General features: G+C 50.4%; 4 protein-coding genes across 9 annotated transcripts; all 4 read left to right on the forward strand.

The window, feature by feature from the left end:
• Positions 1 to 21098: 21098 nt before the first annotated feature.
• Positions 21099 to 23409, forward strand: C1QA (complement C1q A chain). Of its 2 annotated transcripts, none has more exons than XM_075027705.1 (3): positions 21099 to 21221; positions 22001 to 22195; positions 22337 to 23409. In XM_075027705.1, the coding sequence occupies exons 2-3, from the start codon at positions 22033 to 22035 to the stop codon at positions 22903 to 22905; spliced, it is 732 nt and encodes a 243-aa protein (XP_074883806.1). In that variant the 5' UTR covers positions 21099 to 21221; positions 22001 to 22032; the 3' UTR covers positions 22906 to 23409. The 2 variants fall into 2 exon arrangements, with proteins under 2 accessions (XP_074883806.1, XP_074883805.1); XM_075027704.1 differs by having other exon boundaries at positions 21111 to 21221; positions 22024 to 22195.
• Positions 23410 to 24574: 1165 nt separating this feature from the next.
• Positions 24575 to 26773, forward strand: C1QC (complement C1q C chain). 2 transcript variants are annotated; one of them, XM_075029248.1, is made up of 3 exons: positions 24575 to 24671; positions 25353 to 25542; positions 25778 to 26773. In XM_075029248.1, the coding sequence occupies exons 2-3, from the start codon at positions 25362 to 25364 to the stop codon at positions 26332 to 26334; spliced, it is 738 nt and encodes a 245-aa protein (XP_074885349.1). In that variant the 5' UTR covers positions 24575 to 24671; positions 25353 to 25361; the 3' UTR covers positions 26335 to 26773. The 2 variants fall into 2 exon arrangements, with proteins under 2 accessions (XP_074885349.1, XP_074885348.1); XM_075029247.1 differs by lacking the exon at positions 24575 to 24671 and having other exon boundaries at positions 25344 to 25542.
• Positions 25418 to 30485, forward strand: C1QB (complement C1q B chain). Of its 2 annotated transcripts, none has more exons than XM_075029249.1 (4): positions 25418 to 25542; positions 27897 to 27962; positions 29188 to 29350; positions 29705 to 30485. In XM_075029249.1, the coding sequence occupies exons 3-4, from the start codon at positions 29191 to 29193 to the stop codon at positions 30277 to 30279; spliced, it is 735 nt and encodes a 244-aa protein (XP_074885350.1). In that variant the 5' UTR covers positions 25418 to 25542; positions 27897 to 27962; positions 29188 to 29190; the 3' UTR covers positions 30280 to 30485. The 2 variants fall into 2 exon arrangements, with proteins under 2 accessions (XP_074885350.1, XP_074885351.1); XM_075029250.1 differs by having other exon boundaries at positions 29191 to 29350.
• A 27036-nt stretch (positions 30486 to 57521) lies between these two features.
• EPHB2 (EPH receptor B2) lies at positions 57522 to 195488 on the forward strand. Of its 3 annotated transcripts, none has more exons than XM_075027724.1 (16): positions 57522 to 57709; positions 95054 to 95118; positions 99221 to 99905; positions 137239 to 137394; positions 137968 to 138303; positions 160217 to 160341; positions 167550 to 167712; positions 168383 to 168491; positions 168682 to 168797; positions 171250 to 171372; positions 171779 to 172026; positions 172730 to 172945; positions 175858 to 176007; positions 180027 to 180220; positions 180922 to 181077; positions 184067 to 195488. In XM_075027724.1, the coding sequence occupies exons 1-16, from the start codon at positions 57625 to 57627 to the stop codon at positions 184173 to 184175; spliced, it is 3036 nt and encodes a 1011-aa protein (XP_074883825.1). In that variant the 5' UTR covers positions 57522 to 57624; the 3' UTR covers positions 184176 to 195488. The 3 variants fall into 3 exon arrangements, with proteins under 3 accessions (XP_074883825.1, XP_074883826.1, XP_074883827.1); XM_075027725.1 differs by having other exon boundaries at positions 57523 to 57709; positions 168682 to 168749; XM_075027726.1 differs by having other exon boundaries at positions 57523 to 57709; positions 168685 to 168749.
• Positions 195489 to 265535: the final 70047 nt, after the last annotated feature.

Below are 265535 nucleotides of genomic sequence, written 5' to 3' on the forward strand. Positions count from 1 at the left end.
TGAGGGGAAGAAATACTCCAGCTTTCAAGAATTGCATGGCAGTGGGTTAGCAGGACTCATCAACTGGATTCTGGGTCATGAAGACCCACTATCTGTTTGTGACTGGCCACATGCTGATGAATTGTGTCCATGGCTTGGCTCTTCTGTAAGTTTGTTGTGTTCACCTCTTCATGGGGAAGGTATCATTTCCTCTGAACATTCTGTACTGCATTCAGCTCCGGGACCCCCAACACAAGAAGGACATGGACCTGTTGGAGTGGGTCCAAAGGAGGGCCACAAAGATGATCAGGGGGCTGGAACACCTCTCCTATGAGGACAGGCTGAGGGAGATGGGGTTGTTCAGCCTGGAGAAGAGAAGGCTCCGGGGAGACCTTATTGCAGCCTTTCAGTACCTAAAGGGGGGGCCTACAAGAAAGCTGGAGAGGGACTTTTTAGAAAGGCATGTAGAGACAGGACGAGGGGTAACAGTTTTAAACTGAAAGAGGGTAGATTTAGATTAGATGTAAGGAAAAAATTCTTCTGAGGGTGGTGAAGCACTGGAACGGGTTGTCCAGAGACGTGGATGTCCCATCATTGGAAGTGTTCAAGGCCAGGTTGGATGGGGCTTTGAGCAATCCAGTCTAGTGGAAGGTGTCCCTGCCCATGGCAGAGGAATTGGAACTAGATGATCTTTAAGGTCCCTTCCAACCCAAACTGTTCTATGATTCTATGATAAATTAATACAAATCCTTAGCAAGTGTCCACTCTCAATAGCAGGCTGTCTCCAGGGCTGCCTCCTGCGAGAGCATCCGGGAGAAGCACTTTCTGCATGCAGCAAGATGAGGAGGAGTGGGAGAAATACTCCAGACTTTGAAGAGGATCCAGAGATCAGCTCCCTCCAGGGACTGGCCGCAAGGTGGTTTAGTCCATGTGTCATGGAGCACACAAAAACCTGATGGAGGCTCTCGGAGGCTCTCAGAGTCTACAGGCAGAGAGACTTTCTGGCTCTTCTCAGCCTTGTTCACAGTCACAGCCCAGAGGCAGTGATGGGCCTTGACAGAAGATGTGTCAGCACTGTGGCCTTCCAGGTGTTTGCTAGTGCTTGTGTCCCAGCATGAACTGCAGAGCCTGAGGGATGGACATGCAGCCACCAGCCTGGGAGAAGTGGTCCATTGTGGAATCCATCCTGGACCATCCTGGAGAGGCAAAGCACCTGGGAGGGATGCAGTGGCACAGTAAGGGCTGTCCCTTTGCCTTCTCCGCTCCGAGACACACTGCTCAGCCCACTGCAAAATCCCCACTGGATGCCAGCAGCCATGGAGGGGCCAGCACCTGTGTGAAGACCAGCCAGTCTTGTTTGATTACCAGCAGATGGAGGATGCACACAAGAGAGAGATAATTAATTAATTGTGACTTTCCCAGCCTCCAGACTTTGGTTTCTATTGATCTCAGTTTTATCTGGAGTAATAGAGACAATTAGGAGGGAACACAGCAGCAGAAGTTAATTACAAATGGAATGGAAACTGTGTCTTTCAATTTATTAAACTTTTATCACAAAGCAGTACTGCTGCAGAAGCACTGGGAGAGACGGTGTGCCTCGCTGCATCCTCCGTGCCGTGCAGGGCACTCCCCACTCTTGACAATCAATAATAAATGATAAAATCATCCTCCTGAGCGGGGCCAAGGCTCCTGTGCCAAGCCCCAGGGAACCGAGCCCTCGGAGGAGAGCATCTGGGCTGCTTGGACAGGCAGCGCTCGCTCCCAACGGGAGCCTGGAAGCTGCTGCTCAGCCCTGCCTGCACCCCACGGGGCTGGCAGCTCTTGCAGGCAGAAGCTGCTCTGCGGGTGCTGGGGACAACTCATTGCTATTCCTGTCCTGAGCCTTGGGTGGAAGACAGCCCTGCCTGCCCACGGCGCAGGCACAGCACAGCATGCTAAAATGGATGCTGTGGGCAGAGGAAACAGCGCAGGCTAGTTGGGGAGGAACCAGCCCATCTCAGAGAGCTTCACCGATCGTGGCTGGGTTTCAGCTAGCTCTCAGAGGTGGATTTCAAGCAGCCTCAGGGACACATTCCCACTGCTAGCCTTGCCAAGGTATGCATTGCCTCTGATCAGGGCAGGGCTGCAGGAGGCAGCCAGGAGGGCTGTTACTTCTGCCCCTTAGCACCATGGCTCCAGTGACCTCCTTCCCTTGACAGCAGGCTTGGATGTCAGGCAAGGACCAGGGATGGTCCTCCCTCCGTTCTCTCCACCTGCCCAGCTTCATCCCACCCTCCCCTCCACACCCGTCCCGAGTCCAGCTTGGGAAATGCCAGTCCTCATCCCCTAGGCTGAAGTCACCCAGCGGACAGCACAACCTTGGTGAGCCTTCTGAGAGAGCACTATCGTTCAAAGCTGGTTCTGCTCCTGTGTCAGCAGCCAGCGTGCTGGCAGTGAGCAGGTGAGGGATGCTGTGGCAATCCTCTGGTGCTCAGTGCCCCTGTGGCACACAGCAGTGAGCATCCCCCAGAGCCAGTCTGGGGACTGGAGAGCAGCGTGTGGCTCAGAGGCTGAGCTCTCTCTGCTTTTTTTCCATAAAACACAGGAGAAGATGTTTTATTCAATATCTCCTAATTCTCTGAGGGTGGTAAACCAAATGATGTGACATAAAGGGTCTGGCTTGGACCTGTTTTCAGCCATACCAGCCTACAAAATGCTGTGCCTCTCTCCTCATCATTATGCCTGTCTCTGGCCTGCTGAAAGTGCTCCCACCTGCCTGCTACCCCCTCTCTGTCCTGCCCTTGAGGTCACCCCACAGACTTCCAGTGAACACCCACATCTTTGTCTCCAGGGCATTTAAGGCAGTGAGTGTATAAATGAGGCTCCACTGATCATGCAGGAGCAGTAATTAGGTTGCTGGTTTGCTCATACCTCTCCTTCCAACCATTCCCAAGCCTGTTTGCCTTTGCACTCCCCCACAGAGCTGGAGTTGTCCAGGAGTTGTCCTTAAGACCTGTCCTGGTTTCAGCTGGGATAGAATTAATTGTCTTCCTAGGAGCTGGTAGAGTGCTATGTTTTTGAGTTCAGTATGAGAAGAATGTTGATAACACACTGATGTTTTCAGTTGTTGCTAAGTAGTGGTTAGTCTAAAGTCAAGGATTTTTCAGCTTCTTATGCCCAGCCAGCAAGAAGGCTGGAGGGGCACAAGAAGTTGGGAGGGGACACAGCCACGGCAGCTGACCCAAAGTGGCCAACAGGGTATTCCATACCATGTGATGTCATGTCCAGTATATAGACTGGGGGGAGTGGGGCTGGGGGGGATTGCCACTCAGGAACTAACTGGGCATCACTCAGCGGGTGGTGAGCAATTGCATTGTGCATTGTGCATCACTTGTATATTCCAATGCTTTTATTATTACTATTGTCATTTTATTAGTATTATCTTTATCATTATTAGTTTCTTCTTTTCTGTTCTATTAAACCCTTCTTAACTCAACAAGTTTTACTTTTTTTCCCAATTCTCTCTCTCTGGAGTGAGTGAGCATCTGTGTGGTGCTTAGTTGCTGGCTGGGGTTAAACCACAACAGACCTCAACTATATCCTGCTAACAGCTAACTCCAAGAGTCACTGGAGCTGTACAGTTGGTGTTATTGCCTCCCAATGTCAAAATCAGATCACATTGCTGAGGGCCTTGTCCAGTTAAGTTTTGAAAACCTCCAAGGACAGAGATCCCAGAAGCTCCCTGAGCACCCGTCCTGGCACTACACCACTCTTATAGGGAAGAAATTTTTGATTATGTCCCATCGAGCTGGATGCTGTCCTTGTGTCCTCCTGCTCTTTCACTCTACACCTCTGGCCCTGTCTCCTTTAAAACCTCCACTTAAGGCAGTGAAAGGTGAAGTTAGATCTCACCCATCTGTTCCTTCTGGAGGCTGAACAGATGTAGTTCCTTTGGTCTCTTTTTGTAAGTCCTATGCTCCAGCTCCTGACCATCTTGGTGGCCTCCATTGGACTTGGCATCTCTCACACAGTAGGGTGGCCAAAACCAGGCACAGGGTTCCGTTGTGGCTCCTTGAGTGCTGAGTACAGGGAATGATGAGTTGCCTTGACATATGTCAGGTGTGCTTTTTCTAATGTAGCCCATCTGAGGACAGCCTTCATCACTGAAGGGTGCACTGCTGGCTCAGTCTGACCTGACCTGACCTACACAGTCTTCATCAAACGGGAGATTTCTGTGTCACCATAAAACTTTCTCTGGTCCTTTATGAACATGTTGATTGTTCACATCCCAGAATGGACCCATTTGTTAACATCTCTTTGTGATGAAAAATGACTGTTTATTTGCATTTATTCAAGACAGTTCAGTTTCTTTAAGATTCTTTTTTGAAGCATCATGTCAAAAGATTTTGACACGGCATCACTGACTGCTTCACTGAGGTCACAGGTTTAGGATTCGTGGCCCCATTCTTAATATGAGGCGACATTGCACCGGACTGCAAAGGGAAAGGTACTCTGGAATATCTCGCTGATGGCTGAGTGTGCATGCTATTAGAAATTAAGCAGTCATGGGCCTGACCAGTACTTGAATAGGATACAGGTTTTAAATCCCTGGTATGGTAGGCACAAGCCAATTAGTCATGCTTAAATACTTGGGAGATTGCTGGAGCCCCGAGCCTCAGCGAGCTCTAAGACTCATTTCTGCCCTGCTAGTGAACTGATTTGCAGGAAAAGAGGGGAGGAGATATTTTCTCAAGGTGAAATAGATGTTCTTGGAGGATATGCAGTTTTAATACAGTGAGATACCTGGCAGATTAACCCCCAGAGCCTTGATTAGCCCTACACTGGGATTCCCAGGTGAAGCAAACATGAAAAACACAAAGAAAACAATCTACAGTCATAGAAATTTGCAGAATGCAACTTTCTGTGGCAGCTCTTAACCAGTTCTGGTGATGTTGCAATGCAGTCTATAGCAATGAGAAACACAACTTTGGAGTCAAGGTGGAGGCAGGGCAGAGGGTAAGCCTTGAGCACCCTGGTTAAGCTAGTGCCAGGCTTTGCACCAAATTACCAACATCCCCACCCCGGCCTGGTGCAGGGGCCTGGCTGCGTGCCACAGGCCGGCAGGTCCAGCCTGGATGCCATGTCCCTTGCAGCCTTGCCTGCTACAATTGCAAACACTTTTGCCAGCCTTTCCTGGGGAATCTGCTCAACAGCTGTGTCCCTCCTGACCCAACAAGGGCTGGAGCATCTCTCATTTATATGTCACTCGGCACATCCTCCTGCTCGCCCGCAAGTCCTAAATTCGATCTGATTTCAGTCTGATTACTTTCCCCTCCACTTGAGAGAATTAATTAATCTCCGGCTCCACTCCGTTTTTTTTCCCCAATCGATAAAAGGAGGAAGGAAAGGGTGGTGTACCTGTCATTAATCATCATTAAATTAGTGACTCCGGAATCAGCTCGCCATGAAAGCCAGCACTTGTGCAGCAGCGGAGCTCTGCCATATCACTGTACAGCAAGACCTGGACCTCTGCAGAGTTTGTGCAGCAAGAAACTGAGGTCTGAGAGAGGAGTGACCTACACATGGATGCCACATGAGGGAAGGGATGCAGAACCTCCTTGGTGTCAGAGGAAGGACTCCACCACAGCAAAGCACCTCTATACGAATAGGTACTTGCAGCTCCAGGAGCCTCAAGCCAAAGCACAAGCCAAGCCAGAGCTTCACGGTCATTGATCAGCATCACCCACATCACCCTTGAGGTGGCCATCCTGATGCTCAACGCTGGCTCCATGCTCAAATGACCACATAGATGGTTTCCCTTCCATCCTGCACAGCACGTGGCCTCCACACGCACAGGGAAGGTAAAGGATTAGGAAGGAGCTTCCCTGCGTGCCCTGCATCCCTGCATCTACCCAGCCATGGGGATCAAGTGATGCTGCCCTCATTCCCTGCCCTCGTCCCTGCCTTTTTGGCCTCCCCTCACCTATCCTGTCCACCCTGTGCTTTGACCTGGAGCAGGAGGCTGAGCCGTTACGGTGGCAGCACGTGGAGCAGGAGTGGTGGGATCAGGAGAGCATGTCCGCCTGTGGCAGTGGGTGATTAGCACACTGTGGTTTGTATGAGCAAATGTATCTAAAGATAAGTATATGCAATTTGCATTGTATGATTTGTTCCTCTGTGCACATTTTAGTTCCCGGTCCTTGTGCCTCTTTCTGTCCGACTTGCTACAAGCTTTGATCGATGAGCATCTGCTTTGTCTTACACAGAAATGCTCTGGTTGTGCTGTGGGGTGAAGTGATGGTGGTGACGGGACTGTGCTAGGGCAGTGGGTCTCAGATCACACCTCTGTGGACCTGTTGTCTAAGTAACACTTCGAACGATGCAAGGCACCTGCCTGGGTCTGGAGGGTTTGTCTTTGCCTTCTCTTGACAAAGTCAGTCGTGCCTGGCCTTCACCAGCATGTCTGCATACAGCACCCTGACACAGGTGACTCCAGACCGTGAATGCCCTCTCCTTGATGCTGCGAGAGCCAGTGGCCACATCACATCATTGCAAGGGCTTGGACATGTGGACAAGGAGGTAATCTCCCTCCGCAGCACACCTTGCTCACACAAGCACTGCATTTGCTCCGTTAGCCACAGCCAGCAGCGCCTTTGCCTGCTGCAACCCCCAATCCTCTTTCAAGGGCACTGCTTTCCAGAATGCAGCCCCTGTCTGATAAGTGTGACCTACCCTCCTCAGCCTTTGATGTGTGACCTTGCCTCTGGCCTTGTTAAAATGCATGTTTCTGAAATGAGCCCAGTTTAGCCAGGATGCAGCATTACACTGTCATTACTGATCGCACCTCTTACTTTCTCTCTGTCTCCCTGTAAATAATGTATCTTAATAACTAAGCATGCAGAGCAGGCTTCCTTTAACAGACATTGCCCCGAGTAGCCATGCTGAGGAAGCGCATTCACTCCTGCTATGCCTCAAAGCACTTCATTAGTACATCAGAAAAGGCCAGAAAAACAATGCAAATATTCTGATCAGCCAGTGCTTTTGGAAGGATTTACCATCCCTGCCTGGCCGTACCAAGTCCAGAGCATCTCCTTGCACCCAGCTCTGCTGCAGCGTCATGCCTGAGCCTTTCTTGGGGGCTCTCTGCCCAGCTCCCCTGCCTTTGAAACCCCGCTAATGTGGCTCATGCACGCTCCCACCCGTGTCCTTGGGGCTGCAGGTTTAACCCCTCATGGACTGCAGGATGCTTCCCACCCCCTCCTTCTTCTGCTCCCCTTTTCCTAAGCTGCATCACTCTTCTCCTGGCTGGGACATCCTGTCCCTCTCCTGTGACAGCTCTGGTCAGATCACCAATCCTGGTCCTGTTGGGCACCACCCATTTGGAAAATCTCCTACGAGAAACTGCTGCCTTTCCATCTGCAATGGTGATGTTGCTGCTGACAATGGGAGACCAGGTCAGGCCATCCCCAGTGCTGTTGGGGTGATACTCCAGGCAAAAAGAGCAAAGCATACACAGGAGATGTCCTCCATGGCTGGCCTGGAGAAGGTGGGCATGAACACCAGGCTGCTACTATCCATAATTCTGTCCCACAGCAGGCAAGAAATGCTCCCAGCACCAGGAAGCCTGGCTCCTGGGACTGCCATTAAATTTTCTCTCCAAGACTTGTCAGCAGCCATCAAGACTTGCTTTGCTCGGCCTGTCCTGTTAGCAGAGCAGCCAGAAATCAGGCAGGAGGACAAGCTGTGGGTCAGCTGCAGAAATACCTGTGCCAAACACACCCACTGTCACAGGCACATTTTCCCCTGGTGTAACACTTTAAAAAAATAAATCAACAACTCTGTTTTGAGTGATAAGCCTCAGTGGAATGGATCCAGAGAAAAGCGTGTGGTGGATGTGTGCATGGGAGTGTGTGACTGTCCTTGCTATACCTGTATTTGTATAGCATATTTGTGCATCCATGTGTGTCTGCATGCCACAGCTCCTGCCGCGATTCATGTTTCCATCACACGTGTGTCCATCCACATATGCAACCCTTCCTGCTGTGCCCTACACCTAGGGTGTATGAGTAGTGCCCCGTGCACATGAGTGGGTGACAGCACTTGTCTTTACAGAGTATACAAACCGTTCACACATGAAGGTGCTGTGTTTGATTCCCTCTGTGTTTGCCTGTGCCTGCATGCATTCTGTACGTGTGTGTGTGTGTGTGTGTGCAATGCACACGCATGTGCTCTGCAGGCAGCTCTTCCCACTGCAATCCATGCCCATTCTCCTGGCTATCAGGACCAGTCCTCCCACCAGACCCAGAGTAGGGACTTGAGCTTAAAAGTCTATTAAAAGCTTGAAAAACAACATCCTGCTTCCCCTGCTTTTCAAATTGCCGGTGTCTTTCAATCCCTTAGTCACAGCACAAGGGGTTTAGGGTCAGCACAGGACCAGGACCCATCCGTCTTTCCCCGCAAACTACTGGGCTAAGCATTCTGCCCTGCAAACTGGGTAGCAGGGATCACCCTACCTGGGGAGTACAAATCTCCCTGCAGCCTCCACAGGATGAGGGGCTGGGCTGAAGGGCACTGGTGTGTTAAATAACCCCTTCCTTCCCAAAAAGAAAACCATGCCTCTGGTGCAATCCCTGAAATGAGAGCTGAGGGAGGCTCAAAGGCTGGAAGAGTTGATCTGAGATGTCCAGAGAAGATCCATGTCCATGGGCCATGCCTGTCTACAGGGTCGCAATGACTCCACCTCTGTGCCCACTAACTGGAAATTCTGTGGGATGTGAAGGCTGATGATGATAAGCAAAGTCACCATCACTGCCAGGGACCCAGTCAAACCAGTACTATTCCACTCTTGCTTTGCTGAGCAAGCCTGGAGCTGCACTTGCAAAGCCAGTGTGCTCCTTTGCACAAGACTCTTCCCCTGGAAAGCCCCTTCTTGCACTGAGTGGTTAACACCAGCCGAATTTGCCACGATTCAAAGTGTTATTACAATGAATGTGAGCGTGAATTAATAATGGCACTTTGAAGCCGCTCTCTGTGCTTGCCTGCATCCCTCCTGCTGCATGACCGGCTCTGTGCTGCATACATGCTGCTTCATTTTGCAATAATAACAGCCTTCTGCTAAGAGAGATAAACAGCATGGGGAAGTTTTGCTGGCAAAACACAACTCCAAATGAACTGCTAAAAATGGTTCAGAAAAGGCTATTTCCAGCTACTCCACCCAGCTGGAGCCAGCTCTCCTCCCTGTCTGTTGTCATCGCAGAGGATGCATCTGCATCTGTCACGGGAGGGTTACTGCACAGAGAAAGGAGGCAGGGAAAAGCGCAGGCAGCAGCTCACTGAGAAGGTTTGGGAGAGCCAGAAAAGGGGCTGCAGCCATGTGCCTCAGTGTTCATGCACGAGGTGCGGACAAGGGACACAGCCACGTCAACCATGTCTCCAAACGGCATCGCCGGCACGGCCCATCCAGGCTGGGAGGTGTGCGCAGGCACCGTCCCCATCCTCCAGCGACCTCCTGCACTCTCCTGCTCTCTTCCCTGGCCGCTCAGCACAGGCCCCAGGCTGGCCCATTGATGCTGTCAAGCCCTGGAAAGCAAGTCCCAGCAGTGCCTTTCCCCGGCTGCTGCTGCTGCTCGCTCATGCAGGGGTCTCATCAAAATGCAGAGCATCCTTTACTTCTGGCTGGTTTACAGTAAGCAGTTGTCAGACGCTTCTATAATCCCAGGTATAATAAACCTTCCCTGGCTCCCTGATTCCTGTATCTGTCATGTGAGCCAGCTGTGCATGAGGAAAGCACTTTGCATGCAGATTATTTATCTGTCCTCAGTCTGATCCAAATAACACCCCCCTAAGCACAATCAGACAGCAACAGCTCCTCCTTCCAGAGTCTGGTTTTCCGACACTGGGGTGAGAGTTTGCACTCACAGGGGTCATCCCATGAAGAACCATTTAGGGTCAGCTGCAAATCTGCTTGTGCATGTACAGCACCACAACCTCTCTGCAGGGCTCTGGAAGTTGTCTGAAGAGCAGGACTGAGCCATCACAGGGCGCTGGTGCAAATTTATCACTAGCACTCATGAAGAGGGAGATATCTGGTTAAGATGGATGCCCTGGAGTAATTTTCTCCAGCTCCCAGTCTTGCCAGCTTTCCCTCGGGGTGGATGTCCTGCTGTTGGTTCCCATTTGTTCCTCCTCTGCAAAGACCCTGTGGAGTTGGATTAGAAAGGAGCAGGATCAGCTCTGCTAGGGCAGAAAGGCACAGGAGAAACGCTGCCTCAGAGATGCCAGAAACACAGGAGCCCTGAGCAGTACAGCCCCGGGGGCTTAGAGGCGACAATTGGCAAACCAGTTTGATTAGAAATTAAGCAGCATCCAAAGCAAAAGTGTGATATTTAATAAAGGGTGAGGAGATGCAGCGCAGCCCAAGGGACAGGCTGTCAGCTTTGCAGCCCGGAGACCTGTGGCATAGCATGAGGGAAGGCTCCCCATCCCTAGGCACAGCTCGGGCACACAGGGCATACAGAAGGTCATAGCTGCCGCTCAGCACACCTCTGGACCTCAGAGGCTCAGGGGAAAGGCTGCTATGCCAAGTGACATTTATTGTCTATGGCCCTAAGTCTCTCAGAAATTTAGAAAGGCTCTTCAGTGTCACCCTGGGGGTGCTGGTGGACCCCTTGCTCTGCCCCAAACCTATTCCAGACCTCCAAATCAGGCCTGGCTTAAAAAATACTATTTATTTTGGATTCCCATTCTCAGCTTTTGATGTCTAAACTGACATCAAAACTGCCTTTTGATAATGTTTCGGGGCTCTTCCTTCACCAGATGGGCAAAAATGTACTTGTTTTAGGTGGAAACTGAGTTTTATGCTTAATCTCATGACTTGAGGAAATGGGGCTTTAAAAAATACATCTTTATCAGAGGACCTGAAAGAAAGGGAGTATCCCTTCCTGATTCTCCTCTGAGAGAAAGGCATGGCCAGAGAGGGAACAATGATTTTTGCTTCTGAGGAGCAGGTCTCAATGAAAAGTCAAGTACATATCACCGCAGGGCTGCAGACAACAGCAGCCTCTCACCTCCAGATCCAAACCACAAAGTAACTGGGACACTGAAAAAGAGGCTTTGCATGTCATGCACTGAGCTTGCGAGATCCCAGAGGAGCAGGAGGATGTTCATCTCCTGGAAGAACAACATCATAGGCAGAGTTTCTTAGTCTTCTGTCCAAAAAGGGGATTTTTCTCTCTCTGTCTATATATCCAGCGGACGCAGCACTCAGGGTCTGCAGTGGGATCCTCGTAACCACAGCAGATACGAGTGCAGGTGGTTCCTATGCTGATTCCCAATCTTTTTGTCATTAAATTTGCGGTTTCAGTATTTATTGCTAGTGGGAAACATATTATGCTGGATCTAACAGCCGAGAGAGGTGAGACTGTCGCAGCTCCCTGTCCCCAGGTCCAACCTTCAGTGAGGCTGAAGATGTGTGTTCCCAGCAGGCACACACATGTAAAGCACACATGTACTTCCTATATACCTATACACCCATATACCTAGCCAGTCACACAGGTCACAGACAGACACTCAGAGCACCCACATGAACATCAACAGCACCAATGGCCTCATTCTTCTCCCCTCTCTGGCTGACATATTCTCCACTAGTGAGAAAATATATATATATATGTATATATTTTCTCCATTTATATATACATACACACATATGTGCAATGTGGATCCCACCAGCAGCTCTCCTCAGACACCCAGTTTGCCCATAAATCAAAAAATGCTCTTCCCCTGCATCCCATGATGGGTCTCATACCACCAAGCAGCAACCCCCTTGGTCCAAAAGATGACCTGGGAGGCTGCTCGCAGTGACTCCTGGTGATGGGTTTCACATCTGGACACTGGGGCTGATGTCCCTGTGCTCTTCTGGGCTAGTGGAGATTGGCCTTTGATGGGCTGATGGCTCTCCTGGTGAGTCTGGGGGTAGCCCCAGGGTATTGTTTGGGCTCCCTCTCCTGCCATTGTCTCTTCGTGCTCCTTTTTGTGTGTGCAGATGAGCTTTTAACACCTACTCTTATCTTTAAGTGTGATAGACCTTAACCCGTTCAGGAGCCAGGAGTGGGCGAGGGACCACCTTAGGCAGAGCCCTTCCAGCACACAGAGTGCAGGCAAGGTGCATGTCCAGAGTGCAGGCAGATGCTGTGTGCTGGGTTTGGCTGGAATGGAGTTAATTTTCTTCATAGTAGCTAGTCCGAGGCTATGTTTTGGATTTTGGCAGTGCAGGAGTGTCCTTCCTTCCCCCTTAATTCATATTTCCATGAGCAATTTCACAGCTGCATATGTACATCTAATGGAAGATCTTTCCTCAGCATCTCAGCACTGGGAAATGCTCTTGGTACCAGTAGGATGGCAAGCAGCATGCCTTGTGCCCCATGGGCTGTCCGAGCCTTGCTGGTGTGTGGACAGTGCTTTGCAGGGGCCTGAAGTGCAATTTCTTGCCCAATTTGCCCAGGTCTTCCCTTCAGTGGTTTGCAAAGCCTATTTTCCACCAGCCCTAGCTATTGGCATGCACTGCTGCTGCGGCTGCACACACAGAGACACACAGAGTTTAAATTCAGGGAAGACGTCCTGTCTAGCACAAGGTATGAATTGTCACTCATTCACTTTCTGATCAAGCACCTAGCTAAAACCTTCCAGAAAGGTGACCAGCCTGGATCTGAAGGCAGCAGGCAAAGGGAAAGCAAGGAGGGTCAGTGCCCATATCCCCACTGTACAGTCAAGGATGCCAAGGGACCATAGCACAGTGATATAGCCAGCCAGCTGCCATCAATCACAGGGCCTTAGCAGAGGCTTCTGAGTATTTAAATCATTAATTAAGATTAATGAAATTCCGCTTTTGCAGTTTATCTAAGTGCATGTTCCGAAACTGAAACCCAGTCATTAATTAGTGAGTGAGACAATTTGAAGGGCTCAGTAAAATCCCCTCTTAAGCCCCAGCGAGGCACATCAGCATGGCTCCAAGTGGAAGGATATGGCCCTACCCAGGGGATGGATACTACACCAGAGCAGGATAGGTGACACTTGAGAAGAGACACAGACACACGGTCCCACCAGTATGGGCTTTTAGGGGATTAGGGAGGTCCATCCAGCTCAGGACTGAGAATGGGAGACACAACTTGCTAATCTTCTTGTACCATTGCGGCAAATGAGAGGTTCCATTTGGCTTTCCCAAATAAATTAATTTGAAAAGCTTGGGGATTACTGGAAGGATTAGAGCTCCCTAGAAATCCCACTGTCTGATCTGCCCATCCTGAGGCTCTTGAAACCTCCTCGTGAAGACTAATGTAAATAAATATGTTCCATTACAGGATGAATCTGAACTGGTGTCCTGGTTTCAGCTGGGATAGAGTTAATTGTCTTCCTAGGAGCTGGTATAATGCTATGTTTTGAGTACAGTATGAGAAGAATGTTGATAACACACTGATGTTTTCAGTTGTTGCTAAGTAGTGGTTAGTCTAAAGTCAAGGATTTTTCAGCTTCTTATGCCCAGCCAGCAAGAAGGCTGGAGGGGCACAAGAATTTGGGAGGGGACACAGCCAGGGCAGCTGACCCAAAGTGGCCAACGGGGTATTCCATACCATGTGATGTCATGTCCAGTATATAGACTGGGGGGAGTGGGGCTGTGGGGAATTGCTGCTCGGGAACTAACTGGGCATCGGTGGGCAGGTGGTAAGCAATTGCATTGTGCATCACTTGTATATTCCAATTCTATTATTATTATTATTATTATTATTATTATTATTATTATTATTATTATTATTATTTTCTCCTTTTCTGTTCTATTAAACTGTTCTTATCTCAACCCATGAGGTTTACTTCTTTTTTTTTTCTGGTTCTCTCCCCCATCCCACTGGGGAGGGGCGGTGAAGTGAGTGGCTATGTGGTGCTTAGCTGCTGGCTGGGGTTAAACCACAACAACTGGAAATAAAAATGCACAGTCTGTGTAATGTGAAATACTGCATGAAGCCCAGCTGCAGGGTCCTGCATGTGTCAGCTTGTGCTCGTCCTCATGCTAGGACATCCGTGTTCACCAGACCCAGATCCAGAGGACCAGGACCCACTGGCCAGAGACAGCCACCTTCCACCATCCTGTGTTCCTCTGGTGCCACGTGTAGTTCCCCAGGGACCTCCTGGGTGAACATCTCTAGTGGTAGGCACAGGGCACCTGTGAGTTTGGAGATGAGCTTCGGGGCATGGCTTATGGCAACTCACTAGGGTGTTTGAGAAAATAGTGTTACAGAATGACCTTCTCCACAGTGCAATAAAACAGATACACTGGCAGTAAATTGCATCAATTACAGGGAACTCAGTAATTAATTAGAAGCCGGGAGTCTTCCCATCCCTCAGTGCAGCTCTGAAATTAAGAGTCTGAGTGAAGAATAACTTCCAGGCCGGGGAGTCGGTGCTGGGGCTGCCGTGCAATTGCCCCCCACACAGAGACTCAACGAGGACAGCAATTGCCTCCTAGATGTTGATCGATTTGCTTTTGAGTTGGCAGCAAGGACACGGGTTTGACCTCTGCCTGCAGAGAGGAGGGAGAGGACTTCAGGCAGCGCCTGCGGGAGGGGATCCTGAGCAGTTGATGCCACTGCAAGTGGAAAAGTGTCTGCCCAGGTCGGAAAGAGGCTGCCTCCTTGTTGGAAAGTGATGGAGGTGACTGGGAAGAGGAGGGTGAACTTATAGGGAGCACAGCAGAAAGAGAGAGGTTGAGGTCTGTTCACGGAGGGTTATAAGCTAATGAAAGTGCCTGAGAGGATGCTGTATGCATGTGGACCACAGGAGTGCTGAGGATACCGGTGCTGCTGCCCTCTGCCTGCCTGGGGAACCAGAGCCCAGCGAGCTACCGAAATCAAAGCCTTTACTTCTGCTGCTGAGGAACTCAAGCACGGGCCAGAGGGACAAGGACGCGTTGTGACCTCCAGCCTACTGCAGGCTGAACACATCCCTGCCTTGAAAACATCAGGCCTGGCTCTGCATGGCGTTGCTGCAGCTTGGCTGGGCTATTCCTTGGCAAATCCGCTAAGCCGGAGGTTGGCTAATGGTGCCTGCGAGGCACCCGCTGGGGTCCTGCCAGCCAGAAGCAAAGGCAATCAAAGCCTCCAAAGCAGCAATCAGACACCCTCCAAATTGAGCGGACGTGAGAAGTGAGTTTGCAACTTCAGATCGATCTGGCGGCCAAGGTCAGTTAGAGGGAAGCTGAGTTCCTGGAGAAGCCACTGTGGAAAGTGAGTTGTAATAGAAAGAAGTTGTAATAGTCTCCAGCCGGCACGGACCTCCAGCTGCCGCTGACCCAGTTAACACTAATGCTCGCCTGCAGGAAACTTCCACTCCATTTTCGAGCCATTATGTCGGGGAAACCAGACCATGGCATGGAGATTAGCCTGGGAAGGGCATGTGATGCTCTGGCAGCCGTTAGGATCTGGCCATGCACAGGGTGCAGGAGGGGTCCATGCTGGTGATCTCAGCCCAGTGGAAAGCACAACATTGCTACAAATGAGTGCACAGTCATCCCCCCTTCACTGGATTGAGCACATCCTTGTCTGGTGGAGGGATTCATGATGGTCTCGCCATGGCCTCATGGCCACAGAGAGTGCAAAACCTCGCATACCCAGAACTGAGGCATCAAAACACAAAGCAGAGAGGAGAACCTTGTGTCTCCCCCCCACCCCCCAATATAGCCATCACTTTGGATTTGGAAGGGAATCTCATGCTGTCCAGGGTGTCTCTCAGACTCTTGTCTCCTGAGCCCATAGCATAAAGCCAAGAGGTGCAGGAAGGACCAGGATTTGTCCTTTTTTCTGTTGCCTTGTAGTTTTCAAGCCATTTTTTAAAACCTTAGGATGTTTAGAAGATACTGCGGACTCTCCCCTCTTGGCCTACAAGAACCACCACCTTCTGCACATGGGATGAACAGGCTGGGGACTCCCTGCTGGAGTAGGGAAAGGTTTGGGATGGGGAGTGGTGGGCACCAGCCTGAATGTGAGCAAACCACAGATAAGATAAACTACTACATTAGGGGGACTGTGGCCAAGGTCAAGGGAAATTATTCATCCTTATGATCAGCAGTGGGGAGGCCACCCTGCTGGGCTGTGCTTAGCCAGGTGAAGAGGGTGATGTGGGATCTAATCACAGCTACAGCTACTTGGGAGCAATTCCAAGGAAGATAGAGCCAAACACATCTCACTAGTGCCCAATGAGGTAACAAGGGACAGTGGTCACACATTGGACCTTCAAATATTTGGGACGGACATTAGGAAACTCTTCTTCACCTGAGCCTGGTGCAGCCCTGAGACAGGTCCCCAGAGCAATGGGAGATCTTGGTCCTTGGAGGGTTTCAAGACTTAGGCAGGCAAAGCCACTGCCGCCCTGATCTAGTGTTGGGAATAGTTCTGCCATGAGCAAGCAGCTGGACAGGAGATTGCAGAGGTCCTTTCACCAGCCCTGCTGGGATTTACAGCCCTGTGCCTGCTAAACATCACTTTTCTCCTGGCTGGACTTCAGTCCAGGGATGCCCTGCCATGGAGTGGTACAGGCACTTTTCCCCTAGCTTTGCAGAGGTCCTGGTTGGCTCCCTGCTCCTCAGCCCAGCCGCAGTGCCTGTTGCTGACTTATGGCACTTTGACCTCTTTTACTTATCTTGAGTGATCTCTCTTATTGATCTTGAGATGGACAGAATTGCATCCTGGATGCATCCATTGACTTTTGATGGAGCCCTGAGCGGTGGGAAGAAGCCAAACACGTGCCGTGATGCCAATCAAACCAGTATCCCATACAATGGGCCAGATGTTCCTTGCAGCCCATAGTCCTGGGTCTGCATACTTTTCACCATGCCAGGCTAACCAGCCCTCTTCAGGGATCTGTGTGAGTAGCCGTTGGCCACGGGCAGACCCTACTATTCCACAAAAAGCTTTTGCTTCCTCTGTTTGCCCTTCTCCCCTGGGGGAACCAGCCTCCAAGCAACGTCAGCCCTGCCAGGCACACCTCGGCACTGCAAAGCATGGACTCCTGTTGCATGCCTCCGGGCTCCTGGTGTGTTGTCAGCATAGCTCTGGGCACCCTGCTCTGATCCCATCTTATTTATGGCACATCCTTCCTGTCTTCTCGCTGCTATTATTGCCTGAAATGTTGTAATTTAGATTCTGGCTGTGTTTGATTGCAAACTCTCCCAATCTACAAATTTCAGTGACAAGCACTAGAGCAGCTAATTTACATGCCAAAGAGATCAATCCGGAACTGCTCGTTACACAAGTGAATAAATAAATAACGGATACATTAAAGAATGGGAAACAATCAGCCAAATTAACCAATAGGTGTCGAATAATGACAAGGCCTGACATCCTTAACAGAGAACAGGAGGAGGAGGGATGGGACAAGCTTTCCCAGCATTGCCCAGGGCTGCTCAGCACTCATCTATCTCTTCTCTTCTCATCCCATGAGCCAACAGGGATGTGCATCAATGCCAGGAGAGAGTGAGCAAGGGCTGGAGTGTGAAAGCCTTGCTTTTAAATCCCATACCTGTCTTTGCACCTCGCACATGCTCCATGTAGGCATCTGTCATAAGAATAACACATCCCCTGGGAAAGCAATTAAAACACTTTAGACATCGTGTGGCAAGTGGCCTTGCAGCCTGATTTTCAGCTAATATCTCAGGAAATCCTTCCAGGGCACCTGAACCATCCCAGCTTCTTGTTTCATTGACTGAAGCATGGGAGACTTCAGAATTCATGCAAACACCATTGCATTGCCCAGGAAGTTTATCTGGTGGTCAGCAGCATGGGTTGAGCATTTTGGGGCGGGCCAGCTCAACAGCTACAAAACCAGTTTGCATGGTTCTTCAGGCATCATTAAGTCTCCAGTGACTGCAGAAGCAGGGATGCTCCGAGCTGTCCCGCCTTCCTAGTGGGTTGTGGGTGGCAGACTGGGATGCCAGTGACTGGCAGCAGAGGTGTGTGTAGTACCTGCCAGCACTGCTGATCTCCCACCCCCCGCCTTTGTCTCTGTGTCCTGTAGAGTGACAGCTAGGTGCTAGCTACTTGATTTATCCTCCTCTGGCAGCTCCTGCCTGTCATCGCTCAGCACCCCAGGGGTTCCCCAGCAGGGAAGGCAGCGGATGAGCATCTCTCCCTGTTGTCTGCTGTCAGGCAGCTCGTGTGTGCCTGCAGGCACTGGGGACGCAGGGAGGAGGCTTTGCAGGGCTCACTTTTCTGTCACAAAGGGATGCAAGGCTGGGATGGCGCTGACCTACCTTGCCTGGCACCACCAGGTTGGAGGGCAGCAAGGAGGTTGAAGGAGCTGCCCCATGCCCCGCCCTGGAAGTAGGAGGGTTGCTCAGGGTAAAATCCATCCAGAGCAAGGCTGGTCCTGGGTCTGCAGCAGAGCCAGGAGGCCATGACAGGTGCCCTAAATGATGTGGATGCTCACCAGAGTGGTTGGGTTCCCCCAGACACAGGGCTGTCCTCTTTGGGGCTGGTTTTGGTGCCTCCTGGGGCTCTGCAGAGCACCTACATCCCCTGACTACTCCAGCGTACACGCACCTTCCCCTCTGCCTTGGACTTGGCCCCATTTCATGTCGTCTGGGGGTCCCCTCCGTCATCCTTGCCCCTTCCGCGTGCTGGAGCCCGCTGATGGTGGTGCTGGTGGGACGCCGCTGGACTTGCATCGGCAGGGATAACCTGCCAGGGCTTCACGATCCTGTGCACCTTCCACCACGGCTTGGTCCTCGCTGAGGAAACGCCACTTCTCCCCTACTCTCAGGGGGTGCAAAACTGCTCCCGGCTTCGGGGAAGGGCGTTCGTGGCCTCACCGGGGCCGTTTGCAGGAGGGACCCGGGTTATTCTGGCTCCTGCCGTGCGATTGCTAGGGGCCGAGGCGGAGATGCCCGTGTGCTCGCTCTGCGGCTGGACATCCAGCCGGCTGGCCTTTGGGGACACGGGGATCCCCGGGGGCTCCCCCAAAACCACCTGCTTTTGGAGGAGGGAGACGAGCCCTGATGGGCAGGTGACACGGAGCATGGCTGAGGCAGCACTGCCATCTCGTGGCGTGTCACCTCCCTGTGCGGGCCACGCCGGGCACGGCCCCTCACCGTGTCCTTCGGCCACCACCCGCTCCCACAGACGCCCTGGTGGGAAGGGGAAGGAGGAGGAGTGTGCGAGGTCGGAGGTGTTTTGGGGCTGGCAGATGCCGTCTGCAGATCCCTCCTGCGTGGCACTGCGCAAAACTCAGCCGCAACTCCCCGCAGCCATCCGTCCTCCGGAGCCACGGATGTCCCGGCTGCAGATCGGGAGGAGGAGGAGGAGATGCTCGGAGTATGGGAGAGGAAGGCTTGGCCTGAACGCAGCAACACTGGAAGTCAAGCGAGTGGGGCTAAGCACTGCTGAGGAGTCTCAAGGACCTGGAGGAGGTGCCGCCTGGACCAACACCAGCTTCCAGGAGATGCTGGAAACCTGCAACCAGTGCCCTGTAATTCAGCAGTCAAATGAGGCTAAGGGGACAGCCAGGGACAAAGGACACAGGAGCTCTAAGACACAGCCATCAATCAATCCTGGATGAAATGATGGAGTGGTCTTATTTTGGCTGTATATTAAGAAAGGGCAATAGGGCAGAAATACAATTACTGTCCAGAAACACCATTTTGTGGAGGGTAGGTCTTTTCAAACTCACCTGTCATCTTTTCTTGACATGATTACAGGTCTGGTTGATAGAGGAACGCTGCTGATAAAATAAAATTGCATTTCTTCTGGGGATCTGATTTATTACGGGGTAACATTTTGATTAAAAATGTGTATTATATTGCATTAAGAGGGCATATATTCAATGAATTAAAGACCAGCTCAGTGACAGATCTCCAAAGGTAATTATTAATGGAGATACACTGATGAGCAAAGTTTTGTCTGACAAGAGTCTCTGGGCTGATTTTTAGTTTCACACTAGTCATTCCCTTTTTCAGGTGTTTTGGAAACCATGCAACACCTTCCTTGGGACTGCTAGAGGCAGCGGGCAGGGGGAATGGAGGGTTTGCTAGCCCCCCTTGGCTTTGGGACCTCCCTGATCCCAGGCCTGCACACTGTTCTCTTTCCTTGAACAACCTCCCCTGAGCTCCAGCTGCTGCTATGTTTGCTTTGGGGACCCCAATGCCTCTTTCTCACGAAGGTCAGGACTCCTGAAAGGAGGCTCCAGGTGGATATGGATCAGAAAGTCCCTCCTATCTACCCACTACATTCCCCATGGGGTGGCCTGGCTGGTCCCCAGGATGTTCACCTGCTGGGGTCATTATGGCACATCTCATCCCTCTGTTCCCTGCCACGGTGGGGCTTGGGTACTGGTGGCATTTTGGGGCTCTTTTGTGGCAGAGCTGAATGCACAACCCTGGGCGCCTTTCCTGGGCTCAGTGGTGTGACGCTTTGGCTTTTTCATTTTGCAGGTTTTGGTGAGGTGACACGCAGCTCCTGGGGTTGCTAAGATGTGGCTGGCGCAAGGCATAGCTACTCAAAGGGGACCGGGAGCAACCTAGGTGCCAGAAACCCCCATCTTCTGCTCTACTACAGAGACAAGGTCCCCAAACCACTGAAGTGAGGGCAGTGGGAAGGCGATACCTCATCAAGGATGCTCGAGGCCCTGCTGAGCCACACAGGCACTGACGATGCCTTTGCTGGAGGCCTGCTCTGTCAGGGTTCTGTACCATGGTGGGCATCTGGAGGGGTCAGTCCCCAGCAGCAGCGATGACAAGGCTGGGTACCAGTGACAGCCGCGCTCTGCCCATCGCCCAGACCAGGGGCTGTCAAGAGTGATCCCTGGGCCCCACCAAGCATCTCTTGGTTAGCCGTGCCACCTACTGCTCACATGAGCTGTCCCCTCCTGCAGTGACAGAGCTGTGGCATGCCTTGGGCACCCTCCACCTTTGTGTTGCTTTGTGCCCAGTCACCACCGGTCCCTGCTTCGGGGACTGTGCTGGAAACCCTGCAGTCCTGCATTTTTGCTGACCAAGCTGTTCCCTGACTGTAACCAGCACAGTCAGCATCCAGCGTGGAAAGGGGAACAAGTTTCTCTCATGTGCAAAGAAAGTGAAACTTGGCACTTCTTTTCCCTGACCAGGCAAACCACCGTGCATGCATGTACATCTCCCCCACCCTGCTCCTCTTCCTCCCTGCTCCCAAGGAAGATCTTCCAGCAAACAGAGCTGCTGCTCAGACTGGTCTGTCTTCACCCCCAGCAAAGAGGTAAGTCACGCAAATAGCTGGGGCATATGCCTCCTCTGCCACCACTCTCTGGTCCTTGATCCCTGTCCCCCTCCACAAGTGTTTAAAAATAGGAAAAGGAGGAGAAGATGATTGGGGGGGGGAAGCTGCAGGAATCAGTCCTTGCTCCATGTGGCTGTGGACATCACTAGCCTCTGCAAGCTTGTCCTGTGCCGAGTACCTCAGGTTTTGGGGTAGGTGTGTGTGCTCAGGACATCTCTCCTCTCCCCCAGCTCTGTGTGTTGGAGATCTGGATCCCCTTTGCCTGTTTACCCTTTTCCTGTTTAATCCTTTCTTATTTATCCTTCTCCTGTTTGTCCCTCCTCTGTTGAGTCTTTTTGCATCCCTTCCTCACTTGTGCTCTCTATCCCATGGGACCACTGCCCCGTACATCAGGGCTTGCTCCCCCAGCACTGGAAGAAGCATCCTCTACGTGCATCTGATGTGCGACCACCCATCCCCAGGACATGCACCAAAGCATTTATGCCACGCTCCATGTCCTGGGCTTTCCAATCCCACAGCCCTGCCATGAGCACGTGTCAGAGATTTTCAGTAATATCAAAGATTTCAGATCATGCAAGGAAACAGCCTCAAAATCCTTCCGTGAATTTATTTCCACCATTGCATGCGGTGTCCGGCTATCTGTATTGGAAAACACATGGGTGGCATGGTAGATCTGTGCATGCATCTGATGAGACCACTTGCATGTCTGTGTCCAAGGTGCATCTGTGTGTTTGCTGTGTGCTTGCCTCCATCCCCAGTTCCCCCACCCCTGTGCTTGTAGGGAGGCAGGATGCAACCCAGGCTTTGGCTGGCAACCAGCACCCTGGCAGCAGTGCTGGGCCTGGCCCTGCTGGAGGATGACGTGTGTCGGGCACCAGATGGAAAGAACGGCTTCCCGGGAGTCCCTGGCCTCGACGGGAGGCCAGGGCAGAAGGGTGACGTGGGAGACCCAGGTAAGGGGGAGCTGGGGATGTGCAGCGTGGGTGGCCTGGGAGCCTCAACCCTCTTGGTAGGAGCATCACGGGCTGTGGGAGCAGCTCAGGAGGTGCCAGCCAGATGTACACAAACTGCTACTCCTCACCATCTCTCCCCAGGGAAACCATCACGGAAGACGGGCATCAAGGGACTCAAGGGGGATGCAGGCGAGCAGGGGCCTCCTGGCATCCCAGGAGACCAGGGCTACCTTGGGCAGCGTGGCTCCCCCGGGATGCCAGGAAGGCCGGGGCTAAAGGGGCCCAAGGGGAAAGCTGGCAATATCCTGGATCATCCGCGTCCTGCCTTCTCCGCTTCGCGGAGGTCCCCACCCTCCAATGGCAAGACAGTCGTGTTCGACAACATCATCACCAACCAGGAGAGCTCCTACAATCCCCAGACCGGGGAGTTCGCCTGCCGCGTCCCTGGGCTGTACTACTTCGCCTTCCAGGTGATCTCCAGTGGGGACCTCTGCCTGAGCATCACCAAGAACAGGGAGCGCGTGGTCAGCTTCTGTGATTACAACAGCCGTGACATCCTGCAGGTCAACTCGGGCAGCAGTGTGCTCAGCCTGGCCGCGGGTGACCTGGTCTCCGTGAGCACTGACTCTGCCAGGGGCAACACGATTTACAGCGGCTCTGAGGCTGACAGTGTCTTCAGCGGCTTCATGATCTTCCCTCAGATGGGCTGATGGACTGCCAGTCAGGACCTGCTTAGCACCAGAGCATTGCAGTGTGTGTGTGTGTCTGCATGTGTTTTCCCCCTGTGAGTGCATGGGGTGGTTTAGTACCACAGCAAACGGGGATGGCCCCAAACTGAGCCACCAGACAGGTCTTGTTCTTCCACCGATGTCACAAAGTGCCCAGGCTGTGGGTCACCACTGCAGTAGTGAGACCCCTACTAGCACTTATCTCCATGCTAGGCCTGCCCATTCCATCCTGGAGGCAAAGGACTGCTGGCCCCAGCAGCCCTTTCTGCTCCTGGGCACTCCGACCCCACACCAGAGGGGACCAGTTGTCACTGGGGCCATTCACCAGCTGTGGGTCTTTGTTCCTGAGTGGGAAATCACCGCATGCCACTGCTTCTGCTACACTAACCATTGCAAACGCCTTTCTGGCACCGGGCCACTACTGTCTCACATCCTCCCTATCCGTATAAACAAACCTTTCTTCCAAGACAGCCGCTTGGGTTTTCATTCCTATTCATGCATCTTCCCCAAACCATCAATGTCCTGCGCCCCTTCCCAAGCTGTCCAGGGAGAGAAGTGATCCCAATTTGCCCCTGGCCAAGCAGACCCCAACTGCAAAGGCAGATGAACAGGACTGAACTGAGTATACAAGCAGAGCTGGCACTTACAGGAATGGGAACTCTCTGGGACTAGCCTATGTGTGTCCTTTTTCTGATGAGTCCAAGCTAGCTGTCCTGTACAAGGGTAAATACAGGCAGCAGACCATGCACCTCATCCGCATGGTCCTCTTCTGGTACCCAACTCTCCCAGGAAGGGGAAAGGCAGCTATGGTCCTCTAGCCTTTCAGCAAGGAAGGACAGGGACATCAGGGTGACTGATAGGGTTGTGGGGTGATGGTGGTGGGGTTTTGGGGTGATGTTCACCCTCTTCAGCTTGGGGTGAGACTAGTGGGAAGTAGGGCAGTCTGGGCAGGTATCAGGCAGCCAGAAAGCATCAGGGAAGCCACGCAGGTGCTATACCCTGGGACTGCTGCTTGGAGGAGCTGTTCCACACATGCTGGGCAGTCAAGTGTCTCCATTCCTGGAGCAGTGAAGAGGAGGCCAGGTCACCTGCAAGGAGCAACACCCTGACCAGGGATGCTGGGGCCCCAACGAACCCAGCACAGCTGGTGGAGCACAGGGCAAGGCGCAGAGAGGACAGGCAGCCTGCAGGTTGGAAACCCTCAAGGAGAAAAAGCATTCAGTCCCATTGCCTAGGGGTGCAGCACCTCCCATCAGAGCCAGGCAATGACCTTGCACCGGCCCTTCATTGCACAGGAGTCTCTGGCTGCATGGAGCTGGCATGCGGCTCTGATCCCCATCCGGTCACTGCCTTTCTGCTCAGAAACAAGTTAAGGGTGGGTGAAAGGCAGGTGATTTGCAGAGGGCTAGTCCCTGTCGTGGTTGGAGGGTTTGTGGCACATGTCTTGGCAGAGGCTTATCCCACCTCTGTCCTTCCAGTCCCTGCTGCTGCAGTGTCACAAGTACAGGTCTCACTGGACAGCCAGGAAAGTGCTTGCTCAGAGAAAACGATCAGGCAAGAGGATGTGAAACTCAGCTAGGGGTCAGCTGGGGGTTCTGGGTCCCCAAGGGCCCTTTCCTAACTCTGTGACTTCCTCCAGGAGGGTTTCACAGAGACTCATCCGCACTGTGCTGTGCCGGCAGGCAGTGCCCACAGCATCCAGAGGGCTCAGCAACGCAGGTTCCCGTGCTCTGCTCCCCTCACCAGAGGTAAGAGGAGCTTCAGGGTCCGTCTCTTTGGGGTGGGCTGCATGGGGAGTGGGGATCCAGCAGTGTGGCACAGTGCTGGGCTATGTGGGAGGAGGAGAATGAGACAGAGGCACTGCCAGGTTGCACACATGTCATGGGGGGATGATGCATGCTTGTCCTTGCTGGGAGAAGACCCAGTTCCCGGGGCCAGGCACTGTCCTGGGAGATCCCCAGCTGATGGGGGCTTGATCCTGATGGCCAGAACCAGGAAAGTCAGGCTGCTGCTGGAGGAGGGGTGAGATCCACTGTGTCCAGGGAGCTCCAACCTCAGTGCGGCGTGATGCAACGGTCTGCAGCAGTGTACGCATCTGCAGGGGGGTTGGCACATAGGACCAGCAGAGCTTTGGGCTGACCACAGGTACTGTAAGACCTCATGGCTCCATCCAGACTGAAAGTCCAACCCTCCTTGTGCCATCAGGGGCTGCCCTGGGGTTGGTGATGAGCCCAGGGTCCATCTCCACATATCCACCTCCCCACTGCCTGGCGATTGGTATGGGGGGGACACAGAGGACCCAGATGTCGCATCCAGGTGCTCCTGGTGCAGTCAGCCTTTTAGCACAGTACCTCCTTTGCCCCATGGCCTGGAAGCCACATTGCTGTGGCCCCTCAGCTGAGCACTTTCTTTCCCTTTCCATGCTCCAGAGCACCAAAATGGGGCAGAGCTTCTGGGAGCAGCTCCATCTGGCTCTCGCCCTTCTACTCCTGAATGTGGGGTCTGCTGTGAATGGAGATGTCACTCACGGATGCTATGGGGTTCCAGGCCTGCCAGGTATGCCGGGCGTGCCAGGCAAGGATGGCCGGGATGGGCTGAAGGGAGCCAAAGGAGAGCCAGGTGAGTAAGCAAGGAGGAGAACCACACAGGCTATTGAAGGGGGGCCATTGAGTCCTCCATGGCTGGTCTGCCTTGGTATGCAGGCCATGGAGAGCATCGCCTGAGGACAGGGCAGGAGGAAAGGAGGCTGGAAAGAGGCAACAACTCTCTCCTCCCTGATGGAAGGGGCTGGAGGAGCCTCTCCCCACATCCTGCCATTGACACTGACTTCTCTTCACTCCCCACCACCCCACAGGCATCCCGGGTGGTCCTGCAACACGAGGGCCCAAGGGCATGAAAGGGGAACCAGGCAGCCCTGGCTTGCCAGGCAAGATTGGTCCCAGGGGTGCCCCTGGTCCCAGTGGAGACCCTGGGATGATGGGTGTGACCGGAGAGCCGGGTATGCCAGGCAGCTACAAGCAGAAGCACCAGTCAGCGTTTTCAGTGACGAGGCAGACTGGCGAGCACCCCTTGAAGAACGTCCCCGTGGTGTTTAACCACGTCATCACCAACACCAACCATGACTACAACACCACCACGGGCAAGTTCACCTGCAACATCCCTGGCCTCTACTACTTTGTGTTCCACACCTCGCAGACAGCCAACCTCTGTGTCATCCTGTACAAGAACGAGAGAAAGATGGCCAGCTTCTGTGACCACAAGACCAACACCATGCAGGTCAGCTCTGGTGGGATCATCCTCCATGTGGATGCTGGGAACGAGGTCTGGCTGGCGGTGAATGACTACAATGGCATGGTGGGCATTGGCAGCTCTGACAGTGTCTTCTCAGGGTTCCTGCTATTCCCCGACTAGGGGACCACCAGACCCCACCCCAGCACACCAACCTCTTCACCCTGCCCTGCAAACCCTGCTGCTCACTGCCAGGCTGTTGTGACGCTCCAGGTTTCTCTGCTGGGTGGGAAGCCCCAGCGAAGGAGTCAGCCCCAGCCACCAGACACAACCCCCTGGACTGGGGACTGAGTGTAGGCAGCCACTGTGCAGGGGGAACAGGCACGTCTGGATGCATCTGCACCCAGAGTGATGGTGCCAAGCCCCTGGGGTCCCGCTGGCACTGCCACGTGCATCCACCATGATAACCCCACACTACCTTCTGCTGCCAGAGACAGAGGTCTCTGCATCTCTCCCCTTCCCACCTGGGTTGCACCAGGGACAGCCAGGTATCCTGGAGCAGGCTTGCAGCAGCACCTTTGCCATGACCCGGCTATGGAAAGTGTCAATAAAAACCTTCTCCAGTGCACCTGGCCTAGTGTGTTTTTTCCTCCGTGACTTGCCTTTCTGCAGGTGGAGCCCACGTGTGGTCTGATGGATGTGGTGTGCACATGTGCGTATGCGTGTGTGCATGACATCTGGACGTCTGCGTGGCATCAGAATGTTCCTCCTGAACCCTCACTGGCTTGACCGTGCTCAGCGTCAGTGAGCGTGACACACCATTCACAACCCTGGCTTTGCTCGGTGGGGTAGGAACCCCAGCTGCACTGACTGCAGGAAGGGGACGGTTCCTGGGCCCATACACACAGCTCCAACAAAGTGGAGGGACTAAGACTCCTCCAAGCAGGGGCCCTGATACTCCCCTTTGCCTCCAAGAGGCTGAAATTCAGTTGCAGAGGGCCACAGACCACACAGCAAACCTCATAGCCGTGCCTCTGGTGGCTGGGACATCCACAGGGTCCCAGGCTCACCAGGCACAGGGCAGGGGAAGCACCGGCTTCCCTGAGCCAGACCAAAGGAGCTGGTGGCTGTGGAGGCTACAGAGCCCACCAAAACCCAATGGAGATTCCTCCCGGTGGCACGCATTGTACAGTGGAAAAGGAGGTCATCTCCCCTAAACGTCCTGGGCTTCACCTCCACAAGGCATCAGCAGAAGCAGGACTGGAAATGCTTTTACTGCAGGGGGAAATCACTTCCCATCCACAACATTTAGGAGACCTTGGGGGACAGATACAAGGTGATGGATGCTGAGACCCTGTAGCATCCTCTGAGCCTTGCCAGTACCTCCCAGCAGAGCTGGGTATGTACGGAGAAGCCTGAGGGATGTGTGTGCACATTTCCGCAGTCCTGAGGGGTTACCCCAAACTTGTCTGGAGCTCATGGAGCGGTCCCTGCAGTAAGCACATCTGAGCAGGACCCAGGGCCCCTGCAGGGCAGAGTGGACATCACCCTGGGGCCAGAGCTCTATGCCCAAGGGACCCCAGGGTGCTATTTGGGGAAAACATGTTCTGCTGATCTGACCGAAAGCATTCGTAGTGGATATGAAAGTGCCAATGAAGAAAGGGTAGGAGCTAAAGATAAAAAAGGGATGTGGCCCACATCCTTTCACAATAACCCTTGCAGCAAACTTCTGTTTCTCCTTCCAGTCATTTCCAATTGGGACGCCGGTGTGTCCTGCTCCATCTCCCCATCTGTGCAACAAGAAGCTCAAGGTAAGAGCAAGATGTCAGCAAGGGAGGTAGAAGCACATGGGGAACCCCGCTGCACCAGGGTGACAGTCACCCCCTCCATCACTGGCACTTCACTGTGGCTTGGGGCAGAAGAGAAAAGGAGCTGCTGGGCTGGGGGTGGTGGAGATCCCTGATGGGGCCCCGATCCCTCCTGCTCCACCGGGGGAAGGAGGAGATGGAAAGGGGAGATGGCAAAGGTCCAGAGGGGTGATCAGGGACTGAGCATCAGTCTGAAAGGTGCCCTCAGGGTGCTTTCCTGCCCTGAGATGCTCGTCTGCCTGGACCTGGGGCTGGGAGCCTGTGGATCAGTCCTTGTACATTCTGCATCTGAATCAGAGTCTCTGTGGCTGGAGGATCCAACTCACTGACCTCTTTTCCTGCTGATACCAGAGTTTCAGTGCTGGGAAAGTCCACCTGAGGCCAGAGAGTGTGGCTGGGGTGATGTGATGCCCAGATACAGCCCCCAAATGCCTAGTGCTTACCACACGTTCACCTGTACCAGGAGCTGGGGGAAGGAGCTGAGCTGTGGGATGCAGGGAGGGTGGAAGGAAGATGGGACCCTGGGACTGGAAGCCCAGATGACTGTCCCAGTAAGACTGGTCAGACACAGAAATGCTCCTGGGATGAAGCAGGTGTGTGGCAGGACGCAATGGGAACCTGCAGGGCTTAGGAGGGCAGGTTTGGGGATTTCATTGCCATCTGCAAGGAATAAAGCTGTTCTTCAGATATGGTGGTGGAAAGCAAGAACTATCCCCTTGCAGATAACTGTTCCGGCCTGGGGAAGGATTTTACCCTGCAGGTGTGGTCCTAAGATGGGATGAAGAATTTATCCTCTGAGAGAGCAGGAGGGTCTCAGAGCAGTAGGGACCTGCAGCACATGCCCATGGCAGCAGCATGGCCAGGCTGGACATCAGACTTCTGGGACAAGCTAACCTGTCCTCAGATATTCATGTGGCTGAAGCTCTGGGCACTTGTAAGCTGGTAATTCAAGAGTGAGAAGAGATTGACAAGCCCTCCTATGCCCCAAGGGCCTGGTCCCTCCAAGGCCATCAGGAGAGCGGATTTGGCTCTGCAGCAGGATGTTTTTCCTCCCTGATGGTATTACCCAGATGCACTTTTAGTCATCGTCCTCCAGAGCTGCACAGAGTGCCTTCCCCATCCCTCCCACTGCCCAAGGTAAGCCTCTCGACATCCTTCTGTGCTCCAGCAGATGCAGACTGCGTGGGCGATGCTGATCTGCCTGGCTGGAGGGCAGCTTGCAACTGCCACACTCTGCAAGACCTATGGCACCATTCCAGGTATCCCAGGGGCACCAGGGCAGCCTGGCAGCAACGGCAGAGATGGGGAGAATGGCCTAAAGGGCGAGCGAGGTAAGGAGGAGGCTGCAGGTGGGGAAAATGTCATCTTGTGAATATCGAGGGCAGGAAAAGACACTGCCAGGCACATGGTCCAGGGAAAGCAATCCATTTTCCAACAGCCCCTTTGGGATGTTATCAGGTGGGGGTGTTGCTTGGGGACAGAAGGCGCTGGACAGTCCAGAGCACCCCAAGGAACCTGGGGAGGGAGGGTGCACGAGAGCAACGGGTGTCACACCTGCCAGGTGGGCAGGGGTCTCCGTTGAGCCGCACCCCAGCACAGATACCGGTGATTTCCTCCCCAGTGCCCCCTCTGCAGACCTGTGGGACTCGGCTGCAACCACAGTGACTCTTCCTCCTCCTTTCTAGGTCCCCCTGGCCAGGTGGAGGACGAAGAAGACATGGGGGAGAAGGGAGACCCAGGACTGCCGGGGCACCCTGGGAAGGTTGGCCCCAGGGGCCCCCCAGGTCCAAGGGGAATACCAGGTGCCATGGGAATCCCTGGCCCTCAGGGGGACTCTGGTGACTACAAGGCCACTCTCAAGTCTGCCTTCTCTGCTGCCAGGACCATCAGCTCCTACCCACGCCGGGATCAGCCCATCCGCTTCGACCGCATCATCACCAATGAGAAGGGCCACTACGAGAACCGGTACGGCCGCTTCAACTGCGAGATCCCGGGCATCTACTACTTCACCTACCACGTCACCTCCAGGGCCAACCTGTGCCTCAACCTGAAAAAGGGTCGGGGTGGCAGCAGGGGTGAGAAAGTGGTGACTTTCTGTGACTATGTGCACAGCAGCTACCAGGTCACCACGGGTGGCGTGGTCCTCAAGATGGCAGCGAGCGAGTCTGTCTGGCTGGAGCCAACGGACAAGAACTCCCTGGTGGGGATTGAAGGATCCGACAGCATCTTCTCCGGCTTCCTCATCTTCCCCGAGGCTTAGTCCGCTGAAGGTGTCTCTCTGCAGCCCTTCTCCTGCTGCCGGCTGGCCCCTGCAAGGCTGAGGACTCCCATGGAAATTACTCTTTGCTCCAGATTTGGCACCCTAAGCATGTTACTGCCAGTCTTGCACATTAAATGACAGCTCCTTGTGCTGCTGATTCCTTCCTGCCTAGGGTTTGTCTCCTTTCCCCCAAATAAAGCTCAGGTACTCCGAGCGCTGCCTCCTGCACCCCTGGTGCAGCCTAGGCTCATTAGCATCTCATTACTGCTGAGCAGAGCCAGACAATTAATGCAGTTCTTGCTGCAGACCACGCTGAGTATTGCCTTCCAGAGTCACGAAGAGAAAGTCCTAGCCCAGTGTTAGGAAAACAGGGAGAGGAAGCCTGGTCTCTAGCAGGGGGCAGGGACACATGACACAGTGGGAAAATTGGGGCCACTGGGTACTGGGGGTAGATGGGGAGATGCTGGAGGTGGTGCTGTGCTGGAGAGTCCTTAGGCTGGTAGGATCCAGGGACACCAACCTCCTTTAGACTTTTTTGAGGGGTAGGGGTGACAATAATAGCCACAGGATTTTGTCAAAACTTGTGACAAGGTGACCCAGGTGTATGTGGGGAAGCCAGAGCTTGGTGCTGTGATGGGAGAGGTGTGGGGCACACGGCTCTCCCCTGGTGCAGCTGGACAGGGAGCAGAGGAGCCCCATAACCCCAGTGAGGACCGACGCATGCAAGTCCTATAGCACAGCCTAGCCCTCCCAGAGATGTCTTTATTGATAGTAGAGCTGATGGACTCAAGGACCCCCAGAGGAATAAGGACCGCAAGGTCTTTACGACCCCAAGGATGTCGTTGTCCCCGGGGCAGGTGACAATCCAGCGTTCTACCTGGGTGGGCAGGTTGCCTGCAGCCCCCAGCCCAGCTGTGGCAGCTGTGGGGTGGGAAGCCCATGGGGGTATACACGGGGGGTGCCCAGGACATAGAAAAGGAGAATTTCGGGGGGGGTGTCTGGGATTTGAAAGGGACTGGATGAAGGGGATGATGATGAAGGGTCTTGGCAGGGGGTGTGGATATGGACTGGCTTTTATGGAGCATCGCCACTGAGCTCTGGGGGTCTGCTTGTGGGCCCCACAGCTCTGGGCTGCCCAGCTCTCCAGCTCACCAGGACAGTGACTGGCACTGGTGCGCCCAGCTTGAAGGCTCCAGCTTCTGGACAGGATAATTTGCCGGCAGGTGGCACTGGAGACTGGCTCAGCCCTCACCGTGCCACTGGGAGCATCCCTGTCCCGCAGGCTGGGAGGAGGGCAAAGCCTGCAGGGACCGGGCAGAAGTAGGATGCCTTGCCCCTAAGGTCTGGGAGGAGGCACCGGGCAGGATCAGTGCCGCCTCCTGTGGCCCTGGGTTAATGCCTCGTCCTCGCCACTTCGTCCTTCCCCCAGCAAAATCTGCTGCCTCTGTCCCCAGGGGTGCAACCACCCTGTGTCCCCAGACATCTACCTCCTGTCAGAAAGTCAGGGCAGAGATGTTCGGTGTTGCATCCCAAAGCCCTCCTTGTGCAGCAGCATTGGGCTGCTTTTAAAATGCAGCTGCAATGCTCATGCCATTTTGCAGCTGGAGATGCAGCATCCCGAATAAAATCAGGTCAGCAGAGCAGGTGGAGGAAAAGAGTAGGTATTTGACCCCCAAAACAGAGGCTGCGCAGCATACACCAACTAAGCCTCCTGAGCCCTCAGCAGTTCTGCAGGAGACACCAACCCAAGGAGCAGTCGATACGCTGGAGGACAGGGCTGCCATTCAAAGAGCCTTGACAGGCTGGAAAAATGAGCTGGCAGGAACCTACTGACATTTAACGGAGACAAATGCAAAGCCCTTCCACTGGCATGGGATAACCCCACGCAATAGGACAGGTGGGGGGCAGGAGGAAGCTTTGCAGGAAGGGATCTGGGATGCTGCTGGACAGCAAGTTGAAGCTTTCTGCCTTTCTGAGTAATTGATATAATAATTTTGGACTTTTGAAGAGGTCTTTGTCAGGAGCCCTCTGGAGTGGAGCTGGATTTATTTTTAAAACTAATGTCTGACCTAACACCAGCACAAGTCAAAGGGTTTCTAGGGTCTTGGCTGTACCTGGAGAGAGTCAGAGGGCTGTGCAGGTACCAGCTGTCTCTAAAGTGCAGCCAGAAAACAGAGGTGCACAGGGCATTGCTTCCTCCGGTGGGTCTCAGCCAGCACCTTGCCCTCAGGCATTAGCTCCCTGGGACGGCAGCTCTCCACTCCCCTGAAGCTGCCGCTGCATGGGCCATAGAGCAGCACGCCCCTCAGGTGTCCAAAATGGATGAGAAAAGGGGTTCTGAGGGCCATGAGCTGCTGGGGCGGGTGGTGGGCCGTGCAATAACACCATGCACTTCTCCCAGGTCTGCTCAGTGCGGGTGATGGGTTTCTGACCCTGCAGGAAGCCCGAAAGCCCCAGACCTCCAAAGAGAGAGGCACCACCCCAGGGCAGCTGGAGAGGACCCCCTCCTCTCAAGTTATTACAGTGCTCACTGAGGCCAGAGCCAAACTGTGCAGATGCTCCCTCCCACGGGACCATCCAAGCAGGAGCCCGGATTGATGCCCTGTGGCAGCAATCCCTCTGCAAGATCCTCAGTGGCGCGCAAGGCGACGGCAAGAAAAATTAAACGCGATCTGGGTAGCTAGGTGCTCTGCTGCCAGCCACAGGTTGCCTGCTTGATGTTACCCAGGAAAGGCAGGACTGCTACAGCCCTGCTCTCAAACCACCCCTGCCCTGCACAGTGGTACATAATTCATTATTCCATGCAAAATAAAGCAACCTTGGAACAACACAACAAGTAACAGGAGAGTTGGAGAGAAACCTGTTGCAGGGTCAGGAACAGCCTGGTGGTGAGGACTCCGGACACCCACGTTCATTGTCTCCCAGGGAAATGACGAATTTGTCTCACAGGGAAAGGACCTTAATTCTTTACGTCTTTGCCCAACAGTGCCTGTCACCCACCAAACGTTAACCCGGCCAGGTCTGCAACCATTGAATAAGTTTGCAGGTTCTGTTCTCACCTTGGACCTGACAGAGTTGTCCCCGTGCTCTGTGCACGGTTGCTGTGCCCTGCGTGTGCTCTTTTTGTGCTCACTCACACCAGTCTGTGCCTGCTTACAGCGTGCACACTCACCCTGCTCTGTACACGTTCACTGTATACTCTGCACTGCGTACTCTGATCTGTGGACATTCACGCTGCATCCTTGCTGCTCTGTGCATGCTCACGCCGCTCTGCGCGTGTTTCCGCTGCACACCCTGCTCTGTGCGCACTTACGCTGTGCACACATGCCCGCTCACCCTGCTCAGTGCACATACTTGCTGCTCTGTGCGTGCTCACACAGGCACCCTCACTCCTCTCTGTGCACGTACTCGCTGCTCTGTGCGTGCTTGCACCGGGCACACACGCACACTCACCCCACTCCCCGCACATACTTGCCCTGTGCACACTCACTCCGCTCTGTGCGTGCTCCCTGCAGATCTGCCCTGACACGCATGTTCTGCTCCTCTTCTCTCCCTTTTTTCTTGTTATTTTAATAGCACCACAAGCGAAAGTGGAGCAGCAGTACCTCCTCATGGTCAAGCCAGAGCTAAGCCGTGGATCTTCACCAGGTGGTGCTGTGTCCCTAGCCTCTGGAGTCAGGCCTCCACCAAGGTCTGTGATGTGCCCAGAAAGAGGCCACCAGATGCTCAGAAGATGCACTGGTAGAAGTTGAGGTGGGTGGTGTTTCGAGGTGACTTCAGAGCAGGAGTTTTAGGGTGGTAAGTATTTTGCCAAGGTGCAGGTAAGCAGCCATGGGGTGCTTTGGTCTCTCAGTGGTGGAGGTCGCACAGACTTGGTGAGCTGAGCAGGACAGAGAGGTAACCAGGAGCACAGTCGTGTCACCCAGTCACCCTGCCCATCATGTACCCGATGAAGGTGTCCAGTGACACCAAAAAGCACCAAGTGGGAAGGTCACTTTCTGGGGACTTCCTGCAACCAGGCACTGGTTTGGTCCAGAGCTCAACTGGAGCAAATCCGCTGATGTGCAAAGACACTGGTGGAGAACTGTCAGGATTTTAAAATAAAATCTTCCTATTTCAAGCCACATAGCAACAGGGATCAGCAAGAATAGTACACGGAGGTTCCCCTGAATCATCTAGCTGGGATTTGGGGGGGTTTTCTCTGTGCTGAAGCTCCAGCCCAGGTGTAAGCAGGACTCTGGCAGGATCTGATGTGGTGGAGCATGCTAGGTGCCTGTCAATAATCATGGAAAAAGTAGCTGAACTGGAGAGATCAAAGCACAGTCATGCCGTTTGTCAGTAAGATTGAGCCAGGGATGCCAGTCCTGAAGTCTGGTCTAACACCACTAGCAAACACCATAGCACTTGCAAAGGTGTTGATTTGTTTGCGCTGAGCCCAGTCAGCTCCCAGTACCTGCTGCCCAAGGAAAAGCCCTTCCTAAACCATCCTTGGTTGGCCTCAGTCTTTGCTGGCACCATCATACAGCCACAGCCGTGCTGTCCGGCAGGGTCTTCTCGAAGCTACGTAGTGCAGCCTCCCATGCAAGCCCTGCCTAAAATCCGTTCTCCCACATAGCTCGTGACGTTACTCCTAGACGCAGGGTTGCTTTTCCCTTGCCAGCAGCTCCCTCCTGAATGGCCTATGAGTGTTTCCTTCCCTTGAGCCTCCCAGCACCAAGGCACAGTCGCTGCTGCCAAACTGGCGGCTGCTTTCCCCTTTCTCCTCTGCCCTTGGGCAGGGCTCTGTAGTGAGACTTTGCATTTTTTTCAATGTTCTTTCTTCCCTCCCTTTCCCCAAACTTTAATATCAAGCAGGAGGCATATGGAGAACCCCGCACAGGTTCAGTGCTGTGCCACGATGCCGGTATGCTCTGCACAGAGGCGTTTCTGGGCCAGCACACCGGACTGTGCTTGCTGTGAGGGTTGCAGATGCTGATGGGACACAGCAGGACCAACTTGGGTTCAGTGGAGACTGAGGCCACACACAGTTGCTTCGCTGTCGGCAGGGCAGGAGCTCCCCGCATGGATCCCCTGGGTGCACTGGCTCCACTGGAGGATGGGGCTGCTTTCAACCTCAGTGGGACTCAGGTGGAGTTTGATAGAGCAGGAACCAGGCTGAGACAGGGAAGGGAGTTCAGACAACACCTCCTATCCCAAATCTAACCTCAGGGCTTCTGATAAGTTTGTTTTCCCCATCCTCACTCAGGCTTGGATTTGTATTTGAATGGGAAGGAGCAATTGCTTCTTTTGCCTGGAGCAACACAGGCTGGCTTGTCTCCCACTTTGAGCCGCACAGGGAATTCCTGCTTTTCCTGGCCCCTTTGCAAGGACTGGGAGCTGCGGAGGTTCTGCTCTGGGCTGGCCACCAAGGGGTTAAGTCCCAGCCCTTTTTTTTCTGCTCTGCCTCCTTATGAGGAACAGCCTTTGCGGGGCTGCAGAAAGGCTCTTTCTTTCCTCAGCAGATCTCTGGGAATGAAAAGTCTGTGTTCCAGATATTAAATTACTCATAAAATAGTTGGCCTGTCCCCGAGGCGGCTCTGCAACCCCCCCAGCCCCCGCCGCCTGCTCTGACGGGCTGCTGATGTGCATCTGCATGTCACCTCCTGCTACAAGGTCAATCTCTCCAATTTAAAGCAGCAACGTTGGAAAGCAAACCAGATTTCAGCCGGAATTAGCTTCAAATGGAGCATTCAGGGCACTCGTGCTGGGAAGGGAGCGCAGGAGGGGAAGGACCAGCAGGGCCGGGTTGTGGGGTGGTGCGATCCTGCTGCCGCAGCACCCCGTGGCACAGCACCCCACGCAACCCCGGGGCTGGACCGAGGAGGCAGGGATGCTGCCGGGGGAGAGGATGCTCGGGCATCCCTAACCCTGTGGCGTGGGGTGGGATGGAAAAAGCTCAATCCCTTCCCCCCTTTTGCAGCTTCTGCAGCCGTGGCCCGTAGCCCTTGGTGGCGAAGAGCCCTTGGTGGCCAAGAGCCACTTGGCCCCCGTGGGAGGCCGCTTAGACCGGTGTGGCCATCGGTGACCTACAATCCGGCACGGGTGCGAGGCGGGGCGGCGGGGCTGAGGTTTCCATGGGGATGCTCAGGGATGGGAAGCCTGGCCGGTGTTCAGCTCCAGGCACAGCTCGCCTCAACGTTGGACTCGGCTTTTTCCGCTCCGCTTCCCGCTGCCTCCCGCCCTGCTGCTGCCCGGCGCCTGCCGGCAGCCGAGCTCCATCTCCCCTGGCCTCTGCCCTTGAGTGGAGCGGCAGCAGAAGGGGATGCAGGAGAGCCCGGTGGGACCACAGCTTGGTCCTACCTGTCCCACTGCATGTCCTTAACCCCTTGGGGGATTGCATCTCAATGAGCTCAGGTTTGTTCCCCCCACGCCATGCACGTAGGTTCCCCCGTGCTCCTGGAGCCGTGAGACCGGGTGCCGTGCTGGGGATCCTCTCTGCTGTGATGCAGGACCTGGCCGTTGGCGAAACCCCCAAACCACTGCTGAAGATGTGATAAAGTGGGTCTGGGAGAGCCCCACGTAGCCCTGCTTTCCTCTCCAGAGGTTTTCTGTGTTTTGCAAGAAAAAGGAAAGGCAGACCTTTTTTTTCTTCAACTACTGGCTTCTGGGAGTGACTGGGGGCAAATCAGTGCCCCCCCCAAATGCCTCAGTTTCCCCACAGGGAGGAACAGACCCTGCTATGTTACACACCCTCCTACCAGCCTTGCTGGAGGGGTGTGTGGGTTTCAGCCCTCGTTTTGCCAGGAAGATGAGCCATGATCTCAGCCCATGGGAGACAAGCCCCAAGCCCCATCCTTGTCACATATGTAGCCATGTGCCTCACATGACACGAGTCAGAGGCTCACGTGAATTAATACGCAGGGCACGTAGCAGGCATACGCACCAAATGAAAACCACACAAACACCATGCAAAGCACAACGCACTTTCAGCATGCAGCGCGAGAGCAATACACGAGAAGGCTGGACTGTCGGTACCGGGATGGAAGAGTCCAGGATTGCTCTCGAAAGCCTACTGCTGCCCTAAATCTTGCATTTATATGCAGAGCGGGGGGGGGAAAAAGCAAGCAAGACAGCTAGAAGCTCACAGCGCAGCAACATGCAGCTATGTGCAGCCTTGCAAGGGCTGCTACACCGCAGAAGGGTCCCCGGGGAAATGGCGTGCAACACGCACGGACACATACCTGAAATACCCATCTGGTTTTTGAACGGGGATTATCTGCGAGTCTGCAGTCCTGGCTGACTCGGAAAGAGAAGGGGCTGGAGCCTTAGAGTGAGGGCTCGGAAAGCAGCTCCCCAAGGGCTGAATGCCGCTGCCCAGCGCTCCCTTCTGTTCCCATTATGTGCCAGGAGAGCTTTTGTCTGGGGATGCTGGCATGTGCAGTCACCAAGGAGACGGAAGAGCAGCGGGTCAGCAGCAGCACTTCCAGACGAGTTGGGAGGGAGCCGGACAGCCCTGCACATCCCCGAGCGAGGGGCTCCGGTCAGCAGCGCTGGGGTGGAGATGCGCACCCACCCTGGACCACTCGGCCTGGTGTCCTTTGCTGCGCCAGCTGACCCTGCGTCCTGGATCCGGCCCTGCAGCCTGGGGATGCCCGTGAGGGCTGGGCGGAGAGGCAGGTTCTGGAAACGTGAGGGGTTTGCGCAGAGTTTTGGCTCCTGGAGACCCCCCAGCTAACGGTACGAAGCACCCGCGGTGGGAAGCCTCCAGCACCCACCGAGACCTGGACTCTGCTCCTGTGATAAAACCTGAGCTTTGCCTCGGGCTAGGGTGGTCCTGCCGATTCTACTGGCTGCCCGCAGTGGAGAACGGTCCCTTGGGATGCAGGGGGAGAGCATGGGGCACTCTGGGAGCAGGGCTGGGTGCCTCCTCCCCACCCTGGATGCTGGCCCTGCACGTAGAAGAGCTCCCTGGAGAAAGGCAAGGATCAGCTGGCCCTTCCCAGCCCTGGATTGTCTCCTGGGGCAGGCTGGGTGGCCGGGAGTAGGTGGTCTTCTCTCTTTCTAACATCTGTGTGGATCCACCACGACTGCTCCAACTCTGTCCCCAGGCTCAGGATGAGTCCTGGTAGTTCTGCTTCAGTCCTTCAGTCTCCACCTCCACCATACTGGTCTCTCAGGCTTGCTGAAAAGCAAGGAGCTAAAGTTATAGGCCAAACAGTGTTTCACTAACAGCATTTCATAGTGATTTTGTTTTGATTCAGAGGAGGACCTGCCTTCTCACTAAGCAGAGCAAGAGGGGAAAGAAAAGCCTTTTTGAGGGAGAAACAAATGCCAGGGGAGTTTGTGAAATGCTGTAGCACCCTTTTGCCTTCACAGGGCAACACGCAGCCACCAATGATTGTCCCAAAAGGCAATGGAGACAGAAGCTCCTGTCATTTGCCAGGCTGGGACCTCAAGGGACGATGCAGAGCATGAGTGAGAAGGGAAAGGTCGGCTGGGGGTTACCCAGGAGGCTTGTCCTCCTCCTTCAGGCAGGCTTCTTCATCGTTCTACAGCTCCCATCAGGGTTTTGAGTGGTTCTGTCTCCATTTTCAGCCTTTTCCCTTGCTTTCTTTCCCCCTCTAGTAAAATGCATCACAGGAACATTGGATGTGTCTGAATATTGTGCATTCATGACCCCAAGGACCTCTACCAGAGCATCCCAGCACCCTGAGCCCAGGCGGACAGAAGTATCACCCATTTATTATTAATGCATTTTGGTGTTTGTGATTCTGGATTCAATCTACTTGATTTTTAAAGGCAGCTCGTGTTCCGGGTTTTGCTCATTTTTTTCCCTCCCAGGATTAAAATGTGGATGCTGTCAAATAACCTTTATTTCCCCAAGTTGCATTTCTTCTTAAGTGTCCAAAGTTTTTCCATGACCCTGGTTTTGCTGCAACATTGCTCATGTCTAGGAGTGCTCAGAGGGCCTGAGGTAAATGTCACAGGAGACAGGCAGTGCCCCCCAGGTTTCCTTGTGCAATTTTCACCTGTGGAAGTTCAACCTCCAGCCCAACAAGCTGGGTTCAGCTGCATGTCTGGCTGCTCATGGTATGGCACAACTACTTGGCACAGCCTCTCGGCACAGTCTGTGAGATTCAATGGAGGTTACAGCTGCTCTGCCTCTGTGCAGGACCACCAAAGCACCCTCCTTCATCCTTACTTCTGGTCTCTTCGTCCCACTGTCAGTGTGGTCCTGAAGTCCTCGCACCCTGATCCATCTGCAGGTGCATCCTTCCTGCATGCCCTGTTTGCCAAGTCAAGGTGATCTGCTGCAGGAGATAGGCTGTGCAAAAGAGGATTTAGGCTCAGTGGTGCCTTTTGGCCTGGGACAACTTCCTCCAGCTATCGACAGCTCATGGGCCAGCAACGTGGATGCTCTGGTGTGTAGCAAGTAGTCAGAAATTGCACTGAAACCATGTAGTGGAGACATTAATGATTAACCTCTTCAGTGTGTGCTGTCTGGAGTGGATTTTCCAGTGTCTGGTAAGGTATTGAAGCTCTTGCCGACACCTTTAGCCAGTTTGGTTAAACAGTGAGCAGCCCAGGCTGTTACTCAGTCTCAGCCTGCCCGTCACCCCCCCACCAGGACCGTGCGAGCTCGGAAGCCACCTTAGCTGGGGCGAGATGTCCTGCAAGCATCCTCAGAGCCACATTTTGTGCTGCATGGTCACTTCGCCTCTGGCTGCTGCAAACGTTTCGCCGCTCCGCGAGACACAGTGCGTGCACTACACTTGCACTGGAAATTTTCCCGGGCCTGACATATATGTCATATAACTGCCTTTGAGCAGCTGGCAAGCAAACAAGGGGACATGTTGGAGCACAGACCAGAGTGGGAAGGGTGATAGGTATGCTTGTGCGTACTTCCATTTCCAGCCTAGGCACATGCTTCGGGGTCCTGTTGTATGTCCTGAAAATACAAGACAAGGCACAGGGGTAAGCGCACGTTTCAGTGTGGACTGTTTGACATCTCTGGGCTGCTGAGGCTATTGTGCAGCTTGTTTTTGCTTCCCTCTTAACTGGGGACTGTCTGCTGCAATACAAAGGGCAAAATGCCGCAGCAGGAGACGGCCGTGCTCGAGCCAGGAAAACCCAGCCGACATTTTCCTCCTTCCCTGGCTTTACCACTAGATGTCATAGGAAAAGCAACATTGCCGGCCCTGTTCGGCTCTCCTGGATGGGATTTTGGGGGGCCAGCATGTCCTCCTCCCACCGCTGGACACGCAGCATCTTCCAAGCCTCCGCCTCGGTGGCTTTGTCTGTCTGCAGAGCCCCTGGAAAAACCATCGCCGGGGATTCAGGGTTCAATGGACATTGAAATGCAACTGAAACCTTTTTTCCCAGCGCCTTGCTAAGCCGCCCGCTTGGACCCTCCCAGGAGGGAGCCGCACGTCACCCTTTCTCAAAGGGGCGACGCTGTCACGCCGGGACCCGCGGCACCTACAGCAATATGGTCCCCTCAAACAAGTCGGACAAACAAGGTCTTTATAGGCACTTTCTTTTCTTCTGGAGTGGAAGAGAGAGAAGCCGGGGGAGAACTCGGGGGCGTCCCACCGCAGCAGAGCAGCACACAAAGGCTCGTAATGAAAGGGGCGCCAGCAAATCCTCTTAGGGGCTTCGCTGTGTGCACATTCATATCCCGGCCCCATCTGCCGGGGGGGATCCCCAGGAGCGAGGGGGGGGAGAGGGGCTCTCCCTGCCCTGCGCCGCCAAAGCAAGCAAAGCGCATTCAGGGAGTGAGAAAGGGATGAAAAGGAAGAAAGGCCATGCCACGCCGGTGCAGAGCCCGGCGGTAAATGCAGCTCTGCCGACGCTGCGGGGAGGGGGTCTTGCTTATGGGGGGGGAGGGGAAGGCGGCTTTGATGGGGGCTGTGTCAGTGCTGGTCCCCCCTTGGCCCCCAGGGATGAGACGGGAGCGAGGAGGGGGATTCTTCCCAGGGGAGTGAGGTGAGCAGGGCGAGAGCCTGGTGCTTTTGGGCGTAAGAGTGATGCTGGCTCCCTGGGCACAGAGGAAGACCCTCCGTGGGTTTAATGGTGCCTGGACTGGTGGGGAGCTGGTGGGAACTGATGGGACTGCAGGAAGGTGGAGGTGACCTGGCCCCCTGGGGAGCCAATGTGCTCATGATGGTGCTCAGTCCCATGCAAGCTGAGCCGCGCTGGGGCATTGCTCCCGGGGCGTTAGGGAGCCTTGCGGGGCTCTGGATGGGCTCTTGGGCATTCGGCATCACACAGCCCTCAGAAGCCAGAGTAATGGGACATTTCACGCCGATGAGGTCAGAAGGATGGGATCCTATCCGCCATCTTACTCTCAGAGTACAAGCAGCTGCCTGACGCTTTTTCGAAGCCAGCAGTTGTCAGGAGCAGAGGAACTGTGCGTGGGCCCACAGCAGATGGTGGGCAGCAGCTTCCAGAGCCTGGAGCCAGGCACCCAGGCAGGGGAAGGAAATCCCCATGTCTGTCAAGCCAGCACTTCAGTTCACTGGGGCTTTCAGCTCCTATGGAGACGGAGCAAAGCTAGCAGGACTTGAGTTTCTCACCAAGACAGGGGAAAGCCAGGGATACTTTTAGTCCTATCTGGAGAAACCATCTGTCCCTCCCTAGAAGCAGATGATGAAGGTGACTCAGTAAATAACACATGTTGATACCCACTTCTAGGTGCCGTCTCCCACAGGTTTGCACTCGCTGGACCTCTTCTTTTTCCTGTCTGTCTGTCCTGCAGCCTCAACTCTCTTTGCATTGTGCATTGATGAGTACAAGAATGTGTCTAAACTGAGTCAGTCTACGCCAGGGATTTGCTCTCTGCTTCCCCAGTCTCAGGGCAGCCACTCTGCAGCGCTCGGACTTGGGTGAGCGAATCATGAAGGTTAGGCCAACGCAAGTGCTTTTGGAAAGCACACCAGGGAACGAAGCCCCAGCAACCTAAGCCCAGCCTGTCTTCTGCCTCTCATGGGGAGGACTGATGTATTTGTCTAGTGATGCCAGTGACTTGCACATGCTGCAGCAGTATGCAGAGAATGGGGAAGACATGATGTTCTCTCTCGTATGGGCTGAGGATTTAATTACTGCAGCTAAGGCAGCTTGTGTCTCTTTCTAGCCTGGCACCAGTCCAGTCCAGGGAGTGGTCCTTCCTCTCTGGTGGCCTGGAGCCAGTGCTCCAGGAGCCCTTCCAATTCTGCTGTGATGTGGTTGGGTCATGCACTGGGAGAACATCTCTTTCCTGCAGCTGGGTGGGGATGTCAGGGAAGGAGAAGCAAAGAGGATCAGGGTGCCCCAGGCTGCATTAGGTCTCTTTGGGAGGCACTGGAACAGAAACACATGAGCAGGAGTGGTAAGGTTGGGATGTGGCTACTTTGGCAGTCCCATCAGAGTCCCTGAGGCTTTCAAGCATGTGGCTGAGGAAAACGTGCAGGGATTGAAGCGGTGGCAGCTACTTCCAACCTGGGGAGGTCCAAAGCCCTGTGATCAGAGGTGGATAGCAACAGGTATGTCCATTATCTGGAGGATGCTGTTCTCTACTGCAGGCAGAAATGACTCATGAGCAGGTCGGGTAACTCCTGGTGCCAACCTGGTGATGAAGGTCAGACAGTCTCTGCGTGGCTCTCCAGGGTGAGACAGTGTGAGACACAAACAGCGACAGACTGAAAGAGATAAGGAAGGTGAAGGATAAACAGCCTCTCTGGAGGGCACCACAGGCCACCCACACCAGTCTGCTGAGTGACGCTGACGAGAAAGGCTGCGCAACACATAACCTGAGCTTGTAGTGTCATTTCTCAGACCCTGGGGACTGCCTGTGTATACATCCAGCCAGCCGGCTAGTTCACCAGCACAGCCTGGTCCATTCCAATTGTGGAAGGAAAGGTCTGTGAGAAGGGCTCAAGGGTAGACTCAATTTAGCTGCTGAACATGACCATCAGATAACTTTGAGCTGTGGCTGGCCTGGATGCATTTCGAAGAGCCAGCTGGAGCAGTTTTTCCACAGGCGGGAGAACAAGTTGTGTTTGTCCTGCCTGGCTATTCCAAAAATTGTGTGAGGCACGTGGGAAGAAGGTGGGGTGCAAGAACATTGTTGGTGACTCTTTCTGCTGGGGATACAAGTCAGTGCAGTGGGACCACTGAAGTGAAGTCAGAGAGCAAAACCCTCAGCTTATGTGCCGTCCCTCCTTCCCACGCACTGAACATGACCTATGGAATGTGTCCACATATCTCTTTGCAGTCTATCAACCCTGAGAGCTCCGCTATGCCACAACCCATGACAGGAGGAGGTGTCAGCCCTGCTTTCCACTTCAGGGCTGGGGATGCTGTCTGAATGCACGACAACACTGCTCATCCAAAGGAAGAGGCTAAAGCCTCCTGGCTTGCTCCCCCATCATTGCTCTCAGAGAAAGGAGCTGACCTAGCCCTAGGCAGTTCCTCTTGCCCCACCTAAACCTGCACTTTGCAAGGCTAAATAAGCCAGCAAAGCATTCCCACCTATGGTCCCAGACCTCCTTTATCCCTACAGGTGGCCCAAAAGCCCCTAAAGCTGGGAAACACACAAGCTGTTTCGCTTCAACCCAACTCACTTGACTTCCCATGCATTTCATTCCTCCTGCAGTGGAAGAGTGCTTCCCCGGCCATACAGCAAAGCATCTCCTCTCCAATAGCTGGCTTCCTGACATTTCTCCTCCTGCCATGCACACACCCCATTCTGCTCTCTCCCATGGAGAGATGTGCGGACAGGGGTGTGCTATGACCGATGCATTCAACCATAACAACGTCACTAAGAGCTGCAGAGAAAGGAAGTGTTTTCTCTTTTCCAGCTCTCAGCGGAGAGGAGAGTAAATGTCCATTGAACCAGGAATCCCGGGGGATGAGCAGGGAGGGAAAGACTCCACCATTTCTGCTGCCCTTTGAGTCTTTTGCATGCTCATTGCTCTGCTGAAGCTCAGGCAGCTCATATGAGTGGAGAACCGTGCTGATAGACTGAGGAAGACTGAGCTCTGGATGTCTCACAGCTGCCGTTCAAGTGCCAGCAAGTGGCTTTAGAGCCCTCCGTGTGCACGCACCACGGCACCCAGCCCTGATGCTAACGAACTGTTGGGCTGCGCTAATGCCCTTGGAGGTCAGACAGAGAGTTCATGAGAGTTCAAGACAGGTCAGCATTGACCACCCCACAGCTCTCCACTCCTTCTCCCGCCCCACTGCTGCAATCCAGCCCCTGGGCTTCCCTCTGTACTTACAACCACTTTTTCTGATCTCCTGGCCAGTGCAGGAGAGACTTTCTCCATCCCACCTGCTGAGCCTGCACTTGCTTTAAATTCGAGAACATTTAGGCATTAACATCTCCACACCACCTTGACCTGCTGGTCTGCATGGTGCTTAGCAGCTCTTGGGAAGGAGCCCTACCTTGAGGACCAGAGTTGCTGGAAGTGAACATGAGTGAAAATTTACATTTCCTCAAGACTTACTCTCAAAATGAGGAAGCCAGCTCCATGGGCAGGGGCTGCACCATCCTGGGGGCTCACAAATGCCAACACTTGTGACCACCGCCCAGGGCCAGGTTCATTCGAAGGTGCTGACCATCTCCTGGACCAGATCAACAAGCATTGATCAGGGACGGAATGATGAAACGTATGGATGTGGCCCTACCTCACTGTGTCTGTCTGACCATTTCTGCCTCCAGCGATTTACCACCCTTGTCCCCTTCACCACTGCCTCCTCAGCGGGGAGGACTTGCGATGCCGCATGAAATGCAACCAACATGCTCATGAATGGCACTGTCAGGGACTTATTTTCCAATGCATGTAGATGTCTGTCTGCATCATGGTCTCAGCTTCCAGGAAAGCCTCCTGAGAGCAGAGCTGCAGGACTGTGAGTACTTCACTGGTGCTCATCCCCTGGAGAACGTGTTGGTCAGATGCAGGAGTGCCTAATGCACACTGGGGCGGTGCTCTGTGCACCAGGAGACCCTCTCTGAGAGGGGCAGCGTTAGGTGCTTCAGAGCGAGATACAGTTTTTGACATAATCCAGTGCCAAGGGAAGTGTCCTGCCTATCAGCCTCGGTAGGAGCTCTTAACACATGGGAAAAAAGGTTCTACACTCAGAGTTAGGGGTGGGTTTTTTTGCCTATGGTGGAAGGCAGCATATGTGGGGTTTTTTTGACTTCTGTTATTCTGAAGAGAGCACTTTTTGTGTCTTCAGCCTCCACCGAACACAGACACACTTCTGTAGATCCTGCAGCGCTCATATCCTGTGGCAGCAAGCTCCCCGGGCAATCACAAGAGTGTGAAAGTATACGCCTGATGAAAAGGATCAGAGATTGCATCAGGAGGCCTGCAAATGTCCCCTCCTGGAGGCCAGCAAAGCCTCTGCGAGAGCAAAAAAATGCTGCTGATTTTTTGCTATATTTGATTCCAGCAGGACGTGGGAGGCTGAGCAAGGGATGGCGTGCCAGGTGCTGTGCTTGCTGACACACACACGGCAGGCACCGCTTCCCCTGGGCAGGATCCGAGCAGGGTGCTTAAATCTGCGCCAGTCGCTGAAGGCGAAGAGCCTGATGTTTTTCGACAGCCCCCCTTGCTCCCCTTGCTGTTGCTGGCTGTCTCCGGCTCGCCCTTCACTCGGCAGCTCTCGCAGCCTCGTTTCTCGCAGTTGCACGTATTTCTCGTCCTGGCTCTCCTCCCCTTCCTCCTCTAGGCCTGGATCTGCTGGGAGGAGCAGCTCCTTCCCGGAGCCCCTGAAAGGCCGGTGGGCCGGGCTCCTGCGAGCAAGCACCGAGGTCTCTCGGCTGCCGAGTGATGCTCTCTTTCCACTCACGCATGTGTGCAGAGCCGGGGTGACGAGCGACAGGACCCAACAACCTGCCAACTGCAAGACCGGAGCCCCGAGCAGGGGCTTGAGAATTGCAATTGCAATCCCACTGGTTTCCACGCTGTGTTCGAGCTGGACTCGCGGCAGCTCCTAGAGATTTCTGGCACTGGCCAGCTCCCTCTTGGCAGCGCTCCTCCCCGCTCCGGGGCTGCACTGTTTGCTTATCTAGTGCCGTGATTTAACACAGACGCAGGAACTCACACACTCTCTCCCAGTCTCCTTCAAATTACTTTATTGCTTCCTGTCAACTAGCCGAGCATATCCTGTTAATATACAATCCCCAATGAGCAGTTTTCACAGCATAATCCCCCTTCGTCAGATAACACAGCTCAACTCCCGAAGGATGCCCGGGTCTGTTAGTTAGGCACCTAAGGATGCAGGATCCCAGCACCAGGCAGGTATTTTCCAGCAAAGTCAGGCTGCTGTCGTCGTTATTTTTAAAGACAAACCCCAGTGCTGCACAGACATGCTGGCTTCCTGCCAGTTTTGTGTTATTTCCAGGGCTCCATCCACCGGTGACCTCTCTCAACCGATGCCAAGTGCTCTCCTGTGCTGCAATGGCAATGAGGGTCCTGCTGCTAGAGCTTTTTTCCTAGCTCTTGTGTCCCTGCTGCCTTGGGGGGGGGGGCTGCCCTGCTTGGGGGAAATGCCTTTATCCACCTGCAGCAGTGGGAGAGCAATAGCTTCAGGCACTGCAAGAATAGCTGTTCCTATTGCAAAGCTGGCATCTGTGTCCTAGAGAAGGTCAGCTCATCAGGTACACATAAATCCTAGAGGTGGGGGGGACACCCACACGGGGGCTCTGGTCCAGCCTCCCACTTGCAGCAGGACTGTCATCCACACTGGATCAGGGCAGATGTGGCTGTGTCTGGCCAAGTCCGGGAAACCCTCCAGGGGATTTCCTGCTACCCCAGGTTTCCTCACATTCTTGCAGCCCTTGAGTGAGTCTTGGAGATGATAGTGTTCTGCGATCTGCCCCAAGGGTACTGTGGACCTCTCAGCATCACACGGTGATGTCCAGCCAGCAAGATATCTGCCAAAGGTTGTTGTTTTGAGGCGGCCTGCTGTGTTTCTTCTACATGATCCTCCACCCACCATGCTTGGGTCCCATGCTAAGACATCCCTGTGTCCTGACGTTGCATTTGTAGGACACTCACACTGCTCTGCCCCGTCTGGTCTTCTCCAGCCACCTCATGGGCTTTCTCCCTAACCTTGATGCCCAGCTGATGTGCCAGCTGAGCCTGTGTCCATGGTGTAAGCCTAAGGAGGTCCCTTTCAGAAAACACCTTTGTGATTTTTTTGTTTCTCGGATGTGGAAGTGTCCTGAAGACCAGGTCACCGCAATGCCCAGCGTGTTGCATTTGCATTCCCCTTGCCTGTGCATCCCCTCCGTCCTTGTGCCAGGTGGTGCCAGGACCTGCTGTTCCTGGGCAGAGGCAAACCGGCAGCACTGCTGCAACGCGGAGAGGACAGATGGAGATGGCTGGGCCCTCCGCTGTTGAGGGACAGAGTGCAGTGCTACTGAGCCTGGGTGCAGCTGGGCTTTTGGGTTGCTCCAAAGGCAAACAAAGTTGGCAGATGATAAATTTGGCTTCAAGGCTAGTCCTGAAGCTGTTCCTCTGCAGCATTGCTGACACTGCTAAAGACTCCTGGTTGACAACAAAGCAAGGTACGTAGCTCTTCTCCCTGGGGAGCAGATACCTGTGCTAAACCTCGCTGGCGTAATCCACTACATCTTCTGTGGCCATTTCTTCAGGAAGCTGTGGTATTTCAGGGCTCTGGAGGCTGTTCCCAGTAGGTCCCTTGTTGTGCTCTGCAAGCAAAAAGCCACTGTTTGTGTCTGCTCCAAGCATGTCCCTTGTCATCAGACTCCTCCATTGGCCCGAGAAGAAGGAACATATGTAGCCACATAATGCAGCTGTAGCATGACATACAGCCATATTTTTGTGGCTGCATTTTCCAATTTTTTCTTGATCCTGCCCCTAGGACAGTTTCTTTGTCTGAAGTTGTTCCTGGAAGTTGAGGACAATCTTGGTGCTGGTTGTTGGTTGTTGGTTTTACTAGCAGCTGGATCTGCCCTCAAGTACTTGTGATTCCCTCTACACTTAACACCTCATTAGCTGGAACATCTACTTACAAAGCACAGTTTTGCTGGTCTGAAAAGAAGGAGAATCCTGTTTGACTGGAGCAACACAGATCACTTATCTCAGAGACATCTGAACAGTGGTCCTGGAAATTGACTCCAAATTAAAAACCAGTTGAGAAGAATTATCTGTCCTCCTAGGTAAATCAGGGGCTGATTGATTTCCTCTCTAGTACACCTGCTGAGCAATGTATTCAGCACAAAGCCAGCCTGACACATCCCTGCCTCCATATCCCAAGGTTGGAGGCCTCTGTGATTTCTGTGCCTCCAGGCAATGGAGCACCCATGGTCCCCTTAGAGCTGCTTGCTGGTCCCCTCCTTCTGCTCCCTTTCTCCAGTGCCCTGCACTAAATCCCCTGTTAAAGTCCCCAGCCCAGCACTGATGCAGCAGCTCTGGCTCTTGGCAATGCCAGCTCTCCAGACAGAACAAAAACCATCTCAAGAAAGGAAAGAGCAAAGAGTTGTTTTAATTAAAACCAAATTAAAGACCTCTCTGATAGCAGCCTGGAGATGAGTAAAGGGGATATGGTAGCCTTTGTCTCAGGAGCTGAGCTTGGCATGAAAGGGGCTGGCAGCTGGTCAGCAAGGATGTGCTGGCGGTCCCCATCCATGCGCTGGTGCCATGTTGATGCCAGGGAGCATCTGCAGTGGGTCAGTCCAGAGGTTGGTGTAACCTGTGGGGCAAACCTCCAGCATCCACAACAGCTCCCGTGGGCCCAGGAGGGGTTTTAATGGCAGAAGGGAGACAGGCTGGAGGGCTGCCTGAGCCCAGAAAGATGTATATTGAAAACTTCCCAACTATTTTCTTTTCCATGGGTTTCCCTGTGTGTTATATACTCCTGGATCTCTCTTCAAAGAACTTGTCCAGTCTCCACTTGAATCGCTCTGAGTTTTGTGTATCCCCAGCTCTGCCGAGGAGCTCCACAGTTCATCTCCCATCCATGTGAAGAATCACCTCCTTTACTCCTGAACCCCAATCTTTTCGAATCTGGCCCTGAACCTCACACAAGTTTCACTTGACAGCCTTGGTTCATTTATGGGAAAAGAGAGAGAGCAGCCAGCTTGTCACTGTGCAGGTGAGGTTATGGTTGTTTTCCCCATGTGCATTGCTTATCTTCTGTCACCCCCCTGCTTGTCCCTATTCCTGCTGTGTCTGTCTGTTGAAGAGGACAGGTCCCAGCTCAGATCCTGCAGGACTGACTGGTGACCTCCCTCTGCTTATAGTGTGGGCTGCTTGCTCCTTTCTACTACCATCTCTAACCAATTAAAAAGACAAGGAAATTCCCTTGTACCCCGCCGGCCTCTTGCTTTCCTTAAAAAACTTTTGGCAAGGGACTTAATGGAAAGCCTTTGGAAACCACAGCAGATGACATGAACAGATTGCACAGATCTGCGTGCGTTTGGCCATTCTGAAGGGCTCCAAGGGGTTGTGGAGCAGGAGTCCCCTTTGCAGAAGCCTCATGGACTGTCCCCTAGCAGATAGCACATACCCAGTGTCTTTAACTCTGTCCAGGACAGGGGTGTCTTGTCGTCTTTAACTCCACTCCCTCTGCCTTGTACAAGCAGCCTCAGCAGTTCTCTATAACTTACTGGGATTTTTCATACAGGCTGGTGTCACGTTGGCCACCACAGCCCCCCTCAAGACACCTGGTCCCCTTGTGGTGCCAGGAAAGTGTGGTGAGGGCCTTCACCCTCCCGCTGTGGCAGGGCAGGAACACGGACATGTCCCATGAGCGCAGGAGGAGGCAGCAGCCCCAGCTGCTCACGAGAGTCCCCCGAAGGAGCGCTTGAGAAGGAGAAGTTTCTCCGAGACCAGCCAGGATGCTGATGCCAATGGGCTGAGGGCATCCCAGTAGCTGCAAGAACCAAGTCTTGCATGGAAAAATGCGAAGAGCCTCCTCCACCGGCAACATTGAAGGGCTCAATGAAAGGACAAACCCACGACCTTTCTGACCATTGTGGCGCCCTGCGCTCGGTACGCGTGGCAGGGACCTGCACAACTTCTCTGCCAGCTCTGCTTCGTCCCGGTGGTTCCATGACAGCGTGTCGAGGGGAGGGGAGTCACCTGAGCACTTTTTTGCTGGCAGGTCCCTCGTGTCGCCGGGGCAGCAACCCAAAGAGCAGATGGACAGGCTGTTCCAGGGGCAGCCGCGCTCCATCCGTCTTGGATAATTGGGCAGCAATTCCTCCCACTCCCTGCCAGACCCATCTCCTGCCAGCGGACAAACACAGGGCAGGTCTCTGCTCCGGCGCCACAGCCAACACATCTCAAGCCCTGCAGGGATGCCTCCACTCCCTCTGCCCAGCCCCAAACTGACCCCCCCATTCCTGCTCACATTTTCAGTGCAAGCCCCTGCCTCTCCTTCCTCGAAGACGTGAGCTCTCTGCCCACCGCCTCCACGGTGCTTGTGCGTTGTTAATGCTGCCCTGTCCCATCCCGCCACTCTCCTGCCTCTGCAGTCTGTGTGCTTCTCCCTGCACACAACCCATGTTCATCCCCCAGCTGACCCCGGGCAGGAGAAGATATCTTGGTGCTAGAGCTTATTATTCTGATGAGTCTTCAACAAAAAAATTAAATATTAGCATGAAGAGCTTGTGCACGCATTTGCCAGCATCCAGCGGCTCTCTCACTTTGCAGGACTCGTTCCAGCTAAGTCACATTTTAGCCAAAACCTTAATGGAGTGGATATTCCCACACCCAAAGAGAAAATGTGAAATGCCTATCATACAGCATGCGGCGCAGTTCCCACTGCCTCCTGACCTTTTATCTCCAGACCTTGGAGGGCTTTTGTCCGCTTTTTCCACACCACCGCATCTCCCTTAGCTCACTTCTCTTTGGAAAGACCCAGACAACCTGTCTTTTTTCCATCCTTCTGCTGTGGAGGGAGATGTGGTTGCCTCCTTCAGGTCTGCCTTTTTGTTGTAATCACCTCTTAGGAGAAAAGAGCAATTTCACAACATGCCATTGCCTTTGATCCTATATTTGCCTTCTCGTAAACCTATGCTGTCTCAGGGCACCGGAGGATTTTGCTTCTGAGTGCCTTGAACATAACACATAATGTTGCATTTTTTCATAGTGTTCACCAGCATTTGCAAAACTCCTATTTTTAACACCAGCGTTGACAAAAAACAGGTAGTTTTCTCCCCAGTTTCCTATTAAATGCCATTTCAGCATTCTCAATTTCAAGGATGCCACCCTGTAATTTTACAGTATTAAACAGAGACCTGAGTTTGACTTTTCAGCTTTTCTAGTTTCCTTTGAACAACTTTAAAGCTATTTTCCAGAAGACTTCTGGACTGTGGATGCCCTGCCACAAAATAGCTTGGGTTACATCCTTTTCTTTTACAAATCGTTAAAAATGACAGCAATTAAATTGTACATCCTTTTATGTCATTACCTCTGTCAGTATGTAATGCCTGGCAGTTTTTCATCAGAGGTTGCCTACTGGGTAGATTTATTCTCTAACATTGCTATTTCTGGCTAACCGTAAAATAATCAAGGACTGAAATGAAAATATTTTCCAGAATACAAAATCCACCTTCTGCTAGTTATGCCTTGTGGTTGTAAAGTCTTCTGGATTAGATTTACATACATAACATGATATTCTGGTGACCATTCTACCTATTCTTTGCTATATATCTAAATCCCCTTTTTTTTTTAAGATATATTTTTTAAAACACAGAGTAATAACTTATATTCTTGATTGTTGCTTTTCTCTACATTCTGGGAAATTGGGAGTTCCTTGTTATTTATATACTTTTATTAAACTTGCCTTCTCTTTACTTAATTTTTGTTCTTTCTATCTCTGTAAGGTCCTGCTTATTTATGATATCAACTTTTTCAAGAACACCTGACATGTTTGCATTCCCGAAGGAGATACTTTTATAAACTTTACCTTTCCGAAAGTTTCTTTTAACTCTACAGCCAGTTAACAGGCAGCCATGATCGGATAATTTCTGCAGTGTCTAATCTAAGGTTTACCTACCTCATCTAAGGTTTACCTGTCTGTGTTTGGCTCTGTCATAAGCTGGGTTCAAATTAGCTGTTGAACAAAATACCCCAAATTTCCTGCCCAATTCTACAGTTCTAAATCTATTTTAAATGCTTCAAAAGTGCCTCTTCTCTTTAATTTGTTCCCATGGATACCATTCAAAAGTTTCCTTCATTTTCGGAGTGCGATACTCTTCAAGTCTTTAATGCAATCTACCAGTTGACTTTTGCTTCCTAATTTAGCTGGAGGCTCTAAAACCTGACTTCAGACAGTGTAACGGCAGCAGAAATACGGCTGCTTTCCACTCCTCGCTCCTCTCTGGAGCCACCCTTTTCTCCCCAAAGAGGTTAAATCCTTGCCTGAAGCTTTTTCTAGGGCTCTGCTGTGTTCCTGGGGGTCCCAGCACAGGATGATGCTTGGTTGACCTGTGCCATCCTCTTACCTTCCTCCTCTCCTCTCTGTCTCATCCCCTCCTGCTTCTGGTATCAGGTAGTGGCAGAGTTCGTAACATGCGTCAATCTTTCACTTCGCAGTAGATGAGCTCAGAAATGCCGGAGGAAAGAGCTGAAGGGGAGGGAGCTGCTGGTTCCTCCGTTAGCTCCCCCCGGGGCAGAACCCTGCAACAAGCTAAACAGGTTGAGTGAGGACGGCTCTCCAGTGTCACATTTCAGCACAATCCAGGGCCAGGTGCCCTCACAAAGTGTAAAGGGATGTAAAAGCCTTATTTTGATTTAACCCTGCACGGAGAAACCTCACCACAATGTCCCCAGTGGGCTGGGGATGGCAGTGGGTGCAGCCAGTGCCTCCTTGGATGGTGGCTGGAGACCAGCACTGCTCGTAAAGATGCTGGTCCGCTCTGGGAAGGGGGGTGGGATGGGGGGAGACGTCGGAGGTCCCCCCCAAATGTCTCTTTAGAGATCAGGGACCAGGAATCTTGAGCCATGAGGGATCAGGGACTGGGGATCTTGAGCCATGAGGCACTGGGCAGCACCCAAGGCTCGGCCCCTACTGCTCCCCCGCCTCCTCCTGAAGGACCAGCCCTGCTTCTCCACCAGACCGCGGAGCATTTGGGGTGACCGGGAAAGGCAAGGAAGGATGGAGGGAGGCTGTTCTCGGCGACAGGCTGCAATCACATAGATCCACAGGGTCTCTTGCTGTTCACACACCCTTCACAGAGGTTAGAAAAACCCGCTATTGGGAACAGTTCCTCCATCCCTGCTGAGCTCAGGAACATTAAGTAGGTGATAATAAGCGGTCCCTGAGCAGGAGGGCCTGCTCTCCTTTGGAAAGTGCTACTCAAGACAATTTATCATTCAGACAAAGAGGGGGAAAAGGGTTAAACATTGCCCGGCCTCCCCAGCCAGCGGTGGCTTTGGTTATCTGCAGCATGGCTGCAGGGCTACATGGTGCCTGTACATGTTCAGGGATCAAGAGTTAAGTGTTTAAATGATAAGTGATATCTTAAAAACATAAGTTTAGCAATGAATCTTTGCCGACAATACTGTACTATTAGTTAATAGGCAGAATTAACTCACTGGCCTGGGGCCAAGCCCGTCACAGCCAGAGCCAGAACAGCTGAAGCTGCTTTTCACTTGGGTTTTGCTTTTACGGGATTTGCTGCTGCAGGGAGACTCCAATTTCTGTAAAAATATGCTCACGTTTTCCTCCTCCCAACCTGCCCCTGGAAGCTCGAGGCTCCTCGGAGCCTGAGGGTTTCAGCCAGGAGCTGAAAAGCTTTCCTTTCACATGCAGAGATGTGAGCGAGGGTGCCAATTTCCCGCAGGGTGTCTCTCCGTGGCCCCCCGACCAGCTGCCTGCCTGCTCTCGGCAGGTCTTTACAGGCAGATTTACTGCTCTAGGTGACACCGAGGGACTCACTCCTTGTCCTGCCTGTCCAAAATTAACTGCCCTCTCCTTCAACTGGGAGATTGAGCTTGATCAAGTAGCTCCAGGGGATGGAGCTTCCCTGGACCCCAAGAAGAAGCCTCTCCTGGATCCTTCTGTTAGCTGGGGTTCCTTGGGTGATGCTCCCTCTCACTCCTGGTGCCGGGATGGCTGCACTGAGCCTTGAGTCTGTGCACGACAGATCTGTATCCGCAATTGCATGGAAGCTGCTTCATACATGTTGCTTCCCTTTGTGTCTCCCTTGACTCCTGGATGTCACCTGCTGCACCTCTTTAACCTGGCGGAGGGTGAGAGGAAGCCACCTCCTCCAGGTGTGATGAGCCAAGGGCTTCATGTGCAAATGAAACCTGTTCTTCCTGCACCAGGAACTGAAGATGCTGCATTAAATGCGTCACCATCAAACTCATTTTAATGTCCCCTAGATGTCATCTCTCTTGGCTCTGTCTGCCTGGGAACCATCTTTTGATGTAAACTACCTCATAGATGCAACTGAAGTGATGGCTGTCCCATTCTTGTAACCCCAGTGCTGCTATATTCCCAGACGAGGCTTTATCTAATGCTCTTTGCAGCAGGGTTTGAGCGTCCTACGACAGTGCTGCCCAAGGGTTAGATGTGGGCAGCAACTACCAGTAAAACCAATATACCTTGGCTCCCAAGGTGGGACCAGCTGCCCGATGGTGGTCAGGTCCATGTGACACAGTGCTGCGGCCACTTGTCACCAGATGGCAGCAAGGAGAGCATCAGCTCACATTGTCCTGCCTGGCTGAGGACAGCGGTGAGGATGTACAGCGCTCCCTGGTCCATGACCATTCTGGTGCAGAATGAGGGGAAGGTACAGAAGAGGACACTGGAGGAGGTTCAGCATCACGCATCATGGCATGGTGCTTTGTGGCACTTGCTAGTCTGCTCCAAGCTGGTGGCTTGGTGACTGGAGAAGCTCGTGGACTTCAGGACAGAAGGTGGAGGCTGGTGGCACTCCCTACACTGACGATAGCAAGTTTGTGGGGCCTTGGCAGGCCTTCCCAGGGACGCCGAAGGGATGCGACAGTCATAGAAAGCCCTTCCCAGGAGCAGAGTGAAGGCAGGAGGTGGGACCGGTGCTCACCATTCGTGACTGACTCTGAAGAGCATCTTCAGGGAACAAACTGGACTCCAAGGAGCACATAAGAACTTCAAAGTCACCGAGGCAGTCAGACAATAAGTCTGTGTAATCCAAGGTCCCATCTCCAGCAGCACCAGCCTAAGGGGATGCTCTAAGGAGCTGAAGAAGAGGGAAGGTCTCCAGTGACTGTTCCCTCAGGACAAAATTCCCACTGTGTCTGGCACACAGCCCTGGAGAGCTGCAAGAAAATCCTGAGGGTCTGGGTGGACTCTGGCAAACAGACAGGGCTGCTGCTTGCTCTTGGACTCCAGGCTGTCACTGTAGAGAACTGGGCAGATCCTCTGGGACATACCTACCTAGGGCACTGCAGGACACTAAACCAGCCCTGGGATCTGGGGGGATTTAAATGATGGTTTGAGGAGTTTGGAAATGGTGAGTGCTTTCTAACATCTGGTGGGAAATGCTGGGTGCTCCGGAGCAGCGGAGAGCGAGGGGACCATTATAGACCCTGGGAAATGGGGGAGCCCCGGGAGAGCGCTGGGATGGTGGGTAAGTGCAGGGATGCTTGGGGTCCTTGCCCTGCAGAGGAAGATGTCTGGAGGCAGGAGCAGCAAGACCACTGGCTGTCCCTAGCCCTTCTGCCTCCTTCTGTAATGAATTGGGCACTCGCCATGCAAAAGTGAACCTTAACGAGGCACTAAAGATGAAAGCTTCTCCACAGACTATGGACCTGGGCCGGAAGGTTCTCTGGAGGCTGCTGCATTGAATGTGGGGCCAGCCTGTATGACCAGTAACATCTGCAGTGAAACGAGCTCCCGAAGGGATCAGAGCCTGTAGTTGGCCACGTGGAGTTGGGGAAGCCCATTTGGCTCGCGCATACGGCCAACACCATGAGGGAGCCTTGACCTCCTCCAAACACACCTGTGGTCGGCAAGAATGAGTCACCTGCCACGGGTCAAGGCAGGAAACCCAAGACGTTCAAGCTGCTAGTGCAGCAAAGGGAAGGAAGAGCGCAGTCAGCCAGGCCTGGTTTTTCAGTGCCTTAGATGCTTCGATGAGTGGAAGGGTAGGGATCCATCCTGGCCGTCCAGTGGCTCTTCAGCTCTTGGCCTATGAACCTTGCATAGCTCACGTAGAGCTCCGCAGGCAGGGTGTGACCTTCCTGGAGAAGATCCTCCAGGATGCATGTGTGCTTTCTGCAGGATGCATCAGACCCTCCTTCCCGGCCAGAAGAAATAGGGGCACAGCTCTGCTAGCCCGCTGGATGGGGTGAGGAGGAGATGTCCGTGTGGTGGCAGAGGGGACCTCCTGGGGCAAACAGTCCTGGTAACGGTCACCCATGTCCTGAAGAGGGTTTGGCTCATGAGGTGCCCGAAGGGCAGATTTGGCTCCCAGGCACAGGGGGAAGTCAGGGCTGTCGGGTGATGGGGTGGAGAGGTGGAGCTGGGTCTCAGCTTGCACCCCCTGGGAAAGTCCTGCTTGACCCCATCCGGTGTGAGCTCACCACAGCCCCACGCGGGAAATGAGGCAACTCCTGGGTTGACTCCAGGGGGTCTGGGGGGGGCGGTCAGGGCTGCCCGGAGCCTGCCAGCAACAAGCCACGGATTTTTCCCAACTCCCTGTTTTGTTGGTTTGCTTTTTTTTTTTTTTGTCCTGCTGGACACGTCCCTGGGCCCTGCCCGCAGCCCGCGCCCTCCTCCACCGCCTTCGCCCCCCCCTCCCCGCCGCCCTCCCCGGGACACCCCCCGCCCGCCCCAGCGGTGGGGCGAGGGCCAGGCGGGCGCACCCCCGGCCGGAGGGATGCTGGGGCCGGCGCGGGGCGGCGGGCGGTGGGAAAGGCGGAGGCGGGGGCATCCCTCCGGGAACCCCCCCCTCCGCCCCCGCCCCTCTCCCCGGTTTTCGCGGCGCGCAGTCAACCCCGGCGAGGAAGATTTGGGCTGAAATCACGGCTTTCTCTGGATGATCGACAGCTCCGGGAGAAACCATCGGCGGGCGGGGGGAGCCGCCGCCCGCCGCCCGCCCGCCGCCCCCCGCCGCGCCGCCGGCCCCCCGCCGCCCCCCGCCCCGCCGCCGCCCGCCCGCCGCCGCCGCCCGCCGCCCGCCGCCCCCGCCGGCAGCGCGGCGCCCCGGGGCGGGGCGGGCGGCGCGGGGCGCTCCCCCGCGCGGCGGCGGCGGTGGCTCGGCCCGGCCGCGGCGGCGGGGCCGGCGGTGCGCTCCGTGCCCGCGGCCGTGCCCGCGCCGGCGGCGGCCCCAGCGAGGGGGCTCGGCTCTGCGCTCCGCCGCCGCCGCCGCCGCTCCCCCGCCGCCTCCATGGAGCGCCGGCCGCGCCGCCTCTGATGTCCGGCCCGGCGCGCACCATGGGGCCGCTGTGGCTCTGCTGCCTGCCCCTCGCCCTGCTGCCCCTGCTCGCCGCCGTGGAAGGTAAGGGGGGGCCCGCGGGGGGGCGGGGGCCCTTCTGGGGCAGGGCGAGCCCCTCTCCGGGCTTTATTTTCGGGGGGCTTTTCTCCCTTTTTCCGTCTGGGGGGGGGTGGCACTCGGTCCCCTCCCCTCCCCCCCCCTCCCCGCCGCACCCCCTCCGCAGCGCCGGAGGGGAGGCGAAGTTTTGGGGAAGTGCTGCCCCGGCTGGAGGTGTTGCCGCCGGAGCCCGGTGCGGAGCTGGGGGCCTCTCGCGTGTCGTCGTCCGTGTGTCCGTCCCCCCCCCCACCCCCGCCCCCTGCCCCGTCCCCAGACCCTCCCGATCCCCGCGTTGCCCTTCTCTCCGCCATCCCTTCGCCAAGGTGGGCATCCCTCGCCGGCACCCTGCTCCCCCCCCCCCCGCCGCAGGTCCCCCGGTGCCGGTTGGGTACCGCGGAGCCTCTCTCCTAGGGATGCCCGGGCATTGCCACGCCGTGCCCGCTGCCGGCTGCTGGGAGAGGCTTCGGGGCGCACCTCAACAAGGCCTTGCCGGCATCCTGGAGCTCATGGCCGGCTCCCCGTTGGTGGCGTGGCTTTCCCGGCGTCCCCGGGAGGAGCTGGGCTCCCCGCCGAGTTCCCCCCCGGTTCTCAGACAAAGCAGAGCCCGGCGGCAGGTGGGAAAGCTCCTGCGGGGCTGGTTGTGCGGGGAAGGTGCTGGGCGGGAGCCCGGTGGGGGAGTCTTAGGCAAGGGGGAGACCCTTCGTCCTGCTCCCAAACCCATCTCGGCCATGCCTGCCTCCCTCCAGCCCACCCGCTGCACGGGCGCCCCGGGAAGCGCCGGAGAACTGGGCCGGGCAGGGGTGAGAGCAAGGTGGCGGACCGAAAAAGCGGCTCATCCTGGGAGCAGCGCGGTCCGCGGGCTGCCCATCCCGGGAGGGCCGTGTCCGAGGTGGTGAGGGGCCGGGTGGCTCTGCTGTCCCCCCCGGCTTCGCTGGGCCGGCTGGGCGGCCGCTGCCGGCCTTGGGCGTGGAGGCGCCGGGCGGTGGGAGCTGCATGGACGGTGTTTGTCTGGAACATAGATGAGGCACCATTTATTAAGTTGGAGTTTTGGGAGATGACTCATGTGTTGGCCAGCTATACATCGTGATATTTACAATATGGGAGCTTGGCATAAATAGGACTATTTACGTTGCAGTGGAGAGCGCTAGCCAGCTCTGCTATTCAAATGAGCCCAGTATGTTTTTAATTATGGGGGGGGGAGGGTTGGGGTGATGAGCGTGTTTGTGGGAGCATACGTGTCCACGTGGGACGTCTGGCCTGATCAGCTGGCGGCGTTGACACTTACAATGGGGTTTGTGCTTGGCCAGCGGGGCCCGAGCGGGCTCGGCCGTGCAGAGCCGACGCTGCTGACTATGGCAAGGGAGGGAGCCAGGCGCCTCGTGCAGGGGCAAGGTGACATCTCCACCCTGCCCTGCCCTTCCCGCACCTTGAGGGGAGCTGCCGGGTGGTGCTGAGGGATCAGTGACTGGCTCCCGGGGCTCTTGCACGCTTGAAGACGTGGGTGACCTTCCCACTGTCACGGCGGCAGCAGCGGGGACTGGATGCCTGAGCGCCTGGGCTCATCCCAAGGGATGGGGAAGATAGGTCTGGGGATGCAGGGGTGGCCAGCGCTGGCGGAGGGTCTCGCCCACCCGAGGTGATCACCGTAAGGTGTGCTCCTCCGTGGATGGGGATGCTCCCAGGAAGATGGTCAACAGGGGCCCTGCACGATGCTTCCAGCGACCGTCGCCGTCTGGAGCTGAACGTGTTGGTTTGGGTTCGGTGGGGTTCCCCCCGCGCCCCTGCTGTTGCCTCCTGTGTGTTTCGGGGTTGCGATGGTGGCTCGCGGTGCCGGTGCAGGCAACCAGCTGCCGTGTCCCGGCCTTTCCCTCCTTGCAAAGGCTTCTGGAGAGCTGGCAAGGCAAAAGCGTGCGGGATGCAGCTCCCCGGTCGCGCCTCTGCTCCTTCCTCCCCTTTGGGAGCTGCCTCTTCCCGGGGCTCCCTGGGATGCTTGGACGCAGCTTCCATCTGCGCCTCCGGGTGCTCTGGACCCCGTCGGTGCGGGCAGACTGACCCAAGAGCAGCTGCTGGCTGAGGAGGTGGTGGCTGGAGCCCACCACATCCCCCTGGCCACCGGGCACCTCCGTGGTGGTGATGCCCTCCGCGCTGCCATCAGCAGCTCCGGCAAATTCCCAGGGCCAAAATGGGGGCAAAAAAGGCTCGTTCAGGGGAATAACGTGTTATGGTTATTTGCCCAGGGATCCTGCCTCTTGAGTCCTGTTTTCAGCTCTGCTACAGAGCTTTTCTGTAATGCTGGTAATTTCACTTGTCTCCTCTGTGCCTCAGTTTTCCTAATTACAAGGCGTAAAATAATACAAGCGTCTTTCCCAAGGGAGCCGCGAGGTTTTGTTAATGAACATGACAAAGTGCTTTGGGATCCGTGGTTGAAAGCGCAGCCTTAGTCAGTGTGCCTGTGTGTGTGGTGTTTATTTATCTACATGCTTTATATTTCTCTGTACGCTATATATTCACTTGCATTTAACAAACCTTAATTAGAAACAAAGCCGATAGGGAAGGAAATATAAACAGGAGTGTGCATGAAAATTGGAAGTTGATTACTCACTGGCCAGCAGAATGCATGTCTTGGGCTCGGGAGGAAAGGCTGTTTGGTTAAAACTGGCTCTGTTAAAAGGAAATGTGAAAAGAACATAAAACATAAATCAATATGGAAAACAGGGAGGTGGATGACAACGTACATAAAGCAGAGGTTAAGAATTGCATACAGTTGTTAAGGCGGTTGCAAGGTAACGTATCTGCAGCTGAGAAAGTTCAGGCTTATAAAAGGAAAGTTTTTTTTGTGTGTTTTTTTTTAAAAAAACAAAACCAGAAAGTCAAGAACAAAGGAGTCCTGGAAGGGTCTGGATCCCGCACCGGTTGGTAACAGTGCCGCTATCACTAACGGCTCCTCTTTGTATTCCTGCTGGCATATGCTGCACGTGTATCTGGAGTACTGATACTTCCGAGGTATTTTTGGGGAGAGCTGGGAAGGGCACTTAGGTATTTTAAAATCAACAGCCCGGCTAACTCGTGTGCGAGGAGGCGGGGGTGGGGGGGGAACCTGAAGGCGCTCTTCACCCCGTTGGAATTAACTTTTCATAAACCTTGAGGTGCTGGCAAGTTTCCCGAGGGCTGGAGGAGAGCCAGCCGTGTGCCAAAAAATGCGAAAGAAGAAACGAGATGGCCCTAATATCTGTGAGGGTGCAGGCAGCCCGGGAGCCGGCAGCGTGGAGGCAGCGACGGGCTCTGATGGGCGAGGGAGAATCGCCTGGCACGAGTCTTGCTGGGACGCGGCATCGCGGGCGAGGGGACTCGATGTTGAGCGTCCTTCTGTGCCAGGCGGTCGCGATCCTGAGTCCAGCCTTGGGCTTGGAGACGGGTGCTGGGACGGGAGGGCTCTGTTCTCTCCCGGGGTGGGCATCCCCGGGGCACGCCGTGGCTGAGGTGCTGGACACGAACACCCGTGCCCATCCTCTGAGTCAGCTGGAGACAGGACCTTTGCTGTCCTACATAGTTAATAATGTATTATAACGTACACAATATACGTTACGCATTTATTATATTGCATACATGTACGTAAGATACAGTATATTGTATTTTACGTATGCTATAACATATTTTATTGTTAAAATATAGTCACCTCTCTTGACACATGATCGTGACACTGCTGAGCACCTCCGCAGCCTCCCCCAGGCCCAGGGCAGTGCGGGGGGATGCCGGGGAACACAGGGCTTGGTCTGTGCCTCATTGTGTCCGGCTTTGTGGTCTCAGTGGAGGAAGAATTTAGCCATCCCACTGAGGTTACGAGTCGTGCCAGAGCAGTTGCTTTGACCTCGGTGCTCCAGGGAGGTGGTGTGTGCCTGGGGTGTGCCAGGACCGTCGGAGCTGCGGGACCATCCCGGTGAGCCCGGCACACGCCACTGGTGACAGAGCAGCAGGTGCAGGGAAAAACAGAGGATCTGTCAAGAAGCCGATCCACCCCATGTGTTTGAACTCCAGATCTGCAAATGCTGTCCTGAGTCCAGGCTGGAAACGATTTTTTGACAAATGGGACTGAGGTGCGGAGCAGAGACCGTGGTTTCGGGTCGGTCGTGTGCTGCCTGTCTCCCTGTTGCTGCCTCCCCTCTCCAGCCCTGTTTCCTGCATTAATTTTTGATGAGGTGCGTTCCTTGCACCCGCCTGCCCTTTGCATTACCGGGGCAGAGGCAGGGAAAACTCCTTTTGGAGACCAAATAAATTGGTGCCTGATTTAAACGTCCGTGTAGCTGCCATTGCCACTCTGCTCCTCTGCTTTACCCGGGCGGGAGCAGCAGTTGCTCCCGATCCCTGCTGTATTTCCAGATACTCTGGGTGATAAAAGCTGAGGGAGCAGATGCTGGAGGGAGATGCCAAGAGGATGGAGCTGTAGGGGACAAGGGCTTGGAGCCGCGTGGCCACCGATGTCCCCCAGCTCCTTGTGACACCCTACAGAGGGATCTGTGGGCGCCAAGGGGACATAACGTGGCTGTGGGGGTGCTGCCAAGGGGTTTCGGAGCTGTCGCCCAAGGATGGGTGCAGCAGTCCCCTTTGCAGATGGGCTAAGGATCTGCCTGCACTGGTCAGTGGCCGTCTGTGTATACATACCTGAGCTGGCTGTGAAGAGGGGTGGGCACCAGCGGGGCTGCGAAACCCGCCTGAGGAGCTGGGTAGATGCTGGATGCTGAGATACCTCCTGAGGCCCGAGTGCTTTTGTGCGAGTAATGCTTGAGCTGTGATCAACGAGAGTCCGAGCCCACCGCCGCTGCCCCTACACGCGCCTGCTGCCAACAGACCGACCCTGCTGAGATGGGCGCGTGCGCGTGGGTCTGTCCGGGAGCTTCCCATCCTGCAGAAAGTCCTTTTTTACCAAGAAAGACCCCCCCCATCGGCTCCCATCCTGCAGAAAGTCCTTTTTTACCAAGAAAGACCCCTCCCCGTCGGCTCCCATCCTGGTTTGCAATCCCTCCCAAACCTGGCTTCTGGTTTGCAGAGACGCCGGAGCGAAGCGTGGCTGCCCGTCGGATCGCGTTGGGATGGGGGTAGCGGGGAGATCCTCGGAGGCAAAAGTTCAGCCGTTAGATAAGAGGGTAACGTCAGGGCCTCCTGCGATAAGGTGCTGACGTGCGGTGCGGGCGGGAGGGAGAGGCAGCGCCTGGCGGGGGGAATCAGGAGGGGGCTCTGCCCTGGCTGGTACCCAGCGATGCGGGGAGCACGGGGGGGTATCACTGGGGACGCTGGAAGCGGGCAGGGACCCCTCAGAGGCTGGGAGGTGGCAGCTAAGAGGGTGTGAGGAAGGAGAGGTGGCCCGGAGGGGGTGTGCAGCGATATATCGATACCGACTTTATATCAATATCGGGTGTTTCGGGAACGTGCTGGATGGATGGTGATTTGCGCCAGGGCGCAGGCACAGGGGTGGCTGTGTGGGGTGTGCCGGCCCTCCCGCTGTGCAAAGCAGGGTGAAGGCGAAGCAGTAAGTGAGGATGATGCCATGCCGTCCGCCCCTCTCTGAATTTCTGTGCTTGGGGATGAAGGGAGCAGCGTTAGGTCTCTGCTACCCCTCTTGACGCGACTTGCAGCACCGGTTGCCAAACGTTCAGGGAGATGAAACGGGCCACGAGGGCAGAAAGCACAGCTGTAATTGCGGATGGTCCCTGCCTCCGTAAATGTCACATAGGGGCGTTATTCAGAAATTATAGTTTTAGTGACTGTGAGTAATCGCAGCTCTTTGGAGAGCCCACGAGAGGAGGATCTCTTGATTTAGACCCGAGCATCACGTGCAATGTGGTGCGAGGCATGGGGCTGGCTCTGTGGAAGCAGGTTCAGTCTCCCGGGTGGCACAAGAAGGGGCTGGTGAGCTCCAAAAGTTGGTGAAGCTTTATCAGTCAGTCTAATAAACTATGTTCTTTCCACCTTACCTCTCTTAGAGGCAGACCATCGCATCCGTAAAATGACCAGCCCTTAAAAATACTACACGGTAACATTTTGTAAGTAAGGCAAAATGAGGGATCTAGCCAAAGGGAGCAGGTAAAATAGTGAAATACTTGCACGTGATGTAGGAAATGATATTAAAGCTCAGAATAAACACACATGTCCGTTTAATGTATGGGTTTTAAAAAAAAAATAAAAAAATCTTGATTAAATGGCAAATTGAAGGAGGTCACCAGAGGTAAAGAGATGTTCTTCAGAAAGTATCTAAAAGGGGAAAATAGAAAAAAATCAGAAACTGAGGTGTGGTGAATGTAAAACCGTCTATGGCAGGCTGAGAGGAGTTTGAAAAATAACTTGTGAGAAGAAATGAATTATCCCTCCAAGTTGCCCCTCAACAAATGAGAATTGGGAGGTTAAACCCAACCAGGATGGAACACTTGGGGAGATGGGGAACGACTTCAGTGTCCCCCCAAATGGCTGTGGCCAAGGGGACTCCTGCCAAGGAGCTTTCCTTCCCAGGGCAGGGCTGCGAGACTGCCCTGAAGTCGTGGCAGAAGAACTTATATTTTAAAACAAATTGGTAAAATGAATATTTGGGCCAGAGCAAATGGGACGAGCATCCTTTAAGAAGAGCTCCCTGGGTGATCCAGGAGACTCCAGAACAGTAATTTTAGAGGAAGGGCTCTCTTATGGATTAAAATCTGCTTAAAGAGGGGGAAACAAAGAGTCAGTTTTCCTACTGGATGGGGGTCAGCGTGAGGCTCGCGCTGTGCGACGTATTTATAAACGCACTAGAAAGGGGTGGGAACTCGAAGGCAAGAAAGTTTGCAGATTATACAAAATTATTCAGGATGATAAAAACAACAGTTGTCTTTAAAATATAGTAAAAGGATCTCATGACACTGGATAACCAGGCTATAAAGTGGCAGATTAAATGTAGTCAGTGATGAATGAAAAGGGATTCACATGGAAAAAATTACCCTAAACCCATGCATACACAGTGGCAGTCTTTAAATTACTTATTAGCATTTTAAGAAAGAGATCTTAAAGTCATTGTGGATGGCTCTTTGAAAGCATCAACTCAGAACTGGGAAAGGCTGGGAAAGGAGGGCGAAGATGCTTGTACAGGAGAGGTACAGGGGCGGGGGGGCTTCACGAGAGATGCAGCTTGCGGTGGGGGGGGCACAGCGGTGCATCGGACCGTGGGAGGTGTGAAGAAGAGGGTGATGAAGGGGTGACGATTCATGATTTTATATTTTTTCACTCGCTTTTGAGTTCTCAGGCAGCAGGTGTAAAACCAAGGGCGATGGAGGGTTGGAAGCAGGGGTGCGTTGGGCACGGCGAAGCCCACCCCTGCCCGTCCTTGGTACCAGGGGCATCGGGAAGCCCTTGATGCTGGGCTGCAGAAAGTGGGGTACTTTCTGTACCTCCCCCCCGGGTGTCCCCCTGGTACACTGCTGGAGGTGGGAGGGAAACCAGGAATCCCTTTGGCTCAGCCTCCTGCGGTGGATGTGGTATTTGAGGTCTGTCCCAAAGGCTAAGGCGTCTTCTCCAGGCTCTGATGCCGGATGCCCACGCGCAGTGGGGGCCCCGACGCCTGCCAGCTCCCAGCTTGGCTTTCAAGACCATCTGCGGCTTCCAAGGCAAAGTGCCGGGGGTGTCCGCATCGCTCCGGGTGCTCGTCACCTCGGCCGTGATGGTGGACCCTACGGGTGCGGAAACACCTTCCAGCCTTATGCAGGCTCTGGATTTTGGGAGGGTGGCCGGACAAGGGTAAGGTCCCCTGGAAAATGCCTGTTGGCGCATGCCTTTGCCCTCCTTGGCGTTTCGGAGGGTGAGAGAATCTAGTTGGAGCTGGGGGAGGAGGAAAGGAGCTACCCGCAGCCCGGGGTTCATCCGGAGGAGGCAAAGGCTGGGTTTAGGGGAGGCGCTCGGCCCCTCGCCCGCCGGCCGAGCGGGTCGGGGGGTGGCGAGGGCGGCCGAGCGTGTGAACGTCCCCACGGCGGAGGGGACGCCTTGAGCCGCGTGGGCTCGTGCTCAAAAGGCCAGACAAAGGGAACAATGGGCTCCGCGGCTGGGCTCCTGGGCAGCCTGCGGCTGGCTGCTGAGCCCCCGGCGTGGGAGGGGAGGGGGAAGCGGCTGGGCTGGCCGCAAAGGGCTCGGTTCCCCTCTGCTCCCACCCAGGCTTTGGGGGCCGCTGGGACACCCGGTCGTCAGCGGCCTGAAGGACGAACCGCGTCCCAGGCGATGGTTATCGCGCGGCGAGCGGCTCGCTGCCTGCGCCCGGCTGGGACGGGCTTATCCGGGGTCCGTCTGTGGGGCAGCAGGCTGAAACAAGTCCCGCTCCGTGGGAAGTGTTGCTCCAGGTCCCAAAAGACGTCCCCGAAGTGTTTGGGGCCCTGCCAGAGCCTGGTGAGCTCTGGTTGCGCGTCCCCACCGTGGCTTGCGGGGACCCTTGTTGGGGGAGGCTGTTGCAGCACTTCTCCGCTGCTGGGAGGCAGAGGCAGGGGAGAGCCAGGGAGGATGAGGAGGGTCAAACAGGGGCTGGACCCTCCGGACCCTCTGTCCAGACCCTCTGTGAGCCTGGACAACTTCAGCAGAGGGATGCAGGACCCCTGGTGCCCAGGGGTCATGAGAGGCTGTGTACGAGAAGTATCCCGTGTGCCGTGGTGTGGCAATACAGGTTCTTCCTATCCCAGAGTTTCTCAGGGCAAGGGAGGACTGATTGGAGCACTCCGTCTTGGAGCAGGGGACAGGGAGTCCTTGGATGCTCTTCAGTCTCCAGAGGAGATCCTGCTTTTCTGAGCCTCCCAGGAGGCCACTCGTTCCTGCGGGGTGCCCACTGAACACGAGTGCTTTGGCTTGGCTTGCTCGCCGAGACTAGAGGGTTGGGCATAATGTGTCTGAGGGCAAACTGGGCAGGAACAGGCTGCTCGGATGCCTCCAGGTGTGTTGTTGCTTTCACCCAAGAGACTGGTGCGTGTGTCCTACCAGGACCTGTATCTGCCTGCATCCGCTGTTCAGTGCCCCCAGGCACGGGCCGGTGGCCGTGGCTGGTGAGGTAGCTGGCAGCGTCCTCCCCTGCTGCTGCTTCCCATCACTCTGCAGCTCATTCTCCCGGGGTACGGACAAGGTGCTGCCTCCGCGAGTCTGGCTTCGAGCCTTTCTCGCACGAGGTGCACCTCGTTCTTGCAAGCTCAGCTTTTTGTACGGCCGGCGTTTGAGCTGTTAGGTAGGGGTGATGGCACTCACCGGTGTGACCCAGGAAGAGGGCTTGGTCCTCGGACACACCTGGGGACACTGCCTTTATCCCAATCTACCACCTATTCTGAGGATGTGCCTGAAGAAGCTGTTTGTGGTCACGAATAAGAGCCAGGAGTGCTCTGGACTGACAAATACACGCGCAGCGGGTTTGAGGCAAGGTACGGTAGAAAGTCTGCTGAAGATCAGGGTCGGGCCGGCGAAACGAGTTGGGTGCAGCAGCGGGGAGGTTGAAGAAGCCCTGGGCCGTCACGGAGAGGTTTGCGCGGTGGCGAGCGGCTGTGAGCTGGCTGGGCAGCTGCCCCAGCCGGTGCACGCCACGTGCTTGGGTGCGAGATGGGCTGGAGCACATGAGGGGTCACATCTCGCCGTGCAGAGGTTACAGTCGCGTTTCATGATTTGCTTTGCTCGTAATCCTGTTTCCAGGCTCCACAACTGCAACTCGGAAACCTTTACGGTGAGCCTCACTTAATAAATCTTTGCCTTGTTTTACTTTTAAGCCTGTCTGGTATCAGGGGACAAAGCGAGCAGGAAAAATGCGTGAACTGGGGGCAGCGCAGATAAAATAAAACAAGGTGTACGAGCTGGCTGGAGTGCTTTGCTTGCAGGGAGGGGGGCCGGCCAGGCTGCAGAGAGTTAATTGTGGCATGCCAGCTTTGGGGAAAGCGTTTCCTGCAGATCTCTCCTGCAGGATCCCCGTCACCTCCAAGGTTGCTTGCGGAATGCCCTTGCAGGTGGCTGAGGGCTGGTTTTGTGTGCTCGTCCCCAGCCTTTGTATGCATGCCCCGGCGCGCAAGCTGCCCGTGTGCACGCTGGGAGAGCACCTGCGTGTTAAATGCGAGCAGGCACGTGCCTTCCTTGCTGCTCTGGCGTAGAAACGGACACAGCTCCGGGAGGGAAAACAAGCCGGTGGTGTGGTTTTTGTTGTCTTTCCCTCAGGAGCGGAGAGCAGCCGGTGCCTGGATGTGGGGAATGGCTGGTGGAAGGGTATTAATTGCCCGGTGCTGGAGCATGCCGAGGGGTGGGATGGAGATGTCTGCCCCTCGGAGCTTGCTCCTGCCTGGCACGGGGTGTGATGATGTGGCAGCGAGGCCGGGGGTCGAGGCAGGCAGAGCAGAGTAGCCCCCCCAGGGACAGTTTCCAGCCAGGTTGGGCAAATGCATTCCTCGGACAGAGCCTGGAGCCGCCCTGTCCATGCCAAAACTGGGACAAAGCCCCGCTCCTTTTACCTGCCTTGCAGAGGGATGGATAGTCCCTGTGTAACAAGGACCCTCCTGGGCTTCTCCCATCCTTGGCGCATGTTAGCACCGTTCTGGAGGCTCGGAAAGGATGAACACAGAAGTGTGCATGATGCTGTGTGGAAATCCCTTGACGGCAGACACGTAGCAGTGCAGTGGGGTGCTGGAGCGGGCTGGAGGAGGCGGCTGTGCCAGCTGCTCTGGAGGGGAAGGGGTGCCCAGCACCTCCGGGACTTGTCCCCGTTTGTCTGCTCTACCTTTGGGGAACCTCAAAGAGAGTCCTCAGACAGATGCAGAGCAGTCGGGAGCAGGGCAGGCACAGGAAAGGTGCTAATTAGGATGTTGGCAGCATTAGTAGGGGTTGGTGTCTGGCTAGTGGGAAGTGTTGAACAGGCAGTGCAAGGTCTGCTCTGTGTCGCGCTCGGTGTAAATCTCCAGGCAGCAGGCAGCTAGCAAGTCTGCGGGTGGGATGAGGCCAGCTCAGGTGTGTGATGGAGTGTCCTGGGGTAGGTGGGTGCTGCTTTGAGTCCACCCGTGGCAGCTGGGTGATGATCGTGATATGGCTTTGTCACGGGGCGGGGGGGTAGATCTGCTCTGAGCATCACCTGGTGATGGGGAGATGCCTGCTTCGGGTGGCTGCACTGCTGCTGCACAGAGCCAGTGCCTGATACACCTGATTTTCTCCCCCTCCTTTTGGCTCTCTACCTTTCTTTTTCCAAAGCTGTAGGCAAGATGGAGAGCGGAGAAGTTGCTAACGATGCTTTTTTTTTTTTTGGTCTGATGTCAAACTCTTGTGCCTTCAGATTGAATAGCTGCCACGAGATTTTGCTGTGACTGACACCTGTTCTGGCTAGAGAGCGACAGCTTTTGATAAACACAGATCCCCTGGAAACGCTGAATTTACTGGCAGCTGCTCCCATTTGTCGTCTGGTCTCTGTTCCTGGATTTGGCTAAACCTTGCACCACTCCAGGAGGTTGCCGGTGCTCCTCCTTGGGTCGAGCAGTGCCTGGGGAGGTCTCCTGGGCTCCACTGCTTTATGGCAAGTCACAGGACAGGCAGAAGGAGGAGGCACATGCAAGTAAGGCTTTGCCAGGGAGCGCATCCAGGCTGGTCCCTCTGGGCCAAGCCCTGGGGCTGAGCAAGTGTCTGTCCCCATCCTGGTGGGACACGGCTCACGGGTGTGCATGTGTGGGGCACGTGGGCATGTGCCAAAAGCTGGATGAGCCGGGTCGTCCCTGGCGTTCGCTTTCATCCCTCGGCATTGCAGAAGCCCATCCTTGCTGATCTGCAGGGCTGAGGGTGAAGTACAACCTTTCCGGGCTGGGTCCCGCAGCACTGCTTTGCTGGTCCCAGTTTGCGTATGTTTCTCTGTAGGAAAAGGTGGGGCTGCAGGGGGGGAGCTTTGAATTTTGGACTGGACAGTGAGGGATGCCTAGGGGATACTGCCAGGGGCTGCGGTAGGTTTGGGAGTGGCACGTTTGGGGACCAACAGGAGGGACTGGTGGAGCCCTCACGTCCCCGTGGTGTGCTGGATGGGGTGGCAGGGGCTGCCCATATGGCTTTGTGCTGGGGGAAGCGAAGCAGGTCACCCTCAAGGAGAAGTCTTGCCCTGTAATTTGGGTGGCCTAAATATGACCTGAGCTCCCGCTTGTGGGTGCTGAGCCCTTGGAAAGCTGACTCGGCATTTTACCGTGCGTTTGGGAGGTCCTCGGTGTGTGGGCTACAGAGGGAAAAGGGAAAAAAAAAAAAAAAGGGATTTGCGAGGTCAGCCCTGGGTGTGTCGTCCACCAGCCTCAAATTGCTCAGTGGCCAGAGGGGTGGAGAAGGGCTTGGCCCCTGCTGTGGGTCTCCCGGGGGTGCCAGCAGCTCATCGAGCCTTGGTGGGATGCCCACCCTGTAGTGCTTCCATCAGGGTGCCCATCACCCTGTGCATGGTGCATCGGGGTCTGTGCTACACGTGCTGGAAGAAGAAACCCCATGGGTGGACGGGCTCAGGTGGTAGCACCTGAAAGGACTGCGGGGTCTCCTTTCCTTCGGCGGCAGGAATGTGTTGTACGCTTGCGCAGGACTAAAATAAAACTGCTGGGAAAGTCCCATCCCAGTTAAAAAGCCCAGCTGTGCACTGAGGGACACTGCCTCTCCTGGCTGCTGTGGCTGGGGATGCTCAAGGCAGGGTTTCTGAGGTGGTGGTGTCTTTTATCTGATGCAGAAGAAGGGTTTGAAGTCAGTGGTAGGTTCTTGTGCTCGTTGTGCTCCAGAGCTTTAACTCTGAGAGGCCACCTCGCCTGGCCATGGGCTAACGTAAGTGTTGGGAGCCCACCTGGAATGGGTGTGTGGTGGCCACGAAGGAGACGATGCATCATGCCAGGGAGTATCATGAGGGTGACCAGACAAACTGATGGATGAGTCAACAAAGCCAAAAAAAAAAAAAAAAAAGCCTTGGTTCTGTTCCAATTCTATAACAATAAATGAAACAAACATCATGTTCAAATTGCCTGAAGAAATCCCACCCAGCAGCGGGGCTGAGGGAGACCCTGCCAGTTCGACATTGAGCGGTCCCGCTCCAAGGATGCACATCCCATGTACAGTCCCCATCGATGCGTTGCACCAGAGGCGGTTCCTGCCCCACACCCCCCACTCTTTTCCACTTTCCAGCTAAGCTGAGGGTCTGGAGGAGAGGCTTGGCTTTACTGCACAAGCCTGTCCTCCAATGTGAGTTTGCTGTGACCCTGTGCCAAGCCTGGGCTTGGAGAAAACAGCTTTTCCAATAGCTCCCCCTCCAAATCTTTATTTCCTTCTCACACAGTCAAATAAGAGCACCCTGGGGGTGGTTTGTCCCAGGTGGGCATGGTTTCCTGGGTCAACCTCTGCTTGAGCCAAGTGGAGGTGTTTGGATGTCCTCCCCCCGGAGGCTGGTTCCTGGGAGGGCTTTGCCCATGCTGGGGACCACGGTCTCTGCTCCAGGTATGGAGTGGCAGCCTGGTAGAGACTGGGGACACACAACTTGGATCATCTCAGTTTAGTGAGGTTGGCTCAAAATCGAGTGTTTTAACAGCTCAGAAAATGTTGCTGTGGGATTTATCCAGTGTCTTAGGAGGGTGGTGGATGGTCCTATGCTGGTCCTGGTACTGCTTCTAGGAGAGAAGGACGTTGAAGCCCACTGAAAGCTGAAAGCGCATCTTTGCAAGAGTGGTTGCATCTCCTGCACCCAGCTTCTGGGACCCAAAAACAGTCCTGGAGGGGTGGTTATCCTTTGCCCTGCTCTGGACTGCAGCAGGGGTAAATATTCGCTAGAGATCAGTGCAGCGACTGCCAAGTTGCTTTTATTTTGGTCTCTGGAGATAGCGAGGCCCATTGGAGGTGTGAGTGGGGATGGCCCACGGCAGGGCTCGCCGGCCTTTAATGCTTGGAATAGTTTTGCCGCTTGCATTAGCAGGGCTCTGGCGGAGATGAGACTTGCTGGTCTCCATGGTTTTATGTGCCATGGGACTGTGCCAACAGTTTAATCACAGCTGAACCCTCATAGAACAGCATAAAAAATGTTGTAGTTGGGATTAGGTTACCCATCCTTCCTATAAAAGACTCTATAAACAGTCCATCAAGCCCAAGCATTCCTCTGTTGGCTGTGAGGTCCTTTGCTCTTAATGGGTCTGGCATTTGCTTTGACTAACTCTTTTTTTGGGGGGGGAGGGCACTGCTTTAAAGAAGCCCCCAAAGGATGGCTTTTCTGCTTGCATTAATGGGGGAACCCAACTGGGCTGGCTTGGCAGAGGCGGTGTTGGATGTCAGAGGATTTGGCTGGGGAGGCAGGGGGTAAGAGGCAGCCGTGACAAGCCCAGAAGGCACTGACAACAGCAGCTGCTCCCTCCTCATTGCTGAGGGCTTTTTCTGTATGGATTTGCCGTTTGCTGGGGTGCTAGAGAGTTTTCCCTGACCTTGGGGCAGGCAAGGACCTGGGGACTCTTCCTCTTGCATCTCCCAGCACATCTCCGACCTGTCTTGTCTCTGCTGCAGCTTGAGCAAGTTCCCAAAAGCTGTTGAAAATCCTAAAGCTCGGGCTGGGCACCAACTGGTCTCTTTTCGATCTATGGGTATGCTCCCACCTTCACCCTCACCTTCATGTGTGATGCCTGCCATAGAAGAGCTCCTGGTTTAATACCATCTGTGGGACTTTCTTGGGGTGCTTTGAGTTCTGTTGTTCACCCTTTGGGGAGCCACGGGGCAGGGAACGGATGGATGCGGGTGGTGCTGAGGATGTTGCTTGTCCTGGCTGCTGCATCCTTGAGGCAAGTCTGTGCACATCTCAGTTGTGTCTTGGTGCAGTTCATCTATGGGACCTCATAGATGCTCCTGCCTGGGACAGTCATCTCTCCTGGAATCGTAAACCCATGGTTATGCTCCTGCTCTCCTAGCAATGCAGGGGAAGGAAGAGCAAAGTCATCATTTGTTTGCGCACCCAGACTTAGCCCAAATCCTCCTGGCTCCAAGGAGGTCCCGGCTGTGATGGCAGTCCTCTCAGGGACACCTGCCTGCTTGGAAGAGGACTGAAGCCGTCCCGTTGTTTCACGCACAGCGAACGTCTGTTTGGTGGGAAAAGCATCCGTGCTGCGGTGCCAGAGCCAGGCGCAGGGGGCGATCCCTGATCGGTGCCACCATGGCACTGGGACCATCTGGAGTTTTTGCTGGCTGATGCTCGCATCTGCTGAGCCACACCAGCTCAAGGGGCGTTTGCTGGAGGAGACCATGCTTTCCAGTGCTTTTCCTAGCAGAGTTTAATTTATTTTAAGGGTTGTGGCCCCCTCCCCCCCCCCAGCTTTCTTTTGAAGATGATTTGGTCAATTTAATCACCAGCACAAAAGTGGGGTTTCTAATGTAAGCTGTTAGCAAGACCCCCTCCCTTAGTATCCTGCAGAGGGCAATTCAGTCCACCTGCCTGGGATGGCTGTTTTAGATCATCTGGCTTGTCCTCGGAGGCCCTTTTCTCTTTGTCACTACTATCTGTAGAAAATTAACAACTGCATTAAAGTGGAAGCATTATTTTTTCATATGGCAAACGCCAAGGGAGGTGAATCCTATATCCTTTACCTGAGGATGCTCTGCGAGCCTGGAAGAGCATTAGATACCTCAGCATCGGTTTACTTCATCCCTCCCCATTGTGCTGACTGTAAGACAAAAATGAACCTGGGGCTGGTTCCTGCAGAGCCCACTGAGGTCCAATGCTGGGAACTATTACTTGGAATCTGCCAGCTAATCAGCTTTTAATCCCTTGAGCATGCTTTTGGCGATACGGAGTTGTACGCCCAGGCAACGGCTGGGCTGTCACTGGCACGGCTGGCTCTGCTCCCCCGTGCTGCTGTCACGCCTCCTGGTTTCGGTAGTCAGAAAGCCTCCTGCCTCGTACACAGTTACTCTCACCAATCAAACTTGTAATCTCAGTGAAGAATGAAATCAGATTTGTTTGACAAGACCTGTTTCCTGTAGAAGTATGTTGACTGGTGCTAATTATACTCCTGTTCTTTAATTCTTTATGATTTGAATTACATCAGCATTTTCATTATTTTCCCAGAAGTGTTTTCAGACTGAGCAAGACCTTGAATGCCCACAATTTCATCGTGTTATAATCCTAGTGCATCTACTAAACGTGATCCTTCTTCTGCACTGAGATGCTTCTGCATTAGTGTCTTCAAGCACTTACCAGCTTTCTTCTTCTCCCAGGCATCCCCTCGTGGGCTCTTGCTCGCTAGTTCTTGAACTCTGTTGAGTCTGTCACTGTGAAATATGTTTGATTTTCTTAGTTCTCCCCCTCCCCATCCCAGTCCCTGAAGTGTTACGAGCTCTGATACTTCTCAGTCAGAAGTTGTCCCCTGCCTCGTGCTCTCCACTGGATGGTGCGGCTCACGGATCTGCACCATCTTTTCCTCAGGGTGCTGTTGCAAGTGATAAAGATCTTTTTAAAGTCTCCTCCTGCCTTCCGAAGTGCTCTGGCCTCATCTCTCTCCCCCTTGGCAAAGGAGATGGGGATACTCTCTGGAAACACGGTACTGGAAAGAGTTATGTAGGTTTGCTCCACTGCCCAGTTACTCATGCAAACATTGACCAGTACTGGAACCAGGCTGTGGAGCTTTCTTGTGGTTTTCTTCCAATTTGATGTTAATGGCTAGTCCCAGAATTTGATTTTTCAACCTGTTGTGGAGGTGTCGTACAGGAATTTCATGTGGCCATGGTTCCTTGGGCTTGTTTATCAAAACATCATAATGAAAAGCCCAGAAATGAAGATAAATGATGGCTGTGGCTTCTCCCACCTCCACGAGGCCGTTGGCCATGTAGAAAAGAGCCAAGTTGTTTGGTCACCGCATGGTCTTGAAGCATCTGTTCCAGCTGTGGCCAAAGCCTTAGTTATTTGCTAGATGCTTGCAAATGGTGTGTGTGATTTTTAAGAGAATTACAGCCAGGCGGTCCCTGGGTCGTTAGTTATGTATGAGCTAAGGAATCCTGCATTACTAACGGGAGGAAGCAGCCCTGTCCTCCTGAGGGCTATGGAATTAACATCCTACTTTCCTAATAAAGACACAGACTGGCTGACCATGGCCATCCTTCACAAACTGTTAAAAAGAACTGCAGCAAGGGAAGCTCTGATTGCATGTAGGGCAAAAAAAACAACCCCCAAAACAAAAACCAGCCCCCAGAAATTGCCGTGAAAATGGTGCAGAGGCAAAGCAGGGCCCAGAAAGGTGATGGGATCTCCAGATCTCCGTTCCTGGGCATTATCAATGCTTTTTTCCATGTTTCTGTGAATTTTAACATTTTTACTTAGCATTTTGTCTATGTGCTTAAAAGAAGAACACCACCATAACTTTTTCTTGCCTTCAGCCATGCCAGACATGGCTTTTCCATAGGTTTCCTGTATTTGCTTCACTTCATGCCAGTCACAATAAAATACGAGTTGCTCATTTACTCTCCTTCCATTTCTCATGTATTGCCCTTGTATGTGTGGTCGTCACCAGCGCTTTGTTACTCTGAGGTTGGTTTTGGATAAAGCTGTTATCTTCCTAGCCTGTCAAATTGTAGCCTTTAAATTAAAAAAAAAAAAAAAAAAGTTGTTTAAACTTTTCTTTGAGTCATAGAATCATAGAATGGTTTGGGTTGGAAGGGACCGCCCAAAATCATCTTGTCCAAAACCCCTCTGATTTTCATTTGTACTTTTCACTCCTGTTTCCTGGTTGACTCTGCTTGTGAATTTTCTGAGATTTGGGAAATTAATGGATTTGGAGCAATGGGCAAAGCCATTTCAGGTTTGGCCTGTCCTCCCTTTGGCCAACACAGGCTGTGATCATCAGTGCTGGGGCAATTGCATGCTTCCAGTCCAGTGATTCAGTCCTCTTTCTGTGTCATTATGAGGTCTGAAATTGTAGACCTCGGGGTCTTCAATGCACTTTATACATTAAAATTATATAATGAGCCTGTCCTCGCCGATCACAGGTTATGATATAGCATAACAATGACAGATATTGACAGGTACAAGGCACCAGTGTTTCCAGGCAGTGTGAGAAGCAGAAATCTGGTGGTGAGAGCTGGGTCATTTGTGTCCATCACGTGTTGGCTTTCCATCACATGTGTCATTGCACCATTTCATACTCTGAGCATGTTTCTGATTTATATCGATGAGCCTGCTGTTAGACCAGGGAGACCCTACCTTACTCATGCCTTGCCATCTTTGTGCATCTGTGGGATTTTTGCTCCAAAACACAATAAAGAGAAAGCAATGCTATTTTTCCCCCCCACCAAATAAGTTATAATACTAGAGAGATGGGCACCTTGGAGTAGGCAGAAGGGGTTGTGTTGTCAGTGGGATGGGGTGGCTCCTAGTTCCCTTGGATGGTTAAAATGGAGATGGGTCTGGATGATGTATGAGAGTATTTCCCAGCCTGTGTTTCCAGCCAACCTTCCTGGGGACAAAATTCAGAGCTGTGTCTTGTAGCTCCACTTGCCAGAAGAAGGGAGCAGTGGGGTGGCAAACGGAGGTCTGGGTGAGATAGTGGCTTGCATCATTGTACAGGAGATGTTGTACTGGGCAATTGATTTGGGGTCCTGCTATGTCTGCTCACCTTCTAGGAGAACAAGATTTTTCAGCTCCATCAGTAAAACAAGGCATCTCCGTCTTTGATCAGAGTAGACATCTGGCTCTGGTGTCCCTGTCCCTAACGTCCCCCTGCCACAGTTGTAGCAGTGATCAGGGTTTTGCCCAGTCAAGTCCTGAAAACCCCCAGTGCTGGAGATCCCCCACCTCTCTGGTGGCCTGCCTCAGGGCTGTACAGCCCTCCTGAGGAAGCAGTGTCCTAAATAATCTTTTAATCTCCTACTTGAACCTCCCAATACACAATTTATATTTTGAAAAGGTCTCTCCTGGGTGAAGATGCCCATCCTGGAGTCACTTGCTGTTCTTGTTTTGTGGGATGAGATGCTTTCTGCTTAGCTGGGCATGGGTGAAAGCTGTGTTTTCTCTTCATTCCTTTCAGTCTTTAGGAAATCGCATCTTTCTGGGAGTGGCCAGGTTCAGGTTTTAAACTATGTCTTTGTTTTTTATTCTCTACTTACCCTGCCCCAAATGTTGGTATTACATGAATAGCATTGCCCCAGTGGTGATGATCCCATTTGGCCATGGATACCCCCTGCTCCCGAGATCCTGTCCTGGAAGTCTGGGGAACAAAACACCTAGGAGGAGGTAGGACAGTAGCTAATCCATGAGTTGGTTTATCTCTAAGGTATGGTTCACAACATTCCTGCTGTGCATGAACTAGAAAAGTCTGCAGACATCCATAATACCTCGCAGGAGTGATTCTAAACTAAACACTGGAGTGCTTCAGTTTCGCTTTCCTTGGAGTAATAATTTGCAATCATATCCCAGCTTCAGAAAGCACCTGAGTCAGATGGGGTGAATTATTTGCAGACAGCAGAGCTGTCTTCTCCCGCACACCAACAGCATCTCGCAAGTGGAGGATGTGACACGAGAGGCTGTGGCTATGAGAGATGTCCAGACATGGGAGCGGGTCCATCCCGGAGCTGGAAACGCTCCCTCCATCCCTGCTGCCCCCTGGCACACCTGTTCCTTCCCATCGGCCGCGGTGGGGTTTTTAATAGCCATTTCCCTGTAAAATCAGAAAGATTGCTGGCTGTGAAATACAAATGATACGTACTAAATGCTGTGTAATGGATTCCACTTGCAATGTTTCGTGACTGTGTGTTTCTAATAAAAGCCTCCGGGAGCGAGGCGGAGGCTCAGGCTCACCCGATGGCGGGTGGTTGGGATGCTGGGGAGGGCTGGGTCCTGCAGCCAGCACGCGTCCCCGCAAGGCTCACAGGCAGCCAGGGCGGCTCTTGTAAGATGAAACAGCCAGCTCTGAAACCTGACGGAGGATGCACACCAAGGAAAAAACCAAGCTCACAGCGATGCTCTTTGAGGGGGCTTGTCCGTTCTTTGCTCTGCCGGTGGAGATGTGGGGTTCGGGGGAAGAGGGCAGCAGCAGGACTTGCTTTTTATTATCACGGGACACAAAGCTCCCCTGAGGACATACCTTCTTGCTCAGGCTGGCTGTGAAGATGGGAGATGTGTGCTACGCAGTGCTTTAGCGTGATGAAAGCATGCGGGCAGCACTTGGTGCTTTCAAACTGGGGGACGGATGAGTCACCTAAGGGTTGCTGCAGGGGTAAGCAGGGGTTTCAAGCCATTTACGTGCAATTCAGCAGTGTTAGGCGTATGGGGGGGTTCCCATGGTGCTCCACCAAGGTGTGGATTTACAGGCATGTCCTGAAGGGGCTCGGAATTGGCTGCTCATAGGAAAATACTCTAAGTGGGTCATCGCCACTTTTTGGGCAGCATTGCTAATGAGATTCCTGTCTACAGCAAGTACCAGTGTTAGGACAGTAATAAAGACTGGAGAGGACGGCTTGGTTACACCTGAGACAATTTGGTGCATCAGGGGAACAAAAGTGTGTCTGAGTATGGCCATGGAATACCTGAAAGCAGGGAGCATGGTCCACAGCTGTGGGACAGGAGATGCTAACCAGGAAATTTCTGGCCCTGAAAAAAACTTTGAAATGCATTGCCCTGGAGTGAAAGAGCTAATCAGGTCCTTGCTAGGTGAGCCAGGTCATATCGGTTTATCCTTTCCTTGTGATGCTGGGTCCTGGATGCTGGGTCCATTTCTGGTGTCCACAGCTGAAGGAGTATCAAAATAAAAATAAACCAGCTACAGTCATGACTCAAGGTATGGAAAACCTGCCCATCGTTTGCTTTATCCAGCAGATTAAGGAGTGTCTTCTGGCTCATCTGCTAGTACCAGCCTGGAGGAAGGCTTGTTAATTGTGAAGGTCTGTTTAATTTAGCAGGGCAGGACTCTGTGGCTTGGAAGCTGGACTAATTCAGACTGGTAGAGAAGCATGTTTTTAATAACGTGTCTAATTAACTGTGCAGCAGCTCACCCAGGGATGTAGTCGATTCGCTATTGCTCGTAATCTGTAGATCAAAGGTGACTGATTTCTCATAAACCGGTTTTGACCCCTGGGGCTCTTCCCTCCAGCTAATACCCCTCTGTCTCCAGCCGTCCTTGGGCACGTGCTGGGCTGGAGGGATGGCCGGGCAGCCTGGCCAGGCTGTTTGCTGGCTTAGAACCGTGCGAGCCTGGGTTCGGCTGCAGCGGATGCCAACACCTCGTGCTAAAGCCCTGCTCCCGGTGCCCGATGCGGGAGCGTGCTGGGCTGGCTCTGCTCACCCCATCCTCTGCAGGTATCGTGGGGCAAACATCTCCCTGATAATGCGCATCTTCCTGAAGCTTCAGTTTCAGGGGTATGCTAATAAATGCAAAGATGCCTGGACACAAGCTACTGATCAGGGTTACCTTGCTGCATAAGGGCATCTCCCAGCCGCATGCGTCACGGCTGCTGCGGCATCGGCTGGCACTTACCCTGTGCTGCTCAAGGTTCCTTCCCACGGGCACAAACCAGGGCTGGGGAGGGCTTTCCGTTCGCAGAAATTTAACAGCAACATTGGATGCTTCCTTCTGAAAGGCTCGCCCTTGGCTAAATAAACCCAGGGAAGTCCTTCGGCCGGTGCTGAGCGGAGTGTCGGACCAGATGTTCGCGCTTCACCCGTCTGACCTCCCGATCGATGGAGCCGTGAACTGTCCTTTGTTCGCCCGTCCTTGTGGTTGGACACCCGCTGCTGCGTCTGTGACAACTGGCCCCGCTGCAGACAGCCACTGGCCCCAGACCTGGGGGTGGGAGTCCCCTCTGCCCCCAGGCTTGTGGGGGTGTCAGCGCCCCAGGGTGCTTCGCTGCCCCCCCCCCCCCCGCAGCAAAAAGGGGTGGAAGCCATTTTGTTCATGCATTTGGTTTGTGAGCGCTCGGTGTTGTGTTTTCCAGGGTCTGATGTTTCTCTGCTCAGTGGGGAGCAGAAAATGCCTTTTTTTGGGGGGGGGGGAGCCGGCCACAGCAGGCACTGCCCCCAAGCACTGAATGAGCATTTGCAAGCCTTGTGCCATCCCTGTAGCGAATGCTGGTGAGGGCTCTGCTCCCGGGCACGTCACTGCGTGCTCTGCCCCATCCCGGGTGCCACCTTAGAGGACCCATGTATTTGGCCAAACTGTTTGGGTGTCCCCTCCTGTCACCTGTGCCTCTGCAATGCAACGTTTCACTTTTGGGGGCTTTTTCGCATCGGTGACCCCATCAGGCAAACGTGGTCTCTGAAGGGAAAAGGATGTTCCCTCCTGTCCCCCACCTCTCCCATCCCTCCGTGTCTTCTTTCCCAGTGTCCCTGGTGCAGGGCTTTGCTCCTTGTGGACTCTCCCTGGGGATCAGTCCCAGCCTGGGGACATCATGGCACAAGGACAAGTGGGTGTGCGGAGCCGGTGAGGCTGGGCTTGGCACTGTCCTGGCATGGTACAGGGAACATGATAATTTGCTTTTGCCCATGCTTGGAGCAGGGCAGCTTTAAGGACATTTTTACCAAGTTCTTTAAATCCACGTCCCGTGAGTCAGAACTGCGTCAAGAGTTAATTATTTGGTCCAAGAGGAGTAAACACAGGCTCAGCCAACGGGCTTTTTTTCATCTATAAATCCCAGGCAGTGTGAGTGGATAGATGGGGCCAGCAGCCCTGTGCATCCCGCCGGCGTCTCTGCCGGGGGCGGCTGTGCTGAGGCGGCCGGCCCCGGTGCCTGTGCTCTCTGGGCAGGATAAATCAGGAGACACGGAGGAGTGCTGCATCCTCCATGGGTGGGAGAGGTACCTTCTGCAAACCGAGGAGGTATTTTTCACCCCAGGGAGATGTTTTCCAGTGCCTGGGGTGCAGTGGGGTGCGGACATGCTCCTGGCAGGGCTGGGACAGGCCGGTGCCCCCCTTCGCTGCCCATCGGGATGTGGGTTTTGGGGAAACGCGCCTTGTGCATTTGGGCCGAGCAGCTTGGAGGGCAGCATTCGTGCTCCAGGTGTTCTCGGTGAGCAGCCAGGTATGTGTTATGGCAAGAGGGACTTCTTGAAGCTGGCAGCGCCTAATGGCGTTTGCAACAGAGGGTTTCTGGTAGGATTGGAAGAGCCCTGGTGCCCTGCGAGGCTGCCCTGGGGTGTCAGCCCATCTCCCATAGGAGCGTTGCTCTTGCTGCATCAGCCACGCTGCCCTGTGGATGGCGAGAGGTGTCGGGTAACTTTCCCGCAGGCAGGCTCTGCACTCGCTGAGATCAAATCAGCTGGATTTGCTCCAGCTCCCCAGTTCGGGTGCTGCTGCTGAGCCCCGGGCTGTGCTCACCATCTGCTTGAAAACAGCTGGCCCTGGGGACAGGTAGCTGGAGGGTCATGTCTGGGCTGTAGTGGCATCACAGCCTCTGGGCTCTCTGTGGCACTGGTAGCTTGCCAAGCTTTCCAGAGCTCTGGAGGAGATGCAATGACCACGTACGAAACTGTGTGTGCAAGCTCGCGCTCTGCCTGGTGGTCAAGCCCCGTCTTGAGGACATCTATGTGGTCACCCTCGGCCCAGGCTACATGTGTTGCCTGCCATAAATTCCCTGTGCATCCCAGAGGTAGCAGCCCATCTGCTCCAGCGTCGCTGACAGCGGTGCAGGGTGCTGGTGGTTTCCCACGGCTCGGTCATCGTGGCCGCTGGCTGGCCCAGGCTCTTGTATGGTGACAGCAAGCCCTGCCGGGATGCTCTCAGGGAGCAGAACCCCCTGCAAGAGCTTTGCAGATGGGTGAGGAGAACAGTGTTGCGATGGCAGAGGACCAAGCAGAGTGTTGGGAAATGGGAGAGGAGCAGTGTCCTCTTCTTTTAGTGCTCCTGGGGGTTTAGGCACATCTCTGGGTGCTGAAGCACATCCTACAGATCAGAGTCTGTCCCTGAGCAGAGGATGGGACCTGAGCCCTCCAGAAATCCCTTCCCATCACACTTGTGGGATTCAAAGATCGTCGGGAGTGCAGCAGTAAGGGGAGGATGAACTTGCTGCTCCCTCACGTGTTTTCCTCCTGCAGACGTTGATTTATAAAGGCTGCTTCATGCTGAGTAGGGAATTTGGGGGATGGTGCATTCCCTGCACAAGACTTTTCGCCTGATTTCCCATGTCAAGGCTGAGGAGGTTGTCAGGTAACGCCTCAGTCACCCTGTACACTAAATTTTGGAAGTGTGGTACTTTTATGAGGCTTGGACAGCAAGCCCTAATCCTGCAAAGCTGTAGGTGTTTGTCTGCCTACCCTTTGCTGCTTGGAGGATGCAGGGCTGCTCTCTTCTTGGCAGGGTGGTTTTGCACGTGGGGAAGGAGCGGGGATGCAGCCAGGGGATCTTTCCACAGTCCCCACCACGCACCCGTGCAAAGAGCACTGGAGGTCTGGGGTGCCAGGAGGAGGGTGCAGACACAGCCTGTCTCAAGGGCACGTCTTCCCCGTGGGGTCCACAGGTGCCTGTGGGCGAGTTTGCTGGGGGCTGTGTGTCTCTGGCTTTGCATGGGCAGTGCTGGTCACCATGGTGTCACTTCAGTGTCATGTGCTGGAAGGGTCCAGGGGTGTTGATCAGTGCCAAGCCAAAGCCATTGCAAGGGGTCAAGGTGCTCCACGCTCACTGATTTCCCCAGCCTCTCTTGGGGCAGGTGGTGGGGTGGACTGCCTGCCTCAGTTTCCCTGCCAGCCACTAGAGAAGAGCAATACCTCCTCCTTGCAAAGACATGCTTGGAGGAGCTGGGCAGTGCTGCGATCCGTGCAAGAGGCTTTTACCTGCGGTCAGAAAAGGCAGTGAAATAGGGACCTTCCTCACTGCAGAAGCACAGTGGCAGCTGTCTGTCCTTCCCCATGTCGAGTCTTTATGGCTTGTGCTTGCCTGTCCTGCTGTGCGTAGTAGCTGTGCAGTATCTGTGCTGGCTGGGGGTGGCACTGGCCGTGCAGAGGGATGTGGAGGAGCCACGAGCTCACAGCTACGTCTGGCCAACATCCACGCTGATACCTCTGCTGCTTTATCCTCAAAGCTTGCTCGAGGGGGGTGTCCCTGTTGCTGCCACTCCTTGACAAAGCATCTGAGATGCAGAGCAAGGAAGTAACAGCACAGCATGGGCAGCGTGGGGCCAAACTGCCTGTTTTTTCACCTGGATCTGCCCTCCCCGATGCTTGTCATGTTGTCCTATATCCCAGCTGCTCAGCTAACGCCCCGGGCATCTCTCTAATTTGACTCTTGCCAAGATGTTGGCTGAGTTGTCTGGGAGACTGCTGTGGCTTTTGCAGAGCCGATGGGTTATTTCTCCTCCCAGGTTTTGGTGATCATGCCCAGGGGGCTGGGACTGATCCTGCAGCAGTACTTGTAGAGCCACTGTGGCCTCGCTGGACCACGTGCTTTGGGCACCCTCCTGGTCCAGGAAGGGCTTGCTGAGCAGCTGGACATCTTGGCATCGCTTTGCAGCATGTCCCCAGGGTGCTGGGGCATCTCCATCCCTGGAGCTCTCTGAAGCTTAGCTAGGCAAAGCCCCGGCTGCCCCGGTCTTGTGGTGGGGATGGGGTTGGACCAAGACCCCCGAGCTCCTTTCCACCAGCCCTGTGGGATGCTAGAAAATCATTTGCCATCCTCAGACTGTGCTGTCCCTGCTTGGGGCACGGCCAAAAGTGTTGGCAGGGGAGAGGAGAGCTGTTGGTCCTGGGGCTGTCCTCGCCCTGCAGGTCTGTAGGGGCTCCGCTGACCACGCGAAGGAGCTGCTTGAGAGCAAATAGTTGTCTTGGGGGTGCTGCTGGTATCAGGAAACAACTCTGAAGTTTCTAACATGGCCCCGACACCGCACATCCCTTGCTCTTGGATGGGGCAGGGTGAAAAGCCCCTCGGGGGGGGAGGATGCTGCCAGCGAGGGGACTCAGGGGCATCCGTGGCTCTCAGCATCCCCATGTCACTGCTGGTCCCCAGCCTGCAGCCACCACATCTGCTCGTCCCTCCTGGCTTTGCCCTTTTTTTTGGCTGGTGTGTTGGGGCATCTGCCTTTGCTGCCTGACTTCACACTTGAGCGTCCCCGTGGACTTGCCTTTCCACAGCTTTGGTTGTGTTTGCTTTTGGTGTATTTAAAAATTCCTCTTTTTCTGTCCTTTATGTTTGCTGGCAGTCGATTTTTTCATTGATACATCCTTTCGCAACTGTCTGCATCTTATAACTGCTAATTTACTGCTGCCAACTTCCCCTGGTTTTAATTTATACAATATGTTTATTTTTACTGCAATTTTTTTCTTTTATTCAAAGCCAAGATAATTTTTAGCTAAATACGCCTTCTTTTATGGTCACAGATTTATGAGATTTTGGCAAGGCCTTCTTAAGCTAGCTGTAATTACTCTTCATTGTTTTTGTTTACATTTGCCCCCTAATCAATTTTTGCTAATAATTCCTTTCAACTTTTGGAAATTGCCTCTTTTCCACCTCTGGGTGTGTTTCTTTTTGGTGGGTGCAAAAATCTCTTCCCACATATGCGTAACCAGATTATGGTTCTCTCTACCTATGCAACTGCTCATCCTCGGTTCATCGATGCCCTCTTCTTCAGCTCTCGAAGTGAGATTCTCTCTGTGATTACTCACGTTGGTTATATTAGTTTTGTGATGGAACTGAGTCTCCACAAGCGTTGGGGTCTCCAGGACCCCATCCCAGTGGCAGCCTGGACCCTGGCGTGTGTTCTTCTCTAGTCCCATGAGCAGCAGAGCTGGTTCATAAGCTGCTGCCGCCTTCTCCAGGCTGGTCTGCAGACCTGCAGATAAATCTTGGTGTGGACATTCTCCACCCCTGTGCTGGTCCCCGGTCCCCCAGCTCCTCAGTGCAGCCCTTGTGGGTGCTGGCAGCTCTGCTGTGGCACAGATGCAAGTCGTACCTGAGATTTCAACCCTGGAGGGGCTTCTCTCTCCTTCCAGTCCCACAGCCCATCTCCCGCCTGCTTTGGGGATGCTTTTTCCCGATGGAGGGCAGCTGGCTGGCTCCTGCTTGATGAGCAGCACGATGATGGATGGATGGAGCACATCTCGCCCGGGCAGGGCCACCAGCGAGCAGGAGCCTTGCAGCATCCACCGGTGAAACATCCCCTTGGTTCAACCGGCTGCCTGGGGAGGTTGTATTAGTGTGTAACGAATTACCCGGGCGTGAAGGAGGAATCCCTCTCTGTGGTGAGGTATTGAAGATGGGGTTTTCCCAAGGAAGGAAATGTTTGCAACTCGCTAAAAATACCCACTGCCCGCAGCTGCCGGCTCCGATGTGGCTTTATCTGCAGCGGGGGGGCCCGGAGGGGACACAGGGTTTGCGTTCCTGGCATGGCTGCAAGCAAACTCCCGGAGATCCCAAAGGGATGGCGACGGAGAGATGCTCTGGCCTCAGGAGGGGCTAGAAAGAAGCCAAGCTCCTTGTAGGGATTTTGGGATTTCCTGCATCTGTCCTGGGGAGAGGCTTCCCATAGCCAGGATCCTGATCCGAAGCACCCTGCTGCCACGGCCAGGCTGGGGCATGGGGCATCCCTCCGTGGCTTGGCAAAACCAAGCCTGCAGCTGGCCCTGCGGTTCCTCCCAAGCCGTTCCCGCTTGGAGCTGCCAACCAGAAGCCAATTTACAGCCTGTCAGTAAAAACAGTGAAAAGCAGGAATACTTGGCTGTCAGGTAGATGCACGGAGCCAGACGTGTGCGGCGGAGGGCATCCTTGCTCAGCCACGTGCTCTGTGTGCTCGGCGGTGGGGGGGTGTGAAAGGGGGTCTGGGGCTGTGCACGGCAGCACCGGCAGTGCCAGAGGAGCAGGAGCATCCGCAGGCGCCGGTGCATTTGGGTGCTTGATGCTCGTTGTTTGCTGGGGGACTCCCCACCCCAGCTCACCGGGGCTGGTGTAGCTTGGCTACCTGCCTGTCCCTGCCTGTCCCTGTGCTGCCGTCACCTCCTTACAGCCACCCTGAGCTCTGACATGAACTTGTTGCAGGGGACTGGCTGGAGCCAGGGATGCTCAGAGCAGCCATTCAGGCTGCAGGCAGGGGCTGGCTGTGGTGGCGGGGGTAGACCACAGCCCTCCAGCCCTGGGCACCAGTTTTGGGCATCCCTCCGCTCTGGGCAGCTCCCCATGTTGCTTTGCAAAGACCCGGTCATGAAAGAAGTTAGCCAGGTTAATCTGGCTGGTGTTAATCTGGTGTTAATCTGCACCAGGGGCTAGTCCTGGTCTTTAATTCTCTTTTGCTGGACCCTTGTCCTGCCTCCCCTCGCCCCCGCCATGCCGGTGGCTCTGTGTGGCCCTGCCTTTACGAGCCAGGCCCAGGGCTGTGCGGCGCAGCTGTGTGTCACTGCATGGCGATGGAGCTTTGGCTGGGTTTGGAGATAATATCTTTCCCCCATAAATGTTATTACCCTGTATATGTTCGGGTTGGGGGGGGGAAGGGGGGATCACCATCTGTGTTTTCCAATAAAAGCAAATTAAAATTGAAGCCCATTAAGGATAGCTCAATCGGGATGCTGAGCAGGGCTCTGGAGCCTGCTGGGAACAAGTTGCTTACAGCCCGCGCCACCATGCAGGGTGACAAAACCTCATTTAGTGCCAGCGGTGCTGGGAGGTGGGATGGGGGCTCACTGCACACACTGTCCCCACTCTAGGTGGGGGCAGCCGATGGCAGTGGCCCCAGGGAGCAGGAGAGGAAGAGCTGGCCAGAAACCCCTGCCCTGGGCTCATGTTGCTCCTCCTGGTCCCCTCAACGCTCATCGCATCAGATGATGGGCAGGGGTTAGCGGGGAAAAGGGATGGGTGTCGTGTGAGAGCCGAGCACGTGCTGCTTGCCCGGTGATGCTCTGCAGCCTCCAGGCTTCCTGCTGTATCCCAGCTCTCCTGAGGTTGCCTCACCCCTGTGCCTGGGGATACAGAAGAGTGGGTCTGGGGATACAGGATGCTGTGTCTGGGATACAGGAGAGTGGGTCTGGGATACAGGAGAGTGGGTCTGGGGTATCGAAGGGGACTAGGCGGTACAGTGCTGCACCCATGGCATTTCACCTTGTACCAATCGGCCCCAGGGCATGGTGGTGGGAGCAGGTTATTATGTTACAAAGCAACTCTTTCCCCAGATGCTGCAGCCAGGAGCCATAAGTGGCATCTGCTGCTGCATGCCAATGGTAGTGGCTCCGTGGTTGGGTTCCAGCGGTGACAGCTGTGTGTCCATCCGTGCCGTGGGGTCAGCCCCATACGGTGGCTGTGCCATGCTAACGGCTGGACCAGGGCAGCGTGTGGTGGAGCCTGCTGGCTCCTTTGGGGCTGGAGCTTCTGCAGAAGGAGCTCATGGGCATGGGGTCTCCAACCTCCCAGAGCATCCCTGTGGCCACCCGGAGGAAGAGGGACCTGGAGGCTGTTGGGAGGGACATGGCCCCGCTCCATCCTCCTGGGAGGTGGCTCGGTGGGGTATTTAGTCTTTGCTGGGCCTGTCCCGATGGGGTGGATGAGGCTGGATGCAGGTGAGGGCAACACTTGCTTAACCCTGGGATTCCCTCCTGCAAGGTGTCTTGCAGACGGTGGGGTCGGTGCCACTGCAGGGACCAAGTCATTAGCACTGACAGTAGCAATGGCTGTTAAACGTCTGCATCTGTGGCTACTGCATTCCCGGCAGCAGCAGGAGGGCCCCTGCTCGCTGGCATTTAGCATCTGCATTGTCTCTTCCTGGCAGCCTGCCCTCGGCTGAACTCGGACCACCTACAAGTCCCGGCTCCTTTTGGGACAGATGCTGCCAGCAAGGACCGTGAGTCCCTGGTGCTGCTGCAGCAGCTTTCTGGGGTCTGTGGTGGGGTTATCATGTTTCTGCTGACCTCTGGGGCAGACAGTGTTGGGAAACTTGGGCCAGAGAGGATGCATCTGCAGCGATAGCTGGGGGCGATGTGGCAGCTGGACGGAGCGTGATCCTCCCTTGTATCCAGCCTAACCTGCTTCTTCAGCAGAGGCCCCAGGCTGAAAGATCACAAAATCTGAATTCCCAGTCCCAGCCCCTGTCAGCTGAGACCCAGAACTGGGCCATACCCCTCCTGGCTGGGCAGATGAGAAGGGCAATCCTTAGTGCTTATCTGCTTGGCAGTGATGGTCTGATGGTCAGTTGTGTACTTAGAAAGCAGGACACGTGCTTGGATGACTTGCAGGACCCCTGGGACTGTTGAGTTGGGCTTTCCCCTTGGTTTTGAGCTTTCCAGCAGTGGAGCAGCCAGCACCGTGCAGGGCAACGCCTGCCATGGCTGACGACTTCAGAGGAGGGAGAAGAGGGGCTGGGAAGAGGAGCAGTGAACCTGCTCCTCCCAGCATGCTGGCTTTGGGTCACCGCTGCGCTCTGCCCTGGCTCCTGGCTCACCCGTTGGTGTGCCGTATGCCCGATGGCCTGGTGCAGCTCTGCTCCGAGCCCTGCTTTCCTTATTTCCCGGTCTAGCAAGAGCTGGGAGCCAAGGGCCTCAGGGGTCCCTCTTTCTGGACAGCAGCATCAGCCCTGGGTTTGGTCCCCTGAGGATGGGTCCAGTGATGCGTGTGGTCAGATGAGGTGTGGGGAATCAGGGGAATGGAGGGATCTAGGTGGGAAGGGGGAAAGCATAGGCCAGCTCATGGCAGCCCCCTCGGCAAGGTGTGGAAAAACACAGGGGGAGTTTCCCGTGGGGCTGCTGAACTGCTGTGCTAAGGGCAGGACGTCTTGGGGATGTCCCTTTGTTTGACACCAGTCCTGTCTCCAAGTGTCGCAAGCAGCTGAGCATCACTCAGTAGATGGGTGAAAGTGTCCCAGTGGGCACTGCTGAGCCCCACCAGCTTCCAGCACCATCCCCTGCTCCACCGTTGGCTCTGCGACTGGCTCCCATTTCACAGGGCTTGCAGGCAGACTTGGGTGACATCCTGGTGAACTGAGGGGACAGGAAGGCTCCGTGACTCCCCCAGAGTGGCGACATCTTTCCCTTGCTGGCACTGTGTGCTATCTCTAGGGTCAGGCCTCCCGGCCCCGTGCCTTGCTAGCTCCCGGGACTATCAGCCTGGGGGGGCTGGCTGGCAAGTCAGAGGCACTCTGGATGATGGAGGTGCTGGACATCACCCTTATTCTTAAGGCTCGGAGGCTGACTGGACCTAATTTTCCAGGGAAAAGGGTTGAATGACCAGCTACCTGTCTGCTGGGTTTCTTGCAGCACCGGGACCACCGGCATGACCCGATAGGGCTGCCCTTGGGGTGGCCTTTGGGGCTCTGGGCACGGGGTGGGATGCTGGCAGTCCCCGTCCCAGCTCAGGCAACTGCCTCTTCTCACTCCCTATCAATCACTCTCCCTCTTGGAGTTTAAGTGGATCCCTGAGTGAAGTATCCAAAATATCCTGTAGCCGCCAGCTCACAATGCAGCGTGCTGTTCCCGCGCCAGCGGGTCGGCTGGGGGGGATTGGGTTTCAGTTTGTTCCGCTGGCCATTGGCCAGGCAAAGCAAAGCTCGGGGCTGCAGAGAAGGGCCACTGGGTTTGCTCAGCCCCTCTCAGCTCTCGCTGGCAAAAATATTATAATAAGGCTCCAGTAAAGCACAGGAGGCAGAGAGGAGCCTTTCAACTTCTGGAAGGGTAAATAGATCTGCAGCAAGGGTTCCTTGGGACGGGGGACAGACGGGTTTCTCATTAGCCGCTCCCCCTGCATGGGGGTGCAGTGGCTGTGCCTGAGGCCAAGCTGGAAACGCGGTTTCAGGAGCACGTGTGCCTCTGCGGAGGAGTTTGTCCCAAGCTGCAGCGTCTCCGGTGCGGATCCAGGTCTTGCTCCACCCAGCTGGGCTCCGGCACAGAGCCCGCTCTGCAGCATCCCTCCAGCCTGGACTGATCCGATGAGGTGTGTTAGGTGGGCTTCCAGGTCACGTCTGGGAGATGGTGACGAGGCGTGGTGTACCCCGTGTCTGCCTTGGGATGACTTTGCTCCCAGCCCATCAGAGAGGTCTGGGCAACTTGTTGCCTGTTTCGCACATCCAGCACTGGCCACGGCTGATGTGATCCTGGGTCAACCAAGAAGCTTGCTCCCTCTGTTAATGATATTGTACCAGGATTAAAATGCTGGCAATTTTCCTACCCTGAGGGAGGAGCTGGCGTGAGAAGTGAAAGGGGAAGGGAAAAAGTTGTGGGTGGAAAAATGAGGGTGGAGGCTCCAGCTATCTGTGGGGCTATTTATTTGTCCAGCTGCTTCTTTATCGGGATGAGTTTGGAGCCTGTGAATGTGAAGGATTTGCCAGGACTTCTGAGAAACTCGGGGCCATATGCTCTAAATTGGTCTAAACTGGCAAAACTCCATGGAAGTTATTTTTCCGGACACGGAGAAGTGTGTCTGCAACGTGCACAGCTCCTCTGTTAATCCCTTGCCCCTCCAGCCTCTCTGCCACTGTCCCTTGGTCCTGTCACTCTCTATTGCCAGTCCTGGCCATCCCACTGCCAGCACCCAACGTGATCCCAGTCTTGTCCTCCCCTCCCAGGTCTGCCCACCAGTCTCAGTCCCGACCTGGCCAGATGGAAAAAGCTGGTGCAGCTGAGATCCCCACACTCATCTCACTTGTGGCTGAGCAGCAAGAAGACCACGCAGAAGTGTAGGATCCCCCCACCCAGGTCATTGGCATAGCAGATCACCGGCTTGATGGCGTCTTAGCGTAGCTGTTGAGCATCTGGAGGTGGTGGTATGGTGGTGATGACGCATCTTTAGATGCAAAGTGCTTGAGCCGGAGCCCTGGCATGCCCTCGTAGCAAGCAGCAGTGCCGGTGACGGGCCCCAGTGCTGGCAGAAAGTTGCTTATTGAAAGCATCTTCAAAGTGAAAAGGACAGGCACTTATCTCCTAACCGTCCCGTGGGGAGCAGCGCGGTTTCTGGTGGGAAGCAGGCCAGAGTTGCGTCTGCTGGTTTCAAGCAGCTGCAGATTTATTTATAATGCCGTGGGTAGCATGTGAATCTGCAGATAAACACGCGGGAGGGAAGAACACAAACAACAATATTGAGAAAATGCTGCTCCAGAGAGAGCATTTCACTGAGCTGCAGCTATCGCCAGCCACCAGAGATGGGCCAGGGGCCAGACACCCACCCCTGCCGCTCCCGCGCGGCTTTGCTCCGTGCCGTCACCGTCATTGCCGGGGGTGGCTCTGTCCTGGATGTTGGGTCTTTATGGGGCTGCCGAGGCGCCAGCCCCTCACCCTGTTACTTGGCGCTGCCAACCCGGCAGGATGGCACTGCGAAAGCGTTGGCTGTGGCAGCGAGTGAAGCTGCTGACTTTGCTCATTGAAGCAGGCACCTTCTCCTCTCCATGGCCGGCCGGGCACTAACAGTTGGGCTTGGAGTTGCCCACCCAGAAATCGGTCCATCTTTGTTGTCCCCGGTGCAGGAGCTGGTCCTGTTGGGTGCCCGGAGCAGGGTAGGAGCGTGGGGCAGCCCGCAGGTCGGATCGGGAGACGTGCTGGGTGAGATGCGGCCGTGGCGGCCCAGCGTGGGTCACCGTGGGTGCAGAAGTTGCACGGGGCTGAGCGTGCGGAGGGCAGCCCTGGTGGGACTGCCGCGCGTGGAGGACCTGCCTCTGGAGGACGGGGGGTTCCCATTCCTCGGGGCTGCTGACGCCTTGTGCGGGGCTTGCAGCTGTAGCAGAACTCTGTATGACCGGGTTCGGCTCTCAGGCAAAGCTGTAGCTGCCGTTTCCCTCACAGGCTAAGGAGCTCTGTTTGCTGCGGCTTTGTCCCGGTGTGGATCCTTGCAGACCACAATCAATCATCTCGCGAACTCCTCTGATGAGCTTCTGCAGTCCCCCTGCAGCCATAAAACCCCATCCAGCTGAAGGAGGAATAGGCCCTGGGGGAATCTCAGTCTGCCTTTTGCACGGCTGAGGTGGGTGGTATGGCCTTGCCTTCCTTTTTTCAACCTTCCTGGTTTATTGGTTGCTAGTTCGGACTCTGTGCCAGCACTTTCGGTATGGGACATCAGAGCGGGGCTTGGCTGCGTCTTCGTGGGGCCTTCCTCCCACCGCAGTCTGCCCACCGCTGCCTCTTGCTGTGGAGATCTGAGCAGGTCTGAGCCTGGGAGAGAGGCAGTCAAAAGCCCCTGCAGATGAGGGATATGTTAGTTCATCGGACATCCCTCCTGATTTCGTTTGCTTGAAAAATGAATTAATGCGCTTCTTTTGTCTGGTAATAAGAAACTTCTCAGGGATGAGACAGTGATCTTCCCTGGAGGACCACGTGGCCTCCTCAACCTCAGGTGGAGGGTGAGGGGTGCTCCTGGCCAAGTATATGGGCAAGATAAGTCTGTGGCAGGCTGTTATTTGGTCAATAAGTTGTTCTGAAGTCAGCCGTCAGTGGAGGATGGAGCAAACCCACGACCACCTTTGAAACCCATCCTGGCTTCACATCCGCTTTTGCAGTCAGTGCGGCTAACCCGGTTCACTCTGATTCACGGGGACCAGTTATTCACAATTTTCTGTAATTCAGGCAACTACTGCTAAGTGCTAACATGCCAACCCATCTCCAAATGGACTTTAGCCAGGGCAGCAATTTGGTAGAAAAGCTGTGCAAAAAGGGGCGCATTGGGATGTTACAGCTGTGTGCAATGGGGAGCACAGTCCACCCTACACAAAGAAGGTTGATAAACAGGAGCCTCAAAGAAAGGAACCTGGTTTAGGTGGAAGAATAAGGAAGCTCAGCTAATTTAGTTGTCTTGGAGATGATTCATTTGCCACCCTTAAACACCACAAAAGGGAAAGGAGGTTTTGGATAGCAGAGCCTTTGTACAAGTAAAAGAAAATATAATAGCTGGCAGCCGCACAGTGTAAATTCAGACTGAAATTAATGGAAGATCTTTTTTTATGAGAAGATAATTGACCATTGGAAAAACCTGCTTAAAACCTGCAAATTTCTATTCCTCCTTGTCATGTGTCAAAACAAGATGTCCTTGGGCTAGCTGGGGTAGTAGATGCTTAGCTCCAAGGAGATGTGCAATTCTTCAGCTGAGAATAAGGGGCAGTGGCGAGGGCCGTGGGCAGCGTGCTCTGCAGTAATGCACCGGGCACAACGTTTCCATTGCACTGAGTTTTCATTAAATAAAAGGCTTTTTAAAATGCAAAATACTTCAAAATATTATTTTTATTTGGGGAATTATTTATACTGGTTTAGAGTATACCTCCTTTACGTTATAGTCACTGCTATTAATATACTTACTATGCACCACTGTCATTGATAGTTAAGATAAAGTAACAAATTTAAGGTTTTTTTCAAAGTAATGCAGCTTCTAGCTAGCACTGGGTGAAAAATGTTGTTTTCTTTTCAGATCAAAGTGCCACTGGTGTTTTAATGAAAAAGCCAGATACTCTGATAAAATAAACACTATTATGGAACTATGTAAACAAATATTCAGTTTAAAAAGAAATTTCATAAATCTGAATGACAACATTTCTGGACTAGCCGTTTTCCAGAACTCTTCCTAGTGGGAAAACTTGAAAAGAACTATTTTTGCTTTTTACTCTTGGAATAAAACCAAATTTTGAAATCCTGGTTTCCTGTGAACTGGAAACCGCTGGCTCTAACCAGGAGTAACGAACAACCCACAGTCTGAAAATGATTTACTGCCAGAAGTTGGTGCAAGGAGCATATCTGTGCCGAGGAACTATTTGGCTTGCCGATGGGAAAAGGGGAGTTCATGTGCGCTGTTGAGCAGGCTGAGCAGCAGTCATTTCTGCATCCAGGCTTGTCTCTTAAATGATGGGTCTGCTCAAGGCTGAGCTTTTCTTCCTTTGTTTTTGTTCAGCGTAGTGAGAGTGGAGAAGGTGAAGATGCTGTTGGGGGATTCATGGCAGGATGCTTGTTTTTTTGGTGGTGAGGAGCAGCAGCAGGACACGGTTACAGCCAGTAACTCTCCATCCCTGTTGTGGCCATGGGAACTGGCAGCATTTATTGGGTTATAAGATGGTGGCTGGAGATCTCGACTATACTGGCGTTCTGCTGGGTGGTCGCTCTCAGTGAGCTGATGTGGAGTGGGTGTACACCTTGTATGTAAGATGCTTTTTCTTGAGAGCTGCAGAACCCTAAAGCTGGACTGTTTCCCTGCCTGTCCTACATTAACTGGGAGGGCAAGGAAAGTGAAGCCACAAGCCGAATTTCATGTTTGTATCTTGCCTGTGTGTGTGATGGATGCTTTCCAACATCCCTGCAAATGCAGTTGGCATCCTGAGTGCGCATGCTGAAATCAGGGGCAGATTCACATTCTCCCTACAGAGCAGAGGGATATAATTTCTTCTGTGGGCATCACCTTGGTCTCAGCCACAGAATCACTGGCCATATGCTGGCCTGGATGGTCTGTCCCACAAGCATCACGCTTTTCCCATGCCCAGCTTCTGTGTGCTGAAGCCTTTGGGCATTATTTCTAAACCCCATTTCCTAAACACCGGAATATTGTCCTATTTTCTTAAAACGTCAGCATTGGGCACGGTGCAGAAAAATCCCTGCGTTGCAATGAGCATGCGACCACAGACTTGGAGGATGGACAGTTACCTGGATTGTGGAAACCACTCATGGAAGTGTCTGTCCAATGTATTTCTGACAGGGCCATCTGGCCCGTACCCATGCTGGATGGGGGGGAACTCCTACACACATTAGCCCAAGTATCGGGGTGCCATAACCTGAGCATCCTTTCTCATGCCATCAGTATAGTGAGGCCAACCTATAGCTATTTGGGATGAAAAAACTCCAGTGCTGGAAGCATGATGAGCTGCAGAAAGGACGAGGAGACTTTGCTGCCCGTGTGGCTTATGGAGACTTCTCCTCTGTGCTGGTCAGTGGTAGCATCGCCTGACCTATTTCAACCCAAATTGCCTGGAAAACCAGTTTTAATGTGGGTTTAATTTTTTAGTACGTTTAAGTCCTAGAAGTGCTGTTCCTTCCTGTGTGCTATCGCATCATCAAGGATTCTGCCTACCATGCAAACTGCTGAGAAAAAAACATCCTGCTTTTGCGAAAGAAACTGGAAGGTGATGGAGGAAACCTGCTCCGTCTGGGCTCCTCACGTGCAGCAGCAGAGCTGCTCCGGGGCTGTGGTACCCTGAATCTGGATTTTGAGGAGGAAAGTCCAGCTGGGCTGGTGGGTGGAAAAGCAGGTACCCCCGTCCACTGCAGGAGATAAGGGGGCCAGGGAGCAATGGGCAATGGACAGGGAAGCGGATGGGTGGAGGGACCTAAATCTGGCTCCTCCCCAGCTGAGAGCTGTCCAGAGGGATCGGCGCAGGCTGGGCTCGATGGCTGCGGTCCTGGCCTGGCTCCTCTCCACCTCTTTCCCCTTCGCCAGCCTCAGGTCATTCACCAGATGGCCGCTGACTCCTTGTTTCACCTTCCTCCTACAGAGACGCTGATGGACTCCACAACGGCAACGGCAGAGCTGGGCTGGACGGTGCATCCTCCATCAGGGGTAAGTTATCCTGTTGCTTTATGGGGGCCCAGAGCCTGGTCTGGGGTCTCCTGCTGCACGTGAACAGAGGTGGGTTAGTTCAACAAAAGTCAGCCACTGAAGCAAAGTGCCTTGGCCACATGAAAAGGTCTAGGGGGAAGAGCACAAAAGAGGGTGACAGTTGACATTTCCAGTAATTTTCTAGGAGGTGACACTTCCAAAAAATACCCCAGTGCTGAGGAGTGTAATTCTCACCTTACAGCATCAGGCCAACATGGTGTCGGAGGAATCATACTCTCTGTAAAGCTGACCTGCAGCCACTTAAACATCAGGGAGGAGGAGAAACGAAATGCCAAGGCCACCGTCATTTGTCCCCAGTGTCTCACTCATTATTCCATTGCCTGTCACTTGTAGCGGAAAAGGATGAGGGCATTGGCCTGTGAGGTTGTACCCACAGCAGCTGTTTGATCAAGTCCTGAAATGACTGTCCAGCATCCCTGGCATCTCATGGAGGGACATTTGCGGGCTCAGCAGTGACTGTCTCCCTGCTTTACCAGTGCCAAGAGTTCCCTGAGCCACATCCCCAGACCACCCAGAACAAGCTCCTTTAAAGAAGAGCTTGGGCAAGGCAGTGCATCCCTGCACCCTCCTGCTCATGACAAATCCAGAGTGGCCCCAGCCACCTCCATGTCCCGTGGGGTTTGCGTGGGGCATCGAGGTGCTTCAGAGCATCCTGCCCACGTCTGGCTGAGGTGGCTGGAGCAGTGTGGAGCCCCGATGTGTGACAGCCCCAGACCTGCTCCCGTGCACTTGGGTGGCCCAATCCAGCTCAGCCAAAGCCCGGAGATGCTTCCCATCCCCGTGCGCGGAGGTGGCGACTCGGGCTCCATCCTGCCCTCCAGCCACCCTCCGCAGGGGCTGGATGAAGACGTTTCTGTGGACCTCACCCCGAGGCTGACAGCAAGCCCCCTCCCCGAGCTGACTTGGCAAAAGAAAAGAAACGGCCAAGAAAAGCCTCCATCGGGGAGATTAAACCCAGCTCCCGAGCAGCCTGGCTGCCCTGTCGTGCTGCGGCGCAGGCGCTGCCGGCACCGGTCCCCCATCACCATGATAAAGCCCCGCGCCCGCCCGCGAGCCCGGCCGCCTCGCCAGCGCCGGCCTGGCCGCCGAAGGGGGATGACGGGCACACAATAGGCAGGAGCAGAGGTCAAGTCTTTTTCTCTCCTCGCCCAGCCTTTCTTGTTTGTGGTGTTTCCATATGTAAAGCACGCCTTGCTCCCAGCTCCCCAGCCCTACGGTAATGAGGCCTAGGCCTGCTGGAAGCCGTCTCCCTGTATTATTGTGCTGCCTTCTTCTTTTGAGCTCCCGGCATGTTAATTAGAGAGCGAGGAGAAAGGGAGAGGCTTCTAATTAAGCGTCGAGGAAGCGTAGGAGCTGGTGCACGGGGGTGACTTTCTCTCCCAGCTGAGAAAAGGGAGCTCGGGGAGCCCCCTGCTTGCTGCTGCAGGGATGCGGGAGGATGCTGGGGGTCCTAAGCCTGGCCCTCGGGGTGCTCCCAGGTCCCCCATCCCTGTCAGGAGGGAGACACCCGCCTGGAAAGTCCAGCGCAGCCCCGGCGTTGCTGGTGGGATCGCCTCCCGTCCCCACTAGGGGCAGGCCCCTGGGGGGACGTGGCACGCATCGCGCCCTGCCCTGTGCACGTCACGGGTGCCGATACTGCAGTGCCGTCGCGGCTTCTCCCAGTGCGGCCCCGTGCCCGCTGGCAGGACAAGGCAGGGCGTCTTACCCATGGGTGACTGGCAAGGTTGGGTGCAGCCAGCATCACCTGGAAGACAAAAGCTGCTGGGTGCTCCACCTGTTCGTTGCCTCTTTGGTGATTATTAGAGATCCAAAAGCCCAAACGGTTGCTTTTTCCTTGGCTGTGGAGCTCCCGTGCCACTTGTGGGGGTCCCCATGCCCTGCCTCCACTGTTCATCCCCAAGCTGTAGAGGCTTTCCTTCCACCACGTGCTGCTCCTGTCTGGCCAGGGCTGAGCTCTTCAGGCTCGTGTCCTGAGCCCTCCCCAGGGGCTGTGCAGGTGTGGATGGGGATGGGGCAGTGCTGAGCATCTTTGGGTGCTGGTGGCTGACACGCTGTTTCGGAGTGGGTGTCGGGAGTGGTCCAGGCGAGGGAGAGCCATGTCAGAGGCAGGGCAGGGGAAGGAACTGCTTCCCTGTGCCTTGTCCTTGATTCCTTCACCCCTCCTCCCAACTAGTGCCCTAAATAACGGGGAGATCCTGCAATTTTCCACTACCACGCCAAATTTATTTCTGGAAGATAAAGCAAATGCTCCCCCTGCATTTTGTGAGGATGCTTTCCTCCTCCCCCAGCGATGGCAGCAGATTTGCAGCCACTGCCAGTCAGAAGTGGTTGGAGCTGTTTGGGGATCTTCCTTGACAGCCTTCTGTTGGACTGTTAGTCTTGATGTGCGAGGAGCAATCTGTCTCCCATCTCATGAGCCTCCCTCTGCAGTCCTGGGTGCCCTTGGGAGGCCATTTGCAGGCTGAGGGGCTGGGGGTGCTCTGCTCCTGCAGGTTTTTCCCTGCACAGCTCAGTCCTGGCACCGGTGCTGGATCTGGGCTGTGCTGCCTCCCTGCCCTGGGTGTCGTGATCCTGCATCCAGGGCAGGCTTGTGCTCAGGGTTTCACGTCCGTGGGAAACAGCTTGGCTTCCACTCGAGCAGGCTTATGAATGAGTTCATGAGAAGCCGTTCCAGCTGGCTGGGACTGTCACACACTAGCTGGACCCTGGTCCCTACCATCAGCATCACAAGGGTGCTGTGGGTGGGGAGGGGGCAGCACAGGGAGATGCTTTGCCCTCCAGAAAGGTCTGGGCTGGGGGAGATGCTCTAATGAGCTGGGTGAAAGGTGCTTTTCCCACAAGGACCCTTCCCCATCTGTGCTTACTGCAGAGGAGTGTTGGCTGTTACAGAGTGCAGCTCTGCCCTTGCCTGGTACCTCACCTTCCACCCTGAAGTTTTGCCATCCTGCAAAGGATGGAGACAACAGCAAGCACTGAAGGATTTGGGAAAAAACAGCCTGGGGAAATGGCAGGGAGCTGGACAGGACCAGGCGGTGTCACAGCAGCTCTGAGCTCTGCAGAAACTGCTCCAGAGCTGGCAGAGTCAGCTGTTAGTCGGCTGGGGGGAGCTGGGCTGAGCTTCCCATGGGGAAATATGTCAGCTCCGAGCTGTCTTGCTGAGAAGGATGCTATTGTCATGCCATAGCTCGTAGGACATCCCATAGATCCAGTTTAGGACAGCTGGGGCTGGGACCTGTACAAACCTGCAGGAGGGACCCCAAAGCATGTTGGCCCTTGAAGGGGCAGGGGTGAGGGCTACCAGCGGGACCTAGCCCAGCATCTGCCTTTCTGGGTACACAGCGGGGTCAGCCAGCCTCCCATAAACCTTCCCTCCTGTCTCTGGGGAGAGGTCACTGGCTACTGGCCCGTTGCGCAGCCAGCCGCCCGCACTGGTGCTCGGGCTGCAGCCGGCGAGGTTTTATGGCCATGTTACATGCTCCTGAGAAAGCGGGTCCTGTCTGCCACGTCTGTAACCGTAGCGGCACCGGTGGGAATACATCTGCTAAAGGCATCGTGTTACTTTGCCGGGAGGCTCTGCTCTATAGTGCAGCCCACGGGCAGGAGCCCCTGCTAAAGACATTACTGCCTGCAGAGGAGATGCCTGGCCTTACCATGCCCTGCCACCCAGCAGAGATGCTTTACCATAAATCTGGGCATGGAGCACGGCGCTGCTGGCAGCGAGATGGCCCTGAGCTCTGCTGAGGGCTTGGGCCACCTTGTCCCCAAAGTGCAGAGCCTGCCCGGCATGCAGCGTGGGTCAAACCCTGCCAGAGCAGGACAGAGGCGCATAGGTATGGGGTGCTTGCAGGGTGGTGCTGGAGCTGTGCCAGGGCGAGGTGCTTGGCACCGATGGGGCTGCCTGCATGGTGAGGTGGGCCTGGTGGGGGGCAGCTGGCACTGGCCGAGCCTGCCCGCTTGTCACAAAGTGGGGTTGGGAAGAGGTGAGGTGGTTGGGGAACGTCAGTTTGGTGCAGCCTCTTGACTTTCTGTGTCGTGTCCGCAGTGGGAAGAGGTGAGCGGGTATGATGAAAACATGAACACGATTCGCACCTACCAGGTGTGCAACGTCTTTGAATCCAGCCAAAACAACTGGCTCCGGACGAAGTACATCCGGAGGCGAGGAGCACACCGCATCCATGTGGAGATGAAATTTTCTGTCCGGGACTGCAGCAGCATCCCTAACGTCCCAGGCTCCTGTAAGGAGACTTTTAACCTCTACTATTTTGAGTCGGACTTTGACTCAGCCACCAAGACTTTTCCTAACTGGATGGAGAATCCTTGGATGAAGGTGGACACAATTGCTGCTGACGAGAGCTTCTCACAGGTGGACCTAGGTGGACGGGTGATGAAGATTAACACCGAGGTGCGCAGTTTTGGGCCTGTGTCCAAGAATGGTTTCTACCTGGCCTTCCAGGACTATGGAGGCTGCATGTCCTTGATTGCTGTCCGTGTCTTCTACCGCAAGTGTCCCCGTGTGATCCAGAATGGGGCTGTCTTCCAAGAAACCCTCTCAGGAGCAGAGAGCACCTCACTGGTGGCAGCCCGGGGGACGTGCATCACCAACGCAGAGGAGGTAGACGTGCCGATCAAGCTGTACTGCAACGGGGATGGCGAGTGGCTGGTACCCATCGGCCGCTGCATGTGCCGGGCGGGCTATGAGTCAGTGGAAAACGGGACCATCTGCAGAGGTAAATGCTTGCCTTCGGTCTCGCTCTGCGTGCTCGCCTCGTTGCCGGTGGGCTGCGCTGGTGGTGGCAGTTGGGATTTGCAGCTGGAATCTGCACGAGCCACCTGAGAGTGACCTCCTTGGGCAGGGGTGGGAGAGGAGCATGCGGGGTCACGGAAGAGCAGCATATATGTGGATGCTGACTCCTCCTCCAGCTCCTCAGTTCCTGCCCCGGGCTCGTCCATCCATTGCAGAGGCTCTGTGTTACCTCTGGGTCCTCAGAGCCACTGGGTCCAGGGGTGCTGGCCTATTGCTGGTGCCCTCCATGTTTTCCAGGTCTTGGAGGGATGCACTCGTGTGTAGCCATGGGGTGTGCCACCGATCTGCAGTCAGCTCCCAAAATATTGGGGCTGTTTTCACTTCCGTTTGCTCCCTGTGCCTTGGTGTGGGCCGAAGTGCTTCTGGGGTGAGGGGAGTGGGAGTGCAGGCACCCAAAGGTGATGTGGTGGGAGGGAGCAAGTTGTCTGCAGCACTTTCCTGGTGAAGTGCAAATGGCCCCAGGTGGGACATGGTCATAGGCTGTTCAGGGCCAGGCTCATCTCTCCAGTCTGGGCACCTCCCTCAGCAGCCAGAAGTCTTCTGCCTTGTAGATGATGTTCTCCTTCCCCCGTAGATGTTCAAAGCAGACTCTGGTAGTGCCTGCTCAGCTCAGCTGAGCTGAGCACCATGGGGCCAGCGTGGTCCTGGGCAAGCGAGAGGCTCTGCACCAGCCTCCCTGAAAGCACTGTGGCCAAATCAATCTCTCTGCTCATCCCCAGTCACTCATGGGCTTGGGGAGGTTGAGAAAGGAGCTGCTGGGATTATTGGGAGAGAGGTGGGGACCCGAGAGCTGCATGTTTAATGGGCACGTGTGGCTGTACCATGCACAGAGCAAACCGTGGTGTTTGGCAAATGGACTCTTCTCCCCACTATCCTGGCTGAACTTCAAAATCCCATTACAGTTTTGATAGCATTGGCACACTGTGAGGAGGGCTGGGGTTTCTCTGAGATCAATTATAGATATGTCGGTGGACATTGCAGAGTGCAAGGAAGGAGCTGTGTCTCCTCTCCTTGCTATGGGAAGGGGTGGCCAGGTAGCACCAAGCAAGCATGGGGAAGCTGCTGGTAGTGGGGAGATGAACACGTTGGAAAGGGGGATGGACAGTCTCTGGCCATGCGTGGTTGGGACTGCAGGTTGGATGGTCCCCTTGGAGAGGGCGCCACATCTCCTGCTGGTGGCTGGGCTGCTCACACGTCAAGCTACAGGTCCTGATGTGCTGCAAGTGCCATTTAATATCTGTGCTTTGAGCTACTCCTCACTGGGCCACTGAATGTCTCTTCCCACCAAGCCTGGGGTGATCAAGTGTCCTCTGGCTGTAGCAGGGATGGTGCTGGGGATGGGGACAGCAAGGAAATACTGCTGCAACACAGTATGGAAAGGGAGCCTGGCTAATCCCAGCCTCGAGGGGAAGATGGGTGTTTTACGACACCCAAGTGAAGCATTCATAGCAACACCAGAAAGCCAAAATGATTCATGTCAGCTTTTCCATCTCAGCTTTTTTTTTTTTTTTTCCCCTGAGCGGACCCATCCCTGCATAGCGCTTTGCTCTGATGCAGCTATGGTTTCTTGGGGCTCCCCGGTCCCACTGCCAGCCCAGCCAAGGAATGGTCCCTTCACATGCCCCGGGGCTCCCAGGACTCCTTATGCAGAGCCCTGTCCCTGCAGCCTGGCCCGGCAGGGCCGGGAGCAGAGGCAGAGCGGGCAGGAGTGGGGGGCCAAGGTGGAGGGAGTGAGCAGGAGGGAGGGGCTGGGTCTTCTCTTTGTCTGTGGAGCATCAGGATTTTGGGAGGTCCGGTACCTCGGCAGCTGTTTCTCCAGCCGGTGCTGGCGTGCGCCCGGCCCCACGCTCCCCACCGTCATTAATCATGCGGTGGCCGGCAGCCCGCCGTCTCTATGGGGCGGCTGGCTCCAGGGCTGCCTTCCCCTTCCCCTTTCCTTTCCCCTTCCCCTTCCCCTTCCCCTTCTTCTTCCCGCATGGGGCTGTGCAGTTGGGGCTGGATGGGACCGCAAGGTTGTGCCAGACTGGGACACAGCCTTTGTTTTACCCCAGCAGCCCCCAGAAGAAGAGTGGGGACTGGGAGGAGAGCCAGCCACAGAGTTGGCAGGACAGCTGTAGCATCCCCATCCTCTCCTGGCCCTCCCAGTGAGCCCTACAGAGGACTGGGGAAGGGGCTAGTCACCCCAGCTCAGCTGGGCAGAGAAAGGGCTCTCCTCGCCAGCTCAACACGAGAAGGACCTCCGGGATGCATCCCTGCATGCCTGCCCGCTTCCCGTCATCTCCTTGTCCCCGGTCCCCACAGAAGCAGCGTACAAGCCACCTGGTTTGGGGGACTCACTTGTACATGTGGCCGGCAGGTTTTCTCATGTTTCGAGGGGTGGGAGGGAATCTGGGCCCCTTTCCAGAAGCAAAACAAAAGCAAATCCAAGCTGGCTTTCGGGGTGAAGTGCTCTCACGCGCCTCAGTCACCCACACGGGACGGGGCGGGGATTGTGGGGGACATGGCTTACTGGTCCTGCCCCATGAAGGGGTCCCAGTGGAAAAGGGCATCCTGAGCAACAGACAGGCCCTCGGTGCAGCTGCAAGGCGCTGGAACGAGTTGCTCATTTTCTCCGCTGGGCTTTTCATCTGGCTAATACAGTGCAAGCCTGCTCACGGCAGTGTACACAAGGGATATTTATGGAGGAAGTTCATGCATCTAACAGCTTAAGCTCTTCTAAGCTTGCAGCCCCAGCACAAAAGGATTTGGGGGCAGTTAACAATTCTGTGTGGTTAAGAGATTTTCATTTTGCTGGGCCTGGCTTGCCAATCCCGCAGGGCCTTGTGAGGGGCTGGCTGCCCGCTCCTTTTCGCTCCGCTCCTCCGCTTGCTTCCCAGCTCCTTTCCGCTGCGCTGGCAAGGAGCTCCATGCGTGCGCCTCCCCGCACTGCCTCCCCCCCAGCCCAGTACGCCCAGCCCTGTCCTCCCTGCTTCACCTTCTCCTGCTCCCTGCCTGCGTCTTTTTTCTCCATCTCCCTGTTCTTTGTCTGCCGCCTCCCCCCCTTTTCCCCCGCCTGTCCCTCCCATGCAGCATATTAAGCGCATTTCTCTCTCTGCCTCCCTTATTCATTGGCTCCCCTCTGCAACGGCGGAGGCTGAGCTATTGTGCTGCCTGCTCTCTCTGTTTGGACTGGACGGTAGACGAACGCTGCCTGGAAGGGTCTCTGCCTGCTCAGCCATGGCAGCCGCTGGCTGCTGGTCCTAGTTATTGAACCCTGTGTCCAGCTCCGGCTCCTCTCCATCTTTGGAGGAGGAACATCTGCCTGTGTGTCTTGTATCGTTGCGTTTGCAGCGGGCAGCCTCTTCTTTGTTGCACTCATACAGCGCCGAGTGCTGGGAGTCCTGGTCTTGCCGTGGTAACAAGAGATGGTTTTGCCCTGCAGAAGCTGGTGGTGACATTCTCTTGCTGTCAGAGACATGTGGCGTCACCCCTTGGGGTCGCGGGCATTTCCGAGGAGGAGAGGAGCTGGTGACGTGCTGGGAAGAGGAGAAACCTGGTCACCTAGGTGGTCTGTGGAAGATCCAGGCTTCCACCTGTCTTCTCCAGCTCAAGGTGGAGCTGGGCCACCCCTGTGGGGAGCCTGAGGGCTCAACAGCCTGTCCCCTTCGGAGCCAGCACTGCCATCCTACTCCTTCCCTGGGGGGCATAGCCAGGAGGGAGGATGTGGGGGTCCTGACCCAGCTCCAGCACCCAGGGTGCTGGTCCTGTCCAGCCCCACCAACACCCCAGCCCGGTTCCACCACTGACCCAGCTGGATACTCTCAGGTCAGCTCCAGCACTGAGTCAACCTCAGTCCAGCTCTAAGGGGAGAAGCATGACCTGACCTCCAGGGTTATTGCTGTAGCAGGCTGGTCCATGGGGTATCCCGGTCTGGGGCTGGCTGGTGGGTTTTGGTAGGGCTGTGCCCTTGCAGATGCGTGTTCTACAGGTGGGCTCCATGATGGGCTTCCCTGCCTATGCTTCCATGTTATTTTGAGGTCCAGCGCAGCAGATCTGCCACCACCCCACCATGTGCTGGGGATGCAGATGCAGTGATATGCACGTACACGTGTGTGTGTCGAGGACCCAGAGCTATTCCTCCATCGCAGAGGTGTGGGAAGCAGTGGGGGTCTGCCCCAGCTGTGCTGTGCTTGGGTTTCGGAGGGGGGCAAGTACATGCTAAGGGCTTGGACGGGCGTGCAGCTTTCTGATGTGCCAGAGAAGAGTATGTCCTAGCTGTCTTACAGTCACATCCCATAAGTACGTAATGTTTTGAAGATAAGAGGCTATTTATGGCTCCCTGCCTGTTTCGGGTCTGGGCCTCCACTGATAATGCTGAACCCAGCCAATAAATTGTAAGGCCCTAGGGGTAATAAGTTCTTACAGGAAGCATTCCTGGTTGAGCTGGAGCAGATACAGCCAATCGTGATGTAAATGTTTCCAGAGATGGAGAATTGCCCATTAAATGCTTCCAGTGGTTGCTCCTGCCTTCTTACCCCCGGCTGAGCCTGGCACTCGGACCTTGGTGAACTTTGTCCACCACCACACCTCTGCTTTCTGTGTGCCAGTTTAAGAGTACTCCCTGGCCCCCAGTCCTCTGATAAGGTTTTCAGCCAGTTTTTTTGGCTTGTCCTGGCCCTTGGCACTGCTTTAGCCTTTCCATTAGCAGGTCCACCATCCCACATACAGGATGCTGTACGTGGTCAACTGAGTGCCAGAGGGGATGCTGAGATTTCCCTCTTCCTACATCCCCCTTGCTTTAACCATTTTGGCAATGGTGTTTCTCTAGGTGCTTTTGAAGGATACTTGTCCTTCCTGGTGGGACTGGGAGCAGAGAACCGCTGTGGCCCACATCCTTGTCCTTGGAGGTGTGATTTGACATGTGTTTGTACTGAAATGCACATTCCTTGCTTGTGCCCAGCTCACCGAGGCATCCAGATTGCTGTGTATCAGGAACCCATCATCTTCAGTATTTACCACACTACAACTTCCATGTAATCAGTTAACTTTATTGGGAATGCTTTGGGCTTTCTCCTGGGTCATTGATAAAAATGTTAAATAGCCCAGAGGCATGAACCAAATTTGTTGGCTCTAGTAGAAACAGACCTGCTCTCTGCACATTCCCTGCTTAGATCTCAGACCATAGCAGTATCAGCTCGCCAAGTTTTAATGCATTGAATATGTCTCACAGTGTCGGTGGACCCTCTAATTTCTGAATCAAAATATCATGTGTTACCAAGGGAAATGCTCTGCAGAAGTTTGGGTGCGTTGCATTAACGCTGTTACCTCTCCCAGCCAATCTTGTAATTGCATCAAAAAACCATACGAGGCTAATTTGCCTTAATCTGTTTTCCATAAATGTACGTAGTTTGGCACCACTATTACTACCTTCCTTTAATCCTTCGCTGACCAAATCCTGTAGCTGGCACATCCTTATTTGACTGGTACTGATGTTGCAGTGGCAGTCCTAAAATAGCCAAGACTGCCTCATTTAACAAATAGCTTTTTCCGACATCTCTGAAACATCCTACTACTTCATGGTGTGTGGAAAGTGAACATTAACTGTCCACTGGTTCATCAGCCATCTCTTTAAAAACTCTTAGGTAGATGCTATCCTGACATACTGATTTAACAATGTTTAACTTTAGCAGCTGCTATTTAACATCTTGAGTTACTGCTGGAATGGAAAGTATTTCACCATCATCCTATAAGATGATTACATCACCTGGCTTCTTCCCAAGTACAAAAGAGGAATTTGTCTGCCTTTTCTACAGGGTTGTTGACAATTTGAATGCTCCCAGCCGGCCGTGGCACGATGTCATTGTGAATACTGCTCTTTGGGCTTCTCCCTCTCCTCCCTCTCCGTCTGGGAAGCAAGAATACATCGTCTTTCCATTGCTTTGATTCTTCTCCCTCCTGCTTCTTGGTGACCCCTCCATGTTGCGAATCCAATTAGGGCTGTGGTGGGGATTGCAGCTGCTTGCTATTAACCGCTCCAAGCCTGCTTGGTGCACCCTGGAGTCGGAGGAGATGCCAGCTTGTCCTCTGCATGTTCCTGGGTTGTGTTTGGGCTTCTGGAGGTTGGAGTAGGACCAGCGGGAGCCTAGCAGAGCAAGGTGGTGTCAGATCAGGGGGCTGAGGCGTTTATTTCCTAGTGGTCCGAAGCCCTAAGAGATACTGACCTCGCAAGGAGGGTCACAGGTCGTCCAGGAATGGTGCAAGACATCTGCTGCTGAAGGAGGGAGATGGACAACTCACCTCAGGATAGGAAATGCTGCTTCTGAGGAACTAGACCTTCGTGGCCAAAAGCAGGCAAAGGAGATGAGAACTGCTTTCTCATTTTGCTTCCAAGACAAGGGATGGGCTGAGACCTTCCACAAAAGTCTTTTCTCTAGAGAGAAAGGGAGGAGAAGAGGTTTTCCAGGACAAGAATGTGATTTTTGAACAGCAGGAGCATTGCAGAGCACTCCCAGCCCTGTTGCAAAGGTGTAGGAAAGACCCCAGCGGGATGCAGAAGATGATAACCCAAGAGCAGCCCACTGGAAACTTGGAGGGGAACAGCATATTCTCATTTATTAGTATGGGTAGGTCATGAGTCCCTTGGGTTGGAGGAAGGAGATCTCAGGTCCAGAAAAACCCCTTGGGAGTTTCCTGATGGAAATGATGGGCACCCCTAGGATTTCTTGGAGAGACATGGTGGAGTTTTGCATTCCAGCTATCTGCCATAGCTGGTGCTTCCCAGTCCCTTTGCATGAGCCCTTTCTTCTCTCTGCTCAAGGTCTTCCCCAGCAAAGCTGCAGGGAAGTTCTCTGCTCCCCTTCCAACTTTGGGACAGGTTGCTCCCCCATCCTTACTCCCCAAGCATTTCACTGTGCTGGGATCAGTGAGAAGATGGGAAAAGGTGGGTGAGAGCAAAGCTGGAGGGTCTCCACCAGAGAAAGAGTGATGTCCCCTCTGACCCTCCATGTGCACTCACCGTGCCCGGGGTGCAGGGACGGGAGCCCCATTGTAACGTGGGTGCTTTCATGCAGCTGGCATCTGTACCGATAAGAAAATCTCCCCTTGACTTATTTTTACAGATGAAACAGCATTTTGGATCAAATACCGCATTCCTGGTCTTGCTACACCCGTGTGAGGGGGAGAATAGCAGCTCTGGCAGCACCCCGTGCCGACGCCAGCAGGAGAGCAGCATTTATTCCTGCTTTTCCTCTCTCTTCTTCATAGGCCTCCTCTCCCCCCCCCCCCCCCCCCTTTTTTTTTTTCTGAGAAAAGTGGTAAACATTAATAGGAACTGGAATGAATAGCTGGGATCCAGGCCCAGGCTTCCAGGATTTTAACTCATTATTGCCATAAAATGTAGGGAACGTGTTTTTTACTGTTAGTTTTTCCTTTGAATCAAAGCGCTCAGGGATCTGGGAGGCAAGGAGGGTTTTTCCCTGAATTCAGTGTAGTGCTGAAACTTTATGGGGCAAGAGGAGAATATTCTTCATCCTATGTAACTTGAGGAAAATTGGAGAAAATGCTGCTTTTGAGGAATTTTTTTTTTTTCATTTGAGATTTTTCTGTGAGGCAGGCCAAAACCATGAGATTATTTTGAACATTTAATTTTGGGACATAACCTCAGACAATTCTCTGCAGAGAGAGACGCCAATTTAAAGTTAGTCTGATGACAGATGATCACTCTGTAAGAGCACAGTTATTTTATTTTAGCGATACAAGGTAAAAGTCTTCCAGAAAATTTAATCTAGAAGCCATGATTAGCTTAATTAGCTCCAGGGAAACTCTTTATTGTTCCCCATATGCCTTAGAAACATAGTATATCACTGGAAAGCATACATAAAAGTCCCCATAAAGGTTAGGAAATGGAATCAAAGTGTTTCATAGCTCACACGATGGCTATGTTTACATAGACCAAACTTCAAACAATGTTAAATTAGGTTTGGCCAAGGAAAATACACAACATTTTCATATTTTGAAGGAGACCTTAAGTTCGGCAACACCAATCCGCGATACCCGGTCCTTGCACAGGCGGGTGTGATAACTTAAACACAGTAAGGAAGGAGTTGCATGAAGGTTGCAGAGCAAAACCAGGCAGAAGTGCGGTGAGTGCTGTTCGGTGTGTCTGAAGCATCCCCTTGTTGCTTTTATTTCTTGGCATTTGGGGAACTGGTGTCTAAAAAAAAGAAAATACCCCTCCCCCTCCCCTGAATGTTGCTAGGTATTAAAAACAGAAGAGACAGGAAAGAAAGGGCAGAGCCCGGCAGGCTGCGGGACGTGGCCAGCAGCTGCTTTAAGGCAGGGCTGCAGAGTGCCGCCGTGCTTTGGGTGGGCTGTGGCCGCACTGGGACACGCATACATTTACAGAGAAGATGCTCTGAACCAGCATCCTTGACATCCTCCCTACCAGCGAGCTTCAGCAGGAGTCTTCCTCCAAGTGAGTGGCAGCCCCATGCCCACCTAGCTCGGATGCCTTTGCTGGAGTCCAGCATCTGCCCAAGAAGTGGGGAAACTGGTTGTAGTACATGAGAAACTAGTAATTTTCGGAATGGCAGGTCTTACAGGCTGGAAAATAGGGAACAAAGTATAGGGTGTGCAGGAAACTGTAAGTCACTTGGAAAGCACCCTGTTAAGGGGAGACAGAAAAAAGTCCTACTGAGACCCAGAGCTACCACCTCAGTGCATTGCTCCTCCCGCATCCTTTTCTTTGAAAGGCACCCGAAAGGGGGGACCTGTGTGAACACAGTGTGTTCTGCAGGTAGGTGACTCCTGTGAAGCCTTTCCAGGTCTCTGAAGCAAGGTCTTCAAAGACAGAGAGCTTTTCTTCACTTCAGCGGGTTGAAATGACACCTGCCAATGTGTTAGCGTCTTCCTGGAGTCCTTGGAGGTAAACTGAGGATATTGGCCTTGCTCCTTGTGTCGGAAACTAGAGAGAACTTCGCAAAAACCCATCTCCTGGTTTCAGTTGGCTGATGGGTGTACGGTTCTGCAGTCAAGCACATCCCAAGCACCGTGGCTGGCTCACTCCTCTGCGGTGGGCTGTGGGTACCGCAGGGATGCTGCAGTGGGAGGTGATGGGCTTGCCTGGACCACAAGGTGAGGGTCCCATTGGAGGTCCACAGGTTTGGTGGGTGATGGCTAGAAATAGCTCATGTGACTAATGGGGCAAATTCAAAACGTATTTTGAGGGAATATCTGGTTCTTCAGTATTTGGGCAGTGATAATTTTCGAGGATGACAAGCTCCTACTTGGAAAGTCTTTTTGCACTTTGAGACTATTGTCACATTCAGAGCTCACGGAGACCCTGTGTTCAAGAAGACAATTTTTAAGTCTGAAACCAAAGCTAGCAATTTCCTTTCAAAACATTATGATCCCAAGAGTGCCACGGTTGTTACACCTGCAGCTGTGACAGGAGACAGGAGCAGAGTGAACAATAAACGGACATGTGATGAAGGCTTTATTCATTTCAGACTATCAAAATGCCCAAACCCTCAAGATTAGTAAGAATTAAAGTGCAGCCTGAAGTGGAGCCCATAAAGTAGAGTAACGTGGATGCTTTGCTCCAAATGGCATTTCTCCCAGCGTGGATGGCTTTTGAAAAGATCGTAGTGACTTCTGAAGCGGCTGTAGTAACAGATAATATTTGTCAAACAGCAAATGGCACACTCCATTAAATGCATGATATCTGCCTTTTTACAGCATCAGCTCTCCAGGAGGCTTTCTGTGAAGACATGGGAAGGGCCTGTGCAGCATCAGGGGCATGTTTGCTCTCAGACATCAGTGGGTGGTTTCCATCACGCCGTTCCACCTTTCTCCCTGCCCTTCAGGAGAGCCGTTCCTGAGCTCGGCGTCTGCATCCTCCCGGGGCGTGCAGAGCAAACGGGTGCGGGCTGGTGCCCTGTGCGGTGGCTCGAAGCACCCATGTGCATGGAGCATCAAGGGAGAGGCGGGATGTGGGACACTGCTGGGCATCAGACCCTTAACCAGGGTTTTCTAAGGTGCTGATCTCTCTCTTGAGGCATTTTGGTGGAAACGGATCATTTTTCATGAGTCTTCCTCTGCCCCTTTCCCTCCGCTCCCTTTTTCCTTATCCCTCCAGTCTCGTGTGACAGTGACAATTCTCCAGACATCCGTATTGCTGTAACCACGATCGAGAGCATTGTTTTGGCAGATAACCTCCCTGTTCATCCCCACCTGGATGGCTCAGGATCCTACAGCACTCTCTTTGGCTTGCAGGGAGCTGTGATGAGGGAGGAAGAGAAGGTGATGCCTCGGGCTGCCCAGGCAGTGGATGCTGGAGCTGCTCTCTCATGCCAGCCATCACCCAGAGGATTCCTGTAGCTGAAGGCATGAAGCTTAAGAGTGTTTACTGCAGTGGAAATGCTACTGCTGCAGGCCTTTCCTTGCAATACGGCGAGCAAAATTAATTCTGAGCCTTTCGGTGTATACGCACAGCCCTTGTTAATAAAACAAAGAGTAAAAGCGGGGAAAACAGGATTAGGAGAAACATTTGGGGAATGACTCATGCCCAGAGAAGCTTCTTGTTCACCTTTCCCTGCTGTGCACCCCAATGATGGATTTAAAATTGCCTGCATTTGCCATTGCATTGCTACTAGCAGTCCACAGCACGCTTCCCGGTGCGTAGTGCCTCGCCAGCCTTCCTCTTGTTTGGAGAAGGCGAGCGATGCTGTAATTTTAAGTCACCTTCACAAGTAGAGTGGTTATGCTGTTACCATCACCTACGTCAGCTCGGACATTGATTCAAGCAATAATGTTGGTGTTTTACTCTCAATTTACACCCTAGGAGTGAACCTGTGGCACCGACTGAAGAATAAGAAATGGGGTAGCTGTTGTAGGAAAAATAATCTCCAGGCTTTCTCAAGCTTGGTCTTCCAGCTGCAGCCATGCAAATCCTAGCATTAGGACCTGCAAAAGGTCTGCAGCACTGGAAATGGCAAGGTGCACCAGTTTACCCTCGGTTACTGCTTGCGCTGGTTGTTCTGCTTTATAAAGAGGATTAGGAAGCCAGAAGAGGAACTTTATCATGCCCACTGCTTACTCTTGTTGCCACCATGAGTATGGTTAATTTGCAAATAGAGTGACAAATCTAAGTGTGTGTATCTTTAGGATACCCTATAATTAGAACTGGTCTTTTTTTTTGCTTCTGGAAAGGTTTTTGCTGTCTGGCTCAGATGGAAGCGATCCCAGTTTGTTTTTGTTTCTCTTGAATTAGAGTGCGGCTGCTCTTTCCAGGATTTCCCAGGCAAAAATATGCGCGTGGGGACCTGCCCAACATGCACAGTGGTTCCTCTAGGACATGTCGAGCCCAATGCATGTGCACTTCACACGCAGCCTGTGTGTCCTCAACAGCTTCAATGATTTTGGGTGCATTTGGCTCTCTGTACCTTTGCAGGAGCCACAGTGGGGATTTGCCCATGTGCAAGGGCTGGTTTTCTAGTGCTTCCAGCTGCAAGGCAGTTATCGAGCGGCTGGGAGTGTGGGAAGAGGGGGTACACGTGGGAAATCGGTCAGATCATAACGTGCAAAGCTGAGTGGAGGGTTCAGACTGGACGCAAGTGCAGTTTTGCTGCTCAGTCCTGCCTAAAGAAGAGAGGTTAGCGTGCCACACTTCTCTGGCAGCAGAAGTCCTCCCTCCAGACTGGGTTGCCTGACACCAGGGCTGCCTTGGCCACTGCCACGAGTAGGGGTGAGGAAGGCTTTGGTGGAAAACAGGAGGAGGTTGCCCAGCTGGGGATAGGGTAGCAGGACAGGCGGGACCACCGCTGCCACACCAGCCCGACTATGTTGCATACGTTGCGGGGGGGGGGGGGCTGCGATGGAGTTTCCATGGAAACCAGAGCTGTGATTTCCTGCACACTGATGTGCTGGAAGGCCAAAAGCAAACGCAGGTGGGAGGGAGGGAGCGGTGTATGGTGGGCAATACGCCCTCCCTGGGGAGCTTCATCCCTGAAGCACAGAGGAGAGGAGGGAAGGAGGATGTTTCGGTACCCTGAGCTCACTTGCTGTCTCCCTGAAGCTCCGAGCGTGGCTGGGAGCAAGGGCCAGCCCTGGCAGAGGGCTCGGGGCAGGGACAGCATCCATATGTATGGATGCCTGGTGCGGCGTGTGTTCCTGTTGTGGCGAGGGCTGCTTAGCTCAGCATGAGCTTGTAAGGATGCAGCATCATGATAGAGCTCCATGCCAGCCTAGGTAGCTCACTAACTAGCAGGATTAATTAATTAGCCCAGGAGGAACGACAGCAATAACACTCTTGGTGTTTGGTCTGTAGCCTCTGCCTGTGGGCATCACCTCCGTGTGCTCCACGGCTTCCCCAGTGAGGCACCGCCGGGTGTGGGTACCACTGCGGGAGGGTGACCAGGGCAGATCAGGACAGCGGTGAGACACCAACCAGGGTGGAGGTGACATCCCTGGACAAAGACACACGCAGCCAGGTCAGGCAGGAGGGTGGGATGCCTTCAGACAGCTGCTGGGTCCCGACACGGACACATCTGGCTCAGATCTGGTGCAAAGTGCGAGGTTTGCAGGGGTCCCGGGTATTTCGCCCTGCTGGGTGCTGACTTGCTGGATCCTCCTTGGACTGCAGGTGTGCATGTCTCTCGTGCCCTGCGAGTGTGTGGCATCGCCCTGGCACCGCTGCATCTGCACCCTTGGGCTGGCGTGCCCGCGTCCCCGCTGTCACGCACTGCCTTCGAACCTGCGGGCCGGGTTGCGACTGCAGCAGCGATGAGTGCTGGAGCTGTTAGCAGACTGGAAATGTCTTTTGTCAAAGCTTGAGATGCCTCCAACCTCCTTTAATTAAAGACAATTACTGCTTTCAGCCCCTCTTCACAGCTCAGCTGGGTTGTTTGCAAACACACAGCTGCGGGAGTCTTTGTGCCCCTCTCTGAGTCCCGCTTCCCTGGAGACACACAGAGGTTTCTTTATTATCAGCATTACGGCTAGTGAGCAGCTGAGGAGGAGGAGGGGGTGTCCCGGGCTCCCGGGCTGTTTTGAGGTGCAGCACTGACTCTGCAGGGCAACCTGGAGCAACCCTGCCCACCTGCTGTCCAGCCTTTCCTGCAAAACCTTCTGCACGGTAAAGCAGCACATGGTTCTGTGCTGCGTGGGGAGAGTGGCTTTTGCTGGAGGCGTGAAGAGAAACGAAGGGGGATGAATGGTAATGGAGGCGTTTGGGCTGCGGAGAAGGTGGCTCTTGCCCCCGGCTGGAGAGACGGGACGGAGCAGACCCAGGCTGCAAGCTCTGAATACGTCCTTTTAAATAACGCTCTGCTGAGTTAGCTGTGACTTTGCATGCGTAAAGCTCGCTGCTTCGCCTCGCTGCAGGAGCTGCACCAGGCAGGCCAAATCTGTGCTTTCTCGACCGAACTGTGCTCAGAAAAAAAAATCTGAAACCTTCTGTAACCAATAACCCCCCTTTCTGTGCTTGAATAACTCGGAGGCAGCCAAATGGAGCTTAACCAAACTTTCCAAAACAGTCAGGGCTGGCGCGAGAACAAGCAGCATCCACTGCAGCCCTCTGGGATGCTGTTTCCAAAAATATGAGCCCCGGCACAGCGGCGGCACATGAAGCTGTCTCGTAACCCTGGCTCTCCTATGGATCCAGCCTCGTTCTGCAGTGCCGTCTCCAACCCCAGATGCTGCGGCCAAGGCCATGGCTTCTCCGTTTTCAGGTGCTAATGGTCTCCTCTGGGAGGAGTCGGGGCGGGAGAGCCTAGCAGGCAGGCCACCGCCTGCCTTGGAAGCGTTTGGTTGTTAAATCTATCACGGGGGCCTGAATGGTAAGTGCTCAGCCTTCAGGCTCAGGGGAGCCAAGATCCTTTTTGAGCTACTAACAGCCTGACACTGCTCTGTCTTCTCAAATTCATTTTGCAGCTCCGATTCCCTGGCGAGCACTAATCACTGGGCTGAGCATGAAGGGAAACATACCCTTCAAATGGGAAGCCCAGAAGCTCTTTCCCCTTAAACAGCCTCTCTGTGGACATCTTTGATCTGTTTTGGGGTGGTTTCTTATTCCACAGAAGGCTCTTGAAGGCCAGCAGAGGAGTTGGAGCAGCCTCCTAGAAGAGGTTTAAATGCACGCGCAGGCACTGTGCTGTGGATTTAGCACAGGTGGCAGATGGGCAGGGTCAGACACCCATTGCAAGGGCAAAGACCAGGGCTTCAGAGGCCCTGTTGCTGCAGCGGTCACATCTGTGGGATGCTGGGGCTGCAGGGACACAGTCCACGGTCCTTAGTGTGATGTCGCGGGATGCTGGGGCTCTGGGGACACAGGTCACGGTCCTCTGTGCAACAACGTGGGATGCTGGGGCTCCTGGGAAACAGTCCCCGGTCCTTAGTGCGACATCATGTGGGTCCTGCTGCGCTCATGGGAGATGGTGATTGTCCTTAGCCAGCTCAGTGGAGCAAGGTACCTTCGTTTGGCAACGCCTCCAGTTTCTGTTCCAGGTGTTGGTGGTGTTGACTTGGCTCACCAGAAGGAACATATTTGGGGCTGGAGCATGCTTTAGAAATGGACATCCTCCAGGTTATGTCCCCTGGGAAACTGTTGACTGCAGTTCTTGGTAGCTGGAGGTCCTGTGGGTGCTGACCACTTGGTCCAGACAGACCCAGAAACGCATCCAGTAGGTGCCCAAGAGAGTTTCCCACATGTTGAGCACAACTGCGTGTGTGATGGAAAGAAAATGACCTTTCCAGAAATACCCTGGTGTTTATTGGTTTGCAAAGGTCTGAACTGGCCAGACAGTAGGATAAATAAGGGACAGATAGAGTGATGATTTCTCCTGTCTTCTCGCGCGCTGTTCATATTTTCAGTGTCCACGGTGTCTTGTGGCAGTAAGTTATGCAATTTAATTATGCACCATGTTAAAAATATGTCCTTGCTTACTGTAAGAAATTGCGAGCAATCTATTCCCATTCATGTCTTCTATATTCCTGATAGCTTTATATACCTCCCTGAGTAGTCTCTTTTCAAATGGAAGGTCCTGAGTTGATTGACTCTCCATATGGAAGCTGCTCTGTATCCCTAATCATTTCTATCATCTACCTCCTGACCTTGTCTAAGGGTGACCACCACTGCAAGCATTGTTCAAAATGTGGCTCCATGCAATGGCTTAATAACATTCCTGTTTTGCACTGGGTTCCTTTCTTAATAATTCCTTACATTTTCTCATTTTTTTTGATGATGGATGAACTTTGAACTGATGTTTTCAGAGAATTATCTCTAGTGCTGCCGAGATCTCCTCCCCGCATGTTAATAGCTAATTTAGTGCCCATCGTTGTGTTTGTATAATTAGGGCTCTTTTCCCCCAAGTGCATTAGTTTCCTTTTGTCACCACTGAATTTCATTTGCCTTGTTATTGCCCAGTCACTCAGCACCCTCAGATCTTGCTGTTGCTCTTTGCGAGTGGCTTTAGCTCTGGTAAACCCGGCTAATTTGGGAACGTCAGGAGGCTATGCTGTGTCACTCATCGCCCCTTGCTCCAGCCTGCAGGTGGGTGCTCAGGTCGGCTCCTTGTTCTGGCACCAGGATGATCAACACCCTCAGCATCTGCATGAATATGTGCACTCGTGGGGATGTTATTCATTCTTTATGCAGTGGCTGGTCACCCTTGGTGGGCCTGAACTTTGGATGCCACTAGGGAATGCGTCATGTTGCTGGGATTTTCTGGCTGGATGGTGGTTTTTTTGACATGTTGAGCTCTGTTCCAGATCTCAGTGTGGTTTCTTCAACCACTGTTAGGCTAGCAGAGCCACTTTATCTCTTGTCTCAGGAGGCCCTTTGCCAACGTCTGAGCAGCCAGCAGAGGAGGATTGCATCGCATGCTGTGCAGAACGGTGGAGGGATGCAGCTTTGACTAGCTGGGTTGCTCAGCCCTTGGCTAGAGCTTGGCACAAGGAGGGGGGACCCCGTGAAGAAGAACCCGAGAAGGCTTCTAAGCACAGCTACAGCTCTGTGTGGGGCAATTAAAAGAGGATGGAGCCAAGCCCCCATCAGTGGTGCCAGATCATATAGAAAGGGACAGCAGCCACAAGCTGCAGCTTGAGACGCTCAGGATGGACTTTGGAAAAGCTGAGACAGTTGCCCAGAGAGGTTGAGCATCACCATCCTCAGGGATTTCCAAGTCTTGGCTGCACGCAGCCGCAGCTGCCCTGATTTAGGGCTGGGCATAGCCCTTCTATGAGATGGAGACTGGTCTGGAGACCCCAGAAGTCTCTTCCCACCTGCCCTGCTGGGATGCCAGGAAAAATCATGTCCAGGACCATGGAAACAGTTTGACCTGAGCACCACCTCTGCACTGGAGATGGATAGAAAAACCTCAGTATGGTGCTGATGCCAGCTTGGGGTCTAAATACGTTCCTCAGGTGTTAGCGTGGCATGCAGGGACAGGAGACCCCACTACAGGTCAGCAGCGCCCAGAGCCAGACCTGCTGTAACTGCATCTAGCAGGGAGTTGAAAATCTCTGCTGATAAAACCTGTGAAACCATGAGCAGTAAGTGAGGAGGTCTGGAAAGTCGTGCTAAGCCACATCTCATATAAAGAAGGTAAACGCAAAATTTGACTGTCCTGTAGACTGAGGCCAGAAAAATGCCTCCACGTGAGCAGACCACCCTGCTGTCCATGGTTCAAGAGTGATATGAAAAATAAACCTGGAGGGTGCTGCAGAGAAACACAAACATGGTCCCCAAGAGCCATGGAAGATGCACTTCCATGAGGGACTGAAAGAATTCAATAGAAAGAATTCATAAAGAAGATTAAGAGGTGAGATGATTACTAAGAGGAAACATGAGCCTCTAAAAGGCTTTTTAATCTGGCAAAGAAAGGGATAACAAGAACCGGTAGGGTTAAACTGAAGCTAGACAAATTAAAAAAATTAGGCATGTGTTTCTAAGTGATTAACCACTAGAGCAAGCTAATGAGATGACAGACTTTTCCACCTTTTGGAGGATGTAAAACAAGATGGCTCGTTGCTGGGCATTGGGCTTTAGCCAAGGACCAGCCATCAGGTTCATCAAAGGCCACCTGGATGAAGCGCGGCACCCCGGGGTCCAGAGCCTCCAAATCTGTGCAAAGCTGTGGAGGGACCAGCCAGCCCAGGGGGGCTAGGAAGACCCAGCAGTGCCTGTGAGAGCGATGGGCAGCGTCACCTCGGCAGTAGGACCCTGGTCCCTGCAGGCAGCACCCACCGAGGGGACCGTCATGCAGGTGTTGCCAACAGCCCTTCCTGTGCCTCCCATCCCTTGCTGGCATTGCGGGCATTGGATGCCAGAGCTGTGGCCGCTGGGCTGCAGCTGGAAATACTGGTAGAGAAGGAGGGAGGTTGTTCAAAGGGGTGTGAAACCTGGGCAAGGGCTCAGTACAGCAGCTTGGCAGGCAGCAGTTCCTCCCTCCCGTGTCAGCAGCAGAGAGACTCCTCTCCCACTCCCTTCTGGGTTGCAGAAGGGCCTGAAGGATAGCAAGTCTCCAGCTTGGCACCTTTGGATATGCTGTCTGTAATGTGTTGCCCCAAGACAAGCCCACAGCATCTGCCGGAGCACCCCAAGACACCCCTTGCTGCCCCCACTGAGCCCCTGCCGCTGCATCCCTCTCCCTCCCAGGGAGCTTCGCACCCCCTGACCTTGCCACCCCCAGAGTGACGTTCCGTGTCCGGCAGGATCAGCCTTCTGCACCGGGGGCCGGCGTGATGAACCTGGCTGATTGCGTCCCAGGTGAGGTGGGGGCAGAGGCCGAAGGCTCCTGCCGAGTCCCAGGTGCATCCTTGCACGTCTTGCCCCAGCCTTGCAAGCCGGGTGACTGCAGCAACAGCGGCTCGACATCCTCGCCAGGAGCTCCAGGCACCGGGCAGGGGCGGAGAGCTTCACCCCTGGTGACCCACTGCCCTGATGCAGGGGAGAGTGGCTCGTTTGGGCCGATTTGCTTTCGTTAACTAGATTAGTTGCTTTAATCTGCTGAAAGTGAGAGGCGTTGGTCCCGCTTGGGAATGCCGCAGAGGGGGCTGTTACTGGGGAGGGCAAGCTGCAGGGGGGAGGTGGAGGCAGCAGGGAGCCTGCTGCCTGCTGGTCTTTGCTGCATCCCCTTTGCATGGACAGATTTAGCCCCTCTCCTCCCACCCCTTCTCCACCCGTTTACTTTGTACGGATGGAAGAGCATGCAAGGGATTATGCTGTTCCCATGCTGTCCCCTTGGTGATCACCCCTATGCAGGTGCACGTGACCATGCATATACCCTTAGCCTAAACACGTTTGGCCACCCTCAGATTTTTTGCATCTGACAAAGAAACGTGGCGGCAAATTGATAGAATACCTCCATTGCTAGGTCAATTATTTCAATATCCTTCCGAAAAATGCACTTTCTTGTCCAGCTGTGTCTGTCTAGCTCCAGCAAATGGGTCTGTGGTCACCAGGGGTGATGCCCTCAAGGTGGCATGTCTTGCAGGGCATCGTCTGTGCCTGAACACACAGCTTATGTCCCCCAGCCGTGCAGGATGCCATGCCAGGACTGGTGGTTTCTGTGCTTTAACTCTGTCCTCAACTGGAGACAGATGCAGTCTTTACCATGATACAAAACACTGATGGACCAAGCATGCTCTGTCTTGAAGTATGAAGGCTCCTTCCTACATCTGTCTCCAACTGCAAATAAAAATCATCTTTCCTTTATGTTTCTTTGCTGTTTGTGTTCCGCTGCTACCCCCACGCAGAGCGGGGAGCAGGCTTGCCGAGGGACTCGAGGAGTCAGGGACAAAGTTGGGATGCAAAAGCCAAAATCTCAGCCCTGAGCTCTAACCGCTCCACCTGCTGCCTCTGCTCTGCATCAGTGCTTTTTATTTCTTGGTACACTCCAGCTTTTTTTGCCCAAGGAGAAAAGGATCATGCAAATGATTTGCCCCAAGGGATTTCTGGAAGCTGTTTAAGCCAGCAAATGCTGCCTTCTCCCCAGCTGTACCATGCAACTCAGTATGCTCATGAATTTCCCCTCCCCTAAGTGTAGGAAGGGCCTGACAGATGTTAACACACGATCAGTGTCTCAGGAGAGAGGAATTAAAGCCACACTGGACCCTTCGAAGACACACATTAGTGTCAGAAATTTCTAATCAATCAGCTCAGAGCCTCCTGGGGTCAGAAGCCTCTTTGAAATTCAAATGGGGAATGGCTCCTAATGGGTTTTATTTTGATTGCTATAAATTGATTAGCGTTAAGATAAACAAGTTTTGTTTCTTTCTGAAAGCTCTAAATATGCTCTGGGGGAGGAGAAGCAGTGGAGTCTGCTTCCCATTAGGATGTCCTCGCTCAGCTCCCACCCCAACACCAGTTTGCACCAGACACGAGACACTTTTTTTCTCCAGAGCTGGTTAAAGGTGATGGATGCATCACACGAAGAGGCTTTTGCAGTGCTGGAACAGGATACAGGTTAGAAGAGAAGGTGTGAGCATCCTCGCTGGTTTTCCAGGGCACACCCCTGTGTGCCCTCTCTACAACCGGCGTTTACTCCCTACAGCTTGTATTTACTCTATACTGTCTGTGTGGACTTCCTACAGCCGAATGTGTGCTCCCCATGCCTGTGTGTGCTCCCTACAGCCCCATGTGTACTGCTGCAGCCTGGTGTGTATGCGCCTTGTAGCCTGCACGTGGTCCCAGTGATGTGTGATGTGTGCAGCCCCATGTGTGGTCTGTACAGCTGGTATGTGCTCCCTACAACCCAGGGGTGCTCCTGACAGCCCCCTGTGTGCTCCCTATAGCCGGTGTATGCTCCCTACAATCTATGTATGCTCCCTACAACCTGTGTTTGCTCCCTACAATCTATGTTTGCTCCCTACAGTCCACGTGTGCTCCCTACACCCTTCTCCCTGTAGCCCCTGAGTGTGCTCTCTACAGCCTGTGTGTAGTCCTTACAGCCCATATGTACACCCTACACCTCGTTTGCTTACCCTGTACCCTTGTGTGTGCTTCATTTACCCCACGTGTGCTCCCCACTGCCCTGTGTGTGCTTCCGACAGCCCCCTGCATGCTCCATACAACCTGCGTGTCCTCCCTACAGCTGGTGGTTGTCCCTATAGCCTGTGTGTGCTCCCTGCAACCCCCTCTGTGCTCCCTACAGCCGCACGGCCACTTCCTACAGCCCATGTGTGCTCATACAGCCCTGTGTGTGGTTTGTACAGCTGGTGTGTGCTACCTACAGACCCGTGTGTGCTCCCTACAGCCCCCACGTGTGTCCTCTGCGCAGGCTGTGTCTGTTCTCTGTACAGCCACACATACGCTCCCTGCAGCCTGGCTGTGTGCTCCCTACAACACCACGTGTGCTGCCTACAACCCCTGTGTGGTCCATATAGCCGGTGTGTGCTCCCTACAGCCGGTGTGTGCTCCTTACCGACTGTGCTCCCTCCAGCCCCCTGTGTACTCCTACAGCCCGTGTGTGTTCCCTAGAGCACCATGTGTGCTGCCTACAGCCCTCTGTCTTCGTACGCCAGCCCCGTGTGTAGTTCCTACAGCCTGTGTGCGCTCCATACAACCCGTATGTGCTCTGCACAGCCCATGTGTGCTCCCTACGGTCTGCGTGTGCACCCTACAGCCCGTTTGTCTCAGTACAGTGCATTTGTGCTCCCTGCAGCCCCTGCGTGCTCTCTACAGCCCCATCTGTGCACCCTAATGTCCCTGCCTGTTCTCCCTATAGGCCATGTGTGCTTCCTTCAGGCTGTGTGAAATCCCTACAGCCTGTGCGTGCTCTCTGCAGTCTGTGTGTGCTTGCTACAGCCCCTGTGTGCGCTCCCTACAACCTGTGTGTTCTCCCTACAGTCCCTGTGTGCTCCCTGCAACCTGCATGTATGCTGTATAACCTTGTGTGTGCTCCATACGGTTGCTGTTTGGGCTCCCTACAACTATGTGTGGGCTTCCTACAGACAGTGTGTGCTCTCTGCAGCGCCTGTGTCCTCCCCGCAACCCTTGTGTGTGCTCCCTACAACCTTTATTCATGCTCCACGCAGCTCCACGTGTGCTCCATATAACCCCGTGTCTGCTTGCGCCACCCATGTGTTTCTCCCTCCAGCCCTTGTGTGCTCCATCCAGCCTCTGTGCTCTCCCGACAGCCGCTGTGCGTGTTCCCTACAGCCTGTCTGTGCTCCCTAGAGCACCATGGGTGCTGCCTACAGCCCACTGTGTGCTCCCTACAGCCGGTGTATCCTCCCTACAGCCCTGTGTGCTCCCTACACCTGTGGGTGCTCTTGGCCTCCTGAGGTACAGCTGTTTGTTTTTTCTTTGCCTTTCCCAGACTGGGTAGGACAGAGGTTCTTGTGATGATGGAAAGTCACACCAAGGAGCTTGGTGGATTTCCTTTCTTTTGCTTTTGTCTCTCCAGAGTCCTCTAGCCTTCTTTTTTGTGTCCCAGCTATGGCCATGAGGGTGGGATGGGAGTGTGTCCAAAGAAGAGCAATGAAGCTGGTGAAGGGTCCAGAGAACAAGTCTTATGAGCAGCGGCTGAGGGAACTGGGGTTGTTTAGCCTGGAGAAAAGGATGCTCAGGGAGGACATTATCACTCTCTACAACTACCTGAAAGGAGGTTGTAGCAAGGTGGGGGTCAGTCTCTTTTCCCAAGTAGCAAGTGATAGGACAAGAGGAGATGGCCTCAAGTTGCACCAGGAGAGGTTTAGATTGGGTATTAGGAAAAAATTGTTTACTGAAAGGGTTGTCAGGCATTGGAACAGGCTGCCCAGGGAAGTGGTTGAGTCGCCATCCCTGGAGGTATTTAAAAGAGGTGTAGATGTGGCACTTAGGGACATGGTTTAGTGGTGGACTTGGCCGTGTTAGGTTTACGGTTTGACTCGGTGATCTTAAGGGTCTTTTCTAACCAAAATGATTCTGTGATTCTATGTCCTAGTACCTTTTCAAGGCCGAGAATGAGGGGAAACAGGGAAGGTCCATCTTGTGGAAGTCAGTGGGTGCCAGTTTTAGGGAGTGCTACGGGTGCGTGCTGGGCATCACTTGGCTCCCTGATGGTGGCACAGGGAATGGTGTCCAGTAATGAGGGACATGGCAGATGCTCACAGGAGGTGCTGGGGTGTCATGCAGTTCGTGATGGCATGGTCTTGCTGCTGCGTGGGGCTGGGGACTTCCTGGCTGTCGGGGGCTGTAGTGGTTCAGGATGGTGACAACATATTGCTGTCGGTGGTGGCCATGGCTCTGTGCTCGGTGGTGGTGAAGATCTCCCTGTTGATGGTGGTGAGGGTCTCGCTGTTGGTGGTGACGGTGTCTGCTGGGAGGTGATGGGAGGCTGGGTGTGCCCTTGGAGGAGGCAACCGAGTGGTGCTGTGTGCTCTGCTGTGCATGAAGCCCAGGAGATAGGCAGTTCATATTTCTGTACTGAACAGGGAGCTGACATTAATGAACAGCTAATTAACATCACAGGGCTTGATGGTTGCAGTGTCAGTGTCCCTAATTAGTCTCGCACTAATCTGCTTTAATTAACTGTCCCTGTCGCGGTTTTAATTTAATTTTCAGCTCTAGATCAGGGAAAGCAGTCCTGTGAGCATCTGGGTTCCAGTACCATGGCACTGCCTGTACTGGGACGGACTGGCAGGGCAGTGGTGGCCAGTTGGGCACCCTAGCACAGGGGAGAAGCAAGGCTGCTGCGCACCATCTGCTTGTGCTTTCCCAGGGATGAATAACCACCACTGCACAACCCCAGCCCTACCAGTCCCCAGGCTTGTTGCCGCCTCCAGAACAGGCTGTGTTGGCCAGACAGGGGACTAGAGATGAGCTGAGGGTCATGTCATTAGCTTCCCCCATGCTCTTTCATATTGCTGCTTTGCCGCATCAGCCATGTTTTATGGCATAGCGAGCGGCCACCCCTTTGCTGTTTTGGTGCAGGGGGAGAGTGTGAGGTTGTCCATGTCTGTGCCTGCTCAGGTTTATTGTTCATTGCCTGGAGGAGTCCCTAACCAGGGATGTGCTGCGTTGTGCGAGGTCTCCTTGAGATGGGGACGCAAGAAGCTGTGTGTTCTCCCTGCTGGGGACCAGCATGGGAGGAGAGCAGGCTCCACGTCCCGCTGTGATGAGTGTGAGGGTTGCTGAGATCCTTGTGTGGGAGGATGGGCAGAGAACAAGCTGGGGACACAGTTAATGATGGTTTCCCATGGGAACAGATGAAATCACAGGAACAAAAGCAGCAGGGAGAGGTACTCCAGAGAGAGAGGAGGAGAAGTCACCAGGCAGGAAGAGCCGTAGAATCCTAGAGATGCTGTAAGGAGCTTGTATTTTGTCCCGACAGAGCTGCTGTTTGCACAAGAGGGTCTATTGGTCCTTGTCCTGCCAAGCAGAGCTCTGACTTGCAAGCTGACTGCAGTCAGTCTGCGTGCCCTTGCCCCTGACTTTGCCTTTCCATGGAAAACCAGGCTCTGTGTTGCAGATGGAGCCAAAAGGAGCAGGAGAGAGGAAAAGACACAGACCTCACCTCGAGGAGCATGGCAGCTTGAGTTTTGCTCGTGCAGCCCTAATGATAAGGCAATTCCTTGTTAACATCCTATGCTGCAGCATGTGCCCTGCTAGGATGAAGGATGCAGATGTGTCAGGGTGGGGAATTTGGGGGTTTTGCACTCCATTAGTGAGGACTGCTGCAGGAGCGGGCTGGGACATGCACCCCGTGCTCCAGCCCGCCTCTGCTTTCCCCTCTCTGCTCCAGTACAGCATCCTTCATCAGGCAGGGCACAAATCTTCTCAAACAGGAGAGTCTCCCCTCGGGACCTTCTCAGGGGGCCGTGTTAATCTGTAAGAGCAAGTGGGGCCTTTAAAGTGGGAGTTCGTGCTTGGCAGCATCCCAGGGAGCTGCGCAGTCCTGGGCTTGGCTTGCCCGTCTGGATTAGCGGGGCTGTGCCATCTGTCCTGCTCCCAGCCCTGGCTGGAACAGCTCCAGGTGCCTCGTGCTTTGAAGAAAACCCTTCTCCAGCCACAGCCCCTGCTCTGAATAACCCAGCTGCTTCCCACCTAGGCAAGCATGGTTGCTATCCTCATCTCTGCAGACGGAGGAAATCCTTGTGGCAGCTGCAGCTCTGCTGTGGGCTTCAGGAGAGGCTAACCTTGGGGAAAATGCAGTGAAGGTTCCCTGGAGAAGGACTTTTGGGACTCCTTGCAGCCAAATGACCTCGGTGCTTGGGCAGTCTGTGGATTAAGAAGCCCAAATCTATCTGTATTTTTATACAGCTGCTGAGGGACCAGGAAATTGTTGGTTATACCAAGCTGCCTGTGCACAGTTCTCACATCACCTCCACGTCTGACCCAGCGTGTTGGGTGCTTTCTGCTGCCTTCATCTGAGCATCTCGCTGATCCATTGCTGCAACTTCATATCGAGCTGTCACGCTCAGCCCGTTCTCTGCAGCAACCACACTGCTTTTCAGCCTGTTTTCTTCAACACAGCACGTGCTGCTGAGCGCCACTTTTTGCAAAATGGCAGTGGTGCCATCATCTTGGCCAAGAGAGCTAAGCATCTCTTACCCTTGAAAATCATATGCTGCAGTGTTATCAGTGTGTCTGGTCTCCTGAAACGGTCTTACTATGACTGATTTCATGAACACCAGCACTCGCATCGGAGAATTTTCCTTGGCTGACTCTTAAAGCTCTTGGGTACAAGTTATCTAATCCTGCCTGGCACTGGGACCTGATCACTGATACTCTTCCTACTTTCAGGGGGAATGAAAAATTTTAAGGAAGCGTCGGTTATGAAACGATCCTTCTCTATGCATACACTGTATTATTATATATCCCTTTCTTTCTGTGTCACAATGGACAATTTTGCCATATTTTGGGGGCAGGCACATATCTTTACTGTGGCTTCATTTTTCTTGCCTTCTTGATTTCCATCCTGTTGCTGTTAATCTTACAGGCCTTGTTTTTTCCACTGCCCAGTTTAGCTGCTCTTATCAACTGCTTGTATTGTATGCTTACCTATTTAAAGCCACTGCTGCCAGTTTGTGACTTTTTAAGAGGCATTTTTACTCCTTCACTGTAATTTCTTGGCCAGAATTAATTTTTACTGAAAAAAAAAAAATAATTGCATTTTCCTGGGGGCAACAACAACTTTTTTGCTGAGCTGATCTTGATTGTTATTCACGGTGTTTTATTTGTACTTTCTGTCCTTGGTGGCTTTGCTGGCATCTCTGGGAACCTGTTCAGTGCTCCTGCTGCATGCTCGATGCTGGCAGCAAGCTCTCAAGCACGATGGGAGAGCCCCAGCAATCTCAGAAGCTGGGGAAGACCCATGATTTACTGAGAGTTACTTTTAAATGCACAGAGGCAGGAGCTGAGTTCAACTTTCATGTATCTGAAAGCAGCCAGCATACTCCCGACCTTGTGTTTGAGCAACCTCACATTTTTTCCGTCTCAAGTTGCTTGCGATGCCTTTCCAAGGCCTCTCCACTTTCCAGTGGGCATATGAAAGTCTGGGAACATGGAAGTATGAAATCCGGTGGAAGAAAGCTTTCAGGTGTGGAAGGTGCATTTTGATGGATGCAGGCAAAACCTACCCAAATAAGGGGAATTACGAGCTGTTGAAAATTGCCTCTTCCCATCTGTGTTTCCTGAGAGGGCATGCTTGGCAATCAGGTCCTGCCATACAATGCTGCTCCTGATGGATATAGACAGATAATTATTTGCTGCTGCTTTTCCCTCAGCAGAGCATCCTTTCGGAGAAAGTTATCAGTGAAATGAGAACAGGGGACCTAGAGTTCAACCTTCTCCTTCTGATGTTGATCCCTCACAACCCTCAATACCGCACAAACACCACTACCAAGTTGATGCATTGAGTGTAGAGGGAATACTGACGGTAGAAATTGCTCCCGGGTATTTATTCAGCCGCAAATTGCAGAAGTCGCCAGAGTTGTACAAAATAGGGAGGCTTTATAGAAGATTTCCTAGAAAATAATATGTAAGATCCCTACTTCAACTCTCCTTACATGCACAGCTGTGGCACATAGTATCTTGGCATGGCCACACTGCTTTTTCTCACTGCATGAGATGACTGGAACTGCTGTTTGGAAAGAGGTGGGGGTTTTGGTAGTTTTCTGTGCTCACAGTTTATTGTGCAGCCCCATGTCTTATTTTCTGCTCTCTGTCAAAAATATATGTGTTGATTACAGAGCCGTGGCTTCCTTCCTTTGACTTCTGTGCTCTCTGCCCAGCCTCTGAGTGCCTGGCTCTTGTCAGTAGAAGGAAACATTGAACATGTCTGGGGTGAAACTGTAGCAGAGTCAGGTTAAGTGCTTACTGTCCTCTGGAGTGGTGATACCATGGGACAGGGTGACCTCAGATGAGGCTGTGAACATGCAGCAGCCTGGATGTCCAGATGAGGTCCTGGGCATCCAGGGACCCTGAATGCGGTGGCAATGCCAGCAAGGGATGACCATACCACTCAGTCATCCGCATTTTCCAAAAAGTCTATCAAATACAGGGAAAGATAAGCTCTTCTGGAGAGGTTTCGTTTGCCTTGCTTTTGTCTTTCCTCCTGCTTCCCTCTTTCCTGCTGATGGTTCACTCAGTGATAGCCCCTGTGCATACAGCTGCCTGTTACTGCAGAAGCCAGTGTGCTCCTCAGTCCTGTCGGTCCTATGTGTGGGGGGAAAAAAAATGGCACATGGTTGCATACTGCAAGTGCCGTGATCATGCACACACATGAGAGCTTGAGGGCTGGGGAGGGTGGGAAGGAGGCTGCTGTAATGGTTTTATTGCTGCCATTGCCAAAATTTCTAGCACTCAGGTCAGCATGCTTAAAAAAAAACTTCTCTCCCCATCACAAATCCTTCTGGTTACAATACTTCTGTGTTTCATTTCATCAGCAGTGCTGAGCTCGCAAGCTGACTGCTCCTAAATGACACTGCAGACAGACAGACCACAGAACTGAGGATGGGTGCAGCGACAGACACCAGTGCTCTAGCTATGCCCTCTCTAGGGTAGGAGATGTGGCTCACCATCAGTCTTGCTGTTACAACAGTCCTTCTCCAACCTTGGCTTAAAGCTGATGTTGCTTTTTGTAGGGATTGACTTCTCCGAGGCTGTCTGTACATCCTCCTCTTCCCTGGAGCAGGGGGTTTCAAAGGAGCCCCAGCTTTTCAAAGATTAGCTGGCTTGAGGCACTGTGATTTGGTTTCTTCTTGCAGTTCCCTTTGCAGGCTGAAAACACAGGGGTTCAAAGTCCATCACACCACGTTGTTGCGGCAGCTTGTTGCTAGATGAAGCTGCTTCAGCTCAGGTCGTTCGGGCAACCTCAAAGACTTTTGAGGGCCAGAAGTGTGCCTGTTAGGATGTGAGTGAATCAGAGGTGGCAGGGACAGATGGACTTCCAAAATGGAGCTGGAGTCTCAGGCTGGCGCCGTGGTCCATGAGGCGTGCGTGGTGACAGCACCAAGGGACTCTGCTTGGGGGAAGGGGACTGTCGCTTTCAAGTGTGATTGATTTAGCAAAGTTGGTGAATTTAAGCAAAGTAAAAAAGTGAGTTTTTTTCCCCAGGCTGCTCCCACAAACAACTGCTTGACCTTTGCACTCCTGGTGTAAGTGGCTCTTTTTTTGCCTTCAGGCCAGCAGTGCATTTGCATAACCCCGTTCGCTGTGCTTGTAACCCTGCGGCTGGGATGCAGTGGTCCATGGAGCAGGGGGCAGGCTGGGCATCCAAAAGCTTGAGAAGTGGAATCTCTTTTGGTGATGGGCAGCTAGAGTGACCAGAATGCATGACAGTCCCTTGGGAGAGGCTTTGACTGCGAGGATGTAGATCCCTGCACCTCTCTGAGCCCTCCTTCCAATACCTGACCTCCCTTGTGATGAAAAATGTTCTTCTTGTGTCAAGCTGGAATTTCCCGTGTGCCACTTTGAGCCTTGTCCTACCTCTGAGTGTCTGGCTCCCTCTTCTTTACACCCTCTCGTTGGGTAGCTGAAGGCAGCAGTAAGGTCTCTCCTTTGCCTTCTTTTCTCCAGGCTCACGTCCAACCCTCAGCCTCTCCTTGCCCACCATGTGCTCCAGCCCCCCGCTGTCCTGGTGGCCTCGCCTGGAGTCACTCCAGAATCTTCCTTGCACTGGGGAACCCCAAACTGGGACAGTGCTCCGTGCAGATCTCACAAGCGCCAGGGCACCTGGGAGCTTGTTTTGGAGGAAGGCTGGTTCTCCTTGGGTTTTGCCCTTCATAAGCCCATAAGCAGACTTCAGGGCGTTTTGGGAAGTGGAGGTGGACAGCGTGCAACCGCCCTGGGCAGTGTGTGACCTCCCTGCCTATGCGGTGCTGCGTGCCTACGGCTTCTCCGCTCACTGCAGGCTGGGAAGGAAAGTAAGTTACAGTGCAGCTACACTCCCAGTGATTTAAACCACCATAACTAACCATTTTAATCAGCCTTTATGCCAGCTCCACTCAGCACCTAGTGCTGACAAAGAACAATGTTGTCATCTGGAAAGCGGCTGCTGGCACTTAACCAGCTGGCGTGTTTTAAACTTGTCTAAACTGGGTGCTAAGCAGCATTAAAATGTAACGATTAAACATGCTCACTCCCAAATTTTCCTGGCCACCCCCACTTCCACATAAAAAGCTGCTTGTACCCTGGAAAGGCTCCTTTGGGAACTGCACCTAGAGGGGGTCTGCAGAGTGTCCGCTGGAGACAGAGAGGAGAGCATGGGGTGGGAGGGCACTGGTCCTCATGCTATGGGAAGTCAAGGCAGAGCAGTTTGGGAACAGTGCTGTCAGCACTTCTGTGCACTGGCTGTAGGGGTTGGAGCCTCTGGGACAGGTAGGGATGTCCTTCAGAGACCCCGTCTCAAGACGGCATCCCTGACCCTGAAAGCTGCTCCTTCAACATCTGGGATAAGGGAGTTGCGTAGAGCCAGGTGATTCGCAGATAAAAACATTGACCAGCCCCAGATGCACTTGGAGTCCCTGGAGGTGGAGGCAGAAGTCCACTCGGGGGCCTGATCCTGGCTCTGCTCACACCTGGAGACTTGCAGACTTGGGATGGTCCCTGGCCGCTCCGGTCCCCTGAGTCTCTGTGTCTGGTATTGGTGGCCGTGCATGCCTGTCCCCAGAAGCCCTGTGGTGCTGGGGGTGTGACTCCGGATTTACACCAGGACCAAGAGGGCTGGGGAGACTGTCTACTTGAAGGGCTCTTGCCTAGGAAAAGCTCCCTTTTTACTTTCTTGTTTCCTTTAGGATTAAAGCCATTCTCCTTGGGCTCGAAACATGGAATGTTTGCCAAGTTTATGAGGGCTTTTAGAGAGTACATCCTATCCCTTCTTTTATAGGGCTGAGATAAGATTATCTTTGTTTTAGCACCAATTAAAGCAGGAAGGGTTTATAGGATTAGGGGTTTTCCATCAGTGCAACTTCGATGTCACCACTTGCTTGCTTGGTTTTCTTCTTGCCCTGTGTTAAAAGGTTGGGAGCTGTTCCCGTAATGGTTAACATACCACTCTCCAGAGGCAGAGCTCTCCCAGGCAGAAGCTTTGAGAAACATTTAAACAAGACCAAACAAAGTAACAAAATGTGAAAGTGCTAAATTCTTCTGGAGACCACTTGGAGAAAGCTGGCTTACCGTTTAAACAACTGCTCTTTCAGTATGTAGCGCTGCAGTGTTTACATCTGTTGAAGAAGGACATGCTGCTTGCCTGAAAAGCGTTTTTTAAAATATCAAAATAAAATAAATTACTATATTGTAAGGAATCTAAATCAAAGCCAAAAACCCCTGCAGTCTTGCTGTCAGAGGCTGGAAAACACATCAGTCCATCCTCTGCACCAGAAGAAAACGAGAGGCTGAATAACGTGAGCATGACATTTGGTGTTTCTGCTAGTGCGTCGCTCCACAGAAATAACCTCATGGCTCGGCACCTCGTCTGGTGTAGGCTGGCATTGCTCCATGTGAGTTGCCCCAGGGCTCCTGGGGCAATGCCGTTTTCCAGCACCTGAAGGTCTAGGTCCTTACGTGCATGCCAAGCCTCTGAGACAAGGTTTTGCGGTTGAAACTGCACAAATTCTGGCAGCGTCCTGCTCACCTCATGCGCTGGGACTGGGATTGCTTCTAGACTGGCATCACCCAACATCCGCAGGGTGGTGGATGTCACGCTTCAGGAGAGCACCACTGGCTGCTGAGCTTGGTCTTGGAGCTACATCCTAGAGTGCTCTTGGAGCGTCTGCAGGAGCGAGGAGGTCCAAAGCATCTGCTGCCACCCGAGCTCTGCTCCTGACCTGTAAACTCGCCATCTGGTTTCGGCTTCACCCAGGGACGCCGGCCTCTGGAAGTGAGCTGTGAACCATGCCCTTGGGGCTGCAGTCACCTGTGGTCTGCAGCATCACGATGAACACACAGCTCTGTGTCTCCTTTGGGTGGGGAAGTCCTCTCCCCTCGGGTGTCTGCTGAACGACTCTAGCAGGAGAAATGCCAGATTATGGTCCTCGCCATCGGTACTCTGAGGATGCTGGAGGCACCCCAGTCCCCCATGCTCAGGCAGGGACAGAAAGCCTTCCGTTTCTCTTTAAGAGCCCCCATGATGGGTTGAGGAGGCTGAACCAGGCTGACCAGGCAGGTAAGAAATTCCAAGCGTTTCTTCCTGACAGCTGAATCCTGTCACTGCTGATGGATGTACCGCCCAGAGCAGGTCGGTGGGGGGGGGCTTGCAGGTGTGTGTGCCCACAGGTGCGGCAGTCTCGCCAGATGCTTGAACTTCTGAGTGGTGCTAGCGGGGAGACGACCTTGCGAACCCTGTGGAAGCTGCAGGAGGGATTTGCTGGCAAGCCCCCAGCACAAAGGCCCTCCCAGGTGAGGGCTCAGCCCTGCTGCTGGTACACGGGCACTGGGAGAGAGCTGCGAGGGTTTGGATGAGGCTGCTGCCTGCCTAAGGTAGTCCTGGCTAGCAGGCTGGTGGTGATGCTCTTGCAGGAGAGCCGGGGACCGTAACTGCCTGGCTTTGGCCCAGGCTGTGCTGCAGAGTTGGTGTGTGATGACCATTACCTGTTTGTCCCATGGTGTCCAAGAGGCTGAATTGCTGGCCCATGCAGTTTTCTTGGTCTTTGGAGCTTGGTTGGGCTGGGCTGAGGACAGCCTGGCTAGAAGGTCAGGGACTATTTGTCCCTTGCAGGACTTTCCAGCATGCTCTTTTGTGGAGCTCCCAAAACAGGGCATCACTCTGCCCCGCCTGGTCTTCTCCAAACCTCCGTGACACCCCAGTAATAAGGTCCTGTCACAGTCCTACGTGGACCCAGTGCTGCTCCTCTGTGCCTGCCTGTGGACCGAGTGAAAGCGTGGATGATCACAACCTCTTAAATTAAGCAGGCGGTGGTGAGCTGTAGGCAGGCAGGGTGCAGTGTGGAACTCCTTGCCGGGGGCACTTCCAAGGGGGTTGTGTCTGAAGGAGCCCTGGACTGAAGCTGGGAGGCAGGTGAGGTGGCTTGGGGAGCACTGTTGTAGGGGATGTGGATTTTGGAGTCCTGGCACCTCCAGCTGTGAGGCCGGAGCAGCGGTGCCTGTGTGCTGGGGAGGTGATATGACCCAGTTGATCTCCTTGAGTTGCTGGTGAGGTGCAGGATGCTGGTCCAGTCAATGGCATGGGGACCTATCTAAAAGCCACTAGCAACAGGAGGATGCTTTTGAAGGCCTGTGCCGTCTGCTTCTACTTCTGTCCTGTGGAGAATGACGAGGTTAAACAGGAACATTTGCATTGTGTCTTCTTCCTTTATTGACAACTCTTTAATCCACATCACAGAAGTCAGCTGAGCACCACGTTCCCCTTCAGTTAATCTCATTTAACCCTGTTTTCCCTTCTGTATTTCTATCCTCTGCTCTCCAAACGCTGTCAGAGTTGTTGGCAGTGACAGCACCTGGCAACGGGATTAATTGCTTATCTCAAGTATGAGGTAACAGTGTAGGCTGCTAATTAAATTTATCAGGAAGGAAACTGGAGGACCTGTGCAGCCCCAGGAAGGATGAGTGTAGAGAGCTGGCACCTAGAGGTCCAAGATCCTCTCTTTCAGAGCTAGCAGCCAACTCCAATGCCAAGTCCAAGGGGCTTGGGTGTTACCACCTGCCTCCTGCACTGCAGCCCTGCAAGGCAGGATTGAGTCCGCTTCCTTCCAGCACTAAAATGTCCGGGCTGGAGAGGCCATGGCAGAAGTGTAAGCAGATCCAAAGGCAGTGGGCAACATTGCTCCTTTGGGTTGTCCAGAGGCCAGCCTTTCACTAAGGTGACAGACACCATTGTGTGAGGGCCTGGGGACAGGAACAAGCAGAGAATGGGCAACTTTTGCAGGCGAGACAAAGTAAGACCCATTTGCATGCAGAACTAAAAACAACAGTCAAGGTGCAAGGGGCAGAATGGGGAAGAATATGGGAAAAGTGACAATGTCATTACAATACCCACCTCATTTTGCAAGAAGAAGGGCACGGCTGATGAAAGGTAAAAGGGGTAAATTCAGAGTTGGTTGGACATAATAGTCTTCTGCACAGGACAACATCATAAACCTCAAACATACCATGAGCAGCAGAGACCTACAAGAGCTGGTGGAGGAGACTCTGGGGTCCAGCCTCCCACTTGTAGTGGGGCTGCCACCAGCATTAGCTCAGGGCAGCCATGGCATTTAGCTGAAGGTCCCCTGAGGAAGGAGATCCACCACCCCTCTGTGACTTGTCCCAGGGCTGCACCATCCTTTGGAGAAGGAGCTTTTCCTAATGTCCAGTCTGAACTTGTGGTCCTTGTCCCTTGTTACAGAGTCTGGCACCCTGAGAAGTGTTTGGGTCTGTCTTCTTTGCATCTGCCCCCAGATAGCTGCAGCAGCAGTTAGACCCCCCCTTACCCCAGTTAACCCATCCCAGCTCCTCCATATTGCTCTTGAACTGGGCAACCTCAATCTAGCCATGGCAGCATCCCCAGTGCCTGGCAGGGGAAAACACCTCCCTCGATGTGCTGGCCACTGTCCTCCTGGCATGGCCCAGGACGTTGTTTTCTTTATTCTCCATAAGAGCAAATTGCTGGCACCCATTTGGCGCGGGATCGATGCAAGAGCGGTCCCATGGTGTGTGGCCAAGGGAGCCAGAGGCTTGTGTAGGGTTTGCGAGGTGATTAGGATGCCAGAAGGAGTGGGGAGGGCCATGGGAGAGGGCTCCCAAAAGCACGGGGGGGGGCAAGAGGCAGGATGCAGCCAAGGCGACCAGCTCGCGGCCCTGTGGCGCTGGGGATGCTGACAATGTCGGGCTGCAGAGCCAGCCTGCCTGCCCCCTGCCTCCGTCCCCAGAGGGAGAAGAAAGGCAGCTGGGAGATAAGGCTGGGGATTTAAGACTCTTGGCGGATCCTAACTGACAGAGCAAGGGCTGCCTGTTTTCCATCAGCCATTAAAAATGCCTTGCTTGAGTGGAAGGAGCCTTGCTGCCAGGGGAAACAAAGCCAGGCAAAGGGAGCCAAGGAGGACCCTTCCTCAGAGCCATTAGCATGGTCTGAAGGTGCCGTTTTGGAAACCTTTATTGCAGGAGAGAGCTGTTTGCTCTGAGCTGTTTGCAGAAGTGGTCTGACGTGGGCTCTGAAGGCCAGGGCACTTTTTGATGCAGAGGAGCCTGTCTGGAGCCTGCTCAGCTCACACTGGATTAATTAAAAAGTTGGTTAGAGGAAGGCAGTAGGACACAGGGCCAGCAAACAGGGAACACCTCTGCGGCCCCTCCTGCAGGTTTGGCCAAAGGTTTTTCCTTCAAGCTGAGCCATGTGATGCCTTTCTCTGCCGAGCTGCCCTGGGGCAGGCAGTGCTAGGGGGAAGGAGGGCTGGAAGCCTCAGTGGAAGCTGCAGAAGTGGCCTTCCCTCCCAGATCCCTGGCATGGTCCTCCTGCAGGGGAGGGCAGGACCCCTCACGGGTCCTTCTCCATGTCGTTGCCTTCCCAAAACACGTGCCTTCGCAGGCACGGCCACCTTTCCGTGCTCTGGGAATGGGTGGATGGGAAACGAGGACACGTGGTGCTGCTCAGGCATTTCCAGTCTTGTTTGAGAGACCTACAGCCAGTACTCAGCAAACCCGCTGCTGTTGCTGAGCTGTACCCTAGCGAGGCATCCATCCATGCCTATGTGCAGCAGTGAGGCAATTAAAGGTCCATATGTTTCCCGTGAACCCCTATTAGCATCCTCTGATTGGTGCTGGAGATGCGGGAACCCACCACGTGGGAAGCTGCAAACAACCTCTGCTTCAATGTTGGGGCCAGAGCCACTGTCACCGTTATCGCCCTCCTGGAATGAAGGCTGCTCTGATAAAGTAGAGATTTGTGTGATTTCACTGTTTCAATTTCCTCTTTCCAAGCAGGATTTTCTAGGGATGCTCTGGCCCTGCCCTCCTCGCAAGCCTAAGGTGAAGCAGCATGTCCCAAAGCTGCTGTCACCATCCGGGGCAGAAAACTGGGGTGTCCTTGTGTCTTCCAGCAAGTGGTGAGAACATCCACGCTGTTCACACAGGAGGGGGTTTAGCCCCTCTGTGAAGATTTAAGTTTTGATTTGCTGTTTACTCTGGAAACAAGAAATTGGGTGGATTCCAAATTAAAAGCTGTTTTCTCACCCAGACTAAGACCTGGAGGGAACAAAACAGTTTTGAACACAATGTTTGTTTATTTTACTTCTGGAGGTTGTCATTACTTGAGGGAAAAGAAAAAAATAAAAAAGGGCTTTGCATCAGATTTCAATGATTTTCCTGTCTTTCAGCATGATTTCAGGACATTTATCTTTGGAGAAGTTCTGATTTTCCAGGATTATTTTATCCCATGTCGGTGTGCAGGACCTCCTGGGGAGGAAGAAAGTTGCCAAAACTTCCGGCCATGTTTTGGTGGCACGTGCAAAGAGTTCTGGCATCTCAGCTTGGTATTTCTGGTGAACAAACATTCAGCCCTCAATTTTTGTCCCATTCTAAGAGCAGAAGTATTAATTGCAGCTGTTGGCCTGTGCCAGGCCAAACCTGGGGAATGTTTTTTATCTCTCAGGGCCAGTCGCTAAATCTCAGCAGCATAGGCATTTTTTTTTTTGATGTATCTCTATCTTGATGCAGAAGCAGCCTTATAGGAAAGTCGTTATTTTTAAAATAAGCCTTGGGAAGGTGAAAGAGACCCATGTCTTAAAACATCTTTGATCAAATGACCCTGTATTTCACCCTGGATGTCAGACTAGAGCAATTTTGTGTGTTGGTTTTATCGTGTTTCAAAAATTGGTATTAGCACGGGGACCCTGTTATCATTTCAGGTACAGAGCCACAATCACTTCTCTGTACCGGAGAACTACGCAGCCATCACCTCTCCCAACAGCTTAACACCCTCTGAGATGGGTTTGTACCGAGGCACATGCTGGGAATAGGGTCAGAAATGGAGTCAAATGCGTGGGGGATAGGGGACAGGAAGGGTGAAAAGATCCAGGAACATGAGGAGAAGCCAGTTTTTCAACGGATCCTTTGACTGTAGGAGGCAGGAGGGACTTTGCAAGCAGGAAGTCTGACGGTATTTTTCTGTAGAGCTTTTGTCATTGGAAAGTCAAGATAATTTTGAAGGAAGGCAGGTGAAAACTGAAAAAAACTCTTTTTTAAATTTTTTTTTCCCCAAAGAAAAAACCAGATACTTCTTAGTAATAGCTCTTGCTTACAGCAACCCCGAGCGTATTTTTTTCTCAGGCTGTTTTTCTGATCTGCCTCATTCCTGAAAGCCTTGGCAGCGAACTGAAGTAGAAGTTTGTTTAACTCGTTTCAGTGCAGAAACCACCTGCCACCCCCCAGGCTCTTCGTGCTGCACAAGAAATTAACAGCGGCAGAAAGTCCCAACCAAGAGTAATCACCAAGACCCATGCTGATAAATGCTTATAGCCGAGCTTTTGCTTTGGCATTGGTGATCCCCTGACTTGGAAAGGACTTTCTGGTGTTTAAAGCTTTGCAGTGATATTTTTAGCCACCTGTGCCATATCTGTTAATACTGTATTTCAGACTGTGATCTAGCCTTCACCACCCATCTGCTGTAGGCACCATGCACCCCCCGTGCCACCCTTGCCCACCCTGCCTGGCTGAACAACAATTTTTTGAGTGGCTGTTGCTAATGGAGCATCTTCTTCATCCGTGAGTGGCTTGGAGGTCTGAGCCCCAGTGGAGGTAGATCCCAGCACGCTGCTGCCGGTCATGGCAGAAGTGACAATTTGCTTATGATACTGAGTAGTGAAGATATGGACTGGCTATGGAGAGTTGCAAAAGGACCTCATGAGATTGCGTGACCGGGGAATAAGAAGGCAATTGGAATTCAGTAGACATGAGGTGATGGGAATGGGAGAAGACAATGCCAACTTCACACGCACATGCACAGAGATAGGCTGTGAGATGGCCTGATGTCTCTCAGGAATGAGACCTTGGGACTATAATAGGTAGTCCAGTTGGTACATTGGTGGTTAAATAATAATTTGGACTTTGCTAATTATGAGAAAAGAGTAGAGAATAAAATAGTGAATGTTGTTACGCAACTTGTTTGGGGCATGCTGGAGGTTTGTGCAACCCTAGGGGTCATGGAGAAGGTGGATGGTGATTGAGCGTTCCCTGCCAATGCAAGTGTGAGATTGTATCAAATGAAATGGCAGTGGGCAGCTTCAAAGCAGAGGGCAGTGGTTTCTTCATGCAGCACACAATTACACCGTGGGGCTCTGTGCTGCGGGATAAAATGGGTGCAAAACATTTGCATGGAATAAAAAAATGACTGGGTAACTCAGTGGAAAAAAACATCTCACAAGGGATGTTAAATGCAAAGAGCCTGCCTTTTGGAAAGTCCCTGAGCTATATAAATTGTTGGAGGGTGAGAAGGTATTGTGGGCGATGCATGTGCCTGGCTCATGCCCTGCTCCTTGGGTGGCCACTGTTGGGGGGGGCATTCTGGTCACCGTGGACCTTTGGTCTGACTTGGTACAGCCGCTCGCATCTTCTTATGTGACAGTGGCTAAAAATCCCCTTTGCATTCATAAGACTCCCCGAGTGGACCCTGTTCTCCGGTCATGGCTGGGGACTAGCAGGGAGACACGTCTCCCCATCTTTACAGGCAGCGTGAGCTGCAGCGCCTGCCTCCTCAGAGCCTTCAAACCAGCTGCTCCTTCTCCACTTTGTTTATTTCAAATTGTCAGGTTTTGGCTTTGGACTCCGCAAAGCCCTGAGGGGTGTTTTCTGGCAACGCTGCCAGGCTCCGGGCGTCCCTGCCAGCCCCTGTCCTCGCTGCTTACCGCTGCTTTTGGTTCTCTTCCAGGCTGCCCATCGGGGACGTTTAAGGCCAGCCAAGGGGATGAAGGATGCGTCCACTGCCCGATTAACAGCCGGACAACTTCGGAAGGGGCCACTAACTGCGTGTGCCGAAACGGATATTACCGGGCAGATGCCGATCCTGTCGACATGCCGTGCACCAGTATGTGGGCTCTGGGCAACTGGGGAGGGGCCGCACGTGGCTGGGAAAGGAGATACTCATCAGTCAAAGCACCAAGGGATGCTTAACAAAGGCATCTGTCTCAGTGGGATTTTGGAGGAGGCCAGAGGGCTCAGAGCACCTTGTCCAGAGAAGCCTTGCAGGTGCGGGTCTTTCTTACCTTGGGCCAGTCTGCACTTGCAAACATCGCACATGCAAAGAGGACAGAAATTTGGGTTGTTTTGTGCTATTCTAGGCAGTGGGATGGCTTCACTGTGGGGCCATACCTGGATGTGTTGGCATGCAGGAGATTAGTGCCAAGGCCAGGAATCAGAAATGCTACAAAAAATAACTGGTGAATTTTTCCGCGGATACCACATAATCAAATTAGCCTGGGTTAAGAGGACAGGTTTTGTTCCTGCTCTTGCCTATGGCTGCCTCGCTTGCTCCGCACATCCCTGACACCAAGAGAAGCACCCAGCTTAGAAAGGATGCAGAAAAGGATGGTGTGCAGCTGGTCCTGTAGCGATGCGCAGGGTGCTGCCTCTTACACCTTTCTGTGTATTCTCTTTACAGCCATCCCGTCTGCCCCCCAGGCCGTCATCTCCAGCGTGAATGAGACCTCCCTGATGCTGGAGTGGACCCCGCCGCGGGACTCGGGGGGCCGGGAGGACCTGGTGTACAACATCATCTGCAAGAGCTGCGGCTCTGGCCGCGGGGCATGCACGCGCTGCGGGGACAACGTGCAGTTCGCCCCCCGCCAGCTGGGCCTGACAGAGCCCCGCATCTACATCAGCGACTTGCTGGCCCACACCCAGTACACCTTCGAGATCCAGGCGGTGAACGGCGTCACCGACCAGAGCCCCTTCTCCCCACAGTTTGCATCAGTGAACATCACCACCAATCAGGCTGGTAAGACGTGGACCTGTGTCTCCCAGCAGACTGTCTCCGGGAAGGGGAGGTGGTGGGCAGAGATCTCCTGGTCAATAGGTGCTGGGTGAAACCCTGTGGGGTGAACAGGGCTTGACGGGGAGAAGAGGTGGGGTGAGATACAGCGTGGTGTCGCTTGCTCCGTAACGCTGGTGATGACCAAAGTGCATCGGCTTGGCGGTTCCTGGATGAATCCCAAGCCTCGGGTGTGAAAAATATCCCTTATTTCAGTGAAAAGCTGGAGTGTGCCCCAAGGCAGAGCTGCCCTCCCCATCACCACAGCAGAACAGCTCATGTCTTGGTCCCCTGGTCTCTCAGCATCCCTCTCCAGCGCTGGGCCTGTGACTGTTTCTGAGGTTGTTGCCTTGGAGCATCAGTTGCACGCGTTGTCAGTGTATTGCAGACGTGGCAGCAGTGCTCACCACTGCTGGCAGCCTTGCTGCAGCCCCTGCTGTTGCTCCTGGTTCTTGAGGAGGGAAGGTAAGATTAGCTCCAGCATTTTGAGACAAGCTGCAATCTGCTCTGACTGCAGAGAAAGCCAAGACAGGCTGTGAAAGCAAAGGAAAGCTGCACAGAAGAGGTTGTAAAGCAGTTCCAGGACCATCTGGAAATGTGCTCCACGTCCTGTGCCACTGCAGAGTCACCTTGGTGAAGAAGACCAAGCAGCAGAGCTGGAAGGGTTTCATTCGGGGTATCCAGCTCTGTGCTGGCCTGGGGTTTTGCTGTGCTCCCCCCATGCAGGGTGGTGTTGCTGGGGGAAGGGATGCATCAGGGGGTTGGTAGCGCTGCTCCTGGGAGATTCACCAGCAGCCCCCAGGCAGCAGCTGTGCTGGTGGCAGGATGTCCTGCAGATCTGCTGGTCAGGACCTGCTCTCCTCAGCCCACCTGGAAGCCATCTGGAACTGGAGCAGACTGGGACTGGTTTTTGCTTAATCCAATTGCATGGTGGAAGCATGCCAATAAGGTACAAGCATGCGTGGGAGCAAGTGAATTTCTGTGGTCCCTCTGAGCACTGCAAACAAGTGTGTGGGGAGTGTGAACATGCCCCAGGCTGCCCTGGACACTACATGACCCTCAAGACTGAATTTGGCAGTCACAGATGATTGCATTTCCACTAAATTGCCTGGAAACCGTGGTGTGTGCTGGCTGCAGGGGACAGGAGGTGTTTGGTCTGGGGTAAAGCAGCAGTGGTGCAGATGGGCATCACTTGGTTGGGCATGCAGAGCACCGAGACAGAGGTAACCTGCAAAAATGTCTTGGTTGCACATGAACCAGCAGAGTGACCTCTGATCTTACGTTAGCTTGGGAGCTGGGGGGTCACAGTGTTTTCAATACCGTATCAGAAGCCCTGAAGGCAGATTTAGCATAGCATTGAACTGTGGTTTGACTGCAAGCAGGAACACACCTGCACGTGATGAGGAGAGAGGAATTGGTCTGGGATGGTGACCTGTTGCCACTACCTTTACAGAGAAAGCTGATGGAGACGGTGTGGGTGCGATGCTGCCTGGGGCTGGGAAGGGGCTCTGCACACCCCCAGCGTGGTCCTGCACTATAGATGAGCTATTTAATGCTCGCATTTTGCACTTTGCAGTTATGTGGTGTGCTTGTTACCTTCCTGTATGGCCTGTGGCTATTTCCACCTTAGCAAAACCAGAAAGCTGAGTTGCAGGCAAATCCTTTCAGTCCCCTGGATCCTCGTCCTTGTATTTTCCTTGTTTGACACTCCTTTATTATCAGGGCTCACACTTCTCAGCCTGTGTGATGTCTCTCTTTATGTATCTATTCATTAGCACTAAACAGTAACTGTCTGCTTGCTAATTCCTCTGTAATTAGAGGCTCTGAATTCTTCTGCTTACACTCGGCACCGCCTGGCAGCCTTGATGTAGATCATTAGCAGTTGGTAACAGAAGCTGCAGACACAAAGACAGAGCTGGGACAGGAGAATGGAGTGTGTTGTGGGGAGAGGAGAGCGTGCAGAGGGAGGGGAGGGATGAGCCTGGGGAAGCAGTGATTACAGCCTCCCTCTGCCTTTGCTCTGGGTTGAGCAGCCAGCTGGGGCTCCATCTCAGGCAGAGCAGAGCACCGAATATGTGATGGGGTTGTGCTCCTGCCACAGCTGGACGATGGCCTCCCTGCAAAGTGCCCACTACACTGTCCTTCAGGGACCTCCCAGCCATGAAGAAAGCAAGGCAAAATTGCCCTGGTTCACCCAGGGATAAATGGACCCTGGTTGGGGGACCACCTGTGCTTGGTGCTTTCAAGACAGGAGAGATGCCACGTCACCAGCAGCATCTTTAACCTTCAGGTACCATAAATTCTTCAGCATCCCAAGAAGAAGCTGCTGTGAGAGAGTAAGAAAACGATCCCCGTAGAGCAGCCAGAGGGCAGGTACTGAGTGTGGCCAGAGGAGTGGCACTGGGAGGTCCGATGGTATGGTGACTGTCATCCCAAAAGGGAAACTTGAGAAGAAGGTGACATGCCATTCACCTTGTTGTTCTCTCAGAGAAAGATGTGTGTGGTCATTACTGTTGTATCCCTCTCCAACAACGTCTGGATTTCACTAACATTGGCCTTTACATCCACATAACTTATTTTGCTGTTGTGTTGTGGTAGTAAGACATTTCTGCTCACATAGACACAGGCAGCGGGTAGCTTCTCTCAAGGGAAAAAAAGAGGTAATTAGGCCAAGCTGAGTCACGCTTTCTTGCTATGAGGTGGCTTTTCAGAATGTGTATCTTCCCACAGCTCTTTGTGGAAACTTCTGTATTCTTCATCATAATTTTTTGAACTAGGTATTGTACCCAGTAGCAGCTGTACTGCAGATAAATTACTTCCCTTGCTGGTCTCGCTGTTCCCTTTACACATCCGAGTGTAAAGTCCTACCTCACTCAGCCATGCGGGCAGCTCTTCCCTCCCTGGTGGGTTTTGTCTTGGTCCCTTCAGATGCTGCTTCCCTCGATGCAGTCTCCCATTCTGCAAGCAAGACCTGCATTTTGGTTTCCAGATGCAAGCACAATCTTATAATCGTTTTCATGGGCTCATCCATCAAGCCGTGATCATTGCTCTGTACAGAAGTTGTCATTCCCAACACTGCCATTTTGGATACTTTATGAACATTTTGCCAGCAATGTTTTTATATCGTCTCCCAGATCTCTAATAATTTTAAGGAGAGTTGCTGCCTCCACTGCGCTGGACACAGTGTGAGTCCCTATTGAGTGCCAGCCTTATTTAAAACTAATTTCATGTGTTGCAGATGATGCTGATACTGAGCCTGGTGTCTCACACATTTTAAGTCTGTGCACTCTGCTGAACTCCTGAGTTCAGGAAAAAAATCAAGACAGTTCGACAAGAGCTACTTCCACAAAGTCATGCTGCCGTGCCTGATTTGGGCCATAGGATCCCATCAGGGTTTGTGGAAGGGACATCTGGGATCCCTGATTCACCCTCCTGTTTGCAGTGGGACTATCACCAAGAGTATATCTGCTGTGGCTTTTTCTAGCTGAGTCTTGGAAAACTCCACATCTCTGCTAACCTGTCCCAGGACTAAGTCACCCTCCTGGGAAAGATGAAAGAAGAAAGATTTTCATAATTTTGAGCCTGATTTGTGGCTTGTGCCCCTTGTTGCATCGCCTACCCCTGCTGGGAAGAGTGAGTTTCCACCCTCTTTTAACAGAGCTCCGAACAGTTGTAGCTGCAATTAAATTCATCCTTAATGTCTTCATTAGCAGGCTTAGCCAGCCCAGCTCTCTCCACATCTCATAAGCCCTATGCCCCAGGCTGCCTTGGTCACCTTTGACTGGATCCTTTGCAGTTCCTCCTGGACCCATGGCCTTGTGTTCTGCATTGGCCAAGTTGATGTTGGCCTTAGACTACCCAGGTTGATGCTGACCTTAGACTACCCAGGTTTACCCTTTGCGTTTCCCTGTAATGTTTTCTTCTTTTCAGTCCCACCAACAAAGCAATCAGCAATCTAGACACCACAGTGCAGAGAGGAGCCCTTAGGGACAGACCGCCTCTCTTCTTAAGAGAAGGTTGGTCGAAAGAGAGCAGCCAGTGCCAGCCTGTGCTCAGAGGTGGTTTCCTGGACCTTTCTCTTGTATTGGGTGTTCTAAAAAAGACCAAAGGTGTTTAACCTCCAGAAGGGCAGGTTTTGTTAGAATAGGAGGTGTGATGCTTCCCTTTTCAAAGTATAGAAAATCAGAAAGGACCAGGACCAGCAGAATATAAATAAAAAGAGCTTGGAATAAACATCTCCTTCCCACCACCTCCTTGCTCCCCAGTCAATCTTCAGCCAACTTGAATTTACCGGTTCCAGCAAACTTCATATGATCCCCACTGCCTTCCTAGGAAATATCTTTTGTCATCTCTGAGGCCAGGTTGTATTTTCTCTCCACTCTTCTTGGCTTCTTTTTGACCTCCAGCTCCATGCTGTACATCTCCCAACTCACCCTCCACTTGCTTCCCTGTCGCACCCTGCAGCTGAGTGGTACCTCTCCTTCAAAGCTCAGCAGCTTTCCAAGGAGGGAGATCCAGGACTTGCCATCTGACACAGCCAGTCCTGTCTTAAGGGGCTGTGATGTGGCCAAAGAAAACAAGCCCATCGCGCAGAGACCGGGTGCCACCAAAAGCCTTTTCTCAGCCATGCCAGAACAAAAGATCTGTGCCAAGAGGGTGGTTGAAAGCCATGCCAGCATCCCAAGAGGGAAGGCGCAGGAGAGAAGCCAGGGATCAAGGAGCTGAGCGTGGCCCAGTGCTCAGGATAACGACACTTGACTAGTTGAAAGCCATGCCAGGCGTCAACCCTCTTGCTGGTGACAACACGCAGCCCCTGCTTGCTAGTTTGTGGCCATTCTTTGGGGAGGGTGGGGAGTCCTGGTGCTGCAAGGATTTGCAGGCTCCATCCGTGCTGCGGGCAGGCTGAGTGCCCTGGAAAAGTCGCCGAGGGAAAGGTCTCCTTGGGCAGGGATGACTTAAGTAGCACCTCTTGATAACAGACTGTGGCTTCTGTGATCTGAGAAAGGAGGCAAAAGCCCTGGGCTCCAGAGTATCCAGAGACAAATTCAAGACCTCCCAGTGACTGAAAGAGAACATCAAGATTTTTGCGAACGTGCCCCTTTTGTGAGCGGCTGCTCTGTCACACAGGATAAGAAGGGAGGATTAACTCTGATGTCAGAGGCTCTTGGCTGCAAACAGAGCCAAAATGAGCCATAAACAGCTAATACAGTATGAATACCAGCTAGTGTGTGACAGAGGAAATCGATACACTTTCCTGATATACCCATCAGGAGCAACATCTGCAGCGGCAGAATTCACTGTTCACAATTTCTCCCTCTCTTTGGATTCAGATAACTTGTTATGATTATTTGCGTTATTATTCTGGGTGGCATTTTGCAGCAGTGTGTCGCAACATGGGTCCTTTGGCTGGGGAGATGCGCAGCTCACACCTGTGCACCAGGTTCCTGCCAGACATCATCAGGCTTTGAGTTTCTGTTTTGTTGGTGGCTATCACAGCCCAGGAACTTGCATCCTAGCCAGGCAGTGTCTTTTGGGCAGGGCTGTCCTGACAAAACGCAGAGGTGCCTGTGAGCTCAAGGACAGCTGGATGTTTCAGTGGTCCAAAGCAAGCCCATGGGCTGTGGCTCTGCTCTGCTGTGAATGTCCTGTGACTGGCCGGGGAGTTCAGCCGTGAGTGATGAAGCACAGGTGAGAGACATCCTGGGAATTGCAAAGCAACAGAAGAAAGGATTTTTCCCTCACCTTCAACCAAAAAAAAATCCCTTGCAGCCATGGTCCTGAGCTTTACTGCCAAATGCAACAGGGAGCATGGAGGGGTCTGAGGAGGAGGGGTAAGGAGAGAGAGGAGTGGAGCCAGGGTAGCAGACACGGTGAAGGTATAAGGTTGGTAGGGACTAGCACTTCTCACCAGCCATCCAGGTTGCTGTTTGCTTGTCACACTAGTTACGCTGCAGGCTAGACAGAGGCAGAACTGTATGGCCTGGGGCACATGGACTCTTGCTTTTATCTTCTCACTTTCGTTTTGCATCAGAAGATCTGGCTGGCTTCTTCCTTCAGAAGGATGCACAGCAGTGGCCTGCGTTCCTCTGGACACAAGCGGGGAGTCATGGCATCTTCTGTTCTCTCTCGTGCTGCTTCCAGCCTTGCCCTGAGTTGGCTGCAGTCAGGAATTACTTGTCTGTGAAACAACAACCTGGGAAAGCGTATGCAGAAATCACCTCGAAGAGTTGGAATGAGTTTTCCAGAACTTAAAAGCTGTGAACGTCTATTTCTTGTTGCCTTCCAGTATGAAAACGAAAGGCAGGAGATTTTAGCATCCCAGCATCTCAGATCTCCCATCCAACCTCCCACCTACGGCAGGACTGCTGCCAGCACTACATCATGGCAGCTGTGGCTTTGGGTAGACAATTATTGGTAACTCCCCAAAACAGAGATCTCCTCGTGTTTCCAGTGATTTGTCCCGGAGCTGCACGACCCCCGTGGTGAGGGAACTTTTCCAATCTGATGTCTAATCTGAACCTCCCAAGCTATGATTTATGGCCATTGCTCTTTGTTACACTAAGATTTGTTACACTAAGATTCAAAGGTTCAAGCCAAGATATGTTTTAGATCAGCCTGCATGTCAGTTATCCTCACATTCAGTCCTGTCTTTGGTTAAAACATCTTTCAGAAAGGCAACCAGGCTTGACTTGAGACATCAAGAAACAGAGGGCCCATCAAATCCTTGTACATGAGTATGTGTAGCTTGTTCTTGGTTTTTTTTCCTAATGAGATCACTGATTTCTAAGGAAATGCAGTAGACTCTGCCTGTCTGGAGACCAGTAAAACATTTGATTTGGAAAACTACTAGTAAAGCTGGAAGTCTGTCCAGGAACTGCCTGAATGGGAGACCACTACCACCTGAATGGGGAAGCATCAGGCTGAATTGAGGTGGCTGACTGAGGTCCATGAGAAATGGTCTCATACTTCTTGATGTTTCAAAATCTGGTAGGGTATTTCTTGTGCAGAAAACTGACACAAACATTGTTAGGACAGAGGAGGACTGTGATACCTCCAGGATGATGCTGAGAGGTAGAATAACAGAATCAGGGTGAAGTTCAACAATGGAAAGAGTGAGGCCAGGTGTTTGGGGCCCAACAACAAAAAAGCCAGCAATTGTCAGTTGGAGACAGCTGAGGAGGACCTGGTGGCAGACCATGGGAAAGAGACAACTCTCCAGTGTAAAAACCCACATGCAAGACTGGGCTGTATCAGTCAAAGTATGTTCACCAGCTGTAGCAGTCTCACTACCATTGCACAAAGCTTGGGTGGAGCTTCATACGGTCACTGCGTGCACACCTCGTTACCCATGTTCAATCAAGAGAGCTGAACTGTGATGGTGGCAGGTAAAGAGAAAGGCTGATGAGGTGAGCAGGACACAGGAGAGCCCCCGATACAGAGAGGAGACCAGAAAGGCACTGTGTGTTCAGTCTCGGTGAAGGTGATTTATATTCTGCCGGTAATGACGTGCTGGGCTGGAGGGGCACCAGAAAGGGAGAAGAGCTATTAAAGCCGAAGGACAAGAGCAGATGGTACAGAGTGGCTGGTGATAGCGTTTCAGTGGAAAATCAGAAATTTTCTGAGCTGTGGAGCCATCTTCCACATGGAGGAGCTGGGGCAGAAGCCTGTTTGCCTGTGTGACAGCAAGCAGGAGTATGTCTGCTGAGCTACTCTAGGACTATTCCTGAGGTCTCTTAAGTCCCAGGTTTCTTCTTTTGGGGAACTTCGCCGGATGTTTCTGTGACAATTTGGCCTGCTCCCAGGCTCCAAAACCTCCTGAAACCTTGACATCCCCATGGCTGTGTCTCTTATCCAGCATTAAGAGCCAGACCTTACCCTCCACGTGGACCCATGTAACCATCCTGACTCTGCAGCCCTTCTCTCCCTCTTCAATCTCCTTCATCCCCAGCTCCCACCTTCAACCTGACTGCCTCATACGCAGGGCCGTTGCCACCAAAACCAGATGCAGCTTGACATTTGCTGCCCTCCCTCCTCTTGCTTGGTGGCCCTGCCTGTTGCCTTCACCGCATCCCCCCCAGCTTGCAGCAGCCGGCGGTGGGTGCCCAGGAGGGACTCTGCCATGCCCAAGTCCCTTCTCCTCTGCCCACTGGAGACCATCTGCAGCCAGGGCTCCCAGATGGTAGGAGCTTTGCCAGCTGCTGGCTCTTCAGGACTCCTCTTCCTGCTCCTGCAGTGGACAGTTGGGGGGATGTTGGCAGAGCAGGGTATGGGCTGCACTGCTAGAGCTTTCCTAGCAGATGCTCTTCTCCGCCCTCTACCAGCTCCGCGGGCTTCTCCACCTGCTGACTCCCAGGCTTCCCTGTTGCATAAATTACTCCGTGAGTTTGAGGATCATTTTTCCCACACCTGCCTGCGGCTTCAGAAACCTGTTCCAAAGCATCTGGAGCTGACTTTGGGCAGAAAACAAAAGCCCATCCGTGATGGATGTGGTGGAAAGTCCCTTCTGGTGAACCAGCGCCTCCCCTTCTCCCCACAACGTGCCGCCGTCCCTGCTGTGTGCGAGTGCTGGGAGCTGATGGAGTGGCTCAGGAGCTCACCTTTTGCTTACATGTTCAGGAGGGGTGATTTATCTTTACTGCTGCACTTGGCAAACACAGCCCGCAGTGCTAATTGCCTTGCTTGCTCACGAGGCACTGAGTGCCAGCACTCGGGCAGGTGGAGATGCTGGAGACAGGTAGGCAAGGCTGCAGACACATGGGAGGCCAGTTTCAGGGTCACAGTGCTTGAACAGCTGAGCCTACACTGCGGGGGATGCTGCTGCTCAGTGGTGCGTTTATGTGGACCATAATAGATGGTTGTAGCAAATCGGGTTAATGCAGCCGGCTGGCCGGTTGTCCCTTGGTCCATCTCGAGGTCCCTGTGATTTAGTAGTCCCCTCTGTCTGTGTGTAAAATGGTAAGTCTCTCTCTGACTCGGTTCAGGCAGTAAGATCCTCACCATGCCTGTCTCACCGCAGCCTGGTCCATGTTCATCACTGCCACTGGCAAGTGTGCAGGAGGCTGCTGCATTGGTAGGGCTGGGCAGGAAATGCTCTTTCCAAGAAAAACCCTGATATATCCAAAATCCACTCCCCCGACCCCCCCCGACCCCCCCTCTGCCCCCGCACAGAGGGAGGCCAGCCTGGTGGAGTCTACCATGAAAGAGAGCAAGGGAGCAAGTTCAGTCTCAAATTAGCAAGACTCAGTGGGTCCAAGGGGATGCCCTGCAGCAGGCATCATTCTTTCAAGAAGTATTTCTCTGGTCTCAGTTTTCTGCGTTTGAAATTTCAAAATCAGTGTGTTCCTAAAACAGTTTTTTTGTTGCAAGTAATTGGCACTTTCTGGGAAAGTGCCATTTTATTGAAAACCTGGGGGACAAGCTGGAGGGACGGAGGGCTGGTTCCTGCCAATGTTCCTGCTTTCTGCCAGCCTTTTGATGATGACATCGCCTTGATCTGGAGCAGATGAGGTTTCCATGTGGAGAGGGGGCCAGGAGGTGGGGATGACCTTGGTGCCGAGTGACCCCAAACCTGCTCCAGCAGGCTGCGTGGTGGGATGCTGGAATCCTCTGGAGCATCTCCTCTCAGTGCTGAGAACAAAGTCCTGCCCTCCTCCACAGGCAGGATGGCAGCATGCAAATGAAGGCTGCAAACGCAATTAAACAAAGAGCATAAAGACGGCCAAAAGCCTTCATCTGCCCGGGCCAAGTCACTGGGCTTGTGGCATTAGGAACTGCTTTAAAGGCTGTAATCTACTCCAAAGCCTTCGTTGATTCAAATGGGGCTGGAGCCAGGACGAGCTTTGGACTGCATGGCTGTGTTTTTACGATTTTCCAGCGTTTGTAGTTACAAACTCAAGGGGCTGGAGGCTGGGCCTGCTGGGAAGTTTTCCAGACACTCGACACACACAAACAGTGTGGGTACCAGCCTGATGGAACCACCTTGCCAGGAACCTCGGAAACAAAAACGTCACAGGCTGTGAAATAACCAGTTTTCTAGAGCTCTAGCGAGTTCGGTGAACACCCCAGACCTGTGGCTTTTGGTGCTTTGAGGGCAAATGTTATTTATTAAAGAGCCCTAGTGCTGTCATCCCTGTGACTTTGCGTTGCTTTGCTCAGCTTCTGCTGGAGGTAATTTATTTCAGAAGTATGTGGCTCCTGAATGTAACATCACAGGGGAGGACACTGGGAAAGAAATTGGGCGGACAAATGTTTTAATAGTCCAAGCAATAGTGAACCCTTTTAGCAGGACAGAGTCACACACACAGAAGTGCTGGTAGAGGGGCTTCTGGAGGTCTCCAGCCCAACCTCCCATGCAGAGCAGGGTCATCACTGAGGGCAGGTCAGGAAAAGCTTCCTTTCCTCCCTTTCTCATCCAGGTATTCTTTACTGTGGTGCTTTCAGTGCTGGTCTTGGAGGGAGGCATCCCAAATTCAAATCCCTTCTCTAGAAGGGCCTGGGTCAGAGCGGGGTGTGAAAGCCTGTGATCCTTAAATGGCAGGAGAGAGCTTTACCTGGAGAAGCAAAAAATGGAGATTTTAATCAAATAAATAAATTTTCAGTTAGATACCTACATGCATTTGGACTGAGGATTAAGTCTAGCAGGAGCATGAAGAACTGGGGCCTTGAGGTCAGTGATGGGACCTGGACTGGATGGGGACAGCTGGACCGTTGCACAGTGACAGTCAGCTGCTGGGGACATGTAGGACTGGGATGCCTTGGGGCTAGAAAGGAGAGCTGGTTTGGATTAGGCGTCCCTTGGTGAGAAACCAGAGTAAGATGTTCAGAGTGAGTTGTCCTGGCTTTCCACTCTGTCCCATGCTTAAGAAACAGAGGTCATCTAAGCCCTGCATGCGTGTTTCACCTGCCCGCAGCCTTGCACGGAGGCACTGTGTGCTCCTGTCATTTCAAACGCTGTTTTTCAGGCACTGCTGGAGCCTGGATCGCAGCCTAGATGTCTCCAGGCCCCGTGGCTCCAAGGTCGGGGAAGCCCTTGCTCCATGACTGATCATAGCACCGTCCTCGCTGCTGCCATGGCACCACCCTTTAGTCTCGCCGGAGCGAGCTGCTGGTGTTGTGCAGGGCTTGAAGTGCAGAAGGAGCTCTGGGACCTCCTGGGAGCCCTGTGCTGAGGAATGCCCTGCTCTGGTCCCACAGGGGATCATGTTCCCCACATAGTTCCCATATGCTGGAGCTACCTGGGTCACCCAGTGAGACCGAGTCCGTGGATAAAGACAGCGGGAGAGAAGCCTGCCCGCTTACCGGACAGTTTTCCAAGTCTGTCTTTGCCACATTTGCAGGGCAGTTGCAGAAGTTCGGGCATTCTCTGCCAGATTCTCCATCAGCAACTTTCTCCCCCACATCTCCCCATTTACTGCCCTGTCCCATGGCCTCTGGACTAGCTGGTGCCTTGGAGCATCATGGTGCATTTCCCTGCCACTCTGTCTTCAGCCGGGGGTCATGCAGTTAATCCTGACCCCGGATCACAGCCGATTCTGCATGCGGGTAATTGAAAATGCCAGAATTCCCTGCTGACCCTCCTATAATAAAAGCAGTTCTCCCCGACCGGTAACCTGACACTCCAGGGACCAAGATCTGTCAGGAGAGCTCTGAGGAGATGCTGGAAAACTCCCAGCTGTTCACCACTTTTTTTCCCCTGGGTAATTTCAAAGTGTTGCTGGGGAGAGGCCATGGGCCGGGTTGGCTTTGCTCTCTCTCTGTCGTGTTTTCCAGAGCAAATGTTGACTCTGTCTGACATGACACGGGTTAGTGGTATTAAAGTGATCAGAGATAGGGGGTTTGCTGCCTGTAACCTGACTCTTCCAGCTAAGCCAGCAGAGGAATGGAGACGCTTTGATTATACCAGGATCTTAATAGTGCTGACCCACTGGCAGGCAAGGAGTGAAAGGCTGAGCCTTTCCGAACTGGCAGGTGAAGAAGGTGGGGGGCTAGCTGCAAAATGGGGTGCAGATTGCAACTGGTAGCATTTCAAATGCGTATAAAGGTCATGAAAGAGAAGCTGCGGAAAGATCCTGGTGTCCCCTGGCAGACGGTCCAGAGGCTGAAGCCGCACAGCCCTACCAAACACTCCCATCAAACGACCGGGGAGCGATGCAGAAGATGCTGCCTCGGGAGTCCGAGATCCTGGCTTGCTCCCTGCAGCGTTGCTCTGGCGGGTGGCAGTGTCTTGTCCAATTTTACTCCCTTTACAGCAGCAGTGCAGCTTCCCATTGCGTGCAGTGCGGCTTTCCATGGCTTCACAGCAGCACCCAGGCTCTAGAGGCTCTGAAGTGTTGGGGACATTACCTTGTGTGTAGCTGGAGGTGGGCTTGTTTCACAGCATCACATCTCTGGGAGGCAGACCTACTAAAAACTGGTGGCAGCAGCCCCTGGCAGTTGTGATGGCCCAAGAGCCAGGGCCTGACACAGAAAATTGGCCTCTGCTATCAAAGCTTATTAGAAATAGGATGCTTGTAGCCCTGATGGGTCCCTTGGGATGAGATGAACCAGCATGCACAAGGGACCAGACTGTGTCACGGGGCTCCACGTCTGTGAGGAAGATGCCTGCTTGTTCTGTTAAGTGAGTCCTGCTACACTCTCATGTCTTTATTCTTGGTCTCTGTGTACTGAAAAGGCAGAGGTGGGATAGGAGGGAGGTCACCTTAGGATATTGAAAAAGCAGGGCTGGGAGAAAGGCAACAGCTCCCAAACAGAAGCTCTTGCTGTCCGAATAAAAGAGGAGGGTGCCCCAGTAGATGTCGTGAGGACTCCTGGTCTTGCTTGGCCAGATTGAGAAAACCTGGTGTCGTGGGGATAGGTTGGGGAGGGAAACACATGAGCTGCCTAAGACCGCCTCTGAATAGTACAACTCAGAGACGTAAAACCAAGAAGGAAAATCGGCCTATTTTTTTCTCATTCACCCAATACAATTCTTCATTTTGTGATGCCCCCCTGCTGTTTTTTGTCAGTTTTGTCATAATGAATTGCCCCAAGCTTTACATAGCAGTTTCACCAATTACACTAATTTCAGATGCATCTAGGATCTCTCACCCCACTCCCAGCAGGACACGGGGGTTATAGGAAATGCAGAAACAGCCTGGGTCCTGAGGCGTTTGGTCTGACCCTGCATCAGCGGGGAGGTGCAAGGAGTGAAGGAAGCAGCAGTTATCTCCTCCCTTCCCTGAGCTGGGGGGCATAGGTAAAAAAAAAACAGTGAAGGTGCACTACAGAGAGGGAACAGCAGCTCTGCACAAGCTGTTTGAGAACTGGGCTGAGTCAGAGAAGTGTCATGTTGGACACACTCAGAGGAATATCAGACCTGAGCGAGGAGGTGGATGCTGTCTCTGTAGTTAAAAGAGATGGTTACTGGCTACTGGGATCAGTTTTGAGGTTTATATTTGAAAAGGAGGTTAACAAAAAATTGGAAAAGCTTCAGAACAGAGTCATCAGATTGAAATGTGGGCTGATAAATCTGTGAAGCACTCAAGAAACTCAGTCTACTTAGATAATAGAAAAGAAGACTAAAAGAATATTTTCATGATTTTTCCATTCTTCACAAGGACAAAATTCTGTTTCTAGACTCCTCCTTAATTTAGCTAGCAAAACCAGAAAAGTTCTAGCAGTTGGAAGCTGAAGTCCATCAATTTCAACCTGAAAATAATATGTGCATTTTAGAACAGAGCAAGTAACCATGAGGAAAACCTCCCAAGAGGCACGGTGGGCTCGTCATAATTTGAAGTCCTCAAAGAAAATGGGATGTCTGTCTATAACATATGCACAGGGTCAACCACAAGCATTTCAGCTATATTTAACTCACTACCTGGGTTCTGTTGCCAATCTCGTGCAGGTGTTCAGACCTGGGTGTTACGGTAGCTTTTCCCAATTTTCTGCAAAATTGACGTGTTCTTGCACTGTCTTATCAAGCTGCCCTGGGTTTTGCGGTCAGCGTGACCTTCTTTCAGGTATTGCTGCAATTAGAAAATGCCTATTTCTTCTGGAAAACTCAGAATTTCTTTCCTTCTTGTCTTCTTCCCTTTCCTTCTTTCCCTTAATCTTTTTTATAATTTTCAGCAGGCAAGCCAAAAGCAGTAACTATTTGATAGGGAAGTAAAATACTGGCTACAGCAAGCCGTAGGCTTAGCAATGCTACCAACATGCCCCTTTGTCCATACCTGAGATCAAGCAAATCTTTAGTTAAAGAATCCAAAACCTCTTGTGAAGGGATCAGCAACAGTTAAGCTACCTCTGCTGTGATGGATCTGTGCCACCTGGGGTTTCAGTTTCTCTTAGCAGAGACTGCGTAAATAGCCCTTGAGGCTGGTGGGCATGGAGCTCTCTGGTTCCTTGCCCATAGAAGTATTAGCCAGCATGAAACAGCATCTTCATGGAGCAGCTCTGTCAGAGGGAAACCTGGAGATGATTTTAGGCAAGGATATAAGCCTGTAGAGAGAGATTCATAGTCACAAGTAAGTTAAAATAGGATCCCTTTCCTGAACAAATCATCATTTCTTAATTATCTGGAAGTATATGCTGAGCTATGAGAAACTGCTGCTTCTTGTCCTTGGGAGTAGCTGCCCTGCCTCCATCCACCTGGCTGCATGCCTGGTGCAGAGCTGCGAGAGGCTCTGCCCCATTCACCATCCTCAGAGACTGGCACGGAGATTTTTTCCCAGTTCACACATCTGTCAGCAGTAACTGCAGGTTGGAAAGCAGAGCCAAAGCACCATCACACACTCCAGATGCTGTTCTGTAATGCAGGGAGGCTCGGCTGATAGGGATAGTTAGCAAAAGCTGGAGTGACTTCAGTTTCATAATCAGGGTCCAGACCACAAGTTTTGGTCTCTTTTCTTCTTGGTGTGGTTTGGGTTTTTTTTTCTTTAGAAGACATGCTTTTTCAAATGCTGAATGTGCCTCAGCTAGAGTGACTGGGAGGCAGGACATGGTGGGGCTGATTTATGGTAATGTGGCAGAGAAAGATTGTGCTTTATGACCAAAAATTGTCATTTTATTTCTGGAGCTAATCAAAAACTAATACAAAGAGGCTGATAACTAGAGAAGCCCCATCCTTGGAGGTTTAAAGATTTGGCTAACAAAGCTCCACCTTCCCTGATGTGTTGTTAGGATCATGATGCAGCAGATGGGTTGGACCAGAGACTCCAGGGGTCCCGTCCCACCAGCACTTCTGGGATCTGGTGCTACTGGGAACTGAAGGGTACAGTGGGAGAAGAGGGCTTAATTCACAGGTGAATGTCTTCCTCGTCAACCTTCAAGGCTCTGCTGTCCTCGATGTGGAGGCACCTGAGTCTCTTGGTTCATCCCTTTCCCCAGCACAGTCCCTAGAATAGAATAGAACAGCATAGAATAGAATAGAATAGAATAGTTCTGTTGGAAGGGACCAGACCTACAATGATCATCTAGTCCAACTACTTCAGCTAGACATGAGTAATGCACGTAAGCTGATTACCTAGGCCAGAAACACTGACCTGGGAGAGGCTGGAGCACCATGGTGCCTGGGTTATGGCTGTCTCACTGGTAGACTTAGTCCACAACATGGCTCTGGGACAAAGCACAGCCAGAAGAGGACAGGATGCCTTTCCTTGCCCGTTACCCTTTTGCTAGATTAGAGCATTCGTTCAGGATGTCTATCAGACCCACCCTGACACTGGCAAGACCAACCTCGGGGTACAAGTGAAGCATTGTTCTCTGTGCTGTTGAAGCTGCTGCACTGCTTTTGGGAAGGTTAAATACTCCATGGGCTGAACAGCCTTGCGGCTCTGGTGCTTCTCTTGCCAAATCCCATTGTGACTTTACGTTTCCGCCCCAGTAGGTGTTTGAGTTTTCCTGGGAAACAGTCAGTCAAGCAGGTCATAAGATCCCAATCTTTCCATGAAGGTGCCTGAATGTGCTGTGGGGTGGGACTTGAGACCTGGCCATGTCCCCCGTGTGGCATTGAGCCAGCATTGTTTGTGAGGACACTGCTGGTTTAGCTGTCATTACAGCCTTGGGAAAACTCAGTGGTTCTACCTGTGTTTTTCGGGGAGGTTATGGGTATGTGGCTCTGCTGGCAAGACCTGAGGATGGAGTACATCTTGAGTCCCATCCTTCCCAAGAGTTTCCAGTAGCTGAGCTCAGGCAGCTTCTTGCACCCTGTGTGGGCTGCAGAAAAGCCAGACCAGAAGAGCTGTCCAACCCCCAGAGATTCATCCTGCAGAGCTGCCCCCGAGCCAGGGAAGTCTGCTCAGCTCCTGGTGGATTAAGGTAAACTGCTGAAGCCCCAAGCCCCAGCCTAGACAAGGGTCTGGCTGTGATCAGTGTTGTGTGGCTGTGCGGACACTTGGGGCAAGGACCGTGGAAGCATCCCGCGCATCCCTCCCGTGCTTCTGCCCCAGAGAGGGCATCACATGAGAGATGTCGGCTGCCTCCCCTCCCTGTGTGCTGCAAATTTTGTTGCAGCAGGGGACAGGTCACCTGCCTTTTTACATTGGTGGATTTTCATTAAGGTTGTTTTACACTCCAGTGGTGGTTTTGGCTTGGTTTATTTCTCCAGCAATTTGGAGAAGCCACAGGGCTCCACTAAGAGGAATCTGAAGAATCTGAGGCCGTCCCAGATAAAGAGGATATAGAAAAGTGCCTTTCAAGGACTCAAATGATTCATTTTGCCTCCAAGTGACATTGGGGCTCAAGGGTTTCAGTCGTGAAAAGTAAGTTTCCATCTGCTGTGGAAATGAAGCTCTGTTTATTTTTTGCATTGTTGCTGCACACATACACCTGGAGACACCATCAGGATAAATCTGCCTCTGCTTACACATTCATGGGGGCGACATCTCAAAGTAATAGTGGCTCTGAGAGCTGGGATGCTCCAAATCTGATCTCCTTTATGTGTCACAGGGCAGGTCCCTTATCCAGCATCCATTTTCCCCATGCACCTTAATTCAAACACCTTCCATGAGTAAGGGACAACCAGGCGAGCCAACAGCTGAGGGAGTGTCTTTGGCACTGGGCAATTTGTGCCATTGGGCAATTGTCACTAATTTAGGGACCATTTCCAACCTGGAAATGGTCCTGAAATGGTCCCTAAAGCTCTGTTTCTTTTGTCACAAGGGAACAAAGAGGAGTCACAGTTTGTGGAACAAGGTGACCGATCCCACAGGGCCAGGTTAAATGCTGCCAGTGAATCTTTGGTGTTAGCAGCCCAGCTCTATGCTGGCCGGTCGTGGAAAGGGCTTGGCACAAAGCAGTCTGGAAGAACAAAGACCTTTTTTTTTTTATTGTGGTCTTTTTTTCAGTTTGTTAAATCTTTGCTTTGAAATACTTAGAAACCCAATGGAGGGAATCTGTATAGTTTTTTTCAGAAACAACAGTTCAGGAAAGTCAGCTTAGATATTCCGAGACTTTTACCATCTTTGCTCAGCTGAGTTCATCACATGTCAGAAAGTGTGTATCTCTCACAGTCTTTTCTGTTGTATTTGTCACTTCACCATGTCCTGTCGCAGAAAAGCTTTCTACGTTGTAGTTCAGGCTGGTCACAAAGTGCTTGATGCTTCTGTCAGAGCTGGAGCACACCTTGTGATGAGAGTATCACCAGGTTGCACTATCCCAGATCGGATGCTCTTTGTATTCACTTCAACTGTTTTCATCTCCTTCCTTTTGAGCTATTATATTACATGCATTAAATACTGCTGGGGAACCAAGCGCCTTAGCATATCCTCTGCCTCTGAAAGTGCTCAGTAAAATTAGATAAGACAGGCAGGGAGTGAAAACGAGACAGGATGGCTAGCCTCATTTTCCAGGTAGAAAATGGCAGTGCAGAAGGGTAATGTGGATTTGTACAAGGTCTCCCATGTGGACTTAAGGGCAGAGCATAGAATTGCAGCCGGCACCTTCCAGCCTTGGAAGTGGTGAAGAGTCAGAAACTCATGGGTCTTCACTAGCTTTGCTGTTGACTGTGAATGAACTGTTTGCTCCAGGGGACAAGAGCTGCCACATACCAACTGCCTGAGCGTTTGTGTCGCTATCCAGCTAGAAGCTTTTCCCACTGACTAGACTTCAGGAAGTCACTCTGAGGTCTGGCTGACTCCACTAAACTGCTTTCAAACTCAGACATCCAGTCTCAGCCCATCCGTTATTGACGGAGTTGGCAGCCTCTCTCTGCACAAGCTGTTGCCTTCACCTGTGATGAAGATGTGTGATGAGGACCATGTTTGGTAGCATTGCAGCATGCTGCACTCTGTTAGCAACAGCACAGGCAAAAAAATAGAGGATATTAATTGTTCCCATCTGCTTGGCACTCATGAGGCCACATCTGGGGTACTTGTCCACTTTGGGGCTCCCCAGTACTACAGAGACATCAATAAACTGGAGCAGGTCTAGCAGGAGCAGGTCACTAGGGTGGGCCAGGGGCTGGAGCACAAGACATGAGGATAGCTGAGAGAGCTGGGTTTGGCCAGCCTGGAGAGGAGGAGGCCAGGGGGCATCTAGCTACAGTCTTCCACTTCAAAAGGGAGTTTAAAGAGAAGACAGAGCCAGACTCTTCCCAGAAGTGCACAGTGAGAGGACAGTAGTAGTGGCCTCAAGGTGCGATGAAGGACGTTCTAATGGGACGCAAGGAAAAGCTTCTTCCCCACAAGAGCGAGGAAGCTGGGCACTGGTGCTCCAAGGGCCTGTGAGATCCCCATCCCTGAACATACTCAGATCTCAACTGGATGCGGTCCTGAGCAAAGTGATCTGACTTTGAAGTTACTCTGCAAGTCAGTTGGACTAGAAACCTCCAGAGGTCACTTCTGACCTAAGGCTTTCTGTGATTTTATTATTGTGCATTTCACTGATGTCTGTGATAACAAGAGCAGTTACTGAGAAGACGCAATGGTGGAGGTTCCTGCCTGTCCGGAGACTCTCCTTTGCCCCAGGTGTAGGAAGAGCGCTGAAGTTGCTGTAGTCATTCATCTCACCTGCCTCCTTCCTAACATGCAGTGTATTTGCCTCATTAAGGCTCATTAGATGAGCCCCACCTCATCCATTTGGTTCTTTTTTCTGAGCCAGATGAGGGCAGGTTCACCAAGTACACAGCTGCCTGGGCCATGGCTGGTCACAAATGATTCACACATGCATGGAAGTGGGAGAAGAGCATCCCAGGGACCTCACTCCTACCTGGAGGGACCTGGGCTGAAGAGCTTTTCCAGCTGCAAGGTCAGCCATCGAACCTGTGTCTAAATCATGGGATGTTGCCACATCCCAGTTTTGTGGTGAGACAGGTCTGGGTGTGTGCAGCCCCTGTCCTGGAATAGCCTGTGTAAGTGTGGGATCAGTTCCCAGAGCACGTGCAGCTCGGATGTGCCAGAGAGACCATGGGCTGCATACTCAGTGCAGTCCCAATCCCTTCTGCAGGGCGATCTGTAGCTTGGTCCCATCTTCCTTCCAAGGCATTTCTCCACAGAGAGAAATGTTTGTCTTGGAGATTGCAGATGTCCTATGAAATCTGTGTCGATGAGGAAGCAGCAAGCTCTGGCAAGAGCTGACAGGCTCCAGAAGTGTTACCTGTGTTACCTATGTTTAATCTTAACACCAGCATGAGAAACTAATCCCAGGAGTTTGTAAATATGGGCCCTGAAGCGGTGGGACTGGGACGTTAAGGTGGAGGGAAGCAGTGCTGTATGCCACAGAGCAAGGGAACATCTGAGATGATACAGAGAGTTTCAGACTGGTGGGTAATGAGACTTGGCTTAACCAGAAATGGATGGAGGGATTGGCGTTTGGAAGGAGGTGAGGCTTTGGTCTCAGAATCTGTTAGAATCATAGAATGGCTTGGGTTGGGAAGGGCCTTTAAAGGTCATCTAGTCAACCCCCCTGCCATGGACAGGGACAGCTTTTGCTACATCAGGTTGCTCAAAGCCCCATCCAACCTGACCTTGAACACTTCCAATGATGGAAGTTCTCTGCCCTCGTTCAGTTTTAGTAAGTGCTGGACAAAACCAGAGATTGCCAACATTTTGCTGAGGCCGACCTGCATTGCACTTTCCTTCAAAGGTGGGGAAACCCAGGGAGATGAAGGGAAATGGTGCAGCAGTGTGGTGGCAGGTTTTGCTTTACTCATACCTGGCCCCTGCTCCCCTTGGCACACAGGCATTGAACATCCTGGGAGCCACAGTGCTGTGAAACCAGAAAACCAGTAGTGAAGAGGCAAAGACAGTGGATCATAAAAATGGCTTTTGCTGGTATGCTTTGAGAGGAGTTGCTCAGCTGTAATTCATTACAGCGATGTGCAAGAACATGCTGCAGCCACACTGGTCCAAGTAGTGCAGTCCTACCACTGCTGTGTCTGCAATCCTCAGCTGGCATGGTTTCTGTCACTGCTTGCGATGCCAAGGGAAACCAGACTGGAGATGGGTGAGAGGTGCTGTGCTTTGTGTGCCGCTCCTCCAAGCTGTTTCTCAGAGCTGTCAAATGAGTTGTTCTTCTATGAAATATTGAAAAGGTTGGACCTGGTAAAAACCCTTCTGAGTGCAAGCCTCTCTGCATCCATTTGTAACCAGGCCTGGCATGCAAGTGATGGGGAAGCTTTCTCACTACCACTTTCCAGTCCTCTCCCACCCCTGAGGCTTCCCCTCTGCCCTGAAGCTGCTGAAGCAGTGAATCTGTGCTGGCAGGTGTGCCAGGGCTAACACTGTGCTGGAGTTAGCATTCTCCGAGGCTGGGTTGGCACTGGGTGAGGTCTGGGATGGCCTTTGGACTGACGTCCATGGAGGCTGTGTTGGCAGTGCCATCAGCAGGCTGGGTGCAGGGCGGGCAAGGACGTGTGCTCGGCTCACCGGTCTCGGATGCGGTGAAGAGCAGGGAGCACACGCATCCGTGTGCGTCAGCCGCTCCAGCAAGGGTGGGGGGCTGTAGGCTGATACCGGCAATGCTGTGGCATCCATGCTATCAATACCTGAGCCAACCGGATTAAAAGCGGTCCAGGCTGCTTGCTCATCTGCCCTGGTCCACAGCAAGCAGGATCAGAGCTGGTCAGAGTCTCGCAGGGAGGTGGCAGCTCCCCGCTGTGGTCCCTGCCCCATGGACTTGTTAGCACAGGTCCCTGGAGGGCACTTTTCCCAAGGTGCGGCAGCAGCCAAGACTGCCCCGTTCCTACCTGGCCCTGCGTCAAGCCACGTAGGCAATGCAGGTCAGTGCAAGGGGTGGACAGCTGGCTGGCTTGTCTGAGGAGCTGCTGGAAGGTCCCATTGTGCTCAGTGGGACAAGTGGCGTCTGTGGGTGTGCTATTTCCAGGGCACTCTGACGAGGCGGGCGACTCACCATTGTCAGCATGTCAGGTCAGGTTTGCGTTGCATGCTCAGGCTGCTGTATGCACCTCCCTTGATTGGCATGTGCAACTTGCAGACCCAGCACACCAAGGCAGAGAGGAGCTGCTTGCTTCCTGCGTCTGCCTCTGCCTTGTAAAGCTTCTCTATGCAAATGTCAAAGTACAAAACCCCCTACTTCCCCATAGCGAGCAGGAAGAATTGCGTGTTGCTGGGGTGGTAGTCCTTTTCCAGGGGAACGAGGCTGTGTTTGCTCCAACCTTGGGCTCATTTTGCCTGGGAATGATCTGTTTTCCTGCCTGAGACACTGCCCTAAATGGTTTCTAATGCCAAACTCTTAGTGAGCAGTGGAAACATTTTGCTCTCCTCTAACTGCTCTCTACAAACAGCAAAAGCCAGGATCTCCTGACCCCTGCACAGCCCTGCCACTGCTGGAAGTGTATTCAGTAGCTCCAAATAGCAATAATGCACCTGCCTGCCTCCAGCCAGGGGATGCAGGTGCTGCCCGTGCAGGCATCTCACCGAGGCCTCTCTCTTGTTCTTTCTTCCAGCTCCTTCCGCTGTGTCCATCATGCACCAGGTCAGCCGCACCGTGGACAGCATTACACTCTCATGGTCTCAGCCTGACCAACCCAACGGAGTCATCCTGGATTATGAGCTGCAATATTATGAGAAGGTACTGCGGGACCTTGGCAGGGTTCAGCTGTAGGTTTATGGGAGAGGAGGTGGTACAAAGCTTCATGTGAGGGCATAAGACCGGCTACAGCAGTTGGTTGATCAATAGGTTACTTCTCTTGCTGCGGTTGGTCATGTGGGTGGCAGTGGCTGTCAGCCCTTTAGAGCCCAGTGGTGGAGACCCTGTGTAGACACTGCAAATGTGGAAGATCTGCTGGTCTTTCAGGAGGAGCTTCTCCCTTCACCTCTCCAGCACTTGTGGCAGGTGGACCCATTGCAGGGAGACCTGGGTAGGCAGGGTCCAGGGTCTAATTTTTCCCTTTCCCTTACTGGGGCACTAGTGGGGAATGGGTATGGTAGGCAGCACCTAGTCCCAGGCTGAACCACACTAGCTGAGTGTCCAGTCTTTGCGATTTTGTATAAAGCTGTCCATCAGCGTATTTACACCAAAGGTGAGTTTGGCATCTGTGTGCAGCAGCCTGAACTCAGGTGTTGTACCAGGGAGAAGCTGTCCCATACTCCCATGGAGGGTACCTACTGCACTACAGAGTCGGGGGGGCTGATGTGAAGGGGTCGCACAGCTCTGGCTCTTTCATCCCTCAGGAACATGCCCCTTCCACCTCCTTCCTGCCCAGGTGAGCACAGGATGACCATCCCATGGGGCTGGAGTTATGTGGCTGCTGAGAGACCTGAAGACCATGTTGATGTTGGTCCCAGGACCTGCCAAGCTCTGCCTGGCTGGTGAACTTCATCTGTGCTACCTGGGGGAGGTGGGGAGCAGGAGATTTCTCCTTCCAGGAATCTGCCCCCTTACACAAGGGCTTATAAACTATACATTAAAAATTGCAAACTAACTAATTAAAAAGCTTTATGATTAAATGGAACTGAAAATATTTTTCCCAGCAGTTGCCGGAAGAAATGATTAATCCCCCCCACTGCCTGCCTGTGACCTATTTTCTCATCACCAAGAGCCAGAGGGAGAATGGGGAGGGGGGGGGGGAGCTTCTTTGTAAGCTGTTAAATAGGTCCTGACCTATATTGCATAAATCACAGCCATTTATTTGACCCTTGGAAATGATCCCAGAATACGTGGCAAGATGGATGAGTAGTTAACAAGACAGATCTGGAAAGCAAGTGGGGTCCTCTCCCCAGGGACCCTCAGCATAGAGATAGAAGATCTCAGGGAGTTCATTCTCCTCCTCTTACTTTCTCTTAATCTCTCCCCCTCTTTCTCTCTTCCCCCTCCCCTCTGTTTTCTGGGGGAGGCTGTAAATAAAGGGAATTTTTGTCTAAAGGGGAAGCTGCTGTTCGTGGTTGGTCTTCGCAGCCAACTGCAAGGTGAGCATCTGCTTGCCCCATTGGCAGAGTTTAGGGCACAGCATGTCCCTGATCAGGGGGACAAGTGGCCCGAGCCACACTCAGGCAATGCCTGAAATGGCAGCAAGCTCTCAGGTGGAGCACTAGCCCTGGCAGAGAGGACAACACAAGCAGCCCCACGTCCTGGTGCTGAGGCGCTCTCTGTTCTCGTATTTCATAGAATCGTAGAATGGTTTGGGTTGGAAGGGACCTTTAAAGGTCATCGAGTTCCACCCCCCCTGCAATGAGCAGGGACATCTTCAACTAGATCAAGTTGCTCAGAGCCCCGTCCAACCTGACCTTGAACGTTTCCAGAGATGGGGCATCTTCCACCTCTCTGGGCAACCTGTGCCAGTGTTTCATCACCCTTATTGCAAAAAATTTCTTCCTTTTATCTAGTCTGAATCTACCCTTTCTTAGTTTAAAACCATTACCCTTTGTCTTATTACTACAGGTCCTACTAAAAAGTCTGTCCCTGTGTTTTTTGTAAGCCCCCTTTAAGTACCAAAAGGCTTCTCCCTGATAAGGTCTCCCCAGAGCCTTCTCTTCACCAGGCTGAACGACCCCAACTCCCTCAGCCTGTCCTCACAGGAGAGGTGTTCCAGCCCTCTGATCATTTTTGTGGCCCTCCTGTGGACCCACTCCAACAGGTTCATGTCTGTCTTGTACTGAGGATTCCAGAGCTGGACACAGTACTGCAGGTGGGGTCTCAGCAGAGCGAAGTAGAGGGACAGAATCATTTGAACCTCTTGGTATATTTTTTTGCTAGTGCTTTGGCTGAAGAAGGAAGACATGTCTTTATCTCCTCCCCAGCCAAGATGTATGTCATTCTCAGAAAGGGTTCATTGGGTCAAAGCTTAGTCCCACAGCAAGCAAATCTCAAGAGGATTTGGAAACAGGTTAAAAAGGTGGAATAACCAAGAGCTAGAGGCAGGGCCTGGCCAATGGCAGCAGGTTTGTCTCTCCCCAAACTCCTCTGTGTGTGTCAGCCTTTACTTTGAAGTCCCAGTTGCATACTCAAGGTCTGATCCACCACTAGTCATCACTAGCCAAGGTCTTCATATGCTTCGTCTGCTCAGTCAAGACCCTTTGCATCTTCAACAACGCAATGACAATATATCCTTCTCTGACTGCTTGGCAGAGCTGAATCTCATGTTAGTCTAGCCATTGCATTACTGAGTTCTGCAATTGAAAGCCATTTACTTGATCCCTGGGAACAGTCCCAAAATGCACAGCTTTGGATGTGCCGTGCTCTTCCCCTGCTTCACATCAATACTGCAATTTGGATGGGGTGTGTGACACATCCCAGGTGTGTTCTCACTCGACTGCCAGTCTGTACAGAGGTGATTTTCTTCCAAAATGTTTCATTGCAAACTGTCCCATGTGCTTCTGAATGCTCAGAAAATATCTCTGGAGCTAGTTAAGTTGTTTCTAGTGGAATTTTTTTTGCCCCGGTAGAAAATATGTTTTATTAACATGAAAACAGTTCAAATGTAAGAATAGCAGCATACGCATCTTGTATAAAAAGTGTTTTGGCTCTTCATTTTGAATTGATTCTCTTCTATATAAAGACATAAATTAAATTTAAAAAATTGGAATAAGTGGTTTAGCATTAACAGAAAAGAGCTGTTCACAATACCCGAAACAGGTATATTTTTGTTTCCATTTCACAGATTATTTATAACATTGCTATTATTAGATGCTATTAAAAATGCCTGTACAGAGGCAACATTATGATTTTTTTTCACATATAGTTAGAGCAAATCAGTGCAGATTGTTACACAAACACTGAATGACATGTCTGGTCTCTATGGTCCTCTCCTTAATGTATATTTTTTTTAACCTCCAAGAGGCACCTGCGAATGTTTGTCTTACTAAAAAAGTGAGTGTTGTCTTCATTTAGAAAGGGCATAGTAGTTTTTGTCCAAAGTCGCCAAACTCATCCTGGAGTGTGGAAACTGGAGACCCACTGCAGTGTCAGGCACTGCAAAGAATAATTAGGTCTCTTTGTTATGCAAAGTGACTGGATTTAGGGTATGCTGTAAGTTAGTATTTTGTAATTGTTTGAAGACATTCAACCCATCCATTGTGCCCAGTTCGGTCACTAATGCAAATGCGTTAGGTTTCCTGCAGTCCCAGTCCCTGCCCAGGGTCCATGCTGCTTCTGTCTGGGGCTCAGTTTTCTTGTGAGAGGCATCCAGACACTCTTACCACAATTCACTTGATCAGATACCTGGCTGGGAGGCCAAATGCTTTTGAGAGCTCCCCACAAGTCATGCTCCCCATGAGAGTCTGGGAGCTGTGGACCCCATGGATCCACCCCCAGAGTGGCCAGCAGGACCCTGTTACCACATCTGAGCATCCCTCCTAACATACTCGATCCCATGGGGGCCGAAATTCAGATGTGTGTGATGATTTGGCATGCAGCCTTGGACTCGCTTTGTACGTGTGGCTCTGTTTGCTTCAGGAACCACAGCAGATTGCTGCTGTGCAGACGCACAGAGGAGCTGTCTGCCAAATTAAGTCGGTTGACATTTTTCTTTGGCTCTTTTTTTTTTTTTGGCTGATAAAACATGACTTTATAGAAACAATTTTTGCAAATCCTTCGAGCATTTCACAGACTATCTGTGTTTCAAGGAACTCTTTCTTTGTTGATCAGACTTTGGTTTCAGCTTAAATTTGGCTCAGGGAAAGGGGAACCAGACAAGGACTCAAAATCAAACCTTTGAGGAAATAAGTGTGTTATTTTGAATTAGGATTTCCAAACTCAAACCAAAATCAGCAGGGGGGGGAAAAAAACAACAACCAACCACCAAATCTCTGCAAAAAACAAGCTGGGAGAAACAGCAAAGGGATTTGGACTTCAAACCACCTGGGATGCCCTGGACCTGCTGGGAGAAGCCCAGAGCGGTGAAAGGGGAGAAGTGTTTGAAGTGAATTGCTGGAGAGGTGATGGCTGAGCAATATGCCAAGGGGAAAGAATAGGTCTGATAAGGGAGGGTGGAGAGGTGTAAATGCTCTTTCCTTGCGGTCTGGGATTAAAAGAGAGCACCACCAGCATTAGCACACCTTTCTGAGATAGACAGACATCAATTTCCCGGGCTATAAACTGTCTTCTAAGCATGCCCATTGCATTCAATTTTAAGTCCTCCAGGAGCAGGGATGAGGTTCCCTCAAACAGTTGGACAAATGATTTTAAAACAACTGTGTTGTTAGTGCCATCCAAGGGCCTGGGAGAATTCATCCAAGCCCTTAAGCACTAAAACTGTAAACATTTCCTGACCCGTTTCTCTCCTAGCCTGCCTGGGAAAGGTCCAAGGGAGTGCTGAGGCCTGATCAGACAAATAAGGCAATCACTTTTCTGCATGCTCATCTTCTCTTGATCTTTCTTGTCTGTACTAGAGCTTTTCGTTGTCATTAGTCTAATTTCAAAACAACCCAGTGATACCCAGGCACCTTCAGCACCAGGTCCAGATGGATAAAACTGGTATTGTAGTTTTCAGAAGAGAAAACTGTTCCTGAACGCTGTTCATAGTGGAGGTCTCCCAGGCATCTGCAGAGCTGCTCTGCATTACCCTGCAGAATGATGTGCTATTGGCATTTCCAAGCCTCCAAGTTTGACTGCACACTTGGAGAAACATGTTCCTGCCAGACCACTCTCTTACCAGCTGTCCACACCACAGCACTGCTCAATCAGAAGCTTAATACAAGCAGTTAACTCCACGAATGTTGTCTTTCAGCTGCTTTGCAGCTTTGAGGCAAATAGTCTGCACAAACCCAGGTCATGAGTATAACCCATCTTGCAAATGCCAGTCCACTTGCAATTCTGCTCCAGCACGATGACTAATTGAGAAGGCACCAGGCTCTTCCAGGAACATGAAGACAACATTGGTTCAACATGGTCTGCTGTATGGAGCCCCATAGTGAATGACTGTTCTTTGTGGATCTCTAATGTTGCTGGTACCACAGCTTCTGGCTGTGCAGAAGATTCTCTTGAGTGAAGGCACCGGTGCCGTTCTCAGAAGTGAATGACCATGAAAGCAAAGTCACCAGATAGCTAACAATGTGGAGAGTGGAAAAGAAAGGAGACCAGCAGCCTCCAAAGGCAAACTCCATCATTTATTGGTGGGCAAGACAACCTCTGACTCATCTTGTGGTCCAGCAGCTGAGGAGGCTGAGGACACAGCCCCCTGTAGGCAAAGGGTGTGCAAAGTTGAGTGCAAGACTCTCCCTTGACTTCTGCTTCACCGTTGCCTGCAGGCAGCCAAAGCAGCACAAGACAGCAACAGCCTGTGCAACTTGCACCTTTGTGTGAGGTTTCCTCGGTTCATCACAAGATGGGACCTTCTGCCTGATTGCCTCTTTGATACCCTCTGTCCTTCAGGAGTCCACTGCAGAAGAAGCTGGTGAGGAGGAGTGGACATATTTGCTCCTCGCTGGGAGTTTCACTCAGAGCTCATGGTAGTACGGTATGAGAAACAATCCCTCCATGCCCTTCTGGTGGCATTTCACAGCTGAGACAAAAGGCCAGTCCTTTGATCACACCTTCAGTCCCACTTGATGGGATTGCAAAAACTGTGTGTCTGACTTCTTCTTTTTGCCAGTCCCTGCCTACTTCTTTTGAGGTTATCTCACCTCTCTGGTGGGTCTGTGGCGTGGGAGTCCTTGGGCTTGCTGAGCCCTTTGCAGTGACTTGAAGTTAGCACATCTCAGGGACTTGCTTGTAAACTTGCCAGCTCAGATTTTGAGCTGTCAGCTGCTGATCTGTTCCAGTGAGTGATCCTGCCAAGGCAGCCTGACCTGCCAGATCAGAGGTGTTACCAGAAAGGATGAGCACTTTCAACATAGCTACAGAAATTTGATTCAAAAATCCATGCATGTGCCTCCTTTTATAGGGGCTCCTACTCACAGCTTGGCTTTCCTAAGATTTTTCTGTTTTCCAGAAACATCATGCTGTTTGCATATATTGCTGCTTTGCACTGACTTTCAGGACTTCATGGCTGCCAGGCACCAGGCCACCTTGCCCTGATCATAGGAGGCACCACATTCAGTACCACCTTTCATCCTCCTCTGGTGACCTGTTTCTCCATGTCCCTGGGGGGGACAGGGACTGTCTGTTCTCTTGTATAGTGGCTGGCACAGGGAGATTGTGGCCCATCCACTAGTGCTTCTAGATGCTCAGCTAAGGGCATAGTTACTAAGGGCAGTGATGGATCCATCACCTACACAAGTGCAATACCATTTATACCGTTATGATATGACTGCTCAAGTCCTCAGCTAGAAAAACGGCACACAAGGGGTAGGACAGAAATTTGGAAGTAGTTTCACTGTCACTTTTAAATATGCTCTTTGGTTCCCCAGCTTTGAAAACCTACCCATGGTCCTTGGTGAAGCAGGCCCTGGGCAGCGGGATGGTAGCAGTACTTCTCCTGAGGTCCAAACCCCTGTGTTCAGCTAGACTTTACCTCCAGCACAGGCAAAGGGAGATGGGGAAGAGCAAATGGAGAGGGTGCTGAGGCTGGATCAGGCACAGGAGGAGGGGGTGAGGAAGAAGGACAGTTCACATCCCCATTGAGCTTAAGGCTTGGAGAAGCAACCTGAGGTTTCTAGCTAACACCTTCATCAGAGCCTTTCCTGAGAGGTGGTGGGTAGCCCAGGGATATCTGTACTCCCATTCCTGCTTCTGTGTCTCCCTGCCAGGAGGCAGGCTCAGAGAAATGACCTGTTTGTTGAGGCCCATGGTCTCCCCACAGTGGTCTCTCCACCCTGGTCTCCTGTGCTTCCTCCTTCTAGAAATGCAGCGCCTGATTCTGGACTCATTTTTCTGATGACAGATTTCTATTTTCTTGACAGGATCTGAGTGAGTTAAATTCGACAACAGTGAAGAGCCCCACCAACACTGTGGCAGTACAAAACCTCAAAGCTGGCACCATCTACGTCTTCCAGGTGCGGGCACGTACTGTGGCTGGGTATGGCCGGTATAGTGGCAAGATGTATTTCCAGACCATGACTGAAGGTGAGTCGTGAGCTGCCTCTGCATAAAGGTGACACAGAGTCTAGAGAGACTTGAGAGACTAGAGAGATGGAGATGCACTGGCAGCAGTGCTGGTCCTCTTGCTGTTAGTCCCTTCAAGGGTGCATTGGCAAGTCGGATGCATTTATTCAACCTGGCAAGACCTGGAGAGAGGCATGGGCACTTGGTAGTCCATGCAGGGAATCAAATAATCTAGACCAATTTCTGCCAAGTTTTCTGGCATGGGGGCATGTTCATTCAGCTGGATTTAGAGGAAATGAAATTTATGATTTTCATGTGCACAGCTGTTGATGACAAATGCAGACCTGGGCCTCTATTTTCTAAATGTGTGCTGCTAAATAAAACAGGCCAAGCCAGTTTTCTGTCCCTGAGGCCAAGGAGCAAGGCACAGCATGCATGCATCCATGGGACTAAACTTACCCACCCAAAAGGCATAGCTCCATCCAACCCTCCTACTGGGGCACATCCCCTGTCGTAGCCAACCTGAGCCATACCTGGGACAGTCCCAGACCCAAACCCTGCCAGGAAGCCTTATTAGCAATAGCCATGCAAGTGTGGGCAGTGCTCAGGGCCACGCTCTGACCTCGATGAACTTGTTAGTGTAGACCCATCCTGTGCGGCCATAACCTGTTCCCTCTTCCTTGCATGCCAGCTGAGTACCAGACCAGCGTCCAGGAGAAGCTGCCACTCATCATCGGCTCCTCCGCAGCAGGACTGGTGTTCCTCATTGCTGTAGTCGTCATCATTATTGTGTGCAACAGGTAGGTCAGTCTGAGCGCATGACCCAGGGCTGGGGCTGTGCAAGGGGGTTCTGACTGAAGACAGAGGGTGGCAAGGGTAGGGGAGAGGAGAGTGGGGACAGGAAGGTGGAATGGGAAAGAGATGTCCCTGGAGTGTGTCTCTCAGTTCTCATGGACCCGTGCTGGTGCTCAGGACTCCCTTTCTTTCCAGAAGACGGGGCTTTGAGCGTGCTGACTCTGAGTACACCGACAAGCTGCAGCACTATACCAGTGGCCACAGTACGTACCGCGGCCCCCCGCCAGGCCTGGGGGTCCGCTCTCTCTTCGGTTTGTGTTCCTGTTCACTCATTCCTTGCGGCATGCGGGGAGGGCTCAGGCCACCTAGCCGGGCAGGCATGTTGCATGTGTAGACAGGAGGACCTCCGTGCTGTCTGGATCCCCCACCAGTCCCCTATGATCTAGATCCCTGCCCTGCCTTGTAGAGTCCGTGCTCTCCAGACCTGCGTGCTGTCACATGCCAACCATGCAGTGCGTGCTCTGCAACCCCCTGTGACATCCAACACACACCTCTGAAGCCTCACCCTCTTCTGCAGTGCAGCCCCTGCCAACACATCTTGTCTTGCTACTTCAGCTCCTGAGCTCTGCCTAGCTTGCAGGCAGCAGTGAGACCCTTTCCCAATCTACCCACCTCCTGCAGAGTACTGTCCTTCTGCAGGAATCCACATACCTCGTGGTGCCTTTGCTAGAGCCCATCCCAGTGCTCCCAGAATCCTAGGAGATACAAGATATATCTATCTATATAGGTATATATATAATACAATATGTAACAATTGCTCGCTTGCAGCCTCCCTCTTCCAACATCCCTGTGTACTCCAAGGCACTCCCTCACATCCAGCATTCCTGCTCTCAGCCTCACTGCACACCCTGCCTCACCCCAGTGCCTGCTCCTTCCCCTTATTAACCCCTGGCTGCATGCCCTTTGAAATGCCTTTCTCATTCCTCACTAGAGACCTGTCACAATAATCCTGCTTTGTTCAAATCTCAGTTGTTATTTACCTTGTTATACTTGCAGCTTCAGGATTTCTGTCCTTTTTCTACCTTGTTCCTGTACAAACCTGAGCCTTGGTCAGAGAATGGAAAACATCAGTAGTGTTTCAGCACAGGACTCACTATTGCTCCTGCATTTACCTAGGAAACATTTCCCAAAAGGCAGAGCACTGAACTGCAGCTCTGTGCCAGAGCAGCAGTGTGCTGGCTGCATTGCTATAACTTACCAGGAGAAATGACACTCTTCAGGAAAGATTATGTAAATGCAACTCTCAGTTGTTTGTCAGTCCGTGCTGCATGTGTAAACATACATTCACGCTTTCTCCTGGGGTCTGGTGTATAATATGACAGCTTCAGGCTGGGATGGCATTCGTAGCTGTGCCTTTACGACTGTTGGAACAGGCTCAATGCCACCAGTTGCAGATGAATTGATAACAGGCCTGGGGTGCCTTTTAGCCACATTGTCACTCAACACACCAGTCCAAGGCACAAACCCTGCTCGGCTCCCCACCAGTGATTGCTGCGGAGAGGCTACAGCTTAGGGTTAGCAGATTGACGAGGTGCAGAGAGCCTGTAAGCATTGCAGCATCTCCTCTGAATCCTACCACCGTGCTACTTGTGGAGCTGGGAGTCATGCCTCTGGTTCTGTGTTGGGCTCCTTATTTAGTGAGCTGTGAGCTCTGCTCTCCAAATACCCCCAATTTTGGAGCAAGCCAGAGGCCAGTAAAATGAGTATAGAAAGGGGAGGACTGCAGCTGTCCCATGGTGTAGGTAGAGCGCGATGTGGCGTCAGCAGTCCAACCTCACCAGGTCCCATGGCCATTGCCTTTCACATAAACATATCGCTGTGTCTTCTGCTCTGCCTAGCAGGAAGAGCTTGGCTTTTGCAATTTCCCCAGTGTCCCCTACAGCTTGTCTTGGCCATGTCGAGGCTACCAAGACAGAACCCAGCCTCAGGCAGGGTTACCTGTCAGGAGAACAGCGGGCAGACTGGACTGTCCGTCCTGCTTGCACTGCCCCTGGAAGGGTCACAGACACCCCTGTGGAGGATTCAGTCTGGCTTGATGGCTGTGTCTGTAGTACCAAGTGCCTAGAGCTGCCTCCCCTATAGAGAGAATGCCTGTAGAGAACCAAGAGCAGCATGTGCCTCAGTTGACATCCCAAGGCAGACCTTCCCCATCTCCTGTCTTGAGTGCTGAGCCCAGGTCTCCTCCTCCACTTTCCCATGCCTCTGAGGGAATGGTGTGCTGAGGTGGCAGCAGGACACAGAGGAGGCCAGCTGGGCAGAGCTGCAGTCTCTACAAACGGTCCTCTTGCAGTGTTGCAGCATGATAAGTGTGGTGTGACATCAGTGTGCCTACGCACCATCTCCTGAGAACAAATGCTTCCCTTGCTTTTCCTCTGGATCTGCTAAAGTCCAGTCCTGCTGCAGAGGATGTGGTTCTCTGTGGTCGCAGTTTGCAGTCCTAGCTAACGATGTAACCCTCCATTGCCCCAACAATGACTTATGGGCCAATATTCATTATAATCCAGCTTTAACAGTCCTGTGCAAACATGGCTCTGCATGTTCTTTGTCAAACTGCTTTGCTGTGTCTGCTTCATGCCCTTGATTATGTGACTTGCTGAGGTAAAAAAGACCCTCACGTGAATAGGTTTCTCTTTTCCTTGATGCCAGCCATCAGTTGTGCCATTTCCATGTGTCTGTCTGACTCTCTCCTTCACCTTTATGCAGTGACTCCAGGGATGAAGATTTATATCGATCCATTCACCTACGAAGATCCCAATGAGGCTGTCAGGGAGTTTGCAAAAGAAATTGATATCTCTTGTGTCAAAATCGAGCAGGTGATCGGGGCAGGTAGGTGAACTGTGAATGTCTGGCTGACCCTCAGCAGCAGTCTCCTTCGTGGTCCCAGGCTTTGGTGAGGATTTAGCCTTCTTACAGGTACTGGGAAGACTAGTGTCAGTAAGGTCTTATACTTAGCCCCAGCCTGGACTAGCAGGACCAAGGTGGTCCAGTGCTGGAAACAAAGAGTCCCCATGTGCATATAGTCCCCTGTCCAGTGCTCCTTACCAATGATGAGTCCACCTGAAGGGAGGTCTTTGGTGTGGAGTGAGGGTGGAAGCACAGATCGCATGATGGGTGGTCAGCTCAGGGGCATACCAGGCGGGCACGGCTGGAGCCCGTGGGAGCAGGATCCCTCAGGGAGAAAGGCAGCGGTCTGGGAGGCTGACAAGCCCTACCTGTTTCCTTCTGTTCGCAGGGGAGTTTGGTGAGGTGTGCAGTGGGCATCTCAAGCTTCCTGGCAAAAGAGAGATCTTTGTGGCCATTAAGACCCTGAAGTCTGGTTACACAGAGAAGCAGAGACGGGACTTCTTGAGTGAAGCCAGCATCATGGGGCAGTTTGACCACCCCAATGTCATCCACCTGGAGGGAGTGGTGACCAAGAGTTCACCGGTCATGATCATTACTGAGTTCATGGAGAACGGCTCACTGGACTCCTTCTTGCGGGTATGAGATCCCAGGAGCATGCAGCTCCAGAGATTCTGTTGGGCTGGAGGAGGACTGGAGGGGATTCCCTTCCCTGTGCCGGTATAACAAGTGCCCTTCACTGCCCAGCATCCCCTGCCACTGGGGCAGCTGCTGCACAGTCCAGAGGTCTGTGTCTCAGGAACAGAGGTGGAGGTGGCACCAAGGCTGTCATCTGTTATGTGTTTCTGTCCACTCATACTAGCAAAAGGCTGTGCCTGCCTGTACACATGCCCACAGATGCATGTGCAAACTCTGCCTCTGTGGACAGGGAGGGGCAGTCTGACATAGCTTTAACACAGCAGGACTTCACCGCCAGCTGCTCTGTCTAAATATTTATAGGTCTGAGTTTGAAATGGATAATTCACTGTGATGAAGGGAGATAACCTGCTTAATAGGAATAGATTGCCCCTTCTGAACCCTCCTGTGCAAGGTGTGGCAGATCCACCACCTTTGGATGACAGCAGCCATCGGTAGTAATGACCAGAGGGTGCATGAGGGTGACTTCCAGCCCCTGTGAGCTCTCCACTCTCCACCCTCTTGGTTTTGAGAGGGGACGTACATACTCGTGGCATAGCTGTGTCCTGACAAGCAGCATAGAAAGAGGCTACTGGCTGTTTGCTGGACAGTGGCGGGCTGTGAATTTGTTCCTCTCATGTGGACTCTTTCCCTCTCTTCCCCTAAGCAAAATGACGGGCAGTTCACAGTGATCCAGCTGGTGGGGATGTTGCGGGGTATTGCGGCAGGCATGAAGTATCTGGCCGATATGAACTACGTGCACCGGGACCTGGCTGCCCGCAACATCCTGGTGAACAGCAACCTGGTCTGCAAAGTGTCTGACTTTGGCCTCTCCCGTTTTCTGGAGGACGACACCTCTGATCCCACCTACACCAGTGCCCTGGTAAAGCTGCTCTTCCAGAGAGGGAGGGATGGGTGGTGAAGGAAGGAGTCAGGGAGAGAGAGGGAAGGGGGGAGATCCCCCCTTGACATGGGGAGCACTTTTTCAGGGTGCCAACGATGGAAATAAGGTGCCAGATGGGAAAGACCAATTAAATGTACCAAGGAAGATTTTCTCTTGCAAGGTCCTGTCCAGTTGTCCAGTGGCTGTTGATGGGCCCTATAGCCATTCCTGTGGATAACTGAGCCTTCTTCCAAACGTCTGCAAACATATACGTGTCCCTGATAAAGCCCTTAGTTGGGATGATGCATAATACCCACCCACTGAGATGCTGCCCTTACAGATTTGTTGCCAGAGCAGCACATTTGGGATTTTTTTACCATCACTGTCCAATCGTGCTGCCCTGCTGTCTGGGAGGCCATGATCCTTTTTCATGTCATGTCAAGGGCTCAGCCCCAGGAATGACAGACTGAAGTGTGGACGCATGCTGGGTGAAGCCCTGCAGTACTAGATACTGGTCTTCCAGAGAGTCTGTCTGAAGTAGACAGAGAAACCTTCCCAGAAATGGCTTCATGATCACGTAACACCTTCCCAGGAATGCCACAGTACCAGTGATGCTAGTGCCACCGAGGACTCATGGCCTGTCTCAGTCTATAGAACATGCACTGGCACCGAAGGATAATTTGAAGACTTTGATGTTGTTCAGTAAGCTTGCAGCCAGGAGTTCTCGTAAATACCATTGTTTGCAAAGGCGTACAGCATTGCTCTACAATGATGCTACAGGATCAATGCCTACGTACAATGCCTATGACAGGACTTATTGGAAATAAGTGTTGCTAGAGCTGGGGCATGATCTGTAGGAAATCATCTCTCCCAGATCTTTTGGAGCTGCCAGTGATGAGATGTCTGTCATAGCTCTTAGTGAATTGTAACAGTAGTTGGATACCTAACAAACACCTAAAAATGTGCACTTTTATTCTCATCTGAACTTGTGTAGCTTCAAACATCAACCACTTGATCTTATACAGTCATCCTATGGCTTTTAGAAATACTAGCAACATTTATTTTCACAACATGATCCTTACATCCAATTAATTTTCCCTTTGTTAAGTTAAATACATGGGAACTTCTGGTGTTTACTGCTGCTTTCTGTTCCTGTTATTGTGCCTGTAGCTTTTCTCTCTGTCATCTCTAATTTATTCTTCTTGAACTGTGGGCACTGTAGCAGGACATACATTATCTATAATGATAGAATATATGCACCCACTATAGCAGAATACCAGAAGTAATAGTATCTTCCTCTTCAAAATGCACCATACTTAAACATCCCAAGATGCATGAGTGGTTTTTATTATAATTATCCCAGAGACCTTGTGTCCATGGATGGGCAACAGCCACAAGCTATGGCTTTGAAGGTTCATGCTGGACCTTAGGAAAATCTTCTTCTCCAACAGGGTGGTGAAGGTCTGGGTCAGATCACCAGAGAGGTGGGAGGTCTCACTGAAGTAAGTTCCCACAAGGATCCTCCAAATATACCCAGTCTGTAATTTCTACTTTAGGACTTCTTTTTTAGTAATTTTTTAAATCCACTGCTTCTCAGGAGCTGTCTTAAGAGTATGCCTGATGGAGAGGACATCATGTTTGGTATGGAATGCTTGGTATCCCCCTGTTGTGGAAAACAAAATATTTTGTCTGAGGTTTGTGGCTGTGAGAAGATTAAGGAACTTTTTATCTTTTTTTAATTTTTCTAGCATGTATAAGGTCTGAGCCCTATTAATAAGACATGGTTGTTATTCAACAAAATATATTGTTCCTTAATCTTCTCACAGCCACAAAACGCAGACAATTTTGCTTATTTTTCTCCACAGGGAAAGATTTTCACTTCAGAAGGTTCCTTGAGTTGTGAATGGCTCAAGTCCAAAGACCCTGGTGGAAAATTAGGAGGCTGCAAGGGCTTAAGCAGAGAATTACAATCCCTGTGGCTCCACGCCATGTACACTACTCTTGTGCACTTTGGTGCATAACTCCTCTATGGGAGCGGAGAGCCCTTCTGATTTCTCCAGGGCTGCTGTTGCCCAGCAGGATGACAGAGACCGCAGTGCCCGCCCTGTCCATCCCATTTCCCATCAGTGACCAAGCATGCCATACTAAAGATGTTCACTCTGCCTCTGTCTCCAGAAATGGGCAGGATCAAAAACTGCTGGATCATGTATATTAACAGACTGACCCACGAGGACTTCAACTCAAGACTCACTGACTTCAAAGTGTCTACAGATGTAGAAAGCTGAAGAGGAGGGTGTTCTCATTCCTTTTATTCTGCTCTGGAGATAGCTAGGTGACAGCAAAAGGATGGAGGGAGATTCAAAGGGGATCAGTTTGGATTTTTCTACATTCATAGCCATTCATTTTTCTACAAAAGACCCTACTAGCACAATGGGCATTTTGTCATGCCAAAGATTGCTATCGCAATAGGCAGGTGGAAGGAGCTGGACTTGTTTAGTGTGATGGAGATGAGGCCGAGGGGGCACCTCTAAGTGACCTGCAGTACTTGAAGGGCAGTCACGAAGAAGACAGAGCCAAACTCTTTGCAGTGGTACCAGATGATATAATAAGGGGCAATAGACAAAACGGTGGCTTGGGAGGTTCAAGGTGAATAACAGGAAAAGCTTCTTCCCCAAGAGGGTGGTGCAGCCCTGGGACAGGTCACCAGACAAACGGGGGGAATCATCATCCTTGAAGGTTTCCCAGACATGGCTAGACAAGCCACGGCCATCCTGATGTAGTGTTAGGGATAGTCCTGTGGTCCCTTCCTTCTAGGATTTTACCAGCATATTGGGGGCAAATATTTTGGACACTCATCTTTTTCAGTTCCTCTTGCTCTTTCTGTTACCGTCCTCTTTGTTTTTTTACTGCAGGGTGGGAAGATCCCAATACGGTGGACAGCACCTGAGGCAATTCAGTACCGAAAATTCACATCGGCCAGTGATGTGTGGAGCTACGGAATAGTCATGTGGGAGGTGATGTCGTATGGCGAGCGGCCTTACTGGGATATGACCAATCAAGATGTGAGTTGATAAGACACAAGGAGCAGAAACACTGAATTTGGGAGCATTGCAAGGCCAAAGCATGGCTACAGCTAGACCCAGCCTGTGGCATGTCCGGAGCCTTCTCTGTCGTGAGAGATGTGTCCAAGGTCAACACCTTTGGAAGAAGTAATGGGGATAACTTTGGCTTTTGTTCTGGTCCCATTGTACTGCTTTGGCAGAGGGTAGGGACTGTACAACACCCACTGCAGTAGGACAGGGTTAATGTGAACACCCTCAGCAGTGGTAGACAGATGCCCAGGAGGAAAAGGAGCAGGCGGGTGGAAAACGAAATGCTGCCACTGACCTGAGAGCCCCTGGAGCAGCAGGCAGATCTTCATCTGCAGGAGACCACAGGCATTTGGTGAAAGTCTGTTATAGAGTCATAGAATGGTTTGGGTTGGAAGGGACCTTTAAAGATCATCTAGTCCAACCCCCCTGCCATGATCAAGGACACCTTCTACTAGATGGTTATTAAATCTCGCATGGCAAGTTTGGACTGTGATGTGTAAGAAGCCAAGCAACTTGCATGCAGCTAGAAGCCAAAATCACAAGGTATTTCAGAACATGCTTAATTTTAAATACTTTATGACCCTTTAATTCAGGTGGAACTGTTACGTGCACTCCTTGTTCCCTGACACCCAGGCAGTTTCTGTGAGCCCTTGCCTCCACGCAAGGATGACCTGTAGCTGCAGTCAACACCTTCATCGTAGCAATGCCATTCTCCCTGTTTCTCTTGACCTCATATCTGGGTGGTCAAACCCATCTGTCCAGTGGCAGTGAGTGCCATGCAGAGTGCTACGCCTGCACGTGTGTGTGTCCAGAAGACCCCTTTGGTGTGGGGCTTCCAGGTCTCTTGTAACATTGTCTCTCTGAAGAGCTGCCCTTCTTCATGCGGTCTTCACCCATGAACCCTCAGGATCTAACACCAAGGTCCTGGGTCAACCCTTGGTGCACAGAAGGCCTGTCCTCCCCCTCTGCTGCAAGCCTGGGTCTTGCAAACCTGCATGTTACAGCATCTGCCTGGCTTCCAGCTTGTTTCAGAGCTGCCTCTGGGCAGTCCATTGGAAGCCTTCAGAGTGCCACCTTCATCTCCATCATCCTGTGGGCTCCTGAAAAAACACTGCCTTATAGGGACAGAGTGAGAGCTAAGCTCCCACCTGACTCCTGCAACTCCTCCCGCCCCAATGGCAAATCAGACCTTTTTCAAGTCAATATAACTCCATCCATGCCACGTCAGGTTTCTCCAGAGTGCGATGATTTCCTCCCTAGTGCCTGGTGGGGAATTTATTCAAGTAAGTGCCCAATGCCTGGAGCAGATACATGATATCTTAGCACCTTTGGCTGTTCAAGGCCTTGCCCCAGCCCCCGGCATATCAGAAAAGTCTTTGCATCAATTGTTTGAGCCAAAGGGAAGGGAGTTAGGGGTATGCCTCTCTCAGAAAGGCCAATTCCCTTCCCGTTAGGGCTTCATTATTGCCTGCAGTTTCAAGCATTTCCTGCAGCCAGGTGTCAATGCCCTTCTCCCTGCCTCAGCATCCCTCTGTACGCATAGCCCTCTGCCATCCCCCTCCCTTGTCCTTGTCCCCTGGACCTCTTCCCTCAACGGTTCCTCCTGCCACAGCCCCTCTGCTGCGGCAGCACCGATTCAGCCGGCGGGGATGGCAGAGCGTGTGCCTCTCTCTTTGGCACAGCGTGCTGTGTGGCGCCTGTCCCCGGCCTCTTCTTCCCCTTCTTCTGCCGCAGGACATTGTGCCCCAGAAGCTGTCACCACTTAATTGCAGCTGGTACTCCCTGCGAATGAGCATGTGGCAGATATTCACTACAGATTAGCCTCCTGACCCCAGGGTGTGAGCGCCTGGGGAGGCTGGGGAGGGAGAAGAGACAGAGAGTGCAGCCTGTGCCCCCTCGCGGGATGCGTCTGATGGCAACAAGGCGGGCAGCTCGTCGGGAAACCATTCGTTCCATGCCGGAGACAAGCGCTTGATGCTTGCCTGATGACCCTCCCCAGCCTGCTCTCCCTGTGCTTCCTCTCCCTTCTGTCTGGGTTAGACCTGCCATCCAGAGAGCTGGGAGGGGGGACAGCTTGTACCTCTTGGGAGAATCCCTGAATGGGAGCCAAGAGCTGCACAAAGCACACCAGCGATGCCTCAGGTTGGACCTTCACAGGCTCAGTGGAGCACCATCATGTCCAGCTGGGGGGCAGAGGGGAGGGAGGACTCCTTCCATCTGGCACATTTTGGCAGCAGTGGTGCCAGCCCCCATCTGTCTCTGGTCAGCCTACCCAGCACCTTGGCCATGCACATCAGTGTCTGGAGCACCCTCCCAATCCATTCCCTGCCTGAAGCCACAGTCTGTCTTAAACGCTGCCAGATGCCTCACCTCACACCCTGGACAGCTTGGCATAGATATGCCACCTACCCTCCCTTGGAGCAGCAGCCTTCTGCTGCCACAGCACCTCCAGTGACTCCTCTCTACCAACCCTTCCCTGCTGCTCTCCCAGTCCCAACTGCAGTATCCTCAATTTTCTGTATGTAGCCTCTCTGCTCAACAACGCATTCACCACGCTGCTGTATGGGTATGGCTAGTCCTTCCCCAGGAGGGTGGTACAACCCTGGCATAGCCCATCAGGCAGACTTCTGTCCTTGGAAGTATGCAAGACATGGCTGGACAAAGCCATGGAAGCCTTGATCATACGGTAAGACCAGCCAGAGACATCGAGGTCCTTCCTCTGGATCCCTGAAGGAGGTTCTGTCAATCTCCCTCCTCTTTTTTATCATCCCTGTGGAGAGTTGGTCATTTTAAATTGCCGCCCCTGATTTCAGTTACTGCAGTATCCTCAGTTCTGGTTTTTAGCCTCACTTCTGTTTTTTTGGTGCCACGCACAAGCCTGTTTCTACTGCCCAAGGCTCCTTCTGCTTGCCTTTTCAGTGCCCGTGCTGTGTGTATGACCACAGAATGCATAAGGCCAAGAAGGTGGGAGAAGCCTGCCTGTCACATGCCTCTATCAGAGGAACATATGCCCCTGGAAGAAGCTGTGCAGCTCCATCCTCCTTCGTTACCCAGGAGGGGATGGAGGGCTACGGGTGCAGGGTGACAGGGAGATGGGATTCCCCTTGAAGAAGATCCTTTAGCCCTTGTGCACGTGCTGTTTCCACTGAACGTTGCAAGGTCAGGCATTTTCCCAGGTCCCGTGGTGCAGTAAGGAGAGACCAAACAGGCAGCAGCCAAAGCCTTCTTGCATTGGCCCACAGAGCTGCAGGGTGGCTTAGGCAAGGTGTGCTGCAACCCTTCTTTGCATGCTGTAGCAAAGTTCCCTTGTGTCTGGCTCTGCTGACCAAGGTCTTGGTCCTCCCCACTGTGTGCTTCAGTTTGCGTGTGCGCAGGTCTGTGGGGACATCCAGCTCTTACTGCTGGCTCAGTGCACCCAGCCCTGTCCCATGGCACGACCCTGTCACCTGGAAGGGCTGGGTTCTTGGCAGGGGTAGAAAGCACCACTGGAGTAAGGAAAACACAGGCAGCTTCCCCTGTCTGTAACTCACACGCAGACCCTTCGCTGGATGGAGATGTTCTCTCTCCCAGTGAGCTGTTGTGTTGTGCTGTGTACCTGCCTGAAAACATGAACCCTTCTCTCTGACTCGCCTTTCTCATGGCTGGAGCTGTGGGCTCACACATACTTGTCAAGGTAGCAGGGATGCTCTCTTTCCCCAGATTAGGAAACTGGTGGACGTGGCTCATCCATCACAAGTAGTCAGCAAGGCAGCATCTCAGCTAAGCAAGGCTGGCATCACCTCAGAGGACAACATGACATGCACAGGGCTGGGAGTTAGAGATTAGTGCGTGGTGGTGCCAGAGGTGATAGGCAGCAGTAAGTGTAGGCCGAGCAGCCCTGCTGCAGTATGGCTGGCCATGGCAGTCACCCTCAGGATCCAAGAAAAGGAACATTATTCATTAAATAGGTTTTATTGCAACTGTATTGATCTCTTTTTCTCCTCTTGCAGGTGATAAATGCTATCGAGCAGGACTATCGGCTGCCACCACCTATGGATTGTCCAAATGCCCTGCACCAGCTAATGCTTGACTGTTGGCAGAAGGATCGAAACCACAGACCCAAATTTGGGCAAATTGTTAACACCTTAGATAAAATGATCCGAAATCCTAACAGCCTGAAAGCCATGGCACCTCTCTCCTCTGGGTATGTATCTGTCTTCCTCTTGTCCTTTGGCTTCTATTTGCAGATCTGCTGTCCTTTGTGTCCTGGTGGGAACCATCCTTGCATCTCTCTAGGCCTCCCTATTTTAGAGACAGCTTGGCCTGTGTTGTTTGGTCCTTTTTACGAAGGGTGTTAAAAGATGTCGCGGTCACTCTGGTCCCTCTTCTTGGACAGGTTAGATCTGGTGAACAGAGGCAGCTCACTGAGTTGGACGGTGTACTCTGCACAGTTAGAGGAGATCTTGGTTTCATGTACATGGGATTGCTGGATGGGTGAGGTTGCTTTGGTAGTCCAGTCTCATATGCAGTGGAGGCAAATAAAGCCTCCTCAGGCAGTATGATGTTTCCCTGGACTGGGTGGGGATACACCAACTTGTGGGAAGCACTGGCCCCATTATGAGAATGTACTTTCTCCCCTTGTGCAGCCAGGATTTTAGAGCTGCATTCCATCATCTTCGATGGCTCCTACCCCTCCTGTACAAACTGATCTAGAAAGACTTCTGTGATGCTCTGCACAATCCTTCCCTCATTTGAGTAGAGTGCTTTCTGGGTGGTACTTCATAATACAGTGCGGTGCAGGCACTGTGAATGATGCTGGTCCAGGTCCTTCCAGCTGATGGAGGGTGCAGAAATACACGTGCTTGCTGCTGTTTGTTCTGCTCATTCCCCATTTCTGTGTTGCAGGATGAACCTCCCCCTACTTGACCGCACAATCCCGGATTATACCAGCTTCAACACTGTGGATGAATGGCTGGATGCCATCAAGATGAGCCAGTACAAGGAGAGCTTTGCCAGTGCTGGCTTCACCACCTTTGACGTAGTATCTCAGATGACTGTAGAGTAAGTGCCCAGGCTTCTAGTCCCAAAGCACAAGGAGAAGTCTCAGTAGTTTAACAACACTTGGTCATTATTGAATTAGTTTTTATTTTCACATGATGTAGTTTTACTTTTATAGAATTTTTTGATTTGTGGACCCACTTTTAGTGTATTCATTTTCTGCAGAACTACTCCATTCTGCAGGCTGTCTTGTCTCCAGACTGTGTGTCTGTCTGTCCCTCTAAATCTGCAGAATGCATGTCCTCACTGCGAAAACAACCCCCCACAAGGGTCTCCAAAACCCCAGCATGGAACAAATGGAGATTTCAGGCCAGCACCAGGCAATTCTCCAGCCACTCAAGAGCACTTTTAGACTTCTCAGTCCTCTTGGAGTTATGGTGTATTGGCAATGGAGACAAGCATGCTGCAAACAAATTTCTACCTAAGAAAGGCCTCTGAAAGTCCAGATGGTTTCAAGTTTGTTCTGAATTCTCCTGCATCACTATAAACATTCCTCAGTGGCAAAATCTTCGCAAGTTCTTCAGAGAAAGCAGGCAGTTGAAATGTATTTGTGGTGGTTTTTGAAATCTCTTGGGGCTAGCTGGGGCTTTGATGCCTCTGGTGAAAGATTTGTGGTTGGTTGCAGTTAGCTTTAGAAACCCTGCCTAAGAAAGCACCAAGCATTAAAGCCATCTGTAAGTGCAACAACGTCTGGTTACCAGGAAGGTTTTTGGATTTGGTGCCTAATTCCAGACTTTAAATCTACCAGTGTATCAGAATCTATTCACACAAACAGCCAAACTGACCTTTTCTGGCTTTTTGTTCTTATTTGCTGCCAGGAAATTCACATGGCAATTCTGACTATTTCAGTACATCTGTGGTACAACCCCAAGGCCCTGAGGATGATTCTGGCACACTATAGGCTGTGTGCGTGCAACAGAAAGAGGGTCCATAAAATCTGAAGGATAGGGTAGAATAACTTTGATCAAACTGGGACGTCACACCTGCACCACAACCCAACCCTGCCTAGGTTGTGCTATGTGCAAAATATATATATAAGTGTACAGTTCTGCAGGCAGTCCAGCTAATGAAGTCTGTTTTTTCACAGACATGCTCAGTGTCCCTTAAATGCCACTTCTCCCAGTTCCTTACCATGTCTCTCACAATATCTTCCAAGTCCTCTCCAAGTGCCTTCATCACAATCACAAGGGTATCCTCAGCTCATGTCCCCATGAGTTTTGACAAACCTCCCTTCCACATTTCTCGCTTGCTTGGCTGGACATAATAATAGAGAGGATACTCCAAGTCCTTTTTCCTTGGGAAATAGTTTTGCAACATTACTTGAAACCACCTTCTAATGTTCTCTGGTCTTTGCAGAAGTAGATAATCATTTAAGTGGAGCTGAATCGCCATAAGACACTGATTTCTTCAAATTTGGATAGCCAGCAAAGTGTAAATGTTTACTGAAGACTGATTCAGTTCACCAAATCCACATGGTTTCAACACTGACCTGCTTGAAAGGTTTCTCACTGGTTTGTCTGCAGTCTGGGCCACCTGGGCCACCAAATGATCTATGTCCAGGGCAGAAAGCTTAGGAAGCACAAGGCTGTGCAGGGCCACAGTCTTATTCTGGTTTACAGACGTGAGTGAAGACTTTGGTCCTTGTTCCCAATCAGAACAAAAGCAAAAGTCAAAGTGCCAAACTTCTCCAAGGAGGAAAATTTTCTAGCTCAGCGCATCTGGCTGGGGCAGAGGAGGGAATGGAAAGCCCTTGCAGCAAGAAAAGCAGTCACTGAGAAGGACACCATCCTGGGAGCCAGAGTTGTGTAGTGTGCTAGCAGGTTTCCAGTTGTTTTGCTGAGCAAGAGTCTGGGCGGCAGCAAAGCTGTGTCTTGGATGTTCACTCTCACACTGATCTCAGAGGGCATGGGCTGAAGCATGCTCCAGCGGTGGTCTCCAACCAGTTACCACCAGCCAGAATGTGTAAATCTGTGGCATAGCCCCACGCCCAGCTTTCCTTCTTTAGGCTCCTTTTGTTTGACCAAAGAGACAAGGTCTAAAGCAAGCTCTAAAGCAAACATACAGGCTCATGTGCCACTTGTGCTAGAGGATTTTTTTCCACTTTTCCTTGGAGCACCTGTTTACCCTTCTTTGCCCATTGACTTCCACTCTAAAACGGGCAAAGGTTTTGCCACATTTCCTCTTAAAAGTCCATTCCTAACACTTAAGGAAGGAGAAAAGGCAACTGAGTCAGGTATGGGTAACATCTTATGAATGCTATCCATTCCCTGATCAGAATTTGTGACTGAGATTTGTCCACCAAGAGAGAGATGAGTAGCAAATTCAGCTGGAGTGATCACAGATAGGACAATGCAGAGTCACACTTATGCTCTTGGCATGACCTTTATTCTTCCCAGATGTCTAATATCTATAAAAAATAGAAGCAGTGCAAAAATTAGATTGCTGTGATTTAGCAAAGAGGACAAGTAGCAAAAGTTTATCACTTCATGGCCGCATCAGATCAAAGCAAAAGTAGCAAGAACAGCCATCATCTGCACAGGGGGAGTGAGATTCACGCTGATGAGGGTGTAGCACGTCCTGTTCATATGTCTCCAGGGATGGAAAAAATGGGTTACTGTGTCACAGAATGAGAGAGAGAATCGAAACATGCAAAGAAAGAAACAAAGCAACGTAAGGGTAGAAAACCTAAGACAAATTCACTGGCAAAGCAGTGAGCAGAGCCTGTGGTATTTGGTTTCACACTCTCTGATGAGGTTCCAGTACTCTGGGGGTGCTGCAGATAGGTAGCAAATACAAAGATTGGGAGGATAAGCCAGAAGGAGTCAAAGAGAAAGAGTAGATGTTTCACCAGGTTTGCATGCATTGTTGCATTTATGGAATAAATCTATGGAGACTTCAGCTCCCTAGGCACCACACTCATATATGGGCTTGTTCTGCTGCAAGAAAATGTCTTCTGATACATATGCGGTGTTTGTTTCTTTTCCTCCCAAAGGGACATTCTGCGAGTTGGGGTCACTTTAGCAGGACACCAGAAGAAAATACTGAACAGTATCCAGGTGATGAGAGCACAGATGAACCAAATTCAGTCTGTGGAGGTTTGATAGCTACGTGTCCTCCTACTCCTCTTCCTTGAGGCCCTGCTCCCCTTTGCCCCTGTACGTCCAAGCTCCAGTTCTTGAGTGTTCTGCACGGACCAGAGACAGGCAGCTGCTCTGAGGATCATGGCAACAGGAAGAAACACCCTGTCATCAACAATGAGAAGTCGCCAAGAGCTTCTAGAATTTAAACAATGGAAAAAGGGAACAAAAAAAGACAGCTATTTTGAAAAAAAAACAAAACAAAACAAAACTATGAAATATTTTTAAATAATAATAAAGCAATTGCATTCTTGAAAAGGGCTCCAAGATCAATGGGAGTCTCCAAAGGAAGAGAAGAGAGCAGCTTCATCTGTTTCCTCTTGCACAAGGCTGCTGCAGCTGGGCCCACACACCTCTGGAGCAATGAGACTTTTTCAAGAAGATGAATGCAAAGAAAGGTCACGAGAAGCACTTCTCTTTCTCACATGGGATGGTGGCTCTGGGAATGTCCTGCAGCCAGCAGTCCTTCCCGAAAGCCCCTTTTAGCAAATCAAAGGGGAGAGAGAGCTGAAGCTCTCTGGTGCTGCAGAACCAAGTGCATCTCAGAAATTGATGGACTTCTTCAAAAGCTGAAGACTTTTTTTTTTTTTTAAACAAATAAACTGAGACTAGAAGAGGCTGTTTCCGACAAATGAGAAGGAATCTGTAACGCTTGGGGGGGTGGGGATGGGGAAAACCAATCCTTTTTACATCTCTTATTTTCTCTTGTCATGGAACAGTTTTGTGAGTGACAGTTTCCTAAGGGTCCGTCCATCCACCCTCCAATGGCATCATTGTCTCATACATATCATATGCACAAGACTTATAGTGATGTCCTCACTAGATGCCAATGATCTTTTCCCAGAAGACTTCCCAAGTACAGTATGTAGTAGTTTTTGATTACAAATGCTGACGTGTACCTTTATTTTTCGGTTGTCATTGTTGGGAGATTCGTCCTTTTACCTTGTTTTGTTAACACCAGTTTGTGAGTTTGGGGTTGGAAATTTTTGGTTGGTTGGGGTTTTTTTTAATGAAAAAGAAATGACATCTCCAAGCATCATATCATTCAAGAACTTAAATCCCTTCCCTGTGGAAGGAAAAATTGCAGCTTATTGACAATATGCCAGGAAAAAAATTTTTTTATATGCACATTTCCTCCCGTTTGCTTGTTTGTTATTTTGCAATTTGTCATGGCCTGACAGATGTTTCTAACTGTTGGGTTTCCAGTTGTTCACCAAGATAAAATGACCACCTACTCAATTCAGGGTTGCTGGTGCAGGGGTGAGCAGCATCACAGAGGGTTTGTGGGTTTGGGGTTTTTTTTGCAGGGGGGAGGGAAAGACAGGGGAGGGTGGATGGATTGTGGGAGGGAATGATGACTCCACAGCTGGCTGTCAGAGCCCTTTGGAAATGTCTCACTGCTTAGAAAGGTGTCAGATTGGTGAATGGACCACAGAAAGGCAGGGTAAGCCCGGTCCTCTAAGAGGAGCTCGTGGCACATGGTTTCTGGGAGTCTGAATTGTGTTAGCTGCCAGGTTGTGGATGGTTCACTATAGTAGCCAAACTCTGCAGATGTGCTCTGTGCCCTTCGGGGACCCAGTCCCTTTTTTAGACGATGAGCTGGGGGCTCTGAGGCAGCTTCGCTCTCAGCCAGTCGCCTCAAGGAGAGCAAAGGCAAAAACTCTGATCTGGTAATCCAGGTCTCTGGAGGCGAAATGCTGTGGTTGAAGCTGAATGGTCAATCAGTGGATTTATAAATAACTGAAATAAATACTTTAGTTGCTGACCAGGTCTTTGGTATGTGTAAATACCACCAAGCAAGTGCAGGGATGTACAAATGAGCTTGTTCTCCCTGTTCAGCACCACCTTGTATCCTTTTAAACATGCCTACTACCACCCACCTTCCTCTGGCCCTATGCGGCATATTTCCACGCATCTCGTGGCCATGGCCAGCATAACTTGTGTTTACAAGCCCTTGTCTGCCATTTCTATGTCATCCTCCGCTCATTTCAGCAGCATGGGTTGTTGAAGGCATGTTCACTGGGAGCTGGTTTGCTGTATTTTCCGGGAGCTGAATCCAAGAGGAAGTGTGTCTGCCATGGATGAAAATCCCAAGCTGTCTAGGCCTCTGTGGCCAGACATCATCTCCCTAGACTGCTTGTAAAATATGAGGCCATTCATAAAATTCTTAGCATTTTCCACTTTTAGACCAGATCCAACAACGAAGCACTTAGGAGTGGCAGCAGACCATTCCCTACAAGTGAGAGTTACTTCTCTGCTTAGCTCTTGCACTGTCCCAAAGTTCGGTGCACAGCTTCAGCACCAGGGGCCTTCACTGGAGGAATTTTCCCTCCAGCCCTTATTCATCTGAAATCTCTAGCGCAGGATTGCCTTTTCATTTGTATACAGTACTTTCCTGGTCTTGCATCCAACAGTGCATCTGTAGTCGTGTGAACAACAGTAGCAGGTGTATGCTGGGTACACAGGGAGTACCCAGTGTATTCTACAGGGAGTATGCTGCGCTCAGTGTCCACAGTGCATCCCTTCTGACAGCAGTGCCATTGCCCTGCATCTCTTTCAGATGGCAGAATATCATGGAGAGAGAGTGATGGATGAGTGGACTATAGGCATGCTGTATGCACATGGTGCCTGGACATAATCAGCTGTCTGTCTTATATCCATTCTGGTTTAGCCTGTGTATCTAGTGAGGGATGCTTTTAATGCCTTTGCATTTAAAAAGCACTGCTCCTGATCAGGAAGCGGACTCAACTTTTAAAGACCAGCATGCAAACATCGATGGCGTCAACTAAACCACACAAAGTGCTTGCAGAGGGCATGCAGAGAAACAAGAAGCTTCTTGGTGCACCCTGTCCTGTAGAAGCGTGGAGCAGCAGTGAGAACTGCTCACATGGTGTGTCTCCATCTCACATTGTAGCTGCTGTATTTTAACAAGGAACAGTTGTCAGTCTTTCCCAAAGGCATGTCTGAAGCTATTTGGTGGCAGTCCAGGGTGAGGGAAGCATGATGCTGTGCCAATTTGTCTAGCCACAGCCATCCGGCTACTTTATGTACAAGGGAGCTTTGCAAGGAGAGCTGTCTGTCTAGAAAACTCACCAGCAAATTCCTGTGGGGCAGCCATGTGGAAGGAGCACATGATGCCCTTCACTTGTCCTTCCCAGACAATTCTTGACTGTTCTTTACCATCCCTTACATTCCTGCAGACACTAAGGAGGAGCAATGGCCAGGCAGCATCCCTTCAGAGCCAGTCATTATTAGACAGGGCTTGGAAGGGCACTTCAGGTCTTCTTCATTTGGAGACATTTTGTCTTAATGCACTGAATCTCCTCACTGGCTAGCATATACACATCTACCTACCAGACCCAACCCACTGTGAAGGATGGGACCATACCAAGCTCAGTGCCGCAACTCACCAAAGCCGTGGCAGCTGTCTGCAGGACAGAGAAAGCACATCCTTGTCTCTTCTTCTGACCAAAAATCACATGGTGTTGGTACTAAAAGTAACACATTCCCATCTGTTTATACCAGGCATCGCTGTGACATCTGTCTGTATTTGACTGTGTAGGACTAATGGAGAACTGGACCTAAAATAGAAATGAACCATCAAACACTGCAATTTCCTGCATCCCTCCAGCTCTCCTGGGAGCACGAGGAACCAAGTTCCCGTAAAGTACTTTGGTTGTAAATGCTTCTGGAGCATGCTCCATTGGAGGGCAGAGTCAGTGAAGTGACTTTAACATATTTATTTCATGGGTATCAGATGTACTGCTATGAAATATGAGTCTAATGGCAAAATTCAACTTCACGGGGAGAACGTAACAAGGGGAAAAGGCACTTGCTAACATTGACACTGTGAAATCCTGTTGTGCATGTGCATGTGTATGTGTGCATGTGTGAATACTTAAGAAAAATTATGACAATGAGATTTTCAGGCAGCTTGTTGCAATTTTCACATTTCCCCTCCACCTTTCAAGCTACCTCCCAGACCTACCCTCCTCCTCCTCTGTTTCCCACTGCCATCTGCTGCTGAGGGTCACCCATGCCGGGCGAAAGCAGCCGGTAGGAGAGCTGAGCAGGATGCTAGGTTGAAAACACTAACTTGGTTGGCCAGTGATGAGGTCGAATCATGCAGATCATCATGGGGCAGAGTGGAGAAAGCAAAACATATGTGGATAGTAAAAAGTTAAAATATATTTAGTGGGTCATTTTCAACTGTTGCTACCAGCCCTTTACCTGGAAGTAACAGCACAGGGGTGTGCCAGGCAAAAGGAAAGACAAACTTGTAAGATACAGCACTGCCATGAGGAATCAGTTGCCCTTGCCGGCTGTGGGGACACAGAAACAGGGCACTGTGAACTGCACTTCCCTTCCCAAATTATCTTCCCCCCTCCCCAGTAAAATCTCAGAACTACCTTTCATAAACTTGAGGGAGATTTGTGGTTTGCAGCAGCTGAGGAGCTGCTTGCTACAGTCTGGCTTCTCCTCTCCATAGTGTCCTCACTGCTGAGCCGTAATCCATGTACAGGGCTTCCAGGTGATCTGGGTAAATGTGGCTGTCACAGGGTTTACTGATTATGCAGTATTAATTTAGTATTATAATTCAAATGTAATTCAAAAGCAGTTTTATCCTGCAGCACCATGCTAGTCATTGTATAGTGGAGTCATCTTGTTAGCATCATTGACCAGTATGCACCAGTGTTAGCAAGAAGAGAACTATGTGCATATAAAATGGTACCCCATGCAAGGCTGGGGAGAAAGCAGTGCTACATCTTCATGTAGCTCTGGCTTGGAAGATCTGCCATAAAGGGACTGTTGGCCAGCCACAATAGCAGGATCGTGCTCTCCACTGGCTGCTTAAGCACTATCCAGTGCAGAGTTGCCTCCTGGTCTGGCATTTCATGAGCAAAGGAGAGAGTATGTTTTATCAGTATTAGGTGCTGGCTATACTAATAATTCTTTTCCCATACCCATTGAAGTTGTTCTTTGAATTGGTGTTAAAGGAAAGGTTCTTTCCCAGTAATCATCACACAGGCTGCAGATTAGCAGTGGCCTGTAGAGAAAACCTCTTGGTGGGTTTGAGCAGTTGAGAAAAACTTCTCGTTATATTTTCCAGGCTGATTTATATGAAACCTGGAGTCAGGGCTTGAACTCTGCTGCATCATTAACAGTTGTATCCTCTGATGATATAATAAATCTGTGGCTGCCTTGGATGTATGAATCCAGAGTGTCTGGAATTATCACTGTTGTCTGGTTTGTTTTAGTGGAGTCTATTTTTTTAATGTATTTCATCTTCCTGTGTGTCTAATTCAAGACTGATTTAATGTAGGTCTTTTTCCATCTTCAAAAATTTTACATACTTGCAAGTTCTTCACTTACAGGATTTAGCATTTCCTCCTTCAAAGTTATACGAACAACTGATGTAGTACCAACTTCATTTTTATATTCTGCTGGCAGTTATCCAATGTCATTAAAAGCATGCTAAAAATTATCTTCTTTGCTGTGTTCCCCTCCTTTTACACTGCAATCTTTTAGTGAACTGGTGTTTGACATGCTTTCAGCTCTAGGACTAATAGTCCTTTATGTCGATCAGTTAAGCCAAATGACATGTCGTCAGAGTTGCATGATCTGAGCTGTACCTGCTTGCAGTCAATACAACCACATTCTGTCCTGGAGCTCTAGTTTGAGACTTGACCCCTGGTCCCATCTGCTTGTCATGTTGGTTCCACCATGTTCACAATTCAATGCAGTTCTGCCACTGGCTGTCTCACGAGCAATTGCCACCAAAAAATTATCTTCTGTACTGCTGATTTCATCTTGTCATTGTTGAGAGCTGCTAGAATCCTCCTACTATGCAGAATATATTTTTTTTTATCTTCAGTCAAATTTTAGCCTTGTCTTTAGACTTCTCTAGGATGACTTTGCTTCTTGTAGCTACTGAGCCCGTCCCAAAGATAGGACACAACTTTGATCTGTGTTCACTTCCATATGTGTTACAATTTTCCACAGTTCTCCTAGAAAACCCCCTGCACTCTACAAATATTTCCTGGAATTCACCTTATTGCTCTCCGTCTGTTATTCCTGCCAACTTGACGACAAATGTTATCTGCAGAAATTTGGGACTGGAAGTGAGAAGTCCTCTCTCCCCACAAATCTTTGTCTTAATCTGCATTCTCAGCTGTCTTAAAATTGATTCAGCAGTTTCGCTCTCTTTTTTTTTCTTCAGTTTTGCAAGAAATTTCTCTGCAGTCCTGTGCGTAGTAGGAGTGCAGCAGCAGTCCCATTTCTGTAGCACTGTATGATCACTGACTTGCTCACTCCAACCACAGACTGTTAGATATTCATAGTGCCCCTGACTGCCATTCCTGCAAACAAGCCACAAGATTTGACCTTGTGTGCCTCTGTTTTTTTCAGGAACTCTGTTTTGCCTTCATGAAAAAAGAACAACAAGTGTTTGGTTGACCCTTTTCCAGTTTTTTCATTCCAGTAAATTTCAGGAATTTTTCAGTTGCCTCAACTGTAGCTTCTACTTCTACCTCTAAGGGCGGTCTTCAGTTCCTGGACAGATGTCGTGCTGTATCCTTTGATGATTTCTACTAAGTCTAGGAGGAAAGGATTAAACTTTGTCAAGTCTTTAATAGCCAAACAGCTATGTTAGCAAAAACTAACAGAAAGCATTCAGGGAGGACTAGGGGGAAGCATGTTATTCTAACCTGAGGTTTAAGCTGACAGTCAAATCACCCCTTTTCCCAAATTGCCTTTCTTCTGCACTTCCAGCTCACTGACTCCAGTTTGTGGTGAGTGAGCTGGTCTGTGCATCTGGGAGATGGAGGTTGATAAAAGCACCAGACCCCACCTGAACAGTGCCTCGCAGGCATGGTGGACACCAGCCTGAGACAGATGGTGTTGCAAATCCACATCCTTGCTTGGCCTTTGCTAGTGGAGAATAAATGTGAAGTCTCTGATTGCTAACAAATATTAGCATTCAGTAGCCTTCACACAAGAATGTTGTTATGAGCCAGTAAATCTCTGATGTGCTGGCTTCTCAAGTGCTGGTGACACTTTTGTTCTTCTCAACTCAAAAGGGATACATGGAAACTAAGAAATATCCAGATATGGGCCTCAGGAACAGCCAGAGGTCTTTGGGAGGTATAAAAGATAAATAGATTTTGATTCTTGTTCTGGCAGAGGTAAACCATGATGATAAAAAATTTCATGCCATTAAATCAGGAAAGATGGGAGTAAGGTGAATAAACAGCAGTCACTATTTCTCACAATAAAAGCACTAAGGCAGGTGAAGCAGAATATTCTTTGGCACGAAGCACAATGATTGAAGGGTGGAACTCTGCTGGAGCACATTGATACCAAGCATTGGATGGATTCAAAAGATGACTGGACAAATTTGTGGAGGAATAATCTCCTCAACACAAAAATACCTCTTCCAGTTTTTCTGGGTCACAGATGCCTGGGGGCATGGGGTGTGTAACAGCATTCTTACAGCACTTCAGACTGACACATTTTAAACCTCTTAAAAGCCCAAAGTCTCTATCAGGCATCATTGATTTTCCATTCTTCACTCTTTCTGGTGAAGGATTTCTCTGTGGAACCAAAGGGCTTCCCATGTCAGAGAAAACCGCGTGCTTCCTCCTCCCAATTCCTTGTGTAGCACAATGCATCCCTGGGACTCAGAGCTGCAACGTGGCATCAGTGCCTCAAACAGCAGAAGGGAGACTGTCTTGATGGTCCATCATGCTCTGGATGTGGAAGCTTTGTATGGAAGCATCCTCGCCTGAAACCTTCTTTTACGTTTCAGAGAATCTTATGCACAGAGGGGGATCCTGGTGTAAGGAGAGGTCCCTTTCCTTCTTTCCTTCCTCTGCTATGGCTTGGTTTCTGACAGTGAGACTGTTGCCCCTCTGCACTGGAGGTTGACTGTTGCTGCTGTTTGCTTGGGTATCTAACCATGAGTCCAGATGGACCCACAAGAACTGCCTCAAGGATGAAAATGCAGGAAAGGAGCCTGAGACAAGCTCCTAAAACAGGCAAACAGGTCTCGGTGCAATGGAGTGATTCAAGGCTGGGCTGGGTGCATGCAGTGAAATCCCAGAGGCACCCCAGAGCAGGTATTAAGTGCTGGGGGATCCAGGACAAGATACAGACAGGTATTAAGTGCAAGGTTCAGTTGTGAGTGCTGGCCCAGCTCTGAAGATGAACTTTCTCTTTATGTCCTGGGGACAATTTAGATTCGGACAAAAACCCCCTTCTGTTGCTTAGGCTACCTTGATGTCATAAGTGAAAAGCTATTTGACATGGGCAGTGATTCATTTCCCTCTGCAGAGCAGCCCAGGAATGTGGGAGAAGGGCCTGTCTGGAGCAGAAGGGGTCCTTGGCTGTGTAGTACTGGGCCCCTACAGAGCCTTGTATGCTGTAGGAGACCAGGGAAGGGACACAGCATTTGGTGTAATGCTTCTTGCTTGGCCCCCTCTGGGCTCTCCTCTCCGGTAGGGACTGGAAGGGAGGTGACAAGTGTATTTCTAGCTGATGATTTTATAAACTCTCTGATGTTTCTTTTTTTTCCTCTGAAAATCCCAGCTCCTGTGGTTTTGACCCCAGGAGCACTCGGGCCATACGTCAATCACAGCTTTTATTGTAGGACAGCCCAACCCTCATATGAGGAATCCAAGTTGCAGGGCTATGGGTTTTGTGTTGGCCAGCCCACCTTCTAGTGACCACTGTATCTGGTCCCACCATAACTGAGCACCTCACAGTCAGTAAAGCACATGTCCTAGAGGGAAGCCAAGGCTTTCCACAGGACTGAGGTACAGAGAAATACAGACTGACAGCCACAAAGAAGTCAGGGTACGATTCCTGTTTAAACAGCTGAGTTCAAATTGCAGGAGTTCCCAGAAGACTGCGGTGCTTCTGGAGTAAGGACTTGCTCAGGGTCACACAGTCAAGTTGTGGCTACGTCCCTCAGGCCAGTAGAAGCACTGACCATCTTGCCTTCAAGCTCCAGAGTTTTCTTCCAAGCTGCTCAACAGTGGAAGGAAGTGAGACACCCCAGCTTATCCTACCCAGGATCAGCCGTGTGCAGAGTGGACAGACAATTCTGGTCACCCCTGTCCCGTCAAACAGTGAGAAGATCTGGGCAGCAAAAAACCTGGTTTGAACAGGGGTGGAAGGAAAGACTGCCTGGAGGGTGAGGGAGTTGGAGAGACTAAACGTGAGTTTGGGCTCTCAAACAACTGCAGTTTGTGGATGCCCTGACACGTGCCCCTTCTGCAAGGAGAGCAATCCCTGGTGCACACATCTCCAGTGTGCCAGGCTGTGGTCCTTCTCCTAGATCATTCAGATTCTTCTGCTGAGGTCCTGGCTTCACTTCTCCCCTCTTAATAATGGCCCTCCTGAACCAAGACCACAGGAGGTCACAGCACAGCCCTTGCTGTCCTGCTGGAGCTGGAGGGGGAGAAATCAGGGATAGGTGGTTTGCATCTGTTCCTTCACTTACGGATCCAAGCATAGACCCCTGCATTGGGGGGCATTCTGTTGGATGCCCTCCTCCAGTGACTTCTCCATCCACTTTTCAGCCTGTGACCCTTGCACCCTTTTCTTTTTTATTGCTTGCCCTCCATCATCAGCTGTCTGTTCTCTGCATTGTTTCTTTGCCCTCTGTCCCTTCCTCAGTATAGGAGGACAGGATGGTTTGTTTAAGTTTGGGCCATCACCAAGGATTCCCTTCCTTGGAGCTTGCTCAGCATGTCTCTGCAGGGAACCTGGTTTTAGCTATATTTCTTCCCATGAAAAAATCCCCCCTCTGCCTATCTGTCTTCCTCCCTTTCCTCCCTGGAAACACCAGCCACCTCGCATCCCAGATCTTCCTGGATAAAGAAGTAGAAAGTTGTATGAAACTGGGACAGGTGTGGCAGGATCCTTAGTCAATGTTCCCATGGGATAGTTCAGGGAAAAGGGTCCAACCCTGCCTCTTACCCACAGATAAATGAGCACGCCCATCAGTCTCAGGACACGATTTCTATTCCCAGGTCTGCTTTGGAAAGGCTTTGCTGGCCTTGTGTCACTCCCTGCCATGCCATCTGTTTTGGATGGACTTTGAAGTCAGTCTACCCAGCGCATGCTTTGAGGCCCCATTTTAAGTTTTGTGGGAGTGTTCAAGGGGTTGAAGCCAGAGCCAAGCGGTAGCAGTTCCTGCTGGAGAAATGAGCCTGGTGTTTCAAAGCACTGCCCCAAGGAAAGCCGTGATCCCCACTCACTTGGCCAAGCCATGGTCTGAGAGGTGGTGGGGTGCAGGACACAGGTGAGTTGCAACTAGGAGCTCAAAGACCTTCATTCAGGGTGAGCTGGGCACAGATAGTCAGACTGCCCTCTGCAGCCCCAGATGCCATATATCAATGGGCTTTGGCGGAACTGAAAAGCCAACATAGCTGTCCATGTTTCCATTTTAAAGGAGTCCTTGCAGGGAGGATCTTTTCCTAGCTTGGAGACTAATGCCCAGGTCAGCAATGCAAGGGAGAACGCAAGAAGGTCCTGGCGGGAAGGAAGCCTTCTGCTGAGGTCTGAAAGGTGAGATGGGGAGGTAGCAGTAACGTAGCAGGGAAGAGGGTGGTTGAGCACTGTGGCAACAAATCCTCTTGCCTGTCAGGGTGTTGGATTACTGTGGTTTGCTCATATGGCTCCTCCAAGGTGACAAGGGGTGAAGCTGTCATCTGTCACTGGAAGATTTGTGGAGGAGCTGCCTATGTCATTGGGAAGGCTTGTAGGGAGAGGAGATTTTGCTGGGCTCTGGCCTCCTTGTCACGGCTTTGGAAGGAGCTGGCAGTATAGGCTGGGGAAATTCTGTGTATCCTTCAACTGCCCAAAGTCAAGTGTGTCTAGTCAATGCTACATCTTGTCATCCCCCTACCACTAGTCCAAGGATACATCAGCTGGGCTCCAGGGGCATCCCCAACCCTGGTTTCCTACTCTTCATCATCCTGTATGTTGGCTGTGGCCCTGTGGACAATGTAACGCTTTTCATGACAGTATTTGTATTTTTTTAATTGTGAATGGGGAGATAGTGTGCAGGTCCTTGTTACACAGGGATGTGTCTTCCATTCAGACCAGGGCTTCCCCTGGCTTTGTCAGATGTCTTTCGATGTTACTGAGAAAAATAAAGAAAGAAATAAATCAGATGTATTTATAAAGGAAACAGAAACCTGCTGCTCCAATGCCTTTGTAGGAGTATTTTTAACAAAACATTTTTTCAAAATAAATGTGAATTGTAAAGTTTGAAGCATTTGCTTGTGGCTTTCTTTTCTAGGTGCTTTGTCCAACTTTTGCCCTTCCCAATAATCCTGCTCAGGTGTAAATATTATGGTAGACAAACATGAGGGATATTGATCTCTTAGAGAGAAGAAAACCTGCCCAGAACTTGTTGAGTGCCTGGGAAATGACTTGAAGATAAACAAATATCACTCTTACCCTGCTTAAACCATTTAGTCTGAATAATTAATTGACAAATGTAGCCATTTGCTCCACTTGTAAATTATCCAGAAGAACACTTTGTCATTAACTTGTTCTTTTGTTAAAAAGATGGTACAAATTTATATGTGCACGTGTTTGAGTATTTGAACTTATGACTTCAGTGATGATTTTCTTCGTCTTCATGGAGCAAAAGGGTATCTTAGTCCTATGACATTTCAGCTGCCCAATGCATTGACAAACAATGGTAAACAGGAGGAGGCAACTCAAGGCAATTCAGTGTCTAAGTAGCTACCTCCCAGCTTGAACACCATGTTGGAAGTAAATCATAGCTGTTTTCATGAGAATTCTGCTCCCTTGACAACCCTGCATGTAAAAAAAAAAAAAAAAAAAAAAAGAAAATCACATATGTAAATGATCATTGTAAATCAGTGAAAAAATCAAGTTCTATGGAGATGAACTCAATGCTTTTATTTTAATTACTATCCACAAATTCTTCTCTGCAGTAATCTTTCAACCCTTAAAGTCATGCACATTGAGAGAACTAGGTGTAGTTTAGATGATTGATATAAATAATATAGCAAATAGACTGTATAGACCATTAGCTGTCATAATCTAACATTCAGATGCAATAAAGAGTTTGACTCATTATAAGAACATCAATAATTTAGTTCATAATCACAGATCTATGATGTCTGATTCTGTCACCCTCCTACTTCCTTTCTAAAGGAAAAAGAATTTTCTGCATGCATTTGTCAGGAGAAGCTTAGGTTTGCTTGTTTGTAACTGAGATAAATATTTCTGTAGTCATAAGACACTTCTATACAGCTACATTCAGAAAGCAGGAGCTGGAGGTACATCTAAATCTTTGGGTCAAGACCTGAACCAGCCAAATCCATTCTCTGCACATGATCAATGCACAACAGTTCTGAAATGTCTTGTCAATGAGAAATACTGATGGAAAGCATCAGACTGAAACCAATAAACCTAGGAAGTCTTTTCTTTGGCTGTTAATCAGCATCATTCCTTCTGGCACTACAAATCTGGAAGTAGCCAAACAGGGCATAAGTTTGCCCCTTTTTCATGGGGTCCTGGAAAGCCCCTAAAGGTGCTTGGGTGGAGAAGCTTATCTCCTGCTGTGACAGCTCTTCCCAAGAGCCTGGGACTGATGAGCAACAAGGAGCACAAGCCACAGGAGAAGGAGGACCATAAAAAATGGGATCCCTGAAAGGGACCAAGTAGTTCTGAGCCATGTGGAAGTGGGTGCAGCTGATGCTTGCCCACTCAGACACTGACTCTCAGCCCACATGCAGAACAAGCACAGAGGAGGGTCTTGGCAAGGCAGCAAAGGCATTAACTATCTTTCCTGTCTGGAAAGCTCGCCTCCCACATGACTGGGCTAGTTTACTAGGGAACAGTGTTGTCTCCATCTGGGGCAAGATCCCATCTCTGATGGAAACCTACTGAACAAATGATGGGGCCGGCATCAGCTCCCAAGAACTTTGGGCACACCTGAAATTCTTCCCAAGCAAGCCAGATTTCCAGCAATGTTGGTTACAGGTTGGTGCATTAGTCTGGGCCAGACAGTCCGCTCCTAGCTCTCCCATGACCAGTTACTGTAATAAGAGCCCTCTCAGCACCCCATTTCTCCTCCCAGCCCTACTTTCTGCATCAGGTCACCCACTCTCCCAAAGTATCTTTGTAATGTCCAATGCTGCGTTGCCCTGGTCACCTGGGTTCTTCCATCTGCACTGCGTGTATAAAACATCAGCAAACCGTTAAGGGAAGCTCCTGAGCCCATAACCGCTCAACAAACATAGTAGAGGTGCCATTTTGCAGAATATGCTGGGAGGTGGAACATTTGTGCTTGAAGCTGGTAATAAATAAGAGCAATGTGTCTTTCATATAGCAACAGCCCAAATATCTAGCACTGTGGACGGGAATGATGCTGCTGTCCAAATATGAAACTGGTCCTACCTGGGCTGCTTCCAGCCTGCCTTCCTGCTTTCAGAGCAAACCATCAAGAAAGAATCTCAGCTGGATAGGTCCCATGTAAAAACTTGCTCTTCCCAGGCTATAAGCTTTTCCTTTCCTGACCCAGGAAAGGAACAGCATAATGCTGTTTCTGTCCTCTATGATCCATTCCCCAAATAACTGGTCTGCTTGTTGCTTTGAAAGCTAGCTGGTAAGCAAACAGCAGCCCTAAATCTCCCCAAAAGCTTCTCTGCTACACTCCATGGAGACACACCATCTTTCCCATCACACTGATGCAAGTCAGGCATAACTCAGTGGGCATCAGTGGAAAAACACTGATGGGAAACTGCTGTATAATTAGAATCTATCATGGGTGTGTAAGGTTGCAAATTCCAAAACTGATAGAGATCTAAAGAGTGACATTAGAGGGACATCTATCTCTACATCTCGGATCTCCCTGTAGATGCTATCTGGTTGAGAGCCACATGTGAGATCAGGCTCCAAAGGGCTGAATCACAATCTCTAAAACTGTGCATAATCATTTAAGCACCTTTATTTTTGCCCTAGGAGATGTAGATATCTCTGTGGTTTGCTGGACTGCACAGGAGCTGCAGCACAGCTCAAAACTCACCTACTTGCCTCAGTTCCCTTTGTGTGCACACTTCTGGGGGCAATATCACAGCACCACCTACTCGTGCTAAAAGCCTTCAAGCTAGATAGAGCAGAGTCACAGGATGCGCAGCTTTAAATTCCCTCCTGTCTCAGCTGGACAGAAGGTTTGACCAGCTTCTCCACCAAGTACGAAGCATGATGGCCAGGGACCCATTTGTGGGTTCGTTTTACCTTTCATAATCGAGTCCACCCTGAAGGACAGCCTTCAACTTCAGAATGGTTTTCCTGTACTCCCAGCCAAGTTTCTCTTCCCATACATCAGGTTCTGGTGATCGGTCTGCTTTCATCTGCAATGGTAGTAACGAACCCTCAGCATGTCTTAATATTTGTGATAGTCTGGGACATGGTTCCCTGAAAAGATCACAGGCATGGTACTTGGTGGGCTTCCTAGGACCTCCTTACACCTGTGCCACGACTGATGTGGTTGATGCTTTCTGCAGTATCAATTTCTGTCAGGTCAAGGTCTTCACAGCCTCATTCAGGGTCGTGTCTTCTCTGTGCAAAAGAAAGTGTGTAGGAGATCAGTTGTGCCTGAAGCTGAGCACATATTGAAGCTGCTCTCTCTCAAGTTGCAACAATATCTGCATACTGGGTTATCAGAAAGAATTTCTCTCTTGCTAGCAGATGCATCATACTGTCTGCTCTGAATATTTTATGTTGCTTACCCGTTTCACTCCTGTGGTTTTGTACGGATTATTTCTCTCTGATTTCATGTCAGAATTCCTTTAATTTACTGCTGAAAGCAACGATTCCTGTGTTGTTTGGCTGATGAATATCCTTTCTGGTATGTTTGTGTCTTACACTGCCTTAGAGCCTGCATGAAATTTTAATTTCTCTTTGCTTAGCTCTGGGTTTGCTTTCTCCCTTGGCACAATGCAGTGGAAGTCTTTGTAGCTTCGCTCATTCGCAGAAGCATTGATGTCTACTTCCCATTCAATTTCCTGTTTGTTTGTGTGCCTCTGCCAGGTTTTCCCTTATCTGGTGCTAGTCAGAGCTTTAAAAAAAAATAATACTTCTGCCGTTTTGGAATGTGCTAGTGTCATAAATGTATGAAATCTGATATTTTGAGACACTGCTTGTATCCCAGGTATCATGCTTTCTTTCCTTGGCTGTTTCTGGTCTGCAGAATCTTGCATAATTGTTGATCTTCCTATGATTATTAGATACAAGCCCATCGTGAGGCATTTTATCCATTGTCTGCACTGTTCCTCCTTTGCATATTTACCTCCCCTCTTCTATATTTCTTTATTTGCTTTTCACAGTTTCGACACATTTTTGCCTCATATTTTCGTGTTTTCTCCACTTACCTCTGGGTCTGCTCCACTTCATCTTGTCCTTACCAGATTTGTCCATACCTCTGCCACCAAGAGAAATAAGTAGGGCCCTTGGTTGTTCTCACCAAGGCTTTTTTATCCTTTATCCTTTATATAACTGTTGTCAGGGCGTTTAGTAGCCAAAACAAATAAAATGAGCATTTTATGTCATTATTGGGCCAGTTCCACTGTGAGCTCACCCTTTTTCACTGTGTATTTGCATCCATCTGCTCAAGGACAGGATCTAGTGCACACTTGTATTTCCTATTTTACACCCTGCAGTAGCTTTAGGATCTGTAACTCCTTTCCAATGCACTTTTAAGAGCAGAACATGATGAAAGCTTTGACTCTTCAGGTCTTGTCAGGCACATTTGTAATGCAGATTGCCATATGTTCCCAGGCATCACAGTATCGTGAGAAATGCTGGAATAGGAATGGGGACCAAGGACTGAGCTGGTGCTGGACTCAAAGGAGTGGTCCTCCATCAAGGATGCTATCAAGCAGCCCAAGGTTGCCTGAGTGTGTTTCTGGGGGAATACTAAAAAGGACCCTTGAAGCGGTGCTTTCTGTGCATACAGCAATGATGAGACTATGCCAGAAAAGGTGTCTCGCCATGCACAAGTTCTTGGGCTGCCTGGGGTGACAGATAAGCAGAAGAAACCTTCAGTGGAAAGCGATCCAGCAAGTGAGGTGGATCTTTGCTCCTCTCATCTTCCAAGTCATCCTATTATTTAGAGATATCAGTGAGCATGGTGGAAGGAATCTCTGGCGTCTCTGGTCCAACCTCCCACTCACAGCAGAACTGTCCCCAACACTAGATCAGGGCAACCATGGCTTTATCTAAATGAGTTTTGGAAACCCCAAATGGCAGAAAACCCCATCTCACTGGTGGCCTGTGCCAGGGCTGCACCACCCTCCTGGGAAAAGAGCTTTTCCTAATGTCTAGTCAGAACCTCTGAGGCTTCAACTTCCTTTGCCACAGGCCTTCAGAAGAAAATACATTATCTTTTTTCAGAGAAACTCAAATGAAGAATTACAGTGTTATATTAACGCTCTTCCTTCCAAAATTTCACTGATAATTAGCACTGAATTTTGACTTTGTTTTTAAATTCATATCTAAGCTGTTTCACAGTTCTGAATGCTTGATTATTAATTTTTTTCTGGTGTATCAAGCTTCTTTTTGTCATTGTTGATGTACATCTATTTTAATAAGACTTTAAGGAATGTGGTTTTGCATTTTGCTCTCTTATTCCTTTATGCCATATTTTGTTTAATATTTTAATATATAAATAAGGTGCTTGTTGTGATCTTGATGGGGAAATTCATCAAAGTATGAAATGCAGCACAACTTAAGTGAAGATCCAGGCTGACTACAAACACAGTAAAAAATCAAACTGCAGTTCTTTGGATTTGTTGATAAAAATCAATTAAAAGTCTATTTCAGGTCAATCTAATATATATAAACTGCAGGGACGAGATAACATAGATCACAGGATGTTGTGGGTCTCAATTAATCAGATCAGGCTGCATATATGAAAGTGTCACATTTATGCTAGTTGGTACATTATTCATGAGAAGTTATGGAGCTGTGAATGCTCTGAATGGGAAGATTTGCAGAGAGGTAAATAAATGCAGTGTCAGTAGTCTTACAGCAGAAGCTGAATAATCAATTGTTAATTTACCAAACCAAGGAAAGAGGGCAGTATGCTCAAATCAAAATGAAATTTCTTTTTGTGTTTGGTTGTTTTCATTAAATAAAACAAAATACACACAGACACACACACAAACACACAGACACACAAAATCCCTGAGGAGTTTAATGAGACTGGAAATGATGCTTTTTGCTTCCTCTTTGGTTCCACACACATTCCAAGTGTTGTTTCTTCTTTTTGTTTTACAAATATAAATGTTTACAGATGTTATTCTGAACCAAAGGTAGGATTGTTTCATTTTGAAAATGTCACAAGTAAACAGTCTGTTCAGTCTGTTCTCTATGCAAGGGTCTAAGGAGAAATGTTTGGACTTCAAAAAAATCCCATTCTTTCTGGTTGAAAAGATTTGTCAAACACAACATGATTTTTTACTTATTTCCATCCTTCCTGAACTCTTCCTTCTTTGCAAATTTTTTATTAGGAACAAATGCACACACATGTGTATGTGTGTATATAATTGTTCAGTTCCACTGGCAATTAGCGCTCAGTAAATGTACATCCAACAGCTAGCAATTGTGAGCAACTATTGGAGGAAGTCAAAGGATAAAATTGTGATTTGAAAAAAGCAATGTGAATTTATAGAGAATAAACAATGTCATAAATCCAAGTATGTTTTAAGAAATTGCAATGGATTATTACAGAGAAAACATGCTCAGAACTCTGGTAACAACCAGCAAGTCTTGGTGAGCTGTACCATGACAATAACTACATCTGGACAGCACAGCCTAGTGGAGTGAAAATGGGAGGATGAACAAAGATTGAAAACCCCTTTTGTACAGGTTGAGATATCTTTTTTCAATATTTATCGGGGGGGGGGGGGAGAGAAGGAAGATTAATCAGTAATTAATTTCTTTCACTGGAAAGATGTAACCTTCATTCATTTGTTTCACTGGTACATGGAAAGAAAGTTTGTATTTGCGCTTGATTTTCAATAAACAAAAGATGTCTAGAATACCTGAAGATAGAAAATTATTATTTCTATACATTTTCTCCTGTTCTTTCCTGCTGACTTGGTGGCTGGAGGAAATACTGCTCTGACTTTATTTCCTCCCTGACTTTAACTCTGCAACTTTCCAAAACACCAAAAAAAGGTGTCTCATTCTATATTGCTCAGAAAGGAACTGTTTTTCCTCTCTTGGAAATCTCCTGCCCAATTGTTTTGCTGGTTTCAATCAGGCATAATGCTTTAAGGTATCTGTCACCCTTGCTCTTTATACTGTATACCAATATTAAGTTTATTCAATGATCTCTGTCCCTGCCCTTTCCTGTGTCACGTGCCATATATCCCTATCTCAGACTCTTTAAGTACAGCATCTTCATTTCGTTACCCTGCTTGTTGAATATCTGTCAAATAATTATCAAATAATTTATTTTTCCACACTAAGCCTCAGTTTTCTTTCTCCTGTATTTGTATCCTCTTATAATTCCCTCTTTTTCACTATCTATCATTATTATGATTCTCTGAATGTCAGCTGGGTATCACGGGCTGATTTCATGAACATGGTATTTGCCCTTCTCCCACAGCAGATTATTGTAATAGCTGCCTGGTCTAGCATTACTGACACAATGCTCAGGCTAAAGAGAATCTCTCAATGACCCAACATTATTTCTGATCTCATCCTCAAATCAACATGTTGATACTCCTGGAGGCAGCTATTCCTTACCTTCATTACAGATACTGTCCCACTGACAGCCATAGAAATGCTTGTTGACTTACCGAGAGTGGAATATTCATACCTTGTGGGTAAGATTTCCACAGCCACGTTTTCTGTTATTCCCCTACTAGTTAGATTTTGACAACACTTAAAATTGGGTCTGACAACATGGTGTATGTTCGCACCAATGGGTGCTTTCAGCAACTGTGGTAGTCTCTTTCCTCTCCACCTGTATTTCTACACAGGTTAATGTGAGGAAAGTTGATGTACAAAGAGGAAATGTGCATCTTCACTGGCAAGAGCAGAAGCTATTGATTGACAATATTATGCAGTGAGTAAATAGAAGTAGTGAAGGGATCCCTCACCAAACAAGTGAAGGTGCTCCAGAGAATTTTATTTGCATAAGCATTGGTAACGGCAACTGCCTGGCAGCCCCGGATTCCCATTAGATGGGCTACCTGTGAAGCTGGATGCCTGCTTTCTTCTGCTTGTCCTTTCAGAAGGCTTTTTTCATCAGCATTTGTCTTACACAAAGTGTACACACCTGCTGCTCTGTATGAAGGATAGGAAAAGCCAATGCTTGGTGATTCCAGTGGAGAGATTTTTTCCATCCAACTTGCATTGGGAAAAACATTTCAGGAAAATAAAAACACAACAAATCAAGGTCACAGGAGAGCTTGCCAATTCAAACTGCTCAGTGGCCTGGATTTATGATTTTTTTTCTTTTCCAATTAACTTCACCTTCCCTAAGTGGGGATTTCACACCCCTCGTGTTAAGTAAATTGGTGTCTGGATTTTTATGAGCTTTGGCAGGAAAAAGTAGCCAGTGAACCAAGAAAAATCCAGAGCTTTTGGACAGGGGCACCCCAGATTTCAGGCTCGTATCTGAACCAAAGGAATGATTGTGAGAAATCCTTTGATGAGTAAAGACAATAATTTTGATGCAATTTATAATTAAATATTGTTGTGTATCTCCGTTCTTCCAGAATCTCCTCCTGCCACTGGAGTTTCATTTGGGTTATTTATGCATCGGTGATGTATTCTGAATGCCTCACTAACATTGACGGATATTACACTTGATGTTTTTCCTTATGTCCCTTTGGTGGTGCAAATGTGAGAAAGGGCAATGAACTTTCGATGACTCTCTTGTATAACTAAAAAAAAAGATTTTTTCATTGGGTTCAAAAGTTCAGCGCGTCAAGAGAAATCATCTTCTTGGCGCCATTGCGCAAGGGGCGGGAGAATTTTGGGGAGGTTTTTATCTTATAGCGAAAGATAATTACTCTGGGATGCAAATTTGATAATTGTCACCAACACTGGCTTTCAAACCACCATGTTGATAAATTATTTGTTGTGTTTTTATTAACCTCTATGACCCAGTGGAGTGGGTTTGCCATGCTGCAAGCTGCTTACATTGAAGGACAAAAAGCTCTTGGTGCGCCATTCATTGTGGTAATAGCGCCTCAGGGTCCCTTAAGTCTCCGCTTCGCTGAGATTGGTAGAGTCAAAAAAACAAGGTCTTTCATTTGACAGTAGAGGGAATGATGGGAAGGAAACATGGAGAAAGAGCAAAGCAAAAAATACCAACAATTTCATCCCTCTCCACAAGTTCTTGCTGAACTCAGGGGTTGGGCCTTTCCAAATGCAATGTTTCTTCAAAGCATGCTTATCTGGAGGAATTGAAAGGCAATTGAGTCTAAAAATAAATGTGTTGGCAAGAAAAGTCCATTCTGGAAAAGGGCCATAATTTTGGGTGGCCAAGAAAAACTTAACCAGCTTCCATGCATGGGGGAAAAAAAAAAACCAAAACCAACTTAGCTGTAGTTAATAAGAACAGCTTTTCATAGTAAATAGCTTCTCTGGATGATGGGCCATGGACTTAAATGGCGCATCAGGTCGCTCAACTACTGGGCAGAGAGCCACTGATGGCCAGCTTGATCATCACACAGCCTTTCCTTAGCATGGTTATGGGACCTGAGGGGCAGAAAAGTCAAACAAACCTCAGCAGACTCCTCAACAGAGAATCACATTTTCTCCATTAATCGGTCCATGTTCAGAGTGTAGCATGGCAGTTTTGTCCAATGGTATCTGTCAGGGGAACGTTGCCCCACTGAGGACAAGGGGATGTGGAGGGCAGTGGTGGGGCAGAAGTTCTCTTCTCACTCCGTCCCGTTCTCCTCTTGGCTGATCCTGGCTTTGAGGGCCCTGCCACTGACTTTTGATGAGACCTGACTGAAATGGCTGGCAGCAGGATTGTGTACACGACAGGAGCATTCTGGAAAGCTCCAAAGCCACTCAGCTTCCTGTTCAAATAAAACATGTGGCTAATGCATCCTTCTGAAGAATCTCAAAGCCTTGAACTAACTCACATAGACAACCATCTGCCCTTGCAGCAAGCAGCTGGGAGTAAGACTTATCCCCACATCATCCTAGATATGTGTATGTATACAGACACGCATGATGTGTTCATATGCATATACAACAGACACACATGTGTTCATATGCATACACATATATTTTAAAGAGAAGGGTTTAGTGAGATGCACTTGACTAGCCTTCTCCACTTGTTCAGGTCTATCCATGCACCATAACATCCCAGAGTCAGTCTGAATCAGGCCAGATGCCTCATCTGACAGCATTGGATGTTTTTAGTCTTGCTGAAAAGTCACAGGTCCTGCTGAAGGAAATTGTGGGTGCGAGGTTGAATGTCAGCCAAGAGCTTGCTCTCATTGCAGATAAGGCAAACTATGTCCTGGGCAACATTAGGAGCATTGTGGCAAGGTGATTAAGGGAAAGTAGTTTCCTCTCTGGTTAGTGCTGGTGAGGACAAACATGACTTATTGTGGCCAGTTTTGGGGACCCTCTCTCCTACTTCAAGAGGGATATGGAGAAAGAGGAGAGATGCCAGCAGATGGTGATGAAAAAGGTCAGACCCGGGTTCCAGACCCACAAGGAGGCATGAATAGAGTTGGGTTGACTTATCTAGGTGAGGAGGAACTTGAAGAAGGATCCAATAGTAGCTGCAGCTACTTGAAGGCAGTTACAAAGAGGGTGGAGTCCAAATTCTCAGTGGAGTTATGCAATATAACAAGAGGCAATAGACAAAAATTGCTGATTAGATGATTCAGTTTGAACAGCAGCAGAAGTGCAGCTCTGTGACAGCTCATTTCATTGCACTGCAGGTAGGGAGTCACACTACCCTTATGACAGCCAAAGACTTTTATTTGATCATAAAAAGCTTCTGTTGACTACTCAGGGATAGTAAGAACTGGTGTGACGAAACATCTCCTTGTCCCACCACTCACTTCTAACAGTTTAACTCCCATTCTGTTGACCACCTCTTTGTCCCTGAAGACTCAGTAATGCCACATTTGTGCCCAATTTACCATTTCATCACATCTTCTCTTTTGCACTCTTTCTAACTACCCAGATGCAATCCTACTCAGATACCCAGACCTGGTGGTTTCTCTAACCTTTCTATATCTGAAGCCTGTGACCTACTTTTCCAATCAGATCTTCTTTAGTATACTAGCAGTACACTCCAGACCTAGGGTAAATATGCCTTAGTCGCTGCACTGGAAAGTGATTTCTATTCAGCTGTCTGCAATGTCATCCACATCTTTCTGTCACAGGTATTCTGACTGGGAAGTCAACAGCTTTTCTTCGTGGTAGTCTAACTCATTCTCCCTACTGTGACTGTTCTTGTGTGCATGTGAATAGACAATGCGATTGCTTAGAGATAATACATTTCTAAATTTCTGCAAGAACTTCCAGGTCACATTATGTGCAAACAAACCCTCATTCAGTGACAGTAACATTCATTCAGGCACACTAACATCACAGCAACATGAATGTTGTGTGGGCTACATCTCAGCTCCTGTCAGCTCACAGTCCTGCCTAGAAAGATAACATCTCTGCACCAGGTGGACCCACATCTCCATTGTGAGGAGTGGCTCCCTACACCCTTCTCTATATTTGTGCTCTTTGTGATGTGCCTTAGACTACCCTCACAATCCTTTCTGTGCTCTAGGGTTGCCCTTGGTTCTGGCACAGGTTGTAGACTGAAGCACAGGCACATGTATGACTGGTCAGAGAACCTGTGCTCCTCAGGGGTCTCCATGGATCCCCCTAATAGTATTCTTTTTGCAAGAATGTCCAGTGGGTGGTCTGTAGCTGTTGGTATCCAGGTGTTTCAGGATAAAAAAGGGGGTATGTAGGATGTTGCGTCTATGTTTTCTGGTGCTGCATGTCTTGGAGAAGAGCTGGAACGTATGACTTCTACAGTGACTCTCCCTAAGTTGGTGTTATTCCCTCCTTGACTCCTTTAAGAGATGAGGCATGCTGAGACACACTTCAGGAAAGCTCAAACACATGATGCTAGCAGGATTGTTCTTACCACAGTTAGCCACCAAAACTCTGAATGCATGCTTATTAGTGGCTCTGGGACATATGCACCCCATTGGACTGCTCCACCTGGTTTGACTTGGGCAGAAGAATCACTTCTAGCTGGGCACATTGCCATGGCACTTCTACAGTGAGAGCCAGCCCACCTGCACCCTTCCAAGTGAGACAGCTCCTGTCCACAAATCCTCTCACCTACTTCTGCAAGACCCACGTGTCCCAGTTCTTTGCCATGTAGGAAAAACTTGATCTTCTCCGTCATACCACCAGCCAAACCACCTGTTTCTTCATCTAGGATTGCATGAACTCCATGGAAAAATTAGATGGGGAAGGAGGAAAACTTTGGATTTCAGGAGACAATATTTCTCTGGGATGCTCTCTGTTAAGGCTGAGAGAGACATCTCATGAGCATATCAACAAGTGGTATGTGGAGACAGTTGTCTGCTTGGATCCCTGGCACATTTCAAAGTTTTTCCTGGAAAATAGGTTGAGCTGCTGATGGCAATGCACTGCTTCAGCAGAGCAGCAGATTGCCTCTGTTTGGAAAGTGGGAAAGTCACTCCCAACACTTGCTGAGACATTTGCAAAACAATCATGCTCATCTTTATAAAATGAGCTTTGAAGTGGTTTTGGCTAGAATATGAATCACTTGCATGGGATGTGAGTGCCAGTGAAGGAGATGACGTTTAAATTTTCAAGAGGGTGACTGTGGTTACTGACTGATTGGGCAATAAATAAATAAATAAATAAAAGTGAACTAGGTTTGCTACCTCCAGCATAGAAGTTTAGCAGTTTTAGAGCAACCTTTGTTGCTTGTTGTTCAGGGGCCAGTTCTGTCTCTGGTAATTTTTTTTTCTTCTTGGTTAGTGCTCCGTGACTGATGAGGATCTCAGTAAAACACAAATTGATTTGCTTGGCTTTCATGGTCACCTCTGGACTGTAATTACTCAGGCAGGAAAAATTAATTAGTCCAGTGTGGGCTGACTGCTGCTCTCCAAGCACTGCTGAATCTTAATTGGAGAGCTCCAGAGAAAGGTGCTGATTCACACCATGGTACAATGGGGTGAGGATTTTTCCAGGGACAGAGGGTGGAGGGGTGAAGGGGGCTGAAGGTCAAGATGATATATGTTGTCTGTTCCAACATTAGCAGCTGTACCTTCTTTCCTCTCCTTAGCTGTGATAATGAGCCCGTTAAAACCTGTTTGCCTCTTTCAAACAATAACTAAAATAAAAAAGACTATGCATTTAGTCATATGAGTATCTACACAGATCTTTTTGGGGTATGCAATGTTCACTAGAAAAAAAAAAACCACAGAGGCAATTGTTCTCTAAGACACTAACTAGTGATTATTCTCTTACTGCTTTCCATGATACCATTTGCAGTGATGGTATAGCACTGATATTTCACACTGCTGTATTTGGGACTGTGTAGATATGAGCTGCTGGGACAGGCCTCTTTGGCAGAGAAATTTCTAATGGTTAGAGATGAGCTTGTGACACTGTGAATGGCTTTCCTGAGAAGACATGCCTCTGCTGTTGCTGCATTTGCTGAATTATTTTCATTTTGGCACCCCTCTGTTCCCCGTCATTCCTCCAGTTAGTTATGTTATTACTTGGTGCAAACTGCATGCAACAAGTTTGCTTTTAGCTGTGCAATGAAAGAAATACTGAATGTATTGGTTGTTGCGGATCAGACAGTGGAATATTACTCAGCCCTCACACGAAAATTGGTGTGGGTGATTGCTTGAGAAAAAGATGAGGAAATTAAATTCAGCAAAGAATATTTTTCAGTCAGATCCTGGTGATTATTGCAGCTTGGTTGTGGGTTTGCTTCACTTCCCATGTGTTCCTACCCAACAGCAAGTATCGGCACAATGAGAGCCAAACACAATTTTCTGATAGCATATCAGCCTTGCTCACAAATTTGCTAATTAAAAGAAGTCTTATTAGCAAAAAAGCTTTTACTGAGCTCAAAACATTATCATGTTGGGTTTTTGTTTTGGTTTTTAAGGATCTGAGGCTTCGTACTTACACTAAATCTACAGTGAAGGTGTGGTGCACTCCTCCATGGGTTCATAATGGTGGCAGAGCCTGGGATGTTGCTCATTAGTGAAGCAGACACTGACATCACCTTTACTGTTGCTATTCTCTCAGAAATTTCTTTTCTCAGAAGCACATTTTTATTGAGAAAAGATAGAAATCCTGTTTTTCTAGCCAGCTCCACATCTAATATATTTCTTCCAAGTTCACTGCTAATGTTGAAATATGTAATGGATCTCATGTCCTCTCTACATTAAAGTAATTGCCAGGTAGAAGGAGGTTAGTCATGGTTAGTCATTCACAACATTTCTGAACTACAAATCTTACCGTTTTGACCTGAAGACCAAATCTACCTCTGGATGCCCATTTTAATGATTGCAGTTCAAAACTCCCACCAAAGCCTCATATCTTGCACATGAGGATTTCTTGCTGCTGCTATTTTAACCTAATGAATTTCACCATATCTTCTTCCTCTCTCTGCTCCATTTGAGGGTGGACAGTCATAAAGACAAAAGATTAATATTCAGCATAATCCTGGCAATATGGAGAAATGCACTGAAGAAATTCAGTACAGTTTGATGCACAACAATGCATCATGCTGTTCCTTCCAGGTAAGAACAAATAGTCCACCAAGGATTGGGCAGGAAAAGTCTAGCTTAGCAATAGTACCGTAGAAGAGGACCTGGGAGGCAATAATGGGTCACAAGGTGAGCATGGGTCAGGCATAACACATTGCTGTTGAAAGAGAAAATAGGAAAAAAAAAAGCGTATTTATATATATATATATATTTGCCATTCTTTAAGCATGTGCAGTAATTATTTTGTTATACTCAGAATGGGCAGGGTCACAGTGGAAGTACTACTACCAGTTTAGAGAACTATATTTTGATAAAGAGGTAGACCAATTGGATAGAAATCTCTGAGCAGAAAAATGGATTTGAGATGTTTGTCTGGAGGAAAAGCTGATTTAGGGGACATACAAAAAGAATGAAGGAATAGCCTTGCTTCCAGATCCATTACGAAGAGGGTAGAAACTACTGGGTTTAATTTGCATGACAAGATTTAGGTCAGAGTCACCAGGGAGATGGTGGAATGTTTTGAAGTACAGATTAGATGAGTTTTTATCAGCACTGATAAATGTGCAATTCCTCATGTGTAGAGGTGGAGCAACAGGCTAGAGAACCCCACAAATTCATTTCCTATGATTCCAGGACTGATTGCTACCTTGTAGGCTGAAACGAGGAACTCCAGGGCTGGCTTTGAGCTTGGTTGTTCATATGGATTTGTGAGGTTGGCATTGCCTTTTGCCAATAACCTTCAGCTTAATTCCTGACCGAAGTTTTGTCAGTCCTACAAGACAATTTTCCAGGCAAGTTGGAGCTAATAAAACTATTCTCTTGTGGAGGTGGATTCATCCATATTTCATCTGACAGAGATTTGTTCCTTTTCTATTTTATAATGATGCATTTGGGTCACCATATTGACCTCAGTTCTGCATTGACTCCATTGTTTGAGTGAGTGTCTGAAATTTTTATATGAAAAGGACTTTTCATTCAAAGTCATTTGTGCAAAATGAAAATTTTTCTTGAAAAAGAATTCATTATCATTTAAACACTCTGCTTTTCAAAAACTTACTGGTATCTAAAATTGATATTTTAATCAAAGCATTACCAAACATCTATCAAACTAATTTGAATAATTACTGCTTTGCTGTCTTTACAGTAGACACAATTTTCTGTAAGCAAATGCAAATGAGCAAAGAGCAAATATTTCAAAAATGGTTTTATTAGCTTTAGAAGAAATCTTCCTTAGAATCTGAGAGATTGTGTAGAACAAGGAACATATGTTGGATCCAGTTAATGGAAAACATTTAATAATCTTGGTACTGTAAAAAATAATTTTCCCATTTTTACCAGTTTACCCCTATGTAAAGCATTTTTTACATTAAAAATTTGATCATGACTTAACCACATTGTACCTCTTTCTAGTAGATAAAATGCCTCTCTATTATTTTGAGCCTTTTCACTCAAACATTTGCTCCTACTTTGTGACACCAAATGTAACTGAAGATGGGAATGCTTTTTCTCCAGGCCTATGGGTTGAGCATAACAGGTCCAGTAGTAGTTTTAACATGATGGTGGGTCTTTAAAGCTTCAGAAAATGCTCCAGTAACACTACCAATATTTTTTATACCGTCTCTGTCAGCAGCTTCACTAATAACTCTTCTTCCCTGCCTGAAACTTTGCAACATGTGTATCGCAGATGACTACTTAGCCACAGGACCCTTCTACGTAAAGAAGCTAATTGTTCCACACAATGCAGATGGGGCAGAAGGATACAGATGGATGGGGCAGCCAAACCATTTATACTCCACAAGACACAGTGATTCCAAGTTTACTGCCAGGTTCACTAAAAAAGAAACTTATAAAGATGTTTTAGCCACAGCAATTAAGACTATGGTGGAAGAATATCCCTGTAGTCGACTGATGGGACGTTATTATTCTGGTCTTGTCTGCCAGACCACCTGCAGGTGCTGGGAGAGTTAGACACTTCACTGTGACTCTAGAAACCAACACATTTGCCACTGTTATGGTTTGTCCTCTGCTTGCCTGTGTGGGATATGATGAGTTGGCCACTGGTTTTAGGTGAATGCTGACTTGATACCCACGGTATGCTTTACTCTTGAAATGGAAAGTTTCTGCTAATTTCCAGTCCAAACTTGCTCATGATTCCCCCTTAGCCATCATTACAGACCTATCTCCCAACTTACCTAGTTTCTGTTTCTCCTTGATAGTTACACAGGAAATACATTTCTTCTGTCACATGAACATTTCCTCCTAAAGTAATTACGAACACAAGTGGCAGAACTGTGCAACATGACTCAAAAGGAGTGTCAGGGTTGCCCTGTCAAGTGTATTCATAGGGGAAAAAATGAATAGCCATATGCATCCTATAAACACTTAAGACTTTCCACCCTCCTTATGCTAGCAGCTCATGCATTTTTATTTCTTAACTTTTGAACCCCTGTTTTCAGCAAGCATGAAAAAAGGCAGCCTTTGTTGAGAATCTCTAAGGACATGACTCTGCTTTGTGTTAGCAAATATCTCCTCACCTGAACCGTTTCAATCAACAGCATTTTCCAATTCTTCTGTCAGGCTTGGTAGTACTTCCCAGTTTTGTGTCACCTGCAAATCACGAAGTTCATACCTAATTTTTTAGTCTTTGGCCATCATGCCCATACTGAACAGATCTAACTTTGAAGTCAGCTGTGCTCTAAACAGAAGGTTGTATCTCCAGAGGTCCCTTCTAGCCTACATTTCTCCATGAGTCTATGCTTCTGTCACAGGGGTGGTTTCAGAACTGTCTCTGAGCATCACCATAGGTAACCTCTCCTTTTCTGGTAATTACCTCTACAGTGTGAACAGTTCCAGACTTCCTTTAATCACTTTCAGCTCCAGAGTCCAAATCCACGGCTAATTTATCAGAAGCTCATGGAAAGTGAGATGAATTTAGTTCATGTATATCTCTTGTGTAAGGGAGCACTGGTCCTACCAAGAAATGCTGCTAAATTATCCTGAAACAATTTAGCTTTGGTAAATGATCTTGTAATTTATACATTTCTCCCTACTTCCCTGGCTTTATGTATTCTTGTTCCAAAATTTTGATGTCCAACTAACTGGCTGACACTTGTCCGAATCATTCTTCACCCTCTTCTGGACAGAAGTGTTATATTTGTTACCCTCCCATTATGGGGACTATCCCTGATTTGCATAACTGTTATACATCGCCCCTACTTATTTGTCGTTCTGCATGCCAATGCTGTTAATGGTCTAGGTAGAAATCAGCTTTTCATTTTTCACTTGAATCAGGGTAGGTAATGGCTTCACCTCAGATGATGTCATGCCTAGTACCCTATCCTCATTTACACTGGGAGTCCTGTTAAAGCCCTTGATAGCACATTGTTGCTGCTGTTAACTGCAGTAAATAAGCTTTTCAGTCTTAGTGATAAGTAAGTTTTGATCTACTTTTGCCTCAAGTGTGCAACTGTCCTAGTTTTCTCTTTGTTCCTCTTGATTTCTGTAGCTTAAGTTCCATTTACTATTATTAATTTTAATTTCCTATGTGAGGTAGGTTTTCAGTCATTCTTATGTTCTTTTTGCAGTTTGTAGCCTCTCAAACATACCTCTTCTCACTGCTCTCTCTCCCTTTTGAATTTTATATTTTAAGTGCCTATGCCTTCTCTGCACAGATCTCAGAACTGCTTAGTCAGACTCAATAATTAATTTCCTTAGATTTCAAAGTTTGCCTTTCTAAGCTTCCAAACCTTCATTCTAGACCTACTTTTTTCCATTTTGAAATTTATAGTGAGAAGAGTCAGCTCACGATCGCATTTTATTCAAATTTTGCTACATTTAAACCCATACAGGAGCTATGTCTAAAACTGTTTTATACTTACTTTTGTGAAGAAATCTATCACCTAAAATATCTGAGACAACATAAGTAGTAATTATCTTTCAATCCATTTTTGAGATGTTAAAGTCTCCCTTAATTCCCATTAATGCTTATGCATTTGGTAACTGTACAGAAACTAATCATGATTAGGCTGCAGCTGGGGGCACAGAGGAGGCTAGTGAGACTTTCTTTGTCTCTCCAGCCATTCGTCTTGGTAGTGGTTTGCACCAAAACACTCTTTTGCCTCTGCTGTAACGTTTCATTTCTCTACCCTCTGCTTCTTGCTCACACAAAGCACCACCTTGTTCCATCCATCCACACTGGTTTCCAGCATCCCTGAGGTTTCTCACTACCTGTGTGACTTTCATGCCTGTGTTTTGCCCTTCCACATGCCGTAACTATTTTGGGTCCCTTCCTTACATGAGCATCTCAAAGTTTGCTTTACAGTTTGGTCTTTCTTACATTGTCATCAAGTGTCAGGTGTCTGTCACTTTTAAAAGACATTGGGTATTGGGTTAACTTATTGGCATTGTCTTTTGTGCTGGTAGTCCAATATCTTCTTAGTCCATACAGCTGGTCGTTGTCTGAAGTGATGAAGCCTCGTCCTGCCCATTTACCTTTCTGGAAATCACCCATCCTCTCTGAAAGGCAGCTTGCATATCCTAAACTGCAATTGTCTGGCTTTATAACATATATTCAAAATTAGGGAGTTTTTGTCTTCTTTGACTCTTCTTACCTGGAACAGGGGAGGATTTTCCACAGCTGTCTACAAAAGCTCTGAAGTCTTCTGTGATCTTTGCAATTTCATGGTATGCTACATTTTTGCTTCCAGCATAGGGTAGAAGTTAGTACAAATAGTGTCAAAAAAACCAGAAACATGAAAATGAAAATGATATTTTGATGTAGAATGCATATAAAAAATGTTCACCTTTTCCAGTCACAACTAGGAAAAAAGGTCTAAGGCCTAAAATGTCAGAATTGTGGCCAAAGAATTAGGAGAAACAGATTTTTTTCAAAGCTGGGAGGTTCTCCATTCACCCAGCTGGGTGGGCAGAGCACTGGAGACCTGGATGGCTTCAGCTCATGGCTGATACCCTAAGCGATCTACAGGAAGCTCTTCTTATCTCTGTGCCTCTGTTTCTCCTCCTACTCTCTGTCTTGTCCATTTATATTACTATCTCTCAAATTGCTTCTGATATGTGTCCTTGCAGCAGCCAGCACAACGTGGTTCCAGGGTCCAGTGGGACCCCTAGGCATTACCATCCTACAAACAAATAACAATGATAGTGAGTATAATTACAATAGTCAAACTACTCTAGCTCTGCATCATTAGCCATGCCCTGAGAAAAGTAACCTTTTAATCAGTTTGATATGTCAGCTGTGGCTTTCTTCACTGTCACTGGCAATCTAGCAAAACCCCACCTTCAAGTTTCTTGATTAGAAACATGATGGCAGGCACCTGTTGCCCTGTGCAGAAAGTACTAAGACATTTCATCTTTTCACAGGGTGTAGCCCCATAATGCCAGGTAGTTAGCTGCTGTCCAAGCACCATGAGACACAGCACATATGTCTCCTATGTCCATCCCACCAGAGCAGAACTTTCACTGTATGTGAGAAAAGCAGGGGCTAATGCAATGGCAAAGCAAGACAACGTCAAAGCTGTGTCTGGATCAACAATAAGGTCAGATTGCAAACTGCCCGATACAAGGAGGAGATGAAAATCTACCACCTGTAGGAGGCTGCATTCCCTGATTGTTGCTTTCCAGATTACTCTGTTATTTGGGTTTCCTCTCAATTTAAGCTTAGTTTGGAATGTCTTCGGTTCTGCAATTGTATTATTTCTCCTGAGGGCATCTAAGTTGCTAGTCTGTCCTCTTTATTGTCTAATATTGTGATATATCTGGTATCAGTTATGCTGTGTGCCAGGCTGTCGATGAATTTCAGACATGAGACTTGAAGTAAAAGCACCATTGCAAAGGGGCAGGAACAGGAGGTACTTCATGCAGTCACACAAGCTTCTGTTTTCACAAAACCAATGTCATTTCAGCCTGCCAGGACCAATGGGGAAGAAAACTCTAGCCAAGCACCAGCATAGCGGCTCAACAAGGCTGCGGGATCTCCATCACTGGAGGTGTTCAAAACTTGACTGAACAAGTCCCCAAGCAATATGATGGGTCTTTAAAGACAGACCTGCTTGGAATATGGGGTTGATTGAGACATCTCCAGAGGTCCTTTCCAACCTTAAAGTCTCAGGAAATAACTGTGACACCTGGGTAATGGTTATTACAGTGTTGATAGCCTTCATGAAGAAGGCAGGGCCCCCCCTACTTACACCATTTAACATTTTTACTACAGCATTTCTCATATATGCTTCTTTTTTTCCCCCCCAATAATTCAATAATCGCACAATACCTCTCTGAATGGGACACATGAAATAAATCAGTCACATTTGGCTTTCATCATTTGCCATGACAGATGCTGTACTTCAACATCTCCCCACCTCTAGTGAAGGTAAAAGGAAACACTTGTGTACAAGCTCCTCAGTGAATCCTGCTTTTCTTCATGAGTGTCTAGGGTGCAGGTAATTACAAATGTCTCCTTTCCTCTTTTTTCCAATATTCTGAATATTCTGTTAGCTTAAGTAAACCATATGAAATTGCAATCCTGAGGACTTTTGTGTGTGTGTGTCTTTCAGGTTTTTTAAAGCATGAAATCATGGACAGTCCTCATTCCCCAGAGCTACATGAAATGTGGTCAAGTTGCTCAATCATTCCCTTATGACATGGACTTTGTAATTGCCTGCTTGTACTCTATTTCCCTGTAGGAACCTTAGCCATGCTGAGCACAAGATGAGTGGTACTCAATTAAAAAAATCTGAGTTGTCTCACCAGAAAGGCTGTTGGGGCCCCAGTGTTTTGCTTGAAATTTGGAAGGATTGGAAAACAAGCTGCACAGCTCATGGAGGCCACTCAGAAGATGTGAAATCCTTGCCTGTCTCTGACACTGTCCAAGGTTAGTCACCCTGGGCCATTTTATGCAGCTAAGTCTTGCTCAGTGGGATCTTTTCCACCAGGTTTCTGGTTCGCATTTACATTAGTGGCTACTCAAATATACCCAGAGGTTTCAGGTGACTCTTGTGCCACAGAGTATATACCATCTATACCAGTGCCCAAACTCTGGTATGTTACACCCTCAGCTTGCCAAAGGTAAATCCCATTTTTGCTTTCCACACAATTTTAGCAGTGCATAACTGGCCAGCTGGCAACATCTTGCAAGAGAATAAGAGGACTACTCCCACCAGAATTTGTCCCTATGCTTGAGGAGTAAATACTCTGAGGAAAGGTACATGAGGTAGAAGAAGACTTTTCTCAGAGGAACCCTAGCTAGCATAATACAAAACAGATTTTAACAAATTTTCAGTAGGCTAGAAATGATCTGATGGCAGGAGTAGGCTGGCAGTTTGAAGAGGAGGATGAAGCAGGAGGACTAGGAGCAGACTAGGTAGGTCTGAGCTCAGTTAGGACAAGATCTGCATGAGGAAACAGGAAGGGCAGCAGTCATAAGACAAGTGGGAGGCCAAGGGCAGGTGCAGAGAGCAGATGACATTTTTTTCTGACTCTTATAACTGCACCTTGGTCCTTACAGGAGCTGGAACAACAGGGCCCAGAGAGCTCACCAGCATGCTACCTCCTTAAGCCCAGCCTGTGTAGTAACTCTTTTATGGTTCCCCAAGAGCATCACTGACTGTTTCTCCCTGTATATGGGTGCTACACAACCTCAATATGGACAGTTTGTGAAAATATCACAAGCGTCACCACCTCCCTGAGGGCCTCGGTCGCTGTTGCACCACTGGCACCACCAAAGGCACTTTTCTGCCTAAGGCAGTTGGTGCTCCAACCTGTTGGGACAGTTTCTCAATGCTCTGGGGAGTATATAGAGCGATGCCTCAAATACATGCACACAAATCAGTTCTGGGTGCAGAACTGGACCACAAGGGCTTCCTGTCACAGACCCAGTGTTGGTGGTTTGCTGAGAGTGGGCAGCAAGACCAAACTGACCATCCAAAAAACAACTGGTGGTACACCTGAATCTCTGTCATGAAGATTTTTGCAGGTTCTGATGACCACCTATGCATCATGATACCTGTGTGAAGCCCTTAGAACAATATAACACATCAGCCTCTCATCCTTGTCTGACTTTAGCTCACACTTCAACCTTGGATGATCTGACAGTGACTGATTTCTTCATAGGCTTCCCTTCCAGCTGAGATGTCAAACACCAAGGAGCATTTCTCCTCCAAGTCGTCTATCCTCTACAGGGTTATGGACACATCAGAGGTTGGTTTATCAGTGAAGTCCTCCAGGACCTTTGAGGAGGCACATGATATGGCAGCATTGGTACTGGCCTGAACCACAAGACACCACGGCCAGTGTGGCAGGCATGGGCTTCTGAAGACAAAAGGGGACATCAGAAATAGTGACGGCCATGACTTTGCCTGAACAGAGATATTCCAGCCCAGAATATCAGCAGGTCACTGGATCTGGAGGGCAGACTGGAAAAAGAAGTCCTCCTTGTTCTTATAATTTCTTTCAGTTAAAATCTGGGGGTTTTTTGTTTTTAAGGGCAGTTTCTTTGGGTGTGTATGGAAGAGCACCAAGAGAATCCATCTGAAAGTTATGGACAGTTCAGAGTCTTGTCACAAGAGACAGGTGAACGTCTGGTGTTTCCTTTATTGCATTGACAATATAATTAACATAGTTTTTAATATTTAATTAAAGTCTATAAAAAACAACACTGGCTCCCTGAGAAAACCCTTTTCTTACCTCTGCTACTGTAGGGAAAAACCTTCCATTACATTTCTTTGTTTTGTATCTTTTAATGAAATCAGTTATTAATCCAATGAATCATCTTCCTTGATCCTATACCTATTTATTTTCCTTAACAGTCTTTTATGAGGAATTTTATAAAAAGTATTTCAAAAAAACCAAGTAAATTACATGCACTTAGGTCATCTTGCTCTCCTGTTTTATTAACTTTTTCAAGTTAACAAGACATACTTTTCCCTTCAGAAGCTGTGATGGTTTGACCCAATCAAGCTACACTGTGTTTATCTAAATGCTGTATTATCTGATTCTTAATTAGACTGTTTCTCTGGGACTAGTGTTCCTGACACCAATGGGCAACTTTCTAATCTTCTTGGTAATTGCTGTTAGTACAGATATAAGGACTGATGCAAAGTCCACTGAAGATATTGGAAAAACAGCCTCAGGAACTCCTTTAAAACCTGTGCAGAAATATCTTGTGACCCTAGTTAACTACCTCCTCGAACAGCTCCATAGCTTTGTTTTTAATGATTTCAATTTCTTTCAAGTCCATAATCTTCTTTTCTGAAAAAAACCAACACACAACCAAGCAACACAAAGCCCCCCACCTCCCCTAAACTAAAAAAAAAGGGCTTCTGCTTGCAAAGTACAATTACTTTTTGCATTATTCTTCCTGTAGACTGGGTGATTGTCTTTTATATCTTCTTCTTCCCCTCCTTATCTCCAGCTGCAGCTTTTGTTAGCAGATGTCTCTTCCTAGCCATGCTTTTCAAAATGCACAGGGCTCGTGGGATTAAATTACAAGAAAAAAAGGTAGACCAAACCCACTGCACACCCAACTAGTCAGTGGATGGGATGTGGCTTTCTGTGTGCAGTTTTCCCATCTGGAAGGCTTGCTATCCTGTGTGTTTGCTGGCTTCTGTAATCTATGGTGCCTCCTCTACTTAACAAAGGAGACTGGAGTAATATGTGAAGCACCCAGACCTTATACGAACCAAATCATACTTTTCCCTTTGCATTCAAATATTTTTATGCTTATAACTATTTATAAACAGCCTGCAAACATGAAAAAAAGTAGCTTAAGGCATTATTTGCGTAACTCTCTGTGTGTCGAGCTGTGCAGGACCTAGCACAACGGCCAGTATATTCAGCTAAAACAACTTGTAACCCACAGCTTTTGGTTGCAAGTTGCAGTTTCTGGCTCAGTTTCATGTATACCACTTTCCAAGCAGGGTTTCCTGGCCATAGGTGTCTGTCTATGACAGACTGCTTTGCCAGAACAGAGGCTCACCACTCCCTCTGCCAGGCACAGATGTTGGTCTTCCTCTCATAATCTCTTGTAAGGGAAATTGCAGAGGGATATGTGGTAGCAGTCAGTGGTGGAAAATAGTAAGGGGCATATTGCCTTTATATCAGATTATGGGTACAACATCATCAAAGAGCTCAGCCGGGTCCACTGGGGAAGGGCAACTATGCAGGAGACAGGAGCAGGACAAGGAGGAGAATGCAGGACATTAGGGGAGAAGACAGTCAGTAGCATAAAAAGTATCTTTTACTAAGGCAACATGGTGGACTGGAGCTCTAGGAACTACAGGGACGTCTTCTACATTTTGCATAAAGTTATGCAAATGGCTCCTCTGGCTTCAGGCTGTGGCTTTTCATATTCTGCAATGGGCTCCAAAGAAGATTCCCCTGTTGGGCAGAGAAAGGAGATCTGCTTCAGAAACAGACTGGGGACAAGCGGCTTGTACAGCAGCTCCCCATGTCATTCTTTCATCAGTTGGAAGCATTCATTATTCTCATTTTAAATTAGTTTTGGGGAGTGGGAAAGACACCATTGCTGGAGGTGTGCTTTCTCCTAGACCCTATCATACCACATCACGACACTTGTCCTTCGCTTTACGTTCTTTAACCTTTGGATATTTCTTATTTTTATGAGTGTTTTCTTTATTCCTGTCTTCTCTCTTTGTGTCCAGCACTGATTTTATTGCTCCTTCTGCATATCTAGGACTGAGCAGCTTTCTCCATTCCCTCTGCTTTTTCCCTGTGTCTTGCTTCCCTTCCCTGCGGCTGGACAGAGTTGCCTTGATCAGTGAAGTGGCAACGTGTCACTTACACCGTAAACTGCTGAGATTCCTGCGTGGCCAGAATAGCTATGGAGCACAGCTGCAGACCAACGGGAGACCACCAATCACTCACATTTCTAAACTGCTTGTCGCAGTTCTTCAGTATGTAGGCTGTGATGCTGCCAAGAGCAATCTCATCTCTTAGGCACCCATCCATTTCTTCTCTTCCCAGACCCTCAAGGTATCCTAGTCAAACCACCTTCCTCATCTTGCCCCATCTGTCTGTCCCACATTCCTCTGTCCTCGGGGCCCATCTTTTCTTTTCAGCAACAGTAGCTCCTGCTGCTTGTCTCCCCACCTCCCAGTTGACTAAGCCTGAACTATTGAAAAAGAAAAAGCTGTAAATAACAGTAGGAGAGGGGGGATACATAACAATCTCTGCAAAGCAGACACAAGAGAGCAGAAAATTGATAAAGGGAGTTAAGATCAGCAGAGAAAAATTCACAGCTGCAATCGATAGAGTTAAGAAGTTTTTCAAGTACATTAGAAAACAAAATTCTAGCAATGACACAGATCCAATATGAGATGGATATTGCTTCACTGAGAAATAATGATGCAAGAAGTAAGTGTATGTGTGTATGTTTTTTTACATATTTGGGAAGAACAGGTTAATGAACACTGTGTTGTATATGAGATTACTTTTTTGTTGGTAAAGAGAATTGTGTGCATCTAATAGAGAGTTCTTAGAGAACTGATTTTAAATGGATAGCCTAGGTGGTAGAAAAATTTACAGCATGTGATATTACTAAAATCTAAATAACATTAGATTTAATCTTCGTTGACATTTCAAAGTCTAATTCTCCAATGAAGAATGTGTAAGAGCTTCTGCTGGATGTATGCGCGGCTCAGCTCTAGGACCACAGATCTGAAGCCAAGTCTGGCATTACAGCTGAGAACTGCTGTAGGTAAAACACAGGTTGAAGTGGTAATGATGTAATGATGAGCAGACACTAGCAGAAAGGAGTATATAACATTTGCTGAAGAAGGGCTAGTAAAAACATTTTTTGATGTAGGCAGACTTACACATCTGGTAACAAAAAATGGACAATGGTGGGTTGGTCCCAGCTAGCAGCCAAACTCCTACCCAGCTGCTCACTCTTCCCCTCAGCAGGATGGGAGTCAGATTTGGAAGATCAGGAATGAGAAATCTCATGGGTTGAGATAAAGACAGGAGATCACTTACCAAATATCATCACAGGCAAAGCAGACTTGACCTGGGGAAACTAACTTAGTGCCAAATAACATATAGAATCATGGAGTGATAGAATGGTTTGAGTTGGAAGGGACCTTAAAGTTCATCGAGTTCCAATCCCCCTGCCATGGGCAGGGACACCTTCCACTAGACCAGGTTGCTCAAAGCCCCATCCAACCTGGCCTTGAACACTTCCAGGGATGGGGCATCCACAGCCTCTCTGGGCAACATGTTCCAGTGTCTCACCAGCCTCAAAGTGAAGAGCTTCTTCCTTACATCTAAGCTAAATCTACCTTCTTTCAGTTTGAAGCCATTAGCCCTTGTCCTGTCACTACATGCCCTTGTAAAAAGTTCCTCTCCAGCTATCTTGTAGGCCCTCTTTAAGTACTGGAGGGCTGCAATATGTTCTCTCTGGAGCCTTCTCTTCTCCAGGCTGAACAACACCAACTTTCTCAGCCTGTCTTCACAGGAGAGGTTCTGCAGCCCTCTGATCGTCTTTGTGGCCCTCCTCTGGACTCTCTCCAACAGGTCCATGTCCTTCTTGTGTTGGGGTGCCCAGAGCTGAATGCATTACTCTAGGTGGGGTCTCACAACAGTGGAATAGAGGGGGAGAATCACCTCCCTTGACCTGGTGGTTATGCATCTTTTGATGCAGCCCAGGATGCAGTTGGCTTTCTGGGCTGCAAGTGCACATTGCCAGGTCATGTTGAGCTTCTCATCAACCAAGTCCTTCTCTGCAGGCTTGCTCTCAATCCACTCATCACCCAGCCTGTATTTGTGCTTGGGATTGCCCTGACCAATGTGCAGGACCTTGCACTTGGCCTTGTTGAACTTCATGAGGTTCACATGGACCCACCTCTCAAGCCTGTCAAGGTCCCTCTGGATGGCATTCATTCCCTCCAGCATGTCAACTGCACCACACAGCTTGGTGTCATTGACAAACTTGCTGAGGGTGCACTCAATCCCACTGTCCATGTCACCAACAAAGCTGTTAAACAGCGCTGGTCCCAATACCGACACCTGAGGAACGCCACTCATCACTGGCCTCTACTCAAACATCGAGCCATTGACCACAGCTCTTTGAGTGCGACCACCAAGCGGTCCCTTCATCAAATCCATGTCTCTCCAATTTAGAGACAAGCATGTCGTGTGGTATGGTGTCAAGTGCTTTGCACAAGTCCAGGCAGATGACATCAGTTGCTCTTCCCTTATCCACCAACACTGTAATCCTGTTGTAAAAGGCCACAAAATTTGTCAGGCACGATTTGCCCTTAGCGAAGCCATGTTGGCTGTCACCAGTCACCTCCTTATTATCCATGTACCTTAGCACAGTTTCCAGGAGGATCGGCTCCATGATCTTGCCAGGCACAGAGGTGAGACTAACTGGCCCGTAGTTCCCCAAGCCTTCCTTTTTTCCCTTTTTAAAAAGGAGGGCTATGTTTCCCCCTTCCCAGACAGTGGGAACTTCCCTGGAGTGCCACGAGTTCTCAAATATGATGGATAGTGGCTTAGTCACTTCATCTGCCAGTTCCCTCAGGACCCATGGATGCACCTCATCATGTCCCATGGACTCGTGCTCCTTCAGGTTCCTTAGATGGTCTCGAACCTGATCTTCTCCTAGTACCTGCCTTTGCCTTTTGTGTCTTGGGCAGTGTGGCTGGAGCACTTGCTAGTGAAGACTGAGGCAAAAAAGTTGTTGAGTACCTCAGCCTTCTCCATGTCCTGGGTAACTAGGTCTCCCGTTTCCTTCCGGAGAGGGCCCACATTTTCCTTAGTCTTCCTTTTATCACCGATGTACCTATAGAAGCTTTTCTTGTTGCTCTTGATGTCCCTGGCCAGATTTAATTCTATCAGGGCTTTAGCTTTCCTAACCTGATCCCTGGCTGCTCAGACAATTTCTCTGTATACCTCCCAGGTTACCTGTCCTTGCTTCCACCCTCTGTAGGCTTCCTTTTTGTGTTTGAGTTTGTCCAGGAGCTCCTTGTCATCTATGCAGGCTTCCTGGCGTTTTTGCCTGACTTCCTCTTTGTTGGGAAGCATCGCTCCTGAGCTTAGAGGAGGTGATCCTTGAATATTAACCAGCTTCCTTAGGCTCCTCTTCCCTCCTTTATCCTATGGTACTCTACCAAGCAGATCCCTGAAGAGGCCAAAGACTGCTCTCCTCAAGTCCAGGGTAGCAAGCTTCCTCTGCGCCCTCCTTGCTGCCCTAAGGATCTTGAACTCCACCATTTCATGGTCACTGCAGCCAAGGCTGCCCTTGAGCCAGTTGTTTGGCTATGGGCTGTGGCTCCACTGCAGACTGCACTTGGAACCAGCTATCTAACTCCTTCTCAGCCTCCCTGATGTTACGCAGCCTTCTCACCACCTCCTGCAGCTCACCCTCCTGCTACAGGAGGTCATCCACCTGGGCATAGCTTTTGCAGGCAGGTCTGCTGCCTGTCCCTGCCCCAGGAGAAAGGTCTAGGCACTTCCTGCAGTGTGACTTTTGCACTGCAGCCTCTCCCTTCAGCAGCTCCATCTGGGTGAAGGCATCGGCCACTGCTGGGGTAGATGGTGCGGACCCCCCAGCCGGAGCTGCAGCCTTTGCTCTCTTTGCTTTTTGCCTGCCATTCTGCCTTGAGGGTCAGGTAGGATGAGTGCCCTTGGCCTCCACAGGTGGTCACAGAAAGGTGCCCGGTTGCTGGGTTATGTGGACTTCAGTCCTCTCCACTCAGCAGGTGGAATGTCCCTCCTTCAAAGAGGTGCCCTCCCACACGAACTACCGCATGAACTGCCACGCCATGCCCTGGCTGATATGCCATGCCCTGTATTCCTGTCCCGCTTGCTAGTGCAAACAGGATATACATATTTAAGTACTGATTCATGTATTGGGAAGCCAAAAGAGAAATATTAAACCACTTTGTAGGGAAAACCGCACCATTTTGTAGGGAAAACAACTTCCTCTCCCTTTTCCCAGGGTTGACTTAACTCAAAGCACTTGTCCTCCCCCCATTGTTATCACCAAAGTTTACGCCCAACCCCTTCATTAGCCAAACAGGCAGCACAGGATGGGGTTGCAGTCAGTACATAGTGGGTCCTTTCTTCTCATTCTTTTCCTCTGCACCAGCATGGGTCCTCCACAGGCTGTAGTTCCTGACAGGAATATCCAGCTGCTCCACAGGCTGCAGGGAACACCTACTCTGCTATGGAGCACCTCCTCCTCTGATCCTAGTGTTCCCTCTGTTGTTTCTCACACTTTTTGTTCTCCTGCTCTCTCCATCCAACATTTTCTGCCCTTTCTCATATATGTTTTCACAGAGGCACCACACACTTAGCTTATTGGCTGTGCTTTGGCCTATGGTGGGCCCATTGCTGTGTCCAGCACAGGGCAGCCCCTGACCTTTCCCACAATGGCCATCCCTGCATTCCCCTGTGCTACCAAAACCTTGCCACAAATACCCAGTACAGACACATATTAAAAGAGATTGTGTCTTTCAAAACAGTGATTTGGGATTGGAGTGGAAAAAAAAAGTTCCTCTGTATGCTTCTACAGCGCTGTTTTGTGGGCATAGAGAAACATAAAGGTGCTCTTGGGTTCATTGGGTTTAGCCCAATTCACAAATTTTCCCAAGTCTAGTCTAAAATTGTTTAGATTTTCTAGTACTAGAACCACCCATCAACGCAGAAGAGTCTTCTCTGCTGTTATTAATGTTCAACTCCCTTCTTACTCCATACTCCTCCCTCATCATGACAATGTTCTTCTGGCTAAATTCATGATGGACTCTAGCTCTGTTGTGTACAGCACTACTAAACATGAGGAGTAACAGCCCAATTCCAGGAATGGAATTTGTAATGCTGAATTTGAGGGATTTGCATACACTACAGTGAATATTGAAAAAAATATGATCAGAGACTAGGAATTGTGACAACGATGGTGCTGAGCACAGGAATGTCCATGGCCCTGCATTGGAGACAGCAATGACACAGGTTGTGTGGAGTTTCTTCCACATGAGTTCATGTGCCTATCCAAGAGCAGCACTTAGGCAATTTGTGAAATTAGGATTTGGAGCATGAAACTTATTCCCATGTTTAGACACCTAGACCTCTACCTTCTTATAAAACACTAACAGCTGTGTTGTATCCTGCAATCAGAGCACCTGCCGAAGAAACAAAGGGCTACATCCTAAATTCCAGCTGAGATCTGTAGGTATAACTGCAATTATTTGGGGAAGGGAGAACAGAAGTACCTCCCACCACCACCCTCACTCACTGTGTCTATTTTGAAACTGGAAGAGGAGCATAAAACCCACAGGTGTGTGGAACAAACAGGTAGGAAGTCTTTTGTGTGGCACCTGTTGGAAGAACTGTGCCTTGAGGTTCTGCTCTGACTGCTTAGGCATTTTACATTTGACATTTATTGGATGAGGAAAACAAAAAGTCCAAAGAGCACAGCATATCTCTGGGATGATCTTGGCTCAGCTCTATGCTGTAGGGTGACAGCAAGACACATTCTGCATAGTCCAGACCCATGCCCAGCAGTACCAACTTCCCAGTTTAGGCCTAGGGAAGCTGGCATTCGAATATATGCCATGCGATCTCTAGGTATGTCTCCAGCGTGTGGCTGCTCACTTGTTCAGTGCTGGGCTGCTGCTGAAGTACAGTGTTCCTAGATCACTGGCAGTGTCCAGCAGGTGCTGTGAACAATACCATGGTGTGGGCTTCAGGGAACTCAACACCTGATCCCTCCGGGAGAGAAGGACAAACGTAAACATCATAAGTACATTAAGGTATCACCTTCTGCTAACAGAAAGAAATGCCACTGCTCAGCTATCTTTAGTAAGGTTTATCCTAGAGGTCAATCTTGAGCTAGGTCATGACATGAATTTAAAATATAATGTTGTGGTTTGGATCCATCTGTTGGCTTTTGAATTTCTCTACTTCTCCCCATACCACGTGGAATAACAATGGAGAATGCCAACTTTCAGGTGTAATGAGGCAATTTTCTCTTCTCTGCAGAAGTTCTGTTGTCACCTCTGCCGAGAAATAAGTACCATCGCAGTCAGCAGCACCATTCCCTGCTTGCTCAGTTGGTTCTTTCTCACCAGACTTAGATGCTGCCCACAAAACCAGGAAAGAGAAGCCATCCAAAGCCCTGCTCAGGCAGCAGTGGTGCAGACTGTGGGAAGCTTGGGTTCATATCCATAATCTGCCCAAACCTCTGAATGTATATCCCACCACAGGCTGTCTGCTACCAGATGGCAGCTACCAGGCTGTCTGCTACCAGGGGGAGAATGTTTGTCTTGCTCTTTCCATTTACAGTTGGCATACAATGGTGTATAGATATAAAGTCTCAGTTAGTGAGATACAGGGTTCTTCTCACATTGTCACCATGCTCTAAGGGGAACAGCTTCAATTTGAGAGAACCCTTGCCACAAAATCATGAGTAGTCCACAGTGTTAAAGCTTTGTGGGTCGAGTCTCTTCAGGCAGGTGAGGGATGTGCTCCATCACCACTGTAAACTGGTGCTCTACTAAGCTAGTGAATGAACAAGAGTGAAACCCTCTGCTAGTTGACTTAACAAATCTGGTCTCAAAACAGTGCTGAGGCAAAATAATTCCACAATTTTTGCCTCAGATACACAGAGAGTTAAGGGGAAATTGCAATCCTTTGTCATTAATAAACAGATTTTTTTAAAAATGTGTTTTGCTCAAACTTGCTTCCACTGAGTGCATGGGAGGGAGATAATTGAGCCTGGGCAGAGTTACTTGAATCCTGCAAGTAGGTGAGGTCCTACAGGGCTGGAGGCATTTCCCTTTGGAAATGAAGGCCAACCCTGAACCTACTGTGTACTTGCAGAAAGATCATGAGAGCCAGAAGCACAGAGGACCTTGTCATTCCTATACAAGCTCCCCCTGTGCAACACTTCTACCATCTTCAGACCAGCACCCTTATGGGTGCATCTATGTATGCTGGTTTGCTCCAGCCATGGCCAGACTCTGGCTGGAATGTGGACCTATCCATTATATCTGGGGCCAGGTCAAATGGACTAGGACCTTGCCCTTTGCAGGGTGCTTCAATGGGACCTTGCATCATATAAAAACAGAGTCTTCCACAGTGGAAGGACAAAGTCTGTGGAAATGATTAGAAGTCCACGTCCTCCATTACTCTGATCCCTGAGATTTGGGCACCATTCACAAAATGAGCAGAAGGGGTCTGTCTCTGCCCCAATAGGAAGGAAATCGCTGCCCCTTAAAATCAGATCACTATGCTTTGGTGACTTCATCACGGTTTTTGTACTGTTTTGAATGTATCAAACAGAAAAAGCTAGCTGCTGCGGCGACCTGCCCCAGGCACAGTGTGATTTGGTGGCAGAGCTCTGGTTGCAGCTTAGGACATCACTTGTGTTTATGTGTGAGACTCGCACTCCCCTGCCAAAGTACAAAACATCAGGCCACGTGCTTTCTAGCACGCCAGCTGTCATGTGCATCCAGGGGGAACCAAACCCCAGGAACGGCAACAGCCCAGCCCTGTGTGTCTCTCCTGGCTGCAAGCACACCTGCAAGCACAACCGTGCGCATATGCAGGAAATCTGTGCACGCTCCTCAGAGTGCCCCAATGCGACACGAGTGTCTGTGCGCACACCCTGGCGCTGCTTGGCACCAGGAGGTCGGCCCCAGCCCCGGCTTGCTCTCTGCTCCGTCTTGGGTTTGCTTTAATGGCTCCTCCGAGACACTGCCTCGGCGCAGTGAGCTTATGAATGTGACATATCATTCAATATCATCTACCATAAGCCACTCTGTTACCATGGCAACTGCTTCCTTAGCCCAATTCCTGGGGCTCCTCAGGTCTGCTTGATATTCACCTTGACACCTTTGCTGGAGACCTTGGGGAAATGCATTAAGTGTGAAAACACCTTGCACTTATTGGGCCGAGGTAATTCCTCCCCACATGGATGTGCACATCATATCATCTCCAAGAGAGGGGGTCTCACCTCCCTGACTCCTATCCATCCTCCGCTTCCCTCTCCCCCTGCATGGCTAATAAGCTGCAAAGCCAAACCTGGGCAAGAGCCTGGGGTCCTCTATAATCAGAAATGCTGAATTCTCAGTGCTGTGGCCCGGGCTCCTGCTGAAAGAGCTAGAGAGATGTGATTAGGAGAGTATGTGAAATATTGACCCTAGCTAACATGATTTCTCTGTATTTCTGATCCCCTGCATGTGGCTAGCTTTCCTTACTTTGAGCCTTCCTTCTTTCATGTCCAATTATTCTTTTTTTCCCCTTGTTTTCTCGGCCAGGCATTAAGTTTTCTGCTCAGTCTCCTGATTTGCCTTCCTTCCCAGGGATTTCTTCTTAGGAACTTGGCCTTATGCATTCTTTTGCTCTGCTCCCATGTGTCTGTTTCACCACGGGTTGATCCATTGCCCGCACTGTCCCAGTTCCCTAATTCCTGCCAGGTTATAGGACTGGCATTTTTGTACACACCTACCAGGTTCTGTCCCTGGCTCCTTACACCCATCAGAGAGAAGCATCACAGGGCATCATAAGGGTAAAGAATGAGGTTTAACAGCAGTCAAGATGCCTAGTCAGGCAAATTTTCAGGAGATATGGTAAGTGATAACAGTGAATAAATTTGTTTTAGCCATTCCCCAGCCTTTCACAATAGCTGTTAATGATGGCACCATGGGTTCTTCTGCTCTATCCCAGCATGTCAGATGTCTCTCCAGCACTCCTACCTATGGATAATTTTGGTTTGCCTAATGATGAGTCCTCACTGGAGATTTCCAGAGGTCTGTTTCAAAAGCCAGTCACAGAGTGAGTGAGTGGCAGAGTTTTACACAGTCATGCTGGAAGGCAGTGATATTGTGGAAGGAAGAAGAGTTGGTGCTGTTAGAAATGTCTTCTTTTCTCCAACATGCCTGGGAAGATCTCATCTGATTTCCTGTTTACTCTTCATTTGATACTTGGTTAGATGCACAGAATCTCTAGCAAGTGACAGAAAGGAAGGGGAGAATTTATGTTCCCTGGTTTGGAGCACAGTACCAATGCCAAACACCTTTTTTTATTATGCCTTGTTTGGAGACTTTAAGTCCTGTGTGCCAAGCAATCACTTCTTTTTATTTTCTGGAGCAGAAGGGTGTTATCCCATTTCTTTCTCAGCATGCAAGTAATTGGGAAACTGAGGCACCATGACCATAACAATAGCATAAAATACCGCTGTGTTGCCTACACTGCATGTGTTGCCCACACTGCCTGCAGCAGGAGGAGGAACTGGATCTGACGGGGGACCATGGGTGGAGCGCAGAGGATGTTTGGTAATTTGCAAGTGCTTGATACAGCCACCACAGAGCACACGTGCTCTGGCCCACGCTCAGCCACAGCGGTAGCTTCAGCTATCAAGAGGACTGGTGCTGGGAGAGGAACAATTTAAGCTAAGCATCTAGGAGATGGGGCTGCCCTGTGCTGTCCTCACAGCCATTCCCTCTGTCTCCTCCTGTGATGTCTGGGCTACTGCAAAGGTTTTCAGATAGCTGGGAAAGAATCAAGGAAACCTTTTTAACAGGGAATGATATTTGAGCCCTACAAAAATCTCGTGCTTTTGATAGCGCTCTCACCAGGAAGATGTCTCAGGGCAGGAGAACCTCCTCTGCTCTGCAGTTGTATCTGCTTAACCAGCAGGGGAGAGACCAGGCTGAAGCCTGTTTTCCAGCTTTGGAGAAGGGAATTATATGTGAGCTTCACTTGCAGGCAGCTCCCTACACCCTCCCATCCTGCTGCCAGCCCACGGCTACTCCTCTTCTTTCTGCTTCTGAAAAGTTTCAAGCCATACTGGATTTTACCCATATTTCACCCATCCCAGGAGTGTGTTTTTGTATCAGTGATGGCTCATCCTGCATAGCGGGACTGCAAATTCCCCAGCCTGCCAGCAACGCAGTTACAAGAGAGCTCTCCTGGCCAGACCCATAATTAGTTCTGACTTCTCATCCCTGTATCTCTAACACTGCTCAGTATTTCCCTGACACCTGACAACCCGTGGGCAGCAAAGAAATCTCAGTTTCCCTCAGTTCCTAGCTGAAATCCCTAAAGTCAAGGTTACACAGTATGGCCCCATCTTGCCTTTTCTCTTTTTGTATTTATGTCATTTACATTCCTGGGAACACTGTGGCCACCTTCACAGCAGAGTGGTTGACTACATGCCCCCCACACATCAGAGCACCCACCTGGTAGCTGGGGCACTGTCCTGAGGAAAGGTAGTTCTGGATTTGGGGATCACAAGCAGCCTTTTTGGTGGCTTTTCACAGGACTGTGTTCTGCCCATTAGGCTTTTCTGTATGACACTGACGCTGTCCCCACCTCCAGCTAAACTTTAATGAGCCATAGAGCCAACCCCAGAAGAGCCTGGCATCTGTGAGCTCTAGCTTCAGAGAGATGTCATAAATCCAGGCAAGCAAGAATTTCAGACATGTTTGTGCTTGCTGCTGGCTGGCTGTGCTATGCCTACACTCATCATGTGGCTGCTGTGAATCCCACCCCACGTGGCTCGCCTTCTCTGAGGTGCTGGGTGGGAAAGTGCCTGTCCTTGCTCCGTGCTATGCATGGCAGCCAGGAGCTGGACCTCAGCACTCAGCACTCGCAGGCCTCAGCCTAAGCCTAAGGAAACACTTTGCTGACGATTGCATGGCCACTGTAAGCCATAGGGTAAGAGTACCTTGAAATGCCAACAAACATGGGACCACAACAGCCAGGACCAAAAGACAGGACTGGGGAAGCAGTGCTTTGCTTCTCACCTGGAGAAGAGAAGGTATGGGTGGGCTGGGGAATTCCTGCTGAACCCTTCTCTGGTGGCTTATTACTTGTGAAATACTTTGTGTACATCTGAGAACATTTGACCTTCTCTGATACCAAAAGATCATCAAGAGAAGTTGTCAGCTTTTATGGTAGGGGTTGAATTGGGGAGGGAAGCAGGTTGTTAATGCTAAGATATCTTTCCTGCCTGGACCGGTTTAACCTGTGATAAGATGTAAGGTTAGGATGTACTGTCACAATGCTTGATCTCAGTCCAAGACAAGTTTTGAGCAATTGCTCAAGGGCATGTTTGAGCAAACAGAGCCATTCTGGATTTGGGCCAGTCTCTGGGGCTGGACTTGGAGAGCCAGAGGCTGCGTACCTGTGAGTATGAGAACACCGGTATGCTGGAGGCAGTTTGTGATGGTAGGACAATCAGAAAAGGCAGTAACACCCTCCCCACCCTCTGCAAGCTTCTGGACACTGTTCTGCTGTCATCATTCAGCAATGTCTCACTGCTTTGGAGATATTCCCAACTTTAAACCCAGACACTTCACACAGATTCTGCTGAGGATCCCCTTCACGCCACCCACGCCGATAACTCCACAGCCCTAAACTCCCAGCAGCTGTCTTCATGCATGGAGACCCCAAAACTGATCTGACAGATAGTTCTCTAATGCTGAAATGGCATAGAAAGACAGTAAATTCTTGTCATCTCACCATCCAACTTTTGCTCTTCACTTCGTCTGCTCCTTGTCTAGGACTACATATCTACAAAGGCTTGCCTATAGGAACCAGAGGAAGAAATGGATGCTCTTCCCAGCATGGTCTCCTCTATCAGGTAGGAAAACAGGGTCAGGCAGAGCCCCTGGCAGAGATAAGGTGTGTAGGCAGAACTAGGGATGGTCCCTGCATGATATGGCAGTTCCTGCTGGCATGGCATTGGCATCCTTGGCAGGAACAGCTGGGTGCCTTTCGGGAGAGGAATACAAACAGCACAGCTTGTAGGAAATATGGGAATCATATGGGGGTGATCACCTGGCATTTTCATTTGGTTGAACTTGTGTGAAAAATGACTGTGAAAGACTGGTAGAATCCTTACAATTAGGATTGTAATAAGAAGCATTTCCTACCAACCCAGAGAAGTAAACATGTAATGAACTTGAAACCTCTCAAGCAGCATTGCATTACACCTCCAGTCAGGCAGTCTCTGGATGAACAATGTAGCTGAAACAGCTATGAAGAAGAACTGTGAAGATGGCATCTGCATGGGCTAATGAGTGCAGTCTGCCCTACACCTTGGTTTCTACTTTCATGAAGTCAGAAAGGTGGAAAAGCCCTCTGGGGACCTCTAACCCATCCTCCTGATCTGTCCCCAGGGCTAACTTCAAAGTCAAATCAGATTGCTCATGGCCTTGTCCAGTCAAGTTTTGAAAATCTCCAGGGCCAGTGATTTTTTTACTACTCCCTTTGCTATAGATCATTCCCCAGACAGGCCAAACAGACCCAGTTCCCTCATACACCATGCACTCAATACCCTTGGGTATTTTAGTGACGCTCGACTGGACTCTGCAGGCTTTCTTGGCATCCCCCTTGTACTGGAGTGCCCCCAAACTGTCCACAGTTCTCCACATGCAGCACCAGGAGTGTTGAGCAGACAGGAATAACCCACGTCCCCCATCCCTCCAGCTGTGCTCTTGCTAATACAGCCCTGTCTGGGCTGGGGACGTGCTGCCATTTGGGGAACAGGGGGAAGAGTTAGCTTTGGTCCAAGTCCATCTGGTTTTTTTGATCTACATTGGTGTGTGATGAGACACCTGCCCAGTGCATCGGCACATCTACTGCATGTCCCACCCAAGATAAATCCTTTAGGAAGGCTATCACAGGAGAAGGACTGACTATTAGGAGAGCAGACTAGAAGACTTGCTTTACCCAGAAACAAAATGATGGTCTGGAGGAGATAGGACCGCTATCTGTAAATATTTTGGGGAACCATGACTACCTGGGAAGGAGATGTTTTAAGCAATTGGATAGTGGTGGGTCAAGGAAAGATAGGAATGAATTCACAGGCCACCTAAGTTTAGGCTGGAAACTTAAGGTGGTATAAGGTGCAGTGGTAGTAGCAGTCTGGAGAAAAATTCCAGTTTCATGTCAGGAGGGAGGAAAGTTCAGAGGAGGTAAGCCAAATGAAAAAGGATGGCAAATTCAGAACAGAGCTGCCTGGAAGCAGATGGAGAGGATGTCCTGGGCTGGGTTGCTGTTGTGGGTGGGAGCTGACAGGATTTATTGACAGGCACCCAGATGACTTAACACAACCTGACATGCCCAGTTTCGGCCAAATAACTTATACCTTTCACACCAGAAGTGTGAGCCCTAGGTTAGTTTGGCCTTCTTAGAGCTGAGTCAGGTTCCTGTGGGCTCAAGGGAACCTAGCAGAAATACAGGAAATTTTTGGTTTTAGCGGTTTTCTCTGGGCCTTTAAGCTGGGAGTTGAGGCAAGAAAAAGGAAAGGGATATTCTATGGGTAACTGGGGCAATTCTGGCCAGTTCCCCAGCTGCAGCTTTGAAGATTGAAGGCGGGGGCAAGTAGCAGGAGAGTGAGAAAATCAAAGGCACATGTCTAAAGCTACATTAAAAAAAAAAAAAAAAAAGAAGAAGAAGAAGGAAAGCATTTCATCTATCTGCTTGCATTTTCCTTGGTGCTTCTTTTCCATTGCTTTGATAAACAAGACACTAAAGAAATGTTATGGAAGAAATTTCCTTCCCCTGACAAGCACTTTCCCTTATCTATTTCCCCCCAAATGAAAAGATTATTTTAAAAAAAAAAGAGAGAGAAAGAAAGAAAAGAAAGGAAAAAAGCTGTAAAGGTTTCTGTGATTTAACAAGGCCATTGTGGGAAATATTAAAGAAACAGAGGAAACCAATGGCTGGCTTTGATGTAGAGCCTTTGAAAAACCTGAGCAGTGAGAAACAGCCCTGACCCATGCATGTCCTCATAAAAGGGAAGAGCAGGACTTGTCACACCAAAGCCAGGTCTCTGTCTGTCAAAATCACGTAAAGATGCCGGGTTCAAACATGGTTTTGCTGACACTCAGTGTCAGACTGGCTGTGTGCAATCCAGCTGTTTCTAACTAGCCAGAGGCCTGGAGCAAGCAGGGAGAATGGGCTGGAGGAGAGGCTGTTGCTCTGCACACCAAGTTGTGTAAGGAGCAGAAAGCTGCAGGAATCACTTGCCCTCTTCATACCATATGTTTCTGGCCAGGAAGCAGGATGGGATTACTGGTGTGCATGAGAGACAGAGAAGGGCTGCTTGACTTTGCAAGGCTGTAGTCAGCCTCCACTAAGGATGGAGCAGCTGAGAATGATCCTGTTTCATCTGAAGAGCCCTGCAGGCTTGCAGGATGCATTGCACGCAGAAAGATGCATTGCTCACAGGATGCATTGCATGCAGTGAGAGGGCAGAAGCACACTGTGGGTGAACACTGGGGCCCTGAAAAGTGGTGACCAGGTCCCTTGAAACCAGTGCTGGCTGTGGTACGAAACCTGTGGTTGGGGTCTGTGGCAGGAGGGAGGAATGAGGCAGGAGGTCACTATCATATCCCACGGTAAGCACTGTCTCTTCTTCACATCAGCTCAGCCCCTCTACTCACTGGCAAACCCAAAAGAGACATGGATGTACTGGAGAGAGTCCAATAAAGGGCAGGAAGATGATGAAGGGACCAGAGCATGTCTTATGTGAAAAAAGGCTGAGAGACCTGGGAATGTTCAGCCTGGAGAAGACAAGGCTCAGGGGGGGATCTTATCAGTGTATACAGTATATATAAATACCTGAAGAGAGGGCGCAAAGAGGACATAGCCAGGTTCTGCTCAGTGGTGCCCAGTGCCAGAACAAGAGGCAATGGGCAAAAATCAAAACAAGGGGGCTCTGTCTGAACATCAGGAAACACTTTTTCATTGTGAGGGTTACTGAGCAGTGGAACAGGTTGCCTAGAGAGGTTGTAGAGTCTCCATCCCTGGAGATATCCAAAAGTCATCTGGATATGGTCCTGGGCAACCAACCCTAGGCAGCCCCGCTTGAGCAGAGGGATGGGACAAGATGACCCCCAGAGTTCCCTGCCAACCTCAACCAGTCTGTGATGCTGTGATTCTGATACATCAGCTTTAGGTCATACTATTCCAATAAGCTCTGGGCACAGAGTCAGGGAAGATGTACAAAATCTCTGAAGTCTTTGCTCTGACACACCACAGCAAGAATTTGTGACAGTTTCACCTACATGAGAGATGGGAACATTTCCAGAAAGTAAATGTAATCCTTCCAGCAAAGGGTTCATGACAAAATGTCTCAAAGATCATTTGGGATAGCATTTTTCTTGGCTTGAGTCCTCATTCATGAATCTTTGAGGACTAAACTAAGTCACATACTCTGCTAGTGGCTAATGGTGCAGGAAATGAGCACTCAGAGAGAAGGTACCAGTTAGACAGATAAAACAGTCTCCACAAGCACAATACAAAATTAGCTGAGAGCCTTGTGGCAGCCACAGATTAATCTCATTGCAGTCTTAGATGCAGCTATTCCAGCAGATGAGGGATCTGTAAGTCTTATGAGGATTAGTTTGGGTGGCAGTGTGTGCTTTACAGGAGTGGAGGTAGGGGAAGTCTCCCGAGGGCAAGAGCGGTTGGAGGACAGTGACAGATCTTGACTCCCATACAGCACACCCCAGTCCCTCGCACCACCCCACCCTCATGACCTCCCATCACTGCTCCCCTTCCTCCCACTGCTGAGTCAGACCCCCCCACCTCACCAGTACATCCTCACTCTGTGAACCATGCCGATGGCCCCTTCCGAACAGGGAATTCAGTGGCACCCCCCAACTTCCACCATCACAATCGGGCACTGCTTTTAACTCAGGTTAAAAACTTTTAACTCCCACGGAGAGCTCTTGAGCCTGGTCTGTCTCCAGGCACAGCCATAGCTGTGACATTAGCAGGGATAGAGAGCAACAGAAGAGTTTGCAGTAGACTAAGAACAGGGAGGTGAGCACAGAAGCCTGCACTGCTATGTGGCAAGGGATTGATCCCAGGAATAGGGAAAACTGCAGAAATCAAAGACCTGTGACACCCCCGATGATCACCTGCTCCCACAGAGGGGAAGGCCACCACCTCTCCTGGTATGGGTCAGGGAGAGCTGAAGCCATTTCTGGGACACGGGCTATTGAGTTCCGCCTCAGCGCTAGATTGAAGGTCACCTACAGGTTACTCCACCTGAAACAAAATAGGTTCCAATGACAGGGAAGTTCGAAAGTTCAGGAGCATGCCTGACAGTGAAACGTGTTGGAAAATAAAGACCTTAATTACAGTGACCATTTCTGACCCTGCCATTGTTAGTGACTCAGTTGCTAAAATGCCACATTGAGTGGAGGCTGGCGCTGGTGACTGTGCAAGCAGGCTTGGCAGCAGGGCAGCGAGCAGGAGCACTGACAGCCAAGGCTGTAAGGTACATCTCTCCATAAAAAAAGCCCAAGATGCCATGCAGACCTGGATGGGGCCTCAGTCTGACTGTCCATTCAGGTGAGGTCCTCTGGACCACTGTCTTGGATGTATTGCTTACTGTTCCAAACCATCATGCAAATTCTGGTGTTTCTTGTCTTGTTTTGAATCTGGGATGAAGGGAAAGCATTGCTTGGTGCTTGCTTTAAACCTTAAACCAGCAGAGAGAATTTTCCAGTAAGGGTTTCAATTCTGGGTTTTTTTGCATGCAACTCTGTGCAACTGACCTTAAAAAGTGAGGGTGAGTGGAAGAAGATCCAGAACACAAATGAGGTGAACTGACTGCATCCTGCTTGAACAGTGCTCGGAGCATGAGACCAGGTCAAAGAACAGAAGGGTCCACAAAAGACCCCTAGGCAAGGAGTGGAGTGCTGGGTAATCTCAACAGAACCTGCAGGTTTCAGCTTGCTCTGCTGGAGTCAAAGTCTCTACTTGGAAGGTAATGTCTTCTTTCTAGCCTTTCCTGAGGAGTTTAATTTTAAGAAGAATTATATATGCAGATGCCCTTCAGTTTGACTTCCAACCATGCCATCCTGCAGGAACACTCTGGCTGGCCACACAACTCCCACCAAGACTAGTAGTGGATACCTTTGGGTGGATGCAAGAACAGAACAAAATGATTCTTCAGACTTCCTCAGTGTATTCTCTCAGCGTCTGTAGCTTATGGATTTTTTTAAAAACAGAGGTGTTATTTTTTTACTTTATTAATCCGTCTGATTGGTTTTTGAACCCATGACAACTTTCAGCAACAAATGCACCCTGTGGTGATGAGTTCTGCAGCTTAATTATATGTTGCACTGGGCCATTCAGGCTTACTGATGTGAGTCTCAACTATCACATGTGTACACTGGGCTGGGCTGACGAATCTGTAGTGAACCTGTCAAAAAATCACAGCATCACAGACTAGTTGAAGCTGGAAGGGATGTCTGGAGGTCATTTGGTCCAACCACCCCCTGCTAAAGCAGGGCCACCTAGAGCTGGTTGCCCAGGACCACCTCCAGATGACTTTTGGATATCTCCAAGGATGGAGACTCCACATCCTCTCTGGGCAACCTGTGCCAGTGTTCTGTCAAAAGTGCAAAGTCCTTGTCACTGGCAGTGAAAAATCATGTTTAGAAATGTCAGGTGTACACATGGATAGCTCGTACCATCTGTGTGATGGGGGCATTTAAACTGATGGATGAAGTACAGTGTGTTAGATTGAATGTGTATCATGTGGGTACTTAGAACTCAGGGTAGCCCCAAATAATATGAAGTCATAGGCACAGCGATCCAGTCACAGTCAGCTCTAGGAATCTGTATGTGACATCAGGGTCGGAGCTTCCATCTCACTGCCCAAAGCTGCGAGCTGTGAGTTTTGGGTATCCATTAGCACGAAGGTGATGGGGATAAGTGGAAATAACAGCAGGATAAAAATGTAGCAGAAAGGCATCCCCAGGAGTCCCAGCTCAATGACAGGGAAGTTCAAAAGTTCAGGAGCATGCCTGACAGTGAAACGTGTTGGAAAATAAAGACCTTAATTACAGTGACCATTTCTGACCCTGCCATTGTTAGTGACTCAGTTGCTAAAATGCCACATTGAGTGGAGGCTGGCGCTGGTGACTGTGCAAGCAGGCTTGGCAGCAGGGCAGCGAGCAGGAGCACTGACAGCCAAGGCTGTAAGGTACATCTCTCCAGTAAAAAGCCCCTATTCAGTCATTTTGGGCTGAAAGCCCCCCAGGCCTGCAGATATATCTCTAGAGGAAGAGCATGCAGCAGGGGCCGTGCGTGCAAGTATCTCAGAGAAATGCAGACATAGAAGATTTCACTGGTAAAGCAGGAGCAGGAATCCACAAGGGAAATTTGTTGAGGTAAGCGCCTGATTTGCAGGTACTTATGCAGACCTTCCATGATGCCTCTAGCAGTGACTTTAACTTACAGTTTGATTATGTGAGGGCCAGCAAGGCTGGAAATAAGGTATTGTAAAGCTTGACTTTTTTTCTTGCTCATGACTTGGGAGCAAGATCTGAGACTTCTTACACTCACATGGTGAATTATGTGTCCCAGTCAAGGAGAGACACAGAGTTACACTGAGGAGTTAATGGCAGGTTCATCAAATTGAGCATTAGTTGCATGAACCAATTAAAAGGAAACCTTTTTATGAAACTCACCTTCCATGGCTCTATTGCATTTTTGTTCATGTTATTGTGCTATTAACCATTTATTTCAGGTGCCAGCCCCGCTCATTGGTGTGAGTGAACAAGGTGAATCTATTCCTTTTACTCTGTGTAAAAGTAAACCCAAAGAAATAATCTGTGCTAAATACAGTATTTTCCTGAGCTTCACCAATGAACAGAAAATTATTTATGAGAAGTACTGGTCTCTGCACCAACTGAGCAGAGCCAGGACCTTTATACTGTGCCACAAGAAGGATCACAGGGTGGTCTGATGGTTCAGCAGTCTCTCTGCTCACAGAAAGCAGGGGTGCTTCAGTAAGCATTAATTTTGATTACCAGTTTACAAACTACCACAGGACATGGGCTGAAGTCCAGTGCTGGCAAAATCTCTGCTTCTCAGCTATCATAGCTCCATCATGTTCCCCGTGAGACCATCGCTTCCCCCACCTCCTCCATCCTTACTGTCTTCAGTGCTTCTCAGGGTACATAGATGTGTTGGGCAGCTTCAGGCTCTGTATACACATTAAATTATTTGTGAGGTACCTTACACATCCTTACTGAGTACTTTTTAGAGAGTGTGCTTATAAATATATTAACTCCTTACAGCTCTGAGACATCCGACACTGAATCCTTCCCCTTTTCCATGCTCTTTAGGACTCAGAAAGCCAGGATAAAACTTTATTTCCTTAACAAATAATTACATATGATCTAAGGTAACATGGGTCTTAAATTTGTCTGTCACAAGAAGAAAACCCAGAATTATGTCAACCTATTGTCAGCAGTGTGCAACTTATGCAACAAATTAATCTAATTTTGTCTTAGCCTACTGCTTGCCAACATACATTGGGAACTGGTTTCCTATGGGAAATGGCTTGATGAGTTTGTTAGGTGCTTTAGAAGAACAGTTTCCTCTGCCATGTGAGCTGAGTCCTGTCTAAATCTTTTGCCTTGACTGAGACAGATTTTACAAGCCATAAGGCACTTCTAAGCTCTGTGATGAATGTCAGTATTCATGCAGGACAGGTGTATAACTGGGGTGAGGTGGACTCTATGTAAGAAGCCTGGAAGAGTCTTTAGGATTAAATGAAGGTTAAAAAGGGCCTATACAGTAGGAAGTGTATCTCAAACTAAAGCTTTTCTTGTGGAAAGACAATATAGACTTACAATGAACCAGAAAGGGGTCAGGAGAAGCAGAGGCACAAGAAAATGCTGGAGACTCTGCGGGTGCACATCAGTGCAGCTCCACTGATGTCATTAGCAGTGCTGTTAAAATTCACACAGGTTTCGAGCTGACCTAAGGGTCTTCAATGACTTACTTGAAAAGTAATTGAGAACACATCAAAATGTTTCCAAACAGCTTCCCTGGGCTGGCTAGGAAGCAAATAGCCTGTACCTGAGCAATCAGCTGGCCTAGGTGGAGCATTTGGGGTAAGCCCAAGGTGTGGATGAATGCAGTTCCTTCCTCAGCACAGAGCTCTTTATTGCTGTATGTAGGAATGATTTTTCTCTTCTGTTCTCTGCTTCTGAGCCCTCTCTGGCAGTAGTGATGGCAGGGTGGTAAGATACACCTCTGTTCTGAATTGCAGGTCATTGTTCTGAGTCTCCTCATCTTTGGTAACTGCCAAATTTTGATCTGTTGACCATTTTCCTTCCACCCTAAAGAGATTTGTTCTCCCGGCTGCAGCAGCTCACCATGTCAGTTTTTACTCTGGAGGCAACTGTATCTTTTTTTTCCCACTGGTGCTGAATAGAAGGATCAGGATTTTGTGATGGGAACTTGTTTAGACAAACTAGTTTACACCCTTTTTTTTTTTTTTCCTTTGTCTTCCCCTGGCTCTTGCAGGATCATCTTGGTTGGGTCTGCAGTGTTAGGCAAGAGTTAAGTATTTCACAATAAAGAGCATCTGTGTCAGTAGGAAAGGCTGAGGTGGCCTTTATCAGGGTATTCTGACCTGTCCTGAAAATGCAGATCCCAGTTCCCTCAGGCTGAGATGAAAGCACCGATCTCCATGTGACAGGGTAAAGCTGGTGCTTTCCTGTATCAGGGGTGAAGCTCAGCATAAAGACAAATGTCAACGTTAGCTCCCCAGTAAACTAGGTTAGCAGCCAGTGACCAGCTATGATCAACCATCACTGTATGCCAAAGACAACATTGCCTAGCAATGAGAAAATGCATATCTTTGTGCTGAAGCATGAGGGGGACATTCAAGGTGACATTCACTGCACAGGGGTGCAGCCAGAACGAAAATGACTGACAGTCTCTGATTATCTCCTCCAGCCTCCTCAGTGTTCTGCATCCTTTGCACAACTGTGGGAGGATTTAGTAGCAGAAGGTCTGAAGGGATAACTGGGGCTCAGCTGTTTTAATTACTACCATCCCCTATGAGGGGTGTGTTTGGGGCTTTGGACAGCAGCTTCCTTCTCCTTCACGGAGCACTGTGTACCTTGTTCTGACTTCTGGGCTTACTCCATAAGCCAGTACTACCACACTGAGGGAGGGAGGGAGGGAAGGACGTCCTTCTAATCAGTGCTGATCTGATGAAGGTATTTTCCCTGCCAGGTCCTCATGGACTACCTCTTGCCATTCAGCCACTGAGTCCAACCAGGAATGTCTCTCCTAGTTATGCTCTGCTGTAACGAGGCCTGGCTGTTGGTTGCACATTGGTGTCTGCCCCTCACCATCTGTGGTGCACAGAAGTTTGCTCTCTGGAGAAGATGAGACATAGTTGAAGCCTCCGGGTATGATATTTGAGTGAAATGCAATAGTCTGTACTGCTACAAAGCTGAATTACATTGACTCATTGGTTCCCTCTGGCCCTGAAGCATGTGATGGTCTGAAAGAAGGTAGAAGAGAGCAGGAAACAAACCTGGATCTGACCAGTAATTTAGTCATATCACTGCTGCTAACCTTTCCTACCATGCAACAGGTCCCATGCCCTTTCTGTATGAGTAAAACAAAGGCAGAACATGCAGGATCGTGCAGGAAGGAGAGTCCAAATGCCCAAAGCCATGTGCTCAAGGGTGCAGATGGAGTGGTTGCGTGAATCCCCACAGCCCCAGTTAGTCATCATGGAATCCCAAGTACAGGTTTTCTCCAGTGATGAACACTGTATGTGCAGCTTGTGGTAAGGGCACATGTAAACCCTAGTGCTAGGTGACTTGGGGTAAGAAGACCAAGCTCTTTGAGGAAGTGAACACTGCAGGCGCTTTGGGAAATGCAATTAAATACCAGTAGGACTGTGACTTATGGTGTTTGGCCCCCTAACGATCTGCCACCATATTATGGAAAAATACATGTCTTACTCAGGCCTAAACTCTTCCCTTCCTGCAGCCTGGAGAAACAGATTTTTGGCAGTGTCTCCAAACCTGCCCAAGCCCTCTGTCTCTCTCCCTGCTCTCCAAGTCCTCGTCTCTCATCTTTCCCATCAGATGCTTGCTGTCTGCAGGCAGAGAAAGGCAAATAGGAGTTCAGAAGAAGGAGGATTTATTTTTTCCCTGTAGACCCAGTACTTCACCTTGTGCTGTCAGGTATCTTCAGACTAGACAGCCTGGCCTTTTTCTAACCCCTTGGGAGGCACTGGGCCTGCTCGCCTCTCAGCTCTTCACAGAAAACATCTGCAGAAATACATCTATCTTGAGATTTGCATGCAAGCTGGAACAAGCACCCTGTGGTTCAAGAAAGAGGGACAGAGCCCTTTGTGGAGAAAATATCTCAGTTCAGCCATGCAAACTAGCCCCAAGGAGCGTCATACCTTTGCAGGAATGTGAAAGAAAGGGTCTGTCCTGCAAGCTAATGCAGAGCCAGGAAGGAGCTCGGCACTGACTGTATGTTGTGAGTGTACCAAAACTCAATGAGAGGTTGTAAGGCAGCGGAAAAGGATTTGATTTAATTTAACTTTCCAATGAAGGTGATTCTTCCCACCTGCATTCTCACATGCACATTTACAAACACCAGGATGCGTATGCCCATGTGGTCTCAACAAGACCACTTGTGTGCGGCATGGAGGACAAAGGGTGTCAGCTACTGCATCCTTACAGTGCCTCCCTGGATGCTCTTGATTGGCAAGGAAAAGGGTTTTTTGGACAGTAGTTTTGACCCAGGAGTCAACATTTATTACAATGTGATCTTTTGCTTTACAATTTTTGCTTGCTTCACTCTCTGTAAGTATTAAATGAGATTACTTTCTTTTGCTTCTGTTTCCTTGTTTTGGGCCTCTTGTGGATCTGGTCTCTTTGTTGGGATAACAGGAGGAGAAATGGCACATACGTTGTGGTGTATGGCTTCCAGAGCTGCCAGAGGACAGGCTTTCTGCTGACAAGTCACCTGAACCATTGGTCTTTGTGCAATCAACACTTTTCTCTTTTACTGTTGTCAGTCATGTCCTTTCAATCAGCCTGTGCTTACCTGAAGACAACTCATACAATTCTTCCGTGAGCAAAGGCAGGATGGATACCACAGACTGTGGAATTTGGAGGAAAGCATTTAATTTGAAGAGCAGGCTCTCATTTTCTAGGTTCACATGTCAGTCCACAGCACCACATCACAGGAGTTCCTGATTGTAGCTGGAGCTTGTCTTAAGACTGAGTTTCATGAGATGCCTTTGATTCTCTGTGACTTCAGTGAGGAACTTTGACAAAGGCTTTTGAAAGACTAAGTAAATTGCATCCTTCACAACTGGTTTGCTGACACACTTAACGCAGGCAGAGAAACACAATTTTCCTTTCAAGAGGACATGCTGGGTTCTCTGTCTTACATGCCATAACCAGTAATGAAAGTTAAGCACGTTCCCTGCACACTTGCAGGCTTGTTTAACCTTTCTTGGTACACTGCCTGCCGTGAGATGCACGAGGGAAGACACCAGATTGCTAATAACCTGAGCAATTCTGCAGGTGAACAGGTAAAAAGGCAGTGAACTGACCTAAACCAAAAAAGTCTGATTCCAAACAAGGAGGAGGAACAGTTTTTAGGGATGAGTAGGGCTATAAATAATGTTTTTTCCTTAGAGATCACATCTACAGTTTGCTCTCCTGGAGTTTTAAAAAGTTAGCTGACCAAATTGCTAATTAAAAGGTACATTGCTTGAAAAACTAACTTTAAACATCTGCTAAATATTGTTTGTAGCTAAAGCTTGCACAGTTATGTATAGCTGTATTTACCTTCTAAAAGAAATTTCTCTGCTTTTCTTTCTCAATTCAGTTGGTTTAATTAAAGTCAAAGATATTGCTTCATCACACAGGTGGCTGATGCTGGGCTTCCTGAACATCATGTCCTGTCTATAACATGTGCTTTGCTAGTACTATCAGTAAAACTCACTGTTCCCCTTGTTGGGATCTTATCCCATAAAAGAGAGGGTGAGAGTAATGAATGTCAACTTGAAGAATATCCTCCTCATTCTTTAATCACAGATGAAATGCACTTGCTCACTCCCTTACATGGGGGTTGGCTAAAGAGGTCCTCTTCCAACTTTACATCCTTCAGGATCATACGCAATCTATCATCCCACTGTGGCAATGGAATAACTTGACTTCTGCTAGAGTCTGAGCTCCCCAAATGACACCTTTTGCAGAACTTTCTGTGCAAAGTCCCCTACATCAGAAGGAAGTCCTGTCTTAGAGGGCCTCACCTGTTTCTGTTGGCATCTCTTTCTATGCCAAGCTTGGAATAATCTTTAGTTTTTTTCTTAGGGGTTGGATTATACAATTTAGGCACTTTATTAGATTTGTGCTTTACAGGTAATAGTAAGTATATGTACAAATAAGCATGTATTTCACTTGTGACTTAAAGACAAGGAAATACTGTCTCTTAGCATGACAACAAGCTTACATAAAGGGGAAAGTCTGAGAATATCACCATCTCTTTTTCTCTCTCCCACTGACTATAAATAGTCCCTTCCTGGTCACTGAAGTAGATTTTCCCTCTTATTGGTTATCATGATTAGCTAAACAGGCCATGTACAGATACCTTTGTAAAGGCTCCTGCCTTTTCCCTGAAGCATGTGAATCAGTGTACAGGCACAGTATAAGGCACATGCTACCCTGCACTGAGATGGCAAGTAATTGGGATAATGCCCAGCCAGAGAAAGCAGACTCACATGGAAGTGCATTCAGGTTTCCCAGACCTCGGCTCTGCACCCCAGAACATGGCTGGGCAACACACATCTCACCAAACCTGACTGTACCTGGGGGCTCCTAGAAGGGAAAGCTATGGGGGATGCTTATCAAGCCCATCTCCTGCCAGGATAAAAAATCACAGATCATGGGAAGAGGCAGTGATCCTGGAGCCGCAGACAATGTGGCAGTGATCCCAGGATGGGAAGAGTCAGACCCAAGCCAAGAGGCGCATCCCACAGGTGAAGAGTTAGCTGAGGTTGTAAGTGGAGGGAGTGGGATGGGAGGCACTGGAGGTAGCATGAAGGTGGTAGAATAGAAGACTAGTTTCAGGAAAGACTGGACATCATTGAGCTAATACAATTAAAAATCTTGAGTGAAAGTAATGGACCACCCTTATCAAAGGGCAGTAATGAGTGGGTACAATCAGACTGAAGTTTGATTGACTTCGAGTAACAATGAAAGTACCCCAGGGTCAAACAGCAGACTGATATAGTTCAATATCTTCATATGCTGTCTGGACAATAATTCAGATGCACCCTCCCCAAATTTGTAGACAACACAGCTGGTACATGAATGGCAGAGCTTCAGTCCAGAAGGACCTCAACAAACTTCAGGCCTGGGATAACAGGAACCTCACAAAGTTCAGCTGCTCGGAGGGCCAAGCTCTGTACCCAGGGCAGGATAACCCCGGGCATCAGTGCAGCCTGGGAAGCAATCCGTCACCCCTGCTGAGAAGAACCAGGAGGACGATAAATTGAACATGAGTCAACAGTGCACTCTCATGGCAAATAAGGGAAACCACAAACTGGGCTGCATTAGGACTGTGACCAGAAGGGAAGAGTTATCATATCCCTCTACTCAGCGCTTCTGTTGTTGCCTCTTGAATACTCCGTGTTTGTCCATCCTCCAAGCCCCCTCCCTCCACCCAGAACAAGAAGAATATGAAAAAAAGAAGAGAGGAGGTCTGGCAGAGTGTGGCTGAGATGTCAAGGGTCTCAGACACATGGCCTGAGGATAGGTAGAAGGAGCTGTTTTGTGTTGTCAGACAAAGAGGATGTTGAGGGTCTGGTAATCATAGCCCACAAATACTTGAAGGGCAATTACAATGAGAATGAAGCCAAACACTTCTCAGTGATACCAAATAATAAAACAAGGGCCACAGAAACAACAAAGGTTCAGGTAGGATACTAGGCAAAAAATGTCAACATAGCATTAGCTCTTGCTCAGTCAGGTCCCACAGTGACCTCCAAGACATTTCCCAAAACATCTGCTTTTCCCCAGACCCATGCTGCTCCATGCAGAACTGACATTCCCAGTCTAAGATCTTGCATATGGCTCTCTCATCTGCACAGCAAATACCTATTAGGATCTTTTTTTCTTCAATATTTGTTTGTGTAGAATTCTACTTACCTGAAACTTTTACCAAGCAAATTTCAGACACATACTTGAGACCTGTTTATACAGGAAGGGAAATGAAAAATGAAGCAGCATATTAAAATTAGTCTGCAAACAATCAGTGCTATGTAAATTGCATAGTCAATGCCACAGTTGGCGATACTACCTACTTTGTGAACAACTTAAAGAATAATATTCATACAATATAAAAAAAGAATAGATCACTGTGGTAGCTAAGGGTGGAAGGGAGGTGGCAAATGCAGTAGAAAAGGAAGAAAATAAATCAACTAGTAGATGAAAATGAGTATCAGTAAAAGAGAAAACATAAGAGAAGTAGAAAATTTTGACTGATTCAGACTAGACAATATTTTACTTGTTCTTAAAGGCATCACAGAGAATGAATGCAAACTGAGACAGATATGTATGCAAATTCATGTAAATTTATATGAAAATCAGCACATACCATCACTGTCTTGGCAAGCTACCCAATGTCTCTAGCCTTAGTGACTGCATATGACTAAATAGGAGGTTAAAAGTGAGTGACAATATAAATGTTGCAGTACATTACAGCAAGGCTTCACAGCCCTGGGACAGGAGCTGATAGACTGCATTTACACAGAAAAGGCTGGGTCTATATTTCTGCTGCCCTTTTCTCACTCCAAAATTAACAGCACATCCTCACTTTGTCCACTAACAGCATGGGAAAGCCAGGTACACAGGGCAGAGGAACAAGTCAGAGGACTGATATATACAGTTGAATTTGCTGGTCATTACAGCTCCTTCTTCCTCCAATAATTTTACCACTACATGAATGGAAATGTTCTATATTTTGGCTTCTCCAAGACCCATTCAGAAGTGTCTGTATTTGTACCTTCATGTGCATGTTTCGCCTATATTTTAGACTCTCTGTATTTAAGGATTCAACTCTTCTGTTTGTCAATATCGTTCTTTACACCCACATAAAGAAATGCTAATAATTGTTTATTCTTTGCTTTTCTTTCCAGATCACTTATTTTTAAATATTCTCTCAGAATGAAACATTTATGAATGTTCATCACTACAGGCTTCATCCTTATCTCCTGAGACCAGTGGTCCATGCATGTGACTTCCAAAAAATAGGACTAAATTCTCTCCCTTTCTTGTAATGGAGTATAACAATTTATTGGGGGGCGGGGGGTGGGGGAGGGTTGGCTTTTTTTTTTCCTTCCTTCTGATTTGTTGAAACAGCTTCGTAAGAATTCTTCTGGTAGACAAAAGTATTAAAATGTGTAAAGCTACTCATCTGAGGACACCAATAACTCCACCAGAATGCATCTGCTTGGAAAGTGTATGTCAGTACCAACACCCAGCTTTGAGGACCAAGCAACCATCTGAACATCTTCCTGATTCCTTTCACCATCCTATCCTTACCTCTTGTGATGCTCACCTGTAGATTTTTGTCTGTTAGGATAGGAGAAGGGACTGGAAGTAGCACAGGGCAGAAACTAGTATTTATAGTTGCCTATAAAATAGTAAGCACATTTTTTTTAGGGCTACTTTTTATTAAATAGATCAGTATGCATTTAAAAGCTCCACAGATAAAGGAATAATGTGCATCTGTTTTTATGTGTACAATCAAGTGTTGAAAGAGATTGTTCAGAGAGGCTGTGCAGTGTCTGTCCTTGGAGGTTTTTCAAGACCTGACTGGAAGAAGCCCTGTCCGACCTCATAGCTGACCCTGCTTTGAGCAAGAGGTTGGAACAGAGACCTCCTGAGGTCCCTTCCAACGCAAATTATCCTATGAATTTGTGAATTGGAAGATTTCCACAGGCAAACTGTACTTTCAGCATATGGCAATGTCTGTTTTGAAGATATATTTCTCAAGTCTCAAAGCTTTAGCACAATAGCATTCCCCTGCCATAAGTTAATGGACAATCATTTTCAAAAATCCCAATGGACCCCAAAATCCCAATCCCCACAAAATCTTAGTAGGACTGGGACAACGAATAGTAAAAGTCCAGGTTCTGCAGAGGCTTTGTGCTTCAATGGGCACATGTGTGGGTATGTATGCATTGGGTAGCATTGGCATGAACCAGTTTTGTGTCACTAGACATGATGCTGCTCACCAGCACATATAGGCAAGAATGTGAAAAGAAGGTGTCAGCCAGGTTCTTCCGGTCACACATGTATGGCTTGGACAAAATTATTTTTAAATATGCCTCATCTTTGGAAATGCCTGTGAATGTCCAAATCAAGACCCACAAGCCTTGCTGCTCTTACCCTGGCACTGAATATCTACATAAGCCCTACACGTGCCTAGAAGGCACGTAGTGGAAGCAGAGTCCAGATCCAACTCCACTGCCTATATGATCCAGATAAAGCTATTTTAGATGGTAGAAGGTTCCTAATGTATCAGCTATTTTCAAATTAATTTTAAAGGGTCCTATTCTTCCACCTCTCCTTCCCTTGTACTGGTAGCTTCTGGGATGTTATTTCCTTTTTTTTTTTTTTCCTTTTTAACCCCTCGTTAATCTGAGGGGACTCAGCTCACCTTCTAAGTTTATTCTCTGCTCCTTTCATTTTGTAACCTGCTGACTGAATATCTCTCTGATCTGAGACACAGATCTCAGTTATCTGTATTGAGCCTGCCAAGAAAGTAAAACCAGAGTCTGGAAATGACATATGAGACACTGGAACAGGTTGCCCAGAGAAATTGTGGATGCCCAAAGCCTGGAAGTGTTCAAGGTCAGGTTGGCTGGGGCTTTGAGCAACCTGATCTAGTGAAAGATGTCCCTGTCCACAGCAGGGGGGAGTTGGACTAGATGATCTTTAAAGGTCCCTCCCAACCCAAACCATTCTATGATTCAATATTCCCAGGCCAGACCTTGTAGTAAATCCCAGGTCTAAGCTTTGTACAGTGCTGTCAGAAAACCTGTGAAGACTTGTCTACCACTGCTGAAGAAGAGCTAAAGTCATTTTGCAACACAAATTGAGCCCATCACTGGACTCTTATTTCCTCTGTACACAGTTTGCCTGGAAATTAGTATTTTTATAATGTGCAAATGATAAACAGCTTAGTGTGGTCAGTTTTAAGTTAACACAGTTTCCCTGTTAGAGAGGTGAAGCACAAGAAATTAGTAGGAGTCTCACTAAGTCTAAACCTAACACTCCCACTCCATATGCTGTTTCCTTAGGTTTGGATGTGGTATCAACACCACCACTGCCTTTCTAGAGGGGAGACAGCCTTGCTGTCATGGTTTAACCCCAGCCAGCAACTAAGGACCACACAGCTGCTCACTCCCTCCCTCCACATCCAGTGGGATGGGGGAGAAAATCAGGAAAAGAAGTAAAACTCATGGGTTGAGATAAGAACAGTTTAATAGAACAGAAAAGAAGAAACTAATAATGATAATGATAACACTAATAAAATGACAACAGTAGTAATAAAAGGATTGGAATGTACAAATGATGTGCAGGGCAATTGCTCACCACCCGCCGACCAACACCCAGCTAGTCCCCGAGCGGCAATTCCCCGCTGCCACTCCCCAGTTCCTATACTAGATGTGACATCCCATGGTATGGAATACCCCTTTGGCCAGTTTGGGTCAGCTGCCCTGACTGTGTCCTGTGCCAACTTCTTGTGCCCCTCCAGCTTTCTCGCTGGCTGGGCATGAGAAGCCGAAAAATCCTTGACTTTAGACTAAACACTACTTAGCAACAACTGAAAACATCAGTGTTATCAACATTTTTCACATACTGAACTCAAAACATAGCACTGTACCAGCTACTAGGAGGACAGTTAACTCTATCCCAGCTGAAACCAGGACACCTGCCTAAGGTAGTGGGTGCCAGGACAGCCCAGCTGGGTCAGTGGGACCTTCTGGCAGGCTGCAGAGGAGCACAGCACTGCACTGTGACCTCAGAAATTTATTTTTTTAAATGTCTTACACTTCCACCTGCCCAGTGTAAAGCCTCTGCCAGAAGCTGTGTGAAGTATTAGAGAAATATTCTTGCATTACTCAAAGAAGAAACTGTTCTTTGGCTTCAACATATAGGACAAACTAACCTAGGTCCTGCAACAGCATATCCGAGACTGCTGCTGGCTACCTCTTCTCCTGAGGCATGACCAGCATTTTCCTGTATTTTCTTTTCCTAAGTAGGTATCTGAAGACAGACAGTAGGGTGGCAATGGGAACTCATGAACTTGAAGTGCATGGTGCAGTGAAGACAAAATAAACAAAGAGCGCAGATAGATTGCATTGTCATGGTGTGTTTGCTCTTGCAGAAAATGCCACCCGTGTCCCCTGGGCAACAGAGTCTGCAACGTCTGCTCTTCACCCAAGGCATAAGTGGCCGCTCACAGGATGGAACAAAGACCTGTCTCCTGGGCCTTCGGGGTGGCATGCACAACGGAGCAGAAACATTCACCCAGCCAAAGCCCACAGCTACAGCCAGACTGCTGTCCTGGGCATATGTCAGAACTGCACGAGATGTTGGCGTAAGGCAGGATCTCCACAACAGCAGCACAAGGTTAACATGCAAAATGCATCACGTGGAGCTGTTTGGTACTGGGAACAAACCTCCACGGCTGTGGAAGAGGAGCACAGATCAGGAAGGGACCTTTGTCATTGTGAATCTAGTCCATAGGCATACTGCAAACAGGCCTAGCCCTGCTCTACAGGAATGGCACATTTTTACTACTTAAACTCCAAAGGTATTCCAAGTTCTCCTTCACTGACAACCCTCTCATCTCCAGCCTTCCTGAGTTCATGGCTTGTTTCCTTCCCATATGCCACGGGCAGAGCAAATACCTAATGGCAAAGGAAATGGTAAACAAAATGGAAAAGACCATACTTGCCATAAATCAGGATAATCTCATTAATAGAGAAGGTTACTCTGAAGCTTAGGGGCTAGCTCAAATGTAACCAAGACTGGCTCGTAAGTGCCAGGTATTCCTTGCCCAAGTTTTTGTGGGAGTGTGGGAGGTATCTCAGGGTCTCAGTCATGCTGCTTGACCATCCTCAAGTGGAGCTGCTGCACAGAGGCTTTCCCCATTTTTAATAAGTGCATGTGTCATCTGCATCACGCATCACAGGAACTTCTGGGCACACAGCCTACTCATGCCCTGCACCTGTCCCATGGCAATAGGGAGGAGGAAAGCCCACTGCATTGGTAAAAAACAGTCCTGTGCCACTGGGCTACTGAACTGCACCCATGGCACAGTGGAAGGAGGGTGCCCTCCTCTCCTCCATGCCCCAGTTTCACCATTGTTCAGTGGCCTGGATGTGGAGCGATGGTGTTGACTCTCTTCCCGAGCTGAGAGCCATGAGATGCCATGGTTTACAGTGTTTAAATAGCACATTCAGGCTATCACCTGGGCAAACTAATATGATTTTAAGTCATATCCCTAAGACCCAAGCCAATGGGAAACAGTAGTCATTGGCTCTATCAGCAATTAATCTTCCTTAAGGAGACTTCAGAAGAGCCATATTGATACAAAACCAGCTATCAGAAGACCAGAATACTTTGGGGGTTTCCAAGACCTTACAGGAAAAAAACATAAGTAACCTGGTGTGACTTCAGAGCTGACCCTGGTTTGAGTAGTAGGTTGGACTAAATCACTTCCTAAGGTCCCTTCCAGCTTGAAGGACATCGTATGAAAAAATCAGGGAAAACCCAATCACAGCTCAGGAGAAGAGGCACAGTGTCTTTGCCATGCTGTTATAGGACCTGAGTAAGTTTGTCCTACCTGTTGAAGCAAAAAGAATTTTCTTCTCTGCATTCTGCAAGACTATTCCTTTAATCATTTCACATCTGCAGCATTTGTCCAAGGCTGCAGTTTTAAAAGATGCAGTGATGTGACAGCTCAGCACAAGGGGGAGGTCTTGCTTTACCTTCCACTCCTCCAGACGTGCTGAGCAGACACCTCAGTGGTGCTGGGCTCTCCTACGGTAGGTTTGTGAGTTGAAACCCCTTGCAGAAAGGCTGACAAGCACGTGAGGTACTGCAAGGGATGGGACAGGGACTGGGGTCAAGAAAGAGTGGGGGAGGCAGGAAGAGCAACAAGAGGAGAGGATGCCTCCCTTTTTAGTGGCAGGAGCCACTAAACTGGCTGAACTGGCCTTGTTACATCCTCTTTCTTCTCTCCCTCATGGGCTAACTATTAGGATCTGGGAGTGTCCCAGTTTCAGAAACAGATGGTGGACTGTCCCAGAACAGCTGCTCTTATGGTCTGGTCTGACACTGGGGCCACCTCAGCTGAAAGCACTGTCACTCCTCTGCCCCTGGCAGCCTGCTCCTGTTTCCAGTCCAAGGTGGGCTGCCCTACAGTAGCCCTGCACAGTCACCATGGGCCTTATTTATTCTCAACAGCAAAGATTAAAATGCAGATGCCTCTTCTGAGACCAGGGAATTGAGCAAGGCCAGAAGGTTGTGTCTCAGAGTAGCCAGAAGCTAACTCCTATGGCAAAAACATGCCATGGTGGTACTCAGGGAGCCAAGGTATGAGGCAGGACCCGGATCAAATCTCCTGGGCACAAGGTCATGCTCTGTACACACTCAAAGACAAAGATACTCCTGGGCAACCCCAGTTTTATATCTTCTAGTCTCAAATAAACTATCATGGCTGAAGGTGCTTCCACACTTCTCTGGACAAGTTTAGGGGGTTCTCAACCCAATGAGAGGAGCAATTCAGCACTGCATGCTGGAGGGTGACAAAAATGTCAGCTAACCTTTCTAATTGCCAGTTGCTGCCCCAGACATTGTCATTCCCAGTGTCTTCAGGCCAAACCAACTAATTCTGTCCTGTGCAGAACAGAAGACTTCTTCCACAGGGTCACTTTTGCATACCAACTAGTTTGGTTTTACCTTCACCAATAACAGTTCTATTTGGTCACCGTTCAGTCAGCTCGGCCTCCTGTGCCCATGCATGTGCAAGGATAGCAGCACTGGGTCTCCAAGTACCTCACTTGGGACAGTTTCTGACACAGTCAACTCAATTTTTTGGATGCCATGACTCTCCTCTGCAGATCTGCCCATCTCAGAGACTGTCTCCTGCCTCTTTGCCACACCTGCTATACCTGGGTCCCTGTTGCTGTCTGTGCTGGAAATTCTACCTGTTCACTGAACAGAGAGTGGGTTTTTAGCATTTATTCACTGCACTTGCTGAGGCCAGGCATTCAATGTTCAGACTTTTGCAGGGCAGTCCACTACTAAAATGGAGAAATGCATGAGAGCTGCATGAATCTCAGCCTCAACAGTGCTCAACAGTGGGCAGTATGAGGGGCTGGAACCCCTACTTGGGAATTTCACTTACATTGCTTTTGACTGGCAAATCCAAAGGTGAAAAATGGAGTTGACAGTTCAAGACATTGCCACTGCTGTCCTCAGGGGTACTTGCCACCCTTCCTGGTAGGCACTGTGGGACATGCAGAACCACAGGAGCCTCTTTGTCTTCTTGGGACCAGCTAAGACAGATTTTTAAGTTTGAGACCATCCCGTTAAGTACTATGGCTAGTCATAGGGTACCATTCAAATGTCTGCTATAAATGTCTACCTTAAAACATGGAAATGGTGCCCTGGGCTCTCCTGGGTTTGCTTGTTTGATCTCTGCTGGGTGCTAAAGGAGCTTTGGGTAATGAGGGCAGGTGGAAACAACTGGGTTGTGCAGGCATCTGGAAGAAACTACATAGAGTCTTCCCCATTGACTCCATTCTTCTCAGCCGTGACCGTCACCTTGTCTATTGGGAAAGTGAAGGAAAGATGTTCCCACTGGAGTATTGGCTCTTGTAGAAGCTGAAGTGACCACAGCCAAGACCACAGCCAAATGGAGAAGTTCCCAGCAGCACTGTTCAGGGCTATCTCATCTCATCTCATCTCAGGTGGAATGTCAGCCCTGCTTCTCCTAAAGGTCTGCTGGAGACTGGGAAAGTAGGAAGGCAGATTTAACATCAGAACATGGGGGATAAAGACAGGTCAGTCCTTTGATTCACACAATCATGATTTACTCTTTCTGCCCCATGCAGCTCACTAAGCACCTGACACCACAAGCCTGCTCCAGCTCTGAGCTTATTCTCAGCCCTCATCCTGCCCTTTTTCTCCAGTGAGGTGTCCCTGCCCTCATGTTCACCCACCATCATACCTAATTTTGTCCGCCAGTCAATCCCTACCCCTGCGTCCCCTGGTATCCTGCTGCCCCCATAATGTCCATACCCTGATGCTCAAGTCATGCCCTTTACTGTCACTCCACTTGCTCTCTGCCACAATGAAAGTCCACTGGCACCCAGTGACACATGAAGACCAGCGTTGTTCTCTGCTTACCTCCAGAAATGAAGAGATTTTTGTCCCCAGGCTAAACTGGCACTTCACTGTTATAGACCTCCACACTGGCTGCTGGTCTCTGCAGTGAGTCAGGGAAGCACAGCAAAAGGCTTTTCACCAGCTCCCCAGTGATGGGTTTGTACCACTGTGGCCCACAATGATGACTGGGACATGCCCCTGTGTACATTTACATGCGGGGACAACATCCTCCTGACCTGACTGGTGGTGCTTCAGGGCAAGGCTGAACTGGCACAGGCACACAGCATGTGAGGAGTTAATAAAAACTGCTGGATTAAAATCATTACATTGTCACTGAAAAACCCTACTGTTAGCCACAGGGAAGGACCTTGTCTGCAGCTCCCTTACAATAAAATGAAGGGTAATTTCATCCAGTCACCTGCTGCTGACCTATTTAAAGTACCCAGAGGCAGGGCAGAGCAGGTCACTGCTGCTTCAGCCCACAGCAGCCAGGGTTAGGCTGCAGGTGAGACATCCCAGTGCTGCCTCTTTGGGGAACAGGGTGCCCACCCCTTCCTCTCAGCCTGGACAAGGCAAGTAGGAAGGTTGGTTCTGCTGGCAGCATCGTTCTGCCTCTGCCCCTGGTCAGGTTCTGTGCCATGGGTGTGCTGCTTGGCAGAGGCTGGGGTGCCTGGTGAGTGATGGGGCTGCTCAAGCCCAGTTGCCAGCAGCTGTATCCAGGCTCTGGGAGGTCACTTCCCAGCACAGAGAGCCCAGACTGCACACCCAGGCTTTAGGGAGCCCTGTGCATCCTTCCTCAGCACCTACCCAAATTTCCCCACACTTCTTTGGGCATGGGGAAGGGGAAGCTTCCCTGCATTAGCTGCCACTGGTCTGCAGCTTTTCAAGCTGTGTTTTTAAGACTTGAATAAACTCTTCTTGCTTGCAGTGACTTGGTTTGCACAACCATGGAAATTGGGTGTAGTGATTAACTGTATGCTGGTATGTAATTGGCTTGAAAGTCAGTCTTGGAGGCATTCAGACACCAGCTCCAGCATCCTGTAATATGTCACAGGCTATTGCCCTGTTTAGAAGCAATGCACAGCTGCTGTGAAACCCCACCCTGGGGTCACGCTGGTACCTAGCGGGAACTTAGGTGGCTCTTCAGGGAGACATAGAGCTCAAGCCTTCTGTCCACTCTACAGAGGATATACAATGATATTAAAAGGTTATTATGACTCTTATAATAGTCAGTGTTTCCCAGCTCTTGGAGTCCCATGATGACTGTGGGAGAAATGCTGCTCTCATTAAAAAATTTGGAAAGCTTTTGCAGCCCCATTGGCAGAGAAAAAAGGTGGGCAATGCAATCTTGAGATCTCCAAAAGCCAAATGCAGAGAGAAACACTCTTAGAAACTTCATATTTCTAAGCCAGTCATGGTCCTCCAAGCTGCATAATTCTTAAGACATGCAGTGCCATCAGTCTTGGTGAGTGCAGGTGGCCACAGGGGTCAGGCACTGTCGCTGTCCTCTCTGCCAGAGCTCGTGCACCCCAGGACAAGTGTTGCGTGAAGCTGCTTCCACAGTCAGCTGCTCCCCCATCCACGCATGCACCGAGTCCTCCATGGGGTGTTACAGACACACAAACACTCATGCATGCAAGTTCCCCATGTGCCAGGCCCAGCCTGCAGGATGACAGTGCTTTGGCTGGGTAGAGTTTTACTTGGGAAAAAGGATGACCCTGGGGTGTTTTGATTTCCCTGGTGATGAAGAAGGTTGGTTGGAGAGTGTATGCTGGATACTGCGTGCAGCCAGTATCTTCTCTGCTGGTTGCTCTCAGCCCTCTCCATGGTTGGGGCTTACCTATGCACACCTCTAAACTCTTTCTCTCCACCCAAGGAAGCTGATATTCCAATTTTACCAGTCCTCTTCATAGCTCCAAATTATTCTGATTTCTCTCCCCATTGGTGACAGGGTGGGGCAAGGTGGCACATGGGAGGCAGGGAAGGAAAGTAACAGGGTGGTCCTGGGCATGTGCAGGCTAAGGCTACTACCTATCATAGGGACATCTGGGGCCACTTATAGTTTTAACTCATTCTGGCTGGAGCTGGTCAAGGTATTCATCTTGCCAAGCTCAGTCTTATCATGTCCAAGGAAGCTAAAAAACCCTGCTGTCCATGCCAGGGTTGATGGAGCTGCTGTGTGGGTAGAAATTGATAGGAAAGGGAATTTATCTGTGAGAGCTGGTGCCATGGAGATCATGGGGACAGGGTTGAGCAGAGGTGCACCAGGGGTCCCAGCAGTAGAGGAGGACAGTCTGTGTGTCTGTCTTGCAGAGAGGGAATTTGTCAGCTTGGACTTAACTGGGGACAGAAAAATAACCTGAGTGCTTGATGAGGCCCAGAGTCCCTCAGGATGCCTCGAAGCATCTTTGTCACTGTCATGCATGCTGCCTGCCCATCACTGGATGATCTTTCCAGCTTTTCCTGCCCTTGCCTTGAATGCGCCCTTCTGCCATTGAAGGCTAACTTCATACTGGGCTGTATTAACACAAGCATAGCTGGCAAGTCAAAGGAAGTGCTTCTTCCCATTTACTTGACACTCATGAGGGCACATCTTGAGTATCTTGTCCACTTTTGGGACACGCTGGTAGGGCAGGGATGTTGCTGAACCGTAATGGGTCCAGAAGAGGGTTGTTGAGATGGCTGGAGCTGGAGCACAGGACACATGAGGGGAGCTGAGAGATGGATTTGGTCTGGTGGAAAGAGAGGAGGCTGAGAGGGATCTAACAACATCTTCCACTGCCTGAAGGGGCTGGAGAAAGGTCAGAGACAGACTCAGGTGCGCAGAAGAAGGACAGCGGCAATGGGCACATGCTGCTGTATGATGGGACATACAGGAAAATTTCTTCAGCTTCAGAGTGGACAGGCACTGGAACAGGGTCCCAAAAGTCTCTGTTGCAAATCGGGTGACATTAGTCCTCCCCATGAAATCAGGTTTCCTGTTGTTTCTTGTAACGAAGATTAGAACCTTTCAATTTTCACAATGCTTACAGGATTCCCTTATCTTCACTTGACTCCATGAAAAAAAAGCAGTACTTTGAAATGTTAAAAATTGCACTTCCAGGCCAGACTGTCTTTTTAACATACTTGTGATGTGTGTATTTGTCTGCCTTAACTGCAAAGAGAAATCATCATTTCTAAGGGGCTTTGCTAGAGGCAAGAGGTGGATTACTAGAGCTGTGTCCTTCATTTAGGCATAATAGCCATTAAACTCCTTGTTGCTATGGGGTTGCAATTTCCAGAGGCGATGCCCATTATCAGAGAACTGGCTGCTGGCAAGCAGTTAATGAGAGAGCTTTGAAATGGCTCGGTAAAAATCCAGCTTCCCTGCAGACTTCTGAGACTTCTATGAAAGAGGAAAGGGAGCCAAAGCTGGATCCAGCTGTGACCTGTGCAGACATGGGGTGGTGGCAGCTTCACTATTGCTCCACGGACTGAGGGAAGCCCCTTTCAGACCCAGCACAGGAGGCTTTTTGCAGAGCTTTAGGGGCTGTGCTGGCCTGTGACAGGTCAGGGCTCTCTGCCCTGAGTCCAGAACCTCTCCCTGTGGCTCGAGCCAATGCCAGCATCCTGCTGAGCCAAGAAAATACAGATGTGTCTTTAAGCCATGAGAGAGCACACATAAGAGCTGGGGCAGGGGTTGTGAAGGAGCTCTTACATCACAGAGTCATTCTTCTAGATTGGATATTAGTTTAGATTGGATTATTAGAAAAATTTTCTTCACTGAAAGGGTTATCAAGCATTGGAACACCCTGCCCAGGGAAGTGGGCATCACTTGATGGCATTGAGTCACCATCCCTGGAGGTATTTAAAAGAGGTGTAGATGTGGCACTTAGGGACATGGTTGGTTTAGTGGTGGACTTGGCAGTGTTAGGTTTACGGTTGGACTCAGTGGTGTTTAGGGTCTTTTCCAACCTAAATAATTCTATGATTCTATGATCCTACTTGTGCTGGGTTTTGGTCTCTTCACCATGTCTTCCCAGCAGCAGAGAGGAGCTGGGAGAGCAGCAAATCCAGCTGGATGAAGCTGCTGCCTTGATGGAGGTGCTGCATCCCCCCACACCAACCCAGCATCTCTTGACAGCGCAAAAGCATCTCACCAGACAGCAAAAGGGAAGGGACAGAAATGCCATGATTCTCCTGTTACTCTCCACTGAACTAAATCTGCAGTAGATATAGCAAAGATCCTTGCACAGAGGCACGTGGTCAGGCCTAATCCTCAGGGAGAAGCAGTTTCTCTGAGACCCAAGGCAGCGGGATGAAATAAGGCAAATATCATGCTTTCAGTTTTACTGTTTTTCTTTCTTTCTGTTTGTTTGTGTTGTGAGAGCACTGATGGGAATTCATGTTCATCCTTCCTTTTTCTGAGATGAGAAAGTCTTCATCTTGCTTTGTGACTGAGGAAAAAGAGAGGAAACCTGAAACTTCAGGGCTCTGCTTCTCCCTGGCAGAGCCTGGAGGGATGCCCAGGCTGTGACAGGCACTGCGCCCATGATCGAATGCCTCTGAGCATCTTGCTCTCACATGGGCTCCCATTAACAGTGTAAACACTCTGTGCATCACAGATCCCATGTTAGCAGTGGTCCTTCTGGTTGCGAGAAATTCTCCCTGAAGCAGACATGCTGAAGATCCCTGTTTGGGATGCTAAACTTTTTTATATACCTGGAATTGCAAAGTCTAAATGCAGTATAGCTCCGTGCAGCTTTAGACCAAGAAGACAATGGCATGTGCCAGGTTGCCATAGTTATACTCCAGAAAGTGGAGGGAATTGCCCAGTGTTTAAAAAAACAATTTCAACATCAGCATGTCTAAAACATAAAAAGAAATGGATGGCACTTCGGGGCCAGGAGTAATAGTTTCTGGGTTTTCATTTCTTTTCTGGAATCAGCCTCTAGCATGGCATTTTCATGTTCTAACCAAGAGGGTTAGAAATACAGGTTTTCATTGAAATGGTGGATACTAATCACATGACTGCAGGGCCTGCGGATTGAGGTAACTGTCAAAAATCTCATAATGCACAGCAGGCAGTCTGTAGTTTTCCAGTGGCAGAAGGATTGGACTGCCTCATGTGTGTTAACAACTTGCAGATATTCAGTAAGGTTGTGGCATATAGGAGATGTATGTTTGCTGTCTGTGTACTGCTCCAGAAGCAGGATATTTTTGCATCAACATGTTGGTAAGTTGAGGAAGAAAAAAATGCATTTTCTGTAAATGTGTTAAATAAAATAAATTTATTGAAAGGATTTTACTGTTGTCAGGGAGCAAGAGGGCTGTCTGCTTCCTGAGGGATGGGGAGCCAGGAGCCGAGGGCAATAACACAGCCAGCTGGGCAGGGACATCACCAGCCAGGACCCAGCCCCACAGTACCCAAGCGAGGTGAGCAGAGCAGCACCAGACATCGTGGCCAGGTTCAATCAACAGTCTCTGTCCTCAGGGGAGCTGGTGTTGATGAGGCAGGTCCAATGTCAATCCACATGTCGGGCTCAAGATCAGTAGAGTCCACGGCCAGGCATGGGAGCGGGCACGGCTGTACTGGGGACCAGCAGTTTTACAACATATCTCAGGCAAGGGCTAAAGGCTCAGGTCTTGAGCTTAAATGCAGCCCTTTGGGCCGAGAGGCAGGTGGAAGCTGCAGGTGAGGCTGGTCAGGGCCATTAATGCTCTCAGAGCCCTGACAAATCCTTATAGACCATAATGCAGTATATCCCATACTCTAGCATGGAGCAGCATTTTCCATTTCTACAGACTTTTGTTTGATTTTATCACAAATCTGTTGATGAACAGTTTTTCACTAAATTCCCAAATCCTGGGGTCATGTGGTCATGACATGCTAAACAAAATTGTAAAAACAGTGTGCCTCTGTACTACTTATTTTGGAGGGACCTTTGGAAACATGTCCCACCTGTCTCCAATATTGAATATTTCTTCTGAAGCTTCTGACTTACTTACTCTCTGAATTCCTGAGTTGGGCAAAGCCAGCAAATGGCAATGCTGGCCACTCCCTCCATAGCCATCTAAGTCCACAACATTGCTAGCATGCCTGGATACGGGACATGTAGCTGGAGCCCATTTGGCACCCTGCTCTATCTTTTGACTTTCAAAGCTCACTTCAACCATACAAAACTAGCAAGAAAATGAACCAGCTGGTAATGGGACACAAAGACTGACAATGGTGCCCAGTAGGAGACAAAGAACACCCAGTGGGACAACAGAGTCCCTGGCTAAGCTCTGCAATGTGCCACTGTGGAAGGGGGAAAATCCCCCTTCACCCCCATGCTGGTTCAAAGGCTGACATTGAGAGGAAGGCAATTAGAGCTGCCAATTGCTTTTCTTGCTGCAGCTTCCCCTTTGTCACTGCTAAAAGACTGACAGCCCAATAACAAGATGATAGTGTGGCTGAGCCCCTGTCCCTGAAACATGCTCACTGCTCTCCCCAGCAGACAGAAAGTGCCTGGACCATTCATTCAAGAGCCTGTCCCAGTTTATTTTCTAACTCTTTCCTTCTCTTTAAACTACTATACATCAGGACCTGATTCATCCACTCAGGCTGTTTCATTTGAGACTGTGCAAGTATCTTGGGTAAAATTTCACCAAGACAACTTCTATTGGTTTTGAATCATCATATACTTAGAGAAGGACAAAAGGCATTCCCACAGTGGGATAGGGTCTGTTTAAGCCCAAGCTTCTGTATGCATTTCACTGTCATACTTCACAGAGACAGGATTATTCACCGCTTAGTCACTGGGCCTGTTTACTTTGTAGATAAAGGAATAGCTCAGAGGTGTTTTTTCTCACAGTCTAGGAGCCAGCACACCTCTGAGCACAAAAATTCACATCAGTTCCTGCTAGCTAGCAAAACCAAACCTTGACAAGTTCTCTGTACAGGGATCTGCTCTGAACCAGTGGACTGGGAAGCAGTTGGGAACCTTCCTGAAGAATTCTAGGTGGATTTTTTTTTCCTTCCTGTGGCAGGAAAATGGCAGGAATACCCTTCAAGGCAGAGACCTTGCAGAACAGTACTAGGAAAAAGTCATATGGGAGAGCTTTTCTTTATGCACCTGTGGTGAATTAGCCTTGGCTAACAGTAAAACTCCCACCTAGCTGCCCACTCACTCTCTTCCCTCAGCAGGAAAGGGGGAGAAAAGAGGAAAAAAACAGGAGCGCAAAAGCTCGTGGGTTGAGGTAACAACAGGGAGTTCACTTACCAACTGCTGTTGCAGGCAAACACACACAATTTGCGAAAAAGCAACTTCTTTTATTGCCAATTAAAATATAATGTCATTACAAATTTGAGTAGTGGGAAACAAAAAGACAAACATTAAACCAACACCTTTCCTTCCCCCCCCTTTCTCAGATTCAATTTCACTTCTTCACTTCAGACTCCCCTACCCACCCCCCTGCCCAAAAGTGATGTGTAGGGGGTCAAGGTCAGTACAAAGTGGTTTCTCTCTACTGCTCCTTCCTCCCCACCTTTCCTGTGCTTCAGCATGGGATCCCCACAGGCTGCAGTCCTTCAGGAAAATCTCATCCAGTGTGGGTCCTTCATGGGCTGCATTTTCTTCAGAAATATCCATTTACCCTGGAGTAGTTCCCCCATGGTCTGCTGTGTGAATATCTGCTCTGATATGGTCCCTTCCACAGGCTGCAGGGAATATCTACTCTGGTATGAGTCCTCCATAGGTTGCAGAGAATATCTGCATCACCATGGAGCACCTCCTTCTCCTCCTCTGACCTTACTGTTCCTCTTTTGTTTCTCACTTTGTTCCTTCCTCCTCCCTCCATCTGGCGTTTTCTGCCCTTTCTTAAATATGTTTTCATAGAGGCATCACCAGCTTCACTGATGGGCTCAGCTTTGGCCTGTGGTGGGTCCGTTACGGAGCTGACTGGAGCCAGCACAAGTCAGCCCCTGACCTCTCCCCAGAGGCCATGTCTGTAGCCACCCAAATCCTTTCTGCGTTTACCCCATACAGTATGGCAAGCTATATCCCTCAGATTCAGCTAGGGAAATGGGATGGGAGAGGAACTCAAGAAGGAGGAGAAGATTGAGATTCTGGAATAATGAAATTCCTGGGGTGCCCAGCAGGATGCTGCAGGTGGGAAGGGGCTGTGCTGGGGGGTGATACCTCACGCTGCTGATTTCCAATATCTCTGCATTAGTTCCATTTGTGCCAATGACAAAGAGTGTTTCTGGGCAGGGTTGGCCAACTAATTTAGCTGCAGAGAGCCTGCCAAAGTGCTTGTGATCATGGCATTTCTTGGCTGGCTCCAAATGAGCTAGAAACAGAGAGGAATGCAGCCAGATTGTCTGCAGGGGTGGCCCGGGACCGGCACAGGTCTTTGCATTGATCTGCAGCTGAGGGGGTAGAGAAGCCTAAAAAGCCCCTGGACAGCTGTCTGTTTTGGTTGTTCCCTATCCCACTGGACTCCTGGGTGCTTCCAGGTCAAAGCTATTTCATGGATTCACCTTCACAGCCTGAGGCTCTGTCGCTTTACTGTGTTTTGTGTTATGAAACACAAAATCTTTTGTGTGCAGTCACTTATGTGCGGTATATGTTCCATCAGGCAGCAGGGAGGACAACTGCTCTTTACCTTCCTATTTGTGGTTCTCTGAGTCAGAGAGATGCTCTGAGAGAGCAGCTCAGGAGGGAGATACTGCCCTGGAAACTCGCTCAGGACACAGAGTGGGCACAAGCTCTTCTTACCCCCCACCTTCTGCTGTGATTTGAGGTTTCTCTAAGATGGGACCTTTCTCTGAGCTAATGGAAGGACATTCAGTTGCAAGGAAGGAAGGACTGAAAAACATGAAAGTGAAACTTAAGAAACGCTGCTGAGCCAGGAAAGACTGAGACTCTGTCATTGGTTGTGGGTATGCAGGTCCTTTTTGGGGGAAAGCACAGAGCGAACAGCTCTCAGAGAGAAGGTCAAGAAATAAGGGGATAATGAGTGAATTGCTGCAAATTACACTGAGTTGGAGACTGGAAAACTCTAAGTTTTTTAATGATCTCTGCAAAAACAGAATGAAAATGAAGAGGGAATGGGATGACAATGTGTAATTGATAAAGAGCATGAGTTACCTACATGTGCACTTCCTCTCTTGGCTTTGAGGGAAGATCACTGCACGGACTGTGAAGGAAGGTCTGGGAAGGTTGGTAGCAGGGACAGAAGGAAATAGGAGTTCCCAGAAATGAGGAGCAACAAAACTGTGAGGAGCTTATCTATTCTAATTAGTAAGGACGTCATCTGCAGCCCCATTCAGCAAAATTTGGGCACAACTCTGGGGCACAGGTACATGGCTGCATAGGCTCCACTTGAGTATTTTGCGCGTTGCCAGAACTTGGGCCACTACTGGAGATACTGAAATGAAGAGATGGTATTGAAGAGAATACCCTTACCTGTGAACATCTGAAGAAGGCAATAGGATGGCAAGACCCCTGAGGTGCATAATCCCCCTGGATCTGGTGCATAACTGGGGGCATGACAATGCCCTCTTCTTTGAAGAATGTTTATAATGTACTTTACATAATAATGGCAGTTCATTATTGACATTTCCAGCTCACCGTGTGTTAAGGATACCTGTCTCTCCAGCTCTCCATTCTTCACTCTGCTGTATTGTTTGAGCCATGAAATCACCAGCAATACTCCCTTATGCCTGCATCCCTGGACAGATGCTGCATTGCTTGAGGAGGGGTGAGGCATGGCTGATTAATCTGTGCTCAGAGAGGCTGACTGTTGGGATTAGTGCTTCAGATGCTTTTAACATCTGCAGCTCAGGACAGCCCCAAATTCATCAGCACTGGAAGCCGGAGGGTAGCAGCAAGGCTGGTAAGAGCTCTTATGGGGGGGTTGCCTATTGAATTGCTGCTGCCAGATAGCAAGACAAGAGGGAGATTTTATGGGAAAAGTGGCAGCCATGCCATTATCTTGGCACTTCCAAACCTGCCATACAGTTTTTTTTATGTGTCTGTGATTCCCAGGACTAAGGAGGGTGTTGGCTGTGTAGAGGGAGCAAGGCTGAGAAGCCAGGGAGAGGGCTGGAAAGACCCTGCAGAGCAGGCACGATTGGAAACGTGTCAGCCCTGAAAGTCTCAAAGCTCCAGTTCCTCGTGTTTGGGAGGTGGGGTGAGGATGGCTTTGGGCCCTCGCAAGTCCCAGAGCTTGGGACCAGCCCTTGCAGTAAACACAAGGTGCTGCCAAGCCAGAGGTAGAGA

The sequence above is a fragment of the Buteo buteo genome, chromosome 5, assembly GCF_964188355.1.
Source record: "Buteo buteo chromosome 5, bButBut1.hap1.1, whole genome shotgun sequence".
In the NCBI taxonomy this organism is placed as follows: Eukaryota; Metazoa; Chordata; class Aves; order Accipitriformes; family Accipitridae; genus Buteo; species Buteo buteo.

Coding starts and splice junctions, on each gene's coding strand:
- EPHB2 (XM_075027724.1), top strand. CDS start 57,625: ATGTCCGGCCCGGCGCGCACCATGGGGCCGCTGTGGCTCTGCTGCCTG. Junction 138,304..160,216: donor CATCACCACCAATCAGGCTG/GTAAGACGTGGA, acceptor TCTTTCTTCCAG/CTCCTTCCGCTGTGTCCATC. Junction 167,713..168,382: donor TTTCCAGACCATGACTGAAG/GTGAGTCGTGAG, acceptor CTTGCATGCCAG/CTGAGTACCAGACCAGCGTC.
- C1QA (XM_075027704.1), top strand. CDS start 21,111: ATGCATGTACATCTCCCCCACCCTGCTCCTCTTCCTCCCTGCTCCCAA. Junction 21,222..22,023: donor TCTTCACCCCCAGCAAAGAG/GTAAGTCACGCA, acceptor CTGTGCTTGTAG/GGAGGCAGGATGCAACCCAG. Junction 22,196..22,336: donor GGGTGACGTGGGAGACCCAG/GTAAGGGGGAGC, acceptor ATCTCTCCCCAG/GGAAACCATCACGGAAGACG.
- C1QC (XM_075029247.1), top strand. CDS start 25,344: ATGCTCCAGAGCACCAAAATGGGGCAGAGCTTCTGGGAGCAGCTCCAT. Junction 25,543..25,777: donor GGGAGCCAAAGGAGAGCCAG/GTGAGTAAGCAA, acceptor ACCACCCCACAG/GCATCCCGGGTGGTCCTGCA.
- C1QB (XM_075029249.1), top strand. CDS start 29,191: ATGCAGACTGCGTGGGCGATGCTGATCTGCCTGGCTGGAGGGCAGCTT. Junction 29,351..29,704: donor TGGCCTAAAGGGCGAGCGAG/GTAAGGAGGAGG, acceptor CCTCCTTTCTAG/GTCCCCCTGGCCAGGTGGAG.